This window comes from Taudactylus pleione, unplaced genomic scaffold (genome assembly GCF_031769625.1).
Source record: "Taudactylus pleione unplaced genomic scaffold, aTauple2 ptg000800l, whole genome shotgun sequence".
In the NCBI taxonomy this organism is placed as follows: Eukaryota; Metazoa; Chordata; class Amphibia; order Anura; family Myobatrachidae; genus Taudactylus; species Taudactylus pleione.
In genome coordinates this window covers 402,588-664,924 of record NW_028285202.1, presented here as the reverse complement: position 1 = coordinate 664,924, position 262,337 = coordinate 402,588, and the positions used below count along the sequence as shown (strand labels likewise).

Below are 262,337 nucleotides of genomic sequence, written 5' to 3'. Positions count from 1 at the left end.
ACGTTTGGGTGCAAACTTAAAAACTAGCGAAATAAGCTTTTGGGGGGTCTGCAAGTATGGGGGAGGTGATTTTTTTATTGCAGGTTCTTGTTGATGGTGCGTTTTTAAGGTTTTTTTAAAACTTCACTTTTGCGATTTTTAAACAGGCTTGCACCCATTTTCTTGTACCCCAAATTTGCTGGGACTAGTTATTTTCTCAAAAAAAACTGCTAAATACTATTCTTCAGCACTTGTGCAAAGACGTTAATTAGCAGCTACTGAGAGCATTCAAATACCCCAAATAGCTTCAGTAGGGCTATTTGGGGGCATCTACATTGATCCCCAATGTTAGTGTATCTTTTGGGGGGTGTCAGGCTGATTTCCCCAAATCTGACAGCACTTTTTGCCTGTTTGCGTTTGGCTGGGTCCCGTTTTCACGTCCTTTGGAATTGAATAGGGTGAAAAGCGGGGCCGGACACGAAAAGTTTTCACCTCCAAAACACGCGGAGTCAGCAAAAAATATGGTAAGCGAAACCTTTCTGACTTGTCGCGTCTAATTGAATATGCCCCTCAGTGTACTAATGAGGATAACATGAAGCTGGGTGACTTTCCAAACAATTTACTGTATAAGAATAAAAACAGTTTATTTCCCCTGTTCTCAATTTGAGAACCTGATTAATGGAGAGTGGAGTATAGGGATCAGACTAGTGAGTATACATTCAAATGTGAACCTCCACCTAAATTGGATACTTCTATAGTTCACCTATCTAAGAGCACCACCATTTCCATTCTAATCACTGGTACCTTATGTCACGGACCACCGTGACGACTCTTCCCAGATACGACAATCTGAGAGTCGCCGCCATAACCTTACACCGGTACCTCAGCGGGTGTGGTTATTAACTCCGGTATCTGCCACCAGCAGAAGACCAATTTAATGCTAAAGTGTAAGGCAAGCTTCTGCTCTCACCTGTACACACAACTTATCAATATTTAAACATAGGTAACATGCCAAACATGAGGCGTTTGGGTCATAAAAACAAAGATTCCAAGAACTAAAATTAGTTTAGTTTAATTCAAGAAATATCTTCAAAGCTTATGTACAAAAATTACAAAGGAAATAAGGATGTTAAAAAAAGTCACAAACACAGTTAATCGCAATTTCAAGTAAACCAAAGAAAATATAAAATGGGAGAAAACAGACCATTCAGATCACGACGGATAGAACAGCTTTGGGGAATGAGGCTTTCCCAATGACGAACTTCGGTTTACTCTGTATATCACGTTAGCCTCTACCAGAATGAACACTGAACTACCAGAGTGTCACATCTTTATGCTGCTTTTCCAGCATCCCTCCTCACCCCCCCTCCCTGGGGTAATTTTAACCCTTCTCAACTCAGAGTGTATTGTTCCTCTAGTTGGACTACAGGGTTTCTCTGTCATTTGGGCAGGGGATATTTTATTATACCTTCAGTTCTGTTAGACGTGGAGCTCCAAGACTTCATTCAATAAATATACCCCTGGACTTAGGTGAGGGAATCCACACCTTTTGATGACTGTGTGGCTCTGGTATAAGTAGTCCTGCTTTGATCTCTGTTCAGGAACAGGACACAGTGCTCTTAATGACAGCTTATCAAGGGCCTGTCTAGATGTTGCACAAACATTTTTCTTTATGCCCTAAACATCCAGACAGTTTTAGGCTGGCCCAGGAAGACAGACCTTTCTATGACCCTATTTGCTCATCTTCAAAAGGGAATTAGTTCAGAGGAACTTTGTCACCTATCCACATTCAAAGGACATTACATATACATTTACAAAGGAAAGTTATGGATTTTGCTGACGCAATCATGTGCAGTTATGCCTATGCGGACGCAAATACGCTTTTTTCGCTACACCTTAAGGAAACCACGGATAGGACATTTGAGGGCACTTTCAGGACCATTTACACTGATGTAGGGTCAAAAAAAGGGGGGAGTTCTGCACTGGATAATATACATCGGGTATTCAGAAATACTCACAAAAAAACAACATGGACATGAACCCAATAGGTTTATAATTCCTAATATCAAGAGGTTGGTGGTGCACCCCAGGAGTAATAAATACTGAAATCCACTTGCACTTATACTATAAAGTAAAGCAGGATAGCCTAGAAGACTCCTTTGCGGGGGCACTCATGTATTAACATGTATTAAAACTTAACCTTTAAATAATATATGCACCTAAAAACACACATAAGCATTTGTACTTACAAAAAGACATATAATCATAAAGAAAATCTAAATCTAATGACTCCTTCCCTATAAATATCTATAGGTATGGAGAAAAAAAGTAGGCGAAAATATAAACAAATAATTTGTGGTATGCTTGTCACTAACATCCCTGATATACACAGGAATTTTGTTTGTTATCCATTATTCAATTAGACAAGACATATCCCACAACTCCGGCGTCAGGGGAGTGTATAATATATAGTAATCTTAATGAAACACAATAGCACAAGGTATACAAAAGATACCCAAAAATTGTATATATAGCTTTACACAATAGTTATTCTGTTTACACATCCATATTAGTGGTATCTCCTAACAAGTAGATGCAACACACTTGACCCAGCAGATAAATTCATAATCCACCTGGATCCTGTAAGTACCTTGTTGCTTAATTCACAAATGTACCTCTTAGTTTTGGTCTAAACGTTTCCTAGACAGCAAATTTAATCAATATATCAGTTATCCCTTATTAAGATCTTATGGGATCCTTTTATATATTGATACCTTCAAATTATATAATAGCAACTTGTACTGATCAATAAATCACTTAATTGATCTCTCTGTGATTCAAATACCACATGTCATCTTATTCACCTCTTGTGGGTGCATAAATATTCTTATATATGTTAATACATAAGAGTGCCCCGCAAAGGAGTCTTCTAGGCTATCCTGCTATGCAGTATAGTATAAGTGCAAGTGGATTTCACTGACTTAGGGACCTCAAGTTGATCCAGTTTATCTGCGTCTTGGTTCAGTAAGGCAGTGGGGGGAGCAAATCCTATTTACGAACTCTGGTGGAACATGTCCTCGAGATCTTTTGAGCATCTGGGACAAGCTGCCATTTATGTGGGGTTCCTGGGATCTAGAGTCCAAGAGGACTCAGGAGACCCTTCTAAACTCTGGGGAGGTTTTATTCACTCCCAAACCGGATAAGATTATTTCCCAGGCCACAAGCAGAAACACTTCATTCCTCCCTGATAATGGCCATAGTCTGAAGAGCCCCAGGTTTTGCTCCATTTGTCTCAGTGGGAAGGTGTGACTTGTCTGCTCCTTGGAAAGCATGGCAATGAGGAAAACAGGCATGAGCAGCTAAGATACCAACTCCCAATCCTTACAGGAAGGAAAAATTAACGATGAAAAATAAAAAATGCACTAAATTGTGTTACTAAAAATCAGCTGCAGAGAAATCCCGAGGGGATGGTGTGCTCTGGTATCCCCAATAATCCACATAGAGAATCACACTGATGGGACCTGCGCTAGTAAATTCCCTTGTGAACTAATATGGCAGAACAAAGCACGTCTACCGGTAAAATTATCTATATTTAATTTGTCATCCATCAAAACTATAATGCTATACAATGTAATATCATGACAAGTGTATATATAAAATTGATTCGAAAATTTTTTGAAGACACATTAAACTAATAAATTTTAAAACACAAATAATAGAAAAGAAAATGGCCATAAAAAAAGAAAAAAGTTGAAAATAAGTAATGTCCAGTAAGACCATAAATTGGAGCCCATAGAGTGTTTCTATAGGTAGAATCTTGTCTTCCCCCTGAGCTTTTCTACTAGACCCCTTTGTCTTCCTCCTCTGCAGAACTGAGGTTTGGGATTTTGCTTCAATTGGGGGAACACACTGTAAGACGTAGGCATGGTATACCCTGAGGTGTTTAACACAGTAGGCACAAATGCCGAAGGTTCAGTTGAGTACACAAAGTGTGTTATTTTGTTAGCATGCCACAAGGTACACAGAAGTGTTGGAACTGTTTGTGCAATTAGGTACACAGAAGTGTTGGCACTGGTTGAGCAGTGTGTAGCATGCAATAATATGGGTGTTTAATGAGAGGTACGGATGTGTCAGCACTCTGTAAGCACTGTGTAGTGTGCAGTGAGCGGCTTGGATGTGTTGGCACTGTGGGAACAGCATGTAGTGTGCAGTGAGATACACAGAGTATATTAAAATAACCTTGGAGCTCAAAACAGACAGCAAGTGTATCAGTACACACACACACACAGATAATAAATGCAAAAAGGTGGAATTTGCACACCCATATACCCTGGCATGGAGACCCCCACCAGACTTCACCAGGAATCCCTGCAAGAGGAAATGGACTTTACTCAATGAGGACACAGGTTGAAGCCCAGTGTAGCTGGCTCCCACTGTGAAAGCAACAGATTAGCTGGTCTGAGGACTCTGGCTGGAAACACTGTAGATGTAAATTTCGGGTATGGATATGGTGCTGTTAAGGAAGATGAACACCAGAGTTTAAACACTGGTAGAAAACTATACTGGAGAGTTCTGGAGCAGGAGCACCTATGTAGAACAAAATTGAAACTCAAGCACTGAGAGTGCACTGAGCATGTTCTTCTAGGGGCTGGCTGATTGATTCATTGGTGCTGGAGGTTAGTGTTAACACCTGAGAGAGGTGATATGTCATCTCTAGCCTCATGCTAAGTCCAGCTTGGTTCTATTAAGGATTCTAATTGGACTGTTCAGTGTTTGAGGCAGGCTATTTGTATCCAATATAAAGCCTAGTCCAAATAGCCTCTTCCTTGGAGAGGATTCTGACAGCTGCCATGACCTCTAGTCCTCCAAAAGTGTTTTCTTCCAGGAGTTTTATTTTATGTGGAAGGGTCTGACTCAAAGAATTCCTTCCAGGAGGATGATGTAGTGGTCAAAGGCTTTGATTATCTGGTTTCCTCATGTCTTTATGATGACTCCAACAGGAAGCTGAAGTGGACAATCTAACACATGCCATCCAGCAAACAATCAGGATTAAAAACAATGAGGTACCTGAGTTTCCGAACAGGTCATTGTATAAGAGGAATCAGTAACAAATAGTTTCTTTACCCTGTTCTGCTCAGTTTAAGGACCTGATTAATCATTAGTGAATTTTAGATTTCACACATATTACAGTCACTAGTAAGTATACGTTCAATGATAATCTCCACTTAAGTTGTATGCTCCTATAACTCATCTAAGACCACCACCATTCTGATTCCAAACAATGCTACCTTAAGGAATAGCAGGCATAGGAAATATGAGAACATCTTCAGTACCATTTGCACTGATGCAGGGGCCTTAAGTAAAGGTCCAGTTTAGCTCCTGCTTTTGTCAGTCATGCAATGGAGATGTGGTCGGAGCAAATGATGGAGGGTCTGGAATCTGTCAGACCAAAATCATATTTGCTAATTTTAAGTATCTGACAGAAGCCAACATTTATGTGGGTGTATTGGGAACTATCATTTTAGCCTCTGCAATTTTGGCATCCCTTGCATTCTCTGGGGAGGTCTTGTTCAGTCCCAAACTAGATAATTTATCTGGCCATGGAGAGAAACAGTTCATTTCTTCATGTTATTGCTCCTAGGCCAAAGGCCTCCAGGTTTTTCTCCTTTGTCCTTAAGGGAAGGTGAGAAGTCAGTAGTCTACTCTTTGGGAAGGCTGCAGAGGAAAACCGGCATGGGCAGCTTGGTGTCAAGTTCTTAAGCCTAACAACAAGCAGCAGATAGTTGGCCCTCCGGGTACCTCCTTTGATCATACCAATATTGCTTCTCTTCCAAGATCAGATATTCAATCCCACCAGAGATGCAAGGATGAGAAGTATGTAAGGGATACATCGATAGATCTCCTGAAATTTCTGCTCAGACATATTTTAATTATGATTCTTTTTGCTGACAAATTGTGAAGCCTATTTTCATCTATAGTTGTTATTCCGTTCATGGACCATTAGAAGGGATTCCTGGTACAAAATCAATTGGCTCCTTTTGACCCATTCAGAGAAATCCCTTATCCAGTTGCAGGTGGACAGATTTAAGATGGAGTCCTTTCGTTCAGTTATCAACATAATAGAATAAGACGAGATATTGGTGTCCATGGACAACAAGGATATGTACTTGTGTTTTCCTTTCTGGGAGGGACACTGGTGTCTCCTCATGTTTACTGTTCTGCACCTTCGGTTTCAGGTCCTATTTTTCAGTCTGACTACAGTCCCAAAGATGATCACACATAGCCAGGAAGTGTGGCTGACCCCTCTCGTGGAGGAAACCAAAATTGCAATGTAAGAAAGCGCAATCGGATTAACCAATTTGTATTGTTTATTATATTATAAAAGGTCTACTGACCGTGAAAATATCTAAACATAAAATACACAAAATACATAGACAAATAGGAACCACGTATCTCGTATGGGGTAACCAAGGTGTTGATAAAATGGACTGTAGTTGAAAATATATTTAAAAAAAAAAAAGCCTTAAAATAAGCACTATAGTGAAAATTATAAATAAAAAATAGAGTAAAATGAAATGTCTGAATTATTCTCCAATTGGCATATATTTATCCTCCATGCACTGCTGTGCAATATTGTAAGTGTAATAAAAGTCCCGAATGGGTGGTGAAGAAACAATGTCAATTGATCCCAAATAGTACATGATTCAAATCACTTGCAGTAGCCTTAACAATGTAGGCTGTAAACGCCAGTGATAATGAGCACAATACAGGCTGACCTGTTTGATGGAACTCCCGGTTTGATTCGGCTGGAAACGAAGAAAATAGAATTTCTGTACTTAAGTTTGATTTTATTATATAACTAAATTTTATTCTTTATGTAGTGAATAAGTATATGAAATAACAATGGTTTGTATACATTTCACACATGTAATAAAATACTGTATATATATATATATATATATTATCACATAGCTAATAATAACAATACTATGAACATGATGTTCAATTGTATGGTTTGTAAATACAAAAAAGTGATAAAATCTATAATTAACCTCATGGACGTCCTGTTTTTATTAAGAGCATTTCCTAAGAATATAAAAAGGAAATGATGGGGACAGCTGTTAGTAATATGGAGGGGCTACTAAGTGGGGGGGGGATCTCGTGCATGACAGGTGGCAATATATGTTATCTGTTATTATTTACTGTCAGTGGTGTATGCTGGAATTCCATCCAGCCCTTGTCATGTATACCTGCTGTGTAAGGTGTGATGTAAGTACTTGGGACTTCATTCAGAGTGCACGGTCGTACGCCACCGATGTTTGCTAATCTGTGCATGCGTACAGTTCGCAATGCGCGTGCGCAAACTAGCGGCTACGATCAGAAATTTCTCTCTCCTTGAACACCGCCAGGTCGGTAGTTTGAGTGACAGATTGCGGCATTTGTGGGTGGTAACATGGGAAGGTGCTTGAAAACGGGGGTGTGGAGATCCGAACACAGGCGTGCCTCATTATGCGAATGGCGTTTTAAGTAGGGGTGTGCACCGGCCACTTTTCGTGTTTTGGTTTTGGATCTTTCTTCGTGTTTTGGATCTGGATTGGTTTTGCCAAAACCACCCTTCCGTGTTTTGGGTTCTGGGTTTTGTGATCTGTATTTTTTTTAAAAAACAGCTAAAATCACAGAATTTGTGGGTTTTTCTGCTCCTATGCCATTATTAACCTCAAAAACCTTAATTTCCACTCATTTTCAGTCTATTCTGAACACCTCACACCTCACAATAGTGTTTTTATGTCCAAAAGGTTGCACCGAGGTAGCTGGATGACTATGCTAAGTGGGCGGCACAAACACGTGGCCCATCTAGGAGTGACACTGCAGTGGCAGACAGGATGGCAGTTTGAAAAACTAGGCCCCAAACAGTACATAATGCAAAGAAAAAAAAGAGGTGCAAGATGGAATTGTCCTTGGGCCCTCCCACCCACCCTTATGTTGTATAAACAGGACATGCACACTTTAACAAACCAATCATTTCAGCGCCAGGGTCTGCCACACGACTGTGGCTGAAATGATTGGTTAATTTCGGCCCCCACAAAACAAACTGGCAATTAATCTGTCCCTGCACAAACTGGCTCTACAGAGGCAAGATGTCGTCCTCATCCTCCTCATTCACTGATTCCTCACCCTCTTCAGTGTTGTGTACATCCTCATCCTCACAGAGTATTAATTCATCCCCACTGGAATCCACCACCACAGGTCCCTCTGTACGTTCTGGAGGCTGGTCTCCCTGGAAGAGTTGATAATTCATTTTTATGAACATCATCTTCTCCACATTTTGTGGAAGCACCTCCTACGCCTTTCGCTGACAAGGTTCCCGGCTGCACTAAACACTCTTTCGGAGTATACACTGGAGGGAGGGCAACTCAGGTAAAATAGAGCCAGTTTGTACAGGGGCCTCCAAATTGCCTCTTTTTCCTGCCAGTACAGGTACGGACTGTCTGACATGCCTACTTGGATGCTGTCACCAATGTAATCATCCACCATTCTGTCAATGGTGACAGTATCATATGCACTGACAGTAGACATGTCAGAAATTGTTGCCAGGTCCAAACTTGGTCCTGCCTGCCCTGCTTCACCGCCAGCGGGTTGCTTAGGATACCTAAGTTTTTTCTGGCAGCCCCAGTTGCGGGAGAAAATGAAGAAGGAGCTGTTGACGTGTCACGTTCCGCTTCAGCTGACAGTGTGTTCACCAGCAGGTCTTTGCACCTCTGCAGGCTTGTGTCGGCCGGAAAGAGAGACAGCACATAGACTTTAAATGTAGTGGTCTGATGTCAACCGATTGACCACCCTGGAATCCTGGCAAAGCGAATGAAGGGCTTCATCCACAAGTCCCACATGCCGAGCGGCATCGCTCCATCTTAGCTCCTGCTTCACTTTCTCCAACTGCTTCTGCAAAAGCCTGATGAGGGGAATGACCTGACTCAAGCTGGCAGTGTCTGATCTGACTTCATGTGTGGCAAGTTCGAAGGGCTGGAGAACCTTGCACAACATGGAAATCATTCTCCACTGCGCTTGAGTCAGGTGTATACCCCCTCCTTTGCCTATGTCATAGGTGGATGTATAGGCTTGAATGGCCTTTTGCTGCTCCTCCATCCTCTGAAGCATATAGAGGGTTGAGTTCCACCGCGTCACAACCTCTTGCTTCAGGTGATGGCGGGGCAGGTTCAAGAGTGTTTGCTGGCGCTCCAGTCTTCGGCATGCAATTGCTGAATGGCGAAAGTGGCCAGAAATTTTTCGGGCCACTCAAGCGTCTCCTGCACGCCCCTGTCACTTTTCAGAAAATTCTGCACCACCAAATTTATTGTGTGAGCAAAACATGGGACGTGCTGGAATTTGCCCAGATGTAATGCCCGCACAATATTGGTGGCGTTGTCAGATATCACAAATCCCCAGGAGAGTCTAAGTGGGGTAAGCCACTGGGCGATGATTTCCCTCAGTTTCTCTAAGAGGTTGTCGGCGGTGTGCCTCTTACTGAAACCGGTGATGCACAGCGTAGCCTGCCTTGGAACGAGCTGGTGTTTCTGAGATGCTGCTACTGGTGATGCTGCTGCTGTTGCTGCGTAAGGTGATACATCTACCCAGTGGGCTGTCACAGTCATATAGTCCTTAGTCTGCCCTGATCCACTTGTCCACATGTCCGTGGTTAAGTGGACATTGGGTACAACGGCATTTTTCAGGACACTGAGGACACTTTTTCTGACGTTTCTGTACAGTCTCGGTATCGCCTGCCTAGTGAAGTGGAATCTAGACGGGATTTGGAACCGGGGACACACTACCTCCATCAATTGTCTAAATCCCACAGCACTAATGGCAGATACCGGACGCACGTCTAACACCAACATAGCAGTCAAGGCCTCTGTTATACGTTTTGCTTCAGGATGACTGCTGTCGTACTTCATCCTCCTCGCTAAGGACTGTTGGAGGGTCAATTGTTTAGTAAAAGTAGTGGTGTTCTTACTTCCTCTCTGGGATGATGAACGACTCCCAACAGCAGCAGCGGCAGCAGGAGGCGTAGCAATGCAGGATCCTCCGGAGGAATCCCGGATAGGAGTCAGTCATGCCAGTGACATGGCCTGCAGGACTACTTCCAATCCTGACTAAGGAGGAAATTGATGAGGAGGGAGTTGACGGTGTGGTTTGCAGGCACTTGGATACAACGGGATTTAGGTGTCCCTGGACTGCTTACGGTCTTAGCCAAAGTTTCTGAACTTGACAGTAACTTTTTATGAACGCGCTGCAGGTGCCGTATAAGGGAGGATGTTCCTAGGTGGTTAACGTCCCTACCCCTACTTATTCCACCTTTACATATGGTACATATGGCAAGACAGTTGCTGTCCGGATTTGGATAGAAATATTGCCAGACCAAAGAGGTGGAATGTTTGGTCTTCTGCCCAGGCATGACCGTGATGGGCTTTTTCATCCCATGGACAACAACTGTCTCCCCCGGAGCCTGATATTAACAAACCACATCACCATCAGAATCCTCCTCGCCAACTTCCTCCTCAGCGCCAGCTACACCAGTATCCTCATTCTGTTGTACTTCAACAGTGACATCTTCAATTTGCATATCAGCAAGTGGACTGTGGGTGCTCCTTTCAGCACTTGCAGGGGGCGTGCAAATGGTGGAAAGAGCCACCTCTTCCCGTCCAGTGCTGGGAAGGTCAGGCATCGCAACCACCACCACACTTGGACTCTCCTTGGGGATTTGTGATATCTTCTTAGAACGCACAGTTCTTTGCTGTGCTTTTGCCAGCTTAACTCGTTTGATTTTTTTAGTGGGAGGAGGGCTTCCATAGTCATGTGAAGCTGAACCACTAGTCATGAACATAGGGAAAGACCTTAGCCATTCCTTGCCACTCCGTGTCATAAATGGCATATTGGCAAGTTTACGTTTCTCTTCAGATGATTTAAATGTTTTTTTCAAGGTCATTTTCCTGAACTTTGTCATTTGGGATTGTATGTGCCCTCTACTATGACATTGGGCATCGGCCTTGGCAGACGACGTTGATGGCATGTTATCATCTATGTCATGACTAGTGGCAGCAGCTTCAGCACTAGGAGGAAGTGGTTCTTGATCTTTCCCTATTTTATTTTTATCGGAGAAAGTTTGGTCCTCCATTTATGTTATATTGATATATACGTGCGGCTAAGGCGCACACAAACACAGAAAATATTTTCTTATTTTTGTTGGAGACTAGTGCACTTTGTGGGTTACACCACCCTTTAAGAAATGAGCCAGCCAGCCCTTTACTTATGGGACACAGGCGCACGCTTGGCGCTGCTCCTTTGTTGATGCACGTGCAGCCACAGTGCACACAATTCACAAACATAGAAAAAAATGTTTTATTTTGTTTGGAGTGCCCTTTGGGGGTTACAGCACCCTTTAGCGGTCAATCCAGCTGGCCCTTTATTTATGGAACACAGGCGCACGCTTGGCACTACTTTGTTGATGCACGTGCGGCTACTGCGCACACAATTCACAAACACAAAAAAATATATTTTTTTATTTTGTTTGTGGAGTGCCCTTTGGGGGTTACAGCACCCTTTAGCGGTCAATCCAGCCAGCCCTTTATTTATGGAACACAGGCGCACGCTTGGCACTACTTTGTTGATGCACGTGCGGCTACTGCGCACACAATTCACAAACACAAAAAAATATTTTTTTTTATTTTGTTTGGAGTGTACTTTGGGGGTTACAGCACCCTTTAATGGTCAAGCCAGCCGGCCCTTTACTTATGACACAGGCGCACGCTTGGCACTACTTTGTTGATGCACGTGTGGCTACTGCGCACGCAATTCACAAACACAGAAAATATATATTTTTTTTGTTTGGAGTGTACTTTGGGGGTTACAGCACCCTTTAACGGACAAGCCAGCCGGCCCTTTACTTATGACACAGGCGCACGCTTGGCACTACTTTGTTGATGCACGTGCGGCTACTGCGCACACAATTCACAAACACAGAAAAAATCTTTTTTTTTTTTAGCACTTGGGGGGAGCACCCCTGATGGACAGAGCACCCCCTGGACAACACTACAGCACCCCTTTAGGACTGGGACACTGCACAGGACTTTGGAGAGGACACAGCCCCTATGGACAACTGACTGCACAACACAGTCCAGCCAGCCCCTATGGACTTTGAAGTAGTGGACACAGCCCCTATGGAAACAGCAGCACAGCACAACACAGCCAGCCCCTATGGACTTTGAAGTAGTGGACACAGCCCCTATGGACAACAGCAGCGCAGCACAACACTACTCTGCACTACACTACACTACACTACACAGCCCAGCCAGCCCTAACTCCCACCCTCCCTCTTCACTGTCCACAGCCGAGTGAGAAAATGGCGCCGACGCGGGTACCTTATATAGGATCCAAAACCCGCGAGACCCGGAAGGCGGGATGATGATGTTTTGCCTCGATTTCAGATCCGAGTCAGGTGGGAAAAGTCGAGCCTGACTCGGATCGGCCTCGGATCGGGGGGGTTCGGATTTCAGAAATCCGAACCCGCTCACCCCTAGTTTTAAGGGAGTGCATAATTAACCAAGTAGTGTCATGGCAGACGTGACAGGGGAGGTTTTACACTGACATGATCGTAGAGCTTAAGAGAGGTAAGGTCAACCTTTATCTCTACGACCAGTTCCGATGGTATACGATGCTCACAATTAATCCTTATGTAGCCGGAGATGACGTGCTATACGTACGAGATGTGGGCGTATTTTTAGCGATCCGACCGCATCCACCCTTTGGTCGGCCAGCTAACGATCCGACCTTAGGGACGCAACATGCGTGTGCATCATTAGCATATCCGGCCCCTTTTTCTATACGACCGTGCGGCCGCTTCGACCGACTCTGAATGAAGTCCTTAGGCTTTTATGTACATGGTCTCATCACCCTTATTATTCCAGTCTCTAACCTGAGCTGCTTGTTCTTCCTATATAGAGAAGATGGCATTCAAAAAGCTTTTACCATGATGTCCTGGGAAGAGGACTATTCCGAGACCCACAGATTGGCTAGGGAGGCACATTTAGCTTCACTGGATACGTTAAAGCAGGGGTGGGGAACCTTTTTTTGCCCAGGGTCATTTTTTATATATATAACATTATCCGTGGGCCTGGTGCAGGCCACGCTTTTTTGTGTGATGTCACACGGGAGTGGGGTCACAATCGCCGGTGATTACAGCAATGCCTGGAGCAGACCTTGTTATGGATTTAGCATTTTTTTTAGTATTGAGTGCTCATATATATATATATTTGATATATATACACAGTCCTCTTGTGAGATTATACCGACATGTTTATATCTTTGGTGATCTATATCAAAGCATGCCATGATAAAGACCCCAAATGATTGAAACGCGTCGGTATAGGAAAGCATAGAGCCGCTGAGGCCACCTTGCGGAGCCCACCCTGTATGATCGGAGATATGCTTTAAAACATGTTTAGGTGATTGTCCAGACACACCTGTACATAGGACTTAATTTCCCCCCTAAGTGAGGGAGACACAGGTGAGCTTATCTGTCTGCTGGGTCTAACAACTGCTGAATACAATCAGCTCAACATAAGTGGGGACTACAGCTACTAAAAAGGAAAATCTGACTGTTCCCGAGTATATTGCAGGACCGGATTCCCTCCAAGGAAGAAATACTGTAAGTATATATATTCCAATGCAATGTGGCTCTATACCTTTATAAGTTATTCCCCTTTTGTCTGGTGGAACTGATTGGTCCATGATGCTGTTATATTGTCAGCCCACAAGGTCTATAGATGTGCTGGATAGAGGTGTCTTGTATTCCCGAATAACCTGGGGAGAATTAGTTCCATCCGCCCAGATACATCCCAGGGGACACTGCAGGTGACAACATTGATGGTAAGAGATGGAGAGTCCAGGATGATAGAGGGGGAGCTGCTGATATTAGCGCTGCCTCTAGGTACATGGTGCCGGCCGGCTAGATGTCAGCAGATACTGAGGATGGCTCCTGTAACAGTAGTGAGGGTGGAAGGTAAGGAAACCTCCAATGACTGCAGGCGGCAGATCCCTCACACATTTCTCTGTTACCAACACACGGATTCTTCATAAGGAAACTGAGTATTATGTTGGCACAGCGGGATGTTTATATATCAGATTAACCCAACAAGTTACTTGCAGATGAGCTGAGCATTCATGTTATGTTCACCTGTTGTGTGGGGAGCTACACTATGTGGGGATATATATTATGTAGGGAACTATACTATGTGGGGATATATATTATGTAGGGAACTATACTATGTGGGGATATATATTATGTGGGGGGCTATACTATGTGGGGAGCAATACTATGAGGGGAGCTATACTATGAGGGGAGCTATACTATGTGGAGAGATATATTATATAGGGACCTATACTATGTGGGGCGCTATACTATGTGAATATTATGTGGAGGTGCTATACTGTGTGTGGAGCTATACTATGTGGAGAGCTATACTATGAAGGTATATTATGGAGGCAGCTATACTATGTGGGGAGATATATTATGTAAGGAGCTATACTATGTGGGGATACTATGTAGGGAGACTATGTAGGGGGCTATACTACGTGGGGGCTATACTATGTAGGGAGCTATCCTACGTATGGAGCTATACTAGGTGGGGAGCTATACTAGGCAGGGAGCTATACTATGTGGGGATACTATGTAGGGAGCTATACTATGTGGGGATACTATGGGGAGTTATACTACATGGGGGCTATACTATGTAGGGAGCTACACTAGGTGGGGAGCTATACTATGTAGGAAGGTATATTATTGAGGCAGCTATACTATGTGGGGAGATATATTATGTAAGGAGCTATACTATGTGGGGATACTATGTAGGGAGACTATGTAGGGGGCTATACTACGTGGGGGCTATACTATGTAGGGAGCTATCCTACGTATGGAGCTATACTAGGCGGGGAGCTATACTATGTGGGGATACTATGTAGGGAGCTATACTATGTGGGGATACTATGTGGGGAGCTATACTACGTGGGGATACTATGTGGGGGCTATACTATGTAGGGAGCTACACTAGGTGGGGAGCTATACTATGTAGGAAGGTATATTATGGAGGCAGCTATACTATGTGGGGAAGTATATTATGTAAGGAGCTATACTATGAGGGGAGCTATACTATGTGGAGAGATATATTATATAGGGACCTATACTATGTGGGCGCTATACTATGTGGATATTATGTGGAGGTGCTATACTGTGTGTGGAGCTATACTATGAAGGTATATTATGGAGGCAGCTATACTATGTGGGGAGATATATTATGTAAGAAGCTATGCTATGTGGGGATACTATGTAGGGAGACTATGTAGGGGGCTATACTACGTGGGGGCTATACTATGTAGGGAGCTATCCTACGTATGGAGCTATACTTGGTGGGGAGCTATACTAGGCGGGGAGCTATACTATGTGGGGATACTATGTAGGGAGCTATACTATGTGGGGATACTATGTGGGGAGCTATACTATGTAGGAAGCTACACTAGGTGGGGAGCTATACTATGTAGGAAGGTATATTATGGAGGCAGCTATACTATGTGGGGAAGTATATTATGTAAGGAGCTATACTATGTGGGGAGCTATACTATGTAGGGTGGGGGGCTATACTGTGTGGGGAGCTATACTATGTGGCAATAATACCCCCACAGGGACACCAGCCTGTAGTCACCACTCTCCCCCTGAGTGGTAATAGGCAGCACTAATAGTAATACTGTATAATAATGTCTCAGTGACATACAGGACATCAGATGTCTATGGAAGAAGTCAGCCCCTGCCTGTCTGCCTCCTTTCACCCGGATCAGGTTACACACAAGACTACCGGTTTGTGCGTTCCACCCGTCTTCCGGTCTGTGCGCTCCACCTGACTTCCGGTCTGTGCGTTCCATTCGATATCCGGTTGTGCGTTCCATCTCACGGTCCGGAATGGGGTTTATTCTCTATGAACATCCGGGTCACCGCTGAGAAGAGAGGAGACATCGCTGTGTCTGGAAGTCGGTAATGATCTATGTGATTATTATTATTATACAGAATGAGCAGCCTGTGGTGTCCTGTTATTATTATTATACAGGGGGGCAGCCTGTGGTGTCCTGTTATTATAATACAGGGGGAGCAGCTTGTTATTATTTACTGGAGCAGCCTGTGGTGCCCTGATATTATGCAGGAGGAGCAGCCTGTGGTGCCCTGGTATTATGCAGGAGGAGCAGCCTGTGGTTTCCTTTTTTGTTATTATTAATGTACTGTTATTATTATACAGGGGTAGAAGCCTGTGTTGTGTTTTTGTTGTTATTTATTATTAATATAATACTACAGGGGGAGCAGCCTTTGGTGGCCTGTTATTACTATTATACAGGAGGAGCAGTGTATCATCATTATTAGTATTATTATTATTATTATTATTATTATTATTATTATTATTATTATCATCAATGGTATAATATGTAATTGTGAGGATTGAATATATTTAATTTCTAGTATATATACAGTATATATTTCTATAATAAGTGAAAACGTGTGTGTGTCTGTTTGTTTTATGCACGTCTATGTCTGTAGTTCGTCAGGACCACGGAGGTCTACATAGTGCAAACTAAGTAGGCTGTTGAGGCTCTGATTTGAAATTTTGGTATAAGCAAATTCACTCAGGATGTTTTCAAGTGCCGAAAACTGCGTTGATTTGAAGGCACAGGCTGATATGTACCAGGGTGGGGCAGGCAGCAGAGCTCCAAAGGAAGAGCAGTGAGTCGGAGGATCAACTGTCACACTGCACCTGCACTGACAGTTACTCATTTCCTCCAAGCACATTCTCATATGCCATGCTCTCCAATGTTGGTCTGCAATGTAGAAAATGAAGGCTGCAGATGTACTTCAAGGTCCATTCTTCAACCCGGGCAACGCAGGGTATCCCTGTATGTGTATCTATATATATGAAAATAGAGCCCAAAGTATCCCCAATCTCCTCAATTTGTAACTAATTTTAATTGGAGTAAAGGTGTATCAGAGTTCCTATACTCCAGGCCATGAGTTGCGGTGCTGTAACTTTTAGCAATACAGCATTGTGTGTGTCACTGAGAGTCTTATACAGCTGTGACCAGGGCTCTATGGCTCTGGTAATAGAGAAGGACTTAACGGTCACTCAGTGCTTCGTTTCCTCCTGTAGGCCTGATTCAGAGACGCAGGCAGATCATGTGCGGCTGCAATTTCTCAAAGATTCTCAAGTGCAAAATATGCAAATAGTTTAAGCATTCTCCATGTGCACTACCGTGCAACATGCTCTTTGCATATTTGAGCAATGCTAAATTCTGCTGGTGGACCCAAAATATGCCCATTAAACTCCCACAACATGCTCTTGACACTTTGTCTTTTTGCAACGACTTTACGTCAAATCCAAATCTCCACCCTGAACCGCCCATAGATCGCAGAATCCGACTCAAATAATAGTGATGTCGTATGCAAATGCTTTTGTCATTGCACACTTTAGTTTGCGCGTGCGCATTAGAAAAAAATTGCTCAGCTACAAAATATTGGTACTGCGACCACACACTCTGTGGTGTTTATTATAATTATACTTACTTCTAGACAGCTGAGGATGAGATAGGACACTGATTCTGTGAGGATGCATCTGGAATTGTCACAGTGACATCACTTATATCTACAGTAATAATACAGGGACATTACTGGGGAGGTGAGAGGGTCTGGGAGTGTCACAGTGACATCACTTATATCTATAGTAATAATACAGGGACATGACTGGGGAGGGGATCTAGGAGTGTCACAGTGACATCACTTTTATTTATAGTAATAATACAGGAAAATGACTGGGTAGGTGAGGGGATCTGGGAGTGTCACAGTGACATCACTTATAACTGTAGTAATAATACAGGGACATGACTGGGGAGGTGAGGGGATCTGGGAGTGTCACAGTGACATCACTTATATCTATAGCAATAATACAGTGACATGACTGGAGAGGTTAGGGGATCTGGGTGTGTCACAGTGACATTTCTTTCATCTATAGTAATAATACAGGGACATTACTGGGGAGGTGAGAGGGTCTGGGAGTGTCACAGTGACATCACATATCTATAGTAATAATACAGGGACATGACTGGGGAGGGGATCTAGGAGTGTCACAGTGACATCACTTTTATTTATAGTAATAATACAGGAAAATGACTGGGTAGGTGAGGGGATCTGGGAGTGTCACAGTGACATCACTTATAACTGTAGTAATAATACAGGGACATGACTGGGGAGGTGAGGGGATCTGGGAGTGTCACAGTGACATCACTTATATCTATAGCAATAATACAGTGACATGACTGGAGAGGTTAGGGGATCTGGGTGTGTCACAGTGACATTACTTTCATCTATAGTAATAATACAGGGACATTACTGGGGAGATGAGAGGATCTGGGAGTGTCACAGTGACATCACATATTTATAGTAATAATACAGAGACATGACTGTGGAGGTGAGGGGATCTGGGAGTGTCACAGTGAAATCACTTATATCTATAGTAATAATACAGGGACATGACTGAGGAGGTGAGGGGATCTGGGAGTGTCACAGTGAAATCACTTATATGTATAGTAATAATACTGCGACATGACTGGAGTGTATGCAGTGATATTGTCTTTTCTAATATACAGGATTACGCAGTAGTGAATAAGACATCCAGTGAGTGTGAGATACCCAGCAGCCATCTCCGTGTTTCAGGAGGACTGAGCAGGACCCAGAGCCCCATCACAGTGCCTCCACCTCACTCACTGATACATGAGAGAGACAATGACCAGAAGATCCTGGAACTCACAAAGAAGATCATTCAGCTGCTGACTGGAGAGGTGACTGCTGGGAATGGGACATTATACAGTAACACCAGGGGATGTGTATGGGTGATGACTGGAGAGGTGACTGCTGGGAATGGGACATTATACAGTAACACCAGGGGATGTGTCTGGGTGATGACTGGAGAGGTGACTGCTGGGAATGGGACATTATACAGTAACACCAGGGGATGTGTCTGGGTGATGACTGGAGAGGTGGCTGCTGGGAATGGGACATTATACAGTAACACTAGGAGATGTATCTGGGTGATGACTGTATCATTGTGTGTGTTAGGTTCCTATAAGGTGTCAGGATGTCACTATCTATGTCTCCATGCAGGAGGGGGAGTGTATAGAGGAACACAAGGGTCTGTACAAGGACGTGATGAAGGAGAATCACTGGCCCCTCACATTACTGGGTAAGAGGAGACTGTCATTTATTGTACCGCAAGAGTAGGTATGGGGGCCCCCTATATAAATTCATCACCTGATAAAAACATTTATACAATGTACTCAGTCAGTGTGTGTCTCCTACAGATAGACCCAGTAACAGAAATACCCCAGAGAGATGTCCCCGTCCTCTGTATTCACAGGATTGTACAGCGAAGAATCACAGGATCCAACAGGAGCATCAGGTAGGTGGGATTTAGGGTCTTACCAAAAACCAAAGTGACTGTCACTATATAATCTGTAGAGCAGCTGTGTGTGTCTTATACACTGATATTCTACTTATTCAACTCAATTAATGAAATCAAACATTATTTATGTGTTATTATATTGTTTTGTGGATATTTTAGTGTGAGGACCTGACTAATATTAAAGAAGATATAGAGGAAGAAGAAGAGACGTATGTGACTGATATGAAGACAGAAGATATAGAGGGAGAAGAAGAGACGTATCTGACTGATATGAGGACAGGTGATACAGAGGGAGAAGAAGAGACATATGTGACTGATATGGAGGCAGAAGATATAAAGGAAGAAGAAGAGACGTATGTGACTGATAATAAGGCAGAAGATATAGAGGGAGAAGAAGAGACATATGTGACTGATATGAAGACAGAAGATATAAAGGGAGAAGAAGAGACGTATGTGACTGATAATAAGGCAGAAGATATAGAGGAAGAAGAAGAGACGTATGTGACTGATAATAAGGCAGAAGATACAGAGGGAGAAGAAGAGACCTATGTGACCGATATAAAGGCAGAAGATATAGAGGGAGAAGAAGAGATGTATGTGACTGATATGAAGGCAGAAAATACAGAGGGAGAAGAAGAGACGTATGTGACTGATATGAGGGCAGAAGATATAGAGGGAGAAGAAGAGACGTATGTGACTGATATGAAGGCAGAAGATATAGAGGGAGAAGGAGCGATGTATGTGACTGATATAAAGGTAGAAGATATAGAGAGAGAAGAAGAGATGTATGTGAAAGTTGATCAGCAGTGTAAGGAGGAGGAAATCCCTACAGATATAAACACAGGTTAGTAAAAACAAAAATAACTTATTACAGAACTGCTTACCCCTGTATACCCCTCCTACATCTGTTGGCAGTGATCGCGCTGAGTGAAAAAAAATGTGGTTCCCAGGGACCCCTCACTTTCATGGTCCCATCACAATTTATGCCTCACTGCCTGTAGCACATAAAAATGCGCTATAGGACATATTTTGCAAAGAGAATATGGGGAGAAAGGAACAGAGGGCACAGAAGTGGGAGTGGAAAGTACACAGGAGAGCAGAAGGGGTACAGACATGGGGAAGAGTACACAGGAGAGAAGAAGGGGTACAGACATGGGGAGAGGAACAGGGATGGGGAAGAGTACACAGGAGAGAAGAAGGGGTACATATGGGAGAGGAACAGGGGGAACAGGGATCAGGAAGAGTACACAGGAGAGCAGAAGGAGTACAGACATTGGGAGAGGGGACAGGGGCCACAGGGATGGGGGAGAGTGCGCAGGAGAGCAGAAGGAGCACAGACATTGGGAGAGGAGACAGGGGGCACAGGGATGGGGAGAGTGCGCATGAGAGCAGAAGGAGTACATACATGGGGAGAGGGGACAGGGGGCACAGGGATGGGGGAGAGTGCACAGGAGAGCAGAAGGAGTACAGACATTGGGAGAGGAACAGGGGGCACAGGGATGAGGAGAGTGCACATGAGAGCAGAAGGAGTACAGACATTGGGAAAGGGGACAGGGGGCACAGGGATGGGGAGAGTGCACAGGAGAGCAGAAGGTGTACAGACATGGGGAGAGGAACAGGGGGAACAGGGATGGGGAGAGTGCACAGGAGAGCAGAAGGGGTACAGACATTGGGAGAGGGGACAGGGGGCACAGGGATGGGGGAGAGTGCGCATGAGAGCAGAAGGGGTACAGACATTGGGAGAGGGGACAGGGGGCACAGGGATGAGGAGAGTGCATAGGAGAGAAGAAGGTGTACAGACATTGGGAGAGGGGACGGGGCACTGGGATGGGTAGAGTGTGCAGGAGAGCTGGAGTTCAGACATTGGGAGAGGGGACAGGGGGCACAGTGATGGGGAGAGTGCCCATGAGAGCAGAAGGAGTACAGACATTGGGAGAAGGGACAGGAGGCACAAGGATGGGGAGAGTGCACAGGAGAGCAGAAGGAGTACAGACATTGGGAGAGGGGACAGGGGGCACAGGGATGGGTAGAGTGCGCAGGAGAGCAGAAGGAGTACAGACATTGGGAGAGGGGACAGGGGGCACAGGGATGGGTAGAGTGCGCAGGAGAGCAGAAGGAGTACAGACATTGGGAGAGGAACAGGGGGCACAGGGATGAGGAGAGTGCACAGGAGAGCAGAAGGTGTACAGACATTGGGAGAGGGGACAGGGGGCACAGGGATGGGGAGAGTGCACAGGAGAGCAGAAGGGGTACAGACATTGGAAGAGGGGACAGGGGGCACAGGGAATGGGGAGAGTGCACGGGAGAGCAGAAGGGGTACAGACATTGGGAGAGGGGACAGGGGGCACAGGGATGGGGGAGAGCGCATGAGAGCAGAAGGGGTAAATACATGGGGAGAGGAACATGGGGAACAGGGATGGGGAAAGAGTGCACAGGAGAGCAGAAGGGGTAAAGTCACTGGGAAAGGGGACAGGGGGCACAGGGATGAGGAGAGTGCACAGGAGAGAAGAAGGTGTACAGACATTGGGAGAGGGGACAGGGGGCACAGGGATGAGGAGAGTGCATAGGAGAGAAGAAGGTGTACAGACATTGGGAGAGGGGACGGGGCACAGGGATGGGTAGAGTGTGCAGGAGAGCAGGAGTACAGACATTGGGAGAGGGGACAGGGGGCACAGTGATGGGGAGAGTACCCATGAGAGCAGAAGGAGTACAGACATTGGGAGAAGGGACAGGAGGCACAAGGATGGGGAGAGTGCACAGGAGAGCAGAAGGAGTACAGACATTGGGAGAGAGGACAGGGGGCACAGGGATGGGTAGAGTGCGCAGGAGAGCAGAAGGAGTACAGACATTGGGAGAGGGGACAGGGGGCACAGGGATGGGTAGAGTGCGCAGGAGAGCAGAAGGAGTACAGACATTGGGAGAGGAATAAGGGGCACAGGGATGAGGAGAGTGCACAGGAGAGCAGAAGGTGTACAGACATTGGGAGAGGGGACAGGGGGCACAGGGATGGGGAGAGTGCACAGGAGAGCAGAAGGAGTACAGACACTGGGAAAGGGGACAGGGGGCACAGGGATGGGGAGAGTACACAGGAGAGCAGAAGGAGCACAGACATTGGGAAAGGGGACAGGGGGCACAGGGATGGGGAGAGTGCACAGGAGAGCAAAAGGGGTACAGACATGGAGAGAAGGGAACAGGGGGCACAGGAAAGCAGATGGGGTAGAGACATAGGGTGAAGGGAATGTACAATATACAGTATTTAATATTTTTTTTACAGCAGTTGCTATAATTCAAACATGTTACAGTAGCTGTGTAACAACAACAATACACCACAGCCTGTATTATAGAACTACAGAATAATAGGGCCTGCTTCCTTATATTACAGCCATGGCCATAAGTTTTGAGAATGACACAAGTATTGGTTTTCACAAAGTTTGCTGCCTCAGTGTTTTTAGACCTTTTTGTCAGATGTTACTATGGTATACTAAAGTAACATTACAAGCATTTCGTAAGTGTCAAAGGCTTTTATTGACAATTACATTAAGTTTATGCAAAGAGTGAATATTTGCAGTGTTGACCTTTCTTTTTCAAGACCTCTGCAATTCGCCCTGGCATGCTGTCAATCAACTTCTGGGCCACATACTGACTGATGGCCGCCCATTCTTGCCTAATCAATGCTTGGAGTGTGTCAGAATTTGTGGGTTTTGTTTGTCCACCCACCTCCTGAGGATTGACCACAAGTTCTCAATGGGATTAAGGTCTGGGGAGTTTCCTGGCCATAGACCCAAAATTTCAATGTTTTGTTCCCCAAGCTACTTAGTTATCATTTTTGCCTTATGACAAGGTGCTCCATCATGCTGGAAAAGGCATTGTTCATCACCAAATAACAGAACCCTAGAGCCTGCCCCACCTGTACGATAGTTTGCTCCACTATTAGTATAACAGGACACAAGTCATTATCCCCATATAATCATACCAGTGCACTAGTGGGTGCTGCAGCTGTATTACAACAAGGCACTAGAGAATGCTCCCTTGTATCACACAATAACATTAGGACACCAGGCTTTGCTCCTAAAGTGCTATAATAAATATTATTTACCTGGTAAGGGAGGCCTGGGGGAGTTAGAAGAAAACATGGGAAATCAGGTGGATTGGTTGTAGTGGAACGCACAGCTGGCAGCATTTGGATGTGATGCTGTCGGCGGTGATTGGTAGGTGAGCTGCTGCCTGCAGTCATTGGACTATAACGCAGCCGCCGGTGATTGGTAGGTGAGCTGCTGCCTGAGGTCATTGGACTATAACGCAGCCGGCGGTGATTGGATGAATTGCTGCCGGCGGTGATTGGTAGGTGAGATGCTGTCTGCAGTAATTGGACGAACGCCATCTGCGGTGATTGCTGCGGCCGTTGTGTATGCGCCACAGCAGCCAGTCACTGTCGGCAGCATCTCTTCTCTCTCCAACCAAGCACCACCAGCTGTAATTGGCTGCTCTGCGTCGCATACACAGCGCGTCCTAGGGGACCCAGACCTTCTTAAAAACAGAGTCCCTCACCTCCGGGATCATGTAAAAATGCCCTATTGTGCGTATTTTTCGATCACTGAGTTGGACCTTGGTTTTGATTTCTTGCATTTGGAACATTAGTTATTTTATATTCTATGGATGTGAAGTGCTTTGGTGCCTTTGTAGGTGTTACTACAAACAGCTAAAGTGAGATGAATGCCACCGGTCTCCGGTTGTTTTTGTTAGTTGTCGACATATTATAAAGGTCTGTTGTTAAGGGGATCTGGTTGTTAAAAATACCCTTTCCGTCACTCAGGTTTTTACTGGTCTTATTTTTTTCTACACAAGGTCTCTTCTGGGAGTTTAGGCAGATGCCATATCTGTGATGTATATAATCATCTTATAGCAGTTCTGTGTTTCTGTGCCTGCTTGTTATCTGGTGCGTCTGATATGGAGACCGTACCATATATTGTTGTGTGTGATATGGAGACCGTGCCATATTCTGTTGTGTCTGATATGGAGACCATACCATATATTGTTGTGTCTGATATGGAGACTGTGCCATATACTGTTGTGCCTGATACGGAGACCGTGCCATATACTGTTGTGTCTGATATGGAGACCGTGCCATATACTGTTGTGTCTGATATGGAGACCATGTCATATACTCTTGTGTCTGATATGGAGACCGTGCCATATACTGTTGTGTCTGATACGGAGACTGTGCCATATACTGTTGTGTCTGATATGGAGACCGTGCCATATACTGTTGTGTCTGATATGGAGAACGTGCCATATACTGTTGTGTCTGATATGGAGTCCGTGCCATATACTGTTGTGTCTGATATGGTGACCGTGCCAAATACTGTTGTGTCTGATACGGAGACTGTGCCATATACTGTTGTGTCTGATATGGAGACCGTGCCATATACTGTTGTGTCTGATATGGAGAACGTGCCATATACTGTTGTGTCTGATATGGAGACCGTGCCATATGCTCTGGTATTCAGGTCACACTGTCTTCTGATTCCAGGTGGGCTAATTGGTTATCTGCACTGCTCACTGTTCTGTTCTTGTGTTTTTAAACATCGGTGCTAGCCCCACAGTCCTGTGGTTCAGGTCTGGGGTTGATTCTAGGAGCAGACTTGGAACCTTCTAGTAAGCTCTGATTTCTCCGAGGACACTAGTCCACATGCCATATCGGTGTTTGCTCCTATTTTGTGAGTAATCATCTGATACGCTCTCCACATTTCCATTTCACCTGGTCAGTCCAGGCCACGGGTCCTGACTCAGATCTTACCCTCAAGCCCGTGACATACAGAAAATAGTTAAGGAGGGTCATCTCTCCGTGTGGCTAGTAAATATAACCACACGGCAAACTTTATGACACCGGCAGAGAAATCCTGGAAAACAAGCAATCTCCGACCGCCAATCTCCAATGTGAGTTTAGAGAACCGGATAATACAGAATGTACCAAGTAGATTTTTTTCAAAGGATCTCTAGACATAAAACCTTGTGTAAACCTATATCAGGACCATTCGACAGCAAATGAAGGAGAAAAAGAGACTGGAACAAAACATCTTCAAGTGGCGGCAGATGGGCTTGAACACATCACCCTCCGAGACTCAAAGGGGGTAAGAGGGTCAATAATAGGAGCATCATGAGCCGCACAGTGTGGAAACACATTTCTTCATCTCAGTATGCCAAGCCTGCATCTGTGGCAAATTTTGATATGAAGAAGACAGCTGGGCATGGAGTCTCGCCACCTGAACCACCAGCCTCCTTTCTTGGAGGGTAATGGCTTGAAGGAGTTGTTCCATAGTTTCCAGAGAAGGTACAGCCACAACAGGAAGGAACCGAAACAGTAGGTAAGTATCAGCAACCAATAAAAGTTCAAAGAATAGCACTTATAAGGAGACAAGGGCAGTAAAGAACTCAAGCAAGAGAGGGCTACTGTAAGAGGAGGTAAGTATTAGAAACAGAATCAAATTCTGCAACTGCGGGAGAGCGTAACTGCAAGGGAAGCCAGAGGGTAGCACTGAACTGGAGCAGCAAGGTAGACAGTAGTAAAGGACCTTCTTTCCAGCAAAAACCAAGGAAGTCCAGCATATTTGAAATTACACTTTCTAACCGTAAACTTCATCAGCTCAGAATAGCAGGGATGTGATCCATGAAATAGTCTGTGCAGCTGGATGATATATAGCAAGTTGCACTGTGATGGATCCTACACCTTCTGTCAAGATGTAAATAGCAGCAGCTTCTCCCACAGAGCCTGGAATGTGTACCACTGATCTCAGAATGTTCACACAGGGTGATGATGGTTATATTAACTTCTGCAGAGCAGATATTTGCTACCAGGTACTGACAAAAGAAATGAGCAGCAGCAGTGCTGAGTTCTCTCCAGTGTGCTCGCTCCAGCCAGCACCAGCAGGCACAGTAATAGTGTGCAGCTGGATGTTACAGATACCTCTGGAACTGGGCAGCAGCAGTACACAGAAAGCCCTGGTCTCCTTGTCAAGGGGAGCAGGATAATTGACAAGCAGCGGGAGCAGGTAACAAGTACGGCTGTGGACCACAGGTGTCTCCTGAACTGGGCAGCTACTACTGAGTGAGATCCCTCAAACACTGGAAGTCATGAAACAAAACCACCAGTGGAGCATAGGCAGTAGCGATCAGGTCAGACTTTGTGCAGGTTTTCCCGTAAGCAGCAATCAATGGAGCAGCAGGCAGAGAATGGGAAAAATTATGTCTTGGCGTCCCCGGCAGGAGAAGGCCCCAGGACAGCAGGAACCAGCAGGGAGGGACACACTAGGGCCCAGAGCTCATCAAAATCACCCCCAAGGCATCAGGAGATTATCCTCTACAGGAGGTAGGTAAGCAGAATCCTCTGGGGACACAGCATTAATGTTTCATGGTTTTCAATCTAGAAAGCTGCAAGACCAGTGTCTTACTCTATGCCTGTCCAGGCCACCACCCCTACCCCGTTTGTGTAAATCTGTTATCTTTTCAAAATGTCTAAATGATCTAATAGCTGCACAGAACTGGGTGGCTGATGTGCAGCTTGTGAGGTGGGGACCACACGCAAGGCCCATCTAGAGTCCCACTCACAGAGGGAACGATGCATGACTGGGTTCAGTCTAAGGCAGTTGCAGAACGTACTTTGATGGAGGCTCACCAGGTCTTTTTATGTTTCTTATTCCTTGAATAGGTTATTTGGATCCCCATTAGCCCCAGTCACTTTCCTGGGTATATTTTCTGGGAGAATTGGTTTTGGCATGCTCCTCGCACGAGGTCAGAGAAAGTCCAGACTTTGAGGAGGAAGACCAGTCTGGTTGTGAAGAGGAGGTTCCTACCAGCCATGGTCGTGAAGTGCTGGCGTTCCATCAGGCTGTCAATATCCTGGAGGTTGACGTCCCCTCATAGCGGTCTCTTATTTAAGTGCAACAAAACATAGACTGTTTTTCCTTAGTTTTCCTATTCTTCTGAGGCTTTGGAGGACCTGATTCTGAGTCGGACACAATGTCAATGCTGTACTCAATTGGTCAATGTTTTAAGTCTGCTCATGTGCACAGCGCATGTGTCCTGTTTGACTGCACTCAGAAGAGCAGTGGAGAATTGAATTGTCACTAGTGTTTGTATTTATTTGTGAATCTGGACTTGAGTCTCTGGCAGACATGGGTTCTGGAGTGGATGTGAGGAAACTGGCTGGTCTAATATAGTAACGGCTTATGAGATGTAATCTGAGGCTGAAGGAAGCTGAACAGTACTGGGGAATTGGCTTAGACCCAGAACAGAAGTGCGGATTCTAACACGCCGGTGGTTTTCACCAGGGACCCCTGCAAAGGAGTTTGTGCTTAGCTGTGCCCGAATTGCAGGTCACAGTCTTCTGCTTGGGTTTCACTGTACTAGCAGCTGCCGACTGAATCTCCAGGAAGGTACCAAACTGGACAACATCGGGATGGAACCAATGGTAGAGGATATCAGAGCGGAACCGATGGTAGAGGATATCAGAGCGGAACCGATGGTAGAGGATATCGGACTGGAACCAATGGTAGAGGATCTCTGGGGTGGAACCAGATACTGGAGCCAGGGGTGCAGCGAGATGGAATTCTGCACAGGAGTTGCTGAGTAGGATAGAATATCCACAGGAACTCTCTCCAATGCTTGTACAGCTGGGCTGAAGACAACATTGCACAGGCAAGTGCTGTGTGCAGGGAGAATCTTTATATACCCCTGGGAGAGCAGGGATTGGCTACAAGTGTCATGTGACCGCATACTGGTCTCCTGTTGGTGGAGATCCGGTCACCTGATCCAGCCTGTCATGGCTGCGCCCAGCAGCCAGCACTGGAGGGAATGCTGGATGTGGAACCTAGGGAGATTGCAGGATATGAGAAGAAACTGCAGCTGGAGGAAGTCTTTCACAGAGCCGGATCATAAAGCTGGGAACCAGGTAAGCGACCCGGCAGCTGTAGCAGATGTGGTGTGTGACACGGATGCAGGAACTGTGGATTTTAGTAGGCATTCCTGGGAGTTAACGGGGGTGGCGAAGCCAACTCGGGCCTGTTGCTGAAATCAGCGGTTTCCAAAAACATACAATTGCTCATGTAGGATGCCAGGTAACTGAACCTGTCATAGGGATGGTGCAAGTACCGACAGTGCGACCAAAGATGCACAGTGGTTGTCCATATAGCAAGACTTACCAATTCTACAGTTATTCCCACTCCCAATTTTGCCACCTTAAAAGAGGACGTGGAGAGAAAATGTGAGGCCATTCTCAAAGTAGTTTTGAGGATGACTGATGCTTCTTAAACCAATTTTAGCAGGGGCCTGGGTCAGCGAGGCCATTTCATCTTGGCTGACCAATTGGAAAAGCATTCCATAAAAAAAGGTTTCTCTGCTTTTGGTGGACCAGATTGAGGGAGCATCTGTATACATGGGGATGCTCTCCTGGATTCAAAGTCACCCTTTGTCTAAGATCTCGGCCTTGGCTGCCCAATAGGTGGGATTTTGGAAATCAGAGGGGGAGGTGATTACAGTGGTTTACATACTTTAGCAGATGGACACCCATTCCCCAGGATAAGGAAATACTGCATGACTGTCTTGGGCCTCTTACGAGTCCTGCTTTAGTAGAGTCCATCTTTTCCAATTTTGGCATGTGTAGCTTTAGTTGGTCTTGAATCTGTGGTCCCGAGTAATTCTACACCTGGTAGATTGCCCCACCTGAGGTGTTTTTTGCTACCCTCCTTCCGAGAGACATTATCATGAGAGAGGCATTTATTCAGAGATCTATCCTTTTTTGCTGTCAGAGGTCATCATTCAGATTTTGGATGCACAGCAAGGTGTGGTGCACTGCTCAAACCAGTTTCTGGTGTGTTAGCCAGAGTTTTCCTTATAGAACAATCCTGAGCTGGAGGTTGCTCAACAACCTCATGTTTAGGAGAGTGCTGTCATAGATCCTACGTGGCTTTGTTAAGAACAAAATCCTCCTATCTTCCAAAACCAGAGTTTTTATGGACATTATGTTTGACACCAAGAGCCACATGGGGTACCTTTTTGAGTCCAAGATTGTGGCCCTACAGTCACAGGGAAAGCTTGGACAGGTTTCTCCACAGTTTCTGGGGAGAATGGAGAACCCGCCCAAGAAAACACCACTTGAACGGTTACACTCAAATCCTGTCTTGTTACAGAGCAAATCCACTATTTAAAAGGCAGTTTCACTGGTTGTGGAATCGCAATGCTAGGCCTCCAGCTTCAGGGCTGTTGGTCTCAGCAGAAGACTTTTTTTTCCATTCAGTACTCTGGAGTTGTGGGACATAACCTATGCCCTGGATGGCACTCGAAAGGGCTCATTTCATTCAGATCTCATCAGTTGGGCCCAGGAAGGTGTGGTATGCAGTTCTTTGGGCCTCAACAATGGAACCTTTGTGATATCCTCTTTAATAAGAGACTTTTTATGTCCAATTCTTCACCCCAATTTGACTGGTTTGACTTTGATGGCATAGCACTTAATGCCAAGATCCTAAAGGTAAGGATCTTTCTAGTTTAGTCAACCCTACTATGCTTAGGGGTTGAATGCCTACTATGATTAGTGTATCCTCTACTTCCCAGTTCAATTTTCCTTAAATTCCATTTCCTTTTCATCCATCAAGGGTCAGATCTCAACCCTTTCTATTCTTTTTTAGTGGAAACTGACCTCCTTTTTGTAGCTTTAGACCTTTATCCAAGGGTTGCTTTTATATTAAACCACCTTATCTCCTACCTATCTCCTGCCTGTTCCCTCTTGGGACTTAAATTTGTTTTTGCTTTTTCAGACTTTACTTAAAAGTAGTGGAAGGAGCAGCTTTATTATTACTTGGAACACAGTGGTGTTTTTTATTTGTGGTTTTACACAATTATGTTTTTCTTTTTTTATGTAACACTTTGAATTTGGATCAAGTTTTATGTATACGGGAAATTTCAATAAAGATTCAATATTTTAGATTTTACATTTCTATCCCACATTAGTCTAGGAGTGTACTAATACTGCCAGTCTGTCACTTATCATGGTTATGCGGAAGGCTCAAAGTGATGTAGATAAAGGGTTGTAACTTGTAACACAGAATAATAGACCATGAAAAGCAGGCAGATTCCCAATCAGTTGTAATATACAATCTTATTCATAATTTCTGTTACTGGTAAAAATATTTCTAATTTTTAAATTTGCTGCTATTTTATTTTTAATTTTCAGAGAAATGGTTTTATACTAATTAACCGAAATGGTATTTTATAAGATTGAATTGTTAGTGCACTTCCTTAAGACCTTATATCACCTTCTCTTAAGCTGTGTCTAACACAGGTAATATTTATTTATAAGTTTGTGTTTTGTTTGCTACGTAAAGTGTGTAGGTTGCAAAATGAAATTAAACAACTGAACATCTTAATCTCACTAATAGTATGAAAATTTCCAATAGATGGACACAAACACAGGAAGACCTCGGAGGGAGATCTCCGTTTGCCTCTAGATTTAAATAAAGAAGAAAACATCACACAGGATTCTCCAGGAGATATCCCCATTACCCTAAATATACACCCAGTACCTCACAGTGCTGATCTATCATCTGATCCCTCTAATCATGAGGAATGTTCCCCTCAGTTATTGCTACACGTAATACAGCTCATACAAGTTCTGAGTGTGGTAAATGTTTTAAACAGAAGGCAGGTCTTGTTATACATCAGAGATGTCATACAGGTGAGGAACCATTTCCATGTTCTGAGTGTGGTAAATGTTTTAAACAGAAGGCAGGTCTTGTTATACGTCTGAGACATCACACAGGTGAGAAACCATTTCTATGTTCTGAGTGTGGTAAATGTTTTAAACAGAAATCAGCTCTTGTTACACATCAGAGAATTCACACAGGTGAGAAACCATTTCCATGCTCTGAATTGGGGCAGTGTTTTACACAGAAAGCATCCCTTGTTACACATCAGAGAAGGCACACAGGGGAGAAGCCATTTCCATGTTCTGAGTGTGGTAAATGTTTTACACATAAATTATATCTAGTTATACATCTCAGACGTCACATAAGTGAGAAACCATTTCCATGTTCTCAGTGTGGGAAATGTTTTACACAATCAGATCTTACTATACATCAGAGATATCACACAAGGGAGAAGCCATTTCTATGTTCTGAGTGTGGGAAAGGTTTTACAGCGAAGTCAAGGCTTGTTAAGCATCAGAGATATCACACAGGTGTGAGGCCATTTACATGTTCTGAATGTGGGAAATGTTTTACACAGAAATCAGATCTTGTTATACATCAGAGAGGTCACACAGGAGAGAAGCCATTTCTATGTTCAGAGTGTGGGAAATGTTTTGCACAGAAATCAGCACTTGTTAAGCATCAGAGATTTCACACAGGTGTGAGGCCATTTACATGTTCTGAATGTGGGAAATGTTTTACAATGAGTTCAGATCTTGTTAAGCATCAGAGACGTCACACAGGAGAGAAGCCATTTCCATGTTCAGAGTGTGGAAAAGGTTTTACACAGAAATACAATCTTGTTTCACATCAGAGAACTCACACAGGTGAGAAGCCATTTCCATGCTCTGAGTGTGGGAAATGTTTTGCATGGAAAGCAGTGCTTATTAGGCATCAGAAAACTCACACCGCTGAAAAGCCGTTTCCATGATCTGTATGTGGGAGAGGTTTCAAACTTCAGTCATCTCTTGTGAGGCATCAGAGATGTCACACAGGTGAGAAGCCATAGAAGTATACAAGCTCTAGTCACACAGTATAATAACATGTTATAATCTAGTTAGCATCCACAGATACACTTTGAATATATGTCACCAAAATAAGATTGTAGTAGATCTCTCATGTGGAACTTATAGCAGTTTCTTTGTTATGTTTGATAATAGTATCTCTCCCCACAGTTATTACAAACCATATTATCCTTATATAATGACCTGTGAGGTTCTGAATTTGTTGTGGACCCGGGGTGGTGATAGGAGCAGACACAGAAGTAGACTTAAATGAAAAAGTGGGGTTTTTAATAAGTGACTTAGAAGACATGAGAATGGCAAATGAAAAAGTCCAGGTATAGCAATAAAGTGCACTTGATAACTGTAGTGGGGGTTAATGGGGAATGTCCAGATAGTGACAGGCAGGAACAGTCCAGTATACAAATATGGTGAGCTGTAACAGAATGCAGATATGATGAGCTGTAACTGAATGCAGGAATGATGAGCTGTAACTGAATGCAGGCTGAGGTAATGAAGTCCAGCTGGGAGTGAAGGGAGGCAAGGTGCAGGGAACAGCAGGTTCAGATACTCAGGCAGGTGAAAGGTATGTGGAGGGTGCAGGGTAAATCCAGCAGGTTGGAGCAGGCAAGGTTCAGGCTAATAGCGTAACAGACAGGCAGGCAGGTAAGGCACAGGTACTCTCTCTCAACCGCAGCTGAGAAACACGTTGCACTGGCAAAGGAAGGAAGGCTCTGGACCTTCCTAAATACTCAGTGCCGCGCTGTGACTGGCTGGAATGAGCACATGACCTACCAGGATTGGACAGCCGGAATCACATGGCCGCAGGCAAGATGGCGGCACCCATGCCAACGGAACAGAAACACCGCCAGACCTCACCAAGTCTAGTGACAATGCCCCTCGCCAAACACCAGCACCGCTGCCATAATGAGCTCACAGGTAATACCCGGTGACTACCATGCCGAGAAACCCTGGCCGTGACATGACCTAAGTAACATAGATTCCCTGCAGTAGCTGGGAGATAAAATGTGGGACATAAACATGCCTATATAATTAGTTCCATCAGTCAGGGCTTCCTATGGGAGGGGGATTCCTATTTTGCATATGGGACAGTTTGATTAAAGAGGGGTCTCGACCTTGCCCCCAATCCAAGCTAGACTGAGACTCTTTGGCACATATGGATTAAAAAAGGCAAAAAAAGTCATCTTGCGTGATCAATTAGACAATTTTAACTGTTAAGTGTATTTAAAAGCAAATCACATATTTAAGTGTCATATAAATGTCACCACAACTATCTGTGTGTCTGTGGTTCCCAGCAGTCTGCAGCCAGTGGCCAGCATTGTACCTGTAATATCCAATGATCGGGAGCTGATGCTATGCCAATATTTGTACCAGCTGCCAGGAGACATGGGAATTGGCAGAGTGATTTTTAACCCTCCAACAGCCACAAGTGTTATCCCACTACTGACCATACCACATATCTGTACCGCCTCTTAGATTGTAAGTTCAGTTATGCAGGGTCATCCTTACCTTTTGTATCATATCAGTGTATGTTATATGTGTGTATCACGATCCTGTCAGTGTACAGGGCTGAGTAATTTGTTGGTGACTGATAAATAAAAGAGAATAGAAAATACAGGATGGTTGTGTAAGAATTACAGCGTAACACACAGTGGGTGCTGCCATCTGGTGGCTGACACAACATCCATGAGAATACATCCTCTCTGTTCACCAGGACAGAGGTTCCCAAAGTCCGCCATTACAGTCCACGTTTTAGGGATATCCGTGCTTGAGCGCAGGTGACTTAATTAGTACCTCAATCCATTTGATTTAACCATCTGGACTCAAGCTTGGATATCCCTAAAACATGGACTGTAATGGCAGACTTTGGGAACCTCTGCACTAGGAGCCTGTGACATCACTGAGGTGCCTCATGTATCCCTCAGCTGTATTCTATAGACTGGCCCCAATTGGCTGCCGGTGCTGTGTGTCAGTGACTGTTGTGCTATCATTGGTGTGATGTTGGGATATACGGAACACCTTAAACGTTTAGAATAATTTCTTATTCATCCTATGGTGGACACTGGATACACTTAGGGGTATAAACTGCAGACACAGAAGCTTGGGCAGTGTAATGTTACCAGCAACAGCGCAAAGCTCCTCCACCTTTATACCTTCATTGACTGTCATATTTTCTTTACTATTATTACTATCATATAATCATTCTGTTGCTTCTAAGGATGCCTGGCATGGAAAAGGGAGCTTCTACAATTGCCACTTCCTGCCTTTAGAGTGTCATTTGATTGGCTGGCTGAAATGGCATAGCTCTAAGAAGCTGATCAGAGACTCTCCCTCCTCCACTACTCCAATGGCTGCTAAGGATAGTATCCTGGCTTCCAAGGAGCCTTTCTATTACAGTTCCTCGTTTGCACCTCCTGATGAGCCAGCCTGGGCTCAAATCCTGGCAGGGTCAATATAAACCGTGATCCACACATCTTCTACCTTGCAGAGGATGCTGACATCTGACTCTTCCTTACAGAGGATGCTGACATCTGACACCACTTCTAGACCTCTGAAGTGTTTGCTCTCAGGAGTTTTATATCATCTGGCTGAGTACTCCTTCCAGGAGGAAGCTGAAGTGGTGAAAGGCTCTGATCTTGTACCAATAAGGATAACAGGAAGCTGGGTGACTTAGTACATGCCTTCTAGCAGACAATACATTAAAGGCATAAGGAACCTGAGTTTCCAAACAATTCCTCGTATAAGAATAAAAACAGATGGTTTCTTTCTCCTGTTCCCAGTTTGAGAACCTGATTAATGGAGCGTGGCGTATAGGGATCACAGAGACTAGTGAGTATACATTTAAATGTGAACCACTGCCTAAATTGGATACTTCTCAAGTTCACCTATCTAAGAGCACCACCATTTCCATTCTAATCACTGCTACCATAAGGAATACAATGGGTAGGACATTTGAGGGCACTTTCAAGACCATTTACACCGATGCAGGGTCCTCAAGTGGTTTTGGGATTAAATTAATTTTATTACACAAATTTAATTTCTTTACACACATTCTTTTTCTATATTTTTTTTAAATATTTTGCTACTGTGTTTTTTACACATTTTAATGTATTAAATGAAGAACATTTTATTTATATATCTTTCAGTGCACCATATACATACTTCTTTTCCTCTTCGCATATATGGGTCCTCAAGTGGATCCAGTTTTTCTGTGTCTTGGTTCAGTAAGGCAGTGGTAGAAGCAAATGCTATTTATGAACTCTGGTGGAGCATGTCCAGGAGGCCTTTTGAGTATCTGTGTCCTCTGACTTCAGAGGAGGTGCAGAGACCAAGAGGACTCAGAAGAACCTTCCATACTCTGGGGAGGCCTTGTTCAGTTCCAAAATGGATAAGATTATTTCTCAGGCCATAAACAGAAACCGTTCCTTTCTCCCTATTAATGCCCCTAGACTGAAGGGCCCCAGGTTTTGCTCCATTTGTCTCAGTGGTGGTAAAACTGGAATATGTGGATGTACATATTCCTTCAGCAATTCAAAAATATATTCATGCTTATGTTACTTTTCTTGCACTGCAATTTAGAGTATATAGAAATGATTGAGAATATATATATATATATATATGTTTTGTGAGTTGCGGAGGGCCGTACTTGTCGAATGGCCCCAGACCTACAGAGGATAAGGCCTTCCCTTTCCTCTCTAAAGTAAGCATGTGTCTGATGTGGCAGCCATTTTGTTTTATATCTTAGCTAAAAGTGTGTTAATGTTAAAAGATGTATTAAAAAGGGTGTAGAGATTAGTGTTTTATTTCTCTGCAGGTGTGATTAACTGCGGAGATATGTATAGGTTAAACTGATAAATATATTGTTCTAGCAATAAGAATTATAGGTTTGAAATGAATTGGTTTTATTATGTGCAGAATAGCTGACAGCAAGTTTCAGTTATATAAACAAATGACCTAATTCAAGATAGCATTTGTCTGCAATAAGCAGAAATGAAGGCTAAATGAGCAATTATGTTAGAATTCTACATGGGAACAAAAAGATATCACAGAATAGTGTCAATATTATGGCTAAAGCACAGCTGACCAATGAGGGCCTAGTATGTACGAATATTAATTAAATTAATAGTACTATTGGGATGAATTGGAGGTACAGACAAAATTATAGTATAAAACTCACCAGAGAAAGAGGGAGGGGGGAACAGTCGGAGAACAGAGGAGAGAGCACAGGACGAGGTTCGGGGGTGCCGGTGCCGTTATGTATGTATGAAGTATTGGCTGACTGCTATTCTGTACTGGATGTCACAAATTTATATTACAGGTATTCCCTACTGCTGTTGGTATAACATGTTTTTTGTTGTAAGTTTGCATTGGCAAAATATATGTAGAATTATGCTAAGTAAAAGCATTGTCATTTGTTTTAGAATCTGTATTATTGTGAATTATTTCAGTATTCTTTATAACAAGTAAGGTTTGTAAGTAATCCAGAACTATCGCGTCATCAGTGGGAAGGTGTGAGTTGTCTACTCCTTGGCATGAGGAATCCAGGCTTGGTCAGCTAAGTTTCCAGCTCTAGATCCTTATGACATTTTGCATTGCAGGAAGGTGGCCCACCAGGGATCTTCTTTAGTTGGAGCCATTCTGCCTCTCTTCCAAGACCAGTGGTAGAATTCCACCACACATGGAAGGATGGGAGTTCCTCTGAAATGAGGTAACCGGTCCAAATTTGCTTTCTTGAGAAGTGGATCAGACACTCTCCCACCTCTTCCCCTTCCATGGCTGCCACAGGTAGAATCCTAAGAAATAAACTAAAAAGAAACCAGGTGCTGAATAACAATGAAAAATGTAATATGCACTAAATTGTGTCACTAGAAATCAGCTGCAGAGAAAACCTGAGGGGACGGTGTGCTCAGGAATCCTCAATAATCCATATAGAGAATCACAATGAGGGGACCTGCATTAGTAAATTCCCTTGTGAGCTAATATGGGTGAACAAAGCAGAGCACTTGTCTATCGGTAAAATAGGCCAGTATCCAATTAGGCACGAAAAATTTTTGGACACAAAAACTTTTTTCCGCCGATTTTCAGGTCTTTTTTGCCGACAGTTTTTTTTTTGTGCTATCCAATTACACCCTGCTCTTTACGTCCGAAAACTTTCAGTTATTCTCCCAAAAACACACAGGGCCAAATGTAATAGGGTTAGAGTTTAGAAAATGATACAGTTTAGCAGAAATCTCTCACACTGGTCGAGTTTTATCTTCAAAATGGGAAAACATCTGGATGAGCGTTTAAATCGTGACAGTTCTAAAAACATGCGAGTTTCCACGTTCTCATACTCTGTTACATTGGCTGAGTTTAAAAAGTGTGAGAGATTACTGCTAAACTCTCACATTTTCTAAGCTCTCACCCTATTACATTTGGCCCATAGGATCCGCGAAAACCGACCTATGTATTTTCAATGCCGCGACTGGGAGAAAAACATCTACTTATCACAGATTTGGTTTTGCCTGCCTGAGACACTCGAAACAAAATTCCCGGTAAGTGATGTATACATAAAATTGATTCTAAAAAGTTTTAAAGACACATTAAACTAATAACTTACAAAACACAAATAATTTGAAAGAAAATGGCCATAAGCTCTGTGTAGAATGCAATATGGCTTATAGCTCATCAGTGTTGGCTTTCATTCCTGAACCAAGCAGATTATCCAGTAATTTACCCCTGGTCTCTTAGACATGTTCGGTGAAGCTAAATGTGCCTCTCGAACCAATCTGTGGTTACCAGTAACAGTGGCCTTGGTATAGTCCTCTCCCCAGAGCATGAAGATAATAGCTTGAAAGAGAATTTCACATTTAATGAATGCTAATCTCTCTATATGGGAAGAACAGCTAGCTGGGGTTACAGACTGGAATAATAAGGGTGCTGAGACCATGTACATAGAAGTCTAAGCAATGACATCACACCTTATATAGCAAGTATACATGACAATGTGGAAGGGCTGGATGGAATTCCAGCTTACACCATGTGGGAACCTGTTAGAGGACCACTGACAGCATGTAATAACAAATATTACCACCTAACATTGTGCATGTTAGAGTCTGTGTTTGTTGTGGACTCGGAGTGGTAACAGGAGTAAACACCTGAACAGGTTTAAACTGAAAAGTAAGTTGTTTAATGTGAATGTTTGTAGACATGAACAATAAGATAAACTAAATTCCAGTAATAAGAAATTAATAAATGTAGCATGAGGAAACTGTAGTGAGTGGGAATAAACAAATGTCCATCACGGTGACAGGGATGAATAAGGTGAAATGGATATCCAGGCATGCAGGGTAATGGCTAAGAGGGATATCCGGAAATGCTGTGATGATGGCTGAAAGAAGAATCTGGAAATGCTGTGATGATGGCTGAAGGGAAGATGCTGTAATGATCGCTGAAAGGAGAATCAGGTAATGCTGTGATGATGACTACAGTAATGGGTTAACTGCGGAGACAGGTTCAGGCAGGAGTTGGTCTTTTGGAAGGAGCAGGATGATCTCCAGCAGAGTGCAAGGCAGAGCGGTTCAGACTGCAGGGAGCCGAAGACAGACAAGGAGCTAGGGCAAGCATCGGAGCACAGGTTCAGGAGCGCAGGAACTCTCTCACAGCTGATGCTGTAAAACACGTTGCACTGGCAACTACAGGGTACTCCAAACACCCTTAAGTACCTAGCAACAGAACATGATAGGCCAGAGAGAGCAGGTGACCCACAGACGATTGGCCTGCTATGTCACATGGCCAAAGACAACATGGTGGCGCCCAGACAGCCATGACGTGGAGATGCCGCTAGTCTTAACCCTGTCAGGATGGCCCAACGCTGACAGACCTCTGCGTACACGCAATGCCAATCTCCACACACCAGCCCCCTGCCAGAAGGACTGCGCCACAGCACCCTCACCGGTAAGGAACACAAACCTCCACGCCGCAAAACCTGGGTCGTGCAAATGAGATCCGCCCCCCCACATACACTTATTAGCTCCTCCATATTACTACCAGCTGTCCCCATCTTTTCTTTTTTTTTAGCAAATAATCTTAATAAAAATAGGACGTCCATGTAGTTGATGATAAATGTTATCACTTTTTATCTACTGACCATACAATTGTACATCATGTTCATATATACACAGTATTGTGGTATTACATATGTGCGATAATACAGTATATACACAGGATTGTTATTACATGTGTGATCAAAAATACACAGTATTATTATTTCATATATTAATTACATAAAGAATAACAGTAATAGATACAAAGTAATATCGATCTGAAGTACAGAAATCCCATTTTCTTATTCACTGTATGGGGGACACTGGATACATTGGGGATTTCCCAAAGCTGCCTCTAAGGGAAGGGTCACTCAGTAGCCAGGTGCACCTAACATCCAACACTGACATAATGGGTAACAATAGTATTACATCTGTGGAATTCCCTGGGAAGATGTGAGATGTGTATAACTGATAACCAAGCTGTGAAATTTCCAGGTCTGGGCTGTCTCCAGAACACAAGTCTGCAGCAGGTCTGGGGCATTCATCTTGATAAGCAGATCTCTCAGGTAAGGGATGGCCACCCCCTCCCATGCACAAGAGGGCAGCAAACACTTCCTTGCTATGTGTGACCATCTTTGGGACTGTAGTCAGGCTGAGAAGTAGGACCTGACACTGAAGGTACAGAACAGCAAACATGAGACACCAGTGTCCCTTCCAGATTGGAAAACACCAGTACATATCCTTGTTGTCCATGGACAAAAATAACTAGTCATATTCTATGCCAGAGCTCGACAAATGTCTGTAAAATCTACGAGCCAGCTTAACAGTTTAGGAGCCAGACCATCGTCTGTGACCAAAATATATGAAAACTTGTATAGACCACCACACATGCCCCTTAAATTCCCTTTAATCTCTATGCATGCCATCAGACTACCACACATGCTTCTTCAATGGTCATCAGATTCTATCACATGCCCATACCTGTTCCCAGTTCATGTTATGCCACACAGTATACCCCAAATTCAGTGAAGCCCTTTCACAACACATACTTGTTTCAAAGGTTGATCTATCTAGCACTGACTAGCTACAGGGGTAGCAAATGTGCTGTGGAGGTACACATACCAGCATGTCCTGCAACAATTTGGCTGCTAGGGCATGCTGGGAAGTGTAGCTCCATATAAGCTGGAGTGCCTCACGTTGCCTACCCCTGGTCTAGTACATCTAATACATCTCCTTTATGCGATAACTATTGCAGAGTCCTGTACATGTATGGAGATTACACTTTGGGTTAGCAGGTCTCAATACAAAGGTGTGGGTGGCAGAGAGTCCCTGTAATCCCCTCCAAAATTAGATGACAGGACAGAGGGGCTGTTATTGGTGACTACCACATATACAGCTGGGAGGTCAGTTATTGGCGAGTGGCACATATATGGGGGGCAGTTACTGATAGGCGGCACACATGCAGAACCCTGTACTTCTACCAATACCCACCAGACAGGGTACCAAATATAATAATGCTCTCCCATAAACTGCAACACAACGCACCTAGCTACAAACCTGCATACAACCATAAGGACTTTCCCCTTATAGTCAATGCACCAGGCTGAGGAAACTTGTAATGGGATCTACAACTACCAGCATGCACTGTAGGGGTTGCAGGCTTATCTACCTCATCCTGGTCAAGCTAATAGGGGTATCAGCCACTTACTTAAAAGTCAGAGCCCTCATCCCCATTGGACTGGGTCTGCATGGCCTCCCTTTCAAACTTGATCCCGCAGGTTTGAGTCCGGGGAGCTTCGGCGGCCCCAGCACCATCCTGCAGCTGAAAACTACTCCAGTCCTGAAGCCTCTGGTGGAGGACCACAGTCCTGCAGCAATTGTCTGGCCGGGTGGGCTCCATCCACTCTGGAGGGCAGTCACAGCGCGGTGGCATGGCCCTTGAGACTGTCGGTCTGTACGTCTGTCTGTCCTCCTACATGGTGAGGCTAAGGCGGCTCTGGCGACTTCTTCACCACACACACTGCCTTGCAGGAGGGAGGAGGCGGAGCCACACTGAATGTGGCGGGTACACACTTTTCCTGTGACAGGCATGCCTCGCCTACTCCTGTAGCCATCTCCGGATGTTTTTTTTTTTTAAACAATTCTCATTACTTGCACTGTACCTGGATTTTGTAAAACCTAGTCACCAGGTCTAAAATCTTGGTCGACCATGGCGACCTGGTGACCGTAATTTGTCGAGCCCTGTTCTATGCTGTTGATGACAGAATGAAAGGACTCCATTTTGAATCTGTCCACTTTCAACTGGATTAGGGATTTCATTGAATGAAGCCATTTGGTTTTTGGACCAGGAATCCCTTCTAACGGTCCATTAATGGAATAACTACAGATGAAATGAAAATAGGGACTGAACACTTTGATTGGTCAGCGTGAAGACTCATAGTTAAAATTATTTTGGACAGGAATTTTAGGAGATCTATTATTTACTCCTGACATACTTCTCATCCTGGCATCTGTGGTGAGATTGAATCACTGGTCTTGGAAGAGATGTAATACTGGCTAAGATCAAAGGAGGTACCCGGAGGGCTGATTGCCTATAATACTGCTTGTTGTTAGGCTTAAGAGCTTGACATCAAACTGCTTAAGCCTGTTTTCCTCTCCGAATCCCTGCCTAAGGATCAGACTACTTACTCTTGGGAGACTGACTTTTACCCTCCCCATAGTGACAAAGGAGCACAACCTGGTGCCCTTTGGACTAGGGACATTAACATGATGAGTCTGTTTTTCTCCATGGCCAGAGAAATAATCTTATCCAGTTTGGGACTGCACAAGATCTCGACACGGTATGCAAGGGATTTGAGCTCTCTTGCACCCTTAGCATCCCTCTTAAGTCTAAAGCCATAGGTGACAACATGCCCAAATTGCTGAAGCTAAAACAATAGTTCCCAGTAGGGCCACATAGATGTTGGCTTCAGCCAGATCAGTGGTTCCAAAACTCGGTCCTCAAGGCACCCCAACTGTCCAGTTATTAGAGATATCCATGCTTGTGTATAGATGATATACTCAAACTGGATGAGGTACTGATTAAGTCACCTGTGCTCAGCATGGCCGTCCTTCATCCAACTTAGGTAGGTTGTTGGATAATTGTTTGCTTTGCAGTGGTGATGGTGCAAATTTATGTACATGTATACCAAATTCAGGAGGTCTCATGGCAATGAGTAAGCTAATTACAGATAACCCTCTTTATAGAATTCATGTCAACCCATAACTTTTTCCTACATGATGCTATGTTCTATTTACAATAATAGGGTTGTGCAATGGGGTCATGTGTGTCCCCATCGTATACCAACGCTTACATGTATGATGTAGAATGTAAGTTGTTTTTCAGTGATCCTAGCATAAAAGAACATGTGTACTGTATAGATATTATAAATACATAGATGATGTCCTAATATTCTGGGCAGGCAGTGTCGACTCTTTTAGGGCTCTATGGGTGGAATTCAATTTAGCGCGATGCTGAATAGCTCTGTGAGGGAGCTCCCAGAGCTATTGAATTCAGCGCGATGTTAAATTGGAAAATGCAAGTTCTCATGACTTAATCTGGGCATTTAGTCGCGAGAACCAGCATTCTCCAAATAAAGTGCCGGCCACGAGCCATTAGTGCCACGCTAAGGCGACAAACAGCCTCGCGGCCACCACTTTTCTCAGATTGCTCCTCGGGGGTGCGAGAAGAAATCCTTTAGACCAACCAAACATCGCGGTGAATGTAATAGCTTCGGGAGCTCCCTCCTGGGGCTATTCAACATCCCATTGAATTGAATTCCCCCCCCCATGTCTCACAATGCTTTTGAATGCTTCTAAATGTCTAGCAAAGTTATCTTGGATGTACAGTTTACCCAGACTTAAGCACAATTCTATATACTAAGCCGACAGATCGTAACACACTATTTAGACATGACCGCTTTCTCCTAGAAGTACGGTAAAAGGGCTACCATATTCGCAAATGTTGTGAGTTAGGAAAATTACAAATGATTTCCCAGAAATACAATTGAATAAAATTGTTAAAAAAAAATATTCCCAGAGGATACCCTAAAAAAAAGATCTGTTGGACAGTAAAGTTCTGGATAGAAGTTTTATTCTGCACCCTAGTAATAGATCCAATAAACATGAGATTTTTCCTTGGGTCAGCCAGTTCTCAAGTTCTTCAGTTCAGTCCACGTTACTCCAGTCCGGAGATCAAGTTCCAAGTCCACAGTTCCATTTCCAAGTTCAATGACTAATTTGAGACTTTCCCCTACAGTCTTATTCAGCATCTTCTAGTTGCATTATCTCTGCCCAGAGGACTCTAGTATTTCACCTTATGTTACAATCTTCAACTGTATGAGCAGAAATTATATTAAACCGTCCAGTTTCAAATAATCTACTGATACAGGTGTCTCTGTCCAACACCCCATTTCAGGTACACAAGTCCAAGTTCCTCAGTCCATGACACAGCGTCAGTGAGCCTTTCTGTCCCCCGCTGCTAAACCTGTGCACTGCCATGGTGCTGCCCCTGCTCTGCACCCCCGCTGATGCCCCTGTGCTCTTCCTCACTACTGCCACTGCCCCGCACACGCCTGCAGCCTGCCCCCTCAGTCATCTCTCCCTCTGCACCCCCGAAACACCTCCTGTGTGCTGTCCCCTCCACCAGCTCTAGTGTACCATTTTGTTGCACTTCTCCACTGCAGGTGGCCCAGTTTGCTGCTCCCGTTCCTGATGGTTAATGAATTATAAAAAGCAATGAAATTCCATAGACAAAAAAACCTTATGGTTGCACATGTCTCATTAAGGCTTTTTAGACATGATCTGAATTTTCACGAAACCTACTGAATTTCAGCCACTCAAACTTAAAAAAGCAATGAAATTCCGATCATTAAGGCTGACGCCTTAATGGACATGTTCCTTGCACAATATAGATATGGTATGCCATCACACCCTGTAGCAAAATACAGATTCAGCACTCTCACAGAGTGAGATTGCTGTCACTCACAAAATGGTGGAGCTGCTAATTCACAATGGAATACACACATGCAGTCTGCAACTGAGGTCTGAGCAGAAAGGCATGGAGAGGGGGAAGATTAAACAATAGAGATGGGAGAAAACAAAGAAAAAATGGGAATGGTGCGCAATGGTACTCAACCTGAGAACAATTTGATCTACGAATAGCTACTACAATATGTGGGACCTGCAACCCACCAAAATATAGAGGTGAAAAAAAGAAACAAATGTAGCGCTGGTAGAACAAAATACAAACAATTTAATGACAAAAATGTACACTTAGTAAAAACAGTAAATATGTAGCAATAAAAAGAGTATACTGCAATCCCTAAATGGGTGGTGAGTTGGAGATATGTATCTCTCTATTGGATAAATGAAAAATAGTCAATGTTACTCAATTGATCCAATATGAACTGATATATAAATATACACCAAACGACAGGCTGGTAGAATGGATCTCCAGAAAGACTGATGGAGTGAGAGCCGTGAAATAAATTGAATAAGCGGCTCACCTAAGCCTGAGAGTGTGTCCAACCTTCAGTGAATACACACAAGCCGTGTACATATGCCCCGGTACCTGCACGGGAATCAATCTGTGACGTGAGGACATCCGCGGGAATGCGCTCGGTCCGTACATGCTGACCACGGCTGTGGTGAGTGGAGCTGGAAGTCACGGCCGCTGACAGTGCATGCGGGGGCCCAGCTCAATAATAGGTTGAAGGTATCAGCACTGTGAGTGCTCAGACAGTGAGCGGAAGGTACGTCCAGCCGTCAATCGAGCCTGTATGAAGCAACTGCTTTAGGTTAAAGCTTGGCATCGACGTAATATCAAACGAGTCTCCTCTCGGCTGGGACTCTCCAAATCAGGGATGGACATCAAAATAGGCTGGTGTATAAGTGGCAGTGTACAGCCCAAAATGCCTTAACGCGTTTCTCTGGAACAGCACTCCCGGTTTCCTCAGAAGGTGGGCTCAGAGCTCATGGGAGAAAACAAACTGATTCAGATGAGTGGAAAACAGTGATGCAGATGGGGGGACAACAGTTGTGCGGATGGGGGAAGACAGCAGCGCGGATGGGAGGGAGACAGAGTGGCATGGTTTGGAGGGACAGAGTGACGTATATGGAGTGCTACAGAGCGGCATGGAACCGGGAAGACAGAGCAGCGCAGATGGGTAAAGACAGATTGGTGTGGATGAGAGAATACAGACTAGCACAAATGGGAGCACACAAAAGTAGGGATTGGGGAAAACAAATTGGTGCGGATGTGGGGGTAGACGAGTGCTGCAGGTGTGGGGGACAAAGTGGTGCATAAAGGATGAAGAAAGAATGGTAAAAATGAGGGCAAGACAGAGCGGCATGGCTGGGGAGAAAGAAGTGGTGCAGATGTAAGGAAACAGATTGGCACGAATGCAGGAAGAGAGGGCAGCGCAGCTGGGGAAAGACAGAGTATAATAGTTTTAGCAATTAGGGAGCTGAATGTGTATTCTGAATGAGATAGATGTATGGAGTGAGAAGGAACTTGCAACACAGTGGGATTGTTGTGGTGACCGAATGGGAAGATTGTGGGCACTGAGTGGGATGTGGGTGCCACATAACTGCTCAGACCTGAGTTGCATAGACTGCATGTGTGTATTGTAATGAACACACAATTCTGTGAATTAGCAGCTCCACCATTTTGTGAGTGACAGCAATCTCACTCTGTGAGAGTGCTGAATCTTCAGTTAACCACAAGGTGTGATGGCATACCATATCTGTAATGCGCAAGGAACACATCCATTAAGGCGTCAGCCTTAATGATTGGAATTTCATTGCTTTTTTAAGTTTGAGTGGCAGAAATTCAGTAAGTTTTGTGAAAATTCAGATCATGTCTAAGAAGCCTTGATGGGACATGTGAAACCTTAAGGTTTTTGTCTATGGAATATATATACATATACATATAAAATATATAATGCCAGTATATATCCCTTAGTGTGTCTGTGTTCAGGTTTTTTTGGATATATGGAGTTAATCAAACCACACAAATAATTATTACAAAAGTATAAAAGAATATAACAACACTTCACTTAGCTTTGGATTTGGACTGTTGGGCTACATGCTCAAGCTGCTGTTCCAGGTGTCCCTGTCTCCATCTGTAGCTGGAATCTGTAGATAACAGGCACTGCTGTAGTCAGTCCCAGGGCGAGGTTGATTGGAATTTGCAATGTCCTAACTCTTACACCATCCTACCTATGGGCTCCAGAAACAACTTACAAATATGGGTATAAACATGTTTCCAACTACACTATCGGGTAATTACTGATAAGAAGACCTAAACAGTCTAGCGCATGCGTAGATACTGAAGGACAAAGCCCTGGGCATATATAATGTGTCTAGTTTACCTTCCTTGTACCACCTAATGCACATACTCATAAAAGCACTGAAAAAAACATGGTTTCCAGCAGCCATTTTTGCTCTCCCATTACAGTTTGATTTTGTGTTTAGGAAGACTTAGGGTGCATACACACCAGGATGATATCGGCACGATTTGGCGAATCGGCACAACAAACCTTGTATATTGCACTATTGCGTGCTCCTGCTGGTCGCATGTGTTATCGTGTGATTGGCCGTGCTGCACAGTCAATCACACGATATCGCATTTGGCACCATTAATATTAATGGAGGATGGAACAAGTAATCGTTCCATCGTTCATTAAATTGTGCCGAGTGTACCACCAATCATGCGATGTCCTGGGTGAAGGCCAATCGCCCTGGACATCGGCATGATTGCCGGACATTTAGATGTGTACCCAGCCTTAGTATGGTGCAAAATCGGATGTACATATTTTATACATATTGGTTACATTGTAGTATAATATCTACTACCAATGTTAATCCTGGGATTCATTCATGTATATGAAGATATATTACCCTAATGTGTATAATTCTGTTCATGAAGAACTGGTATAACGTAACATTGAATCTACTTTTCTTTTGCGCTTATTGGTAACATTGTAGTGAGATATCTTATTACTAACGTTGGGATCTGCGCCAGGACACAAATTAAGGATCTTGAACAGCATCTTAACTGTTAACTGTGTGCAGAGCCGTGATTAATGAAGGATGTGTATTGAGGATTCACATGTTGTTGGCATGTTCGTTTGTGTGACGTTGGGTCCTTATGTATGTGAACGGTCTTAAACCTATAAACACTTCACTTAATGTATTTTATACGTATTACTAAAAAAAGTAAAAGTATTTGCATTATATACCCCCCCTGAACAGTGCTTAATGAAATAAGACAATTATAGAGTACTGTTATACACGCTATTAAATATATTAAAATAATTGAAAAAAAAATTATTTCTTTTTAAGAATTAAAAATTATTTTTAAAATATTGTTTTGAAACATTTTATGGTATGAATTTATTGTACTGAATTTTTTTTATTGATCTATTTTTAACCATAGTAATTTATGGGAGTCAGGTAAACTTAATGAAGAGCTTATCACACCTTTCCCACAAACTATCTCCCTCTATCCTGTACCCTCTGCAATGCCAGATCAGTCTGTAATAAACTGGTACCCACCCATGACCTATTCATCTCCAACTCCCTGAATCTCCTAACCATTACTGAAACCTGGATTTCACCCTCTGAAACCACTTCTCCTGCAGCTCTCTCCTCTGGAGGCCTTACCTTCTCCCACACATGGTGGTGGCATTGGGGTCCTTCTATCCCCCAGTTACTCCTACCAACTCATACCCTCAGAATCATCTCTTACATTCTCTACATTTAAGGTTCATGCTATACACCTCTTCCAACCAGTACACCTCCGAGTAGCTATCATTTACCATCCCCTGGCCCTCCCTCCAAATTCCTTGACAACTTTGCTTCCTGGCTCCCTCACTTGCTCTCCTCAGACCTTCCCTCCATTATCCTAGGTGACTTTAATATTCCAATTGATATTCCCACAGAATCCTCTGCCTCACATCTTCATTTGGTCTCTCCCAATGGACCTCCTCACCCTCCCATGTGAGTGGGCAGTCACTTGACCTGGTCTTCACTCACCATTGTGATATTTCTGATTACGCCAATTACTCATTCCCCCTCACTGACCATCACCTTCTCTCTTTAACTTATCTCTCTCTTCCTGCCCACCTCTACCTTCTAAGGCCACCATCACTAAGCGTAACATTGAAGCTATCAACACTGCTTCTTTTTCCTCCCTGCTGGACTCGCTTCTTGCCCCTATCCTCTCCTACCCTGAACTAGCCACTTCCCTATACACTGCCTCCCTTACTTATGCTCTTCACTCTGTTGCTCCAGCGATCACTACTCACCCTTGCAGATCCACACCTCAACCTTGGCATTCCAAATGCACTAGATAACTGCAAAAGTGTTCATGAATTGCCGAGTGTTAGTGGAGGAAACCGCACTCTAATACTTCAGACTTCCTCCATTATAAATTTATGCTCTCATCCTACAGTGCTGCCTTTTCATTCTCTAAACAATCATATTTCAAAAACCTCCTCTCCTCCCAGTCCTCAAACTCCTGGCGTATTTACATTCAACTCCTTCCTCTGCCCACCCCCTCCTCGCTCTGTCCTTGACCTAATTTACATCTAAAATTGACTCCATACATCAGGACATCATATCCCACCAGGCCCTCAAAACTTCTCCTTCTCCTTACAATGACCACCCCTCCCCATCCATCTTACCAACTCTGACATCCTTCTCTCCTGTATCTGGAGAGGAAGTCATGGCCTTCATCTGATCCTCCCCCCCTTGACCCTATCCCTTCCCACCTCCTCTGCTACCTTTCTCCCACTGCCTGTTTCCATCTTGGAAACTAATAGCAAGACAAAGAGAAGAAATGTCCACTGTGATGCACTATATAAGGAATGATACATAAAACATAACTTTTATTTGTACATATAATATCAAAGGGTTAAAAAGCGAAATTATATTAAAAAAATATATATATATATATAGTATACCAACTATTAAAAATTGCGTGCGCTTCTGTTCAACTGAATGTCCTATAAATAATGTCTAGTCACAGGTAAAATACCTCTCTATATATATATCAATTTGTATAGCAGTAGTGTAACCATTCAAGTGTTTGTGAGAGAATTGTGTATATTCTCTAAATTCTCTTAAGGGCAAACAGTAAGTTCTCTATACCCTATCATACCGTATATTCTACTGTATAGAAAAGTCACTCCAATTCCTTCACAAAAGGAAAGGGAGAATATAGAGTCAATCACGTGACTTATGTTCTCATATTAATTATATTTCACCCGGTCCTTCATATTAAGATCATTGGACAGCTCACTTCAAATAGTGTATTTTGACTTACAGCAAGTACACCCTTATGCATACAAGTAAGAGACTGATCTATTCTTAGGACCTAAGGTGTCGCTGCACGGTCACCGTGTGATTTGACTTTATTGCTACTATTCTCATAGTGATAAATTTTTGTAGCATTGACCTTAATATCAGATTGTTATGAATTCAACAGTCACATATGTATAATCAAATACTTCCCACCGTGATCTGTGGTATAATGGAGTGAAATGCAGAACCCATGTTCTTAATACATATGTGGATATTGCTGGGAAAATATTATGCAAATAGGGAGTATCCCTAGCTATACAATGTTATAATCTTATACGTTGTGGTGCTTGTCTGGAGGAGTCCCTCCGTTATACAGCACTACACTGGTAATTTACTTAAATCCAGTCAGGATCGTTAGCAATGTAAACACACATCTATGTATCAGAGTTTCCTATATACACACTTGTTTCATACACATGCTGGTCACAATTTAAGTCTCACAGCGCTGCTATATATATAACTCAGCCTACATTCATTATCTCATCAGCTGCAGCGCTAAGACAAAAGGTTTGTCAATTTATTAGGACATAATAGTGAACTGAAGCGCCGCTAACCAACGCAGCGTTTCGCCACAAATCTCTCACAAACACTTGAATGGTTACACTATTGCTATACAAATTGATATATATATATATAGAGAGGTATTTTACCTGTGACTAGACATTATTTATAGGACATTCAGTTGAACAGAAGCGCACGCAATTTTTAATAGTTGGTATACTTTATATATATATATATAGATTTTTAATATAATTTAGCTTTTTAACCCTTTGATATTATATGTACAAATAAAAGTTATGTTTTATGTATCATTCCTTATATAGTGCATCACAGTGTACATTTCTTCTCTTTGTCTTGCTATTAGTTTCCAATATATTCTGTCCGTGATAGCACCCCTACTTTTCTCCTTATAAGAGAGAGTGATATTTGTGGGGTTCAATAACTACAATAAACAAATAGGGTATTTATATTGTCTGGTGCAACTAGAACTTTCCTTGTAATTATACTGTTCCCATCTTGCCCACTTCCTTAATCTCTCCCTCTCATCTGGCGCTGTTCCTTCTGCATTCAAACATGTCCATGTCTCCCCTATTCTTAAAAAAACCTACCCATGTTCCTAACACTCTCTCCAACTACTGACCCATCTCTCTCCCCCCTTATCTCCATAGTCCATGAACATGTTGTTCTCAACCGCCTTTCTTTCCTTCCACTCCCTCCTTGACCTTTTTCAGTCTGGTTTCCGTTCTCTCCGTTCCACTGAAACTGCCCTCATGAAAGTCAGCAATGACCTGCTGCTAAATCCAAGGACCACTACTCTCTACTCTTTCTTCTTGACCTCTCTGCTGCTTTTGACACTGTAGATCACCCTCTCCTCCTGCAACGCCTTCACTCTCTTGGTCTCTGTGACACTGTCCACTCCTGGCTGTCCTACCTTTCTGATCATTCCTTCTGTCTCCTCTCATGACTCCTCTTCCCCCCATTTCCACTAACAGTAGGTGTACCCCAAGGTTCTGTTCTTGAACCTCTATTATTCTACCTCTATATGTCCTCTATAGGTTCAGCTCTCTTGACCTCCAATATCATCTCTATGCTGATGATACTCAGATCTACCTTTCCTCCCCTGACCTCTCCTCACCCGTATCTCCAACTGTCTCTCTGCTATCTCTTCCTGGATGTCTTAGCGCTTTCTTAAACTTAATATGTCTAAGACTGATCTGATCATTTTCCCACCTTCCCACATACCCTCACTTCCCACTATTTCAATATCAATAGATGGCTAGCCCCCAAGTGCTCTTCTTGGAGTTATCCTGGACTTCTCCCTCTCCTCCAAACCACACATTCAGCACCTCTTGCAATCCTGCCATTTCCATCTAAAAAATATTTCCAAGATCAGACCCTTTCTCACCCAGGATGCTACCAAGACCCTTATCCACCCACTGGTCATCTCCATTGGACTAGTGTAACCTCCTCCTATCTGGCCTACCTGCTTCCCGCCTCTCTCAATCCAATCTGTGCTCGATGCGGCTGCTCGGCTCATCTTCCTCTTCAAACATTCTAAATCTGCCTCCCCTTTCCTGGCTCCCTCTCCCCTTTAGAGCCCAATTCAACTTACACTCACTTACAAAGCCCTCACCCATTCCTCTGCCCTTTACATCTCTGAACTCATCTCCCTTCACTCTCTCACCCGCCTTCTTCTCTCCACAAATGCGCATTGCCTCTCCTGCTGATTACTTCCTCCCACTCCCACCTCCAAGATTTTGCCTGTGCTACTCTCTACCTCTGGCACTCTATTCCTCTTCCTATAAGACTCTCCACCTCTCTACAAATCTTGAAACGGGCTCTCAAGACCCACTACTTCATCAAAGCCTTCCAGCTCTTATCCTAACCTGATGCTACTTGCTCCAGCTACCCCATCTGTGTCACACCTGTTTGTCTGCCCCACCCCTTTAGAATGTAAGCTCTCATGAGCAGGGCCCTCTACCCTCTTGTGCTATTCCTTACTTATACTGTCTACTCCTCACTTGGGCGCCTAACACAGCCTCAGTGTAATGATCACTAATGCAGCAAAGTATATATACCTTGTCCTGCATTGTATTGTACTGTATGTCACTTTTTGTTTGTTCACTTGTCTATGTACTTTGTAAGGCGCTGCGGAACACTTCTGGTGCCATATAAATCAATTCATCACCTGTGGAAGCTGTATTTTAGATCATTAATACCTATACCAGGTAAGCTTTAAGGAAAGTCCTCTGATCCTTAGCAACGAAACGCGTCAAGCAGGGCTTACCTCCCTAGTTGCCCTAGATGGAAGTTATGAATAGCTTATTATTGGCTGTCACTATCTGCTTCTGCAAGACAGTAAGAAATGGAGTAGCATCCGATCCAGCTTAACTCAGTGCTGCATGACAGCTGTCATTACCCACTGACATTTATAATCTACCTCTGCATTGGGGGGACGATTCCATCTATAATATTTCCTTACTAGAATACCACTCCATGTCTGCTAAATTGGGGATAAAAGAACACCAGAATAGTAGTGTATTTATACCTCTGTCAGGAACAAACTGATCACCTGGATTTCCCTAATGCCTGGATTAGTAATTAAAATTGTGGAGACCTTTATATTAATATTGTTTTAGTCCTAAAAGACATCTTTAAGTGTATTAGATGGGTGTTTATATAATAAGATACTTTGAGCAACTATAAGATACAATAAGTTACTTTAGTTACTTTGAGCAACTACTGTTGAGGATACATCAATTATTCAAATAGATGCACGTTTTTAGGTGTTATTGTATGTACAGTCAGGTGCATAAATATTGGGACATTGACAGAATTTTCATATTTTGGCCTCTATTCACCACCACAATGGCTTTGAAATGAAACAAACAAGATGTGCTTTAACTGCAGACTTTCAGATTTAATTTGAGGGTAATTACATCCAAATCAGGTGAACGGTGTAGGAATTACAACGGTTTTTATATGTGCCTCCCACTTTTTAAGGGGCCAAAAGTAATGGGACAAACTAAACAATCCTAAATCTAACTTTCACTTTTTAATACTTTGTTGCAAATCCTTTGCAGGCAATTACAGCCTGAAGTCTGGAACGCATAGACATCACCAGACGCTTGACCTTTGAGACAAATGGAGCAAAACTTGGTTCCCTTCAGTCTATGGTCATTAACAGGGAAAAAGGATCTGTTTCTCCTTGTGGTCTGGGAAATAATATTATCCATATTGGGAGTGAACAAGTATAGTATAGAAGGGTTTTCGATGTCTTTTTGGTATCTGCATCCCCCTTTCATGCCTGCAGTCAGAGGATAGAGCACGGAAAAGCTGTTGAAACTCTAGTTCCCAGCAGCCCCACATAGAGCCTCATTGACATGATCCACTGAATAGCAAATAGGATTTGCTCCCACCACTGCCTTACTGACCAAAGACAGAGCAAACGGGATCTACTTGAGGACCCTGCATCAGTGTAAATGGTATTGAAAGTGTCCTCAATTGTCTTATCCATGGTATTCCCTATGGTAGCAAAGATTAGAATGGAAATGGTGGTACTTAGATAAGTGAGCTATAGAAATATCCAATTTAGGCAGAGGTTCACATTTGAATGTATACTCACTAGTCTCTGTGATCCCTATACTCCACTCTCCATTAATCAGGTCCTCAAACTGAGAACAGGGGAAAGAAACCATCCGTTTTTAATCTAACACAGAGAACTGTAAACTCAGGTTCCTTATGTCTTTAATATGTTTTGTCAGCTGGAAGGCATGTACTAAGTCACCCAGAGCTTCCTTTTATAATCATTGGTACACAAAGAGTCCTTAAGACCACAGCCTTTCACTTCACCTTCCTCCTGAAAAAAGGAATACTCAGACCTTCCCAGATAATATAAAACTCTTGAGAGCTAACACCTCAGAGGTCTAGAAGTGGTGTCAGATGTCAGCATCCTCTGTAAGGAAGATACATGGGCCATGCTTATTAAAACTGCCAGGATTTGAGCCCAGGCTGGCTCATCAGGAGATGCGAATGAGGAACCTAAAGGGCTCTAGTAGAAAGACCCATTGGAAGACAATATGTTATGTGTAGCAGCCATTGGAGTAGAGGAGGGAGAGTCTCTGATCAGCTTCCTAGGGCGTCTGGCAAAGCTGCGTGAGCTCCAAAACAGCCTGAGACAAAGACCTTGCCCTGGAGAGCTATGCCATCTCAGCCAAATAAATGAGTCTGTCAACAGGAGCTTCCAAACACAGAAACTCCCTGTTCCATGTCAGGCATCCTTAGAAGCAGCAGTAGAATGATTATATCGTAGTAATAAAAGTAAAGAAAATACAACAGTCAATGAAGTTATAAATGTGGAGCTTTGAGCTATTGCTGGTAACATTACACTGCCCAAGCTCCTGTGTTAGTATTTATGCCGCTAAGTGTATCCAATGTCCTCCTTAGGATAAGAAAATATTCCAGACGTTTAAGATGTTCCGTATATCCCAACAACACTGATAGCACAACAGTCACTGACACACAGCGCTGGCAGCCATTTGGTGCCAGTCTATAGAATACAGCTGAGGGATACATGAGGCACCTCAGTGATGTCACAGGTTCCTAGTGAATAGAGAGGATGTATTCTCATGGATGTTGTGTCATCCACCAGATGGCAGCACCCACTGTGTGTTACGCTATAATTCTTACACAACCATCATATATTTACTATTCTCTTTTATTTATCAGTCACCAACATATTACTCAGCCCTGTACACTGACAGTACCATGATACACACATATAACATACAATGATATGAAACAAAGGGTAAGGATGACCCTGCATAACTGAGCTTACAATCTAAGAGGCTGGACAGATACGTGGTATGATAAGTAGCGGGATAACACTTGTGGCTGTTGGCGGGGAAAGTTCTTCCTGGATAAAATCCCTCTGCCAGTTCCCATCTCTCCAGGCAGCTGATACAGATACTGGCATAGCATCAACTCCCGGTCATTGGATATTACAGGTACAATGCTGGCTACTGGCTGCAGACTGCTGGGAACCACAGACACACAGATAGTTGTGGTGACAGTTATATGACAAAATATTCAAAAGAAAATCACATATTTAAGTTATAATTGTCCTCTTGGTCACATATGATGACATTTTTGCAATTTAAACCCATACATGCCAAAGAGTTTCAGCTAATTTGGATCAATAACAAAAGGTACAAACTCTTCTTAATCAAACAAACCCCCCTTGTATAACAAATAAGGTACCCCTTTCAGTCTTATGTTGGTGACATATATTCAAAGTGTATCTGTGGATGCTAGACTATAACATGTAATTATACTGCGTGACTAGAGCTTTTATACTTCTATCAGATTATCAATATAGCTTCTCACTAGTGTGATGTTTCTGATGTCTCACAAGGAATGATTTAAGTTTAAAACATTTCCCACACACAGAACATGTAAACGGACTTTTAGTGGTGTGACATCTCTGATGCGTAATAAGCCGTGATTTTTTTGTAAAACTTTTCCCACACTCAGAGCATGGAAATGGCTTCTCACCTGTGTGAGTTCTCTTATGTGGAACAAGAGAAGATTTATGTTTAAAACATTTCCCACATACAGGACATGGAAATGGTTTCTCACCTGTGTGACTTCTATTGTGTTCAACTAGCCCTGATTTCTCCTTAAAGCATTTCCCACACTCAGAGCATGGAAATGGCTTCTCACTTGTGTGACTTCTCTGATGTCTTACAAGAGATGATTTATCTATAAAACATTTCCCACACTCAGAGCATGGAAATGGCTTCTCGCCTGTGTGACTTCTCTGATGTCTTACAAGAGATGATTTATCTATAAAACATCTGTCACACACAGAACATGGAAATGGCTTCTCATTGGTGTGTATTCTCTGATGCATAATAAGCTGTGATTTCTGTGTAAAACATTTCTCACACTCTGTACATGGAAATGGCTTCTCACCTGTGTGAGTTCTCTGATGTGTAACGAGATCTGATTTCTGTGCAAAACATTTCCCACACTCAGAGCATGGAAATGGTTTGTCACCTGTGTGTCGTCTCTGATGTAAATTAAGCCGTGATTTCTGTGAAAAACATTTCCCACACTCTGTACATGAAAATGGTCTGTCATCTGTGTGAAGTATCTGATGTGTAACAAGATGCGATTTCTGTGTAAAACATTTCCCACATTCAGAGCATGAAAATGGTTTCTCACCTGTGTGACTTCTCTGATGTGTAATAAGTTTTGACTTATGTGTAAAACATTTTCCACACTCAGAACATGGAAACAACTTCTCACCTGTGTGAAGTCTCTGATGTGTAACAAGATGTGCTTTGTGTGTAAAACATTTCCCACACTCAGAACATGGAAATGGCTTCTCACCTGTGTGACTTCTCTGATGTGTCACAAGAAGTGATTTATATGTAAAACATTTATCACACTCAGAACATGGAAATGTTCTTTTACTTGCAAGAGCTGTACTATGTGTATCAATAACGGAGTTGTCAGGAGAACATTCCTCCTGAGTATAGGGATCAGATGATATATCAGCACTGTGAGGTACTGGGTGTATATTTAGGGTAATGGGGATTTCTCTTGGAGAATCTTGTGTGATGTTCTCTTCTTTTTTTAAATCTGGAGCGGAACTGAGATCTCCCTCCGAGGTCTTCCTGCGTTTGTGTCCAGCTGTTGGAAATGTTCATACTATTAGTGAGGTCAAGATGCATAATTTTATTTTGCGAACTACAAACTTTATGTAAAAAATAAAAGCTTACTACAGAAAACATTTCCTGTATTAGATACAGCATAAAGAAAGAGATGTTAGAAAGGTCCTAATGAAGTACACTAACAACTCAATCTTGTAAAATACAATTTATATTAGTTTAAAACCATTTATCTGAAATATCAAAATAAAAGCAGCAAATTTAAAATGTAGACATAGTTATTACAAGTAACGTTGAATATAATTGTATAACTGAGGGTCTAATTCAGGGGATGCGGGGATTCTGGTATTCATAATGCTGACGCGGAATCCAGACACTTGTAAGAATATCAGTGCTGGGATCCCGAAGGTAAGTAGTAGGGTTAAGACAGTGATTTTCAATTTTATTCAACTTGTGGCACACCGAACATGATTGTAAAATTTCTAAGGCAATCCATCAGTCCCTCACGGGAAAAAAAACCCACACAAATTGGCCCCCCACAGGAAAAAGAACATACATTGCCCCTCAAAAAACAAACAAACACACACACACACACACTTTGCCCTCCACAGAAAAAAATAAAACACAATGGCCCTCATTCAGAGCCGTACGCTCTGAGCAGAGCGCACGCTCTGAATGAGGGCCGGGCTCCATTTTCATGGAGCGTCCTCCTGGACGCTCGTATAGCTGTGGGTCACCACCCACAGGCTATACGAGCGTGGATTGTGATGGTCGCGATGGTCGAGACCATCGCGACCATCGAATTTGCGAGCCGGAGCCTGCGGTTGAGGTTTTCAACCGCAAGCTCCGGAGTGATTTTGGCTCTATCAGAGCCAAAATCACTCCCACTGACATCACTAGTGATGTCAGTGGGCCGGCTTTTGACGGGAGGAGTTCCCGTGGGAACGCCCCCGTCAGGGAGTCACGCCCCTGGCACGCCCACCAAAGGGGGCGTGCTGTCAATCAACATTGACAGCACGCCCCCTTTGATCGGACACAACGAGCGAAGGACTTTCCTTCGCTCGTCGCGTCTGGCGCATGCGCACGACGGAGCTCCCTCCGTCGTGCGCATGCTCAGTCCATAACATCGACCCACTTGCGAGCGGACAGCCGCTCGCGAGTGGGTCTGAATCAGGCCCAATGGCCCCTACAGAACAAAATCAAACACATTGGGTCCCACAGAGAAAATATAAAAAACATTGCTGCCCACAGAAAGAAAACAAATATATTGGTTGGCCCCCACAGAAAGAAAAACAAAATAAAAAAAAAAACACATTGGCCCCCACATAAAAAATAAAATAACCAGCTGAGAAGGTTCACTGTAGTCCCTGTCCTGTCCCACATCGGCTGAGGTTGCTCAGTCAAACTATGACTGAGCACACAGTGCAGAGCTGAGAGCAGTGTGCAGACGGGCGTGCAACGTGGCGTGCGTGACCTATGCTGACGCGTCTCCATAGGTCACGGCTTGGGCGCACCTGAGCCTCCTCAGAAGAGCCCAGCACTGCCCAGGCCAGCAGTAATAGATAAGTAAGCTCTGACTGCACTGACCTCAAGGCACACTTGACAACCACTCGCGGCACACTAGTGTGCCACGGCACAGTGGTTGAAAAAACACTGGGTTAAGCACTAGGGGGCGGGTTAGGCACTAGGGTTAAGGTGTGGGGAGGGGGAGTTTAGGTTTAGGCAGTAGGGGGGGTGGTTAGGTTTAGGCACCAGAGAGGGAGGGTTAGGAATGGAGGGAGTTTTAAAATACCTACCGACAGGTGTCGTATCCTAACCCTGTTGGGATGCTGGCATCAGGATACTGACCACCGGGATGCCAAGTGCCGGCATCCCATACCCTACCCTGCGACTGTGCAGATCTCGTTCTGCGAGATCACTCACAGTGCCCTGGATGACAGGCTGCGGCCATTTGGGAGCAGCGACAGGCAAGTTAAATGATACAAATCCCCTACGGTTTCATGATACCTAAAAAAAAAAAAGTTATTGCAGACTTTCCTTTGAAAACTCTTTTTCTTTGAGGTCCATAGAGTTCACAGGGATACCATGGGGATAATGTGGTTGGAGTGATCCAGGCACCAAACAGTTAAGCTTTCAGCTCCCAGGATGCCTCACGTCCTCCTCCACATATACCCCGCCCCCAGCCACAGCCATTCAGTTCTGTAAACAAGCCCAAGGCAGGAAAAGGAAAGAGTAGAAGGAAGAACAATCGTACACCAGAAACACTCTCAGAAAATGAGGGAGTCTGTGACCGAAAGAAATTTTACCTAATTCAGCCAGGTGCGTCAGGGTGGGTTCCCTGTGGACTCTATGGACCTCGAAGAAAAAGAGTTATCAAAGGTAAGTCTACCATAACTATTATTTTCTTCTTCAGGGTCCATAGGAATCCACAGGGATACCATGAGGATGTCCTAAAGCTGTTCCTCTAAGAGAGGGAACGCTCCAGAGCAGAAAGAAGAGCTAGTTGTCCCAAAGGAAACATCCTGAGAGGAAAAAGTATCAAAGGCGTAGAACCTAAGAAAAGTGTGGACAGAAGACCACGTGGTTGCCTTGCACAATTGTTCAGCAGAGACACCACGACTAAATGCCCACAATGGTCCCACAGACTGGGCAGAATGTGCTGTTGCCGTGTTTGGGACAGGGAGATCAGCCTGTGTGTAAACCTAAGAGATAGTCATACGTAACCATCGAGCCAGAGTTTGTTAGCTGGCCAACCTTGTTTGTAAAACCCATATAGCACAAAAAGAGCATCTGATCTTCTAACAGAGTTTGTACACGCCACATAGATACGTAGAGCACGAACCACATCCAGGGAGGCTTCACCTACAGAAAGGTCTGAAGATTTAAAAGCTGGAACCACAATCTCTTTATTCACATGAAAACGGGACACTACCTTAGGAAGGTAACCATCCCTAGTATGGAGAACAGCTCTATCCTGTGAAAAATAAAAAATGGGGAGCGATAAGAGAGCGCTGCCAAATCAGAGACTCTGCATGCAGAAGAGATTGCAAGGAGAAAAGATGTCTTCGCTGTGAATCATTTCAAATCTACAGAGTCATGAGGTTAATATCGGGGTGCTTGTAGCACCTTGAGAACCAAATACAAATCCCATGGTGCTACCGGTGGGACAAAAGGTGGCTGAACCCCCTGAAAAAAATTATAACATCTGGTAATGAAGCAATCCTTTTCTGGAACCAAACCGACAGTGCAGAAACCTGCACTCTCAGGGTGGCCAGGCAGAGACCAAGGTCTAAACCAGCCTGGAGAAAAGCAAGTACCCGGGAAACCTTAAAAACCTTAGGGTCATACTTTCTGTGGGAACACCACTGACCAAAAGGATGCCAAACTCTGTAATAGAAGCGGGCAGAGGGAGACTTCATGCCCTAAGCATCGTCTGAATCACAGAGCTGGAGAAACCTTTGGCTCTTAAGATGGAAGACTCAAGAGCCACGCCGTCAAAGACAGACAAGGTAAGTCAGGATGCAGACAGGGACCCTGTAATAACAGATCTGGCCATAGAGGAAGAGGAAATGGACTGTCTATGGACAGATTCCGTATGTTGGTGAACCAATGACGTCTGGGCCAAGCAGGAGCTATTAGTATTACTCTTCCACCTTCCTGCTTGAATTCCCTGAGGACCCTTGGGAGGAGGGAAATCGGTCGAGATACGCCAGCTTGAAGTCCCATTTTACTTCCAGTGCATCCATGAAGGCGGCTGGGGGGTCTCTGGTCCTAGACTCGTACCTGGGGACTTTGTGGTTGTGACGTGATGCCATGTGGTCTATGGCCCTTATTCAGAGCCGGACGCCCTTTCAGAGCGCTCGCTCTGAATCAGGGCGGCATTTTTGTTTTTTGTGCCGGCCTCCTGGCCGCTTGCTAAGCCGTGGGTGACCACCCACAGCTTTTGCGAGCGGCCAGGTGATGTTCGCAATGGTCGCGACCATCAGGCTTGCGACGAGACCCTTGTGGTAGGGTCTCGTCCATCGCAAGCCCCAGTGGACTTCCTGCTTTAATAGAGCAGGAAGTCCACCTACTGACATCACTAGTGATGTCAGTAGGGCCGCCCACAAACGGAAGGTGTTCCCTCAGGAACGTCTCCGTTTGTCCAGCCACCCCCCCTGCCCACCTCCAAAATGGGGCAAGCTGTCAATCACAATCGACAGCCACCCTGTTTTGGTGCGAGACCCGTAGCAACGGAGCGCCCGTTGCTGGCCGGGTCTCGCGCATGCGCACACCGGAGGCAGCGCATGCGCAAGGGGTAAACATTGACCCGCTTGCAAGCGCATAGCGCTTGCGAGCGGGTCTGAATCAGCCCCTATGTCCGGTAGGCCCCATTTGTTCATCAGAGTTGAAAAACCCCCAATGGAGAGCCCACTCTCTAGCGTGTATGTCCTGATGACTTAGGAAGTCCGCTTCCCAATTGAGGACTCCCAGAATGAGTATAGCCGAGATAGCCAGAAGATGACGTTCTGCCCAGATCAGAATGTTTGTCACTTCATGGCTGCATGACTTCCTCAAGATTGAGATAGGCTACCGTGGTCACGTTGTCGGACTGGATTTGGACCGGCCTGCCCTAAAGCAGGTCCTGTGCCATGATGAGTGCTTTGTATACTGCTCAAAGCTCCAGAATGTTTATGGGTAGATGACCTTCCTGATTTGCCCATCTTCCCTGAAAGGTGTGATGACCTGTCACTGCCCCCTATCCTCGAAGACTGTCATCTGTGGTGAGAAGCACCCAATCTAGAGTCCAGAATGGGGGACCTTTGTCCAGATGATCCTTTTGTAGCAACCACGAGAGAGAGAGAGAGACAAACCTCCATAGTGAGAAGGATCCTCTGGGAATCTTATTAGATGATACTGTCCGTTCCACCAGGAGAATCAATTGCTGCAGAGGCCTGGAGTGAAACTGTGCATATTCCTCCATGTCGAAGGTGGATACCATTGATCCCAGGACCTGCATCGCTGATAGAATGGATACCCTTCGATTGAATAGCAATATGCATACTCGCATGATAGGGCCGAAATCTTGTCCTCTGGCAGAAACACCCTTTGTGTCTGAGAATCCAGAAATGCCCCCAGATTTACCATACGCTGAAGAGAGGGTTTCTTCCAATTGATGATCCAGCCGTGCATCTGTAGGCAGGCAATGGTGAGTTGGAGATGGTGTTGTAGAACAGCTGGAAACTGTGCCAATATCAGAAGGTCGTCCAGATATGGTAGTATTCTGATTCCCTGACGCCTGAGGTAGGCCGTCATAACCGCCATTATTTTGGTGGATACCCGAGGGGCCGTTGATAGAACAAAAGGGCAGTGTCTGAAATTGGTAATATTGTTGCAGGACAGTAAATCATAGAAATTGTTGGTAGGATGGAATAGGCGGCACATGCAGATACGCATCCTGAATGTCCAGGGAAGCCATAAAATTCCCTGGTTTCATTTCGAAAACAATTGACCGAAGAGTCTCCATACGGAACTTGGGTACACGGATAAAGTTGAGGGTTTTCAGATTTAGTATATGGCGATGAGACCCATTTGGTTTCTGAACCAAAGATAGATTGGAATAATAACCCCTTCCTCCTTGTTGACCCACAGGAACCGGGATTGTCACTCTTTCCTGCAGCAGGGAGTAAATCGCCTCCTGGAGGGCCAAAGCCTTGATAGAATCTGATGAGGGAGTTCTGCAAACGAAAACCTCCGGAAAGGGCATACCCCTGAAAAACCACTTTTCGGACCCAGGCGTCTGTTGTTTGATGCCAGTAGTCCGCAAATTAAAGAAGTCGGCCCCCCAGCCTGGTATCCCCCAGGAGAAGGCCCACCCCATCAAGCAGAGGGTTTGTCGTCCGGCTTAGAAACTGGATGACTGGCCGGCCAGGACCTCTTCATTTCCTACTTGATTGTCCTGTGAGAACTAGTCGGCCTGGAGGAAGACTGTCATTTTGCTCGTCCCTGAGGATGAAAGGACTGAAAGGAAGACTTCCTAGATATTAATGTAGCCGTAGATGGCAGACCTGTAGATTTTGAAGCTGCCAGAGTAGCGACCTTAACCACAGGACTCTACGAGCCACAACTGAGGCTGCCGATGCTTTAGAAGCTAGGAGCCCAGCATCTATTGCAGCTTCTCCCAAATAGGAGATTGCTTCCCGTATGTGGGAGATATAGGTCATCTGTTCTCTGGTAGCATTTGGTAGAGTATCTGCCAAAGCCCCTGTCCATTCTTCAACAGCCTTGGCTACCCAAGCCCCAGCCATAGCTGGTCGAGTAACAGCTCCAGTGAAAATACTGCTTTAAGACATGTTTAAATTTTTCTATCTGTGGGTTCTTTAAGAGAAGATGCTGAAGGAATAAGCAACTGTCACAAGCCGCAGCACTGCTAATATTGTGCAAAGCGAACGCTGGAACAGTGTTTGTTGATACTCTGCCTACCTCCTGTTCGTCATTCTGGGACTTATCCGGATTGGCTCCTGTGTCCATATCCTGCTGCTGTGAACGCTGCTCCGATGCCGGTGATAGCATTCTGACGTGTTTCCGGTTGTGGCCAGTCTCCTGTTTGTTCAGCCGAGTTCCAGATTCAAGTTTGCCTTAACTAGTCTCTGCCGTTTGTTCCATCCAGGCGGCACGGTCCCCATAACACCTGCTGTTTGCCGCTTGTGTCATCTAGGCGGCACGGTGTGCTTCTCTGCCCTCTGCCGCATGTGTCATCCCAGCGGCACAGAGTGCACTCACATCCTAAGTGCGCAATCCAGCGGCTTGTGTCAGCCCGGTGACATTGGCTGCACCTCAGCGACCTAAGTACGCAATCCAGCGTACCAACGCCAGTGTCAACCCGGCGACATTGGCCGCAACTCAGCGTCATAAATGCACAATCCGGCACATCATCATCAGAGACTTTACAGATGAGAGGCTGCATCCTGCCCTTGGCCCACAGGCCGCAACAAGCCAAGACATACCAGCCCCCCAGGCTGCCACACAGCCCAAAGGCTGCATTTTTTCCTTGGCCCACAGGCCGCAACAAGCCAAGATATACCAGTCCGTAAGGCCGTCACACAGCCCAAAGGCTGCATCTTGTTAACGGCCACTGCTACTACTAGTCAGCCCTCAAGGCTGCCACAAAGCCCAAAGGCTGCATCTTGCTTACGGCCACAGGCCGCTACTTGCCAAGAGTTCGACCCTCAAGGTTGCTACACGGCTCAAAGGCCACACCATGCTTAGACTCTTTAGGCAGTGTCTGCCAAGAGCATTGTCTCTTAAGACTGTGTACAGCCTAAATCTGCCTGACGAACCCTCTGGGCCTGATTCAGAGGTGCTCGCAAAAAGCGAGCGCTTGCTCTGAATCAGGGCGGGCGCTGGTTTTCTTAGTTGCGGCCTCCTGGCCGCTCGCATAGCTGTGGGTGACCACAGCGGCGGCCAGGATGATGGTCGCGATGGTCAAGACCATCGCGACCATCGGGCTTGCGACGAGACCCTTGTGGTAGGGTCTCGTGGCCACAAGCCCCATAGAGCTTCTGGCTCTAATAGAGCCGGAAGCTCTCTCACTGACATCACTGGTGATGTCAGTGGGGCCGCCCACAAACGGCAGGCGTTCGCTTGGGGACGCCTCTGTTTGTGAAGCCACCCCCCGGCCACGCCTACAAAACGGGGCGAGCTGTCGATCAACATCGACAACCGCCCCTTTTGTAGTGAGCCACGGGGCAAGTGCTTTTTGCGCTCGCTCCGGGGCTCGCGTGCGCACTGGGCGACCATCGACCCGCTTGCGAGCGGGTCTGAATCGGGCCCTCTGTTCTTAACAGCAACGTAGCATTCCTGACTAAATGTGTCACATGAGCATCCACAGTAGGAGGGATTTCCCACTTCGTACAATCGCAAGCTGGAAAAGGATACAACAATGTTAATCTTTTCGTAACATGGAACCGTTTATCCGGGTTACTCCATGCCTCTTCCATAAGTTCAGTGAGCTGCTTAGATTTAGGAAACTCAGCTTTTACCACCTTCTGGTGTTTAAACACTGGAGCCTTAGGTCTAGGAGCTGGCTCATCATCCTCTATATTTAGGATTGATTTGACTGCCCTCACCAAAGAAGGGACATCCACTGTAGAAGGATGGTCCTCCTCTCCTGAGACAGACTCTGGAGAAGGACCCGGCACATCATCGGATTCCTCCAATAATGCATCTGAATCTACATTCTGGGCAGACGGACCAAATTATATGGTCCGTTTAGGTGCTTTAATGGTTACTGGTCTATTCGCTGGCAACATATGTTGAAATGCAGCAGATGACTGAGCCGTACTCTGACTTGAGTGGGCATAAACATCCATCCAGAAGGGATGTAAAAAGAAGAAACATAGCAGGCTGGAACTGCTGTGGGTACCCCCAAATGAGAGGCAGCATGGGAACAGCCGAAATGGTCCACTAGCTGCATCATAACTGAGACAAGAAGGACCCCCAAGTTGGCTTCTGTACAGGTGCTGGTATACTGGACTGGTGAAGTGGCTCTTTATAACAATTAGCACACAAACCATCCTGTATAAAATCCTGAGGGGACAAGCCTGCCAATTTTTACATGAAACCAGCACCGGTGCCTCATAATATATAAGTGAAAATGTGACTGCCTTCACAAAAAAAAAATATTCCCCACATACCTGTAGTAAAGGTTTGAGGAAATGAAACAGTGATAGTTATACCTGACAGTACAGAAATGGTCTAGTGGGGCAGCGGACGCAGCGGTTGCCCCACTACAGCAACCACCGGCAGGTCTCCAACCGCCGGAGGTACGGACTGCCACGTGGTTCCTGCGTCACTGTGCTTCTGGCTGCAGTCCCGGGTCCCAGCATCTCCACTAGCCAAGCTCCGCTGGTGCCAGCCAAAATCACCAGTCCAGTTTCTGGTGTAGCGGCGTTGGCGGGGGGTAGACAGAACAGCAGCAAGGGCGTCCAATAGGACGCCTAGTGCTGCCTGCACTGAAGTAAAAATAAATAAAATAAAACATAAAATAAAAAGCTTGGGACTGCCTGAGCAGCCCCCCTTTTCTAAAGGTGCGTCTGAATCCTGCCGCACCAAGTGAAAAACTGAATGCCTGTGGCGGAGGTATATGTGGAGGAGGACCCAGGGCATCCTGGGAGCTGATAGCTTAACTGTTTGGTGCCTGGATCACTCCAACCAACATTTCCCCATGGTATCCCTGTGGATCCCTATGGACCCTAAAGAAGAAAATAAAAATAAGTGGGGTTATTCAGAGACTGAGACTATACAAAGTACATTAAACAGTCAAATGCAGAGAACATTCAATGCAATAATACAGGCAATAAGTGCTCAACAAACCACCCCAAAATGGAAGGAAGGAGCTGTATAATGTAACCTGACCGCTGAGGACGAGGAACACGGGGAGACCAGGAGCCTGCACTCGCCGGTGGAGGAGTGACCCTGAAATGGAGTGCCTTTTATGAGGGGAAATTTCCAGGTGCGGGGGAGGACCCACTGGGGAGAGCCTTCCTCCCGCTTCTGGCATGTAGCACAAGGCAAATGACCACCAACATGTAAGCACCCTGGTGGTCTAGTGGGAAAGCTGAGAGAACCTAGGTCCCTACTGCCAGCACCGCCGGTGTCTCCCAGACCAGCGGTGAGAAGCCATGATCACACAGTTCCCTGCAAGTAGGGAACCGCATTACCTGTCCCCTGCTGCATCTTGCAGCTTACTGCTGTGTCCGGAGCTCCGTCCGAGGACGCTGACCCACTCGCCAGCGCCGATGGGGTGTTGGAGCAGCAACGCGGGAGTCCTCCTGGATGCTTACCGCTGATAACTCATACAAAGAAAAATACAAAATAACACTGAAACTTGAAGCTGCCTGCAGGCACCAAAAAAAAACAAAACTGAAATACCTATGGCTGGGGTAAAGTGGGAGGGGGGCCTGGGCTGTGTTCAACATGTTTAACTATGTGGTACCCAGACTCCATCTCGCCAACCAATACCCAGTGTAAAGCCTGTGTCCCCTATGGAGGAAGAAGAAAAATACTGCCATCCATGAGATGGCTTTCCCTGCCATAAGCTCTCAGAGAGAGAGGCTTGCTGCAGTAGCAGCACACACCAGAGTCCTGCCACCAGTCACCGGGGCCTCAGAACAGACTTCTGTAATCGGGCTGACCACAAGCTGCTCAGCACTACCTGCAGGTAAGCTGTGATTGCACTAATTTTTTGTAGCGGACTCCTGGGATGCAGCTAGAGGCTCCTACACATATTCAGGGTCTTTGGGCAGTGTAATATTATCTTTGGTGACCCCTCCAGGAGTCAACACTAAGGGAGCCAACTGTGGCTTATTGGACACTGGAGAGCGATACCATTGTCACCACTGTAGCCGGCACTTGTAGTAACTCCTACAAAGGGACCTCAGCACTTCAGATCCATGGAACATAAAAACAGGAATGTTCCAAAGGCACGTAATCTAAATCTGAGATCCAACTGGATGTAGGAGGGGTATATAGGGGAGGGAGCATCAGTTGAAAATGGTAACTAGTTATGTGCTTTCTCCAGTGCCCAACATCTACATCCAAAGTAAGCAGTGTCCCCCATTTTGGAAGGAAGAGAAAATCTATTGCTGTAGTGACTGAGCAAGGAGAATATGTGACTCTGTTATGTAATAAGAGTTTATTACTCACCTGTGTTGAGATCTATTGGGATTTCCTCATTACACTGCTGATCACCCCTCACATACATCTCTTCTTCTCCGTCTATAGCTTCAGCATTATTATCAGTCTCTTCTTCTCCCTCTGTATCTTCTGCGTTACTATCAGTCACATACGTCTCTTCTTTTCCCTCTATATCTTCTGCCTTATTATCAGTCACATATGTCTCTTCTTCTCCTTCTATATCTTCTGCCTCATCAGTCACATACGTCTCTTCTTCTCCTTCTATATCTTCTGCATTATTAGCAGTCACATACGTCTCTCCTTCTCCCTCTATATCATCTGCCTTACTATCAGTCACATACGTCTCTTCTCCCTTCTTATCTTCTGCCTTATTTTCAGTCACGTACGTCTCTTCTTTTCCCTCTGTAAGTTCTAGCTTAGTATTAGCCAGATATTCAACCTAAATATTCCACAAAATAATAAAACAACACTTTAATTATGTTTGATATCACTGAGATTAAACACAAGAATATCAGAGTATAAGACACTCTAGTAAATAGTCACTTTGTTATTTGATGAGACCTAAATCCCACCTACCTGATGCTCCTGTGGGATCCTGTGATTCTCCTCTGTACAATCCTGTGAAAGAGGATGGGGACATCTCTCTGGGGTATTTCTGTTACTGGGTCCATCTGTAGGAGACACACAGTGACTGAGTACATTGTATAAATGTGTTTATCAGATGATGTGTGTATATAGGGGGCCTCATACCTGCTCTCCCCTGTACAATAAATGACAGTCTCCTCTTACCCAGTGATGTGAGGGGCCGGTGATTCTCCATCATCACGTCTTTGTACAGACCCTTGTGTACCTCTATATACCTCCACTCCTTCATGGTGAAATAGACTGTGACATCCTGACACCTTATAGGAACCTATCAGACACAAAGATACAGTCATCACCCAGACACATCCCCTGGTGTTACTGTATAATGTCCCATTCCCAGCAGTCATCTCTCCAGTCATCACCCAGACACATCCCCTGGTGTTACTGTATAATGTCCCATTCCCAGCAGTAACCTCTCCAGCCATCACCCAGACACATCCCCTGGTGTTACTGTATAATGTCCCATTCCCAGCAGTCACCTCTCCAGTCATCACCCAGACACATCCCCTGGTGTTACTGTATAATGTCCCATTCCCAGCAGTCATCTCTCCAGTCATCACCCAGACACATCCCCTGGTGTTACTGTATAATGTCCCATTCCCAGCAGTCACCTCTCCAGTCATCACCCAGACACATCCCCTGGTGTTACTGTATAATGTCCCATTCCCAGCAGTCACCTCTCCAGTCATCACCCAGACACATCCCCTGGTGTTACTGTATAATGTCCCATTCCCAGCAGTCATCACCCAGACACATCCCCTGGTGTTACTTTATAGTGTCCCATTCCCAGCAGTCACCTCTCCAGTCAGTAGCTGAATGATCTTGTTGGTGATTTCCAGGATCTTCTGGCCACTGTGTCTCTCATGTATCAGTGAGTGAGAGGAAGGCACCGTGATGGGGCTCTGCATCCTGCTCAGTCCTCTGGACACACGGGAACGGCTGCTGTGTATCTCACAGTCACTGGATGTCTTCTTCACTACTATGTAATCCTGGGAATTGGAAGAGACACTATCACTGCATATACTCCCAGTTCCCTTAACCTCCCAAGTCATGTCCCTGTATTATTACTACAGATATAAGTGATGTCACTGTGACACTCCCAGATCCCCTCACCTCCCCAGTCATGTCCCTGTATTACTACTATAGATATAAGTGATGTCACTGTGACACTCCCAGATCCCCTCACCTCCCCAGTCATGTCCCTGTATTATTACTATAGATATGTGATGTCACTGTGATAGTTCCAGACCCTCTCACCTCCCCAGTCAGCAGGTAGATGATCTCTAGGGTGAGATCTAATATCCTCTCAGTCGTTTGACTCCTGGCCTCGTCCATCATCAGTGATTTCTACAGGACACGTCTCATCCACACGTGACTTAATAAAGCCCCTGGTCCCTCACAGGACAAATGTCCAGGAAGAGATCCTCACTCTGCACAAAAGAAACAGGATGATGAGTGCAGCAACTAATGGAGCCATTGATCTGCAACTGTTCAAAAAGAGGCTTTGCTCTGATTGGTCAGAGTGTGAGAAGAGCCACCCTGACTGTAGATTCCAACATGGGTTGGTTAAAGCTAACCAATCGAATTGGCTTTTCTCAAGTTCTGATAAATCAGATAAAGTCAGACTAATAGCAATGATAGGCAGCAAAATTCTTGCCAAATGAGGATTCGGACTGCTATTAGCACCAACGAAGACCCTCTCAATCTGGAAATAAAGGAGCTATAACTGGGTAATGGAGGCTGTGTTGGGGAGCTGTTGCCTAAATTAAAAATAGTTTCTAATGTGCCTGTTCTCTTATAGATAAACTACAGGTACCAGTAAACCCTGGATGCCACAGCATGTTAGCCCTTGTGCTTCTCTACATGTTAGAATGCCAAGGCAGCCATGACATCTGAGCAGGACAGGGCTTGCTGGGGCCATGCTGTAAGTAATTACTTACACATCATTGTTAGCATAGATCGTACACAATGGAAGAGACAGCCCTAATTCATGTGCATCCTAAGAGACATGGTGATAATGGGTTTGGGATGCGCTTCGGGGTAGTGGTGATGCTGTGGGATATGGGGTCGTGGGGGGTGATGGAAGGAAGGGGAAAAGCGGTGGGGAGAAAAGGGAGGGTGCAAGTGGGGGTGGTGCTGCAACGTACAGTAGGAGTAGCAGATCCTACTTATGGATAAATATGGTGAGATTTGGGATGTACGTGGTGGTGTGTATGGTCGATGGGGGGAAGGTGGGTAGAGGGTGGGGGAAATAAGTGGATGTGTGTTGTGGGTGTAGTGTGAAAGAAGAAAACACTGGAGGCTGGGTGGATGGTGAAATAGGCAAATACGTTTATTGGTATTTGTGTGTTGGCACGTGGAGGGGTGGAAGTTGTTCCAGGTTGGAGACACAATGCTCCTGGGAGGTGCTTGCTCCTTTGATTTGTTCGTGCTGGCATAAGATTGCCCAGTAGGTGGTGGTGGGGATGACAGGCTATATCCGCAGTGTGGGGAGTAGGGTTAACCCTTTCAGGGGTTTCCTTGGCATGCGGTCCTAACTACTGCATGCTCCCCTGCTGGACCTATGGTCGACAGACTTCTTGACTGGGATAACCTGTGTATGGTGTTCGGGGGTGCTCCCACTTTGCGGCGTCCCACACTGGTGAGGAGAATGGGTGCTAACCTACCGGTAGGTGCCCAAGCCCGTGGTGTGGGATCGGCTCTCTCAAGTCCAGTACGTTGCCGCGGTGGGTGCTGTGCACTGATGTGGCTCACATCCGTAGATGCAGTACAGGTGGCTGTCCTCTGCTGCGCTCGGTTGTGCTGTGAGCGCGTGCGTCGCTGTCGGCGTGGGCTCCTGCGTCCCTGAGCCATCTGTAAGTGGCCGGCGAGTCGTTGCTGGGACTTTACCCACCAGGCTTGGTGGGGAGTGTGCACGCGGTGGGAGGTGGCACCGCGTGTGTAGCACAGCTGGTGGAGACTGTAGATGGTGTGGGGGTAGGAGCAGTGTCCGGTGTGTTCCCGCTGCTGCAGCTAGCGGGTGCTCGGACGTGGAGGTGTTAATGCGAGTGGATTCAGGAATTCAAAGAGTACACGAAGTGGCAGTTGTCTGGGGGTCACCAACGCGTTTCGGCCTTTGGGCCTTTCTCAAGGAGTTACTGAGCCGTGTGTGCGGCTAGGTTTTTAAAGGTGGTGCCCTTGTTGAGGTATGTAATGTGGCAGTCAACTGGCCAATCAGGGAATTGGTGGGAGTGGTGTGCCGGGATTGACTGATAGGTTGGGTAGCGTTGGTTCTGGTCCAATGAGGTGGTGCAGATGCGTGGGTGTGTCAGAGAGGTTGGGAGCTATGGTTGCTATGGTTACCCGTTGCGTGTGTGTGTTAGGGTATTTGATCGGTTTATATGTGCGGGCTCCTTATTGTGGAGGCTATTGATGGGCGGTGGGTTAAAGTATGTGTGTCTTAGGGTGGTATAACTTGTGAATCACGGTATGCGGGATATACGGAGGTTGCTGGAAATGTTGGCTATAGGTTGTGTAGGGACTAAACAGACATGGGTGGGCGGGGGCGTGGTGAATTTGGTAAGGGTGATCGATACCGCAGTGTGCTGTTGGGTGTATGCTAGGGATTGTGTTAACTTTAGAGGGGGTGTGTGTTTCAAGGTGGCAGGTGCGTGTGGGCGACTCGTGGGTAGGTTGGTGGTGAGTCCCACATGTGGCAGTGTGTCGCATCTGGATCTGTTATTGGGGTGCAGTGTTGGGTGTTTGTGTATCTCATCGCCCGTTGTGTGGTGGGGCGTGATATTAACTCTGCGTGTTCTGTGTCAGCCCTATAGTATCGGTGTGTGTCTAGTGGCAATCTAGTATGTGTCTTGGTGGAATGTTGGCATTGTTTGGTGTCGGAGTTCCATGGCGTGTCTGTGTGTCCAAAGGCCGAAACGCATTGGGGACCCCCAGACAACTACCACACCGTGTACTCTTTGAATTCCTGTATCGTGAATCCATTCACATTAACACCTACTCCACGTCCGAACACACCGGACGCTGCTCCTACCCCCGCACCGGCTACAGTCTCCACCAGCTGTGCTACTACACGCGGTCTCACCTCCCACCGCGTGCACACTCCCCACCAGGCCTGGTGGGTAGAGTCCCAGCAACGACTGGCCGGCCACTTACAGAAGGCTCAGGGACGCAGGATCTCACGCCGACAGCGACGCCCGCGCTCACAGCACAACCGCGCGCAGCACAGGACAGCCACTGTACTGCATCCACGGACGTGAGCCATCACATCAGTGCACAGCACCCACCGCGGCAACGTAATGGACTTGAGAGCCGATCCCACACCACGGACCTGGGCACCTACCGGTAGGTTAGCACCCATTCTCCTCACCAGTGCGGGACGCCGCAAAGTGGGAGCACCCCCGAACACAGGTTATCCCAGTCAAGAAGTCTGTCGACCATAGGCCCAGCAGGGGAGAATGCAGTAGTTAGGACCGCATGCCAAGGAGACCCCTGAAAGGGTTAACCCTACTCCCCACACTGCGGATATAGCCTGTCATCCCCACCACCACCTACTGGGCAATCTTATGCCAGCACGAACAAATCAAAGGAGCAAGCACCTCCCAGGAGCATTGTGTCTCCAACCTGGAAGAACTTCCACCCCTCCACGTGCCAACACACAAATACCAATAAACGTATTTGCCTCTTTCACCATCCACCCAGCCTCCAGTGTTTCCTTCTTTCACACCACACCCACAATAACAAACACCCACCTGCCCCCCCACCCTTCCCCATCTTTCCCCCTCCTCCCCATCAACCATACACACACACCACCAAGGAGCGCACGTACATCCCAAATCTCACCATATTTATCCTAAGAAACATATCTGCAGCTTCCACTACATTGCAAAGGTTGTACAGTGTGTATCTATGCCCTTACTGCTACTAGAGTCTGCCACAAGACACCATAGTATGCTCCACCAGCATTATTGTATTGTGACACCAGGGTCTGCTAACCCTGCATTACTGTATTGTGACACCAGGGTCAGCACCCCCCGCAATACAGCAACGTTATGCCAAAGGCTGCTTCCCCTGCATTATAGTAACGTGACACCACAGGTTACTCACCCTTCATTATAGTAAATTGACACCATAGGCTTCCCACCTGCATTATGCAACGTGACACCACAGGCTGATCCCCTGCATTATAGTAATGTGTCATTAGGGCCTGCTCCCACTGTATAATAATAATAATAATAATAATAATAATAATAATAACAGGACACCAGAGGCTGCTTCCCTGTATAATAATAATAACAGGACACCACAGGCTGCTCCCCTGTATAATAATAATAACAACAGGACACCACAGGCAGCTCCTCCTGTATAATAATAATAACAGGACCCCACAGGCTGCTCCCCTGTATAATAATAATAACAGCACACCACAGGCTGCTCCCCTGTATAATAATAATAACAGGACACCACAGGCTGCTCCCCCTGTATAATAATAACAGGACACCACAGGCTGCTCCTCCTGTATAATAATAATAACAGCACACCACAGGCTGCTCCTCCTGTATAATAATAATAACAGCACACCACAGGCTCTCCTCCTCCAGCATAATAATACAGATCATTACCGACTCCCATCACAGCGATGTCTCCTTTCTGCTCAGCTCTAACCCGGATGTTAATAGATGAAATCCGTTTCAGGTGAGGATGGAGATCAGATGCGCTGTACAGCCCGGAAGTTGCGTTGACCTCAAAGACCGGAAGTCGAGTGGAACGCACATAGCGGAAGTCAGGTGGAACGCACAGACCGAAAGTCCTGTGTGTATCCTAATCCGTGTGAGAGGAAGCAGTGAGGGCTGAGTTCATCCATAGACACATGATGTCCTGTATGTCACTGAGGCATTATTATACAGTGTTACTATTAGTGCTGCCTATTACCACACAGGGGGGAGAGTGGTGACTACAGGCTGGTGTCCCTATGGGGGTATTACTGCCACATAGTATAGCTCTCTACATAGTATAGCTCCCCACATAGTATAACCTCTCTACATAGTATAGCCCCTACATAGTATAGCCCCCACATAGTATAACCCCCCCTACATAGTATAGCCCCCTACATAGTATAGCTCCCTACATAGTATAGCCCCTACATAGTATAGCTCCTCACATAGTATAACCCCCCTACATAGTATAGCCCCCTACATAGTATAGCTCCCTACATAGTATAGTCCCCAACATGGTATAGCTTCCTACATAGTATAGTCCCCCACATGGTATAGCCCCTACTTAGTATAGTCCCCCACATGGTATAGCCTCCTACATAGTATAGTCTCCAACATGGTATAGCCTTCTACATAGTATAGTCCCCCACATGGTATAGACCCTACATAGTATAGTCCCCCACATGGTATAGCCCCTACATAGTATAGTCCCCCACATGGTATAGCCTCCTACATAGTATAGTCCCCCACATGGTATAGCCCCTACATAGTATAGCTCCCCACATAGTATAGTCCCCACATAGTATAGCCCCTACATAGTATAGCTCCCTACATAGTATAGCCTCCTACATAGTATAGACCCCCACATGGTATAGCCTCCTACATAGTATAGCCTCTTACATAGTATAGTCCCCCACATGGTATAGCCCCTACATAGTATAGCTCTCCACATAGTATAGTCCCCCACATGGTATAGCTCCCTACATAGTATAGCTCCCTACATAGGGTAGCCCCCTACATAGTATAACTCCCTACATAGTATAGCTTCCACATTGTACAGCTCCCAACGTAATATAGCTCCACACACCCTATAACCCCCACATAATATAGCACCCCCACAAAATTTAGCAACCCACATATTATAGCATCCCCACCTGTTAAAAACACTCCACACATTATAGCACCTCGATATAATATAGCTACCCGCATAATATAGCTTCCCACATATAGGTCCTGATGTACTATAGCACCCACATAAGGTACGCGGAATAGTTTATATACCCTTTAAAAATATACAGTCAGGTACATAAATATTGGGACATTGACAGAATTTTCAGATTTTGGCCTCTATTCACCACCACAATGGCTTTGAAATGAAACAAACAAGATGTGCTTTAACTGCAGACTTTCAGATTTAGTTTGAGGGTAATTACATCCAAATCAGGTGAACGGTGTAGGAATGACAACGGTTTCTATATGTGCCTCCCACTTTTTAAGGGGTCAAAAGTAATGGGACTATCAACTCAAAAGCTATTTCATGGACAGGTGTGGGCTATTCCCTCGTTATTTCATTAGCAATTAAGCAGGTAAAAGGTCTGGAGTTGATTCTAGGTGTGATATTTGCATTTGGAATCAGTTGCTGTCGACTCTCAATATGAGATCCAAAGAGCTGTCACTATCAGTGAAGCAAGCCATCATTAGGCTGAAAACTCAAAACAAACCCATCAGAGAGATAGCAAAAACATTAGGTGTGGCCAAATCAACTGTTTGGAACATTCTAAAAAAGAAAGAACGCATCGGAGAGCTCAGCAACACCAAAAGACCCGGAAGACCACGGAAAACAACTGTGGTGGATGACAGAAGAATTATTTCCCTGGTGAAGAAAAACCCCTTCACAACAGTTGGCCAAATCAAGAACACTCTCCAGGAGGTAGGTGTATATGTGTCAAAGTCAACAATCAAGAGAAGACTTCACAAGAGCGAATATAGAGGGTTCACCACAAGATGTAAACCATTGGTGAGCCTCAAAAACAGGAAGACCAGATTAGAGTTTGCCAAACAACATCTAAAAAAGCCATTACAGTTCTGGAACAACATCCTATGGACAGATGAGACAAATATCAACTTGTACCAGAGTGATGGGAAGAGAAGAGTATGGAGAAAGAAAGGAACTGCTCATGATCCCAAACATACCACCTCATCAGTGAAGCATGGTGGTGGTAGTGTCATGGCGTGGGCATGTATGGCTGCCAATGGAACTGGTTCCCTTGTATTTATTGATGATGTGACTGCTGACAAAAGCAGCAGAATTAATTCTGAAGTGTTTCGGGCAATATATGCTCATATTCAGTCAAATGCTTCAGAACTCATTGGACGGCGCTTCACAGTACAGATGGACAATGACCCGAAGCATACTGCAAAAGCAACCAAAGAGTTTTTTAAGGCTAAAAAGTGGAATGTTATGCAATGGCCAAATCAATCCCCTGACCTGAATCCGATTGAGCATGCATTTCACTTGATGAAGACAAAACTGAAGGGAAAATGCCCAAGAACAAGCAGGAACTGAAGACATTTGCAGTAGAGGCCTGGCAGAGCATCACCAGGGATGAAACCCAGCGTCTGGTGATGTCTATGCGTTCCAGACTTCAGTTTTAATACTTTGTTGCAAAGGATTTGCAACAAAGTATTAAAAAGTGAAAATTAGATTTAGGATTGTTTAGTTTGTCCCATTACTTTTGGCCCCTTGAAAAGTGGGAGGCACATATAGAAACCGTTGTAATTCCTACACCGTTCACCTGATTTGGATGTAATTACCCTCAAATTAAATCTGAAAGTCTGCAGTTAAAGCTCATCTTGTTTGTTTCATTTCAAAGCCATTGTGGTGGTGAATAGAGGCCAAAATATGAAAATTCTGTCAATGTCCCAATATTTATGCACCTGACTGTATATTGTTTTTTAGTGTTTTCCTATTATAGTACAGCCACTTCTGTAGATAAATAGGTGATGCTTCCAGTGCTTATAATAGGCTTGTATTCATAACTCGGGTTTCATTCTAATACTAATAATGAGCGTTGTTAAGATTTAGCAATATTTTTATATAAAAAGTAATGGGATAGCAGTAGGTAAAGGTAATTTTACTGTGATGTCTGGGAAATGCCCAGACCTGCATCAGTTTTAACCTGAGTTAGTTTGAACATTGGCTAGGCCGCTCATGGCAAGCTGACGTAAATTATAGTGTTCAAACAAGGTATGATAGTGGGTGCCTAACAGATGGGACATCCCAGTTCTGAAGTTGTACGGACATTTGCCATTCCTCGATCAACAGTGTCACAACTCCTGGGGTATACCAGACACATCCGCTCCTGTACATTGCATGGGGGAACCACATTCTACTGATGAGTGTTGGAGCTTCTCATGAATGTGGCCAATTCTCTGGTCACATTGTATATTTTCGTCTGACTGAGGCCCATGGGGCAGAATTATGTTTTATTATGTGTATGATTTATATGTAATTGTGGACAACACTGTATATACTTTGATTTTTGGAACAGGAGACCACACCACCACCTAAGCCTGCCTAGAGGAAAAGCAGCTAACATTACCAGGGGCTTGTGGGATCACACACCTCGGTCTCCGATCCTGGATTCCGCAATCGGGAACTTGGCCGGCATGTCTCAGATAAGCTAATGAGAGATGTATCTTGTGTTTAATAAACTAATATATACTTCACATGAGGGACCGAGGTCTCTAGAACATCTTGTCTATTTTTAGGTCCTTATTGAGGTATCCCAAGGAGAATGATTTGGTTTTAGTTAAGAATTACTTTCAACCTGTAGCCTTATTAATTATACTACATTATCAGACAGGTGCACTTGAATTTGTTCTATATACACCTATTAGCAATTAAACCACTAACAGGTGAAGTGAATAACATTGATTATTTCATTAGACTGGCACCTGCCAAGGGGTGGGATATATCAGGCAGCAAGTGAGCACTCTGTCAATAAGAAGATACAAAAACTAAATGATGTAAGAGGCGCTGGTCAATTTAAAATACATTTATTAATACTGATATATAAAATAGATATATAAGTATGGAAAAAATGGTGAGATCGCAAAAAAAAACCAAGAAAAACATATAAATAATCAAATAGCATAGAATGGACAATTCACATAAGTCAATCTAATAAAAAATGCAATACACCAGTACTAAACAGAATTGATACTCAGATGTTCAGTTAAGAATAAATGGTTGATGGTGTTACAGTTAGAAACAACTAAGATATTGTTGCAACCTAATATAAAGAATGATACTTTTAGTATTCCAAGCTTTGGTAGATCGTAGCAGCTTGGCACTTATGGAGCAAGTACCTAAGTTCAAGTCTGGATAATTCGTTGTGTTTTAAAAAAAACACAGAAAGACAGGTACTCCAATAGAAAAATAAATATTCCAGTCTAAAGAATAATAGTAACTGTGGGTTCATTTAGGCATTGTTGGCAAGGGAGGTGTCCTTTCTATGTAATTGGTATCAGGACTTGTTGTTTAAAAAAAAAGCTGTATAGTTACCAGTCCTTCATAAAGCGATATAATGCTCAGATACTTAGAGGGGTATTCAATATGAAACGTAAACTTCGCTGTCGAAGTTTACGCTGCATATCGGAGATTTTCCTGGGATAAAGTATCGGGTGCATATTCAATATGAAAACTACGAAAACGGGACCCGGCGAAGTAGGATCATCGAAAAAAAATGAAATTTACCTGGAATAAATTGTAGGACCCCTCTAAAGCTTTAAAAACATGGGGGATCACTATGGATACCCCCGTTTTAACCTGTAAACGAAAGTCGGGGATTTAAAAAGCTGCGGCAGGTGTTTTTTTCCCGACATTGAAGAAGTGATGCAGAAGAGCACAGGTTATTTTTTTCATTTTTTAAGTGGTCCCATCAAATTTGGGGTACATGAAAATGGGTACTAGCATATTTTTATGTCCCTAAAGTAATTTTTTTTAAATTCTGCAACTATGCACCTGCCGCTAATAGCCTATTCTAGAATACACCTGCCGCATACTTACAGAATAGCCCTGAACCTATTTCCATATTTTTAAACAATAGGGAAAAACCAAAACCTGCGATAATGACGTAATCGGTGCAAAAACTGAGTTTTCGCTCCATATTGAATACCCCTATTAGCGTACTGTGCCGGCACCAATACGAGCAACAAACATCGTGACAGGGATTCTTGATGAGAAGCCAACTTTACTCTTCCGCTGCGGCCATTTTCCCATCGTTTTGCGCATGCGCTGAGGAAATTGCCGGGAAAATGGCGGCAGCGCCATTTTCCTGGCCATCTGCATGCGCAGTAGACTCTGGGCACACTCTAGTTCCCAGAGTCTACTGATTCTGCGGTGGCCGGCCAGCCAGCTGCCGGGGTGAGAGGAGGGGATGCACATGGGCCCCCTCCTCTCTAAAGACCCCCCTGGCCAAATTGTGATGACTAAGATGACTAGGTCAGAGCATCTCCAAAATGTCAGGACTTGTAGTGGTTGCCCAAGCAAGGTCATGAGTGTCCCTGCTGACCCCTTGTCCACCACCCAAAATGCCTACAAAGGTCACATGGGTGTCAGAACTGAGCCATGGACCAATGGAAGAAGGTGGCCTGGTCTGATAAATCATGTTTACTTTTACATCATGTGCTAGGCCAGGTGCATATGGGTCTTTCATCTGGGCAAGAGATGGCACCAGGATGCACTATGAGAAGGCAGCAAGCCAACAGAGGCAGTGTAATGGTCTGCACAATGTATTGCTGGCAGTCATGTGGATGTTACTTTGACATGTATCACCTACCTAAGCATTGTTGCAGACCAAGTACACCCCTACATGGCAAAGGTGTTCCCTGATGGCTGTGGCCGCTATCAGCAGGATAATGTGCCCTGTTACACTGCAAAACTTGTTCAGGAATGGTTTGAGGAGCATGACAGAGAGTTCAAAGGTGTTGACTTGGCCTCCAAATTCCCCAGATCTTAATCCGATCGAGTATCTGTGATGAAATGGAAAAACAAGTCAGGGCTATAGTGGTCCTACCTTGCAATTTACAGAATCTGCTGGTAAGGTCTTGGTGCCAGATACCACAAAATACCTTCAGAGGTCTTGTGGAGTCAATGCCTTGATGGGTCATAGCTGTTTTGATGTCACAAGGGGGACACAATATTAGACAGTTGGTTTTAATGTTATGGCTCATCGGTGTATATACTGAATGTTATTGTAATCTTTATATAGGTTATTGGTTTTCTCTGTTTATATGAAGCTCTGTAGGATGTAATAAATATGGTTTATTGGTGTCAGTTTTACATCTAAAACCACATAGATTAAACAGAAATGTACCCCTATTTTCTAACACGTGTCCTGTGAAGCTAAATCTGAGAGCTTAATGAATGTCATTCATATATACAACTTGACTCTGCACAAGATTAAATAGAACATAATTTTTATAATAGATCCCAACATATTAGCTGTTTTGACACAATACATATAGTACAGCTCTTGGTTGGTGGTGCTCCCAAATTTTCAGTATCTAAACTTTTTATTTTTTTATTCTTCCCAGGAAGCAAGGAGAAGACAAAAAACGGCTTTTTGGGGAACACTTAAACATAGTAATTCAAACAATATGATGAGTATATTAAAATACACATTTTATGGGATACTACCCCATTAAAATATTCCTAACGTGTTCAAAATGGGGGTATATAAAAAAAAATTAAATAAAATATATCATTAAAGTATTAACTATCGAGGGTTATGCGAAATATCAATTAATATCAAATAGACTCCCTTCTGATACCCAAAATAGTCCGAGTTATATGTATTCAAATAGGCTATTTGCAGTAGGTGTGCGGCAACAAGAATAAGGGTTAGACTGAACATTCATAAAAACAATAGATAGACGGCGCTAATTTAACACAGCAGATAGACAGTATGCGCTAAAAATGTATTAATATTTATTGATAAGCACATATAATATGTGAATAATCCCTAAATAGGATCAGTCCTAAAAAACATATATCAAACATATATTAGACATGTATAGTACACAAATAAACAGAGAAATAATTTATAAATATAAATGTAAATATAGCAGCCGGTAGGTAATGATCTCCAATCCCCTGTAATACAGGGTACCAAAGTCCCTTTGCAGATCAGATGATAAACTGTGCACAGTGTAGACTCCACATCCAGTGGTAAAGATAATGTTCCCAGTAATTGTAACACTGTGTAACAAACAGGCCACAGACTGATATTTATAGCAACATTGATATCAAAGCACAGTACAAGTGCGCTAGACTTCAAAGTGGAGTATATGCTGATGGTCGAGCAGTGCTTGATCTGTAATAGGTGTAAACATAGGGGCTCAACAGTACTCACTATCCTCCAATAAACAGGCCACTCCGGTAGTGATGAATATTGAGCAGCCTCCGTGACCACCACCTGTGTCCTAAGCAACGGAACGAATGTCCGACAGGGTCTCCCTCTCTCTGAACCGCTCCGGCGGTCAGTAGTGTGCGGCGTCCGTAGCCGTGGCGGCTTCCTTAAGCGGTGAATGGAGCAGGGACTCACCCCTCCTGGGTACTGATCCCGTGATGCAGATCACCTGTATTGCTCACATGTAACTCGGCAAGCCGCTATGGATCAGCCAGCGTGTGAGCCGCTGGAGGGGGAAGGAAGGACAGGCAGAGATCTCACACTGCAGCGTGCAGTAGAGTATGGAGTCACACCACCGGATAACACAACCGTGTCCTCAACGCGTTTCTCCGCACCTGGCGGCTTTCTCAAGAGGCGGATGTATTCAGAGGGTCAGTCATGGCCCAACCTTATAGTGCTGTCAATCATAAATTTCAGGTGCATTAGAGTAATCAATTAATTAAGACAAACACCACTTCTCCCTTCGTATCTAGTAATATCACCCATAGGGAAAAAAAAGAGCAGATATTTACGCAGGCTTAATTAATCATATTTAGCCGCACCTAATACAATACAATTCATAATAATAATAATTTATAAATACACTACAGTAAATAAAAAATTATATTGTAATAACCACTGTATAAATAATTAAAATAAAAAGCATATAATGAATAATAAATAATAAAAATACAATACAATACAAAAATAATCAGTAATATAAACAAACAAGAACTTGACGTATTCAACTATCTAAATATTTAATAAAAATAGGAAGCAGAGAAGCACCATCACTAAAGAACCAGAATAGGAAGACTCAATTACACTATATACTAAAAAAGAGTTTCATGAGAACAAGACAAGAGAAATTGCAAAAAGAGCTTCTCACAGATTACTAAATAAATTCAAGATCAATTGTTTCATTTAGCCCTTTAATGATTGAAGTTTCAATATCCAAGAAGCTTCTTGTCGACACAAAATTCTAAATCTGTCGACACCCCGATTCGTAATCGGTATATATTCTAACCCAACTAATCTCAAACCAGAAGGATCACTATCATGCATTTCCAAGAAATGCCTTGGGACACTATGGTTCGTACACTTGTTTACAATATTCCTCTTGTGCTCCATAAATCTACACTTTAATTTTCTCATAGTACGCCCTACATAATAGGTATTACAAGTAATAAATGTATCTATTTTGAATTCTTTCTTGGATTGACTAGAAAATACAGTCTTGGTTTTGTTAGCTACATGTGAACATGCATTTATTACAATTACACCTATAAAAACCGCAAATGTTCAGACCTGTGATAGTACTCTGTCTAGCTAAGGATTTTGTATCCCGGGAATTATAAAAGCTGGGGGCCAGTATGTTCCTTAAGTTATTCGCCTTCCTAAACACAACCACCGGCTTCTCCTCCAGACACTGAGCCAAAACCGGATCTGTGAATAATAGCTTGTGATTCCTCTTCATTATGCTAGTGATTTTATTAGCTGAGATGTTATACTTAGAGATAAAAGTAGGATTAGGCCCAAACTCCCCCCTTGGTTTAAGCATGGAGTTAGATCTGGGAGCAGTGACAGCATCCGTCATAATATCACTGCTAATCCCAGACTTACCTAAGTTACCATGCTCAATAATGGTACTATCAATAGATGGCTGTATAGCATCTATGTCATCACCTTCTGTCTTAGATTGTCTACCTTTCAGAATGTTACATCTATCTAGTGCCTCAGAGTATTCCAACGCTTCATGAAGCACCTCCGGGGGATAACCTTTATTTTTGAATTCCTGAATCAATTCAATGGCCTGAGTTTTAAAATCTCTCTCCAGGGTACATTGTAGCTGGCTTTTGGGAATATTTTCAAGCCATTTTTTCTTATGATTACTAGAAAAAGGAATATAATTACATACATCGACAGGCTTTTTATAAGAGGAAACACTCAGGGACTCATGTATCACCTCCACCGTGATATCTAAAAAATTAATACAAAGTAAATCATGAGTGCACGTGAAAAATAAACCAAAAGAATTAGTGTTAAGATAATCAACAAAGTTAGTAACTCAATCCACATCCCCATCCCAAATGAAAAACAGGTCGTCGATATAGCGACAGTAGTGAATGAGATTCGCACCATATGGGCCGTCCCATATAAGTTGTTGCTCTAGACGGCCCACATAAAGATTTGCAAAACTCGGTGCGAATCGACTTCCCATCGCTGTACCGAGGACCTGTTTATAGTGCACGTGATCAAACAAAAAATAATTGTGAGATAAAATAAATGCAATAGAGGATAAAATAAACTCCCGCTGTCTGCCAGAGATCCCACTATCACGAGAAAGAAACATCTACACAGTTTCAATACCTGTGTCATGTGGAATGTTACTATAAAGGGCCTGAACGTCACACGTCACTAACCGGTACGTGGGCTTCCATTCTAAGCCCTCAATCTGAGTAATAGACTGAACATTCATAATTTATCACCTATGCTCTACCTAAAAAGGGAAATTCCACGCACAGTACCTCCTTCAATAATTCTATTTGGTGTTCGTCCACTATATCTCATGTACATTCATCCATGAAAAAAGGGAAGTGGATTTAATATCAATCAATATGAAAAAAGACGGAATTAAGCAATAAGCATCAAGTGATGTCACTCCTCTTAGGTACCGTGATTCCGATACATTAATGTGCAAAACATATATAAATATAGGACGGAGAGTATTCTACACTCTTGGTATGACAAATGTCTACACTCCTAGAAATGAAAAACCAGATACAAACGGCTTGGATACAATATTGATACAATAGTGACAACAGTGTCAAGTTCTAACACTTCTCTCCTTCCACGTCAGGCACATAATAAGGGAGTGGTGAAAACTGTCACATAGTATATTGATAAATACACCACGGATTTATACTAAATGGTTTTATACACAGTTTGTTACAAATTACAAATCTTTGTCTCCTAATACAGATTATACTGCTTGTTGATACTGCCTAAAAACAGTACGCTATTTTGATAATAAGAATAAGTCTCAGCTTCCTGTTTATCCTTATTTTAGACATAATTAATAAGTGAAAATGTGACTGCCTTCACTAAAAGAAGAAAAAAATATTCCTCACCACTACAGCAACCTCCGGCAGGTCTCCAACCGCCGGAGGTACGGACTGCCACGTGGTTCCTGCTTCTGGCTCATTGATAATTGGCCCTGTGAATGATATTTGAAATTACCTGTTTTCTACCATATTCAATATAAAATAATTTTACTTACACATAAAGCTATTAACCAAACTACACCAACATTCATCTCTTCACTTATATCAAAATATCTCTCAACCCAACTATCTGCTCTGCACAAGATCTGCATCTCTCATCCATGTGTATTGCTGCTATTCACGGTTACAGGTCTTTTTTTGGGCTGCACTCTGTGTAATGCCCTCCCATGCACAAAAAGTCTTTACTCTAGTCTCCAAACCTTCAAGCGTTCCCTGAAAACTCTTCAGACAAACTTTTTAAATTCCAGAACCATCCACATAACCTCCATAAGCTATGCTACCCAATTACATCCCCACTGTACAGCCCACACATACTGTAACTTTACATATTTTCTTTTTTTTCACTTTCACATTCTCCTGACCATTGGTCAACATTCCTGTGTGACTATATTACAGAGCCCTCTGCAGTCTGGTTGGACCATTATGCAGTAGGTAGCACCTATCCTAGTGTGTCAGTCTCTAATTCCCTATAGAATGTAAGCCTGCGAACAGGGCCCTCCTACCTCTATGTATGTCTGTTATTACCCAGTTTGTTTCCAATTGTAAAGGGCAACGGATTATGCTACTCATTAATAACTGTTAATAATAATAAATGACTAAGTTATTAACCACTTGGCATTGTCAGTGAGTGTATTCTTATACAATAATGGATTAGATAGTCTGGTTGTTTTTGGTATATGATTAAATACTTTGATAGTGCAGTTGAGGTTAGATGATTAGGTCCAGCAAATAGAGGTTTATTTGTCCTTCACAGATGTTTAATATCTAGCATTTCATAAACTGGCCTATATATCTCCATATCTGTCTCTTCCTTTTAGGGAATGGAATGTATCTTCAGAGGGGATAATTTCAGTATGCCGACACTCAGGATCCTGGCGCTGTCAATACCGGCACCGGAATCCTGACACCTGTCAGAATCCTGGCGCCAGCATCCCGAAGGTAAGTAACAGGGTTAGGGTTAGGCAGTAGGGGAGGTATAGGGTTAGGCACTAAGGGGGGAGAGTTAGGTTTAGGGTGTGGGGAGAGAGTGGTTAGGTTTAGGCACCGGCAAGGGAGGGTTAAGGTTAGGGAGAGGGTTAAGATATCGACCAACAAGTGTCGGTATCCTAACCCTGTCAGGATGTCATCGTCGGGATTTTGATTACGAGCGTCGGCATCCAGTACCCATCCCCTTCAGAGGACTTTTATCCAATATTTAGTGTTTTAACTAATAATTAGTATTAGCTTGAATACACAGGGCTGATCCTGAGGCCGCCATAGTGTCTTTAGCTCTAGTCACGTCTGCGATGCTAGTTAAAGCCCCTCCTTTGGTGTACAAGCGTCCAAATGCAGATGAGCTGGGACGCGCACTTTGTGAGTGGCTTCAGCCATTGGATGCACCATTCAGATTTGCACCAGCCCTATGTTAGGTCAGAGTACGGAGCACGGGATTAAGTGTCTGGTTTCAAAACCTGCGACTCGCCCGCGCCACTCTTGTAACACACCAATCAGATGGAAGATCTTGTGCATGTTTAGCCCACCTCTTATTCACCGCCCTGTACATTCCATAGTCAGTGGGGCTCAATCGGTCCTGTGAACCTGTAGGCAGACACAGTGGCATGCATGCACCATGTGACTTCGCAAGAAATCGATCATTTACACGAACATCACCATTGCATGTGACTCAGAATCATTCGTATATAGCCTCTGCCTAAATGCAAAGTCTGGATTAAGTCATCAATCACACATGCTGCTTATTTAGCTAAATTCTTGCCATTCATACATTCAGTGATTATCAATAATCACATTTAAATGTTACTCTTATTCGGCCTTATACTTGAGTGTCCGTGATCCCTGTAAGTATCCCTGATGTTTGCACTCTTGATATTTTGGTCCACCTTGGTTGTACCACACAGCTTCAGTACTGCAGTCGCACAAGTCCCCAAGTTCTGATGCAGTGAGGGCAGAGCCGAATATAATACACTGAATAGTTACTCTCTCTGTCCATTGTACCATACACCTCTCTTCTGCCACTGCCCATGGTAATTAAAGAGCCACACAAGTTGTTCTCCCAGTCTAACATGGAACAAAGGTCTCCCATACCTTTTGTACCCATAGATGTCATAACCAAGTTTCTGCTGACTGATTGACCAGTTAATTAAATCAGGATCCATCCTAGGACTGCCCAGGTACAAATAATTGTGTGTAATGACCCCTGCATAATAACTACATAAATATGGTATGTTCACATTAATCTATGTAAGCTGTAATATGAGTGTAAATACAGCATGGTGGTGATGTGGGATTGGTTAGATACCTAATTTCTCCAAAACCATGTGTCATAGGGATTTCCAATTTGCACCTAACCTGCGTAAAGACTTTAGAAAGATATTTGTCTATGATTTTGGAAGCTCCTAGTTTTTATAGAAATATTAATTTTACATCAAAACAGATAACATATGGTTTTATCTTTGGTCTCTGGAGTCTCAAGGAACCTTTTGGTAAACTGCTGTTTGTTTATCCCTGCATAGACCTGTTGTGTTCAGTACCAGCTTCACAGGTCCAAGTACTCAACATGTGGCCATAGACAATAGGTTTACAAATCTCTTCTACCTGGGGCACCTAATCTGCCCAACTAATTACTGTTTCCTGCTTCAAGAATATCGCAATGGATGTGCATCCATATGAAATTACACAGGATCACCTCGGGTTGTCATAAGGATAAATTAAACTTCCTATTTTTATGTGTGGACCGAATTATAAAAGTACATCAAAAGAACATAACAATAGGATTCAGATTACCTGCCCCTGTGTGATGCAGATTTACTTAACATCAAAAGAAAAACATTGCAATATGTCTTGATATACCTATATCTCTACAGACAATTAAGGGTAAACAACCATTAAAGCAGGAACACATACTGTATATTCAGAGTGTAACTTCCTTATCGGACACATGTTTTCCCAGTAGTTTATTCGTAGGAAAGTTTCTAGCCCTGGGTGTTGGAAAATAATTCTGACAATCTACCCACCAGAGCCCACCACTACCCTTGAACCTTCCCTTAACAAAGATGTCCAGTACTACCTCACAACGATCTATCTAGGTTCTGTTATGAGCCACCACATTTCTTGCAGTGGCTCACACTCCTCACTGGATTCCGGCTGTTGCTAGGCAACCGGGATGTTGGATAGCCACATCACTCCAACCGCGCTGCATGCATGCCAGGATGCTTTCTTTGCTGCTTCCACCACGCAGCTGCAGCAAATTCTCTCTAATTAGGGTCTGTTCTATGCAGTCATGCTCATTGGTCAGTCACCAGGGTAAAAGGCAGTGAGGACTCACTGCTGGTTATAGCATCCTTGCCCTGCAAGTAGCTAACCTGCCCTGCCATACTCCTGTTAATGACCTTTGTATGCTACATTCCTGGTTCCAGTATGCCCTGTGTCACTAAGATCCTGCAGGACCCTTGTTTCTTTATTTGTATTTTTCGGTATGCTGGATTTCTGGCCGTGCCCTGCTAGTAACGCCTCCGTTACCATTACTGCTAGCCGTCCTTTTGCAGCACCTGATATTTCCACTCAGACTACACACTGCCCCTGATCTCAATTCCTGGTTCCCAGCATAAGCCATCTGCCTTAGATATCCTGCTGTCTGTTACCACTTCAACCTCACTCTTCGTAGCCACCTGGTTTCCCACATAAGCTCCTACTATCAGGAGTTAAAATCCTGGTGGCATCCCAGTACCATTGAGAGTGTATATCTCTATGGAAACAAGGGCTGTTATAGGTGAAGACCTCTCCGTTTGATTCTAGGAGTTTACACGGTTTCTGAGTGAGCCCTAACAGGTTCAGGTTTAGGCTATAAATGCATTTTATAGTATAGAACAAAAACTGTAAAAAAAAGGGGAACTAAGTCATATAACTAAAGTCAAGCCACCCTGGCACCCCTATTTTCCCACTAGGTACAAGCTCACTAGATTTTAACCCATTCACTGAAGTGTGCTCCATACCTGCCCTGTCAATAAATGAGCTTACCACCCTGAGTTATTCTTCTGCACCTGTACACTGATATTGTTACTGAATAAATTACCTTGTGTAAATACAGTTAGTACAGGATAAACCGCACCAGAGCGTCCAGATATGGAGGAAGGACCAAAGTGGCCATTATTTCCTGTGCTGCTCACTCTCCCAGTCTCCAGTCCAATGGGGTCCTGGGATTCCATGGAGAGAATGGAGGTGGTCACCTTGGGATGTGATAAGTAGAGATCTGAATAGAGTCCTGGGGGCTAGATTTACTAAAACTTCTAAAACAGACAAGGGTGGTGTTGCCCCTAGAAACCAATCAGATTCTGCCTAGCATTTTCTAGAATGCAATAAAGACATGATAGCTAGAATCTGATTGGTTGACATAAGGAACACCTCCACTTTTAATTGTTAGAAACTTAAATCTACCTTCTTCTAGGCAGCACAGACGGTGTAATGGTTAGCATTACTGCTTCACAGCACTGAGGTCATGGGTTCAATTCCCACCATGGCCCTAACTGTGCGGAGTGTGTATATTCTACCTGTGCTTGCGTGGGTTTCCTCCGGGTGCTCCGGTTTCCTCCCACAGTCCAAAAATATACTTGTAGCTTAATTGGCTCCCAACACAAATTAACCCTAGTGTGTGTGTGTACATGTGGTAGGGAATATAGATTGTAAGCTCCACTGGGGCAGGGACTGATGTGAATGGTCAAATATTCTCTGTAAAGCGCTGCGGAATATGTGTGTGCTATATAAATAACTGGTAAATAAATAACTTCTTGATCTTGAGAGGGTGTGAGGACTCCTCTGCGAGCAAGTAGTGACTGCGGACTGTTAATCTCATTAGGCTGGACTATTTGTGGTCTGATTCTGGACCAGGTGATCTCGCCGGTAAGAGCACATGCAGGCACCTGAGCTGAGACAGCTGGAAGATTCTGTGACGTGTTGCGTGGCAGGAGAGAAGCCGGACCCTACAGTTTACAATTATCAAAATGCTCCATAACATCCTACAGGGACCAATATCTATCTCCAGGATAAGGGTCATCAATACCAGGTATTGTCTATACGTTTCCTCAGTGTTGCAGTGAACTATGGTTGTCTAGTGGAGTTGGGTACGGGATCACTGGTGCTCAGAATCACGATGCCGGAATCCTGAATGGTTAAAAATAGTAACGCTTGTAGGTAAGTAGGTCTAACCCTACTTCTAACCCTCCCACCCCCACAGCCAAAACCTTCCCCCTCCCACAGCCTAAACCTAACCCTCCCAGCCACTGGGTCCCGGTATAGTGCTCTCCTCTGAGTAATATGACCACAGCTAGAAAGAGATGACTCATGACATTTGTTGAACGCTACAAAGTCCGTGATGTCATCATGGATTATTAAAATGGTTGAGACCATGTGTCTGGAAGATTGGGGGGTAGATCTACTAAAGTTTCTAAAACTGAAAACTAGCTATAATTTCTCTATGGCGTCCTAGAAAATGATAGAATCTGGTTGCTACGGGCAACACCATCACTTTTCAGTTGTATAAGCTCTAGTAAATCTACCCCAAAGCATTAACGGGCACAAGTTGGATGGAATCCCAGGGCACAACACAATGTAAGAACCTGTTAGCAGCCACTAAAAGATGTAGTAAAATAAATGTAACATATATTACCAACTAAAAGTGCAAATACCGCCCCCCTCCCCCCCTATCATCTACTTTTTACATTTTCTTCAATCATTAGAAAAAAACAAGAAGTCAGCTTGGTTGGTAAATTTAGATTTTATTACTAAATAAAACTGAATCTAAAACATTTTTCATTATGCACCATGAAAAGTACAATACACAATATACAAATTATTATATAAAACATACGCTAGCAGTGGACTTTAAATTTAAATTATATAGAAATAGCAGCAAACGGAAGGCTAAAATTATTTCCATGTTGAAGGTGTTACATACGAGTATATTCGAAGATTCAATTAAAGCCAAACCAAGACAGAGCAGGCAGCAATTTTCGGGCCATTCTTTACTATATAGCCAATGGATACCTGAAGAAGCTCAGTGATGTCACTGGCTCCTAGTGAATGGATAGGCTGCGCTTTCAGTGATGTCACTGGCTTCTAGTGACTGGATAGGCTGCACTCTCAGTGATGTCACTGGCTCCTAGTGAATAAATAGGCTGCATACTCAGTGATGTCACTGCCTCCTAGTGACTGGATAGGCTACATTCTCAGTGATGTCAATGGCTCCTAGTGAATGGATAGGCTGCACTCTCAGTGATGTCACTGGCTCCTAGTGAATAGGCTGTATACACAGTGATGTCACTACCTCCTAGTGAATGGATAGGCTGCACTCTCAGTGATGTCAATGGCTCCTAGTGAATGGATAGGCTGCAGTCTCAGTGATGTCACTGGATCCTAGTGAATGGATAGGCTGCACTCTCAGTGATGTCACTGTCTCCTAGTGAATGGATAGGCTGCACTCTCAGTGATGTCAATGGCTCCTAGTGAATGGATAGGCTACATTCTCAGTGATGTCACTGCCTCCTAGTTAATGGATAGGCTGCACTCTGAGTGATGTCACTGGCTCCTAGTTAATGGATAGGCTGCACTCTCAGTGATGTCACTGGCTCCTAGTGAATGGATAGGCTGCACTCTCAGTGATGTCACTGGCTCCTAGTGAATGGATAGGATGCACTCTCAGTGATGTCACTGGCTCCTAGTGAATGGATAGGCTACATTCTCAGTGATGTTACAGGCTACTAATAATTGAATAGAATGTATTCTCAGGGGTGTTTCAGGCACAAAATGGCGGTCTCTACTGTGTGCTAAACTATAATTCTCATAAGAACCATCCTATATTTAGTTTCTTTTAATTTAGAAAGCAACAACACATTACACAGTGCTGTACATTGAGGAGATTGTGATATAATTAACATATAATGACATGAAAAAGATAGTAAAAATGACATAGCCTACTTGAGCTTAAAATATTTCATACATAAGGTTTTCTGAATAGCAATTGTGGATGTTGGTGTGAATACATTTTCATGGACACAACCACCGTGCTAGTAGCTGGCTCCAAGCACTTGTTGGATACAGTAACTGTGCTACTTCCTGGCTCTGGGCAGTTGGTTGGTATAATTACTGTGGTGGTTCCTGGCAGTTGGTGGAGTTACTGTGCTAGTTCCTGTTTCCAGGCACTTGTTGGATACAGTTACTGTGCTACTTCCTGACTCTAGGCAGTTGTTAGATAGTTACTGTGCTAGTTCCTGGCAGTTGGTGGACACAGTTACTGTGCTAGTTCCTGGCAGTTGGTGGATACAGTTACTGTGCTAGTTCCTGTTTCTAAGCACTTGTTGGATACAGTTACTGTGCTACTTCCTGACTCTAGGCAGTTGTTAGATAGTTACTGTGCTAGTTCCTAGCAGTTGGTGGATACAGTTACTGTGCTAGTTCCTGGCAGTTGGTGGATACAGTTACTGTGCTAGTTCCTGGCAGTTGGTGGATACAGTTACTGTGCTAGTTCCTGTTTCTAAGCACTTGTTGGATACAGTTACTGTGCTACTTCCTGACTCTAGGCAATTGTTAGATACAGTTACTGTGCTAGTTCCTGGCTATGGGCAGTTGGTAGATACAGACACTGTGCTAGTTCCTGGCTCCGGGCAGTTATTTAATAAAGTTAGAATTGTCCACTTGGCCGTGTATGATGTCTGTTTTTGCCATTTTTTGTGTACTCTGCCAAGAAGTCTCCATCTAGGATGAATCTCTGTTCCTGTCCCTCCATATTGTTCAAATAGGGGATCCTCACAGGCAACCCTCACTACTGTCTGAGCCCTGGTTATTGCCCCAGCACATACAAAGGAGTAACAACCACACTCCGTGTAAATGCACATGGAGAAAGAAGCAAAAATTGTGTCCTGCCTATTATATTATTATGTTACTGTCAATTTACTGGCCATCACTCCCCCTTTATCATACATCATGAGTGAGGTGGTACCAGGACTGTATTTACTATGTGTCACATTTGTTGTGCTCGAGTGGTTTCATTTCTTGGGTATTTATATTGCTATAAATGTACTTTTCGGTATTAATTGGGCCTGGAACATACAAAATGTCCCACTTTTAAACTACAAGGTCTGACCTTCACCAGATCTAGGCATATGCTTATGGGTCAACCTCTATAATATATATATGTCACTGCTACTCATCCTCTGCTATAGAAGAGTTTGTACACCCAATACCTCCCTTTGTGATGCCCTTTTTCACTACTATGTTGGATATCATTATCCACAGCAACATACAAACACAACCTTATTGCATTACACTTTCCAAACTCATTCACCATTTGTACCGATCTCCACTACACTCAACGGTTACCCCCTGTGGCCGGAGGCAGGCCACACGGTGTTAAGGCTGCCACAGCACTGAAGGGGTTAACCCCCGTGCTGTGCCGCCATTGTTAAAAGGACAAAAAGGCGCCAGGCGCCCATTGTAAATGTATACTCTGCGCTCTGTTTTTAATGTTTTATATGCAGCGGCCTGGACTTGCTGCACTGGGGGAGTGTAGGTAGAGTGTGTCATGGCCGCTGCGGGACAGGGAGAGCCAGCTCCCACTGCGACCAGCGCTGAAACAGTTACGGTCCCAGTGAGGACACAGTTTAAAAGCACACTGTACATGGTTTATGATAAACTGTATTAAAATATATATATATATATGTATTGCTGTAATGCACTGCAGCTGATCTGCAATGCATTAGTGCATGAAGCAGAGTATATGTAATAGGCTATGCACTATATGGTAAATGTATATTTTGTAGAGAAAATGCACTTATTGAATATATACCTGTATATGACATGACCAGCCTCTGTGTCTGCAGAAACTAGCAGGAGGTCTGATGAATAGGGTGACTGGAAGTTCTCTGTGAGAAGGTGTGAATGGTGTCATATAGCCAAACCCTTCATGTACAGAACTTCCTTTGAAAAGACAATTTGTTGTTAAGAACCTTTTGGATGTCACTGAATGTGTTAAGGTTGGAAATGCCAAACTGATTGATGAATGTCATTTACTATTTCCTGGGAAATGTTATATCAACATTTTAGGAGACAGTATAATGTATGATAAATCAGTTTGTGTTGGTGGATTAGGAAGGAGGATATTGAGAGACTCCTTTGAAATGTAATATGTTGTTAATTTATGTTTTCTGAGCTAGAATGATTGGCTAGAAGGAGCACAGGGTGGATTTGCCCCCCTGTGATGTTGTGTGTAAGAATGACATAAAAAGAGGGACTGTGAGCCCTGTATGGTGTACAACCCTGTAACTTCTGTGTGGAGGAGACCTGCTGTATGATTCCTGTAACATCTTGTATGCTGATATTCCCCTTCAATCTGAAGGGAGGGTCTTTTTTAAGACTTTGAGCAATAAACACCTTGCCTGACTTCAATTGTGCCTCAATCCTGCGACCAACAGAATTGCGCAAACCGCTATTCCGTTCTCCTGCTGTTCTGGGTAAGAGCTCCGTGTCTCCAAGTTCAAGCCCTCCGCCAAGCTACCGTGCAGACCTGGTCCATTGCGAGGGATCAGGAGGAATCAGCCGACACCAAACAGGAGGTGTGTCCGCAGTTAATCAAACGCATACGCAGCAGAAGCGGTACCAGGTTCCGAGGTAGGAGCCTGACTGTAACAATAAAGCGGTTCCAAACGCCGATGGTAGTTTGGTGGTGGCAGCATCGTTAAACGCCCACGGCGCTGTGGGCGGAGTCAGTGACAAGCGGTCACTGATGGTGAGTGGGAGTCCAAAAGCGCTAACCCGTGACCAGGGCCAGCCTAGGCGAAAGGCGTCCGGTCACATCTGGTGGCATAGCGGTGGGATAATCCCAGGCGGCTTTTCGGTCACCCGATGAGAGAAGCCGAGTTACTCAGGAGAGGAGTAACTGCAGTTCAGGAGAACGCGCAGGATGGCTGATTACAGCGGAACGTCAAAAAATGATCTTGAAATGGTGTGCCAGGAAAAGAACCTTCAACTCCCTTACAACGCAACCGTAAGCAACATGAAGGAGGCACTCAGGCTCTGGGAGGAGTCGAACCAGATGGAGTTGCATCAGACGGAGGTGGAAAGTGCGGCCAGCGTAACAATGGACGCCCTTCAGAACGTGGTGAGAGCAACAAGTCCCGCCCCCTCTCACAGCAGTTATGTTTCTCAGCATTCCCCAGCATGGCAGGGATCCCAACGAATGGATACCCTAGCGGAGCGGCTAGCGGAATTGGGAGAAAAGGCAACGGAACAAGAACGTATGCTAATCATTCGGATGTGGCATGACGAGCGGGCACCACGGTCCGTGGTACCCCAAGCACCGTTGCAGACTGCTGTACCCAGATCAGGACGTATACAGTTTGCCAAGTTTGCAGACAGCGATGGGGACATTGATGGACATTTGCAAGTATTTGAAAGGACTTGTAAACTACACGATTTACCCAAGCAGGAGTGGGTGAGACACCTGGTGCCCACACTGCACGGAGAGGCCCTGGAGGCCTATCGAGGAGTGGCCACCGAGGACTGCGGTGACTATGACGAAGTCGTAAGGGCCCTCCTACAGCGATACTTTGTCACTCCTGAGTCCTGCAGGAAAAAGTTCCAGGACTTGCCCAAGAACCCTACCAGCACCCATGAGCAGTTCGCCACCCAGCTGAGGCAGTATGTGGTGAAGTGGGTGAAGGGATCTGGTGCCACTACCTGGGACGCACTGATTGATCTGCTATGCCAAGAGCAGTTCTACTGCAGGTGCGCCCCAGAGGTGAAGGAGTGGGTGCTAGACCGGGAGCCACCCAGCTTGAAGATGGCGGCCCAGTTAGCGGACAAGTATGTGGCAATTCGGCCACAAGGGCAGAAGCGCCCGACTAGCAGCAGACCCCAATGGACTGTACAACCAGGGGAACACCCCTCTTCTACTCATCACCCCCCAAAGCGGGCATCCTCCAACCCGGGTGCTCTTGGCCAGCAATCGCCCCGCCCTGTCCCTGCAAATCATCAGAGACCACCGGGGCTCCGACTGGTCAAGAAGTGTTATGACTGTGGGAAAATCGGACATCTGAGGATGAACTGTCCCACACCCCAAGCACCCCAGACTCGTGCCCCAAATCCGAGTGCTGGAGCCCGGCTTGCTTGCCTGACCCGGGGAGGTGAGCCCAAAGAGACTGTTCCTACTCCAGACAGTCCAATGGAGTGTGGGGAGAATCAGGTGAACTCTACGGAGTCACCTGCATAGCCAAGGGGCCACCCCAAAATATGTGGCAGCACCTGCAGACGGTCCAAGTGGGGCACCTGCAGGGACAAGGATTAAGAGACTCTGTGGCCTCAATCACTGTTGTGAGCTCCCAACTTATTGATACTGCTGCAGTACTGCCAGGTCACACTGCCAAAGTGACCGTGGCAAGCGGAATGGAGCGTGAGGTACCTGTGGCGAGAGTCTACCTGGACTGGGGAGCTGGCCCAGAGTTGAGGGATGTTGCTGTCATGGATGGCCTTCCAACTGATGTGGTCCTGAGGGAATGACCTTGGTGGTGGAATCGTTACCACGTTTGCTGACGCCCTCGCCCGGAGTCCAGTTTCCAGATCACAGTCTACATCAACTGCACCAGAACAGCCCAGCCCAGAGGAAAAGACTACAGCGGCTAGACAACTGCCAGCGCAGCTTACCACAGCATCAACCAGCCAAGAGGAAAAGATCACAGCGGCTAGATCAGCACATCTACCCAGCATGCCTTTTGCCTCTGGTATGCCTACGTCCCCTAGCAACGCAGAGGATGTTGGTTCCGGCTCATTGGATCCTGTGAGGGTGCCCAGTGATGCTCCTGTCCCTAGTGGTTTGCCAACTCCGGCGGTGAGTATGAATGACCACACTGACTTCCCTTTGACTGACCTCAACCAAACTGACCCTAGCAATCCCAACCCATATCCCCCTGTAGACTGTCCCTACTTCCCCAGACAGGAGTTCAGGGAAGCTCAGCTTGCTGACCCATATCGGGAAGGCATATCGTTCCAAGCTGGCAGCGGCCTTTCAGGGATAGCGGCAGTGAGTGTGACCTGGCGGGGAGGGTTAAGGTACAGGGTAGCCAGGAAGGTAGAAGGGGATAGTCCAGTTAGGGAGCAAGGTCCCCTGCTTGTGCCAAGTAGATCAGGGAAGACATGCAGCCTACCCGTGGTGGATGTCACACGGAGCTCAGAGGCTGGTGATCTGTCCGCCATCACTGTTGAACAGGTAGCGGACAACGTGGTGAGAAAAGGCCTAGGTGACAGGGTAGGTTCCCCTAGTCATTGGTCATTGGAGGAGGATGATAGGGCAGGTCTGACAGGTAGTGCAGACAGATGCCAGATGGAGATGACAGAGGTGCAGTGCTCAGGGTATAGAGTGGGGGGAGACAGTGGTAGGCCCAGACCAGTGGGGGTGGAGGCAATCAGAAACTGTCCCCGGCCCACAACCCCAAGACAGGTACTGACCTCAGAAAGGAAAAGGCCCTATGGACGAGTTGTCCCTGACTGTAGTACTGTAGTGACACCCCTTACAGAGTTGACCAGGGACTTCCCAAGTCAGTGGACTGGATACCCGCTTGTGAGTTGGCATTCCAGTCATTGAAGGAGGCTCTGGTACCAGCTCCAGTCCAGATGGCGCAATTTCAGGACCAGGACATTGTGGTACGAACTAATGCGTCATTGCACGGACTGGGAGCAGTACGGAGCCAGGAGGAGCCATATGGGCAGGAGCACCCTTTGGCTTGTGTGAGCCATATACTGCTATGGTGGGAGGTGGGGTATGCCACAATTGGAAGACAGTGGTTGGCAATTGTTTGGGCATTGGACCCCCTTTGGCACTATGTGTGCGACCGGCCCCCCAAAAGGGAAACTGACAGACTGTTGTGGTGGAGCCTTGGACTTCAGTGTGACTATTTGGACATTGTGCACAGACTAGGAAAGGCCCACTGCAATATGGATGAACTGTCAAGGCCGGAGCCGAAGCCCCCCAGGTAGTTTCCCTGAACCCCCCAAGAGACTGCGGGACCAGGAGCCAAATCGTTGGGACATGGCCCTCTGGTAGCCCGCTTGAGGGGGAGGGGAGAAGTGTGCCAGGAGGCAGGCCACATGGGGTTAATGGCTGCCACAGCACTGAAGGGGTTAACCCCCGTGCTGTGCCGCCATTGTTAAAAGGACAAAAAGGTGCCAGGCGCCCATTGTAAATGTATACTCTGCGCTCTGTTTTTAATGTTTTATATGCAGCGGCCTGGACTTGCTGCACTGGGGGAGTGTAGGTAGAGTGTGTCATGGCCGCTGCGGGACAGGGAGAGCCAGCTCCCACTGCGACCAGCGCTGAAACAGTTACGGTCCCAGTGAGGATACAGTTTAAAAGCACACTGCACATGGTTTATGATAAACTGTATTAAAATATATATGTATTGCTGTAATGCACTGCAGCTGATCTGCAATGCATTAGTGCATGAAGCAGAGTATATGTAATAGGCTATGCACTATATGGTAAATGTATATTTTGTAGAGAAAATGCACTTATTGAATATATACCTGTATATGACATGACCAGCCTCTGTGTCTGCAGAAACTAGCAGGAGGTCTGATGAATAGGGTGACTGGAAGTTCTCTGTGTGAAGGTGTGAATGGTGTCATATAGCCAAACCCTTCATGTACAGAACTTCCTTTGAAAAGACAATTTGTTGTTAAGAACCTTTTGGATGTCACTGAATGTGTTAAGGTTGGAAATGCCAAACTGATTGATAAATGTAATTTACTATTTCCTGGGAAATGTTATATCAACATTTTAGGAGACAGTATAATGTATGATAAATCAGTTTGTGTTGGTGGATTAGGAAGGAGGATATTGAGAGACTCCTTTGAAATGTAATATGTTGTTAATTTATGTTTTCTGAGCTAGAATGATTGGCTAGAAGGAGCACAGGGTGGATTTGCCCCCCTGTGATGTTGTGTGTAAGAATGACATAAAAAGAGGGACTGTGAGCCCTGTATGGTGTACAACCCTGTAACTTCTGTGTGGAGGAGACTTGCTGTATGATTCCTGTAACATCTTGTATGCTGATATTCCCCTTCAATCTGAAGGGAGGGTCTTTTTTAAGACTTTGAGCAATAAACACCTTGCCTGACTTCAATTGTGCCTCAATCCTGCGACCAACAGAATTGCGCAAACCGCTATTCCATTCTCCTGCTGTTCTGGGTAAGAGCTCCGTGTCTCCAAGTTCAAGCCCTCTGCCAAGCTACCATGCAGACCTGGTCCATTGCGAGGGATCAGGAGGAATCAGCCGACACCAAACAGGAGGTGTGTCCGCAGTTAATCAAACGCATACGCAGCAGAAGCGGTACCAGGTTCCGAGGTAGGAGCCTGACTGTACCAATAAAGCGGTTCCAAACGCCGATGGTAGAGTTTGGTGGTGGCAGCATCGTTAAACGCCCACGGCGCAGTGGGCGGAGTCAGTGACAGGCGGTCACTGACGGTGAGTGGGAGTCCAAAAGCGCTAACCCGTGACCAGGGCCGGCCTAGGCGAAAGGCGTCCGGTCACACCCCCCAACTACTGTTCCCTACAGAACACATGGATCTAGGTCTTTCAATCCCTTCCCAAGCCTAGTAACCAGACTACAAGAGCTACCCCGGGTACATATGCCCCACGCTCTGGTTTGACGATTGCAAGTACTATGGATACCCCTTAGATACCTCCTTGTAGAACCCCATTACCCTCCGACACTTCATTTCACCTTCAGTCTACTCTAGTCTGTTTTGGCAAAAGGGTGCAGCAGGGTACCTTTTAGACCTGCAGCCACTCACACCTGGGTGCGTTTTGCTGATGATTAAAAATAAGATCTGATTTCCCTACAAACCATTTCCCATACTAGGCACAGGGAAATTGTCTCTCCCCTGGTTGATTACACCGATGTCTAACAAGACTTGATTTGTGCGTAAAACATTTTCCACACTCAGGACATGGAAACGGCTTCTCACCAGTGTGAGTTCTCTGATGTCTAACAAGATATGACTTCATTGTAAAATGTTTCCCACACTCAGAGCATGGAAATGGTTTCTCACCTGTGTGACTTATCTCATGCTTTACAAGAACCGATTTCCATGTGAAACGCTTCCCACACTGAGAGCAGGCAAATGGTTTCTCACCTGTGTGAATTTTTAGATGTTTAACAAGAGAAGCCCTCTCCGAAAACGAGCTCCCACACTCGGAGCAGGGAAACGGCTTCTCCCCTGTGTGACTTCTCTGATGTTTTACAAGATCCGGTTTCTCTCTAAAACGTTTCCCGCACTCAGAACATATACAGGGTCTCTCACCTGTGTGACTTCTCTGATGTCTAGTAAGATGTGATTTAATTGTAAAACGTTCCCCACACTCGGAGCAAGGAAACGGCTTCTCACCGGTGTGGAATCTCTGATGTCTAGCAAGATTTGATTTGTCTGTGAACAATTTCCCACACTCGGAGCATGGAAAGAGTTTTGCACCTGTGTGGCTTCTACGATGTATAAGAAGAAGTGATTTCCTTGTGAAACATTCTCCACACACAGAACAGGGAAAGGTCTTGTCACCTCTGTGAGCTGTACTGTGTGTTGCTACATCGGCGTTATCAGGGGAACATTCCTGATGATTAGAGGGACCAGATGATATATCTGCAATGTGAAGGACTGGATGTATATTATGAGTAATGGGGATGTCTCCTGGAGAATCCTGTGTGATGTCATCTTGTATTTCAAAACGCAAATCTCCCTCCAAGGTCTTCTTGCTTGTGCATCCATCTGCTGGAAATTAATGTATGGAAATAGACATTTTTTATTTATATATAACAAATACTATTACCGAGTTCAAGATGTTCAGTTGTTTCACTTTTATTAGCAAACTGCAAACAGTTATTACATTGATACATTTAGAAAACAAAAAAATAATAGTCTTGTGAAGAGATAAAATGTGGCTTCTAATATAACACAGTAACATGGTGTGAGGGGGAGGGCAGGAGTATAATAGGGGCTGATGGCTCCTGATGTATGAGATACACCAGAGAGTGTGGGGAGGAGACTGGTCAGATCTCTGGGCTGGTAACACACAGTGACATGATGTGAGGGGGAGAGCAGGAGTATAATAGGGGCTGGCGGCTCCTGATGTATGAGATACACCAGAGAGTGTGGGGAGGAGACTGGTCAGATCTCTGGGCTGGTAACACACAGTGACATGATGTGAGGGGGAGAGCAGGAGTATAATAGGGGCTGGCGGCTCCTGATGTATGAGATACACCAGAGAGTGTGGGGAGGAGACTGGTCAGATCTCTGGGCTGGTAACACACAGCGACATGATGTGAGGAGGAGAGCAGGAGTGTAATAGGGGCTGATGGCTCCTGATGTATGAGATACACCAGAGAGTGTGGGGAGGAGACTGGTCAGATCTCTGGGCTAGTAACACACAGTGACATGATGTGAGGGGGAGAGCAGGAGTATAATAGTGGCTGATGGCTCCTGATGTATGAGATACACCAGAGAGTGAGGGGAGGAGACTGGTCAGATCTCTGGGCTGGTAACACACAGTGACATGATGTGAGGGGGAGAGCAGGAGTATAATAGGGGCTGGCGGCTCCTGATGTATGAGATACACCAGAGAGTGTGGGGAGGAGACTGGTCAGATCTCTGGGCTGGTAACACACAGCGACATGATGTGAGGAGGAGAGCAGGAGTGTAATAGGGGCTGATGGCTCCTGATGTATGAGATACACCAGAGAGTGTGGGGAGGAGACTGGTCAGATCTCTGGGCTAGTAACACACAGTGACATGATGTGAGGGGGAGAGCAGGAGTATAATAGAGGCTGATGGCTCCTGATGTATGAGATACACCAGAGAGTGTGGGGAGGAGAATGGTCAGATCCCTGGGCTGGTAACACACAGTGACATGATATGAGGGGGAGAGCAGGAGTATAATAGGGGCTGATGTAGGATAAGAGATTGTTGTAGTGACTAAGCGTATGTATGTGAATAGGTGACTCTATTCTGTAATAAGTGATTATTACTCACCTGTACTGATATCTGTAGGGATTTCCTCCTCCTTACACTGCTGATCACAGGTCACATACGTCTCTTCTTCTTGTTTTATATCTTTTACCTTAATATCAGTCACATACTTCTGTGCTGGTCCTGTTATATCCTCTACTTTAACATTAGTAAATTTTTCACCCTTATTAAGACACAATAATAAAATAAAACGTTTGTTATGTCTGATTTCAGTAAGTGAGGTTATAGAGTAGAATATAATAAAACACAGGTAGAGAGGCCAATCCCTGCATTGTTGGGATCCTGGGATTTTGGCCTAACAACGCTAGGATTTGAGTCCTGGGATTTACAGGATTACAGTGCGCATGCACACATTTGTTTTCAGCTGGGCAGCGCTGAGAACAGCGGGCTGTGCGGCTGCCCATGATGTCAGAGGTCACGCTGCGCAGCCCCACGCCAGCCCACCCTTTCTACAGCCGCGCCCGTCCGAGTAGGTCTGTCTGCCCCTGCTGGTGCCATGTCAGTGCTGCGGCTGCATGGTGACAGTGAGTGTCACACTGTCTAAGCGGAGCCTGAGGCCGGACTCGGAGTGGGACGGTCACTGGCACTGCTCTCTGTGCTGTAGAGGAGGACTGGGAGTCACTGTGAGCGCCTGGGCTGGCCCTGCCTGCACTCTCCACACTGTGCTGTGTTGACCCGCTGAGTGGACTGTCTGCCAGTGATTGCTGAAGTGGAGGAGGCTGCATGTGCTGCTCCAGAGACTGTTCTTCAACTGGAGTGGACTCTAGAGGAGGATTGAGGAGTCAATTGACTGGTTTTTCTTAGTGTGAGGCAAGGCTGGCTGGGCTGGGGTGAGGTGGGGTGGGGAAAGTTATTTTATTCCTGTGGGGGGCTGGGGGCCATGATAGTTTTACTTATTTTCTTGTGGGCCATGCTTCTGGGCCAATGATATAAGATCCAGAAGCAAAGGCATGAATAATATTTTAATTTATTAACTCAATTCTGTGTATCCCAGGACTGAAAAAATTAGGCCGAATTATGAAGGCTAATCCTGGGATTGGGATCGACGGGATCCCGGGATTTTGGCCTAAAAGTGGCCGGGATTGAATTTGGGATTTGCCCTTTCTAGCGGTGACTAGGAGGAAAGCCGGGCAGCAGTGAGGTGGGTGGGCGAGCTGACGCAGCGCTGCGCAACGTGACCTCTGTTCTCACTTCATGCTGTGCAGCCCTGTGCCGGCTGGAGCGCCCGCTTGCCGACCCGCTCCTCTAATCCATAAACTCTGTCATCTGACGTCAAACCCCCGCTGCCCGGTAAGTCACCATGGGGGCTGTGCAGGGGGGATGGGGGAGGGACATTTTTTTTAAAAAGTAAGCCAATCCTGGGTTTTTCAGTCCCGAATCCCGGGATTGAAAAACACTCCCCGGGATTGGCCTCCCTATGTGTGCCATTTCCATTTCGACAGTTAAAAAGTCTATACTGACAATGCAGACACTGTAAGCACGAACACAGGATGCCGACCTGCTAATCAAGTGAATTTCTAACAATGTCGGCTTTACATCCTCAAACATGATGGTAGATCTCATTATTAGCAGGTCGGCATCCAATGTATGACCTTACAGTGTCTGCATACTCAGTATCAACTGTCTAACTTCGACACACACACAGGGCCTGATTCAGACCCGCTCGCGAGCGATATGCGCTCGCAAGCGGGTCGATGGTGGCCCAGTGCGCATGACGGAGCCGGCTCCGTCGTGCGCATGCGCGAGACCCGGATAGCGACAGGCAAACCGTCGCTCCGGGTCTCGCTACAAAGGGGGCATGCTGTCGATGTTGAGTGACAGCACGTCCCCTTTGGTGGGCAGGCCGGGGGAGTGGCTTCCCAAACGGAGGCGTTCCCATGTGAACGCCTCCGTTTGGGGGGGGGCCCCACTGACATCACGAGTGATGTCAGTGGGAGAGATATCGGCTCTGTTAGAGCCGAAATCTCTCTGGGGCTTGCAGCCACGAGACCCTACCACAAGGGTCTCGTCGCAAGCCCGATGGTCACGATGGTCTGGACCATCGCGACCATCTTCCTGGCTGCTCGCTATAGCTGTGGGTGGTCACCCACAGCTATGCGAGCGGCCAGGAGGCCGCTCTAAAAAACAGGAAGGCCGGCCCTGATTCAGAGTGAGCGCGCTGTCAGAGCGTCCGGCTCTGAATCAGGGCCACAGTTTCTATACAGATCATATAGTGACAGTCACTGTGGTATATTGGTGAGACCTTAAATCCCACCAACCTGATGCTCCTGTGGGATCCTGTGATTCTCCTCTGTACAATCCTGTGAATAAAGAGGACGGGGACATCTCTCTGGGGTATTTCTGTTACTGGCTCCATCTGTAGGAGACACACAGTGAAGAAGTATAAGTAACCCATAGCATGATAGGGAAAGCAGGAAAGACTAACGGTGCCATATTTACGAAGTACTGTATATAATGAGACATCTCTTATATGTTCCTTTTTGAAGTTTTTTGGTTTGTTTACAGTACGCTCATTAAAAAGGGAGATAAATGGATCTCAGGGACAGTTATCTGGCTTATCTAGATAAGGAGGAAAGCGCCAGTAGATTTTCTCGATGCCCCTTTTACTGTGGAAGAGTAGTGGGGGGCATTCACTAGACGATTTTAGCAGACGATTGAACGATAACGATATCGTTTAAAAATCGTTTGCAAATCCTGCAGTAATTGTTTCTAACGCTGTACAATGCGCGCTCCCGTTGGTCGTTTGATCGTCTCCTCCATCGACTGAACATGCAGGTCAATTTCACTTGATTGCTTACAAATCGTTTACACATCGTTCACGCTGAACGATCAAACGATGAACCACTGTGTGCCCACTATAGCTGAAAGCTCTCAATCACAGATTGAAAACAACATAGTTTATCGTTAGATCTTTTGTAAATTGTTCAGAGTGGAAGATCAAATTTCAAGGGAAACTTCAAGGGAAAATCGTTAAGAGGTTGGACAGGGATAAAATCGTCTAGTGGATGCCCCCCATTAGACTTGGCCATTATTATTATTATCATTTATTTATATGGCGCCACAAATGTTCCACAGCGCCTTACAAAGTACATAAACAAGTTGTAGACAAGCGACTTACAGAACAATACAATACAGAACCAGAACATGGATAATATATATTACTACATTAGCGACCATAAGCAACAGAGTGTCAGGACTGCGACTATTTCAGTACATAAAGATAGACTACTTTTGCCAAAGTTCCATTGTGGTCGTTGGAGGAGCTATCCTGCTTGCCTGCATGCTTCTCATTCAGGGGATAGAGTGTTAAAGTGATCATCTGTTTCCCAGGTGTCGTCAGGTTGTGGGATTCCTAGATTGCTCATTATTTCAAACCTGATTCCATTTGGGTCACATGTTCTGAAACTTCTTATGGATCACAGACCTCTAGTATAAAGCCTGTTACTAACTGTGTCTCAGTGTCTGTGCAACGTTGCTTTCAGGTCTTTTCTTGGACTCCTGCCAGATCCCCGCTGTGCCTGTGGATTGCTGTGGACTTTGTTGTATTCCAGATGAACTTCTGATGTCAGTCACCCGCTGCACTACAGGGCCCAGCATTCCTATTGCCTAAGTATTGCTGATTGCTCCATCACTGCAGTTTCACCATTTTGCTGCACTATTTACTTTGCCTGTTGTCTTTCCGTTCCTGTGGATATTGAACTCATCCTTGTTACAGTTGTCAACTGCACCGTTACAGTGTCATCTCTGCATCACGGGGCTCAACACCGCTCCGAACCCTGCTACAATCTTCTCTGCATCACGGGGCTCAACCCCGCTACAATCTTCTCCGCATCCCGGGGCTCAACCCCGCTACAATCTTCTCCGCATCACGGGTCTCAACCCCGCTACAATCTTCTCCACATCATGGGGCTCGACCTCGCTACAATCTTCTCCGCGTCACGGGGCTCAACCCTGCTACAATCTTCTCCGCGTCACAGGGCTCAACTCCGCTACAATCTTCTCTGCATCACGGGGCTCAACCCTGCTACAATCCTCTCTGCATCATGGGGCTCAACCCCGCTCCGAACTCTAGCCACGCCGCAGGGCTCAACCCTGTCCTGGAATCTCATTGTCTTACAGGGCTTAACCCTGCTCCGATTTCACTACTCCACAAGGCTCGGCCCTGTCCCGGAACTATATTATTCTGCAGGTCCCGTTCTGCTCCGGATTTCCATTACTACAGGGTTCTACCCTGGCAAAGGTCCTTAATGTCATCCTGAGGTGTTAGCCTCATTCTGGACTCGGGGTTCCCTACCACATTAGTTTTTATATGCTAAAGACTGCTTATATATATTTGGGATTTCTCTCCTATACTTATTGTTGCATATATGAATCTCTGTGCTGTTTGAGACTTTATTTGAGTCCTTGCGGTTTATAATTCTTATGTGAATAAATTCTATTTTACTTTTATCCTGCGCTACTGAGTTTCATGGAAAGGTCATTTCTAAGACCACCCCAGTTTATTGTGCCTAGTAGGCCTGCCTCCCTCCAGGAGTCTCAAGTGTTGGCAGCCGTGACACAGAGCATAAGCAACCAAGTGTTAGGTGCCCTAGTGGTGAGTAAGAAGTAGATGAAACTAAAGTAGGGAGAGGCACAAGAGGGTAGAGGGCCCTGCTCGTAAGAGCTTACCTCTTTTAATTCTCCTGGGGTGGATGCGATTCCTGTGGAGGTGTATAAAAAGTAACAAAATTGAATTGTCCCTCGTCTTTTGGAGACCTTTAATGCTCTTTATGAAGCTGGGACTCTCCCCCATGTCCATGTCTGAGGCCTTAGTGGAAGTCCTCCCTAGACCGGGTAAAAAATCCTTTATTAGCCGAGCCCCATTAAAACCCATCTTGCTTTCCACCGACATCAGAATCTTGGCTACTTGCTAACCATCTTAAAGTGGTCATTACAGTTCGAAAAAAAGGGATATAATGCGCTCAGCTCTATTCACCATAACTAATATGTGAACTTTATGATATAGTGCATAATAATGAAATGTGTGGTATAATGCACACTTAATAGAAGGTGTAGTTGAGGACTGTTAGATGTAATCAATATTCTAAATGTCCTGCTGAAAGACAGGATGATATATAGGTAAATGAATAGATTAATGTAAAAGAAAAATCACTTTACTGATATGAAAACAAAAAAAATCACATAAATGAAAACAATACTTGAAAAACATAAACGCATGCATATGGTAAATGCAATCTCAAAATGGCATACTAATTGGTCTGCCAGGAGAACTCCCAACACGGAAAAAATGCTAGCAAGCGAACAACAATCCAATGTAGCATGGACTCCTATACGTTCTAATGAGTCTGATATGCAAGAGTTTTCCACTGAGTAGAAGTGAGTGTTGAAGAAAAAAGCTGTCTTAAGCTGATAGTAATTAGCAGCGTCCCGCTGTGGGTACAAAGTACATACAGTGTTGGTGGCCCAGGGTATTCTTCCCGAGGAAGGTAGTACTACCCGTAGCGGCAATGGAAGGGTGAAACTCCACACAAACTGCTACTCCCGGTGCCCTAGCCGGCAGCCCACCTGTGATCAGAGGTCTGCCCGCAGTGCACATTGAAGAAGCTGCTGTGTACGGGGAGATGTCAAAGGCTCGGGCTCGCTGACGCCGTCCCCCGTGCACCCCCTCCTCAAACCGGAGACTCACCTTCCTGCGCCTTGCCGATAACCGCTCCTTCCTCTAGCGGGCTGTGCTGTCCTGTGGCACGGGTTCTTCCTCCCTCTCCGGGATCTCCTGCGTCTGGTCTCCTGGTAACGTTTTCCTGTATGCCTACGATCCGTCTGCTACTTCTGGGTTGTACCACGTGACAGTATGGAGATCTTGCGATTGGTGGATGCTAGCAATGAATCCCTGTGGGGAAATGGTTCTATAGTCTGGCCGTGTCTGAGTATTGATAGGTCTCCAACGCGTTTCAGCCTTAGTTGGCATTTTTCCAGGAGTTCATGTGTATAATGGGAATCAGAATCTTGGGGATTAAAAGGAACTCTCCTCCTCTTTGATAGGTCATATGCAAATGAGGTGGACTTCAATTGGACTTCCATAGTAGTGTGAACACTTCAAGCTGTGTGTAGTTACCAATCAATCAAATAATTGAAATGGCCTGTGTAGATAGCTTGTTTAGATACTACTTATAATTCATAATATGTTACTTGTTGTGGATAAATTCCATAACATAATTGACTTGTATTGACATAAACTTATCTAATGAAGTGAAAAAATGAAAATAATACACATAGATAAAATTAAAAATAGTAAATGTAAAAATAAAATGAAATAAAACGGAACAGAAGTAAAATGAAAATGAAAAATAAATAAAATAAATTAAAATAAAATGATAAAAATTAATGACATAATTCAAGGTGTTGTCGTGTGTTGCGTTATTCTGAACGTGTTGATAAAAAGAGAATATCAACACACATTGTTATAACTGTAAAGGATAATATGAGGTGTTCAGTGGTAATATGGCATAAACTTGATATTCTGTATGATCATATCTATTATGAGCATGAGTACAGTCTATGGTGTGAATTCAGGCATGATTTATAACATAATATCCAAAATATTACATATCTGTCCAGTGTAGGACGGCTTGACTAATGAATTGATATCTGTATGTGATTGATTATTTCTTACAGATTATGGATTTTATTTCATTGTCCAAATTGTGTCCTTTAGGTGCAAAAGTTCTGAGTTCATACATCCAGTTCAGCTCTCTTACAACATTTATTCTATGTTCATAATTTCCCCCTCTCCAGTTAGGTATTACCTCCTCAATTCCTATGAATTTAAGTGACGTAGGGTCACTGTTGTGGCAGATCTTAAAATGATACGAAAAGTTATGTTCCTCAAATCCTTTTTTAATGTTTCTAATGTGCTCGTCATTACAGTTCACCCTGTTCAGACTGGGGTTTAGGCCAGGAAAATCCACCTCCCAGCATCTCCGATGCTTGTTCTGTCACTTGTAAATAGATCGTGGGACAGAGCCGGGGGCAGTGGTGGTGTCTCTTGACGCTGCCAAGGCCTTCAACTCAGTAGAGTTTTATGCAGACGACTTTATTATCAAAAAAGTTGCAAAGACGTCAAAAGTGAATTGATCGGAGACTATGGACCTCATTCAGACCCGCTCGCAAGTGTGTCGATGTTTAGGCCCTGTGCACGCGCAGCAGCCACACTGCGCGTGCACAAGCCCCGGAGCGAGAGAGAAATTCTCTCGCTCCGGAGCTCACTACAAAAGGGGCGGCTGTCGATGTTGATCAACAGCTTGCCCCGTTTTGTAGGCGTGGCGGGGGGGTGGTTTCACAAACGGAAGCGTTCCTTAAGAAACGCCTTCCGTTTTGTGGGCGGCCGCACTGACATCAGCAGTGATGTCAGTGGGGAGCTTCCTGCTCGATCAGAGCAGGAAGCTCCCTAGGGCTTGCGGTTGCCGAGACCCAACCTTAGGGTCTCGTCGCAAGCCCCGATGGTCGTGATGGTCTTGACCATCGCGACAATCAACCTGGTCGGTCACTAAAGCTGTGGGTGGTAACCCACAGCTTAGCTAGCGACCAGGAGGCCGCACTTCAAAACCCAAGCGGCCGCCCACATTCAGAGCGACCGCTCGCATTTTGCGAGCGCCTATGAATGAGGGCCTATATCCTTGGGAAAACTCGAGTAACCTGAACACTTCCTTGACAAATAGAGTCACTAATCTAGGAGCAGAGGGTAATCCCTTTAAAGGATTGAGATATGATGCTTTAGAAAAATGATCTACAACAACCCAGATCTTGCTGAATCCTTGACATGAAGAGAGATCGTCATGAAGTCCATGGAAATGTGGGTCCACATATGGTCATGAGATGTAAGATGATGCAAGGGACCTAAAGGATCTCGAGATGGAGTTTTGTGTTATGCACAGATAGTGTAAGCAACCACGACGTCTTTCATGTCAGAGCGCATAGAAGGCCACCAGTAACTTCTCTGAATAAGTCCCAAGGTTTTCTTGCCCCCGGCATGCTCTTCAAAATTGAAAGCATGAGCCCAGTTCAATAAGATTGTAGCTCGGGGGATAAAAACAACTTTTCTAAAGGAATCTTTTCCGGAACAGGAACTGATACAAAACAGGAAGGCTCAAGGATGGGTTTGATTTTGCATGGCGCCTTTATATCCGAAGACTCAAATGATGTAGAGAAGGTGTCGGCTTTCCTGCTCTTAATGCCTGGTCTGTAGGTGATCTCGAAGTTAAATCAATTAAAGAATAATGACTACCTGGCCTTCCTTGGGGTAAAACATTGAGCTGAAGTTAATAGATTCATATGAATGATATGCACTGTAACTTGAAATATTGCTCCCTCTAGGACAGGGATGGGGAACCTCCTGCCCGGGGGACGTATAAGACCCTCAGAATCATTTGGTCTGGCCCTCAGAGCTTTTTTCTGCTAGCCTCAGCTGGCTATCAGAAAAAATGGCACCCTGCAGCCAGAATCTATGCAGCAGTGCCGCCTGGAGCGTCCTTAGGATCCTTCAGATGGTCACACCGCTGCCCTTACAGCTCCCCCAGAGCATCCTCAGGATGCTCCGTGCATTGCTGTAATCCCGCACCTGTGTGACATCACGCGGAGGGGGCGTGGCCTGCAGCGGGCCCATGAATAATGTTATATATGTCAAAATGGCCCTCAGCATAAAAAAAGATTCCCCACCCCTGCTCTAGGAGGTGATGCTATTACTGTAAAGCTAGCTTAATAGCAAGGGGCTCTTTATCCCATACTGCATAATTCTTCGCCACAGCTCGAAATTTCCATGAAAAGAAGCCACAAGGGTACCATTTTCCAGAAGTGTCTTTTAGAGCAGCTCCAACTCTCATGGTGGAGGCATCAACTTCAAGGTAGAAGGGAAAAATAACATCTGGTTGTCTCAGGATGGAAATGGTCACTAAAAGCTGTGTACAGTGTAAAACAGCCAGATTCGAATGCTTGCTTGCAAATTCAGAAAATTTGAGAATTTCTAATCAGGACCGTGATGGATCCTACCAGTTTAAACGACAAGGCCTTCCATTCGTCCACTTATCTGAATCTAATGAGATTAGATGCACCTCTTAGACCTAATTTTGTTAATATTTTAGCCTCTTTAATTCTGTCAAAAAGATCAGAAATCAAAGGTAGAGATCTTTAAATGTTTTGGTGTTTAGGCCTCGATAATCACTGCAGAGCCTAAGCCTTCTTTCTTCTTAACAAAGATGAATCCCACCCATGCTGGAAAATTTTACTTTTAAATAAATCCTCATGCCAGGTTTTCTTTCATATATTGTGTCATCGCTTGAGAATTGGGCAATGATGGGAACACATACAATCGCGGGTGAAGGACCTTTACAGCGATTAGCTGAGGACATAGTAGGTCCCCAGTTTGTGCTCAGTAGATTAAGGAAGGCACTCATCCTCAAAACGATGGATTATACCACCCGGCATCCAGAGGCTGATACTTTGTAAGATATCACAGCGAAACAGGTAGCGGATGCTGTGGTAATAAAAGACCCAGCTGGCAAGGGAAGCCCACCAGGTCCCAGTTTGACAGGTTAATATTAAATGGCAGGTGTGACAGTTAGGTATGGTCAGAAGTTTTAGCATAAATGCACCACACTCTGGGCCCGATTCAGATCCGCTCGCTAGATGCCATCGCATGCAACCAGCGTATGCAAATCCGTGCGAACGCTTCCTAGCGAGCGGAACTGAATCAAACCCTCTGTTTTCAGTATTCAATGGGTGAATGCAATTGACAGCTTGCTGTCAAATGAATTTGATTCCAATTCATTCACCGAGGCATGGTTTGCTATATGCAATCTGGACTATCTTGGGGATTATATGACATCTGACTTCTGTAGACTTATCTGTTCTCCGGCTGTCCTGAGTTGAGCCAGTGTCTCTGAGTTCGCCCTCTGCCTGCTACCAAGCACAGAACTAGTCCATAGTAAGTGTCCAGTAGGAAATTATCCACCACTATCCACAATGAGCTGCGGCAATGTGACCACACATAACTAGACGTAAGTGGTTCTAGACACCGCTGTAGGTAGCGAGTTATTCTCCTACGATGAAGTGGGAGAGTCAGTAACAGGCAGTTACTGACGGTGAGAGAGAATCCCTGTACTTTTGTACTATCACAAATGGAGAGTATTAACCCTAATTAAGAGAAGACCACTTGGTATTTTCAAGTTTTGCCTTTCAAACTTTATATAGACTGACATTATAGTGATGTATTGCGCCATCAGCTTTGGACATGTTTTTACTCACTGTGATTTATTAGTACATGGCTGATACCACTGTGTCTAATACATGGCTGATACCACTGTGTCTAATACATGGCTGATACCACTGTGTCTAATACATGGCTGATACCACTGTGTCTAATACATGGCTGCTGCTCAGGGGAGCATGAATATGCAGCATTCTATTTATTTATGTGACTCTTTTCTGTAATAAGTGTTTAGTATTCACCTGTGCTGATATCTGTAGTGATTTCCTCCTCCGTACACTGCGAGTTACCCCTCACATACATCTCTTCTTCTGCCTTCATATCAGTCACATAGGTCTCTTCTTCTCCCTCTATATCTTCTACCTTATTATCAGTCACATACGTCTCTTCTTCTCCCTCTAGACCTTCTGCCTTCATATCAGTCACATATGTCTCTTCTTCTCCCTCTATATCTTCTGCCTTCATATCAGTCACATGCGTCTCTTCTTCTCCCTCTAGATCTTCTGCCTTCATATCAGTCACATACGTCTCTTCTTCTCCCTCTAGATCTTCTGCCTTCATATCAGTCACATACATCTCTTCTTCTCCCTCTATATCTTCTGCCTTATCAGTCACATACGTCTCTTCTTCTCCCTCTAGATCTTCTGCCTTCATATCAGTCACATACATCTCTTCTTCTCCCTCTATATCTTCTGCCTTATCAGTCACATGCGTCTCTTCTTCTTCCTCTATAACTTCTGCCTTCATATCAGTCACATACGTCTCTTCTTCTCCCTCTACATCTTCTGCCTTCATATCAGTCACATACATCTCTTCTTCTCCCTCTATATCTTCTGCCTTATCAGTCACATACGTCTCTTCTTCTCCCTCTATATCTTCTGCCTTCATATCAGTCACATACGTCTCTTTTTCTCTCTCTGTATCTTCTGCCTTATTTTCAGCCAGACCTTTGCCCTAAGAAACCCCCAAAAAACAATAAAATAACATTTTAAATATGTCTGATTTCAATTCAAATTAAGTGGAGAATTCCAGTAAATAAGACACATACAGCTGCTCTACAGATCATATAGTGACAGTCACTTTGGTATATTGTTGAGAGCCTAAATCCCATCTACCTGATGCTCCTGTTGGATCCTGTAATTCTCCTCTGTACAATCCTGTGAATAAAGAGGACGGAGACATCTCTCTGGGGTATTTCTCTTACTGGGTCCATCTGTAGGAGACACACAGTGACTGAGTACATTGTATATATGTGATTATCAGGTGATGAATGTATATAGGGGGCCCCCATACGTGCTCTCCCCTGTACAATAAATGACAGTCTCCTCTTACCCAGTGATGTGAGGGGCCGGTGATTCTCCATTATCACGTCCTTGTACAGACCCCTGTGTTCCTCTATATACTCCCCCTCCTGCATGGAGACATAGACAGTGACATCCTGACACCTTATAGGAACCTGACACACACAAAGATATAGTCATCACCCAGACACATCCCCTGGTGTTACTGTATAATGTCCCATTCCCAGCAGTCACCTCTCCAATCATCACCCAGACACATCCCTTGGTGTTACTGTATAATGTCCCCTTCCCAGCAGTCACCTCACCTGAAAGATCTTGTTGGCGAGTTTCAGGATCTTCTGGTCATCGTGTCTCTCATGTATCAGTGAGTGAGGTGGAGGCACTGAATAGGAGGTCTTAATCTTTTTATTTTTTTTTAAAGAAAATGTTCATTGCATATTCACATATTTTTATTTACTAATATTGCTTTACATTAGGGGTACACCTTGGGGCTTTTGTAATAGCCTGTGGGATGCATTCATTAGTGCAATTCAAGCATGTCTGCCTGTATTTTTAAAGCAACAATAATTTAACAGGCAAAACTTGTTGATATCACACACCTATTCCCCCTGTATAATAATAGTAACAGGACACCACAGGATGCTCCCACTATATAAAAATTATAACAGTACACCAAAGGTTGCTCCCCCTGTACAGTAATAAGAATAATAACAACAAGACACCAGAGTCTGCTCCTCCTATACAATACTAATAACAGGACACCACAGGCTGCTCCACTGTATGATAATAAGAATAGCAGGACACCAAAAGCTTCTCCCTTATACAATACTAATAGCAGGGCACCACAGATTGCTCCCCCGGTATTAAAATAATAACAGGACACCACAGGCTGCTCTTCCTATACAATACTAATAATATTAAACAACAGGATGCTCCACTGTATGATAATAAGGATAACAGGACACCAAAGGCTGCTCCCACTATACAGTACTAATAGCAGGGCACCACAGACTGCTCCCCCTGTATAATAATAACAGGACACCACAGGCTGCTTCCCCTGTATACTAATAATAACAGGACACCACAGTATGCTCCCCTTGTTTAATAATAATAACAGGACACCACAGACTGATCCCCCTGTATAATAATAACAACAACAACAACAACAACAACAACAGAAAACCACAGGCTGCTCCTCCTGTATAATAATAATAATAACAACAATAACAGGACATCACAGTATGTTCCCCCTGTATAATAATAATAATAATAATAATAATAATAATAATAATAATAATAATAATAATAATAATACCAGGACACCACAGGCTGCTCCCACTGTATAAAAATAATAACAGGACACCACAGGCTGCTCCCCCTGTATAATAATAACAACAACAGGACACCACAGGTTGCTCCTCCTATATAATAACAACAACAACAACAAGACACCACAGGCTGTTCCCCCTGTATAATAATAATAATAGGACACCACAGTATGCACCCACTGTATAATAATAATAAAAATAACAAGACACCACAGGCTGCTCCTCCTGTATGATAACAGGACACCACAGGTTGCTTCCCCTGTAAAATAATAATAGGACACCACAGGCTGCTCCTTCTGTATAATAATAATAATAACAGGACAACACAGGCTGCTCCCTCTGTATATTAATGATAACAGCACACCTCAGGCTGCTTCTCCTGTATAATAATATTATTATTATTATTATTATCATCATCAACAAGACATCACATAATAATAACAGGACACCACAGGCTGCTCCTCTGTATAATAATAATAAAAAAAAATAAAAAAAATAATAATAATAATAATATGATATTATTATTATTTATTTTTATTATTATTATACAGAGGAGCAGCCTGTGGTGTCCTGTTATTATTATGTGATGTCCTGTTATTATTATTATACAGGAGGAGCAGCCTGAGGTGTCTTGTTATCATTATTATACAGAGGGAGCAGCCTGTGTTGTCCTGTTATTATTATTATACAGAAGGAGCAGCCTGTGGTGTCCTGTTATTATTATACATGGGGAGCAGCCTGTGGTGTCCTGTTATTATTATTATACAGGAGGAGCAGCCTGAGGTGTCTTGTTATCATTATTATACAGAGGGAGCAGCCTGTGTTGTCCTGTTATTATTATTATACAGAAGGAGCAGCCTGTGGTGTCCTGTTATTATTATACATGGGGAGCAGCCTGTGGTGTCCTGTTATTATTATTATTAATAACAACAACAACAACAACAACAACAACAACAACAGGATACCACCGGCTGCTCCCCCTGTATAATAATAATAATAGGACACCACAGTATGCACCCACTGTATAATAATAATAAAAATAACAAGACACCACATGCTGCTCCTCCTGTATGATAACAGGACACCACAGGTTGCTTCCCCTGTAAAATAATAACAGCCCAACACAGGCTGCTCCCTCTGTATATTAATGATAACAGGACACCTCAGGCTGCTTCTCCTGTATAATAATATTATTATTATCATCATCAACAGGACATCACATAATAATAACAGGACACCACAGGCTGCTCCTCTGTATAATAATAATAATAATAATAATAATAATAATAATAATAATAAAAAAAATAAAATAATAATAATAATATGATATTATTATTTATTTTTATTATTATTATACAGAGGAGGAGTCTGTGGTGTCCTGTTATTATTATGTGATGTCCTGTTATTATTATTATTATACAGGAGGAGCAGCCTGAGGAGTCATGTTATTATTATTATTATTATTATTATTATACAGAAGGAGCAGCCTGTGGTGTCCTGTTATTATTAACAACAACAACAACAACAACAGGATACCACCGGCTGCTCCCCCTGTATAATAATAACAGGACACCACAGGCTGCTCCCCCTGTATAATAATAATAACAACAGGACACCAAAGGCTGCTTCCCCTGTAAAAAATGATAACAGAAAACCACAGGCTGCTTCCAATGTATAATAATAATACCAGCACACCACAGGCTGCTCCCCCAGTATAATAATAGGACACCACAGGACATCACATAATAATAACAGGACACCACAGGCTGCTCCTCTGTATGATAAAAAAAAAAATAATAATAACAACAACAGGACACCACAGTATGCTCCCTCTGTATAATAATAATAATAATAATAATAATAATAATAATAATAATAATAATAATAATAATAACAGGATACTAAAGGCTGCAAAATAATAATAATAATAATAAGACACCACAGGCTGCTCCTCCTGTTTAATAATAACAGAACACCACAGGCTGCTCCCCCTGTATAATAATAATAACAGGACACCACAGGCTGCTCCCTCTGTATGATAAAAACATGACACCACAGGCTGCTCCCCCCGTATAATAACAGGACACCACAGGCTGCTCCCCCAGAATAATAATAATAACAACAGGACACAACAGGCTGGTCCCTCTGTATAATAATAATAATAATAATAATAATAATAATAATAATAATAACAACAACAACAACAGGACACAACAGGTTGGTCCCTCTGTATAATAATAATAACAGGACACCACAGGCTGCTCCCCCTGTATAATAACAGGACACCAAAGGCTGCTCCCCTGTATAATAATAACAGGACACCACAGTATGCTCCCCCTGTATAATAATAATAACAACAGGACACCACAGGCTGCTCCTCCTGTATAATAATAATAATAATAATAATAATAATAATAATAATAATAATAATAATAATAACAACAGGCTGGTCCCTCTGTATAATAATAATAATAATAATAATAATAATAACAGGACACCACAGGCTGCTCCCTCTGTATAATAATGATAACAGGACACCACAGTATGCTCCCCCTGTATAATAACAGAACACCAAAGGCTGCTCCCCTGTATAATAATAACAGGACACCACAGTATGCTCCCCCTGTATAATAACAACAGGACACCACAGGCTGCTCCTCCTGTATAATAATAACAACAGGACACCACAGGCTTCTAACCCTTTATAATAACAACAGGACAACACAGGCTGCTCCCTCTGTATAATAATAATAACAGGACACCACAGGCTGCTCCCCTTGTATAATAATAATAATAATAACAGGACACCACAGGCTGCTCCCTCTGTATAACAATAATAACAGTACACCTGTGGGGGTCACACACCTTCATCATTCATCTCAAGTGCATCTATTTACTCACGGTCACCACCTCCAGTCACTGTCTCCTATAACCAGGGGGACGTTTACGTAACGTTACACACACTGCTTCCAGCCTGCAATGAGAACGTAAACACAACTTGCACGTTACTTCCTGTCTGTGCGTTCCAAACGCCGGAAGTGATGTCTATTTGTCACCATTCCAGAGTTCCTTCTGTGTGCAGGAGAGATAGCGCTGTCCAGTAGCTGCAGGCAACGGTAGAGCAGCCTGTGGTGGTGTCCTCCTATACAGCGTGAGCAGCCTGTGGTATCTAATTATACAGTGGGAGCAGCCTAGCGTGTCCTGTTATTATTATTATTATACAGGGGGAGCAGCCTGTGGTATCCTGTTATAATTATTATACAGGGGGAGCAGCCTGTGGTGTCCTGTTATTATTATTGTACAGGGGGAGCAGCTTGTGGTGTCCTGTTATTATTATACAGGGTGAGCAGCCTGTGGTATCCTGTTATTATTATACAGGGGGAGCACCCTGTGGTGACCTGTTGTTTTTATTATACAGTGGGAGATGCATGTAGTGTCGTATTATTATTATACAGGGGGAGCAGCCTGTGGTGAACCGTTATTATCATACAGGGGGAGCAGCCTGTGGTGAACCATTATTATCATACAGGGGGAGCAGCTTGTGGTGTCCTGTTTTTATTATTATACAGTGGGATCGGCCTGTGGGATCCTATTTTTGTCATACAGGGGGAGCAGCCTTTGGTGTCATGTTATTATTTTTATATAGAGGGAGCAGCCTGTGGTGTTTTATTATTATTATACTGGAGGAGCAGCAGCGTGTGGTGTCCTGTTATCATTTGTATTAGTAGTATACAAGGGAGCAGCCTGTGGTGTCCTGTTATTTATATTATAAAGGTGGAGCAGCCTATGGTGTTCTGTCATTATTATACAGGGTTTAACAGTCTGTGGTGGCCTGTTATATTTCTTATTGTTATACAGGAGGAGTGGCCTGTGGTGTCTTGTTGTTATTGTTATACAGGGCAAGCAGCCTGTGGTGTCCTGTTATTATTATTATTCAAGGGAAGCAACCTAAGATGACCTGTGATTATTAATATACTGGGGGAGCAGCCTGTGTTTTCCAGTTGTTAATATTTTCAGGGACTTGCCTAGGGAGGTGAGAGGATCCGGGAGTGTCACAGTGACATTTATATCTATAGTAATAATGCAGGGACAGGATTGCGTAGGTGAGGATATCTAGGAGTGTATGCAGTGATAGTGTGTTTTCCAATATACAGGTATAAACAGAAGTGAAGGATACATCCCGTGAGACACCCAGTATCTGTCCTCAGGTGTCAGGAAGGCTGAGCAGGACCCAGGGCCCCATCATGGAGCCCCCACCTCACTCACTGATACATAAGAGACACGTGATGATGGAGAATCACCGGCCTCTCACATCACTGGGTAAGAGAAGACTGTAATTTATTGTACAGTGGAGAGCAGGTATTCCACCAATATACACACACTGATGGGATACATTGAATATGCCGGGTAACGGGATCTTGGGTGTCGATATACCGACGCCGGAATCCCGACGTCGGCATCTAGACCCCCACCATCCCGAAGGTAAGAAGATGGGTAAGTATGATACTTAGCCCGGGGATGGGGGTGTTAGATTTAGGTACCCCTGGGGGGAGATTAGGGTTAGGCAGCCCTACAGGGGAGGGTTAGGGTTAGGCAGCCCTACCGGGGAGGGTTAGGGTTAGGCTACAGGGAGGGGGGGTTAGGCATTATCGGGGAGAAGTTAAGGTTAAGCACCCCCCAGGGAGGGTTAGAATTTGGGTGCGGGAATGGGGGCTTTCAGCCGCCGCCATGTCATACCGAACCTCATCTGGTAATCACATATATACTATGTACCCTGTCACTGTGTGTCTCCTACAGATGGACCCAGTAACATAAATATCCCAGAGAGATGTCCCCGTCCTTTGTATTCACAGGATTGTACAGAGGAGAATCACAGGACCCCACAGGAGCATCAGGTAGATGGGATTTATGGTCTAACCAAATACCAAAGTGACCACTGTTTGATCTGTAGACATTATGAAAGTGTTATTTTATTGTTTTGTGGAATATTTAGGTTGAAGATCTGACTAATATTAAACAAGAACTTCTAGAGGAAGAAGAAGAGACATATGTGACGGATATGAAGGCAGAAGATATAGAGGGAGAAGAAGAGACGTATGTGACTGATATTAAGGCAGAAGATATAGAGGGAGAAGAAGAGACGTATGTGACTGATATGAAGGTAGAAGTTACAAAGGGAGAAGAAGAGATGTATGTGACTGAAATGAAGGCAGAAGATATAGAGGAACCAGAAAAGATGTATGTGATGGGTGTTCAGAAGTGTAAGGAGGAGGAAATCCCTACAGATATCAGCACAGGTGAGTAATATACAATTATTACATAAGAGTCACATATTATCCTTGCTCAGTCACTACAGCAATGCTTCCAATCTGGGGGACACTGCTCACTTTTGGTTTAGTTTCTGGGCACTGAAGAAAGCACATAACTAGTTACCATCCTCAACTGATGCTCCCCCCCTATATACCCCTCCTACATCTAGTTGGTCCTTGCTGATTTTATTTTCTATGGATCTGAAGTGCTGATGTTTTGTAGGAGTTACCAAAAGTGCCGGCTACAGTGGGATGAACGGTAATCGCTCTCCAGTTGCTGGTCTGCCGCAGCACGCTTCTTTTTGCAGGGAAACCTGGAGGGGTCACTGAGGAGCATAGTAAACTGTCCCGGGACCCTGAATGTGTAGGAGTCGCTAGCTGCATCCTGGGTGTCCTCTGCAGAAGGTGACTGCAGTTACAGCTTACCTGCAGGTAGTTCTTGTGGTCACCCCGGTTACAGTACAGTCTGTTCTCAGGCACCAGTGGCTGGTAGCAGGGGTTTGGTTGGTGCTGCAACTGCAGCAAGCCTTTCTCTGTGAGAGTTTATGGCAGGGAAAGCCTCATGTACGACACCATTTTCTCCCCGACCAAGCAAGGACTCGAACGGGATGTAGTTATGAAACCGACGGCCGCGATACCGCTGGTCTCAATACCGACAGTGAGATCCCGACAAGGGACTTAAAACAGGCCTATCTTTATCCCGACGCCGGAACGGCAAAGGACGCAGCCCGAACAAGGTGAGTCCGGGGCACCCTTAACGTTAGCCACGGGGGGGGGAGGGTTAGGTTTAAGGAGCGTAGCGGGGTTAGGGTTAGGTTTTGGGGTGGAGGTCAAGGTTAGGCACCACTTAGGGGGGTTAGGGTTAGGCACTACGGGGGGAGGGTTAGGTTTAGGCATGAAGAAGGTTAGGTTTAGCACTAACGGGTAGGGTGGGGAGTTTAAACTACAAGAAGGGAGGGTTAGGGGGAAGGGGGGAGGATAAGTAAACTTACCCGACCCCTGGTGGGATACCAACCAACCATCGGTATGCTGCTGTCGGTATTCTGACAGGAGGCATCCTGACAGCCAGCAGTACATACCCATTCCGACAACACTGCCAAAGGAAAATTACAGAGACATGTGGTTTAGGTAGCAGCTTAATAGTTTCCCTTCCCTCTGTGGGGCCTGATCTTTGATTGGCTGTTTTAGTGGAACTGGTTAAATGCTCACCAGGCGTCAGTACCAGCTCCCAGAGGGATTGCACTGGTTCAGGGAACAAGCTCTGCCAATTTACATATGTAGAGACGGTGGTTCCTTCATCGAGTGTATAATAAACACTGGTTATTGCTATTTATCTCAGTCCTTGATCTATTATAAAGGACTGTTGTTAAGGGAGCTGGTTGTAAAGAAAACTTTTCTGTCCCCTAGTTGTTTTCTTTTATTTTTTTGTCTGCACTAGGTCTCTTCTAAGGAGAGAATTCAATTACTACAGGTTTTACCCCACAGCTAATTGATCTTGCTGCCCAATTCAATAAGCTGCATGAACCCAGTGCGCTAATTTACCAGGGGCAGGATTTTGTCCTCGTAGCTCCTGAGGCTGTTGTGTATGATATGTAGACCGTGCCAACTACTGTTGTGTCTGATATGGAGACCGTGCCATATACGGTTGTGTCTGATATGGAGACCGTGCTCTATACGGTTGTGTCTGATATGGAGACCGTGCCATATACTGCTGTGTCTGATATGGAGACCGTGCCATATACTGCTGTATCTGATATGGAGACCGTGCCATATTCTGTTGTGTATGATATGGAGACCGTGCCATATACTGTTGTGTCTGAAAAGGAGACCATGCCATATACTGTTGTGTCTCGTGCCATATACTGTCGTGTATGACATGGAGACCTTGCCATATACTGTCATGAATGATATGGAGACCGTGCCATATACTGTCATGAATGATATGGAGACCGTGCCATATACTGTCATGAATGATATAGAGACCATGCCATATACTGTTGTGTATGATATGGAGACCGTGCCATATACTGTTGGGTATGATATGGAGACCGTGCCATATACTGTCATGAATGATATGGAGACCGTGCCATATACTGTTGGGTATGATATGGAGACAGTGCCATATACTGTCATGAATGATATGGAGACCGTGCCATATACTGTTGTGTATGATATGGAGACCGTGCCATATACTGTCATGAATAATATGGTGACCGTGCCATATACTGTCGTGTATGGTATGGAGACCGTGCCATATACTGTCGTGAATGATATGGAGACCGTGCCATATACTGTCGTGTATGATATGGAAACCGTGCCATGTACTGTCATGAATAATATGGAGACCGTGCCATATACTGTCGTGTATGATATGGAGACCGTGCCATGTACTGTCATGAATGATATGGAGACCGTGCCATATATTGTTGTGTGTGATATGGAGACCGTGCCATATACGGTTGTGTCTGATATGGAGACCGTGCCATATACTGTTGTGTCTGATATGGAGACCGTGCCATATTCTGTTGTGTATGATATGGAGACCGTGCCATATACTGTTGCATCTGAAAAGGAGACCATGCCATATACTGTTGTCTCGTGCCATATACTGTCGTGTATGATATGGAGACCGTGCCATGTACTGTTGTGTCTGATATGGAGACCGTGCCATATACGGTTGTGTCTGATATGGAGACCGTGCCATATACTGTTGTGTCTGATATGGAGACCGTGCCATATACTGTTGTGTCTGATATGGAGACCGTGCCATATACTGTTGTGTATGATATGGAGACCATGCCATATACTGTCATGAATGATATGTAGACCATGCCATATACTGTCATGAATGATATGGAGACCGTGCCAAATACTGTTGTGTCTGATATGGAAACCGTGCCATATACTGTCATGAATGATATGGAGACCGTGCCAAATACTGTTGTGTCTGATATGGAGACCGTGCCATATACTGTTGTGTCTGATATGGAGACCGTGCCATATACTGTTGTGTCTGATATGGAGACCGTGCCAAATACTGTTGTGTCTGATATGGAGACCGTGCCATATACTGTTGTGTATGATATGGAGACCATGCCATATACTGTCATGAATGATATGTAGACCGTGCCATATACTGTCATGAATGATATGGAGACCGTGCCAAATACTGTTGTGTCTGATATGGAGACCGTGCCAAATACTGTTGTGTCTGATATGGAGACCGTGCCATATACTGTCGTGTATGATATGGAGACTGTGCCATATACTGTCATGAATGATATGGAGACCGTGCCAAATACTGTTGTGTCTGATATGGAGAGCGTGCCATATATTGTTGTGTCTGATATGGAGACCGTGCCAAATACTGTTGTGTCTGATATGGAGAGCGTGTCATATATTGTTGTGTCTGATATGGAGACCGTGCCAAATACTGTTGTGTCTGATATGGAGACCGTGCCATATACTGTTGTGTATGATATGGAGACCATGCCATATACTGTCATGAATGATATGTAGACCGTGCCATATACTGTCATGAATGATATGGAGACCGTGCCAAATACTGTTGTGTCTGATATGGAGACCGTGCCAAATACTGTTGTGTCTGATATGGAGACCGTGCCATATACTGTCGTGTATGATATGGAGACTGTGCCATATACTGTCATGAATGATATGGAGACCGTGCCAAATACTGTTGTGTCTGATATGGAGAGCGTGCCATATATTGTTGTGTCTGATATGGAGACCGTGCCAAATACTGTTGTGTCTGATATGGAGACCGTGCCAAATACTGTTGTGTCTGATATAGAGACCGTGCCATATACTGTCATGAATGATATGGAGACCGTGCCAAATACTGTTGTGTATGATATGGAGACCGTGCCATATACTGTTGTGTCTGATATGGAGACCGTGTCATATATTGTTGTGTCTGATATGGAGACCGTGTCATATATTGTTGTGTCTGATATGGAGACCGTGCCATATACTGTTGTGTCTGATATGGAGACCGTGTCATATATTGTTGTGTCTGATATGGAGACCGTGTCATATACTGTTGTGTCTGATATGGAGACCGTGCCATATACTGTTGTGTCTGATATGGAGACTGTGCTATATTGAAAAAAAAGGAATGCCTCATATAAATATTTTACATTTTAAAAATGTGGGTATAAATGATGTAAAAGCTGCACAGAGCTGGGTGCTCGATGTGCAGCTTGTGAGGCCGGAGACCACACGCAGGGCACATTGGTAGTCTAACTCGCAGAGGGAAAGATGCCTGACTGGGCTCAGTCTGTGGCCAAGGCAGTTTAAAAACTTACATGGACAGTAGATATCCAGTCTGATGTATTTTCAGTAGCTCTGCCCCTGCAAAGGCTGTACCTCTGGCTGCCATTCCTCCTCCTTTTCAGCAGGTGGAGTTAGAGCGCTCATCCAAGGAAGCATAGAAGCATGAGATGGGTTAATTCGGCATTAGGTGGACCCCAAAGTTTGTAGATCTGCTGGCTTGATGGAAAAAGCTGGCAGAAGCTGCGTTCAGTCGGAAAACACTGCAACTCTGGGTGTATAGAGTCTCTATTATGACATTGTCACTGTATAACAAGCTTCTCCCTCTTCTAAATCCTCATTTTGCTTGGAATTATTTTTTTCTACAGTGCCCACATGATAGGGTGATTTTTTTTTGGTCTGCTTCAGCAGCATGTTGTCTTTTTATTTAGTTAATTTCCCACTTGGACATTTTGGATTTACCAACAGTGACAGTCATGCATGGCTGTCAGCTAGTTGTTCCCTTCTTCTCGGGAACCTTTGACCTGTACCCACTGGCAGTAATCTGAGAGTTGAACCAGGTCTGTTAACGTTTAGAAATAAAATCACAAGACTTGCTGGACAGGCTCCTGTAGATATCTAGGCTGTCATGGAGATTATCCTAGCAGTTAGGGAAACCCCCAAGATCAAGATCCGATGGAACATTAGGCTCAGGATGTCTCCTTGATCAATACAAAAGTGAACTAAGTGGTCTACTGCCCTTCCTCTCCCCGATTGACAAAACTTAGGTGAGGCCTGGCAGGTTCCGAGGAGATTTAATTTCAACGATAACTAACGGAAAACATCTTGGGCATATTGGAGCCTCCACCTAGAGTGAATGCCCCGTATTGACAGTCTTGCTAACACCACAACTATTTATTTTCAGAATTATGTGTTCTTGAAGGACATCACTAATAGGAAATGTGAAAGGATTTTTAATTAGTTTTTGTTGCTGCGAGTATAGCTCTCTAAACCGTTCTAGTGGTCACTTGATTTAATAAAGTAGTTGAGCAGTGGACTCAACTGTTTGGCCAGGATATATATTCTGAATCACCTAGGACTCTTGACCCTTAACTGCATAATACATGCCGAGACCACGTAAAATAAATCTTAGAGTATTTAGTTGAAGGGGTCATTGACATTGCATCTCATTTTGTCCAGAATCTCAGCCTTGGTGATCACAGCCAAAGGCTTATGTCCTAGGAGTTGGATATGGAATTCAAAAGGGCTCTGGAAATTTGCCAGAACTGGCTCAGAGCTAGACAATATTATTTATTAGGCTATGGGAGGAAAGCGTTCTTTTAGTTTCATGTTTCAGACCCTAAAGGTGACAGATTTTTGTCCTATAGTCCCACAGTGCATAGCATACTAGGCTGGGAAAGTGTCAAGGTCTTATCCCACTGACAAACAGCAAGGCTGGGCTCCCTTCCCACCCAAAAAGTTTAGCGATGAGCCCATCTTCTGCTTTTTGGGGACCAGTGGATCAGATCACTTTCTGATCTGTAGGTCAAAGACATTCTAGAAAAAGGTTGTGTCTTGGACCTCCTAAAGCTGCCACCAATCCTCTTCTGAGAGTAGAGTGCCCCAGTCCCAAAAGAGCATGAAGGTTTGGGTTAATTAATCCAACATTTTTCATAAAAACAAAGACCCCTGTGCTATGTTCAGTCATCAGTGCCATGAATCAGGAAAAATATATTGCCTACCCGGACATAGAAGATGTAACTCTCCGTATCATCTCTGAATGACATCACAGCCTCTCCGGTTTGTGGTGGGAAAATCCTATTATCGTTCCTGAGCTTTGCCCATGGGATTGGCTACAGTTTTAATGTTATGGTGGTCACAGATAACTTTTGATGTCCACAGAGGTAATGGTCATTCTGTACATGTATGACTGCTTGATAAAAGCCAGCTCAGTCTCTCTCTTCATACATCATTTGCTGCTGACAGTGGAGATGCTGGTAGCTTCATGACAGGTTCATAAACCATCAGAAACCCAAAGCATCTCATGCTTTTTCAGAGTCTCTTCGACGACACAAGATGTCCGGGACTTTATTTTCTAGTTGAGAAGATCCCTGTTATTCAGACACCATTGAAAGTTATGTTATACTGCAGTTGGATGTTAGTCCTTCATTGCATGCAGTTAATTGGATAAATTGAATCTTGTTTTGAAGCAGGGAAGTTGGCAAATTTCATCTCTGAGACCTTCCAAAACCATATTCTAGCCAGGGGGTCATGGTCCAACCCCCCGTTAGAGTTCTTCAAACTATCCTTACTGACAGCGTTTCATTGTTGTTTACTACTCGTAAACTTGCTATCTATTGTGAGCACTACGACCGGTGGTATCTGGTCTGAATGTCGACAGTCAAAATGTTGACTTGTAACATGTTGGCCTACAGAAATGCTGCCATTGTGCATGTCGACAGTCAAAATGCTGACAGCATTTTAATGCTAAATTTATGTTGACTTTTTTTACTGTTGACACGTACATTGTCGGCATAATGAACATGTCGACATCAGTGTTGACATTTCTCTGTCATTGTACTGTTTATGTCAACATTCAGAACATGTCGACATTCTGACTGCCGTCATATAATACAACAACCCGACTGGTGACCTGAGCTAAAGACGCTAACAAATGAATTGTCCCACGGAAGAGTATCTAATAGTACAATGGGAATTCGGCTCAGCTCAGAATATTAATATGCTAATAATAATATAATATGAAATCTGTAGGCGGACATTACTCTAGCATTGGCTATTTATTGTGTATCAGAGAAGCTCATAGTCCTGGTTAGGGGAAAACCAGGCTTTATCTTACCATTATTGTTTGGTGTGGGATATATTGTTCAGCTGCCACCGCAGAGATCTAACCAATTACGTATCTATGAACTAAAATGTCGGAACAGTTACTTATGACACAAATACTGATAACCTGTGTAAGGATTCTCCTGTATGTACAGTATGTAAGTGCCCGTTACTCTAACAATGGAAGCAGTGTAATAACTCACTCGCAGTTCACTGGGATATAAGCTTGCACATACTGAATACATATTGTTCTCTAGAAGCCTCATATTCTGAATAGATAGCTCCCTATATGACGTAAGTAGCACACCTATATTATTGTTGTAGTGACCGTTAGACTAGGAGTATACTAATACTGCCAGTCTATCAATTATAAACTAATAGGGAAGGCCCCAAGTGATGTATATAAAGGATTATAACACAGTATAACAGGGACAATGTAAGGCAGACAGATACCCACTCAGTTGTAATATACAATCTAATTCATAATTTCTCTGTCTTGGGAAAAATATTTATAATTTTTAAATTTGCTATTTTGTAGTTTTAGATAAATGGTTTTATACTACTTAATATAAATTGTATTTTACAAGACTGAGTTGTTGGTGCACTTTATTATGACCTTTTTGACAACTCCTCCTTTATGCTGTGTCTAATGCAGTGGATATTTTCTCTATTACATTTTTTTAACATCAGGTCTGTAGGTTGCAAAATAAATTGAAACAACTGAACATCTTGACCTCTCTAATAGTATGAATATTTCCAACAGGTGGACACAAACGCAAGAAGACCTCGGAGGGAGATCTCAGTTTGCCTCCAGATTTAAAAAAAGAAGAAAATGCTACACAGGATTCTCAAGGAGAAATCCCCATTACCCTAAATATACACCCAATACCCCACAGTACTGATATATCATCTGATCCCTCTAATCATGAGGAATGTTCTACTGACAACTCTGTTATTGCTACATATAGTACAGCTCACACACACAGTACAGTTCATACAAATGTTAAAATATTTCCATGTTCTGAGTGTGGGAAATGTTTTAAACACAAGTCAGGTTTGGTCATACATGAGAGACGTCACAGAGGGGAGAAACCATATCCATGTTCTGAGTGTGGGAAATGTTTTACACAAAAATCAGATCTTGTTGCACATCAGAGATATCACACAGGTGAAAAACCATTTAAATGCTCTGAATGTGGGAAATGTTTTACACAAAAATCAGATCTTGTTGCACATCAGAGATATCACACAGGTGAGAAGCCATTTCCATGCTCTGAGTGTGGGAAATGCTTTACACAGAAATCAAAACTTATTACTCATCAGAGAAGTCACACAGGTGTGAAACCATTTTCATGTTCTGAGTGTGGGAAATGTTTTACAGAAAAATCATATCTTGTTATACATCAGAGAACTCACACAGGTGAGAAACCATTTCCATGTTTTGAGTGTGGGAAATGTTTTGCACAGAAATCAAAGCTTATTATTCATCAGAGACGTCACGCAGGTGAGAAGTCATTTCAATGTTCTGAGTGTGGGAAATGTTTTACTGAGAAATCGGAGCTTGTTAATCACTATAGAATTCACACAGGTGAGAGACCATTTCCATGTTCTGTGTGTGGGAAATGTTTTAAACAGAAATCATATCTTGTTCCGCATCAAAGAACACACACGGGTGAGAAGCCATTTGCATGTACAGAGTGTGAGAAATGTTTTACAAAGAAATTGATGCTTATTGCTCATCAGAGAATTCACACAGGTGAGAAGCCATTTACATGTTCAGAATGTGGGAAATGTTTTATAAAGAAATCAATTCTTATTACTCATCAGAGAACACACACCGATGAGAAGCCATTTCGATGTTCTGTGTGTGGGAGAGGCTTTATACATAAGTCGTCTCTTGTCAGACATCAAAGACGTCACACAGATGAGAAGCCATTTTTATAAGCTGATAGAAGTATAAAAGTTCTGGGCACACTGTATAATGTTATAATCTAGTTAGCATCCACAGATACATTTGTAATATATATACCAACATCAGAATTGAACATAACTTAGCAGTTTCCTTATTCTGTTAGATAATAGCATCCCTCCCAACAGTAATAGCAAACCATAGTATCCATATATAATGAGCTAAGTAGCACATAGTCCCAGCATTGGCTGGGAGATAAAATGTGGGGCAAGATCATGTTTTGTTATATTCTGTGATTGAAGATGTGAGATGATTTATATAATTAGCTCCATCAGTCAGTGCTTCCTATGTGGGGGGATTCCTTATTTGTTATATATTGGGGGGGGGTTTGTTTGATTAATTTAGACTGACATTTTGGAATATATGGACGGCCAAATGGACAATTATAACTTAAATATGTGATTTTCTTTTAAATATTTTTAAGTGTCATATAAATGTCACCACAACTATCTGTGTGTCTGTGGTTCCCAGCAGTCTGCAGCCAGTAGCCATGATTGTACCTGTAATGTCCAATGACCAGGAGCTGATGCTATGCCAGTATCTGTACCAGCTGCCAGGAGAGATGGGAACTGGCAGAGTGATTTTTATCCAGGAAGATTCGTATCCCTCCAACAGCCACAAGTGTTATCCCACTACTTACCACACCACGTATCTGTCCCGCCTCTTAGATTGTAAGCTCAGTTATGCAGGGTCATCCTTACCCTTTGTTTCATATCATTGTATGTTATATGTGTGTATCATGATCCTGTCAGTATACAGGGCTGAGTAATATGTTGGAGACTTATAAATAAAAGAATAGTAAATGGAGGATGGTTGTGTAAGAATGACAGCGTAACACACAGTGGGTGCTGCCATCTGGTGGCTGACACAACATCCATGAGATTACATCCTCTCTATTCACTTAGTACCCTGTGACATCACTGAGGTGTCTCATGTGTCACTCAGATGTATTCTATAGACTGGCCCCAAATGGCTGCCGGCGCTGTGTGTCATTGACTGTTGTGCTATCAGTGGTGTGATGTTGGGATATACGGAACATCTTAAACGTTTAGAATATTTTCTTATCCTATGGGCGACACTGGATACACTTACGGGTATAAAATGCTGACACAGGAGTTTGGGCAGTGTAATGTTACCAGCAATAGCTTAAAGTTCCTCCACCTTTATTGACTCATATTTTCTTTATTTTTATTACTACTGTAGAAGCATTCTACAGCTGCTTCTAAGGATGCCTGGCACGGAACAGGGAGCTTCTACAATCGGAACCTCCTGCCTTCAGACTGTCATTTGATTGGCTATGATGGCGTAGCTCAGGGCAAGGTCTTTGTCTCAGGCTGCTGTGGAGCTCACAGCTTGCCACACGCCCTAGGAAGCTGTTTTAGAGACTCTCCCTCTTCTACTAGTCCCATGGCTGCTACACACAGCATCCTGTCTTCCAATGAGCCTTTCTACTAGAGCCCTTTGTGTTCCTCATGTGCATCTGCTGATCAGCCTGCCTGGGCACAAATCCTGGCAAGGTCAATATAAAGCATGGTCCACGTATCTTCTTCCTTAGAGAAGATGCTGACATCTGACACCACTTCTAGTCCTCTGAGGTGTTTGCTCTCATCAGTTTTATATTATCTGGAAAGGTCTGAGTATTCCTTCCAGGAGGAAGGTGAAAGGCTGTGGTCTTGAGGACTCTTTGTGTACCAATGAGGATAACAGAAAGCTCTTGGTGACTTAGTACATGCCTTCCAGCAGACAATACATATTAAATACATAAGGAACCTGAGTTTCCAAACAGTTCACTGTGTAAAAATTAAAACAGATGGTCTCTTTCCAATGTTCTCAGTTTGAGGACCTGATTAATGGAGAGGGGATTTTAGCTATCACACAGACTATTGAGTATATATTCAATTGAGGACACTATTGAGACCATTTACACTGATCCAGTTTTGCTGTGTCTTGGGTCAGTAAGGCAGTGGTGGGAGCAAATCCTATTTGCTAACTCTGGTGGAGCATGTCCTCGAGGCCTTTTGAGTATCTTGTAGAAGCTGCCATTTATGTGGGGCTCCTGGTAACTAAAGGTAGGGCCTAATTTTGAGTTGAATGCAGCAGCGGCTGCCACTTTTCCCGCGGCTGCGTTTTGTGCTAATTCCTCGGCTGATTTTTCAGATACTGAGAAGGCTGTGTAAATCTGTTTTGGTGCATTTTTAGATTCACCATTGAAACTTGCACCATCCCAACAGCAGGTGAAGTTTCTCCATCTGAACATGGACTCCTGTGGGAGCTATACATCTTTAGATGTGGCTACTGTCACCAATGTGCCCACATCTGCCTAGACACCCTCTCATTATATACCAGAAATAGCCACTAAAAACCACACTCCATTGAAATTCGTTTTGCGTAGGTCAACTGCTTAAATATCATCATAGAGAGGGACTCAGAATCAGGCCCTTAGTCTCAACAGTTTTGCCATGCCGTGTCCTCTGACTTCAGACTTGAAGTCTCCGAGTCCTCTTGGACCCTTTCATACTCTGGGGAGGTCTTCTTCACTCTCAAACTGTCGAAGTTCATTTCCCAGACCACAAATAGAAACAGTTCCTTTCTCCCTGTTAATGCCCATAATGCCCCAGGATTTGCTCCATTTGTTTCAGTAGGAAGGTCATTCAGTTGTTGGCTCCTTGGGAAAAGCAGCCATGAGAAACACAGGCTTTGGAATCAAAGCTTCCAGCTCCCAATCCTTACAACAACCTGCATTACAGGAAGGCGACCCACCTGGGATCTCTTTTTGAGCCAGTCTGCCTCTCTTCCAAGACCAGTGGAAGAATTCCACCATGCAAGAATGGGAGTTTTTAGTAGAAATATAAAATCTGGTCTCCAGGACCTTTTTCATATCTAGAAGGTGGACCTGCAAACCGAAACGCGTTGATAAACAAGGGGTGTGCGTAGCCTTTTCTTACAAGTGTGGACATTTTTCATCTTTATGGGGTTTTTTAGAAATTTTTTCTTATGTCGATTCTTGGGATATTTTGTATAGTATATTTTTAATTTTGTAAAGCATGCATGTTAGCTAACCTTCAGATGAACTGTGTATATTTTGGTGTTATCCTCACACCACTTTCATTCCATTGGTTTTTTTTTTTCGATGACTATGTACTCCTAGTCCTTTTAAAATAAAGAAGTATTTTTGGTCTTAAAGAAGGAGTTTGGTTCTTAAAGAAAAGTATTTTGGACTTTTGATCTACCTTTCTCTTGAGGGACTCGCCAAGTTTTCCCACTAATATTTGGATTATCTAAAAAGATACCTTTATGGGATTGAAAACCCCATCTATAGTATGAGTTGGGGTACGCTACTACATATCTTATACACATTGGTCTGGGAAGATTGACAGGATATTTACTGTAAATCACTATACATCATTCTGAAAGATACCTTTATGGGATGAACTTTTTGAAACCAAGTGTGAGTTGGGGTATGCCATTATAATCATCTTAAAGATAGCTTTATGGGACTCTGCGCTATCTATATGCTGTGAGTTTGGAGTACGCCCAATCATTGATAGTACTACACCTAAAGAAACTAATTTATTCTTGCTCCTCAAAGTGGATTGTCAAAGATACTTTTTATATACTGAAATCATCCTACTCTTATTGCGAGTGTGGTACGCAACTATCACAGATTGACGATTCCTCTCTATTTGCCTGACCTCTGTAAAACTTATACGAACGTACTACACACTTGTGTTGTTTTTATTTTTCATATCGACTGAGAAAACACCATTTAAGAACCTCATGAGAAGGGGTCATATTCAATCCAAACAATTTTGGGATGTCTCCTCATGTACAACAACACTAAAGGACATATTGGTATCACATTTATAGTATTTGCTTTGAAGTGCCGCTGGTTGTGTCTTTTTTCCTATTTTCTTTTGTGTCTAATGCTTGTTGAATTGAGCTGATATTCAAATTGGAAAATTGACTAAACTTTGGAAGCTTGTGCGCCGACAAGATAATCTTCCTCCCTTTCAATGCTGGCAAGGTCAATATAAAGTCTTTGTCCAAGTATTCTCTTCCTTGGTTTATAATTCTAAGACATCTGCCACCACCTGTAGACCGGAGTGTTTGCTTCCAGGAGTTTTATCTGAAAGGGTCTGACTCTGACACCTTCCAGGAGGATGATAAGTGATCATGAGGTTTCCTTGTGTCTCAATGAGGAAGCTGGAGTGGACAATCTAACACATGCCATCCAACAAACAACCAATATGAAAAACAATGAGGAACCTGAGTTTCCAAACAGGTCATTGTGTAACAGGAATTAGAAACAAATTGTTTCTTTACGCTTTTCTGCTCAGTTTGAGGACTTGAGTTATCAGGTTATCAAGAGTGGATTTTAGATTTCATTCACATTACAGTCTCTAGTGAGTATACATTCAATGGAAATCTCAGCCAATGTTGTATGCACCTATAACTCACCAAAGCCCACCACCATTTTGATTCCAAAAACTGCTACCTTAATGAATAACAAATGCATAGAAAAATTGAGGATAGCTTCAGTACCATTTGCACTTACATAGAGGGGCCTCAATTAGAGGTCCAGTTTAGCTTTCGGCCTATGTCATTAAAGCAGAGGAGAGATGGACAGAGCAAATGACGGAGAGTCTGCTGGAATCTGTCAGACCAAACTTATATTTGCTAAATTTGGAGGAGTATATCCTTGAGACTTTTTAAGTATCTGGAAGAAGCCAACATTTCTGTGGGCCTACTGGGAACTATCATTTTAGACTTAGCAACGGACGGACCTGCTGCAGGCCCATGTTCTGGAGACAGCCCAGACCTTGGAATTTCACTGGTTATCAAATGCAAGAAATCAAACCTGACATCTTCCCAGGGAACTCACCAGATGTAATACTTTTTTTTTACCAAAGTTACCAGTTTCGGACTTAAGGTGGTGCGCACGTAGGTTCTGGGTGACCCTTCCTTTAGAGACAACTTTAGGAAATCCCCAGTGTATCCAATGTCCTTATACTATGGGGTCAATCCTATTAGGTGCGAATTGCAAGGTGCGATTTTCACTTCGAATTCACATAGCGGATTCATTTTGCAATCCAATTAGCAACTCGCACTGAATTCGCAACTTTCCACTCGCACCTCCCTGAGGGTGAGAGATGGAAAGGAAATTCTTTATTTTAAGGTTAAAATGTGGGGACACTGTGCTGAACCCCCCCCCCTCCGAATGAACAATTAGGCAATTGGAAGTTTCTAATTCGCTTACTTAGTCAAATAATTAAATGTAATATTTTGGGGGTGAAAAAAAAATGTCCTCAGTTTACCCCAAAATCAACTTTTTTTCCTTAGTTGAGGCACCCCAAATATAATTACAATAATTTTTTTGTTAAAATAATTTTTTATCATTTTTTTTCCATTTTTCAAGGTGCCCTCAAAGTACCCCAAAATCACCCTTTTTCCTACTTTATTTTTGCATTTTTTGTTTAATTCGTTTGAGATTAAATGAAAAAGTTAGTTTGTTTTTTTTTAATTTTCTTGCATTTAAAAAAAAAAGCACATATCAGCCATTTGACACCACCGGCGATGTGTGCGAGTTTAAAGAAACAAACTCGCTACTTGCAATTCACACCTAATTGGATCGAGCCCTATGAATGTTGTACATTATTTATCTATAAATTGTATTATTTATGTAGTGAATAAGTATATGACATAACAGTACTCTGTATATATGATCACACATATGAAATAACGATCCTGTGTATACAGTTTATGATCACACATGTAATAACGATACTGTGTGTATATGTGAACATGATGTACAATTATATGGTCAGTATTTTAAAAAGTGATAATCTATTATCAACCAGGTGGACGTCCTGTGTTCATTAAGAGTATATGTTAAGTTTATAAATAAGGAAATTAAGTGGACAGCTGGTATTAATATGGAGGAGATAGTTAAGTGTGGAGGAGGGGGGATCTCATGTGTACGATGACAGGTGATAATATATGATATTATCTGTTATTATTTGCTGTCAGTGATCTTCTAACAGGTTCCCACATAGTGGTGTATGATGGGATTCCATCCAGCCCTTCCACATTGTCATGTACCCCGGCTATATAAGGTGTGATGTAATTACTCAGGCTCCTATGTACATGTTCTCAGTACCCTTACTATTCATGTGTCTAACCTGAGCTGCTTGTTGTTCCCATATAGAGATGATGACATTCATTAAGCTCTCAGATTTAGCTTCACAGGACACGTTAGAAAATAGGGGTACATTTCTGTTTAATCTATGTGGTTTTAGAATTAAAGCTGACACCAATAAACCATATTTATTACATCCTACAGAGCTTCATAAAAACAGAGAAAACCAATAAACTATGTAAAAATTACAATAACATTCAGTATATACACCGATGAGCCATAACATTAAAACCAACTGCCTAATATTGTGTCCCCCTTGTGACATCAAAACAGCTATAACCCATCGAGGCATTGACTCCACAAGCCCTCTGAAGGTATCTTGTGGTATCTTCCACCAAGACCTTACCAGCAGAATCTGTAAGTTGCAAGGTAGGACCACTATAGTTCTGACTTGTTTTTCCAGCTCATCCCACAGATGCTCGATCGGATTAAGATCTGGGGAATTTGGAGGCCAAGTCAACACCTTTGAACTCTCTGTCATGTTCCTCAAACCATTCCTGAGCAAGTTTTGCAGTGTAACAGGGCACATTATCCTGCTGATAGCGGCCACAGCCATCAGGGAAAACCTTTGCCATGTAGGGGTGTACTTGGTCTGCAACAATGCTTAGGTCATTCACATCCACGTGACTGCCAGCAATACATTGCGCAGAGCATTACACTGCCTCTGTTGGCTTGCAGCCTTCTCATAGAGCATCCTGATGCCATCTCAAACATGATTTATCAGACCAGGCCACCTTCTTCCATTGGTCCATGGCCCAGTTCTGACACCCATGTGACCTTTGTAGGCGTTTTGGGTGGTGGACAGGGGTCAGCATGGACACTCATGACCTTGCTTGGACAACCACTACAAGTCCTGACATTTTGGAGATGCTCTGACCTAGTCATCTTAGTCATCACAATTTGGCCAGGGGGGTCTTTAGAGAGGAGGGGGCCCATGTGCAGCCCCCGACACAGGCCTGCACAGAGTGCCAGGAAAATGGAGATGCCGCCATTTTCCTGGCAGTTTCCTCACAGCGCATGCGCAAAAACGACGGAAAAATGGCCGCACCTGCCATTTTCCAGCATTTTGAGCAGCACTGAAAGACCCGACACAGGATCTCAGAGAGGTAAGTTTTAGATTATATGGGTGCAGCGTGTGCTGTGCGGGGGCCCGTTTGCACTGCACACCTTCACCCATTATAAATACGCCCCTGAATTAGGCTTTTGTCAAAGTCGCTCAGACCCTTAAACGCTTGCCCATTTTTCCTGCTTCCAACAAATTAACTTTATTGAATGAGTGTTCACTTGCTGCCTGATATATCCCACCCCTTGGCAGGTGCCAGTCTAATGAAATGATCAATGTTATTCACTTCACCTGTTAGTGGTTTAATTGCTAATAGGTGTATACAGAACAAATTCAAGTGCACCTGTCTGATAATGTAGTATAATTATTAAGGCTACAGATTGAAAGTAATTCTTAAATAAAACCAAATCATTCTCCTTGGGATACCTCAATAAGGACCTAAAAATAGACAAGATGTTCTAGAGACCTCGGTCCCTCATGTGAAGTATATATTAGTTTATTAAACACAAGATACATCTCTCATTAGCTTATCTGAGACATGCCGGCCAAGTTCCCGATTGCGGAATCCAGGATCGGAGACCGAGGTGTGTGATCCCACAAGCCCCCGGTAATGTTAGCTGCTTTTCCTCTAGGCAGGCTTAGGTGGTGGTGTGGTCTCCTGTTCCAAAAATCAAAGTGTATACAGTGTTGTCCACAATTACATATAAATCATACACATAATAAAACAATTCTGCCCCATGGGCCTCAGTCAGACGCAAATATACAATGTGACCAGAGAATATGCCACATTCTTGGGAAGCTCCAACACTCATCAGTAGAAAATGTGGTTCCCCCATGCAATGTACAGGAGCGGATGTGTCTGGTATACCCCAGGAGTTGTGACACCGTTGATCGAGGAATGGCAAATGTCCGTACAACTTCAGAACTGGCATGTCCCATCCGTTGGGCACCCACTATCATACCTTGTTTGAACACTATCATTTACGTCAGCTTGCCATGAGCAGCCTAGCCAATGTTCAAACTGACTCAGGTGATGTCAGGTTAAAACTGATACAGGTCTGGGCATTTCCCAGACATCACAGTATAATTACCTTTACCTACTGCTATCCCATTACTTTTTATAGAAAAATATTGCTAAATCTTAACTATGCTCATTATTAGTATTAGAAGGAAATCCGAGTTATGAATACAAGCCTATTAGAAGAAGGTGGCTGTACTATAATAGGAAAACACTAAAAAAATTATATATTTTTAAAGGATGTATAAACTATTCCGCCTACCTTATGTGGGTGCTATAGTACATCACACCTATATTTGGTAAGCTATATTATGGGGGTAGCTATATTATGCGAGTAATGTGTGGAGTGTTTTAACAGGTGAGGATGCTATAATATGTGGGCTGCTAAATTTTGTGAGGGTGCTATATTACGTGGGGGCTATAGGGTTGTGTGGAGCTATATTACGTGGGGAGCTGTACAATGTGGGAAGCTATACTATGTAGGGGGTTATACTATGTGGTGTGGTTATAAAATGTAGGGAGCTATACTATGTAGGAGGCTATACTATGTAGGGGGCTATACTATGTAGGAGCTATACTGTGTAGGGGGGTTATACTATGTAGGGGGGTTATACTATGTAGGGGGCTATACTGTGTAGGAGCTATACTGTGTAGGGGGGTTATACTATGTAGGGGGGTTATACTATGTAGGAGCTATACTGTGTAGGGGGGTTATACTATGTAGGGGGCTATACTGTGTAGGGGGGTTATACTATGTGGTGTGGTTATACTATATAGCGAGCTATACTATGTAGAGGGGTTATACTATGTAGGAGGCTATACTATGTAGGAGGCTATACTGTGTAGGAGGCTATACTGTGTAGGGAGCTATACTATGTAGGGGGGTTATACTATGTAGGAGCTATACTGTGTAGGGGGGTTATACTATGTAGGGGGGTTATACTATGTAGGGGGCTATACTGTGTAGGGGGGTTATACTATGTGGTGTGGTTATACTATATAGCGAGCTATACTATGTAGAGGGGTTATACTATGTAGGAGGCTATACTGTGTAGGAGGCTATACTGTGTAGGGAGCTATACTATGTAGGAGGCTGTACTATGTAGGGGATATACTGTGTAGGGGGTTATACTGTGTGGGGTGGCTATACTATTTAGGAGGTATACTATCTAGGGGGGGTTATACTATGTGGGGGCTATACTATGTAGGAGTTATACTATGTGGGGGGCTATACTATAGTATGTAGAGAGCTATGCTATGTGGCAGTAATACCCCCATAGGGACACCAGCCTGTAGTCACCACTCTCCCCCCTGTGTAGTAATAGGCAGCACTAATAGTAACACTGTATAATAATGCCTCAGTGACATACAGGACATCATGTGTCTATGGAGGAACTCAGCCCTCACTGCTTCCTCTCACACGGATTAGGATACACACAGGACTTCAGGGCTGTGCGTTCCACCTGACTTCCGCTATGTGCGTTCCACTCGATTTTCTGGCCCGTACATAGGGAAAAGGGATCCCCTTCCGAAGATGTACGATGACGTCATCTGCCAGTGTCCAACGTCATTCCCTATCATCCAGGTGGGCATAGAGGGGGAGTATGTGCAACCGTACTAAACGTCCCCCGGGTGAGAGCGGGCAGTGACTGGCGCGGGTGAGTGCATACTACAGTGTATATGTATAATAATGAGACAGAGGGGTTGTCATAGAGATGTATAATGAGGAGAGAGATGGAGACGTGAGGGAGCTATGACGCCAGCTCCCCCTGTGCGTGACGTCACGGGACACAGAGTCACAGCTCTGCCTGTATCCGGTGTCAGAGGGTCTCTCAGGCTCTGCAGGGTCATCTGATGGGAGACAGGAGGCTGCTCTAGTGCTGGTGTTTGGTGATACATCTCCTACTGCTGTCCTGGATGAGATAGACATAGATAATACAGCAGACCCTCCAGCATGACCCCTGCTCCTGGGCTTCCCTCTTACTGTACGATTGCAGCCACCTGTCTCATCTATTACCTAGTTCAACACAGGTGGCTGCAGTCAGTCACTAGGTGGGAAGTCCAGGAGCAGAGCGTTTTGCACCTGATGGAATGGGTCATGTTGGAGGGTACAGTCACCAGTCTCTCCTGTACATGCAGTCACCAGTCTCTCCTGTACACGCTGCAGTTACCGCTCTCTCCTGTAAACGCTGCAGTCACCAGTCTCTCCTGTACACGCTGCAGTCACCAGTCTCTCCTGTAAACGCTGCAGTCACCAGTCTCTCCTGTACATGCAGTCACCAGTCTCTCCTGTACACGCTGCAGTTACCGCTCTCTCCTGTAAACGCTGCAGTCACCAGTCTCTCCTGTACATGCAGTCACCAGTCCCTCCTGTACACGCTGCAGTCACCAGTCCCTCCTGTATACGCAGTCACCAGTCCCTCCTGTACATGCTGCAGTCACCAGTCCCTCCTGTACACGCAGTCACTAGTCCCTCCTGTACACACTGCAGTCACCAGTCCCTCTTGTACACGCTGTAGTCACCAGTCCCTCCTGTACACGCTGCAGTCACCAGTCCCTCCTGTACATGCAGTTACCAGTCCCTCCTGTACACGCTGCAGTCACCAGTCCCTCCTGTATACGCAGTCACCAGTCCCTCCTGTACATGCTGCAGTCACCAGTCCCTCCTGTACACGCAGTCACTAGTCCCTCCTGTACACACTGCAGTCACCAGTCCCTCTTGTACACGCTGCAGTCACCAGTCCCTCCTGTACACGCTGCAGTTACCGCTCTCTCCTGTACACGCTGCAGTCACCAGTCCCTCCTGTACATTCTGCAGTCACCAGTCCCTCCTGTACAAACTGCAGTCACCAGTCCCTCCTGTACACGCTGCAGTTACCGCTCTCTCCTGTACACGCTGCAGTCACCAGTCCCTCCTGCACATGCAGTCACCAGTCTCTCCTGTACACGCTGCAGTCACCAGTCTCTCCTGTACACGCTGCAGTCACCAGTCCCTCCTGTACACGCTGCAGTCACCAGTCCCTCCTGTACACGCTGCAGTCACCAGTCCCTCCTGTATACGCAGTCACCAGTCCCTCCTGTATACGCAGTCACCAGTCCCTCCTGTACATGCTGCAGTCACCAGTCCCTCCTGTACACGCGTCACTAGTCCCTCCTGTACACACTGCAGTCACCAGTCCCTCCTGTACACGCTGCAGTCACCAGTCCCTCCTGTACACGCTGCAGTTACCACTCTCTCCTGTACACGCTGCAGTCACCAGTCCCTCCTGTACATTCTGCAGTCACCAGTCCCTCCTGTACAAACTGCAGTCACCAGTCCCTCCTGTACACGCTGCAGTTACCGCTCTCTCCTGTACACGCTGCAGTCACCAGTCCCTCCTGTACACGCAGTCACCGCTCTCTCCTGTACACGCAGTCACCGCTCTCTCCTGTACACGCAGTCACCGCTTTCTCCTGTACATGCAGTCACGAGTCCCTCCTGTACACGCTGCAGTCACCAGTCCCTCCTGTACACGCTGCAGTCACCAGTCCCTCCTGTACACGCTGCAGTCACCAGTCCCTCCTGTACATGCGGTCACCAGTCCCTCCTGTACACGCTGCAGTCACCAGTCCCTCCTGTACACGCTGCAGTCACCAGTCCCTCCTGTACACGCAGTCACCAGTCCCTCCTGTACATGCTGCAGTCACCAGTCCCTCCTGTACATGCTGCAGTCACCAGTCCCTCCTGTACACGCAGTCACCAGTCCCTCCTGTACACGCAGTCACCAGTCTCTCCTGTACACGCAGTCACCAGTCCCTCCTGTACACGCAGTCACCAGTCCCTCCTGTACACACTGCAGTCACCAGTCCCTCCTGTACACGCTGCAGTCACCAGTCCCTCCTGTACACGCTGCAGTCACCAGTCCCTCCTGTACACGCTGCAGTTACCGCTCTCTCCTGTACACGCTGCAGTCACCAGTCCCTCCTGTACACGCTGCAGTCACCAGTCCCTCCTGTACACGTAGTCACCGCTCTCTCCTGTACACGCAGTCACCGCTCTCTCCTGTACACGCAGTCACCGCTCTCTCCTGTACACGCAGTCACCGCTGTCTCCTGTACATGCAGTCACCAGTCCCTCCTGTACACGCTGCAGTCACTAGTCCCTCCTGTACACGCAGTCACCAGTCCCTCCTGTACATGCGGTCACCAGTCCCTCCTGTACACGCTGCAGTCACCAGTCCCTCCTGTATACGCAGCCACCAGTCCCTCCTGTACATGCTGCAGTCACCAGTCCCTCCTGTACATGCTGCAGTCACCAGTCCCTCCTGTACACGCAGTCACCAGTCTCTCCTGTACACGCAGTCACCAGTCTCTCCTGTACACGCAGTCACCAGTCCCTCCTGTACACGCTGCAGTCACCAGTCCCTCCTGTACACGCTGCAGTCACCAGTCCCTCCTGTACACGCTGCAGTCACCAGTCCCTCCTGTACACGCAGTCACCAATCTCTCCTGTACACGCAGTCACCAGTCCCTCCTGTACATGCAGTCACCAGTCCCTCCTGTACATGCAGTCACCAGTCCCTCCTGTACATGCTGCAGTCACCAGTCCCTCCTGTACCTGCTGCAGTCACCAGTCCCTCCTGTACACGCTGCAGTCACCAGTCCCTCCTGTACACGCTGCAGTCACCAGTCCCTCCTGTACACGCGGCAGTCACCAGTCCCTCCTGTACACGCTGCAGTTACCGCTCTCTCCTGTACACGCTGCAGTCACCAGTCCCTCCTGTACACGTAGTCACCAGTCCCTCCTGTACACGCTGCAGTCACCAGTCCCTCCTGTACACGCAGTCACCAGTCCTTCCTGTACACGCAGTCACCAGTCTCTCCTGTACACGCAGTCACCAGTCCCTACTGTACATGCAGTCACCAGTCCCTCCTGTAGACGCTGCAGTCACCAGTCCCTCCTGTACACGCTGCAGTCACCGGTCCCTCCTGTATACGCAGTCACCAGTCCCTCCTGTATACGCAGTCACCAGTCCCTCCTGTACACGCTGCAGTCACCAGTCCCTCCTGTACACGCTGCAGTCACCAGTCCCTCCTGTACACGCTGCAGTCACCAGTCCCTCCTGTACACGCTGCAGTTACCGCTCTCTCCTGTACACGCAGTCACCAATCCCTCCTGTACACGCAGTCACCGCTCTCTCCTGTACACGCAGTCACCGCTCTCTCCTGTACACGCAGTCACCGCGCTCTCCTGTACACGCAGTCACCGCTCTCTCCTTTACATGCAGTCACCAGTCCCTCCTGTACACGCTGCAGTCACCAGTCCCTCCTGTACATGCTGCAGTCACCAGTCCCTCCTGTACAAGCAGTTACTGCTCTCTCCTGTACACGCTGCAGTCACCAGTCCCTCCTGTACACACAGTCACCAGTCCCTCCTGTACACGCAGTCACCAGTCCCTCCTGTACACGCAGTCACCAGTCCCTCCTGTACACGCAGTCACCAGTCCCTCCTGTACATGCTGCAGTCACCAGTCCCTCCTGTACTTGCAGTCACCAGTCCCTCCTGTACACGCTGCAGTCACCAGTCCCTCCTGTACACGCTGCAGTCACCAGTCCCTCTTGTACATGCTGCAGTCACCAGTCCCTCCTGTACATGCTGCAGTCACCAGTCCCTCTTGTACACGCCGTCACCAGTCCCTCCTGTACACGCTGAAGTCAACAATCCCTCCTGTACACGCTGCAGTCACCAGTCCATCCTGTACACGCTGCAGTCACCAGTCCCTCCTGTACACGCTGCAGTCATCAGTCCCTCCTGGACATGCAGTCACCAGTCCCTCCTGTACACGCAGTCACCAGTCTCTCCTGTACACGCTGCAGTCACCAGTCCCTCCTGTACATGCAGTCACCAGTCTCTCCTGTACACGCAGTCACCAGTCCCTCCTGTACACACTGCAGTCACCAGTCTCTCCTGTTCACACTGCAGTCACCAGTCCCTCCTGTACATGCTGCAGTCACCAGTCCCTCCTGTACACACTGCAGTCATCAGTCTCTCCTGTACACACAGTCACCAGTCTCTCCTGTACACGCATTCACCAGTCCCTCCTGTACACACTGCAGTCATCAGTCCCTCCTGTACACGCAGTCACCAGTCTCTCCTGTACACACAGTCACCAGTCTCTCCTGTACACACAGTCACCAGTCCCTACTGTACATGCAGTCACCAGTCCCTCCTGTACATGCTGCAGTCACCAGTCCCTCCTGTACATGCTGCAGTCACCAGTCCCTCCTGTACACACTGCAGTCATCAGTCTCTCCTGTACACACAGTCACCAGTCCCTCCTGTACTCTCAGTCACCAGTCTCTCCTGTACAGACATTCACCAGTCCCTCCTGTACACGCAGTCACCAGTCCCTCCTGTACACGCAGTACATGCTGTATAGTCGGTGTGTATACCTTCTACTCTGTTTCATTTTCTCTTCTGTTCTTATTTTCTTCAACTTTGTTGTTTGTTGCACTAGAATGAGCGCATCTCCCAACAGGTCACCCAGGTTAGGTGTTAAGCCAGGTACATGTTAGACGAACTCTAGTGTGTACCGACCTCAATCGTGACAGGATCCAGCGAGGTTCCAGCATCGGCAAGTGCATACACAATTGCCGATGCCAGCAGCGACGAAACTACGGCAGGAGCCATGCTGCATTTAGCAGCAAGGTCCCCGCTTACTATAACGCCCGTCGGATCTACATGTAGGTCTGACGGACGAGATCACTGACGACGCACAGGAGCCCGCATCGTCATTGACATTTGTCCGTACACAAACTGGACGACTTAACGAATTGGTCGTAACGATTGGTTATCGGCAAATTAATTTACAATCGTCTAGTGTGTACCCGGCATTACTGTGTGTGGTGTTAGGTCTTATTGTGTTAGGTGTTGCTGTGTGCAGTATTAGATGTTACTGCTCCTGTCTAGTCCTAGTGGTAGGATGAGGGGAGGAGAGGGGAATGGGGAAGGAGACCAGGGAGACACTGACAGGCTGGTGACTATTGTGTGAGGGGCGGTATAGCTGTACCTGTCCCTACAGATCCCTCTGCTGCTCCTGTCTAGTCCTAGTGGTAGGATGAGGGGAGGGGAATGGGGAAGGAGACCAGGGAGACACTGACAGGCTGGTGACTGCTGTGTGAGGGGCGGTATAGCTGTACCAGTCCCTACAGATCCCTCTGCTGCTCCTGTCTAGTCCTAGTGGTAGGATGAGGGGAGGGGAATGGGGAAGGAGATCAGGGAGACACTGACAGGCTGGAGACTGCTGTGTGAGGGGCGGCATAGCTGTACCTGTCCCTACAGATCCCTCTGCTGCTCCTGTCTAGTCCTAGTGGTAGGATGAGGGGAGGGGAATGGGGAAGGAGACCAGGGAGACACTGACAGGCTGGTGACTGCTGTGTGAGGGGCGGCATAGCTGTACATGTCCCTACAGATCCCCCTGCTGCTCCTGTCTAGTCCTAGTGGTAGGATGAGGGGAGGGGAATGGGGAAGGAGATCAGGGAGACACTGACAGGCTGGTGACTGCTGTGTGAGGGGCGGTATAGCTGTACCTGTCCCTACAGATCCCTCTGCTGCTCCTGTCTAGTCCTAGTGGTAGGATGAGGGTAGGGGAATGGGGAAGGAGACCAGGGAGACACTGACAGGCTGGTGACTGCTGTGTGAGGGGCGGCATAGCTGTACCAGTCCCTACAGATCCCTCTGCTGCTCCTGTCTAGTCCTAGTGGTAGGAGGAGGGGAGGGGAATGGGGAAGGAGATCAGGGAGACACTGACAGGCTGGTGACTGCTGTGTGAGGGGTGGTATAGCTGTACCTGTCCCTACAGATCCCTCTGCTGCTCCTGTCTAGTCCTAGTGGTAGGATGAGGGGAGGGGAATGGGGAAGGAGATCAGGGAGACACTGACAGGCTGGTGACTGCTCTGTGAGGGGCGGTATAGCTGTCCCTACAGATTCCTCTGCTGCTCCTGTCTAGTCCTAGTGGTAGGATGAGGAGAGGGGAATGGGGAAGGAGACCAGGGAGACACTGACAGGCTGGTGACTGCTGTGTGAGGGGCGGCATAGCTGTACCTGTCCCTACAGATCCCTCTGCTGCTCCTGTCTAGTCCTAGTGGTAGGATGAGGGGAGGGGAATGGGGAAGGAGATCAGGGAGACACTGACAGGCTGGTGACTACTGTGTGAGGGGCGGCATAGCTGTACCTGTCCCTACAGATCCCTCTGCTGCTCCTGTCTAGTCCTAGTGGTAGGATGAGGGGAGAATGGGGAAGGAGACCAGGGAGACACTGACAGGCTGGTGACTACTGTGTGAGGGGCGGCATAGCTGTACCTGTACCTACAGAATCCTCTGCTGCTCCTGTCTAGTCCTAGTGGTAGGATGAGGAGAGGGGAATGGGGAAGGAGACCAGGGAGACACTGACAGGCTGGTGACTACTGTGTGAGGGGCGGCATAGCTGTACCTGTCCCTACAGATCCCTCTGCTGCTCCTGTCTAGTCCTAGTGGTAGGATGAGGGGAGGGGAATGGGGAAGGAGACCAGGGAGACACTGACAGGCTGGTGACTGCTGTGTGAGGGGCGGTATAGCTGTACCTGTCCCTACAGATCCCTCTGCTGCTCCTGTCTAGTCCTAGTGGTAGGATGAGGGGAGGGGAATGGGGAAGGAGATCAGGGAGACACTGACAGGCTGGTGACTACTGTGTGAGGGGCGGCATAGCTGTACCTGTCCCTACAGATCCCTCTGCTGCTCCTGTCTAGTCCTAGTGGTAGGATGAGGGGAGGGGAATGGGGAAGGAGACCAGGGAGACACTGACAGGCTGGTGACTACTGTGTGAGGGGCGGTATAGCTGTACCTGTCCCTACAGATCCCTCTGCTGCTCCTGTCTAGTCCTAGTGGTAGGATGAGGGGAGGGGAATGGGGAAGGAGACTCGGGAGACACTGACAGGCTGGTGACTGCTGTGTGAGGGGCGGCATAGCTGTACCAGTCCCTACAGATCCCTCTGCTGCTCCTGTCTAGTCCTAGTGGTAGGATGAGGGGAGGGGAATGGGGAAGGAGATCAGGGAGACACTGACAGGCTGGTGACTGCTGTGTGAGGGGTGGTATAGCTGTACCTGTCCCTACAGATACCTCTGCTGCTCCTGTCTAGTCCTAGTGGTAGGATGAGGGGAGGGGAATGGGGAAGGAGATCAGGGAGACACTGACAGGCTGGTGACTGCTCTGTGAGGGGTGGTATAGCTGTACCTGTCCCTACAGATCCCTCTGCTGCTCCTGTCTAGTCCTAGTGGTAGGATGAGGGGAGGGGAATGGGGAAGGAGACCAGGGAGACACTGACAGGCTGGTGACTGCTGTGTGAGGGGCAGCATAGCTGTACCTGTCCCTACAGATCCCTCTGCTGCTCCTGTCTAGTCCTAGTGGTAGGATGAGGAGAGGGGAATGGGGAAGGAGAACAGGGAGACACTGACAGGCTGGTGACTGCTGTGTGAGGGGCGGCATAGCTGTACCTTTACCTACAGATCCCTCTGCTGCTCCTGTCTAGTCCTAGTGGTAGGATGAACAGAGGGGAATGGGGAAGGAGACCAGGGAGACACTGACAGGCTGGTGACTGCTGTGTGAGGGGCGGTATAGCTGTACCTGTCCCTACAGATCCTTCTGCTGCTCCTGTCTAGTCCTAGTGGTAGGATGAGGGGAGGGGAATGGGGAAGGAGACCAGGGAGACACTGACAGGCTGGTGATTGTTGTGTGAGAGGTGGCATAGCTGTACCTGTCCCTACAGATCCCCCTGCTGCTCCTGTCTAGTCCTAGTGGTAGGATGAGGGGAGGGGAATGGGGAAGGAGACCAGGGAGACACTGATAGGCTGGTGACTGCTGTGTGAGGGGCGGTATAGCTGTACCTGTCCCTACAGATCCCTCTGCTGCTCCTGTCTAGTCCTAGTGGTAGGATGAGGAGAGGGGATTGGGGAAGGAGACCAGGGAGACACTGACAGGCTGGTGACTGCTGTGTGAGAGGTGGCATAGCTGTACCTGTCCCCTCAGATCCCTCTGCTGTTCCTGTCTAGTCCTAGTGGTAGGATGAGGGGAGGAGAAGGGAATGGGGAAGGAGACTCGGGAGACACTGACAGGCTGGTGACTGCTGTGTGAGGGGCGGTATAGCTGTACCTGTCCCTACAGATCCCTCTGCTGCTCCTGTCTAGTCCTAGTGGTAGGATGAGGGGAGGAGAATGGGGAAGGAGACCAGGGAGACACTGACAGGCTGGTGACTGCTGTGTGAGGGGCGGTATAGCTGTACCTGTCCCTACAGATCCCTCTGCTGCTCCTGTCTAGTCCTAGTGGTAGGATGAGGAGAGGGGAATGGGGAATGAGACCAGGGAGACACTGACAGGCTGGTGACTGCTGTGTGAGAGGTGGCATAGCTGTACCTGTCCCTACAGATCCCTCTGCTGTTCCTGTCTAGTCCTAGTGGTAGGATGAGGGGAGGAGAAGGGAATGGGGAAGGAGAGCAGGGAGACACTGACAGGCTGGTGACTGCTGTGTGAGGGGCGGTATAGCTGTACCTTTACCTACAGATACCTCTGCTGCTCCTGTCTAGTCCTAGTGGTAGGATGAGGGGAGAATGGGGAAGGAGACCAGGGAGACACTGACAGGCTGGTGACTGCTGTGTGAGGGGCGGTATAGCTGTACCTGTCCCTACAGATCCCTCTGCTGCTCCTGTCTAGTCCTAGTGGTAGGATGAGGGGAGAATGGGGAAGGAGACCAGGGAGACACTGACAGGCTGGTGACTGCTGTGTGAGGGGCGGTATAGCTGTACCTGTCCCTACAGATCCCCCTGCTGCTCCTGTCTAGTCCTAGTGGTAGGATGAGGAGAGGGGAATGGGGAAGGAGACCAGGGAGACACTGACAGGCTGGTGACTGCTGTGTGAGAGGTGGCATAGCTGTACCTGTCCCCTCAGATCCCTCTGCTGTTCCTGTCTAGTCCTAGTGGTAGGATGAGGGGAGGAGAAGGGAATGGGGAAGGAGAGCAGGGAGACACTGACAGGCTGGTGACTGCTGGGTGAGGGGCGGTATAGCTGTACCTTTACCTACAGATCCCTCTGCTGCTCCTGTCTAGTCCTAGTGGTAGGATGAGGGGAGGGGAATGTGGAAGGAGACTCGGGAGACACTGACAGGCTGGTGACTGCTGTGTGAGGGGCGGTATAGCTGTACCTGTCCCTACAGATCCCTCTGCTGCTCCTGTCTAGTCCTAGTGGTAGGATGAGGGGAGGGGAATGGGGAAGGAGATCAGGGAGACACTGACAGGCTGGTGACTGCTGTGTGAGGGGTGGTATAGCTGTACCTGTCCCTACAGATACCTCTGCTGCTCCTGTCTAGTCCTAGTGGTAGGATGAGGGGAGGGGAATGGGGAAGGAGATCAGGGAGACACTGACAGGCTGGTGACTGCTCTGTGAGGGGTGGTATAGCTGTACCTGTCCCTACAGATCCCTCTGCTGCTCCTGTCTAGTCCTAGTGGTAGGATGAGGGGAGGGGAATGGGGAAGGAGACCAGGGAGACACTGACAGGCTGGTGACTGCTGTGTGAGGGGCAGCATAGCTGTACCTGTCCCTACAGATCCCTCTGCTGCTCCTGTCTAGTCCTAGTGGTAGGATGAGGAGAGGGGAATGGGGAAGGAGAACAGGGAGACACTGACAGGCTGGTGACTGCTGTGTGAGGGGCGGCATAGCTGTACCTTTACCTACAGATCCCTCTGCTGCTCCTGTCTAGTCCTAGTGGTAGGATGAACAGAGGGGAATGGGGAAGGAGACCAGGGAGACACTGACAGGCTGGTGACTGCTGTGTGAGGGGCGGTATAGCTGTACCTGTCCCTACAGATCCTTCTGCTGCTCCTGTCTAGTCCTAGTGGTAGGATGAGGGGAGGGGAATGGGGAAGGAGACCAGGGAGACACTGACAGGCTGGTGATTGTTGTGTGAGAGGTGGCATAGCTGTACCTGTCCCTACAGATCCCCCTGCTGCTCCTGTCTAGTCCTAGTGGTAGGATGAGGGGAGGGGAATGGGGAAGGAGACCAGGGAGACACTGATAGGCTGGTGACTGCTGTGTGAGGGGCGGTATAGCTGTACCTGTCCCTACAGATCCCTCTGCTGCTCCTGTCTAGTCCTAGTGGTAGGATGAGGAGAGGGGATTGGGGAAGGAGACCAGGGAGACACTGACAGGCTGGTGACTGCTGTGTGAGAGGTGGCATAGCTGTACCTGTCCCCTCAGATCCCTCTGCTGTTCCTGTCTAGTCCTAGTGGTAGGATGAGGGGAGGAGAAGGGAATGGGGAAGGAGACTCGGGAGACACTGACAGGCTGGTGACTGCTGTGTGAGGGGCGGTATAGCTGTACCTGTCCCTACAGATCCCTCTGCTGCTCCTGTCTAGTCCTAGTGGTAGGATGAGGGGAGGAGAATGGGGAAGGAGACCAGGGAGACACTGACAGGCTGGTGACTGCTGTGTGAGGGGCGGTATAGCTGTACCTGTCCCTACAGATCCCTCTGCTGCTCCTGTCTAGTCCTAGTGGTAGGATGAGGAGAGGGGAATGGGGAATGAGACCAGGGAGACACTGACAGGCTGGTGACTGCTGTGTGAGAGGTGGCATAGCTGTACCTGTCCCTACAGATCCCTCTGCTGTTCCTGTCTAGTCCTAGTGGTAGGATGAGGGGAGGAGAAGGGAATGGGGAAGGAGAGCAGGGAGACACTGACAGGCTGGTGACTGCTGTGTGAGGGGCGGTATAGCTGTACCTTTACCTACAGATACCTCTGCTGCTCCTGTCTAGTCCTAGTGGTAGGATGAGGGGAGAATGGGGAAGGAGACCAGGGAGACACTGACAGGCTGGTGACTGCTGTGTGAGGGGCGGTATAGCTGTACCTGTCCCTACAGATCCCTCTGCTGCTCCTGTCTAGTCCTAGTGGTAGGATGAGGGGAGAATGGGGAAGGAGACCAGGGAGACACTGACAGGCTGGTGACTGCTGTGTGAGGGGCGGTATAGCTGTACCTGTCCCTACAGATCCCCCTGCTGCTCCTGTCTAGTCCTAGTGGTAGGATGAGGAGAGGGGAATGGGGAAGGAGACCAGGGAGACACTGACAGGCTGGTGACTGCTGTGTGAGAGGTGGCATAGCTGTACCTGTCCCCTCAGATCCCTCTGCTGTTCCTGTCTAGTCCTAGTGGTAGGATGAGGGGAGGAGAAGGGAATGGGGAAGGAGAGCAGGGAGACACTGACAGGCTGGTGACTGCTGGGTGAGGGGCGGTATAGCTGTACCTTTACCTACAGATCCCTCTGCTGCTCCTGTCTAGTCCTAGTGGTAGGATGAGGGGAGGGGAATGTGGAAGGAGACTCGGGAGACACTGACAGGCTGGTGACTGCTGTGTGAGGGGCGGTATAGCTGTACCTGTCCCTACAGATCCCTCTGCTGCTCCTGTCTAGTCCTAGTGGTAGGATGAGGGGAGGAGAATGGGGAAGGAGACCAGGGAGACACTGACAGGCTGGTGACTGCTGTGTGAGGGGCGGTATAGCTGTACCTGTCCCTACAGATCCCTCTGCTGCTCCTGTCTAGTCCTAGTGGTAGGATGAGGAGAGGGGAATGGGGAATGAGACCAGGGAGACACTGACAGGCTGGTGACTGCTGTGTGAGAGGTGGCATAGCTGTACCTGTCCCTACAGATCCCTCTGCTGTTCCTGTCTAGTCCTAGTGGTAGGATGAGGGGAGGAGAAGGGAATGGGGAAGGAGAGCAGGGAGACACTGACAGGCTGGTGACTGCTGTGTGAGGGGCGGTATAGCTGTACCTTTACCTACAGATACCTCTGCTGCTCCTGTCTAGTCCTAGTGGTAGGATGAGGGGAGGGGAATGGGGAAGGAGACCCGGGAGACACTGACAGGCTGGTGACTGCTGTGTGAGGGGCGGCATAGCTGTAACTGTCCCTACAGATCCCTCTGCTGCTCCTGTCTAGTCCTAGTGGTAGGATGAGGAGAGGGGAATGGGGAAGGAGACCAGGGAGACACTGACAGGATGGTGACTGCTGTGTGAGGGGCGGCATAGCTGTACCTGTCCCTACAGATCCCCCTGCTGCTCCTGTCTAGTCCTAGTGGTAGGATGAGGGGAGGTAAGGGATGGCGTGAGAAGAGGTAAGAGTGGGGACTTTACATATTGTAGGAGCAGGAGTATAATTAGGGGTGGGTTAGAGGTGTCATCAATAAAAGTGCAGGGGGCGAAACTGTCGCTGCTCTGAGTCACCTATGTTTAGCCTGGGGAGTCGCCATATAGCAGCTGCTTAACCTTCTTTTGGTTTTGACAACCCCGCCCCCCTGGCCATGATGACACATATTTGGGGTAATAGCTGATACAGTGTGGATTATAGTAATATTTGTATGCGAGCTAGAATGCAGATGGGAACAGGGATGACAGTGTATAGTCTGCATGTACACCAATCTCTCTATTTCTCTTTGGGTGACTATGGTGTACTTTATATCTCTTCTCCACTAAAGTGTCTTCTGATAGCCATCAATATAGTTTCGACTGTATCACTGTGCGTGTCAGATTCCCATAAGGTATCAGGATGTCATTGTCTCTTATGTCTCCATGCAGGAGGGGGAGTATATAGAGGAACACAGGGGTCTGTACAAGGACGTGATGATGGAGAATCACCGGCCCCTCACATCACTGGGTAAGAGGAGACTGTCATTTATTGTACAGGGGAGAGCAGGTATGGGGGTCCCCTATATACACATCACCTGATTATCACATATATACAATGTACTCAGTCACTATGTGTCTCTTACAGATGGACATAGTAACAGATATACCACACAGAGTAGTCCCTATCCTCTTTATTCACAGGATTGTACAGAGGAGAATCACAGGACCCCACAGGAGTATCAGGTAGGGGGGATTTATACTGTTTCATCTCCATTATTGACATCAGACATAATTATTGATATTTAATTGTTTTCTGGGTTAATTAGTGTGAAGATCTGGCTGTTATAAAGGCAGAAGATACAGAGGTAGAAGAGACGTATGTGACTGATATTAAGGCAGAAGATATTGATAGAGAAGAAGAGACGTATGTGACTGATATGAAGGCAGAAGATATAGAGGGAGAAGAGACATATGTGACTGATATTAAGGCAGAAGTTTTAGAGGGAAAGGAAGAGACATATATGAGGGGTGATCAGCAGTGTAAGGAGGAGGAAATCCCTACAGATATCAGCACAGGTGAGTAATAAACACTTATTACAGAAAAGAGTCACATATTCCTCTTGGTCAGTCACTATAGCAATATCTTATTTTGCACCCTCCTCTGTCAGTACAGACTAATGAGGGAAATGTATCTGCCTCCTGCTCTGCCCCTCACATCATGTCACTGTGTTAACCAGTCCAGAGATCTGACCAGTCTCCTCCCCACACTCTCTGGTGTATCTCATACATCAGGAGCCATCAGCCCCTATTAGAGTCCTGATCTCCCCCACATTTTATACAGCACCCTGATTCCTCAGAAACAAAATGCCTCTTCTGCAGTTCAAATACAAGCCCTATGGATGAATTTTATGTCAACGTCTTGTAACATAGAGCTAAATAAATATTTTAAAGTATTGGTGTAATAATTAAAAAGCAGATGAGGGTCACCCTAGATGTGAATCATCCCAAACCTTATATGTGGGGAGCCAAGGATCTGACGGAGATGCAGCAACCAGATCAGAGTAAAATTATTTAATTCTGTAGAAATTCGGATTAAGGAAATGGAGTAAAAGCTCCAGTATATCAGAGGGAGTCAGGGCATAATTTGTAGTAGTAACTGATAATGGCTGATTTGTAAATACATAAAGAATTGCTATCGAAGCATCCTATATTTATCTTGTAATTGTTATAGAGGACACCAGCCGGACTGAAGGTATCATGAATTTTGGCGATTCCTGCCTCCAGTGTAAAAAGGTTGCATTATGCAAACCCGGCTCAAAATCCAAGTTTCCCTAAATGATGAAATATTTAGTGGTATACTTTGTGGCAATACATGGACGGCCTATTTTCTTATTAATAGCAGACCAAGATTGGTAGGTGTCATGGAAGATAATGTTGTGTAGAATGGCTGGAGGTAATTTGGAAGCCCTGGAGAGTAAGGGGCGAAAAGCACCTCCTCTAATGCAAGTTAGGACTTTCTAGTAGCCAAAAACTTTTTATTAACATAACAGCTGATTTGTGCACTACAGCCGCACACTTTTCACTTCTATCCAGGTATACCTGTGTAGTTGGCAGCACCTCACCCCACTTGGGAATGATTTCATTCAAGGCTTTAGAGGAGAGATATTCACTTGAGACCAGTACGGTTGATATCCCTCATGCTCTACTTTGTCTGCTGTCACCCATCTGTCCCCTGCTCCTCTCCTCCTCTGTCCTGATGGCTCCTTACACTCTGTGGCGGCACATTTCTGTCTTGCATCCTACTTGATGCATGGTTAGGATGTGTTGCTAATTTATGCTACGTCAGGGCTCGACAAATCCCGCGGGCCAGGTCGCCATGGCAACCTAATTTTGCAGCCTGGCGACCAGATTTTGCAGGGAGGGAGGTTTTACATATACGTTTGTTACGGAGGGCGCCACCTAGGGGAGGGCACCCTGACCCGGCCAGTGACATGTAAAGCAGCCTCCGGGCAGACTGTGTCACAGCTGCCTGCGCAGTCGCGCTGCAGCGCTCAGGAGGGTGCCCGCCGACTTTGCTGCCAGAGCTATCCCCCGCCGACAGTACTCTACTGCTGCAATTGGAGCCAGCAGGTGAGTATGAGCAGGGGAGGCGGGGGGAGCGGGTACTGTTTGCCCGGGCTTGCTGGAGGGGCCCGGCGGGAGCCCGGATTCGGCACAGCCCCCACTCCCTCATAACTCACTGCAGCCCAGCGCATGCTGCTGTGTGCCGGGCTGCAGTGGGAGACTGCACTCGGCTGCTAAGCAGCAGCCGAGACAGTCTCCTATGCCTGTGGGGGGAGCGATCACACTGATCGCGCCCCCCCATGGCATGCCACTGAGCTGAGGGTCACACAGCGCCCGCTTCCCCAGAGCGCAGTGGTGCTGAAAATGATTTAATTACAATTTTTTTAAGCCTAAGGGGGCGTGGCCACGCCTCCCGCGATTAGGCTACGCCCCCTTCCCCCGGGCCCTGCGCGCCTCTCGGCAGCCCTGAGTCTGAGTAGGGGGTAGTGATGTAGGAGACTGCTATGGGGGGAGTGAGAGGGGCAGTGATGGAGGGGGAGGAAGAGGGGATATGAGGGGCTGTGATGGAGGGGGAGGAAGAGGGGATATGAGGGACTGTGATGGAAGTGACTGATGGAGGAACTGTGATGAGGGTATATGAGGGACTGTGATGGAGGAGCTGTGATGAGGGGGATAAGAGGGACTTTGATGGAGGAGCTGTGATGAGGGGGATAAGAGGGACTGTGATGGAGGAGCTGTGATGAGGGGGATAAGAGGGACTGTGATGGAGGAGCTGTGATGAGGGGGATAAGAGGGACTGTGATGGAGGAACTGTGATGAGGGGGATAAGAGGGACTGTGATGGAGGAGCTGTGATGAGGGGGATAAGAGGGACTGTGATGGAGGAGCTGTGATGAGGGGGATAAGAGGGACTGTGATGGAGGAGCTGTGATGAGGGGGATAAGAGGGACTGTGATGGAGGAGCTGTGATGAGGGGGATAAGAGGGACTGTGATGGAGGAGCTCTGATGAGGGGGATAAGAGGGACTGTGATGGAGGAGCTGTGATGAGGGGGATAAGAGGGACTGTGATGAGGGGGATAAGAGGTGACTGTGATGGAGGAGCTGTGATGAGGGGGATACCAGGTGCTGTGAAGAGGTGATACCAGGGGCTGTGAAGAGGGGGATATGAGGGGCTGTGATTGAGGGGGCTGTTATGAGGGGGAGTGAGAGAGAGGCTATGTTGAGGGGCTGTAATGGAGGGGACTGATGAGGGGCTGTGATGGAGGGGACTGTGATGAGGGAGACTGATAGGGGCTATGTTGAGGGGACTGTAATGGAAGGGGGAGTGAATGTATACCTGCTTACCCAAAAAAAAGGGCCGGCATTAGTGGTGTGGCCGTGAGGGTTGGTTGCGGGGGTGGGAGGGGAAGGTGCTCAGTAATACTGTCCTGGGGGAAGGGGGGGGTTTGGCTCCTAAATTTTTGTCCTGGCTCCTAGATTTTAGAAAAATTTGTCAAGCCCTGTCCTACGTCTATCTACTCTACACTCGAGGCGCCAGTTTGTGTGTGTGTGAGAACAGTTTGCTCATTGTGGTTGGTCAGTGTCGCTGGCTGAGGGTTCCTGTCCTATAATTCTGGCTGAGCAAGGTCTATTCAGAAAGGCTACTTGATTTGAGTGACCCAGTGTGGCTGTGCAGCTTTCATGTCACTGCGAAGAGGGGTCTGTGCAATGTGTTTGATTATGTTGTTGCATTATATTTGAAGCCAACGTTTTATTCATTCTACAAAAGAGTCCTATTTGCTGTCGTATATATTTGTAAAAATTATGATAGTAATTTGCTATTTGAACATCTTAAAAATGTGCTCCTCCATGGAAAAACGTCTCTGTACCTCTATTTTAGTTCCAATAGATGGATGTCAAGGCAGGAATACATCGGATGGTTATCTCAGTTTATCTACAGATTGTAAGAAAGAAGACGGCATCACACAAGATTCACCAGGAGAAAACCCTGTTACCCTAAGTATACATCCGGTACCTCACAGTGCACCTGATCCCTCTAATTGCGAGGACTGTTCTCCTGGTATCTCAGATATACATAGCACAGCTCATAGTGGTAATAAAATATTTCCCTGTTCTGAGTGTGGGAAATGTTTTACGTATAAATTAGGTCTTATTACCCATCAGAGACACCACACAGGGGAGAAACCATTTTCATGTCCTGAGTGCGGGAAGTGGTTTACCTTTAAATCCAGTCTTGTCAAACATCAGAGGACACACACAGGTGAGAAACCATTTCCATGCTCGGAGTGTGGGAAAAGTTTTACGAAGAAATCAAATCTTATTACACATCAGAGAAGTCACACAGGTGAGAAGCCATTTCTTTGTTCAGAGTGCGGGAAATGTTTTACAGAGAAATCGGGACTAGTCAAACATCAGAAAACCCACACTGGTGAGAAAACATTTCTTTGTTCTGAGTGTGGGAAACGGTTTGCGGAGAAATCACGTCTTGTTACACATCTGAGAGTTCACACGGGTGACAAACCTTTTCCGTGTTCTGAGTGTGGGAAATGTTTTACCATTAGATTCAATCTTCTGAAACATCAACGAACTCACGCAAATGAGAAGCCATTTCCTTGTTCTGAGTGTGGGAAATGTTTTGCAATAAAATCATCTCTTATTATGCATCAGAGAACTCACACAGGTGAGAAGCCGTTTCCATGCTCTGAGTGTGGGAAATGTTTTACACAGACATCAGATCTTGCTAGACATCAGAGAAGTCACACAGGTGAGAAACCATTTCCATGTTCAGAGTGTGGTAAATGTTTTAATGCTAAATTCAAGCTTACGAAACATCAACAAACTCACACAAATGAGAAGCTATTTCCTTGTTCTGAGTGTGGGAAATGTTTTACAATTATATCAGATCTTGTTACACATCAGAGACAGCACGTAGGTGAGAAACAATTTCCATGCTCTGAGTGTAGGAAATGTTATACATATAAATCACATCTTGTTATACATCAGAGAAGTCACACAGGTGAGAGGCCATTTCCATGTTCTGAGTGTGGGAAATGTTTTACAGTTAATTCAGATCTTGTTAGACATCAGAGAAGTCATAAAGGTGAGAGGCCATTTCCATGCACTGAGTGTGGGAAATGTTTTACAATTAAATCAGATCTTGTTAGACATCAGAGAAGTCACACAGGTGAGAAACCATTTCAGTGCTCTGAGTGTGAAAAATGTTTTATACAGAAATCGCATCTTTTTAAACATCAGAAAACTCATACCAGTGAGAAGCCATTTTCATGTTGAAGATCCTGTGAATGTGCCAAGTAATTAGCCATTTTCGTGAGATAGACACGAAACAGGGTGGGAGTAATACGCTAAATATTGTAAAAACTATTTAAGTTTATTCAAGAAATTGAGTTATTGTAGTTTTGCAGTAAATTAGCATATAGTCAATTAACTACCACATAAGAGAAATGTGCGTTACCAATATACGACTGAAAGAGATTGCTCATGCGTCTAGCTTGTAGTTTTTTATTCTGCTAGCTCATACTAATCTAATTGAAGGTGTGAGATGGTTCATGTAATCAGTTCTCTAATTTGTTACAAAATAATTGTGGCCCTCCTTCAAAGATGTATGCAAACTCGTTGGTTTGCGCACAGATGCGCTGTTTGTAGATTGGTGCATGCGCAGGTTCTGTACTGCACTTGCGCTGGTCTACTGCGAGATATCTCGCAGCTCCTCAAAGCCGCAGCCTGATTGATAAGCTGTGTCTGTTTTGGTGGTGGATGGAGCCGGCCAGCAGTCCCGGAAACGGGGGCGTGTCATTGCCATTTTCTGGGAGTGCCAAGGCCAGGATCTGCATCGGAAGATGGTCATTCGGAGTAGCCTTTGGCTCTCTCAGATGGTCGGTGGCTGCGACCATGGCGACCGGATGCAGGACTCGGATCTGCGATGGTGTCGGGAGGCATCTCTTCTCCTACTGCTACTACAGATTTAGCTGAAACTGGTAAAAAGACTACAGGTTGAGATGTATAAATGAGGTTCAAAGGCAGTGGACTATTTGTTTAAGGCACCCTTCCCGGCCTAGTGAGTGGCTGTGGAGCCTTTTTTCTAACCTGCACAAATGGGCTGGAATTTTGCACATGACTCGAGGTGGCGGATGACAGGCCTCGGCCTACATTCTACATTTATTAAGCTTTTCGCACTTTCCACTTACATTTAGTACAGGAAAGCATGTATATGGGACATAAATACGTTTGAAATAAATGCAGTCAAATGTACCCTGAGTAGTGTATTGAGGTGCACTTGGGATTAGTGAGCTATATTGGAGGAATTAAATTGTGGTAGTGCATCATGAGACACGGGACCCTGCCGGCAGCCAGTACTATTATTAATCTGTAATATCTGTTAAGCCTTTCAGACTCACAATATTCCCAGCAGATACATAACCAAAGAGTGAGCAGAAAACCACCACTAATACAAGCTCATGGGATAAGTATAATAGGTCATTCACTGAATTTCACCTTTCATAGTGACAGTAGCGCAATTCCTGTGCCCTGCCAGAAGATGGCGCCTGTAGGATTGCAGTGCTAGAAGGGCCAAAGCACCTAAAATGTTTCCCATGCAAAATCACAACCACCTTACTGGGTAGGGGGTTCAGACTATTGTGGTGTCCTTATATTTCTTACCATGCCACTTTGAACGTGTTCTCATGCACATATTTTGCTTTTATGGGCCCATGTGTTAAATCGGATTTATCTTAAAGCCCTCCTATGTAAGGGCGAAATGCGTCAGCGGACTTCTGCTAAGTGAGCATCTGAATTGCGATCCAGGCACTGGTGTGCCATTCTGGTCCATACATCCACTAACGGAGATGCGGCAAGCCTTCACGCCGCTTACAGACACACGCATCGCTGGTCCTGGTTATACAATACAGCCGGTCCTCTGGAAGATTGCGGGAGCTAAGCGGCACTGCCGGTGCAGGGCTACCTGAATCGGGCTGCTATCTGAAACTTATTAGCTGACCAGGTATAATTAATGTGGCCAACTGCTGTGACATTGCAGGAGACTACACGTAACTCAAATATATAGTCTCTATCCTGTGGAGATGAACACCATCTAATGAGACACTTAATTTGTGTGCACACCATTCACCGTGGATTTTTTCTTTATTTCTCTTTTCAATTGAAGGTTTTTTACATCAAACCAAGGAACTTTATGTTAAGGAGATTTAATATTTATCTTCTGAGTATGATATGTTCTTGCGGGACAATATTTTATATTTAGACCGAATAACAGATGATAATCTGGATCGAGCTATATATATATAGGCTTATTGATAAGCAGCGCACTCATTAGCAACCCTATTAGCGTATTGTGTATTGTTTTAAATGTATATGCATATAACTTTTTTGTGTGATTAAAACAAAAGGTTTTTGGTAAACCCTGACTGCTATATATCATTTCTGCCGTCACAATTTGGATGTTGTAGAGCACAGTCCTATTTGTTTTGTTGTCTTTTGAATTTCTATTTAGGTGTTCACACACCTACAAAGTGTGGACATGCAGCTGTAGAATTAGAAATTTATTAAGAGACAATTAGGTTCTTTATATTTTGATATACTAGTGATTGGAGAGACTCTAAGGAGTATAACCAGTGCCGTGCTCAATTGTTGCTAGAAGATCAGAGGTGTCAAAACTATGACATATGAGTGGATCCTACTTAGTAGGATTGTACAACAAACAATTGCCTTGCTTGGATCACATCAAACTTGGTAAGGACATCTACGACACCCTCAGAGCTGATATCTTATGGAATGTGACTTCTATTGCGTAAATCATCGACCTGTCCCTGTAGGAATTGAATTTTGGCAGCCTGCTGTGACACCACTTCTCTCATGGCCAGCTGACAGTCATCAGTTACCACTGTGGTTTAAATCATGGTGAGACAGGCCCTCAGCAACCCCCGAGTGGACCCCCTCCTGCAGTTTCATTGCCAATGACTCAAGTTAACTGTGGAGGGCAATTCTGACTTGGTATGGAGGGATTCTAGATGTAAGACTAGATGTCCTGGTTGCTGCAATCAGATGCACCAGGCAGGTCCTTGTGTATAGACGGCGCCTAAGAGATCATAGACCAGGCTGGTGAAGAAGGATCGAAGAGGCAAAGTCTGGTCCTTGTGCAGCTGTAGGAAACTTCTTAGATCAGTGTGGGATGGAGTATCAGGTCCAGGAACACCCTTTGTCAGTAGTCACTGTCTCCCATAGTGAGGTTAGGCAGCAATCGGAAAGGTAAAAATTCTGGCACCTAATTTATCATGATTAGGATATAGCAGGAATGTCAGGAGGCAAGCTCCAAACGAGACCGTAGGTTGCTGATTGTGCCCTGTATATAAACTCAGGAGAAGCAGCAGAGGGTATAGAGTTAGCCAGGATGTAGAGCTGGCAGCAACACATAAAATTAATTTGGTAATGCGCCCAATACAATTTGGTTGAGCCTGGCAGGAGGGTCTAAAGCCAGGTGTGGGAGGTCAGTAGTGAAGTCTTGGCCAAGCCATAGCCGATGACTGCAGGCCACAGTCCAGTTCTCACGACACAACAGGCGCAAACACACAGGGTCCGGAAGTGTCCCATCTGGTGCTGGGCAAGAGCAGGTGTATCTGTGAGCCCAAGGGTACAGGGATATCCAAACAAGGAAGGAAAATGCAGAACACTCCTCAGATGACAATCTATGGCTACCAGGACACGCCCCTCTTTGGAAATGTTTAATTTGTATTTTATTTATGAATTGTTCTGAATTACAGCATTTATCCATCTGGCAAAATTAGAATAAACAGAACTTCATCTGACCCAGGGCTGTCCTTTGCTTGAGCCATCAGGGCAAATTCTGGAGCTCGGGGCATCAGAATTAGAGGTGTAGAATACAAATTGGCTCTGTTTGCCAATAATTTACTTGCCAAAATGTATAAATCTGTAGTTAACTAAAGCTGTCAACGATGTGTAAGCTCAATTTTGAACCTGCTCTTAAAAAGACAAATTCCGAATTGAAAGAGTGGCATGATTTGGCATGGTGAATATTATTAAAATGAATTACCTAGGTTTCATACATTTTGCTGTATGAAGGTATAAGAGATTCTTATGGTCCATAAAGATGGTAACCAGGAATCTAGCTCCCTGCAGAAGATATCTCTACTCCTCCAAGGGCAGGCGTACAGTGGGAAACTTCTTGTATAGTTCAGGGGGAGTTTTTTGTCTTACGTAGAAATAACATGGATGAAGCTTCCCACCATCAGTCCTTTTAGAGTACAGCACCTACTCCAACAGAAGAAGCATCAACTTCCAAATATTATAATTATTATTATTATCATCATTTATTTATATGGCGCCACAAGTGTTCCGCAGCTCCTTACAAAGTACATGAACAAATAAGTAACCAGTGACTTATAATACAAAGCAGGACATGGTCATGTATAATAAACATTGCTATATTTAGCGACCTTTACGCCCACATAAGCCTGCCGAGTGTTGGTTGCCCTAGTGGGGAGTAAGAGAGAAATTAAATTACAGTAGGGAGAAGCACAAGAGGGTAGAGGGCCCTGCTCGAAAGAGCTTACATTCTTTAAGGGAGGGGCAGACGAACAGGAGTGACACAGATGGGGTAGGCGGGGAGGAAGGAAGATGTAGCAGCAAGTTAGGATGAGAGCTGGAAGGCTTTAATGAAGTAGTGGGTCTTAAGAGCTCGTTTGAAAGATTGTAGAGAGGTGCAGAGTCTGATGGGGAGAGGGAGGGAGTTCCAAAGGTGGGGAGCAGAGCGGGCAAAATCTTGGAGGCAGGAGTTGGAGGAAGTAATCAATTGGCATGAAAGGTGGCGTGTATTAAGTGAACGAAGAGGCTGGACAGAAGAGTGAAGAGAGGAAATCAGAGATGTAAATGGGAGAGGAATGGGTGAGGGCTTTATGAGTGTGAGAACCTTGAATTGGGTTCTAAAAGGGAAGGGGAGCCAGTGGAGGGCTTGTAAGAGAAGGGAGGCAGATGTAGAGCGTTTGGAGAGGAAGATGAGCCGAGAAGCAGCGTTGAGCACAGACATGAGAAGGAGATGGGATTTGGAGAGGCCAGATAGGAGGAGGTTACAGTAGTCCAATCTGGAGATGACCAGTGAATGTATTAGGGTTTTGGTGGCATCCTTGGTGAGAAAGGGTCTGATCTTGGAAATATTCTTGAGATGGAAATGACAGGACTGCGAGAGGGTCTGAATATGTGGTTTGAAGGAGAGGGAAGAGTCCATGATGACTCCAAGACAATGCACTTTGGGACTAGATGAGATAGTTATGCCATCTATTGATAAAGAAATAGTGGGACATGATGTTATGTGGGAGGGTGGGAAGACGATCAGCTCAGTCTTAGACATATTAAGTTTGAGAAATTGCTGGGACATCCAGAAAGAGATAGCAGAGAGACAGTTAGAGATACGAGTCAGTAGAGAGGGGGGAAAGATGAGGTGAGGAAAGGTAGATCTGAGTATCATCAGGTTTGGTTTGAGAAGGTAGCTGACAAAGGTATGTGAAAAGAAAAAGTAGCTTCTACTGAACAAGATTTACAGTTGGAGACTTTATTAGAAAGGGCTCTGAGAGGGATCACCATGCAAAGTCCGGTGCCAGAGATTATCTATCCAAGGAAAGGGATTGAATCTTGCTTGAAACAAAACATCTCTTAAGATTACAATAAAGTTTTTTGTCTTGTAAATTAACTCTATGGGAAGATACTTTAGTTCTTTTTGGGGATCAGTATGAAATACCACCAGATGCATGTCTGGCGGTTCAAATCCCGACGCCGGAAGACCGGCAACAGAAGATCCCGACAGGTGAGTATTTTTACTATTACTAACCCTAACCTCCCCCCAAGTGCCTACACCTTACCCCCCCTTCCCCGCAGCCTAAACCTAACCCGGGGGGGTGCCTAACCCTAAACTCCCCCCCAGGGGTACCTAACCCTAACCCCTCCTTACCCTAGCCTAACCCTAAGTCGCCCCCAGGAGCCCCTAACCTAACCCTCCCCCACGCGCCCGCCGCCTGGCCTACCTTCGTTTGGTATGCCGGGCGTCAGGCTCCCGGCGTAGGGATGATAGGCATCAGGATTTCGATGCCTATCATTAGACCCCTGCCAGGATTAGACAGTCAGGTAGCCAGCGGTCGGCATTTCGACTGTCGGCTTCCTGACTGCATCCCTTCTTTTGAAAAGAATATTGTCAAAGTAAACCAAAGACACATAAGACATCTTGTTAAATTTAACAAAATCCTGAAAGACGGTTGAGGCATTGCAAAGGCCAAAAGGCATAACCAGAAGTACATAATGGCCACTTCAAGTTGTGAAGGCAATTGGGCCTGATTCAGACCCGATCGCAAGCGGGTAGATGGTCAGGCAGTGCGCACGTGCGGCATGCACACTGCGCGTGTGCGAGCCCTGGACGCACCTGGACGGGGCGGCTGTCGATGTTGATCGACAGCTCACCCCGTTTTGTAGGCGGGTCGGGGGGGGTGGCTGCACAAACGGAGGCGTTCCCGAAGGAACACCTGCCGTTTGTGGGTGGCCCTACTGACATCACACGTGATGTCAGTAGTGAACTTCCTGCTCTATTAGAGCAGGAAGTTCACTGGCGCTTGCGGTGGACGAGACCCTACCACAAGGGTCTCGTTGCAAGCCCGATGGTCACGATTATCGCAACCCACAGCCCAACCCACAGCCCTATGTCGCGATTATCATCACCCACAGCTATGCGAGCGGCCCGGAGGCAGATTTTTTTTTTTAAATCCGCCCTGCTTCAGAGCCAGTGCTCGAATATAGCGAGCGCCTCTGCATTAGGCCCTATGTTTCACTCATTCCCTCATTATTTCTTATGAGAGTATAGACACCACAGAGGACTTAGTGAAAACTATTACTACTTTAATATGGTCAAACAGCATCTTGATGAGGGTATTAATTTTTACAGTGATTAACCACTTAACTGACACATTTTTTGGCAATTTTATTTAATTAAGTTTAAAAAGTATTTTTTTTAAAAACATTTAAATATTTTTTTTTTTGGCAAATCTGTTTTATTGACTTATTTTTCATTAAATACAGAAACATACAACATATTATAAGGCATAGCTAGTGTATATAATATAACAAGTCCTCTATGTGGAGGTTAACATGTATGATCTTCACAGAACCTGAAGATCAGAAAATCAATATTGAAATTACTTATATCTGAATAAAATGGAGGGACATATACGAGACAAGACAAAGGTGTGACACAAGAAGGAAGGGGGGAGGGACATGGGAATAATCATCAGATACTTAGCAAAATATTGACAAACAAAGATGTCTAATAAATTTTTGGGGACATGTCTTTTTTTTTTTATATATTTTAATATGAATATTGTATTGAGGAGTGAAGTATAAGTTTACCCCTATGAACATATGACAGTATCTAATAAAAAGATAAACAAGTTAGTACATCAGTTTTGCAGTTAATATGACTATACTTAGTTATTTGATAATAATAAGCTTCTATGTAAAAACCAGTCTGTGGAATTAAATACTTTAAAGATATGGTCTTGCGTCTGGGGATTCAGAGTGTCAATGTATAAGCCCCATTTCTTATAAAATTTGACTACTCCATTTTCAATGTCTGGGATGGCGGATCTCCACATTTAAATATTTTAATACAAAACACCCCCTTGGTATATTTTTTTTATCTGCCCAAATCCTCCTGTCACAGACCACCACATCACTGCGGGGGGTCCGGGGAGTCATAGGAAATCCATTCTGCACTTGTGCAGAATACTTCTCTGGTAAAGCTGGGGGACAGAGCGGGCTGGCGAGGGCGCATGTGATGCCCACCAAAACCAATACATAAAAAGCAATGAAGCACTAATGAACAGTATAATGAGTGATATTGGAGGTCTTTTATATATATTTTGAATATATTTAAAAAAATAATATAAAACACCATGATATCTGAATATGATATTATGCCACAACCTTTTAATCAATAAGGGGGTATTATTAACTACTAAGTTATATATACAGTACAGTAATATATGGAATAAAACTATTCCGGGACAAAGGTGCTGCACAATCTATCCGTCTGATGAAAGCAGGAGTTGAAAGCCCAACGAAACGCACCAAGGTGTTTGGGAGCAATAATTATTTTATTGTCACTTGCTAGATTAATTGCGCAGAACCTTTGGATTTACAGCCGCTGCAAATCACATCTTACCAATGAGAACGGGACCCTTTTATAAAGGACAACTATTATAAGTAACCTGCTCTGCCTCTTATAAGGATAGACATTATAATTACAATGGGAAGCCACCATCTGATTTGGGCATATATCCTTGGAGGGGCAACTTGGGATCTACTTTGGATTATCCTAATAATTATTCCATAGATCGCTTTATATATAACTTTCTAGTATATAATTTTATTGATGAAAATGTTGTAGAATAAATGATTATATTCAGATATCACCGCGTGTTTTATATTCTTTCATTTTTTTTTTGTATATATATATTTTTTTAAATATATATTGAAAATATACTTAAAAGACCTCCAATATCATTCATTGGGGCTGACTCAGAAGCGTATGCAAATGCGATTACGCAGATCGAGCAATTGTTTGCCATCGCTCATGAAGATAAGTCGCACTGCACGTGTGCAGCAATCGCAGGCTGTACACGTTTGGCGGTGGTGACGGGGGGAGTGATCGGAAAAAGGCAGGCGTGCCTGCCCATTTGAACTAGGGATGTGCAGGCTGAGATTAGTTCGGATTTTCCCGCCAAATTCGGATTTTGCCTGCCAAAAATCAGGTCTCAGAAAGAGGCAAAATGTCATCTTTCATGGACTTTTGTCCAGGAATGCTGATGTTTGTCCATGAAAGATGACGTTTTGCCTATTTCTGAGACCCGATTTTTAGCGGGAAAAAAAAGAAAATCAGAATTTGGCGGGAAAATCCGACCTAATCCAAGCCTGCACATCCCTAGTTTGAAAATCTTTGCTTGGGCATACAAAAATTTGCCACTGAGATTGCATATGCAGCTTGAGAGCCCTCTGCATGCGAGGAGACTTACTGTGTGTGTGCGGCGGGTCAGACCTGCTGTAAATGCTGCGTGAGTGGTCGATGTGTGTCGATGGTATCAATGTTTACACAGCAATGGACGGATGTAAGAAAGCAGAAGTGGGCATATTTATGCCGGCTGGGCTTTGGCAAGCATTAACACCTTCGCAGCTGCATTCTGTTGAAATTCGCAGCTGCAATCGCAATCCATACTGAATCAGGCCCATTATACTGTTAATCAGACAGGCTGGGTTTAAAGAAGAGAGTGGTTAAATTCTACCTCTACTCCCATTTGGGAAGTAGTTTATAGACCGGTGGACTAAATCCCGCCGGTCTATATCCCGACAGAAGCCCGACGGGGGACTTAAAATAGATGTCAAAATACCGACGCCTATCTTAATCTCGACGCTGGAACGCCAGCCCGAACGTGGTAAGTCCGGGGCATCCTTAGCCGCTGGGGGGTAGGGTTAAGTTTAGGGAGTGTAGCGGGGTTAGGTTTTGGGGAGTAGGTTAGGGTTAGGCACCCCTAGGGGGTAGGTTAGGTACCCCCGTGGCAGGGTTAGGTTTAGGGTGCAGGAAAGGGGGGTTAGGTTTAGGCACCCCCATGGGGTACTTAGGGTTAGGCATCCCGAAGGGAGGGTTAGGGTACTTACTAGTCGGCCTCGGGATTTCATCCTGTCGGGATTTGACAGCGGCCGGTATTACATACCCAACCCCTCCCATTTATGATGAGGAGGGATAACTTTGTCCTTTTTCCTGAAACTCTGGTATTGGGGTGGTATAGGTGTAACATTCTCATTCTTCAGGTGAGAGGAGTGGACAGGTATGAGACATTGCCCAAAACAAGCCAAACCTTAAGAGAGGGACTGAGTTGTATTCCGATGTACAGTAACTGGGGGAAATGATGGGTAAACCAAGGTAACCTTAAAATAAGTTGGCAGGAGGCTTTTGGCATTAGAAAAGAGATCTAGTTGGAGAGTAATATACAGATTTTCAAGAATATAGATTGTGTCTGGAAACAGATGGTGCTGACCGAGATTTTATTTCCATCAATAGCCATGACATTTTTTTTTTATTTTTAACTGGTTTGATGGGTATGGCTAGTTGGAAAGTACTGCTGCTGCAATAAAGCTGTCAGCAGCTCCAGAATAACTGAACCGTTGACATATTCCAAGGTCAAAGGAATAATCCTGCTTAGACAAGATGCTAGTAAAATAAGAAACTATTTCTTATTTTACATCTCATGAATCAATTAGGAACAGGTGTTAAGGCATGTTAAAAGTTCATGATCAGAACCAGCATAGTATAAACACTGCAGCACAAAGATATGCATGAACCATTGATCCACTAACCTTAAAGGTAAGATGAAGTCCAGGCACAGAGAGAGTGCACAGGTCGCCTCTAAAGTAGCAAGTCGGGTTTCTCTGGTGCCGCTCAGCTGGTGCAAGTCCAGCAATGAGATTGGCCCACTGCAAAGGGGAAATAAGTCCAAGATGGCGAAGCCCATGAACCAGCCCCGTCACACGGGCTGTGTTAATGTATGGCAGCATTTTAGACCAGAGGAAATCAGAGTGTATCACTTCTGTGCTTCTTAATAGATTGTGAATACAGTTGTTTTGTGGCGTAATTTTTTATATAGAAGACTAGTCTTCTAGGGGAAAGTAATTTCTCTTAGTGGATGGGATAGGGTCTTGGACAAAGAGAGCTCAGGCAGATGAGGTCCTACAGACGCCCTGTGATGATCAGATACAACACCTGTTCTTTACAAGGGGCCTCCCATCTTAGTATTGGACAGGGAGAGAACAGTCAGGCAGATGAGGTCCTACAGACGCCCTGTGATGATCAGATACAACACCTGTTCTTTACAAGGGGCCTCCCATCTTAGTATTGGACAGGGAGAGAACAGTCAGGCAGATGAGGTCCTACAGTAGCCCTGTAATGATCATAGATAACATCTGTTCTTCCTGAGTGGTCTCTCATCTTAGTACTGGACACTTACCTGCGGTTAGGCATTTACAGGATATAAGGCTCTAGAAATTATGGCCCTTTATGAGTGCTGTAGGTTGTGTAGATCCTCTGCTCTTATATTACTGTGAGAAAAAAAATGGTTATTTCCACACTGCAAAGGGGAAGGGAAGTTTAGACCTCAGATGAGAAATGGGGGAAGGAAGGAGAGAGATGTGCGAGATAAAGATAAGCGCATCAAAGGAGACAGACGGGAAGGTGATGGAGATGAGGGAGAGGGCGTCAGATGAGAAAAACGTGGAGTGTTTACAGATGAGAGACAGCCTGTGAGACAGAGGTGAGAGAGTCAGATGGGAGGGGGAACGTGTTGACAGAGAAGGGGGGACAGAGATGAGAGAGACACAGATAGGGGGTGAGACAGAGGATATACAACTCTGCAATGTTGGACATGATCACTAGTGACCCGGTGAATGACGAGTCCAAAATACTACATAGGGCCGTATTCAATTAGTTTCGCATCCACGAAAAAGTTCAAGGCAGACAGATGAGGGACGAGAAATGCATTAGTACATTTTATTTCTATTTTTTCATCACATGGGAGTTCTGACCACGAAGTACTGTGGTTAATTACCAGTTGCCGCTGCCACTCGGACGGAGTAGGAAGTTTAAGAGCGGCTCCAAACCAACGAACCACCTGCATGATTATCTCCCTGGTGCCCAGAGACCGAAGGTTTCACTCCAACATTGGAGACCTAGTTTTCCTCCACACGGCGAATACTCACCACCGGAGCGGCATTCATGACACTGCCCTCCATTTCAAGTAAGATGCAAGCCTGGAGATACACCAAGTAGGGCAGCTCACATTGTGCATATAACAGTGCTGTTACAAGCGACTTTAATCATTCACACTTTGGATAAAATTGGTACTGTTCTTTTATCTGGAAACACAATATTTATTTAAGCTATTGCACATCGGTGCATGGATGCTAACTATTCAAACATTGGAGAATAATTTAAACATTTTTTGATTTACACTCATTATTTTTCACCTGTTGGGTTTTTTTTCTCCTCAGATTCTTACTAAATAAGACATATGTGAAACCTTCTGATATATATATTTACGGATTAAACCTCAGTGTATCAAATCAAGGTCTTTGATATATGTTTTTAGTTGCAATATTTTAATTTGTTCGAAATGTGATTCATTGTATACTCTTATTGTCAATAGATATTTATTACTTTTTAATACTTATTAAATAATTTGGTTATTCCAATTGCGTTCTCTTCTGTTGTAATTTTTGCGAAAAAGTTCCGCCTGCCCGACTTTTCACCTACATCGCGTGTTTTGTACGTGAAAACTTATCGTGCAAGTCTCCACTATCCACCGTATTCAATTCCTAAATAGGCAAAAACGGCAAGCGGCGAATGCAGAACAGGCGGAAAGTACTGTCAGAGGGAAATCAGACAGAACCCCCCAAAAAGATGCACTAACATTGGGGATCAATGTAGAAGTGTACCAATAGCCGATATAAAATTAATTGGGGTAAGTTGTTTAAAATCCCTGTTATTAGAATCCTTGTAAAAGTGGTGAAGAATGGCATTAAGCAATATTTTTTGGTGAAAATAAGTAGTCATGTCAAATTTGGGGTACTTGAAAATGGGTACTAGCATATTTTAATGTCTCTAAAGTGAAGTGAAGTTTTAGAAAAGTGAAATTCCATCATACAAGCACCTGCAATCCCCAAAACACTTGGTCCCTTCTTAGAGCACCCCCAGAAGCTTCTTTCGCTAGTTTTTTAAGTTGTCCCCCCACTTTTTTCATTTTCACCCCAAATTTCAAAGGTGTTTTTTGTGGTGATCCTGGAATTTTTTTATTCTTTTTTCGGTGAATTGTCCATAGGGGGGTGGGGTGTACCAAGGATTTTGAGTGGTTTCCCAACATCTGCACCCCAAAATAGATTTGACACTTTTTTTTCACCTGTTACTTTGTGGAGAAAAAGTATCGCCAATTTCAGTGCCTTCACTTTTAGCATAGGTGAAAACGGAATGGAATTGAATACGGAGAAAAAAAAAACGCAACATTTTCGCAAAAAAACCCGCAAAAACGGCTTTTCGCTCCGAATTGAATGCGACCCATGGTATCTTTTACCATTAAGCAAGGTAACATCTATTTCTCTATTTAGAAAATAGCACAAAATGGGTGTCATATGGTTTTATGAGAACACCATTCTGAAGTTACCAAATTATTATAATAGGTAAAAGTTTAATCTGCTTGCCTATATTTTTAGACTCCAGGTGGCAATATACATACAGTAGAACAAATACCTCATATAATACACAGTCTTTCAATAGTTTCCTAATACAATACAATAATAAAAATACAATAATAATAATAATAGTAATACAACACGATAATACAACAGCTAGTGTTTGATTAACTTTTTCATTTAACTACACTATTTGTAAAGATATGAGGGATCTTATTTCATGCCCACAACAGTTGAAAGTGCAATGGTATTTTACAAAGTCACAATGCATACTTATGAGCAGTTTCATGGGCAAGTAATAATAATACAGCAAGCAACAATATAAGGAAAAAGTACGAAAGTCTGGGGATCCCTACTCATGGTGGAGCATTTAAGCCACTCGTGTATTTTGCGCCATATGTACTAAAAGGATATTGCTTCCTTCACATCCTGTTTTTCTCACTTCTACTGATTCTATTTAGCTGTTTGTGTCATTTACACCTAGCAGTAAAAAGTTTGTGATTAATAATATATAAAAATGACACTTAGGTTAGATACCTGTTCCATCCATGTAGTGATAATAATATAATAGATAAACCTTCTTCCTTTTTCTTATCTATAAAAATCTCAGCGGAGACTCCGCCTTGTATAATTACAGTTGAAGGATTTTTACTCCAATTTATATAACGGAGATCATACTGTAATATTGGTGTGATAATAAACGATGATGCGCATGTTCCCACTTTTTTCTCAATATTCTGCAATATTTACAGATATGTTGCACTGGTAGAAGGTAAGGTCCCTGCTACTCCTCTAAAGAGAGGTAATCTAGTCAATTTTGCTGCCACTGTGAGGTGTAAGGGGAATCCAGAATCCCCTTGGGGGGGACAATGTAAAACAGGAATGAACTCTTGGGCGCAGGTTGACTAGATGAATCCATAAGAACTACCAATGTTCCCGGTATCTGTCTATGATAGGATCAACAGTCCAATAGTGATAAAAGTCAGAGTGAAAGGTCCAACACAGGTATATATCTTCCAAAAAAGTTTATTCCAAAATGGAGGTATCATGAGCAGGTAACATCTCATAGGCTTATGTAAATTTCAGTTTCCAAAGTATCACGCATTTCATGGGTAGCGGTCATCTTCTTCAGACACTGATATATGTAGATAATATAAGTGACAGAGCTTATTGTGTGTCAGAATAAGATACCCAGCAGTTTTGTATTAGTTGCAGTAAAACATCTCCTGCTCACAATCCCATGTGTATACCATTCCCCATACTCACAACATGGAAATGGTTTCTCGCCCATGTAAATTAATTGAAGACCATATTTCAAAGACAAAAAACATTTCCCTCACTCAAAACATTTATGGTGTTGAACTTGTATGAGTTTTCTGATGTTTAACAAGAACATTGTTGCGTGTAAAACATTTCCCACATTCAGAACATTTATATGGTTTCTCCCCCGTGTGAGTTTTCTGATGTCTAGCAAGATGTGAATTTACCGTAAAACATTTCCCACACTCAGCACATTTATATGGTTTCTCCCCGTGTGAGTTTTCTGATGTCTAGCAAGATGTGAATTTAACGTAAAACATTTCCCACACTCAGCACATTTATATGGTTTCTCCCCTGTGTGAGTTTTCTGATGTGTAGCAAGATGTGAATTTAACGTAAAACATTTCCCACACTCAGCACATTTATATGGTTTCTCCCCTGTGTGAGTTTTCTGATGTGTAGCAAGATGTGAATTTAACGTAAAACATTTCCCACACTCAGCACATTTATATGGTTTCTCCCCTGTGTGACTTCTGTGATGCATAACAAGAGCTGAACTCTGTGCAAAACATTTCCCACACACAGGACATGGAAATGGTTTCTCACCTGTGTGACATCTCTCATGTGTAACAAGATTATTTTTAAGTGCAAAGCATTTCCCACACTCAGAACATGAAAATGTGTTTTCACCAGTGTGAATTTTCTGATGATTAACAAGACCTGATTTATTAGCAAATATTTTCTCACATTCAGAGCATGGAAATGGTTTTGCACCTGTGTGAATTTTCTGATGTCTAACAAGACTTGATTTCTCAGCAAAACATTTGCCACACTCAGCACATTTATATGGTTTCTCCCCTGTGTGACGTCTGTGATGTATAACAAGAGCTGTACTATGTGCAAAACATCTCCCACACACAGGACATGGAAATGGTTTCTCACCTGTGTGACATCTCTCATGTATAACAAGATTTGTTTTAAGTGCAAAGCATTTCCCACACTCAGAACATGAAAATGTTTTTTCACCTGTGTGAATTTTCTGATGTTTAACAAGACTTGATTTCTCAGCAAACCATTTCTCACATTCAGAGCATGGAAATGGTTTTGCACCTGTGTGAATTCTCTGATGTCGGACAAGACCTGATTTCTGAGCAAACCATTTTCCACACTCAGAACACGGAAATGACTTCTCACATGTGTGTGTTTTCTGATGCTCAACAAGAAGATACTTGCATGTAAAACATTTCCCACACTCAGAACATGAAAATGGTTTTGCACCTGTGTGAGTTCTCTGATGTTCAACAAGTAGAATATTACGTCCAAAAGATTTCCCACACTCAGAACATGGAAAAGGTTTCTCTCCAGTGTGACTTCTCTTATGTTGAACTAGAGTTGATTTCACTGCAAAACATTTTCCACACTCAGAACATGAAAATGGTTTCACACCTGTGTGTGTTCTCTGGTGTGCAGAAAGCACATATTTGCTTGAAAAACATTTCCCACACTCAGAACACGGAAATGGTTTCTCTCCAGTGTGACTTATCTGATGTCTAACAAGATATGATTTCTTTGTAAAACATTTGCCACATGTAGAACAGGGAAAGGTTGTATCACCTCTACAAGCTGTACTGTGTGGGGCAATATCTGAGTTATCAGAACTTTCCTCGTTTACAAAGGAATCAGATGATATTTTTTCTGGAGACTCCTGTGTGACGTTATCTTGTATTTTAAAATGTGGAGACAAAATTAGATTTCCCTTAGAGGTATTCATAATTGTAAGTCCATCTGTTGAAGATAAAATAAGTGTATGTAAATATATATATATATTTTATAGAACAAAAAGCAAATATTATTAACAAGTGCAAGAATTTTTGTAGTTTCTCCTTTATCAACTAGGGGACACTGGAGGCTTAGACGTTGCTAAGTGGCTAGCTCCTCCCCCTCTATACTCCCCTACAAGCCCAGTCTTAGTTTGTGCCCGAGGGGAGCTGCTTATGTTTTCACAATCCTCCTTAGGATTTTTAAATAGTAAAAAGCACTGCTGCGCTAAAATAAAATAAATTAATGGAGGAACAGACAGGCAGCAGCTGCATTGCCTGTCTGCATCAATGGAGCTGCCGGGGGGACCCGCTCGCAACTGCACGCAGTTCGCCTGCGGTCTCCGACTGCAGAGACCACTGTCTCCACATAGGGGATTCCGCATGCCGCTGCGTGCAGCACGCATAGTGGTCCCCCATCAGTCATACTGCAGCTGGCAGCACAGCAGCCGCTTGAGTATTAAGTGGCTCCCTGTCTAGCGGGGTAGCCAGGCTAACAAATGGGTGGTACTTTAGGCAGCAGGCTGTCCTGAGTAACGGGGCAGCCAATTGGCAGACCTTTTTAAATAGCAGTGTTCTCCCCAGGCAGTTTTCTGTGGGCGCATCGCCCTGCAGAAACAGCCTACCTCCCGGGACTTTTCGCCTGCCGCATCACATATCTATAGTCTGCGCGCTGTGGAACGCAGGCTACAGAGGCGACTGGAGGCTACAGAACTCCAATCGCTTCAGAGGCAAGCATTTCCAGTGATGCACTCATCACCCACGACGTCAGGAGCCTGGCCTGCACGCGTGCTGGGTCTATTAGATTCAGTCAGAGTGAGGCAGCGGGTGTGGGAGCGAGAGCGCTGAGGATGTTAAGGTAAGTTCTGGACTGGGACCAGTCTGGGGCACTGCATAAGGGGCACTATTTAAGCCTGGTGGAACTGCATAAGGGCCCAGTCTGGGGGCACTATTTAAGTCTGAGGGCATTGCATAAGGGTAAAGCAAAACTACAGGGGGCACTGTATAATGGGCACTTTTTACTGACAGCCAGTGGGGGAGCAGCCTGAGACCTGTCGGGCTGGAATGGTAAGGGAGATACCTCTTTTTCCCGGCACGCGCATAATTGCGAAGGTCCCCACCTGGCTACTTCTTGATGCCACCCGGCTGAAATACATTTCTGGGGAGAACACTGCATAGCATGCTTAGACTTCAGATACATGCAATAGCGGATGGGTGGAGCTTAACTCCGAAGTCCTGCTTCTTCCTCCCATCGGCCCCAGCGCTTCTCTAGAAGTGTGTTGGCGGCCATTATAACTGAGGTACAGTGTTTGCTGCTCATCAAAAATGCTGCAGCAAGAAACTGTTTACTTACAGTCCAGGTTAGGCTATCAGTGGGGTTTAGGCTGGTCAGCAGAGTATTTAAGGCAGTAATAACTACGTTATTAGTGGTTATTTCCTTCTATGCATTTTCTGGCACTGCTAAGAGCTCTATTAGGGCCAGTGTGACTCTCTCCTGCCTCTCTGTATCTCAGTTTCTTCTTTTGACCTTTTTCACTACACTTTACTGTTTGTGTGGGGTCTGTATGTGGCATGAAAGGCTCTAAGGCGTCTCAAAAATGATTTACCTGCAAAAAGTGTGCAGAAAAGTTTACACAGGGGCAGTCATCTAACTACCTATTGTGTGACAATTGTAATCCTGAACAATCTTCAGGGATGTCAGAACCACCGCCTTGATCGGCGCCGGTTACATCAGTTATGTCCCATCGCTCTGCTGAGCTGGAGGCTTCTCTCAAAGATAGAGAGGCTTACAGGTCAGCAGCTCTAGAAGTAACAGCATGGGCGAGATCCTTAGCTATTTCCATGGAGGGGATTTCAAAAGCCATTACCCTTTCACGTACCAGAACGGGATCCTCTCCACAGGTCTCAAAAAAGAGACTGTTGCCCTCAGTCCTCCAATCAGATGACTCAGAGGAGGAGGATATGCCAGTATTAGAAGAAGGCGAATATGCTCCAGCTTCACCTAAAGAACTCCAGGAGGAGTCCAGCCGATATCCGAGGGAATAGAGGCTTTAATTTCTGCAATCTGCCAGGTATTGCAGATACAGGAGGAGGACACAGGTCTTGCCTGACAGTCTTTCTTTCTAAAGAAACAAAGATAGACTATTGCGTTTCCGGTTTCAGAAGAGCTAGATTCTCTTCTGACGTCAGCTTAGGAACATCTGGATAAAAATTTCAGATGTCCCGGCAGTTATTATCCTTTCCCTGCAGATAGCAGAAAATCATGTGAAACTCCCCCTACAGTAGATCCATCGGCTGTCTAAGAAGACTAAGCTACTGGTTCCTGGGGCCACGTCTTTGAAAGACACATCGGATAGGAGATTGGCGAATACTCTCAAGTTAATTTATACAGCTGCAGGTGTAACACTGCGTCCTGCAATTGTAAGCTGCTGGACTAACAAAGCAATTGAGCTTTGGGCAAAACATTTGGAGATCAGCTTCCGGTAGAGGAGCTTATTCCGTATAGGCGAAGCTGCGGCTTACCGAGAAGCGTCCAAAGACGTTTGCAATATCACCTCCAGAACTTCAGCTCTGGCGATTTCAGCACGTAGGGTGCTGTGGCTTAAACAATGGCAGACGGCCACAGAATCAAAGAAAGCTGTAGAAGCACTTCCATTTATGGGTAGTGTATTATTTGGAGTGGAGCTGGGGGGTAAATCCACTCATCTTCCCTCGGCGGCTCTTTCTCCTAGAAGATCTGACTCAGGACCCTCGTTTCGGTCCTTTTCGTGCTCCGGAACGTTCATGTGGTCGCTTCAGAGGAGGACCATCAACTTCCCGTGGTTCCAGAGAACATGGCAGAGCCACAACAACTCCTGCTCAACAGGAGTTTAAGTCCACTACCAAGCCTACTGCATGACGGGCTTCCCTCTCACCTGGGGGACCGCAGAGTGGGAGCGTGTCTTTGGGAGTTCAGAGAAGTATGGACGGAATCTTGTAAGGACACTTGGGTCTGGGATCTCATCACTCGGGGATACAAGCTCGACTTTCAGTTAAAACCTCCACCTCGGTTTTTTACCACAGGTTTACAAAGTTTCCAATGACAGGAGTGTCGTTCTACAAGAAGCAATAGACAAGCTTCTATCCATGAGAGTTGTGGTCCACATTCCCAGAAATCAGACCGGAAAGAGTTTTACTCCCGTCTCTTCGTAGTTCCGAAGCCGTACGGATCGGTCAGACCTATTCGGAACTTGAAGGATCTCAATCCATACTTAAGGATTTTCAAGTTCAAGATGGAGTCCCTTCAGTCAGTGATTGCGGGACTAGAGGAAGGCGAATTCATGGTTTCTCTAGATATCAAGGACACCTACCTTCACACCACTATATGGCCACCTCACCAGGCAGTTCTGAGATTCGCAATTCGGAATTCACATTTCCAGTTTCAGGCCTTACCCTTCGGCTTATCATCAGCCCCCAGGGTATTCACAAAAGTCATGGCTGTGATGAGTCTCCTTCGGAAACAAGGGATCACTATTATCCTGTACAATCTACTGCTGAAGGCCCATTCCAGGGACTAATTACTACAGAACATCACAGTGACACAGCCTTCTCATTCATCATAGATGATTCCTGAATTTCCCCAAGTCTCATCTGCAACCGACACAGAGGCTACAATTTCTGGGAATGATCATGGACACATTGTCTCAGCGGGTGTTCCTCCCTCAGGAAAAGGTAACTTCCATTCAGGAGATGGTGAGGACGGTCCTTCGACATCGTCAGGTTTCGGTGCATGTTTGCATCCGACTCCTGGGGAAGATGGTTGCGGCTTTCAAGGCCATTCCTTACGGACGTTTTCACTCCAGGACCTTTCAGCTAGATCTCCTCTCACAATGGATAGAATCCCATCTTTTCCTTCATCAATGGGTAAGGTTAAGTTCCAGAACTCGGATATCCCTTCTATCATGGCTGAATTCGATACACCTAATGGAGGGAAAGAGATTCGGAGTGTGGGATTGGACTCTTCTCACCACAGACGCGAGTCTGAGGGCTGTGATTCAAGAACATCACTTCCAGGGCCACTGGACATCACAGAAAGCAAGTCTGCCGATAAACATATTGGAATTAAGGGCAGTCTTCTACGCTATTCAGACAGCAGGTCACCTGTTGTGGGGCCGAGCGGTCAGGGTCCAGTTGGACAACACCACGTCAGTGGCATACATAAACAGGCAAGGCGGCACTAGAAGTCGAGCGGCTATGAAAGCAAGCTGGATTCTAATCTTGGTGGAAAAGTTCGCAAGGGAAATTTCAGCAATTTTCATTCCGGGCATAGAAATTTCGGAGACAGACTACCTCAGCCAGCAGGACGTGCATCCAGGGGAATGGGCACTACATACTCAGTTTTTTCACTAGCTGGTGGGGTCTTCTGCAGGTCAACTTCATGACATCCAGACAACATCATCAACTGCCTCTCTACTGCTCTCGGACGAGAGACCCACAGGCGATGGAAGTTCCAATTTGTCTATCTGTTCCCTCCGTTCCCTCTTCTCCCTCGAATCCTACAATACATCAAAAGGGAGAAGGCCAAGGTTTTATTGGTGGCTCCAGATTGGCCTTGCAGATCTTGGTATTCCAACATTCAACAATCCGTGGCCCCTACCACCGATAGAAGATCTATTACTTTAGGGTCTTTTAGTCTAACCAGACTTAAATCGGCTATGTTTGACGGTGTGGTTGTTGAAAGGGAAGGGATCCCATCCAGGTTAATCCCTACTATGCTCAGAGCCTAAAAATAAGTCACTTCAAAACATTACCACCGTATTTGGAAGGCTTATGTTTCATGGTGTGAACAAAGAGGATCTCTGCCTACAGAATTCAACCTAGCCAGATTTCTGCTTTTTCTGCAAGCAGGTCTCTCAGCAGGTCTGCGTTAGGGTTCTCTGAAAGTGCAAATTTCAGCTCTCGCGGTCTTCTTCCAAAAGGTGTTGGCATTGAAACCGGATGTGCATACTTTTCTGCAAGGTGTGCTTCGGATACTTTGTTCCTCCTACAGTTCCGTGGGACTTGGATCTAGTCCTTTCCTTCTTACAGTCTTCTCTGGTCGAACCTGTGGAGTTAAAATACCTTTTGTGGAAGGTAACACTTCTTCTCGCACTGGCATCAGCCAGGAGGGTGTCGAAACTGGGAGCTCTGGCCCTCATTCAGAGCCGTTCGCTATTTGCGGTCGTTCGTTCAAAAACAAGGGGTGGCTATTCAAATGATCCGTACGCACATTGTGGTCTGTTCACACCTCTAAGAGCAAAACATACGCTCGTTTATTTGTTAGAAACGCCCCCTGGCCGCTCGCACCATACGTCATGTCCGCTATTTATTAGATTAATCGAGTATATCGAACAGCGTATGAACTGCTCGCTATTCTTGGGGTTGGTTTTTTCAACCGCTATATTGCGAGCAGTTCTGGCTAAAAGACACCCAACTGACGTGGTCGATGACGCTGCTGTTTTAATTATGCACACCGATAAAACGCCCGCTTTGACCTTTAAGCACGCCTGCGTTCTGATCTCCACTCCCTGTTTTCAAGCACCTTCCCCTGTTACCACCCACATACGCCTCATTCTGTCACTCAAAATAGCAGGCACTCGCTATATTGCGTACAAACGATTTTCGGCCGCACTGACTGGTTCGCGCATGCGTACTAAAAACCGTACGCATGCGCAGATGTGCGAACATCGCTCGGAACGAGCGTACTGCCGCTAACGAGCGGCTCTGAATCAGGGCCTCTATCCTGTCGTCCTCCATACTTGGTATTTCATGAGGATAGAGTGAAACTCCGCACAAGAATGGATTTTCTTCCTAAGGTTTTCTTCTTTCAGCTTTCCACATCAACCAACCCATTTTGGTACAGATTCTTCCACAGGTTTCACCTTTATCAAGATCCTTGGATGTTGTTAGGGCTCTTCGGATCTATGTGGAGAGGACTGCAGCCATACGTAAAACAGACAGACACTCTATTGGTTTTGTATGATGCTGTTTGTCCTGGTTGGCTAGCTCCCAAACAGTCGCTGGCCAGCTGGATTCGTCTGACCATCAGACAGGCGTATGTGGTCTCATCTAGGGAGCCTCTGCCTTCTAATACATCGGATTCCACTCGCTCAGTGGCAGGCGTATGTGGTCTCATCTAGGGAGCCTCTGCCTTCTAATACATCGGATTCCACTCGCTCAGTGGGTTCCTCGTGGGCGGCTGCTCGCAGGCTTTCCATGGAGTTACTTTGCAGGACGTCTACTTGGTCTGGCCGGCATACCACTATAGATTTCACGCTTTTGCGGCCTCTGCAACGCAGCATGGCCGGTCTGTTTTGCAGAGTTCTCAGCGCTCTCCCGTCCGTGATGGGAACTCTGGGACGTCCCCACTGTTTTGAAGCCTCCAGTGTCCCCTAATGGATGAAGGAGAAAACGGGATTTTGGTACTTACCGATAAATCCCTTACTCCGATTCCACAGGGGACACTGGAAGCCCACCCTGCGCAGTTCTTTTCTGCCACACTTGTGGTCATTTTATGTTATGACTGTTAAGAGACCTTTTTGACGTCTGTTGTTGTGTTTCTGGTTTTTCAACCTTCTCAAATGTTTTGAGTACTATTTGCCTCCTCCTCTTCTGTTTGTCTTTTTCACAGCTCCCCTCGGGCACAGTTTTCTAAGACTACAATGGCTTGTAGGGGGGTATAGAGGGGGAGGAGCAAGTCACACTTCAAAATATTTAAAGTGCCAGCTCCCACTTTGCACGTCTATACCCTCACTGTCTTGAAGCCTCCAGTGTCCGCTGTGGCATCAGAGAAAGGGATTTATCGCTAAGTACCAAAATCCTGTTTTCTCACTGCAAATAGTAAATTACAACAATGATACATTTACAAATATGACTCTTGTGAACAGATAAAACTGTGGCAAATAATATAACACAATCAATTTCCTGAGTATACACATTGCCCAGCCAGCATCATAGGACAGGAAGCCTCAGTAGCCAGTGACACTGTCCAACCACAATATCCATCCACATCCAGCCACTGCCCTCACAAACAGACACTGAAGACATGATAGCAGGGTAGAGAGATGTGGGATAAATTAGTGTCACGTCCTATCCATGCATCGGCACTACTCGCAGGTCTCCAGGAGGACACACAGGTAGCATAATGTAATACACAGTGACATGATGTGAGGGGGAGAGCAGGAGTATAATAGGGGCTGATGGCTCCTGATGTAGGAGATATATCAGAGAGTGTGGGGAGGAGACTGGTCAGATCTCTGGGCTGGTAACACACAGTGACATGATGTGAGGGAGAGAGCAGGAGTATAATAGGGGCTGATGGCTCCTGATGTATGAGATACACCAGAGAGTGTGGGGAGGAGACTGGTCAGATCTCTGGGCTGGTAACACACAGTGACATGTTGTGAGGGGGAGAGCAGGAGTATAATAGGGGCTGATGGCTCCTGAAGTATGAGATACACCAGAGAGTGTGGGGAGGAGACTGGTCAGATCTCTGGGCTGGTAACACACAGTGACATGATGTGAGGAGGAGAGCAGGAGTATAATAGGGGCTGATGGCTCCTGATGTATGAAATACACCAGAGAGTGTGGGGAGGAGACTGGTCAGATCTCTGGGCTGGTAACACACAGTGACATGATGTGAGGGGCAGAGCAGGAGTATAATAGGGGCTGATGGCTCCTGATGTATGAGATACACCAGAAAGTGTGGGGAGGAGGCTGGTCAGATCACTGGGCTGGTAACACACAGTGACATGATGTGAGGGGGAGAGCAGGAGTATAATAGGGGCTGATGGCTCCTGATGTATGAGATACACCAGAGAGTGTGGGGAGGAGACTGGTCAGATCTCTGGGCTGGTAACACACAGTGACATGATGTGAGGGGGAGAGCAGGAGTATAATAGGGGCTGATGGCTCCTGATGTATGAGATACACCAGAGAGTGTGGGGAGGAGACTGGTCAGATCTCTGGGCTGGTAACACACAGTGACATGATGTGAGGGGGAGAGAAGGAGTATAATAGGGGTTGATGGCTGCTGATGTATGAGATACACTAGAGAGTGTGGGGAGGAGACTGGTCAGATCTCTGGGCTGGTAACACACAGTGACATGATGTGAGGGGGAGAGCAGGAGTATAATAGGGGCTGATGGCTCCTGATGTATGAGATACACCAGAGAGTGTGCGGAGGAGACTGGTCAGATCTCTGGGCTGGTAACACACAGTGACATGATGTGAGGGGGAGAGCAGGAGTATAATAGGGGCTGATGGCTCCTGATGTATGAGATACACCAGAGAGCGTGGGGAGGAGACTGGACAGATCTCTGGGTTGGTAACACACAGTGACATGATGTGAGGGGGAGAGCAGGAGTATAATAGGGGCTGATGGCTCCTGATGTATGAGATACACCAGAGAGTGTGGGGAGGAGACTGGTCAGATCTCTGGGCTGGTAACGCACAGTGACATGATGTGAGGAGGAGAGCAGGAGTATAATAGGGGCTGATGGCTCCTGATGTATGAGATACACCAGAGAGTGTGGGGAGGAGACTGGTCAGATCTCTGGGTTGGTAACACACAGTGACATGATGTGAGGGGGAGAGCAGGAGTATAATAGGGGCTGACGGTTCCTGACTCCCCCACTGGGCAGATATTTTCCTTAATAGTTTGTACTGACAGAGAAGGGCGAAGAATAAGAGATTGTTGTAGTGACTGAGCAAAGAGAATATGTAATAAGTGTTTATTACTCACCTGTACTAATATCTGTAGGGTTTTCCTCCTCATTACTCTGCTGATCACCCATCACATATGTCTCTTCTTTTCCTTCTACCTTAGTATTAGTCAAATCTTTACCCTAAATAACCCACAAAACAATAAAATAACCATTTAAAAATGTTTAAATTCAGCAATTGCTATTAAACACAATATTAGTGTATTAGAGTCACACACATTTACAGATCATACTGTCGAAGTCAAATAATTGGATGTGATCGTTTGCAATTATTATCTGACGATCTGGTCATCTGTTGTCTGATAAAAAGTAAATCGGACGCTACTTTGCGTCGGCGCAATCCAATGCGCACAACTGCGAACCCACCACACATACACTGATTAGATTACGCACACATAGACTTATATGCTTACACATAGACGCTCGTATGTGTATCCACATGCATACACATAGAAGCCCACGTGCGTCCTCACATACATGCATACGAACATTTCCTACATCAATGCACAGACGCACATATGCGAACGCATATGTATATAATGGTTCCTACTTACAATAAGTTAATAAAGAGAGTTATTAAGGGTCTTTTTAACAATTATGATGAAATATGTACGTAAATAAGATCTATGGTTTAGAACATAGTAGACAGGCCATGTTTGGTATTATATTAAATCCCTGTTCATTTGCAGATCTCCGGTTCTATCGGCAAGGAGATCGCATCATATGTCCGCAAGTTACGAATTATAGGGAGTTATTGGTTAGCATGTTAACATTTTGTATGTAGTGTCGATAGCCAGTTTAACCAGTTATTCAGCGGGAAACTACACAAAGCAACTGTTGGAGAACTAGGACATACCCCTGATGACACCATATGAACTAACCAATGATCAGGAGCAAGGACCAATGGAATCATGCCAGCTTGTCTCTATTGTTTTATTTGTGACCTGTAAGGTATATAGGCTACTGCTCTGGACACTATAAGGGAGTAATTTCCCTTCTTAGATGACCACAGGGTTCAGGATTGATGACTGAGAACTGGATCCAGAGCGCTAGCGTATGTATCAGCTGTACCTTGTATTTTACTTGCTTTGTGCGCTAATTGTTTAGATCACAGCGTGTTATACTTTTCTTGCATAATATAACTTTTTGTGCTTTGGAACCACAATTGGATTGGAAAGCAATTATTTCACTTTAGCGATTATTGGGTATCCATTATACAGTGGAAATTCACTTTGGAATTTTGGTATTTGTCAAGCTCCTAAATTCCATCTATAAACAAAATGAAGAACACCCCAGGCCCTGGAAAACGCCACTGTGCAGCAGTAAGATTCAAATAAAAATAATATACTATAAATGAAAAAAATATATAGAATATGTAAAAAATGATTATGTGAAGTACAATATTATTTAGTCAAACAGAATCCATATTGTGACAGAAGCACTGGGCAAGTTGTCAAGAGGAGATATGTGTGCCCCAGGTTTCCAACTTATGTCTAGTGGTGTCACAGCGCCCCAGATCTCAGGGTCCACGTATAGGTTCCAGTAGCGCTGGTTTCAGGATGTGTCTCTTGGGCAGCGGGCGGGAGGTCCCCGGCGCTCTCTGCCCTAAGTACTTACCCGGCTGTTCCCTCGTTGTAGCCGCCCGGGGCACGGTGCAGTTCTTCCTGCAGCTCCCATAGGGCCACGCGGCCGCTAAGTGAGTATTCTTAAAGGGCCATACACGCCTCCTAGTAACGTCACAGGAAGTGCCAAATTTGAACCTCCTCCTATATAAGGAAGCCACTGGTACACTCCTGTACTAGAGTATAGGCTCCCAAAACTTCCTCCAGCGTTCCTGTTTGTGACTTTGCTGTTTGTTCCTGACCTTGGCTTTGTTTGTGTCCCGATTTCATCTGCTCCCTGGTACTGCGCTTGGTATTCTGGAGTGACCTTTGGCTATCCTCCGGGACCTGCATATGTCTGCTCCCTGGTACCGTCTGGTCTGTGTAGTTTGAACCGGCTTGTCGACTAAGCTGTACGTTTTCATCTAACCCCACTCCATCTAGAGCACACCAGCACCTGTATTAGGGAACCTAGTCTGAAGGCCGTGACCTGCGTGTCAGAAGCAGCTAAGTCCAAACCTCCTTGCCGGGGTTCCTGGTGAATATCGTCGGCACGTTAGACTCCGCGCCTCAGTAATAGGTCTCACCACTCTTAAAATATGGGTTAGCATCCAGTATCCATCCGAGAGTTTGGACAAGTGGTCAGTCAGCTAATTAGCAACTTTGACTGCCAGAGCACCTGCGAGAGGCTCATAAAAGAGATTCAGTTTTTGTAGTCTCTCTCACTGCCTGGGGGAAGCAGGTTGAAGGTCTGCTGATAGACACTGTTTTTGTCTGATGTAAGTGTTGTGCTAAATTCTTGTTTGTTTATGAGTTGGACATTAGGTTCCTTCTCCCAGAGAGAGGTAACTTTATGTTAATTAGAGCCGGACAGCCTAGGATTTATTTTTATGGGCTCATTTTGTGCTGCCAAATAAAACTAGCTGTGGATACTTGTACCATGGCACTGGATTGGTTTGCTATTGATTGACTGCTGCATTAGACTTGCTGCCATTTATCCCCTAAAGACCACACTCCTAACCTGATCATATGGTGGAGAAAACAAGTATTGCACTAAAATTGCAGCCATAAAAAATCTGTGTGAAAAATTTAAAGTGACAGACACCCAAGACTTATATTGTGAAGTTAATGATGGGGTCACCATCAGCTGCTTAGGGGAGCCAGATTCTGCTTGCCCGCGGCACCAAGAGATAACATGGGGGACATAGTAAAGGCTTTGCTGCAGTGCAGGTTACATCTGTGCAGCAGGAAGTCTGTAGGGCCCAGCAGGAAGTCTGTAGGGCCCAGCAGGAAGTCTGTTGGGCCCAGCAGGAAGTCTGTAGGGCCCAGCAGGAAGTCTGTAGGGCCCAGCAGGAAGGTACCATGACCCAGCAGGAAGTCTGTAGGGCCCAGCAGGAAGTCTGTAGGGCCCAGCAGGAAGGTACCATGACCCAGCAGGAAGTCTGTAGGGCCCAGCAGGAAGTCTGTTGGGCCCAGCAGGAAGTCTGTTGGGCCCAGCAGGAAGTCTGTTGGGCCCAGCAGGAAGTCTGTAGGGCCCAGCAGGTAGTCTGTAGGGCCCAGCAGGAAGCTACCAGGGTGCAGCAATTCACCATTGAGGTGGCTCGGAGACAACTACATGATATTGTACTCCACATAATCACAGCTTACATACCATATATACTTTTTAATTTATAGTATATTATTTATTTGAATCTGATGGCAGCGCTGTGTGTGCCGCCTAAATGCCACCTACCTGATGCTCCTGTGGGATCTTGTGATTCTCCTCTGTACAATCCTTTGAATAAAGAGGACGGGGACATCTCTCTGGGGTATTTCTGTTACTGGGCCCATCTGTAGGAGACACACAGTGACTGAGTACATTGTATATATGTGATTCTCCTCTGTACAGTGCTGGGAATACAGAGGACGGGGACATCTCTCTGGGGTATTTCTGTTACTGGGCCCATCTGTAGGAGACACACAGTGACTGAGTACATTGTATATATGTGATTCTCCTCTGTACAGTGCTGGGAATACAGAGGACGGGGACATCTCTCTGGGGTATTACTGTTAATGGGTCCTTCTGTAGGAGACACACAGTGACTGAGTACATTGTATATATGGGATTATCAGGTGATGTGTGTACAGTAACCAAATCAGCCCAGTGTGATAGAGAAAACAGGACTGACTCTCGGTGCTACATTTGCTAGGCATATAAGGATACGTCACTTATATTTTCCACCCTTAAGTTATTTCAATACAGTAATAAATTAGCTAGATTCATGGGGAAATAATATCAGTGAGCTCATTAATAAGGGAGATACATGTAATGTGGTCATTACCAGTAACATTCTCCACGATCGGGCTGGGTTTATGCCGGGAAATCCACCACGCAGAATCTACGTCGATTATTTTATCACTTACAGATGCAACATCGGACGGAGCTGGCGCCAGCGGTGGCATCTCTTCTCGCTGCAAAGGCTTTCGATTCTATTGAGTGTCTGAATCTTCGGGTGGTTTTGGGTCAGTTTGGCATGGGTCCCCGGTTTATACGTTGGGTCTGTTACGGTACACCTCCCCTGCTGCTAGGGTCTCAGTAAATGGCTACAGTACTTTACTTTGGGCTGGGGCACGCGTTAGGGCTGCCCCCTCTCCCCCTTGCTTTGGTTCGCCCTTGCCATTGAACCGTTTGCCATATCTAATGCTTTTGGTTAATGCTTTTGGGGAGTGCTCCTATTTATTAATTAATTGGTCCGAATCTATTATCTTTCTCCGTAGTGGTCTTATGCTATTGGTCAGAGCACATGCAACTCAAACTGCTCACAAGTGACTGCATTGGCGATTATTCGCTGGCCATTTTGAGCACGCTCTGCGATTGGCCGACCCTGACAACGCCCTTACTGTATTTTTACTGTGACTGCACATCTGCTTCCCGCAATTCCACACCCATTCAAGCCCTGGTCTCAGGCCCCTAGTCCTCAAGTCACACAGTCTCAAATCCCATTATAGGCTGGAAAAAAAAGTAATAAATAGAGCTTCAGACTGACTCTGATTAAGGCTATTATTTCACATATTTTATTGGGGGAGATGTAAGAAGCCCAGAAGCGGTATAAGCGCACGTTAGGTGCGCTGATACCGCTTCTCCCGATGTATGATCGGGGGTCTGGGCGGTAAATGACAGAGGCGCTATATGCCCCTGTCATTATCGGCGCTGCTGTCTACAAGATAGCAGCGCCGATAGCCTGGGCCATGTACGAACGGTCAGATCGCCTGACCGTTCGGCCCGCTGTAGCTGTCGTTATCGACAGCTACAGCCTGGCGCTGGCGCTGCCCTATGTCCACAGCATCCCTGCTGCGGCAGCTGCCAGCTCCAGGCTGCACGCGGGGATCTCGCGATACTTGTGAGATCCCGTTCATGCTCAGTGGAGCCAGCCGGGACAGAGACACGCTGCTGTCTCTAACGGGTAGCGCCGGAGGGGGGAGTTAACGCTCCCCCTCTCCGGCCGATGAGATGTTCTTACATCTCATCAGTAGTGCTTCCTGTTCGCCTCGGTAAAGAGGTGAAGCAGGAAGTGTTGTAGCGGCACGTTAAGTGCCGCTATCATACATCTACCTCATTGAGTGTTACATGTTTTAAAGAATCTTATAAGGACATTGATTTCACTTCAAAATTGATTTTTCCTTTTAACGTGACTCTGGAAGACTGTGTGAGCTGTGTATTCTCACAACAAGAGAGGATTATACGCTAATTAAGGGAATCTGGGAAAAACCAAGAAGTAGAGATGTGTTGGGCGCACTGCAGGTGGGTGTACTCCTGCTCAGCTGCGTGAGGGCTCTGTTTGAGACAACAATAACTGAACCAACTCCTGGGAAGGTTATTCATCTAGAGACATCTGTCAGTTCATTATACGCTGATGTACAAGTCTAGTGCTGCTTGGATCCATCGCTGCATTGTAAGCTTGGGAGCAGGACCCTCTTACCCTTATGTATGTCTTTTACATATGTCTTGTACAGTGTTCGCAAATACGCGCTATAGCGCGTATTTTACCCGATGTCGGGCACTGGGGACTCACTTTTATAAAGTAGCCGGGTCCCCGGGGATGCGTTGTGCTGTGGCCAATCCCTGACAGCTGGCTGCAACACAGCGCGTCCCCCTGAGAAAGACATGACGCTGTCTGTTAGAGCAGCCAATGAGAGTCAGATAGACTCTCATTGGCTGCTGCTGTGGAAAGCTGTGCTGGGATCAAGTGTCTCATCCCAGCATCGGCACAGCATCCGTGCCCGGCGCTGGGACAGTGTGTTTGTTCCCAGCGGCGGGTAAGCCACCGCGGCGGGTACCTGGTGAAGGGACCGCCTGGTCCCTTCCACCAGTGTCGTCGGTAAAGTGGCGGCGGGAGAAGCTTGGCTCCGGGCGCAAGCTAAGTGGAGCTTGCTGCCCGGAAGCCAAGAAGCGACGGCGGTTGTTTGGCAGCCAGTAGGAGGCAGACGCGACGAGCCAATCGCGGCTCGCCGCGTCATAGCCCCGACCACTCGCGGCGTCTTGAATTAGACGCCGCTGAGCGGGAAACTTCAGTCCGGCGGTGGGGAGGAGTGAAGACCTCCCGAAGACAAGAGAAGAACGGCGCGGCAACAGTTCCGGTGGCCGCACAAGAGGCTGGAAGACGGCGTGATCAAGGAGGAAGAAAGGAAGAGGCGGCGCAGCTGGCCAGCGGCAGAAGAATGAAGCTGAGGACCGAAGAGGACTGCGGGGGTGGAAAGAAAAAGAGCTGACGAAGCTCCCCCCCATAGCCTCTTCCACCGTACGGGTAGGTGGCCTTGGGCCACCGTTATTTAACCCCTCCCTTGAGCACTAGGGGATAAATTCAGGCAATAGGCCTGTGGGTATATAGGTGGGCACAAGGCCCGTTCTACATAGGGGGCATTAGGTCCAATTGAAGGTGTGAGTGACCTGGACATTAGGCCCAGGTCACTAAAGGGCAAATAGGTGGGCCAATACTGAGGGCAATGCATAGGGGGTAAACTACTGGGGGCAATGCATAGAGAATAAACTACTGGGGGCAATGTATAGGGGGGGATTACTACTGGGGGCAATGCATAGGGGGATTACTACTGGGGCAATGCATAGGGGGACTACTAGGGTAATGCATAAGGGGGATTACTACTGGGGGCAATGCGTAGAGGGATTACTACTAGGGGTAATGCATAGGGTGATTACTACTAGGAGTAATTCATAGGGGGATTACTACTAGGGGTAATTCATAGGGGGATTACTACTAGGGTTAAAGCATAGGGGATTACTACTGGGGGCAATGCATAGGGTGGGACAACTACTGGGGGCAATGCATAGGGGGACTAAAGGGCATTAATGTGCGGCATAATGTGTAAAGGGCATTAATGTGCGGCATAATGTGTAAAGGGCATTAATGTGCGGCATAATGTGTAAAGGGCATTAATGTGCGGCATAACGTGTAAAGGCCAGGCATGGCAGTGTGGCATAATGTGTAAAGGGCATTAATGTGCGGCATAATGTGTAAAGGCCGGGTATGGCTGTGTGGCATAATGTGTAAAGGCCGGGCATGGCTGTGTGGCATCATTTGTAAGGGGTTAGGGGAGGTCTGAGGCATATGGGGAGCGCTAAAGCACAAATTATGATGGGACCCAGAAATAGTCAGGTAGGACCCCATTTTTTTTTTAAAGTAGAGGGTCCCTGGGACCCACATATTTTGTCACACACCGCGATCACTGCTTGTATGTATGTATGTATGTATGTATGTATGTATGTCTTTTACAACCCAGTAAAATGTTAATGTTGATTCAAATTGTAAAGCGCAACGGAATTTGCTGCGCTATATAGGAAACTGTTAAGAAATAAATAATACTAGAGGATTCTATGAGTATATAGTCTTCATTCTAGCAACATGCACCTGTCACAACCCGTGCAGCTCCTCTTTTCTGCTTGGGATGTCGCTCTCTGCTCTGGTGCTTCTTGCACACTCAATTGATGCAACAAACTGCAGAGATACAGACCAGAGTGTGCTAGAAGCACCAGAGTAGAGAGTGACACCCCAGGCAGGAAAGAGGAACTGCATGAGTTGTAACACGTGCAGGGTGCTAGAATGAACACTATAATGTGACATCTGGTATATTATTACATGAAGTGTGAGTGCATGAAACATGCTTTAAAGAGATTTTTGTATAACGGAAATGTACTCACCTGTGCTGATATCTGTAGGGATTTCCTGATCCTTACACTGCTGACCATCTCTCACATACGTATTTCCTGCCTTCATATTTGCCATGTTTCCATCCTAAATAACCCACAGAAAAATAAAACAGGAAGAATGTCTCACTATGACAGAACAATTAATAGAAACATACAATGTGACGGCAGATAAGAACCACTTGGCCCATCTAGTCTGCCCCATTTTTAAACATATTGTTACCTCAACCCTTATTGATCCTTACTTCTTCTGAAGGATATCCTTATGTCTATCCCATACATGTTTACATTGCTCTACTGTCTTAGCCGCTACCACCCCTGATGGGAGGCTATTTCACTTGTCCACTACCCTTTCTGTGACGTAATTTTTCCTCACATTCCCCTGAACCTACCACCCCCCAGTGTCAGAACATGTCCTCTTGTTCTAATACTTCTCTTTCTTTGAAGAATGTCTCCTTCCTTTACCTTGGTAAGACCCTTTATATATTTGAATGTTTCTATCATGTTCCCCCTTTCCCTTCTCTGCTCCAAACTATACATATTACGATCTTTTCATCTTTCCTGGTACGTTTTGTGGTGTAGACCTTGCACCATATTAGTTGCCCTTCTTTGTACAGTCTAATATCCTTCTGGAGATATTGGCTCCAGAATTGAACACAGTATTGGAGATGAGGACGTACCAATGACCTATACAGTGGTATTATCACTTCTTTCTACTACTGATTCCTCTCCCAATGCAACCAAGCATCTGACTTGCCTTCCTCATTGCTTTGTTACAATGCCAGGCAGCGGCAGCCTACTGGAGAGAAGCAGAGAAGAAGTCCCACCTCCTGCTGGTCGGGAGTCCTCTGTACGAGTATATGGCTGCCTGTGCTGCTAAAAGTGCGGATGCCCCAGGGATCACTCCCTCCCTGATGCCTGAGAGGTCTCCATCCCCTCCTGTCATAGGCAAAACGGAGATGTGGTCCAGGTGTTCGCCGGACCGCCCGATAGCCAGAAATTTGATCTAATTACCTTGCGCGGACCGCCCAGTAAGTTAGGACTGGGAGCACTCGCACTAGTCAGAGCCTCCCCCGTACCTAAGCTCCGCCTCCCAGTTCTGCCTCCCCTGTCTCCAAGTGGCCTTGACCGCATGTGACTTAACGTGATAACGTCATGCTAAACGTGTGCCTGCCTTGCCCTGGGAAGTGACTTTGAACTGAAGAGCCGAGGAGAGGAGCTGCATGCCTTACACAGCAGCAGGAGGTGTGGCCTAATTACTGAGATACACACGGCTGTAGCCTCAGTTACTCTTGGGGACGGTGAGAGAAGACCCAGTATGACATCTGCATGCCCTGGAACCTGAAAGTGAGGGGAGGTAAGTCTGTCTTAGTGACTGCAAAAAAGGGGTGGGTAGGGGATCTGTGCATTGCACTTAGTATGGGGGGGATATGTGAATTGCATTTAGTAAGGGCGAGGGGGATCTGGGAATTGCATTTAGTAAGGGTGGGGGGGATCTGTGCATTGCACTTAGTAAGGGTGGGGGGGATCTGGGCATTGCATTTAGTAAGGGTGGGGGGGATCTGTGCATTGCATTTAGTAAGGGTGGGGGGGGGGATCTGTGCATTGCATTTAGTAAGGGTGAGGGTAACTATGCATTTAGTAAGGGTGAGTGTATCTGTATTGCATTTAGTAAGGGTGAGTGTATCTGTATTGCATTTAGTAAGGGCGAGTGTATCTGTATTGCATTTAGTAAGGGTGAGTGTATCTGTATTGCATTTAGTAAGGGCGAGTGTATCTGTATTGCATTTAGTAAGGGCGAGTGTATCTGTATTGCATTTAGTAAGGGTGAGTATCTGTATTGCATTTAGTAAGGGTGAGTGTATCTGTATTGCATTTAGTAAGGGTGAGTGTATCTGTATTGTATTTAGTAAGGGTGAGTGTATCTGTATTGTATTTAGTAAGGGTGAGTGTATCTGTATTGCATTTAGTAAGGGCGAGAGTATCTGTATTGCATTTAGTAAGGGTGAGTATCTGTATTGCATTTAGTAAGGGTGAGTGTATCTGTATTGTATTTAGTAAGGGTGAGTGTATCTGTATTGCATTTAGTAAGGGCGAGAGTATCTGTATTGCATTTAGTAATGGTGAGTGTATCTGTATTGCATTTAGTAAGGGTGAGTGTATCTGTATTGCATTTAGTAAGGGTGAGTGTTTCTGTATTGCATTTAGTAAGGGCGAGTGTATCTGTATTGCATTTAGTAAGGGTGAGTGTATCTGTATTGCATTTAGTAAGGGTGAAGGTAACTATGCATTTAGTAAGGGTGAGTATCTGTATTGCATTTAGTAAGGGTGAGTGTATCTGTATTGTATTTAGTAAGGGTGAGTGTATCTGTATTGCATTTAGTAAGGGCGAGAGTATCTGTATTGCATTTAGTAAGGGTGAGTGTATCTGTATTGCATTTAGTAAGGGTGAGTGTATCTGTATTGCATTTAGTAAGGGTGAGTGTATCTGTATTGCATTTAGTAAGGGTGAGTGTTTCTGTATTGCATTTAGTAAGGGCGAGTGTATCTGTATTGCATTTAGTAAGGGTGAGTGTATCTGTATTGCATTTAGTAAGGGTGAGTGTATCTGTATTGCATTTAGTAAGGATGAGTGTTTCTGTATTGCATTTAGTAAGGGTGAAGGTAACTATGCATTTAGTAAGGGTGAGTATCTGTATTGCATTTAGTTAATGTGAATGCAGGGAAAACACCACTAATTTGCTACTATTTTGCGCTGTTCATATTTAAGTCTGTGGTGATTTTAATGTGTTGGAAAGTCATTTTAATGTATTTTAAACACTGTCGCTATGTGTTTGGGGAAGATTGTTAAAAGTCTTGGATTGCTATTAATTAGCAATTTAGCGTTGTGTTTTTTGTACTATGTGGATTTGACAAAATGGCGCTGTGTGACCTATTTCTAAGATGGAGTCTTGTCGCCATTTGCAAGATGGCGTCGCGCAAACCCTGTCTGCTAATCATCCGGCTTCAACAGGACGCTCTGGTGCGGTTTATCCTGAACTAACTGTATTTACACAATGTAATTTATCCAGTAACAATATCAGTGTACAGGTGCAGGGGCATAACTCAGGGTGGTAAGCTAATTTATTGACAGAGTGGGCATGGAGCACACTTCAGTGAATGGGTTAAAATCTAGTTGTGAGTTTGTACCTAGTGCATACTTGCCTACCCTCCCGATTTGGTCGGGAGTCTCCCGAAAATCTGGTGCCGCACCCGACCTCCCAGGAAGGCAGGCAATCCTCCCGGCCCCGGCGATGTGTCCGCACCCCCCCGCGCTTTTAAGTAAAAACCCCGGCAGCAGGAGGGCCAGTGACGCGATTTGCGCTGAATCGCGGCATTGTGGCTCCGCCCCCGGCTGCACAATGCCACTAATCACGGCATTGTGAAGAGGGGGCGGAGCCACGATGACGTGATCGCGCGGTCACACCCATGCTCCGCCCCCAACGCTGCGACAGCCGCCGGGCCCCGTCCCCTTTGGCCGCGTCACGCCCCCAGCCCTGTAAGCCAGACAGCTCCCTCCCGGAAGGAGGGAGCTAAATGTCGGCAAACATGACCCAGTGGGAAAATAGGGGTGCCAGGGTGGCTTGACCTTAGTTATATGACTTGGTTCCCCTTTTTTGACAGTTTTTGTTCTATCCTATAAAATGTGCATTTATAGCCTAAACCTGAACCTGTTAGGGCTCACTCAGAAACCGCGCAAACTCCTAGAATCAAACGGAGAGGTCTTCACCTATAACAGCCCTTGTTTCCATAGAGATATACACTCTCAACGGTACTGGGATGCCACCAGGATTTTAACTCCTGACAGTAGGAGCTTATGTGGGAAACCAGGTGGCTACGGAGAGTGAGGCTGAAGTGCTAACAGGCAGCAGGACGTCTGAGGCAGATGGCTTATGCTGGGAACCAGGATGCAGGAATTGAGATCAGGGGCAGCGTGTATGTCTGAGTGGAAATATCAGGTGCTGCAAAAGTACGGCTAGTAGTAATGGTAACGGAGGAGTTACTAACAGAAATCCAGCATGCCGGAAAATACAAATAAAGAAACAAGGGTACAGCAGGGTCCTAGAGAGTGACACAGGGCATACTGGGACCAGGGATGTAGCATACAAAGGTCACTAACAGGAGTATGGCAGGGCAGGTTAGCTACTTGCAGGGCAAGGATGCTATATCCAGCAGTGAGTCCTCACTGCCTGTTACCCTGGTGACTGACCAATGAGCATGGCTGCATAGCACACACCCTAATTAGAGAGCATCCTGGCTGCCAGGCAACAACCGGGAACCAGCATGCAGCGCGGCTGGCGTGACGTTGCCATCCTACATCCCGGTCGCCTAGCAACAGCCGGAATCCAGCGGGGAGAGCTCATAACAGAACCCTATGCTGGTTGTGAGGTAGCCATCTTTGTTAAGGGAAAGTTCAAGGGTAACGGCGGCCTGAGGTGTTATAGTCAGAATTATTTCCCCCCCCCCCCCAACACCCAGGGCTAGAAACGTTTCTATGCGGGGGAAAAAAAAACCCTACTGGGAAAATATAGTGTGGCCGGAAGCCGCTCCCACGTGTCTAATGGCGGCCGCGGCGCCATGTTTGAAATGTATTATGGGCGCTACTAGGTGCCGGGTGTTTTATGGTTCCCTCTCCGGCTGCGCCAGTGATCACTGTGCTGGGGGGGGGTAGGTGGCTGCACTGTGGGGGACAGGGAGAGCCAGCTACCCGGACCCCCAGCGCTGTGATCAGGCGGCAACAGGGGAGAGTCCTGGCCTGCAGGGCTAGGGGAGTGTAACATGTATGTGCAGGCACATGAGGGGAATGTAAGTGCATAGCTCCAAGATAAAGCCCTTACCTCTGCTCTGTGGCCGTCCTGGGGGATCCACAGCTCTCTGTGGGCGGCTGGGCACTGTTGCCAACTCTGAAATGAGAAACAAGCAACTCTTGAGTGAAAAACAAGCCCAACCCAATCCAGTAAAGCCCAAAACATAAGCCCAACGTAATATGGTAGTACGGTATACGTTAAGGAAGCCAGCGGACGGAATGCCGACCGCCGGCCTCCAGACAATTTGACCCCGAAGAGGGACGAATGACAGGCGTCTAAATCTAGACGCCTGTCATTTTACCAACGCTGGGAGACCGGCGCCCGATCGAGCGGGCGCCGCGGTGGGGGGGAGGGTTAGGATAGGCACCGCCCCGGGGGACTTAGGTTTAGGCGGCGGGGAAGGGGGAGTTAGGGTTAGGCACTCTAAAGGAGGGTTAGCGGGAAAAATAGGTTAGTTTATACTTACCTAGGGACGATCGGGATTTCCTCCTCTGTAGGACAGCCGCTATCAGGATTTGAACCGCCAGCCAGGGGTCCAGCAGTAATTCATACCGATTCTGGTGGTACGGGGGTGGGGGTAATGTAATGAAAACCACAAACGTTATTGTTCATTTTATTAAAATACATATTTGCAAAACGCCGCTTTTCCCTGCTCTACGAATAGACTCCACTGTGCAAAGTAAAGCGCAGGGCACTCGGGGCCTGATTCGGTATAGTACGGAATTACAAAACCGCACACATGCAGCTTTGTAATTCCGTCCTTGCTAAAATGCAAATGCAGCAGAAGGTAACCTGAAATCTCCTTGCCTCATATGTGATCCCAGGCTGCGACCACGGTTGAAGTCTGGGATCACCATTGCACCCATCGATTGCGATGGTTGCACCTTTGGTCAGGCTGCGGTAGCTGAAGCTGGCCGTGTTCTGTAGTCATGCAAGGCCAGGAAGTCTGCGTCCATGGATACAGATCCTAGCCTTGCCACTCCCGGAAAACAGGGGCTACATGATCCCGTTTCCGGGAATGCAGAAAACAAAGGCTACATGCCCCCCGTTTCCGAGAATGCAGAAAACAGAGGAAACATGCCCCCGTTTCCAGGAACTCAGGCCCTCTCCGCCCCGCAAACTCTGCCTGTCAATCAGGCCAATGCATGCAGGTGCCTGTGTGATATAGCAGGCCCCGTTCTGCGTGGTAAAGTACAGGACAAAAGAGTAATGTAAACAAACACGTCAAAACAAAATAACTGACATATGGGAAAATGTAACTTCTATTGATCGTTTAAACAAGTAATTCTAGTTAACCAAATCTATATAACTACATATACAGAGAGATACACATACAGACAGACAGCTAAACATAAATGGATTGCTGAAGGAGCTATATAACATTTGCTCACCTTAGTAGTGGAACCTGTCTCTCAAGCCCAAAAACAAGGTACCTAAAAAAATATAAGCCCAAAAACAAGCAACCATCCAAAAAAAACAAGCAACTGAGGGAAAAAACAAGCCCAAGTCCGCTTGTTATAAGTGGACTTGGCAACTATGGATCCAGAGCTCTCTCTGGGCTGCTGGACAGTGTTGCCAACTCTGAAATGGAAAACAAGCAACCTATAAGTGAAAAACAAGCCCGAAAATGAGCTCAAACCAATCTTAAAAAGCCCAATTTATGGGGGTGTCTCTCATTACCTGCCTAACTTCCTCTATTCCCCCTCTTCTCTAACCTAAATATGTTAGTGTATGCACAGCCTTATCTGCCTACATTGCTTTTCTCCCTCTACACCAGCCTCCGTATTTTTACCTCCTCCCTCTTTTCATACCTCATTCCCTCGCCAGTCATCAGCTGGGTACACACTTGCCGATGTGTGTACCCAGCGATGCTACACCCGACCACGCAATATATATTGGGTGGTCGATACATACTGCAAGATGTGACCAAAAGTCCGATATGTCAGGCACCGGCTCCATCCACTATGCCAGCGTCGGCAGCTGGGTCGTTCCATCGGCCCTACATGCAGGCCGATGGAACGACCCCGATGGACGACCCGCAGGAGTGCGCAGGATCACGCATAGCGGTTACACACTGGCCGATGTGGATGATATGTCAGCCCAATCCGCCAGGATCAGGTGACATATCGTCTAGTGTGTACCCACCTTTCCTTTACCCGACTCCCCATTCCTCTCACCCATCTTCTTTACCTCCTTCATTCCTGTCACCTGTATAATCCCATTATCTTTAACTCACCCCCATGTACCTGCCTCATTTCTGTCATCTAGTTTACCTCTCCTTCATGTCTGCCCCCTCCAACTTCACCCTGTCCACTGGCTACTGTCCTCTATTCCCCAGAACACAACCATACCCCCTCCCTCACACACACACACACACATTTACTTACCTCCAGGGGTGCCTTGGCAATGCACACAACAAAAACAAGCAACATTAAAAAAAAAACAAGCCCAAAAAACAAGCAACTTCCAAAAATAACAAGCCCAATTCTGCTTGTTATACGCGCCCTTGTCAACTATTCTGCTGGGTCCAGTGTTGCCAACTTTAAAATGACAAACAAGCAACCGACGAGTGAAAAACAAGCCCCAAACAATCCAAAAAAGCCCCAAAAGAAGCCCAACTTAATGTGGGGGTACGTGGGTGGGGGCAATTTAATTAAAATCACAAACTTTGTTTTTTTGTTAATTTTATTAAAATACATATAACAATTCTACAATCTGCTAAAAAGGCCAAACGTATGTAACAAAAACAAAAGTACTTTGACACTGCATAAAGGTTACCTACATAATAAAGACAATTCAATATATTAAATGCCATAGAATCAGTATGATATTTGCCAGGTCTATTTGATTATACTTACATGTAGGACCACTGTTATTGCCACTTATAAATAATATAGATTAGCATTAGGAACAGAAAACAACACAGTGGTGCGCTCATTTATCCAGAAACCATCAGTGGATTTTCACTGTTAATACAATTAAGATTGATAGCTTTGGAGTGTATACCCAATTTCCTAGAAGACACAAGTACAGACATATATACTTTCTACTTCAGGGTCCTTAGGGTCCACAGGGATACCTTGGGGTATAGGTGGTTGGGGACCAACACGGGCACCACGCAGTTAATTTTCAGGATTCACTGGGCTCATTTCTTATACCCTGCCCCCCGGCCAAGGCACCTTCAGTTTCGTAGGTGCCCGTCCAGAGTCGGGTAGTTCCACGCAAGGGGGGCTGCTCAGCCCCTTAAGATTATTCAAGAGAGGTGGTGTGGACAGTCCAGCGGACGTCCACATCAACGCTCCATCACCCCGCCGTCGCCGAGACCCCAGTACTGATCTGGGGATCTCGGCGGGCTTCTGGGGTCCTCACTAGCAGGGACCCCGGAGGATCCCTGACTGTGTGCCGGGCGTATGGGTACTTGATAAGTAGCGGGCGTCCGCGGCGGGCGCTCGCTATTACACAGTCTCCTATTCTTCCCTAGGGCTGGTGGCTCCCTGGGGAAGAGGCCGTTATTGGAGCCAGACACTGAGTCCTGCGCTGCCACTAGACCACCAGGAAATGGGGACTAGAGCATGCAGCGCTATCACGCCGGCGTCCCTGGGGTTAATAGCAGTCCAGGGGAGGACGCCTTACCTGTTTAACAGCTGGCTCCTCCCCCACTGCTAGCGCGCCTTCCGGGCGCGCTATTGATCTCCTCACCCGGCTCCTCCTCACTGCAGAGTTCCAGTGGCCATTTTTGGTGATAGGCAGCGCAGTCAGGTGTGGAACCGGGTCCCCCTCTACATACCTCTCACTCCAAGGCTGTGAGGTATATGTAGTTAGCGCTGGTCCTACCAGGTACAGAGCCTGTGTAGTTGACAATAAGCGCCATTAGAGCACTGCTCTGCATTGTATGTGACTTATGCTAGTGCTGTCTGCCTGTGTATTCTTTCTCAATGTCAGCCATTTTAACTATCCCTGTTTTTCTCATTGCTAGACCCTTACAGTACAGGTGCTGTTCGGGGGGGGGGTTTGTGCCACAGATAATTTTTCTGTGCCTATGTCACATACATTGTGTCTGCTACCATGTCAGGTAGTGTGGAGTCTGTGCAGATTTCTGCACCTGTCCTGATTTCCTGCATCAGATGTAAGGCAGAAATTGGGGAAGAGGAGGCTGATAGGGGAGGCTTATGTGCTACATGTGCGCTCCCAGGCCCTTCTCAGGTCTCCTGTAATGCTCAGGAGCCCCTTTGGGCCTGTTTGGCTCAGGCAATAACAGCCCTAGCAGGGCGTTTCTCGGCTCCAACTGTGTACTCTCCCATGGGGTTTACACAGCAGCCGTTGGTCCCGGCTCCCTTACAGGAGTACCCCGGGCAAATGGTGGTGGCGCAGTGCCCCCCTCAACCTACGCCTAGGGTGTCTCTAGAACGTAATTGGGTGAACCCTTTGCCTACCACAGAATCCCCACTTAGGCCGGCTAAAAGGCTATTATTGTCATCCTAGTCTACCCATTATGAGGAGGATTACATGACGTCAGATGACGGTGAGATTCTGGATATCTCTGATTCTGGACTTCCTACGAAGGAGGTTGAGGCTAAATCGTCTATATATATCCCAGGCCTCATACGGGCGGTCCGTGAGGTCATGGTGGTTGAAGACAAGGATTTGATTGAGAATAAGCCTACATATGCTTATTTTAAAAATGCTAAAAGCACTAATGCAGTGTTTCCTCTATCTGGTCAGTTAGTAGATCAGTTGGAGGAGGCGTGGAAGTCTCCTGGAAAGCGGTTTCAGCCTCAACGATGTTTGGCTTATGGCTCCCCTTTACGGAGAATTATTTTTCAAAGTGGGTATCTCCTCCTCAGGTGGATTCTCACGTGACACGCCTAGTGAAGAGTGCAACCCTGCCTATGCCAACCATGTCCTCTCTGAAAGATGCTACGGACCGCAAGGTGGAGGTATGTCTGAAGTCCATTTACTCTCTCACTGGAGGGGCCGCCAGACCTGCTATGGCTGTATGCTGGGTGGCCAGAGCCATGGAAAAATGGGCCAATGCCTTGGAAGTGTCATTATCTTCTGGGGCTACCAGTAAGCAAATTGTGCTGTTGGGAAATCTCCAGGATTCAACTGCTTACATCAATGAGGCAGCGTTGGATGTTAGTCTACTTACTTCAAGGATTTCTACGGCGGCGATTTCAGCTCGCCATTCCTTGTGGCTATGCTCTTGGAGGGCGGATGCGGATTCCAGGAAGGGCTTGGAATGTTTACCGTATAATGGTCAGGTTCTATTTGGTCTTGCTTTGGACCAGATTGTGGATACACTGGTGGCGGCAAAATCTGCGCGTCTGCCTTCTGCTCCAGCTCCATTGGGTTGTGGGACTTCGTCCTTTCGGACCAGTCGACCTCAGGGTAAGCCAAAAGTGCAGTCCTTTCCGAGACCATCAAGACTACCAAGCCCAGAAACAGGCTTGGAGCACCAGACGTCCAGCCGCCAAGCCTGACGACAAACCCTCAACCTGACGGGATGGGCCTCCCCTTGGGGGACCCCAAGGTGGAAGGCCGACTTCTTCAGTTCACCCAGTGCTGGTGCCAGACCACCACAGACACTTGGTTAAGGGAAGTGGTCTCTCACGGGTATGCCCTCTCCTTCAGAAGGCCTCCCCATCAGTTCTTTACCACAGACCTTCATTCAAATCAGGTGAAGACTCTGGAGGTTCACAAGGTAGTAGTACACTCTATGCTCCGGGAAGGGGTTATAGTGCCGATCCCGTTACCCCAATGGGGGACGGGTTATTACTCCAACCTCTTCTGGTGCAGAAACCAAACGGATCGTATCGGCCTATACTCAACCTAAAGTCCTTAAACAAGTTTTTGAGGGTACCTCGTTTCAGAATGGAAACACTGCGTTCCATTATTTTGGCTATGGAACCTGGGGATTTTATGGTGTCTCTGGATATTCAGGATGCCTACCTGCATATCCCGATAGCTACATCTCATCAGCGTTTCCTCAGGTTTGCAGTAGTGAACCAGCTTTACTAGTTTCAGACACTACCATTTGGCCTCTCTACAGCTCCGAGGGTGTTTACCAAAGTCATGGCGGTTATGGCGGTACATCTGTGGCTGCAGGGGGTCCGCCTATTACCCTACCTGGATGACCTACTACTGTTAGCAGGGTCTCCAGAGGGACTTCACCACCATCTGCAACTGACAATATCTGTATCGCAAACTAACAGCTGGCTGATAAAATGGTGGTTCCTAACACCTTCTTGGAGGATGCTCCATCTCTGGGAACTGTTGGACTCTCAACAGCAGAGGTTGTTTTTGACGGAGGACAAGATCTTGGTTTTGCAGACGAGGGTTCGCAATTGTCTGCGAGATCGCTGAGTGTCCATCCACTCTGCAATGAGGTTACTGGGGTCCATGGTGTCGACGTTCGACATGGTGGAGTATGCCCAGTTCCACTCGAGGCCTCTGCAGAAGTTAATCCTCTCCAGATGGGATGGGTTGCTCCATCGGCTAAATGCTCAGATGATAGTGCTTTCTCCAGAGGTACCTCTGTCTCTGGTCTGGTGGCTACAGACGTCTCATCTCAACAAGAGATGTCCCTTCTGGATCTTGGATTGGGTCTTTCTGACGATGGGCGGGGTGCTGTGACAGGTCCACACGTGTTTCAGGGCCGGTGGACAGTGACGGAGTCTGCTCTTACAATCAACATATTGGAATTACGAGCAGTCTTCAGAGCTCTACAGCAAGCAAGGCTCTATCTTCAAGGGAAACCTGTGCAGATTCAGTCAGACAACACCACGACTGTGGCTTACATAAATCGTCAAGGAGGAACTCAAAGTCAGGCGGCATTAAAGGAGGTATCCCGCATTCTGACTTGGGCGGAAGGCAATCTACCAGCCATCTCAGCAGTGTTCATTCCAGGAGTGTTCAACTGGGAAGCGGACTTTCCTCAGCCATCACGACGTGCATCCAGGGGCATGGTCCCTTCACCAGGAAGTATTTCAGCTCCTTATGGACAGGTGGGGCCTTCCAGAAATAGACCTTATGGCCTTCAGACACAACCGCAAGCTGCGGGCATACGGATCCCGAACAAGAGATGCAGAGGCTCTCCTGGTGTATGCTCTATCGTTACGGTGGACCTTCCAGTTTGCGTACCTGTTTCCTCAGTTCTCCCTTCTTCCTCGAGTGCTTCAAAAGCTCAAGCAAGAAGGAGGCACGATCCTGCTGGTGGCTCCAGTGTGGCCCAGACGTCACTGGTACTCAGATCTTTGGAGTCTCTCAATCGACACTCCGTTGCTATTACCTCAATGCCTGGACCTGTTGTCTCAGGGTCCTTGTCTTTACTCAGATCTGGGCCATCTGTCTTTGATGGCATGGCTCTTGAGACATCCCTCTTGAGGTTGAGGGTTTTTTCCAGCTCTGTGGTGAATACCATGCTCAGGGCTCAGAAGCCTGCTTCGGCCAGGATTTAACACAGGGTGTGGCATACCTATTTTGAATGGTGTCGCCCTAAAGGGTATGATCCACTGGTGTTTCAGGTTTCTAGAGTTCTAGCTTTCCTTCAGACGGGCTTCGATCAGGGTCTACGCCTCGCTTCCTTTAAGGTGCAGGTCTCTGCTTTGTTGGTGTGGTTTCAGCGTAGGATTGCTCCTCTTGTTGATGTCCGCACTTTTATGCAGGGGATCCTTCGCATACAGCCTCCCTTTGTCCCTCCAGTGGCTCCTTGGGATTTGGCTGTGGTCCTGAAGGCCCTACAAGGTCCCCCATTTGAACCACTGGGCTCAGTGGATTTGAAATGGCTTACAGCTAAGGCTGTTTTTCTTTTGGCTATTGCATCTGCCAGAAGGGTGTCAGATTTGGGGCTCTTTCCTGTCGTCCCCCCTATTTGATTTTTCATCAGGATAGGGCGGTTCTTGGGACTCGCCCCGGTTTCCTTCCTAAGGTGGTACCGAGTTTTCACATTAATGAGAAGATCATTGTGCCGGCCTTTCACTCTCCAGGTTTGTCGGTGGGTGAGGCCACTTTGGATGTGGTCCGCGCTCTTCGGATTTATGTGGAGCGTACCTGTTCTTTCCGGAAATCGGATTCTTTGTTTTGTATGGTTTCCGCAAGAAGGGATGGCCAGCCAGTAAGCAGACTTTGGCCCGATGGATTTGTTTGGCGATCTCTGAGGCTTATGTTCATGAGGGCATTCCTGTTCCGCCCTCTGTGACTGCTCATTCTACAAGGTCTGTGGGTCCCTTGTGGGAAGCTCGGCGTGGTGCCTCGGCTGCTCAGCTGTGTAAGGCGGCCACGTGGTCTTCGGTTCATACCTTTGTAAGGTATTATGCTTTCGATACCTTCGCCTCTCAGGATGCTTCCTTTGGGCGGCGGATTCTCCTTTCTGCACAGGAGCGACCCCACCCTTGAAGGATACTGCTTTGGGACATCCCCAAGGTATCCCTATGGACCCTAAGGACCCTGAAGTAGAAAACAAGAGATATGGTAAGAGCTTACCTTGGTTATCTCTGTTTCTACGAGGTCCTTAGGGTCCACAGGGCGCCTGCCCTGTCGCCCTGTGCTTCAGTAGGGTATTGTTCTGGTCACCAGTTTTCTGTCTCCTTTATGTGAGAGTGAGATTCTTGTGTGTACCAAACTTTTTTCTTTCTTTTTCTCCTCCTCCGGCCTCTGGCTTGGTACGTAACTGAAGGTGCCTTGGCCGGGGGGCGGGGTATAGGAAGGGAGCCCAGTGCATCCTGGGAGTCTGAAAATGAACTGCGTGGTGCCCGTGTTGGTCCCCAACCACCTATACCCCAAGGTATTCCTGTGGACCCTAAGGACCTCGTAGAAACAGAGATAACCAAGGTAAGATCTTACCATATCTCTTGGTTTTTTTTTCCTAGATTAGCATTAGGACTGTCTGGTATAAGAGAAAAAGACACATTGGAAAATGTAACTTCTATTGATCATTTAAAATGATATAACTACATATGCAGAGAGATAGATAATACAGAAACAGATAAAAATAAATCGATGGGTGAAAAATATAAGTAACATGCCTGTGGCTGCTCAGTGTGATCTCAGGTGCTTCTAATACTGCTGAATGGATTTCTATTCTCTTCTGTCTCTCCAAGTCACGTGTTATAAACACACTTCTGTGACTTTGTGAACCAATCACAAGTCACAAATCCTACCTAAACTCCACTGCATTCTGCACAGTGTCTCTGCTCTATTGTTCACACACCCCGACAGCAGCAGGAGATAACATAATTAATGAATGACTCATTCCAGCTGACCGGATTAGCTGATGATTCAAAGCCCAAAATAAAGCAACCTAAAAAAAAATCAAGCCCAAAAACAAGCGACAAGCAACTTGGGAAAAACACAAGCAATTTAGGGAAAAACCAAGACCAATTCCGCTTGTTATAAGCGGACTTGGCAACTATGGCTGGGTCCCCCAGCCTCTCCCCTAGGGTAATTAAATGCCCTCCTGTAAGGCCTCATGCATGGAAGTGGCAGGAGAAGGTTGAGGGAAAGCTGGCTAATGCAGCCAGCTGTTTCAGGGAGCTCCAAAAGAGTTCCCTTCTGTGGCCAGTAAACGCTGCTCGGGGACACTGCTTGCCAACCTCTGGAGCTCAGATTCAGGCAGAGGTGACCGGCCTGGTCCCTTAGCAGATTCCTGGACATAGGTTTTGGAGGGAAACTGTCAGGATCTTCCAGCCTAAGGCACTGCATTAATTACTGCCTGTCTGTGTGTAGTGTCAGGTGCATGCTAATTGTTTCTCCTGTCTGTGCACAGCACAGGTGCATCGTTAAAAGGAGGCTGGCTCTGGTTGGGCTCTGTGTCTGTTAAATTCCAGCCAGCCCTTCACTCCATGCCGGTGATAGAGTTTTTTCGAACTTCCGATTTCCAGTCTCCTGCTTGTCAGTCGAGTTCCAGGCTCCACCTGCATCTCATCCACGTGTGCTGCTTGTACCATATGGGCAGTACAGTGCACTTCCTACTTCAGAAGCATCTGTCGCCATCCGGCGGCTTGTGTCAACTCGGCGGCACCAGTCGCAATTTAATGCTCCAGGTGCACAATCTAGCACACCGCCGCCAGTGTCATCCCGGCGGCACTGGGAGCTACTCTGCATTCCAGGTATGCAATCTAGCACACCATCACCAGTGTCAACCTGGCAACACTGGTAGCAACTCTGCGTTCCAGGTGCGCTATTAAGCACACCATCACCAGTGTCATCTCGGCGGCACTGGTAGCAGCCCACTTTCCTGTTGCATACCTCACCTGAGTCTCATCAGCCCAAAAGCTGCAACGGTCCTGGGGCCCCAGGCCACCATTAGCCCTCAAGGCTGCTCCTACAACCCACTGGTTGCATCAAATCCTTCATAAAGAAGAAGGACAGAGGCGAAATGTCATGTGTGGTGCACTTTAATTAAAACATAACTTTTATTGTCACAAGTTAATACTCTTTGGCTCAGGTATATAGATGATCTCCTGATAATTTGGGAGGGAGAAGTGAAACACTTTGAGGAATTTCTAATAAAGTTGAATACCAACAAACTCAACCTGAAACTTACACATGAAGCGAGCAGAATGAGTATCAACTTCTTGGACATCTCCCTCACCATCGAGAAAGATGGACACATATCTACGGATTTATATCGTAAGAAAACATCAACCAACAGTCTTCTACATAGTAAGAGTTCTCACTTTCCTCCAGTTTTGAGGGGATTACCTAAGGGCGAATTCCTTCGTATGAAGCGGAATTGCTCAGAGGACCATACATTTCAGAAAAGATCAAATCAACTGAGTGGAAGATTGAAATCTCGTGGCTATAGTAACAGGAAAGCCCGTGAGGAGACTGTCAAATATACAAGAGATCAACTACTAACATCCAAAATAAAAAAGAAAGAACCAGAATGTGTGAGGTTTGTAGGGACATTCTGTCATGAGTGGAAACAGATACAAGAGACCCTCCAGAGACATCTGAATGTGTTAAGAACAGATAGAGATCTCTCAGAAATTGTTGGGGATAAGATCAATATAAGTTGGAGACGATCTAAGAACATGAAGGACATTTTAGTTCGGAGCCATTTTGAGGAACCCAGAAAGCCACTGTACTCTAAGAAGGGTTCCAGGAGATGTAAGGCATGTTGGACAATGGTCACAACTGATACTTACAGAGACAAATTCAATAAGATCTGGCAGATTCGGGACCATATTGATTGTAATACTACGGCTGTAGTATATAACTTGAAATGTCCCTGCAATAAGGAAAACGATCAGACCTCTCAAAAAAAGAATTTTAGAACATTTGGGGGATATAAGAAATGCCAGACGTGACCAGCTGCTTTTCAAACCGTTAACATCGGTAGCGAGACATTTTTTGCAATGTCATGAAGGCAAATCCATGGGTCTGAGAGCCTATGGAATGAGAAAAATCAGAACTAACATCAGGGGTGGAGACATGGATGGCGAACTTCTCAAACAAGAGACCAGACTTATATTCCTTATGGATACCCTAACACCAAAAGGGTTAAATGAAGAAAATAGCTATACGGCTTTTCTGAAATAAAATTAAACATCATAGGTCTAATACACTCACAAAGTTAGCCAGGCTGTTATTTCTTCCTCCCCTCCCCTCTTCTCTATTTCTTCCCTTTTTTCTCCTTAAATCAGTGACAAATAAGGATGATCTTTTTATACTAATCCCTATTGACAATTCTCGTATATTAATATACATATCCCCATTGAGGAGTTCATAATCTACTCCGAGCATGGAACATATGAGGAGCATATTAAATTTGACTATGATAAGGGAACTATGTTTACTGAGTATTCATAGATATTCTCATGTTTTCTTTATTTATGGTTTAATTTTCACGTGTGTCACACTTTGTGTTCACTCTTAACACTAATAATTATATATACAATATATTATTTCATATCATTATTATTTTTATGGTTGGTATGATCATATTCAATATGCTATTTTTTTATATTTATTACTTTATTTTTATTCACGTTTTTTTCTTTGTCATATTTGTTTTTTCACATTATTTTCATGAGACTCTTATGGCCTCTCTTACATTATGTTTATTTTTATTTGTCATTCACTCTCACCTTTTGCACTTATTTTATTATCATTTTCTCTATTCACTTTTTATTATTCGTACAGGATATTTTTCTAATCACTTTAAGATTATTTGGATACGAATTAGACAGAGAATATAAGAGCAAGTATATATATATATATACTATATATGTAACCTTAATAATCCATGTATTGTTTGGAGTATTTATATTGTGGATTATAGATACAACATCAGTTCAATGAGGCATCCATTTATTTGGTCTATATAACTCCCTATACGTATTATTATGGAGAGATCGCGTGACTGGATTATGAAAATCATATTTTTATCTCGACAGTTAACCATTCATGCGGATCAATTAGAATCCTATGATCCGCACTTTGGCCCTCATTCAGAGCCGTACGCTCTGAGCAGAGCGCACGCTCTGAATGAGGGCCGGGCTCCATTTTCACGGAGCGTCCTCCTGGACGCTCTTATAGCTGTGGGTCACCTCCCACAGGCTATACGAGCGTGCATTGTGATGGTCGCGATGGTCGAGACCATCGCGACCATCGAATTTGCGTGCCGGAGCCTGCGGTTGAGGTTTTCAATCGCAAGCTCCGGAGTGATTTTGGCTCTATCAGAGCCAAAATCACTCCCACTGACATCACTAGTGATGTCAGTGGGCCGGCTTTTGACGGGAGGCGTTCCCGTGGGAACGCCCCCGTCAGGGAGGCACGCCCCTGGCACGCCCACCAAAGGGGGCGTGCTGTCAATCAACATTGACAGCACGCCCCCTTTGATCGGACACAACGAGCGAAGGACTTTCCTTCGCTCGTCGCGTCTGGCGCATGCGCACGACGGAGCTCCCTCCGTCGTGCGCATGCTCAGTCCAAAACATCGACCCACTTGCGAGCGGACAGCCGCTCGCGAGTGGGTCTGAATCAGGCCCATTATGGATAAGAGATAGAGGATTTTTTCCTTGTAGTTATCCTTTACTATGGTGGATATTAGAGACGCGGATCAGTGATCCTTTGGTTGAGTCTGTGAGAGTACTGACTAATGGGCGGCCTGACCTGACGTCATTGCTCTCCCTGGGAGTCCCCGGCAGTCAATCATTGAGGGGTGGACGGAGCTGGCCGGAACAGGACTGTTTGTAACTGGATAGTTTATACTGGGACGGCTTGTGATTGGTGCAGGACGACACGTCCGGATATATAAGGATGCCCCGACATGTGATTCGGCTTGCCTTGATAAAGCTGTTAGCGAAATGCTGCGTTGGCAGCGACATGTGTGATCCGACCTAATGTTAATATGTGATACTATCTGTGAATCTAGTGTGTTTTAACATGCGCTCAGTGAGAGAGCAGCCTAATAACTAAATAGAAGGAACTATGAAATATGAAAAACTTCATGGGCAACTGCGTGTATGATTTATGAGGGACACTGACACTACTGCATTATATCTGCATATTTCCCAGAAGCATTGGCTATAATAGGAGAGAACTCCTTTCTGGATGGTTCAAAAACAATAACAAACTTAATTAAAAAGTGATTCCACTCAAATAATGTGATTAAGAAACCATCTTCCATATATAATATTTTGGCAGAAAGTGTCTGATTAAATATTGTGTACACCCTGAATTCAAAGGCATTTAAGGATAATTACCCCCAGATGTTGATTTCAATCTGATAGTGAAAAATAGAATTGTATGAATATATATGGGTATGGCAATACGCTGATATATGAATGAATTGTGCCTCCTGATGAATGGGCATTGATTAGCCCATATAGGAACTCCCTATAGGAGTAGCTATTTAATATAGCAACATCTTGCTATATGTTCATACACAGTGAGCCAAACTATTAGGTGGACCGACAATTGATTAATAAGCCTATATAAGGGCTCTTTATGTAGACACATGATTATATTATATTATATACTAAACATCCCTCAGAAATAACTTTTAACACACTGGATATTTGACTGAATTCTGGAAATGTTCGATACTAAATGAAGTATATGTGACGTATGTGTGCCATTCTTGTGATCTTGCATTGGATACTTAAATACATGGTTCTACTGAAGTAATTAGACACACAGTCACAAACATTAACAGTCAATCTTTATTACAACTTAGTAGGTCGAGACACACATGTCGCATTCTATTTTTGAATCACATTTTCTTTCTTTATCAACTATATAATTTTGAAACAATTTTCGCTGTTCCTCTTTCCTAATAGAGTATTAACTTGTGACAATAAAAGTTATGTTTTAATTAAAGTGCACCACACATGACATTTCGCCTCTGTCCTTCTTCTTCTTTATGTATGATATAAGTGTCAGTGGTAGCACCCCTCAATTAAAGATTTGATTCTCTACATATATATATATATTATGAGGGTTCTATTTGTGTAAATAACAAATTCTGATTCTTGTGCGACTGTAGATTTCTTTTTGGATGCATCAAATCCTTAACTCTTGTCATTTATAGTCGATTCCCTCCAGGAATCACAACAGAAACCTTCCCCGGCCCTAGACGAGCCGCCTCCTGGGTGGCGATGTTAAATGTGCACGTGACCAGCATATGCACAGGTCATGCACTTAAGGTGATTGGTTGGAAACCACAGGGCGGACTTACCCCCTGTGGTATTGGGTATTGGAGTGGCATAAAAGAAGGCTTTGTGCCTGGTAAAATTGTACAACCCTGTATATCCTTTGTGGAGAAGAACTGCTGATAATAAGATTTCTGTATGCTGATGTACCCCTTCATTTGGAAGGATGAGTCTTTTTCAAGACTTTGAGCAATAAACAACTTGCCTGACTACCATTGCATCTCAATCCTGCGACCAACAGAATTGCGCCAAACGCTATTCCGTTCTCCGGCTGTTCTGGGAGGAGCTCCGCATCTCCAAGTTGAAGGCCCCTCCTGCTACCATGTAGAGCCTGGTCCATTGTGAGGGATCAAGAGGAATCAGTCGACACCAATCAGGGGGTGTGGCCGCAGCTAGTATACGCATACGCCAGCAGAAGCGGTTCCAGATGCCGAGGTAGGAGCCTGGGTATTCATAAGCAGTTCCGACTGCCGATAGGAGCTCGGTGGTGGCAGCATCGTTACACACCCATGGCGAAGTGGGCGAAGTCAGTGACAGGCGGTCACTGACGGTAAGCAGAAATCCCTGATACCCAATCTCCAGTGGGGATCGAAACCCCAATCTGTGATCGGGAGTCGGCAAGAGGCCATCCGGTCACATATGTGTTCCTCCTTTAATGGTTGTTTCTCCTTAACTGCCTGTAGAGATATCGGTATATCAGGAAATATTGCGATGTCTTTCTCTTGATGTTAAGTAAATCTGCATCACACAGGGGGGCAGGTAATCTGAATCCCATTGCTATGTTCTTTTGATGTACTTTTATAATTCGGTTCACACAGATAAATAGGAAGTTTAATTTATCCTTATGACACCCCGAGGTGATTCTGTATAATGTCATAAGCACATCAATTATGATATTCTTGAAGCAGGAAACTGTAATTAGTTGGGCAGGGAATGGGATTGAAATGCCGGTTCAAATCCCGACCGAGGCAGGTAAGTATCCTAACCTCCCCTGCCCACCCCCTAACCCTTCCTTAGTGGTGCCCAATCCTAACTCCCCCCCCCCCTAGTGCCTAATCCTAACCCCCCTTACCGCTCCCTAAACCTAACTCTCCCAGGGGGGTGCCTAACCCTAACCTCCCCCCTAGGGTTGCCTAATCCTAACCACCCCCACCAAAACCTAATGATAACCCCGCTAACTGCCCTAAACCTAAACCACCCCGTGGTTAACAGGACGGGATCCCTGGACTTACCTTGTTCAGGCATGCGTCGTCCTGAATTCCAGCTTCAGGATTATGATAGGCGTCGGTATTTCGACGCCTATCATAAATCCCTAGCCGGCATTCTGCTGTCGGGATTGTGACCGGCGGCCTTGCGGACACTCAAGTATAAGGCCGAATAAGAGTAACATTTAAATGTGATTGTTGCACTGAAATTAGCTAATCACTGAATGTATGAATGGCAAGAATCTAGCTAAATAAGCAGCATGTGTGATTGATGACTTAATCCAGACTTTGCATTTAGGCAGCGGCTATACGAATGATTCTGAGTCACATGCAATGGCGATGTTCGTGTAAATTATTGATTTCTTGCGACTGCACGTGTCTACACTCTAAGAAGTCACATGGTGCATGAATTCAGCCCCACTGACTCTGGAATGTATAGGGCAGTGAATAAGAGGTGGGCTAAACATGCACGAGATCTTCCATCTGATTGGTGTGTTACAAGAGTGGCGTGGGCAAGTCGCAGGTTTTGAAACCAGACACTTAATCCCGAGCTCCGTACTCTGACCTAACATAGGGCTGGTGCAAATTTGGATGGTGCTGAAGCCAAAGTGCGCATCCCAGCTCGTCTGCATTTGGACGCTTTATCGCCAAGGGAGGGGCTTTAACTAGCATCGCAGACGTGACTAGAGCTGAAGACACTATGGCGGCCTCAGGATCAGCCCTGTGTATTCAAGCTAATACTAATTATTAGTTAAAACACTAAATATTGGATGCAAGTCCTCTGAAGGGGATGGGTACTGGATGCCAGCGCTCGGGATCCTGGTGGTCAAAATCCCGACGACGACATCCCGACAGGGTTAGGGTACCGACACTTGTCGGTCAGTATCCTAACCCTCTCTCCCCGGTGCCTAAACGTAACCTCCCCTTAGTGCCTAAACCTAACTCTCCCCCTTAATCTGGATTCAAATGAGTAATGACTGAATTTACTGTAGATTTGGACAAAAGGGAGCTTCTCGTATATGATCTAGCTTCTCGAAGGGCTTTGTCCAATATGTACGTAGGATAACCTTTATGTGTGAATGCAGAATACATATTTTTGCATTGAGTGTTAAAGACTGATTTTGAGGAATAGTTCCTCCTAAATCGGAGAAACTGACCTTTAGGTATATTCAATTTCCAGGGTTTGCAGTGACTACTCTTAAAGTGTAAGTAGTTCTGGCAATCTACATCTTTTTTATACGTTGCTATTTTTTATTATTATTATTATTATTATTATTATTATTATTATTTCCATCTATTTCCATATGCACCTATTTTTTATTTTATTTATTCTTTTTTATTATATTATTTTATTTTTTTATTCCCACTACATATATTTCAGCTGTTTGCTGAAGATATTATTATAATTATTGTTTTTCTATTTCTCATATGTGTGCTTTAGTTAGTACTGATATTCTTGTACTAGACCCTTGATTATGATGTCATCTGAATTATATTAATATGGGGACTTTTTCCTGTTTTTATATTGGTTTTTATATATATTTCTATATTCTGGTTATTAATATTGTTTTAAGTTTTTAGGGAACTATTATGTATAGGCTTAAATATATACACCAATAGTTATATATTTTTTTCTGTTTATTTCTAATTGCGTTCTTGTTTATCTATTTATTTCTAAGTATGTATAATGTGATTTTTGATGGTTAAACATTTAGTCACTATATGTATCCTTTTAAGCCTATCCATATCAATAATGGTTAAATTGAGTTTCTTTTGTCTAGATTTTTGTTGCATGTGTATATGTATCTATTTTTCTAAACCTTCATTAGCGGAGTCCCAAATGTGCACCAAGTGGGTTAAAACTGTTCTGAATTACCTAATTAACATCTCCTATTTAAAGTCCTGGATGAGAGAGAGGGGGTATACCTCTGAGGAAACAGCCGGTGATTTTTGGCTGAGAAACGCGTTAGTTTCATTACCCCCGCACGCCGGTGCACCCAGGACTCCTTGCATCCCTATTGGAATCTTCTTATTTGATTCTTCAGCTGATTCTGGCAATACTAAATGACGGGACTGCATACTTTTTAACTAAGACGCTCATTGTGCTTTAATAGCTGGCGGATAACCTACGCTGCACCACAACCTTCTGACTCCATGTGTAAGGACTCACGGTAGATACTAGGGATCCCTCTGCTGAAGGACATAGGAGAGGCCTCTCCGAAGATCCACACTGATATATCAGCAGCACAGTATTTATTTCTTCCTAGCATGGAGTCTATGTCCTAATGCGGACTGGTGGATTTGGGTACACATTCCCAGGAACATTGAATTGATCTTATTCTTGTTACTAAGTTTCATATTTGTTTCATTCACAGACATTGTCTCTGCTTCATGCTGTCTACAGACTGAGCGAATAAGAAGTCTATTTGTGGTTCCATTAATATTTTGGACAAAGAAAAATAGGCACATTTACACAGCAATATGTATTTATTGCAAATAACTCTTTTATGAATGTTTATCGATTTTTTTCTGTGGCCACAGTGTTTTTTATATTTTGTTTATTCATTATTTATGATTATATTGTCCAAATAATTATACAACGCTGTTATATTTAAGCACTCCCAGTTTGTTTTGTACTTTCCATAGGCTGTATAGGGGTTAGTCACCCCTTCCTGGTGAGCGACTATTAGATTCACATAGTTTGGTTGAAGCGCCCACCCATTTCTTCTTTCACCTTTTTTGTTTACGGCTCTGTAATATAGTCACACAGAAATGTTGACCAACGGTCAGGAGAATGTGAAAAAAAAAAAATATGTAAAGTTACAGTATGTGTGGACTGTACAGTGGGGATGTAATTGGGTAGGATAACTTATGGAGGTTATATGGGTGTTTCTGGAATTTAAAAAGTTTGCCTGAAGAAGTGAGTTTTCAGGGAACGCTTGAAGGTTTGGAGACTAGAGTAAAGACTTTTTGTGCATGGGAGGTCATTACACAGAGTGCGGCCCAAAAAAAGACCTATAACCGTGAATAGGAGCAATACACGTGGATGAGAGATGCAGATCTTGTGCAGAGCGGAGAGTTGGGTTGAGAGATATTTTGATATAAGTGAAAAGATGGATGTTGTTGTAGTTTGGTTAATAGCTTTATGTGTAAGTAAAATTATTTTATATTGAATATGGTAGAAAACAGGTCATTTAAAATATCATTCACAGGGCCAATTATCAATGAGTTTTATCACATGCAATGAGTGTTAAAATTCGTTGTGTATGATATTGGTGCTCTAGCCAATCAGCTTCTAATTGTCATCAGAAAAGACATTTGCAGTGCGCTTATCCAGAGCCCAGGAGTCTAAATTGGAGCTGCTATGGCTAGAGAGGTCACTACTCTCCCTTCAAATAAAAAAAGGTATATTGCACTTATGGGTGTGAATATTGATTTTATTACACTATGTTTGTCCCTTTATATCATTTTTTTTTAAAACATATTTTTATTGTAAAACCGCAATAAACTATATAACATGTTGGTCAGAAAATGACAAGACATCAATAGGACCACAACAGTAATGTGCAATACAATGTATCCATGAGGAACGTATCAATACAGGAATTAAAATGGTGGTTCACCTGAGGACAAGGTTTCTTCATTATACCAGGCTGTAAGTTGGACTGCGGCACGAAGCGTGTCTTTAACCTGAGGTGTTAATGTGTGAACATACGGAAGCCAAATATTAAAGAACTTCTCTGCCTCCTAGTCTTTATTAAGGGACAGTTCTAGCCAATCCATGTTAAATAGGTACGTAATTCTAGGCTGGAAAAGACTGAGCGTTACAGTGTCAGTGGAAATCCATTGGGATGTTTTTTTTCGCAGTTGCTGCAATCATTGCTAGTAATAGATGGGCCCCCCCTAGGGTGACAGGACGACCCAAATGATGGTACAATATCCCACATAGCCCACTCGGGTGTTAGTTCAAAAACAATTCCCAACTTGGTCGATATATATGTGTGTACTAAAGACCAGGACCTCTGTACCTCCGCACAGTGTCACATACAATGCATTAGATCCGCATCAGGTTGACCACATTTAAAACAATTTGAGTCTGTGGAAGTTCCTGTAATGAGTCTTAATTTGGGGGTGAAATAGGCGCGATGTAGTAATTTATATTGCATTTCAGCGTATGAAGCCGAAATTAATTGCTTATTAAGTCTAACAAAAGATTTTAGAATGGTGGATAGGGGTATGGTAGGGAATGTAGAATGCCACTTGGCAAGTCCCACCGTCTCCACTTCCAAATTTATTTCCCGGTGTATATAGGTGTATAGCATAGAAGTGGAAAATGACATAGAGGGGCAGCGAGACAGCACATCATCCAAACCACTTTTCCCAGATGTAATGGGAATTTTAGGGAGTAAAGTATTGACATAACTACGTATTTGGAAATATATAAATAAAGGGATTTGGATACAGGGAAATTTTTCCTGTATTTGGTTGTGAGAGTAAATAGTCATTGTGGAGAGATCCAGTAACTGATATATGTAATGTAATCCCTGTGTGTTCCAGGTTTTGAAAGTCTGTGTTAGAAAACCAGCATCAAACCCTGGGTTATGACCGATAGGAAGGAACAAGGAGACATTGGTAGGGACTCTCATTTGAGTTCTGGCTCGTCGCCAAGCCATGCATGTAGTATGCAGTAGTAGATTTTGTGCTACGTGAGGTGGAAAAGACCCTTTATATAATTTTTAAAAGGTATCTCTGACATCAATGACTCATTTCCAGCTACGACCTCTGATATAAGGGGGAAGTAACATATATTAAAGAATGACATTTAGGTTAGATGCCTGCTCCATCCATGCTGTGATCACAATATAATAAACCTTCTTTTTCTCATTTATAATTATCTAGTTAAAAATCTCAGCGGTGACTCCGCCTTATATAATTACAGTTGTAAGATTTCTACTCTATAATATGTAATGGAGATCATACTGTAATATTGCTGTGATCAGATACAACACCTGTTCTTCACAAGGGGCCTCCCATCTTAGTATTGGACAGGGAGAGAACAGTCAGGCAGATGAGGTCCTACAGTAGCCCTGTAATGATCAGATACAACACCTGTTCTTCCCAAGGGGCCTCCCATCTTAGTATTGGACAGAGAGAGAACAGTCAGGCAGATGAGGTCCTACAGTAGCCCTGTAATGATCAGAGATAACACCTGTTCTTCACAAGGGGCCTCCCATCTTAGTATTGGACAAGGAGAGAACAGTCAGGCAGATGAGGTCCTACAGTCGCCCTGTGATGATCAGATACAACACCTGTTCTTCCCAAAGGGACCTCCCATTTCAGTATTGGACAGAGAGAACAGTCAGGCAGATGAGGTCCTACAGTCGCACAGTGATGATCAGAGATAACACCTGTTCTTCTTGAGTGGTCTCCCATCTTAGTACTGCAAAGGCACTTACCTGCGGTTAGGCATTTACAGGATATGAGGCCCTAGACATTATGGCCTCTTTATGAGTGCTGTGGGTTGTGTAAATCCTCTACTCTGACAGGTTGTTAAAAAATGGCTATCCCCACACTGCAAAGGGGAAGGGGGGGGTTTAGACCTCAGAGATGAGAAATGGGGAAAGGAAGGAGAGAGATGTGCGAGATAAAGATAAGGGCAACAAAGGAGACAGACGGGAAGGGTGATGGAGATGAGGGAGAGGGCGTCAGATGAGAAAAACGTGGAGTGTTTACAGGTGAGAGAGACAGCCTGTGAGACAGAGATGAGAGAGTCATATGGGAGGGAGGGGGAACGTGTTGACAGAGATGAGAGAGACACAGATAGGAGGAGGGACAGAGGAAATAAAATGTTGGACATGATCACTAGTGACCCGGTGAATGATGAGTCCAAAATACTACCCATAGTATCTTTTACCATTTAGCAAGGTAACATCTATTTCTCCGTTTAGAAAATAGCACAAAATGGGTGTCATATGGTACAGCTTTATTATGAGAACACCATTCTGAAGTTACCAAATTATTATAAGAGGTAAAAGTTTAATCTGTTTGCTTATATTTGTAGATTCCAGATGGCAATATACATAGAACAAATACCTCATATAATACATAGTCACTCAATACTTAGAAACAATTAAATCATCCAAACTGTGTTAAGATACTCATACAAGGTTTCAATAGTCTCTTAATACAATAATAAAAATACAATGCGATAATACAACAGCTAGTGTTTTATTAACTTTTTCATTTAACTACACTACTATTTGTAAAAATATGGGGGTCCTTATTTCATGCCCACAACAGCTGAAAGTGCAATGGTGTTTTACGAAGTCACAATGCATACTTATGAGTAGTTTCATACGCAAGTAATAATAATACAGCAAGCAACAATATAAGGAAAAAGTATGAAAGTCTGGGGATCCCTACTCATGGTCATTCGTGTATTTCTCGCAATATGTACTAAAAGGATATTGCTTCCTTCACATCCTGTTTTTCTCACACTCTTCTGATTCTATTTACCTGTTTGTGTCATTCATACCTTGCAGTAGGAAGTTTGTGATTAATAATATATATAAAAAAAATAATGACTTAGGTTAGATACCTGCTCCATGTAGTGATCACAATATAATAAATCTTCTTCCGTTTTCTTCTTATCTATAAAAATCTCAGCGGTGACTCCGCCTTATATAATTACAGTTGAAAGATTTTTACTCCAACTTATATAACGGAGATCATACTGTAATATTGCTGTGATAATAAACACTGATGTTCATGTTCCTTTTTTCTCAATATTCAGCAATATTTACAGATATGCTGCACTGGTAGAAGGTAAGGTGCCTGCTACTCCTCAAAAGAGAGGTAATCTAGTCCATTTTGTTGCCACTGTGAGGTGTAAGGGGAATCCAGAATCCCCTTGGGGGTGACAATGTAAAACAGGAATTAATTCTTGGGCGCAGGTTGACTAGATTAATCCATAATGATTGCCAATGATCCCAGTATCTGTCTATGATAGGATCAACAGTCCAATAGTGGTAAAAGTCAGAGTGAAAGGTCCAACAAAGGTATATATCTTCCAAAAATGTTTATTCCAAAATGGAGGTATCATGAGCAGGTAACATCACATAGGCTTATGTAAATTTCAGTTTCCAAAGTACAGCGCATTTCATTGGGTCGCGGACAGCTTCTTCAGACACGGATAAGTGTAGATATTATAAGTGACAGAGCTTGTTGTGTGTCAGAATAAGATACCCTTAAGTTTTGTATTTGTTGCAGTAAAATGTCTCTCTGCTCACAGTCCCATGTGGATATAAAACATGTGTATACCATGCCCCATACTCAAAACATGGAAATGGTTTCTCACCTATGTAAATTAATTGAAGACCAGATTTCAAAGACAAAACATTTCCCTCACTCAAAACATTTATGGTGTTGAACTTGTATGAGTTCTCTGATGTTCAACAAGAACATTCTTGCGTTTAAAACATTTCCCACATTCAGAACATTTATATGGGTTCACTCCTGTGTGAGTTTTCTGATGTCTAGCACGTTGGGAACTTCCCGTAAAACATCTCCCACATTCAGCACATTTATATGGTTTCTCCCCTGTGTGACTTCTGTGATGTTTAACCATAGCTGATCTCTGTGCAAAACATCTCCCACACACAGGACAGGGAAATGGTTTCTCACCTGTGTGACATCTCTCATGTGTAACAAGATTTGTTTTCAGTGCAAAGCATTTCCCACACTCAGAACATGAAAATGGTTTTTCACCTGTGTGAATTTTCTGATGTTTAACAAGACCTGATTTCTCAGCAAACCATTTCTCACATTCAGAGCATGGAAATGGTTTTGCACCTGTGTGAATTCTCTGATGTCGGACAAGACCTGATTTCTCAGCAAACCATTTTCCACACTCAGAACACGGAAATGACTTCTCACCTGTGTGAATTCTCTGATGTTCAACAAGAAGATCCTTGCGTGTAAAACATTTCCCACACTCAGAACATGAAAATGGTTTTGCACCTGTGTGAGTTCTCTGATGTTCAACAAGTAGATAATTACGTCTATAAGATTTCCCACACTCAGAACATGGAAAAGGTTTCTCTCCAGTGTGACTTCTCTTATGTGTTACAAGACCTGATTTCACTGCAAAACATTTTCCACACTCAGAACATGAAAATGGTTTCACGCCTGTGTGTGTCCTCTGGTGTGCAATAATCAGATATTTGCGTGAAAAACATTTCCCACACTCAGAACATGGAAATGGTTTCTCTCCAGTGTGACTTATCTGATGTCTAACGAGATATGCTTTCTTTGTAAAACATTTGCCACATGTAGAACAGGGAAAGGTTGTATCACCTCTACGAGCTGTACTGTGTGGTGCAACATCTGAATTATCAGAACGTTCCTCTTCAAATGAGGGATCAGATGATATTTCTGCACTGTCAGGTACTGGATGTTTATTTAGGGTAATCGTTCTTTTTTCTGGAGACTCCTGTGTGACGTTATCTTGTATTTTAAAATGTGGAGACAATTTTAGATTTCCCTTAGAGGTATTCTTACTTGCAAGTCCATCTATTGACAAAAAAAAAAAAAATAAGTGTGTGTAAATATATATTTTTTTTCATTTTATAGAACAAAAAGAAAATACTATTAGCAAGTGCAAGAATTTTTCTTTAGTTTCTCATTGCAAACTGCAAACAGTTATTTAAATTGATACATTTACAAAACAACAAATATGACTCTTGTGAACAGATAAAACTGTGGTTTATAATATAACACAATCAATACACTGAGTATACACATTGCCCAGCCAGCATCATAGGACAGGAAGTCTCATTAGCCAGTGACACTGTCCAACCACCATATCCATCCAGCCACAGACACTGAAGACATGAAGACATGACAGCAGGGCGAGAGATGTGGGATAAATTAGTGTCACGTCCTATCCATGTATCTGCACTACTCGCAGGTCTCCAGGAGGACACACAGGTAGCATAATGTAACACAGTGACCTGATGTGCGGGGGAGAGCAGGAGTATAATAGGGGCTGATGGCTCCTGATGTATGAGATACACCAGAGAGTGTGGGGAGGAGACTGGTCAGATCTCTGGGCTGGTAACACACAGTGACATAATGTGAGGAGGAGAGCAGGAGTATAATAGGGGCTGATGTATGAGATACACCAGAGAGTGTGGGGAGGAGACTCGTCAGATCTCTGGGCTGGTAACACACAATGACATGATGTGAGGGGGAGAGCAGGAGTATAATAGGGGCTGACGGTTCCTGACTCCCCCACTGGGCAGATATTTTCCTTAATAGTTTGTACTGACAGAGAAGGGTGAAGAATAAGAGATTGTTGTAGTGACTGATCAAGGAGAATATGTAATAAGTGTTTATTACTCACCTGTACTAATATCTGTAGGGTTTTCCTCCTCCTTACACTGCTGATCACTCTTCACAATTGTCTCTCCTTTTCCCTCTATATCTTCTAACTTAGTATCAGTCAAAACTTTACCCTAAATAACCCACAAAACAATGAAATAATAATTATTTAAAAATGTTTAAATTCAGCAATTGCTATTAAACACGATATTAGTGTATTAGAGTCACACACATTTACAGATCATATAGTTGAAAATCAGCTCCTAAATTCCATCTATGAACAAAATGAACAACACCCCAGGCCCTGGAAAAGGACCAAGCTGCTGTTGGTTAATGCAGGTAACTACAAAAATACAACACAAGAAACCACCACGGTGCTGCATTCAGATTCAAATAAAAATAATATACTATAAATTAAAAATATATATAGAATATATAGACCGTGATTATGTGAAGTACAATATTATTTAGTCAAACAGAATATATATTGTGACAGAAGCACCTGGTAAGTTGTCAAGGGGAGATATGTGTGCCCCAGGTTTCTAACTTCTTTCTAGTGGTCAGTCATATAATTAGCAACCTTGACTGCCAGGGCACTTGTGAGAGGCTGATAAAGGAGAGTCAGTTTTTGTAGTCTGTCTCTCACTGCCTTGGGGAAGCTGGCTGAAGGCCTGCTAAGAGACAAGTTTTTTGTTTGATGTAAGTGCTGTGCTAAATTCTGTTTTGTTTAGGAGGTCCTTCCACCCAGAGAGAGGGAACTTTTTGTTAGTTAGAGCCGGACAGTCTAGGATTTATTATATGGGTTTATTTTGTGCTGCCAAATAAAACTAGCTGTGGATACTTGTACCATGGCACTGGACTGGTTTGCTATTGATTGGCTGCTGAATGAGACGTGCTGCCATTTACCCCCTGGAGACCAAACTTATAACCTGATCACATGTTGGAGAATAAACAGAAAATGGCAGCTGCTCAAATCTATCTGGTATTACTCTTCATGTGCATGAAAAGGAGGGGTCATACCAAATAGAAAAAAAGGGGGGGGGGTTTAACCCCCTATTTTTCCTCAGCACATTGAATTGTACCTGCAACAATACATGCAGACTGTATGGTGATAGAAATTCTGTTACTTCTCTGTTACTAGCAGTCCCTAACACTAAGAGGTTCACGTCTGGGACGCAAGGTACCCCCAAAAAACGTCCAGCCCAGGACCCCCCAGGGCATCACACAAAAAAAGGAAGAAGGGTGACAATGAAGTGTAAAGTATAGATGTGTAAGATTAATTTTTAAGTGTTGAAAAAGGGTTAAAATATAAGTGAAAAAATTACGTTGTATAAAAAACAAACATAAAAGGTGATATGAAAACTGACTATGTGTATTAAGTGGTGATGCCCTGAAGAGGCCCAGCCAGGGTAGCCCCAGGGGCCCTACGTCCAAACGCTCACCCCAAAGGTAATATATTTACCAATTATAAGGCCTCATGATAAAGGCACATATATATATTTTGTCAATTGTAAGTCCTCATGATAAAGGCACATACATGAATGCATCCAAATTGAGAGCCAGCTTACCTGGAATCACTCCTGGGAACTCCAACGAGCACTACTAGAACCATCTATACTTTACACTTCACTGTCACCCTTCTTCCTGTTTTCGTGATGCCCTGGGGGGGTCCTGGGCTTGACGGTTTTTTGGGGTACCCTGCGCCCCGGACGTGAATCCCTTAGTGTTAGGGACTGCTAGTAACAGAGAAGCCGTGACGTGGCCTAGCAGCTTCCCATGGATTTGCAAATGCATGCAACTAATATCTCTGAATTTCTATCGCCATATAGTCTTCATATATTGTTGCAGGTGCAATTCAGTGTGCTGAGGAACAATAGGGGATTAAAACCCCCCCTTTTTTTCTACTACACATGTTGGAGAATGCAAGCATTGCACTTACATTGCAGCCTTAAAAAATCTGTGTGAAAAATTTAAAGTGACAGACACCCAAGACTTACATTGTGAACTTCATGATGGGGTCACCATCAGCTGGTTAAGGGAGCCAGTTTAAATTCCGGTGGATGGGATGCCGGCCATCGATATCCCGACACCTGATTCCTGACCGCCTGCAAAATGCTACGTCGCTATCTCGAATGAGAACAGGATACTGGCATCGGCATCCCGAATACCAGAATCTCAAATGTCCGGACGCTGGTAAGTATCGCACGGTCCCTGCGGATGGCAGTCTTAGGTTTATGCACTCCCAGGGGGAGATTAGGGTTAGGCGCTGCTCGAAAAGGGTTAAGGTTAGGCTATGAGGAGGGGGAGTTAGAATTAGGCACCTCCCCGGGAGGTTAGGGTTAGGCACCACCTGGGGGAGGTTAGGGTTAGGCACTGGGAGGGAGGTTAGGCATTACTAAGGGAGGGTTAGGGGGGTAGAGATAGTATACTTACCACCCCTATTGGGATCTTCAGCGTTTTGGGGTTCCGGCGTCGGGATTTCACACCCAATCCACATGCACATACTTACAACACTAGGAATATTTTTGGAGTGTGGGAGGAAACCGGAGCACCTGGAGGAAACCCACGCAAGCACAGGAAGAATATACAAACTCCACACAGTTAAGGCCCCCACACACGGTACGATTTCTTTAAACGATATTGCCATTTTCGACCGATTGGAATGACAAATAGTTTAAAAAAGTGCTGTGTGTAGGTATTATAACGATGCAATGTGCCCTCCCGCTAGTCGTTGGTCATGGTCGTTGATCTCTTCTACATGCAGAAAAATCACAACCTGTTTTTCAAGATTTGTCATTATATTGTTCCGTGTGTACGCACGATGAACAGACGACACAGATGCCTGCAAAAACAATCGGTGCGATCCGTGCGTCAAGCACCTGTGATAAAAGACACAGATGCACGGACGGATCAGTGAGATCCGTCCGTGCAGCTGTCAAAAAAAAAATTAATAATAGTGTAAATAAAATAAAATAAAAAAAGGCGTGCCCATCCCCCCCTCCTTCCCCCACACACAAAGCTCAACCAGCCTCTGGCTTTTCACAGCCGGTCCTGATTGTGCTAAATACAGGGGACAAATGGCGTAGGGGTCCCCTGTATTTTGCACAACCAGCACCGGGCTCTGAGCCGGTCCTGGTTTTGGAAATACAGGGGACAAAAAACGTAGGGGTCCCCTGTATTTTCCATATCCAGCACCATACTTTTTCAGATCGTTCACCATCTGATGATATGCAAAATTAGATTGTGCACGATAGATCTTGTGTCACATCGTGGAGCTTTCGCTGCACATCGTGTCCTGGAGCTGCCGGGGAGAGTTCCAGGAAAATTGTTAACGAGATTGGATCGTTACCTACATAGTACCGTGCGTATCCACCTTTAGGGCCCTAGTGGGAATCGAACCCTCGGCCTCTGTGCTGTGAGGCAGTAATGCTAACCATTACACCGTCTGTGATTATAACAAGATAGAATACATATAAAAAATGACAATGGTAACTAATGGACTACATGATATTGTACTCCACATAATCACAGCTTACATACCATATATATTATTGAATGCATAGTATATTATTTTATTTATTTGATTCTGATGGCAGCACTGTGTGTGCCGCCTAAATCCCACCTACCTGATGCTCCTGTGGGGTCCTGTGATTCTCCTCTGTACAGTGCTGGGAATAAATAGGACGGGGACATCTCTCTGGGGTATTTCTGTTACTGGGTCCATCTGTAGGAGACACACAGTGTCTGAGTACATTGTATATATGTGATTATCAGGTGATGTGTGTACAGTAACCAAAGCAGCCCATAGTGTGATAGAGAAAACAGGACTGACTCTTGGTGCTGCATTTGCTAGGTATATAAGGATACGTTGCTTATATTTTCCGCCCTTAAAGTGATGTCAATACAGCAATCTAGAACAACCATATGCTAGATTAATGGGAAATAATATCAGTGAGCTCATTTAAAAAGGAAGATAAATGTAATGTGGTCATTACCAGTAACATTCTCCACGATCGGGCTGGGTTTAATGCCAGGAAATCCACCACGCAGAATCTACGTCGATTATTTTATCACTTACAGATGCAACATTGGATGGAGCTGGTGCCAGTGGTGGCATCTCTTCTCGCTGCCAAGGTTCTTTAGCTCTGTTGAGTGGCTGAATCTTTGGGTGGTTTTGGGTCAGTTTGGCATGGGTCCCCGGTTTATACGTTGGGTCCTGTTACGGTACACCTCCCCTGCTGCTAGGGTCTCAGTAGATTGCCACAGTACGGCACAATTTAATCTGGGCAGGGGTACTCGTCAGGGCTGCACGCCTCTCTGCTTTTGTTCGCCCTTGAACCATTTGCCATGTCTGGTGCTTTTGGTTAATGTTTTTGGAATTAACTGGTTCGAATCTATTATCTTTCTCCTTAGTGGTCCTGTTCCTCCAGCCCCCGTCCCTTCCTCCTTCCTGCCCCTTTTAGTGGAATTTGAAATATCAGTATTGGGCATCTGGATTTTCCCTTGCTGTTCAGCCTACGTAAGGTATAATCTTGACCCTATCACTACTCAATTTAAAAATAAGGCCCACATGTGGAAAAAAATCTTCATCTGTGGGTTACTGGCCGTATGACTCTCTTTAAAATTATCATCCAGCCAAAATACCTTACAGGTATCTTCTCTAGGACTGTCCTGTATACCTCCCTAAGAGAGTGTTTAGAGACCGTAGTTTTCTAATTTATTTGGGCTGATAAATGGGCTCACATCAGCCTTCGTATACTTTCCAAACCTTAAGCCTCTGGGGTTCTGCCTCTACCCTACCTTCATGTATACTATATGGCCTCCTAGTTAACTTATTTAGTGTGCAGGCCATCTACACTGAGATATACTACACATGTGGGCTTTCTGACTGAGCAGATGGGGTCCCCACTTTCTACGTTACATTATTTACTATCTAAATCTACATGTACTGGTTTGGCTCCACTGTTGTGTCAGGAGGTTTGGGTCTGGAGCTTTGCTAATGTATTATACGAGGTGGTGGTAGTGGTGGAGGTGGTGGTGGAGGGGAAGGATACTGATCCGGACTCCCCTCTCTGGTTTGAGTTTGGAGCGCTCAGTGGTGACAATATATGGCTGTTATATGGTCTATCCTCGGTGGGACAACATTACTTGGATGGTCTCTTCAAACTACCACAATTACAAGGAGAATATGGTCTTCCACACACTTCAGCTTCAACTTGGGAATGGCAGCCTGCCCCCCTCCCATAAAATCCATGCTTCTCCGTCCAGGACCTAAAACACAGGTCTCCTAAGTCTACTTCCGACCTTATTGCCCGCTACTTGCCGGATGTTCTTCTTCCTTTGAAATTGAAATGGGAGGTAGACTTATGTCCCCTTACTGATGAAGACTGGGAACATATCCATTTGCTCAATTAATGACACCAGTCTCTGTGTTAGATTCCAGCTAATTTTTTATTATGTCCCACATAGCGTGGAACGTACTCATTTATCTCCAGGGTCCTGATCCTAGCTGCCCTCAGTGAGGGACCTTGAACTCAGGGGTTTTCGTACCTTCTTTGGGATTGTCCTGTTGTTCTTGCTTCCTGGACTAATGTGTCCTCAAACATCTAGCCTCAATACGCCACACAGCACGACTTGCCTGGTGTGAGTGATGCAACAGGTCCCGCGATACTCTGCCAGCGTTGGGCGTCTTTTTTCACTGAAAATGTGTCTAAGCCGCAATGAGAAGTGACTGGGACGCACCAGCAGACCGTGCTGATTAATGTCATATGTGACACGTGTGTATGTGTGCGCACCTGAGTCTGTATATGAAACCACAAAGGAACTTGGAGTGAAAAACGGCAGCTGTTACATTATAGCACCTTGGCCTTGGACTGGAAGAACAATACAATAAAGTACTCTATAGATTTAAACTTGGCCTTTCCACCTTTGCTAAGTTCCTTATTATCAGGACGTGGTTTGCTTCAGAAACCCCCAGACCTCTGTAAATGAAGAGCCCTAGTTAGCGAGGTAGGTCTCTAATTACGGACAAAACCTGTATACGTACAGACGTGCCCTCTCAAAATATACACAGGTGGCGTTACCGCTAGGCTGTTTTAGCGGGGCACGGCACCCTGCCCTCCTTCTGGAGGGCAAAAAGCACCCTGCCCTCACAGCCTGCGGGTGCCGTCTTCACCCGCGGGTCGCAGTGTCGCGGGGGTGGAGAAATGTGCGGTGACCCGGTCACCGCCGGAGAATAGACACCGGGCGCATGCGCCCGGCATCTATTCTCCCTGTGTGCAGCGCTTGGGGGCTGCCCCGCGCGTCCGTAAGTGCCGGGCACGCCCCCAAGAGTGACGAAAAGGGGACGCATCTTATAGGCATGCCCCCTTTTCAATGACCACGCCCCTTTTCGGGCACGCACAAAGATGCCCTTTCTGGCTCCGGCGCCCTGCCTGCGGCCGGAGGTAGAGTGAACACTACACAGGTATGGTTTCCATTCCGATTCAACACTTCTCCAACACTTGCTATGCAAGCTTTCTGTTTGCATGTACTTATTACATGATTGTCCACTGGGGCTCAGTCTTTTGAGGGCCTCGTTTACAGTTGCCATTCACGCAATATTGTTTGGCCAATGTTTCTATGAGCAGCAAATGTACCAGTGAATTGTATTCCTTTACCTTGCTATTGTTTTAATGTTTCTTGTCATTGTTTTCTTTGTTACTACCTAAAAACTCTTAATAAAAGATTATTTACTTAAGAAACAAAAAACCCAGGAGATAAATGTCTATCAATAGGGTTTGAAATGATTAAGTGACCAAAACATATTCAACAATGTCCAGGGTCCCCACATCCCCAGCAGTGTGACAGGGCAGATCTGTGATACTGTACGTCTAGGGTCCCCACATCCCCAGCAGTGTGACAGGGCAGATCTGTGACACTGTACATCTAGGGTCCCCACATCCCCAGCAGTGTGACAGGGCAGATCTGTGACACTGTACATCTAGGGTCCCCACATCCCCAGCAGTGTGACAGGACAGATCTGTGACACTGTACGTCTAGGGACCCCACATCCCCAGCAGTGTGACAGGACAGATCTGTGACACTGTACATCTAGGGTCCCCACATCCCCAGCAGTGTGACAGGGCAGATCTGTGACATTATGTCTAGGGTCCCCACATCCCCAGCAGTGTGACAGGGCAGATCTGTGACATTATGTCTAGGGTCCCCACATCCCCAGCAGTGTGACAGGGCAGATCTGTGACATGTCTAGGGTCCTCACATCCCCAGCAGAGTGACAGGGCAGATCTGTGACATTATGTCTAGGGTCCCCACATCCCCAGCAGTGTGACAGGGCAGATCTGTGACATGTCTAGGGTCCTCACATCCCCAGCAGTGTGACAGGGCAGACCTGTGACATTATGTCTAGGGTCCCCACATCCCCAGCAGTGTGACAGGGCAGATCTGTGACACTGTACATCTAGGGTCCCCACATCCCCAGCAGTGTGACAGGGCAGATCTGTGACATTATGTCTAGGGTCCCCACATCCCCAGCAGTGTGACAGGGCAGATCTGTGACATTATGTCTAGGGTCCCCACATCCCCAGCAGTGTGACAGGGCAGATCTGTGACATGTCTAGGGTCCTCACATCCCCAGCAGTGTGACAGGGCAGATCTGTGACATTATGTCTAGGGTCCCCACATCCCCAGCAGTGTGACAGGGCAGATCTGTGACATTATGTCTAGGGTCCCCACATCCCCAGCAGTGTGACAGGGCAGATCTGTGACATGTCTAGGGTCCTCACATCCCCAGCAGTGTGACGGGGCAGATCTGTGACACTGTACGTCTAGGGTCCCCACATCCCCAGCAGTGTGACAGGGCAGATCTGTGACACTGTACATCTAGGGTCCCCACATCCCCAGCAGTGTGACAGGGCAGATCTGTGACACTGTACGTCTAGGGTCCCCACATCCCCAGCAGTGTGACAGGGCAGATCTGTGACATTATGTCTAGGGTCCCCACATCCCCAGCAGTGTGACAGGGCAGATCTGTGACATTATGTCTAGGGTCCTCACATCCCCAGCAGTGTGACGGGGCAGATCTGTGACATTATGTCTAGGGTCCCCACATACCCAGCAGTGTGACGGGGCAGACCTGTGATATGTCTAGGGTCCTCACATCCCCAGCAGTGTGACGGGGCAGATCTGTGACATTATGTCTAGGGTCCCCACATCCCCAGCAGTGTGACGGGGCAGATCTGTGACATTATGTCTAGGGTCCTCACATCACCAGCAGTGTGACAGGGCAGATCTGTAACATTATGTCTAGGGGCCTCACATCACCAGCAGTGTGACAGGGCAGATCTGTGATACTGTACATCTAGGGTCCCTACATCCCCAGCAGTGTGACGGGGCAGATCTGTGACATTATGTCTAGGGTCCTCACATCCCCAGCAGTGTGACAGGACAGATCTGTGACATTATGTCTAGGGTCCTCACATCCCCAGAAGTGTGACAGGACAGATCTGTGACACTGTACATCTAGGGTCCCCACATCCCCAGCAGTGTGACAGGGCAGATCTGTGACATTATGTCTAGGGTCCTCACATCCCCAGCAGTGTGACAGGACAGATCTGTGACATTATGTCTAGGGTCCTCACATCCCCAGCAGTGTGACAGGACAGATCTGTGACATTATGTCTAGGGTCCTCACATCCCCAGCAGTGTGACAGGACAGATCTGTGACACTGTACGTCTAGGGTCCCCACATCCCCAGCAGTGTGACAGGGCAGATCTGTGACACTGTACATCTAGGGTCCCCACATCCCCAGCAGTGTGACAGGGCAGATCTGTGACACTGTACATCTAGGGTCCCCACATCCCCAGCAGTGTGACAGGGCAGATCTGTGACACTGTACATCTAGGGTCCTACATCCCCAGCAGTGTGACAGGGCAGATCTGTGACACTGTAAGTCTAGGGTCCCCACATCCCTAGTAGTGTGACAGGACAGATCTGTGACACTGTACGTCTAGGGTCCCCACATCCCCAGCAGTGTGACAGGGCAGATCTGTGATACTGTACGTCTAGGGTCCTCACATCCCCAGCAGTGTGACAGGGCAGATCTGTGATACTGTACGTCTAGGGTCCCCACATCCCCAGCAGTGTGACAGGGCAGATCTGTGATACTGTACGTCTAGGGTCCTCACATCCCCAGCAGTGTGACAGGGCAGATCTGTGATACTGTACGTCTAGGGTCCTCACATCCCCAGCAGTGTGACAGGGCAGATCTGTGACATTATGTCTAGGGTCCCCACATCCCCAGCAGTGTGACAGGGCAGATCTGTGACACTGTACGTCTAGGGTCCCTACATCCCCAGCAGTGTGACAGGGCAGACCTGTGACACTGTACATCTAGGGTCCCCACATCCCCAGCAGTGTGACAGGGCAGATCTGTGATACTGTACGTCTAGGGTCCCCACATCCCCAGCAGTGTGACAGGGCAGATCTGTGATACTGTACGTCTAGGGTCCTCACATCCCCAGCAGTGTGACAGGGCAGATCTGTGATACTGTACGTCTAGGGTCCTCACATCCCCAGCAGTGTGACAGGGCAGACCTGTGACACTGTACGTCTAGGGTCCTCACATCCCCAGCAGTGTGACAGGGCAGGTCTGTGACACTGTACATCTAGGGTCCTACATCCCCAGCAGTGTGACAGGGCAGATCTGTGACACTGTACATCTAGGGTCCCCACATCCCCAGCAGTGTGACAGGACAGATCTGTGACACTGTACGTCTAGGGTCCTCACATCCCCAGCAGTGTGACAGGGCAGATCTGTGATACTGTACGTCTAGGGTCCTCACATCCCCAGCAGTGTGACAGGGCAGATGTGTGACACTGTACGTCTAGGGTCCCCACATCCCCAGCAGTGTGACAGGGCAGACCTGTGACACTGTACATCTAGGGTCCTCACATCCCCAGCAGTGTGACAGGGCAGATCTGTGACACTGTACATCTAGGGTCCCCACATCCCCAGCAGTGTGACAGGGCAGATTAAACCCTAATTAAGAGGAGACCTCTATGTTATGTAAGCCCCAGACTTTATTTCGTTCATATGTCAATCAGGGAAAAACCCAGAAGTAGAAATGCGTTGGACGCACTTAAGGAGGGTGTACTCCTGCTCAGCTGCGTGAGAGCTCTCCGTTTGAGACGGCAATAACTGAACCAATTCCTGGGAAGTTTATTCATCTGGAGACGTCTGTCAGTTCATTATTCGCTGATGTACAAGCCTAGTGTGCTGGTCGGAGCCATTGCTGTAACCTACTGGGGGACTGCATGAGAGAATACAGTGTTCATTCTAGCACCCTGCACCTGTCACAAGCCGTGCGGTTCCTCTTTCTTGCCTGGGGTGTCGCTCTCTGCTCTGGTGCTTCTAGCACACTCAGCTGATGCAACAAACTGCTGAGATAAAGACCAGAGTGTGCTAGAAGCATCAGAGCAGAGAGTGACACCCCAGGCAGGAAAGAGGAAGTGCACGGGGTGTGACACGTGCAGGGTGCTAAAGTGAACACTAGAGTACTACATCTGGTATATTAATACATGAAGTGTGAGTGCAGGATACATGCTTTGAAGAGATTTTATTGTTATAACTACAGAAATGTACTCACCTGTGCTGATAGCTGTAGGGATTTCCTCCTCCTTACACTGCTGATCACCCATCACATACGTCTCTTCTTCTCCCTCTGTATCTTCTGCCTTAATATCTGCCATATCACCACCCTAAATAACCCACAGAACGATAAAACAGGTTAGAGTGCCTCACCACGACAGAACAATTAATACTTTCCCAGTCTCCCGTCTAATTTTACATCGCTGTATATAACAATGGTGACAGTAAGATCAGTTTCAGACACAAACAATAAAGGCTGCGTGTAATATTCTACAGGTCATAAATATAGACAATAAAATGTCCCGTGTGACACCTGCACGGTGATACAGCTGCACATCTTCTAAGCCAAGTGTATTCAGCATGCGGCCCCCAGCATGCCGTGATACAGGTGTGTAGTCACTGAATACCCCTATTCTAACCCCTTAGTGTTGTAGTACAGCTTTATTTGAGGAGTAAAGGAATTGGACCACAGGAATCAGTATGTAATGCAGGCTGTCGGGATGCCTTCTGTCAATACCGACAGAAGGCATCTTGATGGTTGGTACCCCGACGGGGGTCGGGTAAGTATACTTACCTTCCCTTCTTGTAGCCTAACCCTAACCCTCCGCACCCCGCACCCTAACCCCACCCCTTCATGCCTAAACCTAATCCTTCCACCTAGGGGTGCATAACCCTAGCCTCCCCCCAAAAAAAACTAACGCTAACCCCAATATGCTACCTGCACCTAACCCGCCCCTCCGTGGCTAACAGCTAAGGGTGACTTACCTTGTTTGGGCTGGCGTCCTTCTGGATTCCCCCGTCGAGATTTAGACTGGTGGCATCGCGGCCGTCTGTCTCATAAATACATCCCGAACCACCCAGCAGTTTATGCTTCACTAATATAATACCGATAACAGGACACCACAGGCTGCTCCCCCTGTATAATACCAATAAAAGGGCACCACAGGCTGCTCCCCCTGTATAATAACAATAACAGGACACCACAGGCTGCTCCCCCTGTATAATAATAACAGGACTCCACAGGTTACTCCCCCTGTATAATAATAACAGGACACCACAGGTTGCTCCCCCTGTATAATAATAATAATAATAATAATAATAATAATAATAGTAACAGGACACCACAGGCTGCTCCTCTGTATAATAATAATAATAATAATAATAATAATAATAATAATAATAATAATAATAGGACACCACAGATTACTCCCCCTGTATAATAATAACAGGACACCACAGGTTGCTCCCCCTGTATAATAATAATAACAGGACACCACAGGCTGCTCCCCCTGTATAATAATAATAATAATAATAATAATAATAATAATAGTAACAGGACACCACAGGCTGCTCCTCTGTATAATAATAATAATAATAATAATAATAATAATAATAGGACACCACAGGTTACTCCCCCTGTATAATAATAACAGGACACCACAGGTTACTCCCCCTGTATAATAATAATAACAGGACACCACAGGTTGCTCCCCCTGTATAATAATAATAATAATAATAGTAACAGGACACCACAGGCTGCTCCTCTGTAAAATAATAATAATAATAATAACAACAACAACAACAGTACATCACGGGCTGCTCCCGCTGTATAATAACAGAACACCACAGGCTGCTCCCCTGTATAATAATAATAATAATAATAGGACACCACAGGCTGCTCCCCCTGTACAATAATAACAACAGGATACCACAGGCTGCTCCCCCTGTATAATAATAATAACAGGACACCGCAGGCTGCTCCCCCTGTATAATAATAATAACAGGACACCACAGACTGCTCCCCCTGTATAATAATAACAGGACACCACAGGCTGCTCCCCCTGTATAATAATAACAACAGGACACCACAGGCTGCTCCCCTGTATAATAATAGTAATAACAGGACACCACAGACTGCTCCCCTTGTATAATAATGATAATAACAGGACACCACAGGTTACTCCCCCTGTATAATAATAGCAGGACAGCAAAGGCTGCTCCCCCTGTATAATAATAATAACAGGACACCACAGGCTGCTCCCCCTGTATAATAACAGGACACCAAAGGCTGCTCCTCCTGTATACTAATAATAACAGGACACCACAGGCTGCTCCCTCTGTATAATAATAATAATAATAATAACAACAACAGGACACCACAGGCTGCTCCCCTGTATAATAATAATAACAGGACACTACAGGCTGCTCCCCCTGTATAATAATAACAGGACACCACAGGCTGCTCCCCCTGTATAATAATAATAACAGGACACCACAGGCTGCTCCCCCTGTATAATAACAGGACACCACAGGCTTCTCCTCCTATATAATAATAATAACAGGACACCACAGGCTGCTCCCCCTGTATAATAATAATAACAGGACACCACAGGCTGCTCCCTCTGTATAATAATAATAACAGGACACCACAGGCTGCTCCCTCTGTATAATAATAACAGGACACCACAGGCTGCTCCCCTGTATAATAATAATAATAACAGGACACCACAGGCTGCTCCCTCTGTATAATAATAATAACAGGACACCACAGGCTGCTCCCCCTGTATAATAATAATAACAGGACACCACAGGCTGCTCCCCCTGTATAATAATAATAACAGGACACCACAGGCTGCTCCCCTGTATAATAATAACAGAACACCACAGGCTGCTCCCCTGTATAATAATAATAATAACAGGACACCACAGGCTGCTCCCCCTGTACAATAATAATAACAGGATACCACAGGCTGCTCCCCCTGTATAATAATAACAATAGGACACCGCAGGCTGCTCCCCCTGTATAATAATAATAACAGGACACCACAGACTGCTCCCCCTGTATAATAATAACAGGACACCACAGGCTGCTCCCCCTGTATAATAATAACAACAGGACACCACAGGCTGCTCCCCTGTATAATAATAGTAATAACAGGACACCACAGGCTGCTCCCCCTGTATAATAATAACAACAACAGGACACCACAGACTGCTCCCCTTGTATAATAATGATAATAACAGGACACCACAGGTTACTCCCCCTGTATAATAATAGCAGGACAGCAAAGGCTGCTCCCCCTGTATAATAATAATAACAGGACACCACAGGCTGCTCCCCCTGTATAATAACAGGACACCACAGGCTTCTCCTCCTATATAATAATAACAGGACACCACAGGCTGCTCATCCTGTATACTAATAATAACAGGACACCACAGGCTGCTCCCTCTGTATAATAATAATAATAATAATAATAATAATAATAATAACAGGACACCACAGGCTGCTCCCCTGTATAATAATAATAATAACAGGACACTACAGGCTGCTCCCCCTGTATAATAATAACAGGACACCACAGGCTGCTCCCCCTGTATAATAATAATAACAGGACACCACAGGCTGCTCCCCCTGTATAAAAACAGGACACCACAGGCTGCTCCTCCTGTACACTAACAGGACACCACAGGCTACTCCCTCTGTATAATAATAACAGGACACCACAGGCTGCTCCCCCTGTATACTAATAATAACAGGACACCACGAGCTGCTCCCCCTGTATAATAATAATAATGACAGGACACCACAGGATGCTCCCCCTGTATAATAACAACAGGACACCACGAGCTGCTCCCCCTGTATAATAATAACAGGACACCACAGGCTGCTCCCCCTGTATAATAATAATAACAGGACACCACAGGCTGCTCCCCCTGTATAAAAACAGGACACCACAGGCTGCTCCTCCTGTACACTAACAGGACACCACAGGCTACTCCCTCTGTATAATAATAACAGGACACCACAGGCTGCTCCCCCTGTATACTAATAATAACAGGACACCACAGGCTGCTCCCCCTGTATAATAATAATAACAGGACACCACGAGCTGCTCCCCCTGTATAATAACAACAGGACACCACGAGCTGCTCCCCCTGTATAATAATAACAGGACACCACGAGCTGCTCCCCCTGTATAATAACAGGACACCACAGGCTTCTCCTCCTATATAATAATAACAGGACACCACAGGCTGCTCATCCTGTATACTAATAATAACAGGACACCACAGGCTGCTCCCTCTGTATAATAATAATAATAATAATAATAATAATAATAATAATAACAGGACACCACAGGCTGCTCCCCTGTATAATAATAATAATAATAACAGGACACTACAGGCTGCTCCCCCTGTATAATAATAACAGGACACCACAGGCTGCTCCCCCTGTATAATAATAATAACAGGACACCACAGGCTGCTCCCCCTGTATAAAAACAGGACACCACAGGCTGCTCCTCCTGTACACTAACAGGACACCACAGGCTACTCCCTCTGTATAATAATAACAGGACACCACAGGCTGCTCCCCCTGTATACTAATAATAACAGGACACCACAGGCTGCTCCCCCTGTATAATAATAATAACAGGACACCACGAGCTGCTCCCCCTGTATAATAACAACAGGACACCACAAGCTGCTCCCCCTGTATAATAATAACAGGACACCACGGGCTGCTCCCCCTGTATAAAAACAGGACACCACAGGCTTCTCCTCCTATATAATAATAATAATAATAACAGGACACCACAGGCTGCTCCCCCTGTATAATAATAATAACAGGACACCACAGGCTACTCCCTCTGTATAATAATAACAGGACACCACAGGCTGCTCCCCTGTATAATAATAATAACAGGACACCACAGGCTGCTCCCCTGTATAATAATAATAACAGGACACCACAGGCTGCTCCCCCTGTATAAAAACAGGACACCACAGGCTGCTCCTCCTGTACACTAACAGGACACCACAGGCTACTCCCTCTGTATAATAATAACAGGACACCACAGGCTGCTCCCCCTGTATACTAATAATAACAGGACACCACGAGCTGCTCCCCCTGTATAATAATAATAATGACAGGACACCACAGGATGCTCCCCCTGTATAATAACAACAGGACACCACGAGCTGCTCCCCCTGTATAATAATAACAGGACACCACAGGCTGCTCCCCCTGTATAATAATAATAACAGGACACCACAGGCTGCTCCCCCTGTATAAAAACAGGACACCACAGGCTGCTCCTCCTGTACACTAACAGGACACCACAGGCTACTCCCTCTGTATAATAATAACAGGACACCACAGGCTGCTCCCCCTGTATACTAATAATAACAGGACACCACAGGCTGCTCCCCCTGTATAATAATAATAACAGGACACCACGAGCTGCTCCCCCTGTATAATAACAACAGGACACCACGAGCTGCTCCCCCTGTATAATAATAACAGGACACCACGAGCTGCTCCCCCTGTATAATAACAGGACACCACAGGCTTCTCCTCCTATATAATAATAACAGGACACCACAGGCTGCTCATCCTGTATACTAATAATAACAGGACACCACAGGCTGCTCCCTCTGTATAATAATAATAATAATAATAATAATAATAATAATAATAACAGGACACCACAGGCTGCTCCCCTGTATAATAATAATAATAATAACAGGACACTACAGGCTGCTCCCCCTGTATAATAATAACAGGACACCACAGGCTGCTCCCCCTGTATAATAATAATAACAGGACACCACAGGCTGCTCCCCCTGTATAAAAACAGGACACCACAGGCTGCTCCTCCTGTACACTAACAGGACACCACAGGCTACTCCCTCTGTATAATAATAACAGGACACCACAGGCTGCTCCCCCTGTATACTAATAATAACAGGACACCACAGGCTGCTCCCCCTGTATAATAATAATAACAGGACACCACGAGCTGCTCCCCCTGTATAATAACAACAGGACACCACGAGCTGCTCCCCCTGTATAATAATAACAGGACACCACGGGCTGCTCCCCCTGTATAAAAACAGGACACCACAGGCTTCTCCTCCTATATAATAATAATAATAATAACAGGACACCACAGGCTGCTCCCCCTGTATAATAATAATAACAGGACACCACAGGCTACTCCCTCTGTATAATAATAACAGGACACCACAGGCTGCTCCCCTGTATAATAATAATAACAGGACACCACAGGCTGCTCCCCTGTATAATAATAATAACAGGACACCACAGGCTGCTCCCCCTGTATACTAATAATAACAGGACACAACAGGCTGCTCCCCCTCTATAATAATGATGAGGATACCAGAGGTTACTCCTCCTGTATAATAATAATAACAGGACACCACAGGATGCTCCCCCTGTATAATAACAACAGGACACCACGGGCTGCTCCCCCTGTATAATAACAACAGGACACCACGGGCTGCTCCCCCTGTATTACATGACACATTACCTGCTGCGGCCTCTCTGCGCCTGCTACACCTGGTGACCCGGAAGCTGCTATCGCCTCAGAGGGCAGGGAGATCAGGTGGACCGCAAAACCCGGAAGTCCTGTGGAACGCACATACAGGAAGTTGGGATCATCTTTCTCCCTACAGGCCGGATGCCGGGTGTGTAACGTAACGTTAAAGTCCTCCGGGCAAGAGCGCCGGGCAGTGTCTGAAAGGGGTGAGTAGGTAGAAGATTAGTGAGATAGTTGAGATGTAGTATACATATATATATATATGTTAGACGAGGACACCCCTGTACACAGCCATCTCTAAGCTCACACTTTACATGAAGATATGAGAGTTATTGTTACACTCACATCTAATAATGACACTGGTGCCTAGATAGGTGGGGGTCACGGCAGTGTCACGAGACCGCGCCATAGTGGCCTTTCCCTATGCCCCCGTGATGTGCGTTATTACTGGAACATACCGCACACGCTCTTCGTATATATATATACACCGTGTTACCCCGAAAATAAGCCCTACCCTTAGTTTTGTAACCCGGTCCAAATTAAGCTCTACCCCGAAAATAAGACCTACCTGAATCTCATATTGAGCTGGGAACGCTGCAGAGACCAGCGTTCCCAGTCATGCAGTGCGCAGGTGACGTCATGAAGTCACCCGCGCGCTGAGGATCCTGTGCGGCCGCGCCTGCTGGATCATGTTAGATCCAGTCAGCGCGCAAGTGAGAGCGACATCCCGGACGGCGGCGAGTCAAGGGGGGGGCCTGCATAAGGGTCACTTCTACAAGGGGGCCTGCAAGGGGGGGCCTGCATAAGGGTCACTTCTACAAGGGGGCCTGCAAGGGGGGGCCTGCATAAGGGTCACTTCTACAAGGGGGCCTGCAAGGGGGGCCTGCATAAGGGTCACTTCTGCAAGGGGGGCCTGCATAAGGGTCACTTCTACAAGGGGGCCTGCAAGGGGGGGCCTGCATAAGGGTCACTTCTACAAGGGGGCCTGCAAGGGGGTGGCCTGCATAAGGGGCACTTCTAAAAGGGGGCCTGCATAATGTTAATTAATATAAGACCTACCTCGAAAATAAGCCCTATGGTGTTTTTTTGAACAAAAAAAATAAGACAGTGTCTTATTATCGGGGAAACACGGTATATATGTGTAAAAAATAAAATAGGTAACAGACGGCAGAGGTGAGGAGATTGGGGGGATCTGGAGGAGCGGCTCCACCCCTTGTGGTAGATGGTGAGATGCGTCACTAGGATGTCAGCCAGGGACAAATATAATTCCATCTGGCTCATTTTGTGTTCCTGTATAAAATGTGCACTGATGTTGCCTTTGCAGGTTTTGCTCTTTCCCTGCCAAGCAGCAATTATGACATTAATGTTTAACTAATGTTTGTTTTTATTGTTTTATTCTCGTCTTTATTTAGTCACAATAGATTGCACGTACGTGACTATGTATCCACAGTTTACACAAGTTTGGTCATAAATGTTCCTTTCTTTAGTCTTTTAAAAATTTATTGTGCCCATGATCCTCCGCTCTGTGTCACTGTGACATCACTTATATCTATAGTACAAGTAATAATACAGGGACATGACTGGGGAGGTGAGGGGATCTGGGAGCGTCACAGTGACATCACTTATATCTATAGTAATAATACAGGGACATGACTGGGGAGGTGAGGGGATCTGGGAGTGTCACAGTGACATCACTTATATCTATAGTAATAATACAGGGACATGACTGGGGAGGTGAGGGAATCTGGGGGTGTCACTGTGACATCACTTATATCTATAGTAATAATACAGGGACATGACTGGGGAGGTGAGAGGATCTGGGGGTGTCACTGTGACATCACTTATATCTATAGTAATAATTCAGGGACATGACTGGGGAGGTGAGGGGATCTGGGAGTGTCACAGTGACATCACTTATATCTATAGTAATAATACAGGGACATGACTGGGGAGCTGAGGGGATCTGGGAGTGTCACAGTGACATCACTTATATCTATAGTAATAATACAGGGACATGACTGGGGAGGTGAGGGGATCTGGGAGTGTCACTGTGACATCACTTATATCTATAGTAATAATACAGGGACATGACTGGGGAGGTGAGGGGATCTGGGAGTGTCACATTGACATCACTTATATCTATAGTAATAATACAGGGACATGACTGGGGAGCTGAGGGGATCTGGGAGTGTCACAGTGACATCACTTATATCTATAGTAATAATACAGGGACATGACTGGGGAGGTGAGGGGGTCTGGGAGTGTCACAGTGACATCACTTATATCTATAGTAATAATACAGGGACATGACTGGGGAGGTGAGGGGATCTGGGAGTGTCACAGTGACATCACTTATATCTATAGTAATAATACAGGGACATGACTGGGGAGGTGAGGGGATCTGGGAGTGTCACAGTGACATCACTTATATCTATAGTAATAATACAGGGACATGACTGGGGAGGTGAGGGGATCTGGGAGTATCACAGTGACATCACTTATATCTATAGTAATAATACAGGGACATGACTGGGGAGGTGAGGGGATCTGGGAGTGTCACAGTGACATCACTTATATCTATAGTAATAATACAGGGACATGACTGGGGAGGTGAGGGGATCTGGGAGTGTCACAGTGACATCACTTATATCTATAGTAATAATACAGGGACATGACTGGGGAGGTGAGGGGATCTTGGAGTGTCACAGATATTAGTGTCAGTCCCTTAGTCCTTACTGGAGTTGGGATTTATTACAATGCGCACAGCATATTGTCTTGTTTCCTTCACTGACACAAAGATGTTGGAGCTGCAAGTGATACTATATACTCTACATTTTCCTGTATATCAGAGATTGTTACAAGACTTGTTTTTGTAAATTAAACTCTTGTATATTCTGCAAAATGAACACCTGAATATACAGCTCAATTTAGGTGGAGTTTAATTGACCTTGTCATTGGTGTCTCCCCCAATACACAGAATTACACAGTAGTGAAGAAGACATCTGGTGAGTGTGAGACACCCAGCTGCCATCCCCGTGTGTCAGGAGGACTGAGCAGGACCCAGAGCCCCATCACGGTGCCTCCACCTCACTCAGTGATACACGAGACACAATGACCAGAAGATCCTGGAACTCACCAACAAGATCATTCAGCTGCTGACTGGAGAGGTGACTGCTGGGACTGGGACATTATACTGTAACACCAGGGGATGTGTCTGGGTGATGACTGGAGAGGTGACTGCTGGGAATGGGACATTATACAGTAACACCAGAGGACGTGTCTGGGTGATGACTGGAGAGGTGACTGCTGGGAATGGGACATTATACAGTAACACCGGGGGATGTGTCTGGGTGATGACTGGAGAGGTGACTGCTGGGAATGGGATATTATAAAGTAACACCGGGGGATGTGTCTGGGTGATGACTGGAGAGGTGACTGCTGGGAATGGGACATTATACAGTAACACCGGGGGATGTGTCTGGGTGATGACTGGAGAGGTGACTGCTGGGAATGGGACATTATACAGTAACACCGGGGGATGTGTCTGGGTGATGACTGGAGAGGTGACTGCTGGGAATGGGACATTATAAAGTAACATCGGGGGATGTGTCTGGGTGATGACCGGAGAGGTGACTGCTGGGAATGGGACATTATACAGTAACACCAGGGGATGTGTCTGGGTGGTGACCGGGGAGGTGACTGCTGGGAATGGGACATTATACAGTAACACCAGGGGATGTATTTGGGTGATGACCGGGGAGGTGACTGCTGGGAATGGGACATTATACAGTAACACCAGGGGATGTGTCTGGGTGATGACCGGAGAGGTGACTGCTGGGAATGGGACATTATACAGTAACACCAGGGGATGTGTCTGGGTGATGACTGGGGAGGTGACTGCTGGGAATGGGACATTATTCAGTAACAGCAGGGGATGTGTCTGGGTGATGACTGGAGATGTGACTGCTGGGAATGGGACATTATACAGTAACACCAGGGGATGTGTCTGGGTGATGACTGGGGAGGTGACTGCTGGGAATGGGACATTATACAGTAACACCAGGGGATGTGTCTGGGTGATGACTGGAGAGGTGACTGCTGGGAATGGGACATTATACAGTAACACCAGGGGATGTGTCTGGGTGATGACTGGGGAGGTGACTGCTGGGAATGGGACATTATACAGTAGCACCAGGGGATGTGTCTGGGTGATGACTGTATCATTGTGTGTGTCCGGTTCCTATAAGGTGTCAGGATGTCACTGTCTATGTCTCCATGCAGGAGGGGGAGTATATAGAGGAACACAGGGATCTGTAGAAGGACGTGATGATGGAGAATCACCGGCCCCTCACATCACTTGGTAAGAGGAGACTGTCATTTATTGTACAGGGGAGAGCAGGTATGGGGGCCCCCTATATACACACATCACCTGATAATCACATATATACAATGTACTCAGTCACTGTGTGTCTCCTACAGATGGAGCCAGTAACAGAAATACCCCAGAGAGATGTCCCCGTCCTCTGTATTCCCAGCACTGTACAGAGGAGAAGCACAGGATCCCACAGGAGCATCAGGTAGATGGGATTAAGGGTCTCACCAAATAGCATGGTGACTTTTTACTAGATCTGTAGAGAACTGTGTGTATCTTATACACTGAGATTCTACTAGAATTGCATAGAACACCTATCAAAGACAAATTCAGAAACACAGTGATACAATAGGTCTTGGGTTACTCCCTATGCAGCCCTCAAGTAATTTTTAACTCTTTTTTTTTTTTTTTTAAATCAAGTAATTTTTATTAAAGATGTTCACAAATGTTCACAAATTATAAACAGATTTAAAGATTTAAAATATGTGCAGAGTAGATAAAAATCATAAAATGACAAAATACACATTCAGAAGGTTACCCCGAGTAAGCCAGGCCTAGGACCAATGTAGGAGCATTTACGCAACCAGCGCATGGAGGTAGAAAAACAAAAATACAAAAAAAAACACAGGAAAATTATAACGGAGCACAAAAGAGTAAAAATATTTGTTTGAAAAGAAAAGAAGACACATCACAAGGGAGGATCACCAAGTGGTCTACGAAGGCCCAGGGGGAAAAAGAGCCCAACGGTCCCATAGTTTATGATATTTAAGAAGAGCCCTACGGCTAGTTTAGACATATCTTTCATGGTCAATTGTATCATTCACCAGTACTCGCCATTTGTGTGTATTTGGAGGGTCCGGGGCACACCAGGAGCGAGCAATAATCACTTTAGCCAAAGTAGATAAGCCTAAAACATAACAATAAATTGTCACATTAAACAATTCCTCCAAATCTAGAGCAAATAAACAAAGATTAGCTTCTAATGATGGTAATGATGGAAGTGTAGACTGAATATCCAACCAGACCAACTTCCAAAAATCACTGACCATAGGGCATTCCCATAATAGATGCAAAAAATCACAGACAGATGCATAACATTTGGGACAATTAGATGGGGCATTAATATCAATATGCATATTAGAGACAGGAGAACGGTAGGACCTATGCATAATAAAGTAATGGATTTGTTGAAAACAAACACAGGGGGAGGTGTACCTTATAGAACCCAGTATTTGAGTCCATTGCTCATCCTGGAGAGGACCCAAATTTAATTCCCATTTATTTCGGAGGGGATGAAGGGCATTCGGCAAATTGCGAGAGATGAGTCCACTATAGAGGTAGGAGACTGTCTTACGAGAAGGTACTTGAAGGAGTGCCAATTTTAGAAGGGAAGGGGATCACAATATGGGGTCAGGTCCAAACTGGGCACGCAGGGCATGACAGAGCTGGAGATATCTATAGAAGGCCGAATGAGGAAAGCCGAACTCCACATGCAAATGTTTAAAGGAATGGAGGACATCGTTTTGAAACAGATGTCCAAGTGTTTTGATACCATGAGAAATCCAAAAGGTCTCCGATCCCAGCATGCCCAGTTCAGAGAGACCCCCATTAAACCAAAGTGGGACATCAGGATCCAAACCCTCATCCCCAAATAACCCCTGTGCAAAACGCCAGACCAGTCGGGCCTGACGGAGCAAAGGAGGAGATCCACCTGGAGTTTTAGCAGAAAGCAAAACCTGTAAGGGAGCTAAAGGGGACCCCGTCCGCTCACCAAGGAATCCCGCCAGAGTGGTAGAAGTATCAGCTGTCAACCAGGTAACCAGATGCGAAAGTTGTGAGGCCATATTATAGAATCCTAAATTAGAAAGAGCCAGGCCGCCCGCAAATTTAGGTCTGCATAGAGTTTGAAGTGCAATCCGAGGTCTTTTTTCCCCCCCCACACAAAATAGGAAAGAATAGAGTAGTGCAACTCTTTTTTTACTATATTGCACTTTTGAATTTCAGTGAATAAAGTGTTGTTTTATTGCTCTGTGGGTTATTTAGGGTGAAGATCTGACTAATATGAAGGCAGAAGATAGACAGAGAGAAGAAGAGACTTATGTGATGGGTGATCAGCAGTGTAAGGAGGAGGAAATCCCTACAGATATCAGCACAGGTGAGTGATAAATATTTATTACAGAAAATAGTGTCCTCCCCACACTCTCTGGTGTATCTCATACATCAGGAGCCATCAGTTCCTATTATACTCCTGCTCTCCCCATCACATCATGTCACTGTGTGTTACCAGCCCAGAGATCTGACCAGTCTCCTCCCCACACTCTCTGGTGTATCTCATACATCAGGAGCCATCAGCCCCTATTATACTACTGCTCTCCTCCTCACATCATGTCACTGTGTGTTACCAGCCCAGAGATCTGACCAGTCTCCTCCTCACACTCTTTCTGGTGTTTCTAATACATCAGGAGCCATCAGCCCCTATTATACTCCTGCTCTCCCCCCTCACATCATGTCACTGTGTGTTACCAGCCCAGAGATCTGACCAGTCTCCTCCCCACACTCTCTGGTGTATCTCATACATCAAGAGCCGTCAGTCCCTATTATACTCCTGCTCTCCCCCTCACACCATGTTACTGTGTGTTACCAGCCTAGAGATCTGACCAGTCTCCTCCTCACACTCTTTCTGGTGTTCCTCATACATCAGGAGCCATCAGCCCCTATTATACTCCTGCTCTCCCCCTCACATCATGTCACTGTCTGTTACCAGCCCAGAGATCTGACCAGTCTCCTCCCCACACTCTCTGGTGTATCTCATACATCAAGAGCCGTCAGTCCCTATTATACTCCTGCTCTCCCCCTCACATCATGTCACTGTGTGTTACCAGCCCAGAGATCTGACAAGTCTCCTCCCCACACTCTCTGGTGTATCTCATACATCAGGAGCCATCACTCCTATTATACTCCTGCTCTCCTCCTCACATCATGTCACTGTGTGTTACCAGCCCAGAGATCTGACCATTCTCCTCCCCACACTCTCTGGTGTATCTCATACATCAAGAGCCATCAGCCCCTATTATACTCCTGCTCTCCCCCTCACATCATGTCATTGTGTGTTACCAGCCCAGAGATCTGACCAGTCTCCTCCCCACACTCTCTGGTGTATCTCATACATCAAGAGCCGTCAGTCCCTATTATACTCCTGCTCTCCCCCTCACATTATGTCACTGTGTGTTACCAGCCCAGAGATCTGACAAGTCTCCTCCCCACACTCTCTGGTGTATCTCATACATCAGGAGCCATCAGCCCCTATTATACTCCTGCAAAACCATAGTGATCTGACATCATTTGTGCATCTGAGGCACTTTGGAGGAGCCGTTTTGGATTAGAGTTTTAGCCTCGTCATTGCAGGAGTTCATTAAATTCTTCCTTGCACAAATATGTGAATGTCCTGTGTATGTGCCTTCTGGTTTTTCAAACTGGTCTTTCCATTCCATGAAGAAGGCCAAATGGCATCTGATTCTGACTTGAAAGTAACCTTGCAATTTGAGGATGAGACCCTGGGTCTGCAGGTTGCCGGTATATAAGTTTGGGTGGGTCCACCAAACACAGGACCTATCTGGAACAGAGATACTGGAGATTCCCAATGCTTCTAGATATAAGCGTAAGGTGAAGTCTTTTTTTTCTTTCCCTTTTTCTTCAAAGCTTGAGGATCTTGTTAACAAGGTGTGGTTGCAGCCAGACCAAAAGTTACAGGAACCACACCATTTTCTTCCAGTTATACTCTTCTAGTAATGATATGACAAGGTGGAAATCACCTCTGATTGCACATGACTCCATTTAGAGGTTGTCCAGGTCCACTATCTTTCCCAGTCCTAGGTCCTAGTCCCATCCCATGATTGCACAGGAGGGCCTCCTTCCACTTTTTGTTGTGGCTGGGGGCCTCCCTTTGGCCTATCCTAGATATTCAACTTTTTGTGGTTTCAGCACACTGAACTCTCTGACTCGAGACTACGGTGGCGAAGATAGAGCTAAGAAGACTTTGGAGTCTTAGCTTTTTTTTCCTGCTGTCTTATTCATCCCATAGCTGAATAATATAATTAAAAGTACCTCCCTATATTTTTCTAAGTAAATGGACTCTTGGTTTTGGCCCTTTCGTGTTTCTGGTAGAGGAAAATCTTTAGCCTCAAAGGTTGAGTCTTTTACCACTCAGGAGGACAGCATAAAATGAAATAGGTCTTGTGTGCCTTAAAGCCACCAACCAACCAAGCCCTCAGTGTCCTAGTGTTAAGGGTGGTGTGAAATCCTCTAATACAGGGACAACTTATACCAACCACCTGTTAGGCACAAATTGGAGACCTGAAGTATCATGATTTGGACGAAACAAAATGTTATGAAAATACTCAGTGTAAAAATTTGGGAGACCGATTATCTCAGCAGACATGTCATTCACCTAGGAGACAGGTCACTCTATCTGGACATCTTTCATCAGATTGTGGACAGATGGCTTCAGTCAGACATCGAAATAATGGTGTCTGCTGAACTACAAGGTGGAAAGTTTCTGCTTGGTGATCTTGGATCTGCAATTGCTTCTTGTAGACTCCTGGATGGCTCCATGGCATTTTCATCTGATTTATCTGTTCTCACCGGTGGGGATGAAGCACCACCTTCATAAATAGATAAGAGGCGTTCAGGTTTTGTTGGCGGCACCAGTCTGTGTTATTGAGACAGTTTATGAATGTGGGTGAGTCTGTTGTCTGCTAATTCACAGTCTATTTTATTATCAGGCATAAACATAATTCTTGACAGGGTGATAAAACCATTCTCAGGACCAAATAACGGTTTTGGTAGAAATGATCATAGGGTTTGAGTTATAATTCTTAGTGCAAGAATAGGAAGATCCGAAAAAGACTACTTTCCATTTGACCCGTGTCTAACTGTTCCTTCAAGATTCTTTCAAGGGAGGTTCCACCAAGATTCAGAGATCTGTTTCCTTCCATAAGTGTTGTCGGTTGGGAGTTTTGCTCCTTTGGTTGCTACACATATCAGTGTAAAAATAAGACATAATTGAGTGAAGACGCCCAGAATTAGGTTTATATGATTACATAAATCAGGGATGGGGAACCTTTTTTTCTGCCGAGGGCTATTTTGAGATATATATATATATATATATATATATATTAGGGATGTGCAGGCTCGGATAGGTTCGAGTTTGCACGTGGAGTTCGGATTTTTCCCTCCAAAAAAACGGAACTCAGAACGAGGCAAAACGTCATCTTACATGGACGAACATCATCATTCCTGGTCTTTTGTCCAGGAATGATGATGTTCGTCCATGTAAGATGACGTTTTGCCTCGTTCTGAGTTCCGTTTTTTTGGAGGGAAAAATCCGAACTCCACGTGCAAACTCGAACCTATCCGAGCCTGCACATCCCTAATATATATATATATATATATATATATATATATATATATATATATATATATAAAACATTATTTGCAGCCCCAGTGCAAGCCACACCCCCTCTGTGTGATGTCACACTGGGCGGGGCCACAATCACCAGTGATTACCGCAATGCCCGGAGCATCCTCAGGATGCTCCAGGGAGCTGCAAGGGCAGCGGTGTGACCGTCTGAAGCTTCCTAAGGACTCTCCAGGCGGCACTGCTGCATAGATTCTGGCTGCAGGGTGCCATTCTAGGCACCCTGCTAGCCAGATGAGTCTAGCATAAAAAGATCCGAGGGCCTTATAGGGCCCCGGTCCTGAGGTTCCCCATCCCTGACATAAATGAACAACAGTTTATTGATAAACAATAGGTATTTAATAATGTATAACAGATTTATAAAGGTATAAGCAGACAAGGTTTATGCTCAGCTCTAAATCAGTTGTATTCATTCAGGAAAGAGACAAGGCCTCGGGAATCCTGTTTGTCTAAGAGTTAGACACCCAGATCGAAGGATGTGTAGAGACGTTAGTGGATGGATCACCATCAACCAGCAAAGTCCCAAGTGGAGCATAATGTGTTGCATGAATTCACTTTTTATCCCCTTGAAATTAGGGGAGGTGTCTCCCCAAAATATATACGTTAATGCTCAACTTTTATTAACAGCAGGGGACAGTATTTCCTTAAATATGAATAATACATATGTTTTCCTATGCTGGCTGTTAAGGCCACTGACCTTTTTATTATTATGAATTTATGAAGCTCAATAAGAACTCATCTGTACATGTAACTATGTGATCTGCACAAATTTGAACAAACAACTACAATCAAAATAGCCTTGTTCTAAAAATAAAACCTTCACAAAGCTTACATTAGCGTAAAAATGTGGGACTAGGGTAACACGACAACTACCATTAAACCTACTGGTTACACATAAGAGTCTGGCAACCTTACCAGATGACTTGCCCGAGGAAGCAGTATGCCTTCCGTGAAACGCGTTGCATGAAATTTACCATTGATGGAAAAGATTTTTTTTTCTATTTCATGGTTTAGTTTAATATTTTGTAGAAATTGTATATATACATTTTATATATAATTTTTAACTAACCGTGAAGGTTCCTTTTGTTATGTTATGTATGAAGTTTGATATGTTTAATTTATTTGTTGGTTCAGAGATTATATGATGATATTCTTTTATTCCTATTATATCTTGTTGGTTGTGAAAAAATGAACACACCAAAAAAGTTTGTACAGTTATCTCCGTTTAATTAAAACTTGCTAATATTTTGAACACACTATGGAAGATCTTACAGACACACACACATCTCACAGAGAGAGTAATAAGGTCAAACCTTGTTGTAAAGATGCCTACACACTAGATGACTCGCAAAACATTCGATGTCGCCAACGATTTCCCTTGATCTCCCGGACATATGATATTGTGCTTAGACTGTCAATCTGAACAACAACCTATCGTGCATCCTTAACGAGATTACCTGATCTTACTGCATGTAGGTAAGATCTGAGGATATGACAAATGACCTGCGGGACTGCACATCGACATCGTTATCCTTCTTGGACACTACACGATTTGCACAATTAGTAAATCCGATGAGTCGGAGTCAGCCAAATCGTGCAAAAAAATCTTCTAGTGTTTCTAAGATTAAATGACCTGAGTATCACCTGAGCTTGATTATTGAATATTTTCAGGTTTATTATTAGAGTATGAAAACGCTATCATTAGTGGTATACTGTTGACTTTCTGTTGGTATTCTCTAGATATCGTCCCAAAACCTTTCTCTTAATTCAATCTTGCCGAATTCTCAGATCTTTATTCAGGATGTGTTGCTTATGAAACCACCACTGAGTCCTCCTGTAGTCCCATAGGACTTTAATTTATTGCCAAAGATATTCCAACAGGCTCTTTTTCAACCACTGGACTGGTATTTGGGAATGACAAACAGAATATTCTGTATAGAGGACTCCAAACCATGATGGAACTGGCTTTCTGTGATTTAATATGCTGTGTCTTAACAAACCTACACCGTGCTCTAAAATTATTGTGCAGAAGGAATACTATGTAAATGGAATTACCCAGAATCCCAGTCTCTTATTGGAATGCTGTTGCAAACATCGGGTGGATAATGTGGATGCTTGGAAAACAGAAACCAGATGCACCATACAACCATTAATAATTATGCACAATATGTGAGGTTTTTGGCATAAATTTGGCCAAAATGGTGAGCTTACTCACCATCGTTTATCAGAGGCAGGTGGGCGGGTGCTAGTCCAGATTGAAGGAGTCTCGGCCTTCGTGTGTGTGTGTATATGATGTATGTGTGTATATATACATATATACACTACCGTTCAAAAGTTTGGGGTCACCCAGACAATTTCGTGTTTTACATGAAAACTGACTTTTATTTATTAGATGAGTTGTAAAATGAATAGAAGATATAGTCAAGACATTGGCAAGGTTAGAAATAATGATTTTATTTGAAATTATAATTTTGTCCTTCAAACTTTGCTTTCATCAAAGAATGCTCCTTTTGCAGCAATTACACTATTACAGACCTTCGGCATTCTAGCTGTTAATTTGTTGAGGTAATCTGAAGAAATTTCACCCAACGTTTACTGAAGCACCTCCCACAAGTTGGATTGGCTTGATGGGCACTTCTTGCGTACCATGCGGTCAAGCTGCTCCCACAACAGCTCAATGGGGTTGAGATCTGGTGACTGCGCTGGCCACTCCATTACAGACAGAATACCAGCTGCCTGCTTCTTCCCTAAATAGTTCTTGCGTAATTTGGAGGTGTGCTTTGGGTCATTGTCCTGTTGGAGGTGGAAATTGGCTCCAATCAAGCGCTGTCCACAGGGTACGGCATTGCGTTGCAAAATGGAGTGATAGCCTACCTTATTCAAAATCCCTTTTACCTTGTACAAATCTCCCACTTTACCAGCACCTCACAAATGTTCTTCTGTGTGATCCAAATACCTCAAACTTCGATTTGTCTGTCCATAACACTTTTTTGCAATCTTCCTCTGTCCAATGTCTGTGTTCTTTTGCCCATATTAATCTTTTCATTTTATTGGCCAGTCTCAGGTATGGCTTTTTCTTGGCCACTCTGCCTAGAAGGACAGCATCCCGGAGTCGCCTCTTCACTGTAGACATTGACACTGGCATTTTGCGGGTACCATTTAATGAAGCTGCCAGTTGAGGACTTGTGAGGCATCTATTTCTCAAACTAGAGACTCTAATGTACTTGTCTTCTTGCACAGTTGTGCATCGGGAGCCTCCCACTTCTCTTTCTACTCTGATTAGAGCCTGTTTGTGCTGTTCTCTGAAAGAAGTAGTACACACCATTGTAGGAAATGTTCAGTTTCTTGGCAATTTCTCGCACGGAATAAACTTCGTTTATAAGAACAAGAATTGACTGTTGAGTTTCACATGAAAGTTCTCTTTCTGGCCATTTGGAGAGTATAATCGAACCCACAAATGTGATGCTTCAGATACTCAACTAGCTCAAAAGAAGGCCAGTTTTATAGCTTCTCTAAGGAGCAAGCCCATTTTCAGCTGTGCTAACATAATTGCACAAGGGTTTTCAAAGGTTTTCTAATCATTCATTAGTCTTATAACACGCTTGGCAAATCTAATGTACCATTAGAACATTGGAGTGATGGTTGCTGGAAATGGGCCTCTATACACCTATGTAGATATTCCTTTAAAAACCAGACGATTGCAGCTAGTATAGTCATTTGCCACATTAACAATGTATAGAGTGTATTTCTGATTAATTTAATGTTATCTTCATAGAAAAAAAAATAGCTTTTCTTCAAAAAAATAAGGACATTTCTAAGTGACCTTTTGAACGGTAGTGTGTGTGTGTATATATAAATATATATATACATCCTGGCCGGTTAGCTCAGTTGGTTACAGCGTGGTGCTGATAAATATATATATACATAATACATTAAATATTTTTGGCAAAGGGGGCCTGGACTGCACACCCTAGCTCTTTCTAGTGGGATGTGCTACCTAGATGAGACTTAAATATTACAACATAGAAAGCAGAGAAACCAGATGCACCATACAACTATAATAATTATGCACAATATGCAAGGTTTTTGGCATAACTTTTGCCAAAATGATGAGCTTACTCACCATCGTTAAGCTCATAATTTTGTCCAAATTTATGCCAAAAACCTTGCATATTGTGCATAATTATTAATGGTTGTATGGTGCATCTGGTTCCTCTGCTTTCTATGTTGTAATATTTAAGTCTCAGCTAGGTAGCACATCCCATTAGAAAGAGCTAGGGTGTGCAGTCCAGAACCCCTTTCCCAAAAATATTTACTGTGGATGCTCGCCATACACTTGGAGTTGGTGTCTACTGAGAACTGATGTGCAGAGTCTGATGTATCGGTGGCTTTCACCTTGGACCCCCGCAAGGGGATTTTGACTTCACTGCGCCCAATATGCAGGTCGAAGCCCTCAGTCTGGGTTCTGAAGTACAGACTTGTGGTATGAAGGAACTTAAGTAAGATGGAGACAGGTCACTCTGGAGCAAACAGGAGCGTGGTCCCCAGGAATGGGTCAGAACCAGACAAGCAAATGTGGTACCAGGAAGCAAGCAGAAATCAGGTTTAGGAATAGCTGAAGTCAATTCCAGGAATCACTAGAAGCAGCACCAGGAGTTAAACAGATTCTGATCAAATGGAATATCAAAAGGTCAGAGCCAGGAATCATAATAAACTTGCACTGGACACAATGCTGGAGAGGTGTGAATCATAATACTCTAGAACTGAACAGTGCTCAAAGACTTTCTTTTAGAGGGATGAGAGTTTGAATCTGGCATCAAATGTAGAGTTATGTTTGAAACACCTGGCACTTACTCTGAAACAGAGTTGCACGCGCATCCTTATAGTAGCCGCAGCCGCCAGGAGCGGCAGCAGCAGGGGAGAGGAGATACCAGCAGTACCTGCAGCAGCCAGGAGAGGACTGCTGGAAAAAAGGGACATTAACAGGTGCCAGTTGGCACCTGCCCATGAATGGAGCACCACAGCCCCTGTGGACCAGAGCCACTGGACCTGGCAAGTACGAACCAGGCTCCGGCGCACTGTGACAGAAGGCTTATTTCAGAAAATTAGAGAGCCCAATCATCTCAGGGATTACATTAGGCCCTGCCCGTGATGGTTCTGCTTTCCTGTGGTGCGGCACAAAAAGATCCCCTCTGCTTTTTCACACTGCTGGATTGTGGAGACCCTATGAATTCCTTATTCCATATATTTTGGGAATGTCCAAAAATTTAACACTATTTATAGATATATATACCCTTATTGAAAGAGCTTATTGGTGGTGACATTTCCCATTTATCCAGCATGTCTATTTCTGTATTGCAGTATCTCTAAGTTCAGAACATATATGAGATGTCTTCTTATGTACTTCATAAATGCAGCACAGGCAGTCAGTCCTGCTTTCCCTATCTTGCTATGGTCAGCTGAGGTTACTGTACACACCTGATAATCACACATGTACAATGTACTCAGTCACTGTGTGTCTCCTACAGATGGACCCAGTAACAGGAATACCACAGAGAGATGTCCCCATCCTCTTTATTCCCAGGATTGTACAGAGGAGAATCACAGTGTCCCACAGGAGGATCAGGTAGATGGGATTTAGGCTCTCGACAATATACCAAAGTGACTTTTCACTAGATTTATCTGTTTAATGCACTAATCTACTTTATTTTAATCCTAATGATATCAGACATTACTAAAGTGTTATTTTATTGTTTTGTGGATGAATTAGAGTGAAAATCTGACTTATATTAAAGTAGAAGACCTAGATAAAGAAGAAAAGACGTATGTGAATGATAATAAGGCAGAAGATATAGAGGGAGAAGAAGGGATGTATGTGACTGATATGAAGACAGAAGATATAGAGGGAGAAGAAGAGATGTATGTGACTGATATGAAGACGGAAGATATAGATGGAGAAGAAGAGATATACATGACTGATAACAAGGCAGACGATATAGAGGGAGAAGAAGAGACGTATGTGACTGATATGAAGGCAGAAGATATAGAAGAAGAAGAGACATATGTGACTGATATGAAGGCAGAAGATATAGAGGGAGAAGAAGAGACATATGTGACTGATATGAAGGCAGAAGATATAGAGGGAGAAGAAGAGACATATATGAGATGTGATCAGCAGTGTAAGGAGGAGGAAATCCCTACAGATATCAGCACAGGTGAGTAATAAACACTTATTACAGAGAAAAAAAAGCTTCATAATGTATCAGGAGGCAAATATAAGTTAGGTGTCACCATAGCCTCAGTGGTCATAGCCCCCAGATTATAGGGATAGACGCTCCATACGGACGTTTAGGGGATGGTAAGACAATACCTGCTGAGAAGTGTGGAAATCATGAACAGAGGGATAGCTTTTGACGGGGAGGCTTCTTTTGACAACATTGCTTTTACAGCAAAGTATGTAGCAGGACTGGCTAGCTGAGTCCCCTGGTCACACCCTAGGCAGTCAGAAATTAGCCAAGCTAATCTATTTAAAGGGGGCATTTCATTTGGAGGCATATTAGACTCCCTGATACTAAAATTCTCTGAAGGGAAATCATATAATTTGCCACTAGACCACGGTCTAAATTTACTGTACTTCATTTTAGCAATTTAACATAAAACAATGGAACAGGATGACAATACAGCAGGCACTATATTCCTTGTACCTCTGGACAGCCTTGTCAAGCTTTCAAGATGAAATAATGAAATCAGAGGAGCTTTTTAACACCCACATAAGCTTTTGATGTTGCAAACTAAACTTCTGCTCAAGCATCGCGATTACTAAATCTATAAACACTTCTATAGACAATGCAGTTTAAAGTCACTGTGTGTCTCCTACAGGTGAACCCAGTAACAGTTTAAAGTATCAAGTTAACAAGCTATAAATTGTACCTTACAGCATTGAGAATCTACGCATTCCACAGTAATTTGACAAGTCTTTAAACTTGTCACAGGGAGCATCCATATTACCATAGATTTATTTTGCTTTCCAGCGGATGAACGTAAGAGCAGGAATATCGTGGAAGGTCATCTTATTTTCGCTACAGATTGTGCAACAAATTTGAACAACAGTAGAAAAGATTCTCAAACATCAAACTCTATCATCCCATTTATACAGGGTGCTGCTATATCCGCTGTTCCCCATTATCAAGAGGAATATTCAAACTGTGATCTTGGTACATCTGTTATGCCACCTATAGTTGCTCAAATATTTCCATGTTTTAAACAGAACATAGAGCTTATTACCCCTCAGTCAATTGAGACAGGTGAGAAGCTATTTCCATGTTCTGAGTGTGGGAAGTGTTTTACATGGAAATCACATCTTGTTAAACATCAGAGAAGTCACACAGGTGAGAGGCCATATTCATGTTCTGAGTGTGAGAAATGTTTTACACAGAAAGCATATCTTGTTATACATCAGAGAAGTCACACAGGGGAGAGGCCATTTTCATGTTCTGAGTGTGGGAAGTGTTTTACACAGAAATCAGCTCTTATTATACATGAGAGAAGTCACACAGGTGAGAAACCATTTTCATGTTGTGAGTGTGGGAAATGGTTTACACTGAAATCATCTCTTGTTAAACATCAGATAACTCATACAGGTGAAAGACCATTTCCATGTTCTGAGTGTGGGAAATGTTTTACACGGAAATCGCATCTTGTTATACATCAGAGACGTCACACAGGTGAGAAACCATATCCATCATTTCCATGCTCTGAGTGTGGGAAATGTTTTGCAGAGAGATCAGTTCTTGTATCACATCAGAGAAGTCACACAGGTGAGAAGCCATTTCCATGCTTTGAATGTAGGAAATATTTTACACAGAAATCATATCTTGTTGCACATCAGCGATGTCATACAGGTGAGAAACCATTTCCATGCACTGAGTGTGGGAAATGTTTTACACAGAAGTCAGATCTTGATAGACATCAGAGAAGTCACACAGGTGAGAAACCATTTCCATGCTCTGAATGTGGGAAAAGTTTTACACTTAAATCTGCTCTAGTTAAGCACGAGAGAATTCACACAGGTGAGAAACCATTTTGCTGTTCAGAGTGTGGCAAATGTTTTATACAGCAATATTGTCTTGATGCACATCAGAGAAGTCACACAGGTGAGAGGCCATTTCCATGTTCTGAGTGTGGGAAATGTTTTACACAAAAATCAGGTCTTCTTAGACATCAGAGAAGTCACACAGGTGAGAAACCATTTCCATGCTCTGAGTGTGGGAAATGTTTTACACAGAAATCTGCTCTTGTTAAACATCAGAGAAGTCACACATCATTTCCATGTTCTGAATGAGGGAAATGTTTTACACACAAAACTGTTTGCTACCCATCAGACAACTCACACAGGTGAGAAACGATTTCCATGTTAATGTGGGAAATAACAATCTTGACCTAATCTCAGATCTAATTAAACTATACATTAATGCACATTTAAAAAAGGTGAAACTTTGCATTTACTCATTAAGCATACTATTTCTCCTCAACGTGGCTTTTGAGTGACCTTTCAGCTTTGAGTTTGTTTTAGAAAGAATTGCTTTGCTGTCTTTCATTTTGCCAGGTAATTACTGGAACTGGTAACCACTATACTTTTAACACATCACGTCCCTTACTTGATTGTTTCTAATTGAAATCGCTATGCAGCTGAGCTGCTAATTGAATTCATTCAATTAGGACTCCCCATGGCCAAAGCTTACAATTGGCCCATAACTACTCCATGTTCCCAATCATTTTGTACTATGTGCCTTGTTCCTTCAATACATAATGTATAATGTTTCAATATAATATTTATTATCAATTGTGTTTGCTATTAAATCTTACACATTTATCTTGATTTTTGGTCTGCACTAATATTTTTTCATTTAGTTTTGGACATTTTGACCTAACGCTGTTCCCCATCTCTATCTGCATATAGGAGGGAACATCGTTCACCTTCTAAGATAACAAATAGAGATACCCCGCTATTACCCATAATGCGTCCCAACGAGGTTTGTGATAGTTACTTGTGCAGTCTTTTTTTTTTTTTTTTTTTTTTTACTGGGCATAAACCAACCATTATGTTGATATCAGAACACAAATATATCATCAACGTAACCACAATGGTTTAGAAGAAAAAAAAACTATTCACCTAGCAATTCAGTTCTTGAACCTATGAACGAATACAAAGCACAAAATCCTTTACTTCACAGTGATACCTTTATGATCATATAAAGAGTAAGTAGGGTATGCAGCCAGTTTGTCAATGTTGACTCTGTCGACACCATTACGTCGACAATTCTGATGCATCATGGTTTAAATATCTGGAAAATGTTGACGTAGTGAAAGGTGGTCAACAGGGTTAGGTTTTGGGGCAGGGATATACAAATGCATTGTCGACATTGACCATATTCAAGATTTTATCAGTGTCGACATGATTGTTAATGTGATAGGAGGAATAGGGAATGGGGGGAGCGGCTCCCCTGCATTTTATGTTACTGTATGTAAAGGAGGGTGGTAGGGGCAGAGTTTTTTGTATGCCGTAAGGGTGCGTTATAATGGCACATTGGTCATAAGGAAAGGAGGCGGGTCACATTAGACTTTGGGCAGGCTGAAGGAGAGGTGGGGCTGAAGCAGCTGCCATTAAGAGCTTTGATGGGGATGGGGCCTCCCCTCATCTCTAGTGCACAAGTGTGAATACAGAATTTAAGTCCATTAAATAATAGATTAAAATTATGTGTCCATCCATCAGCCATAACATTAAAACCACCTGCCTAATATTGTGTAGGTCCCCCTTGTACCACAAAAACGGTTTTAAGACTCTACAAGACCCCTAAAGGTGTCCAGTGATATCTAGCCTCAAGATGTTAGCAATAGCAAGTCCTGTAAGTTGCGAGGTGGGACCTTCATGGCTTGGACTTGTTTTTCTGACACATCCCACAAATATTGACATCTGGGGATTTTGGAGGCAACACCTTAAACTCCATCATGTTCCTCAAACCATTTCTGGACACTTTTTGCAGTGTGGCAAAGTGCATTATCCTGCTGAAAGAGGCCACCGCCATCAAGGAATACCGTTGCCATGAAGGGGGTGTACTAGGTCTTCAACAGTGTATATGTAGATGCTAATATAATAACCACCTGAATGCCAGAAGCCAAGGTTTCCCAACAGAACATTGACTAAAGCATCACACTGCCTCTGCTGGCTTGCCTTCTACCCATAGTGCATTCTGGTGCCATCTCTTCTCCAGGTAAACGATGTACGCGCAGCGGGCCATCTACACGATGTAAGAGAAAACGTGATCCATCAGACCAGGCCACCTAACATTGCTCTGTGATCCAGTTTTGATGCTCACGTGCCCATCGTAAGTGCTTTCGGCGGTGGACGGGGGTCAGCATGGTCACTGAGCGGTCTGCGGCTACGCAGCCCTTATATGTATCAAGCTGCCATGCACTCTGTTCTGACTTCTTTCTACCACAGAATGTGTGATAGGTCCAGACGGGCTAGCCTTTGCTCCCCACATGAATCAGTGAGTCTTGGATACCCATGACTCAGTTGCTGGTTCAGCAGTTGTCCTTCCTTGGACTACTTATGGTAGGCACTAACCACTGCATACCGGGAACAACCGACAAGGCCTGCCATTTTGGAGATGGTCTAACCCAGGCATTTAGCCATCACAATTTGGTCCTGTTTCCAACACATCAACTTCAAGATCCGGCTGTTCACATGCTGCCTAATTTATCTCACCCCTTGACAGGAGATATTGTAATGAGATAATAAATGTTATTCGGTTCAGCTGTTAGTGCTTTTAATGTTATGGCTGATGGGTGAATATTGCAGAATTTACTAAACCTAGACAGAGTTAAGCACATGTGGGTGATTCAGATGCGGACGCAGGAGCTACCGTAGCTGCTAGCATGTTAGCAGCTGCGATAGCTGTAATATGATAATGCAGCAGGAGGCATCACGCCTTCTGCATGCATTACTGATCCGAGCTGCGTCCTTGGATGCAGCATTGGATCATCTATGTGTGTCCCTCTGTCGGCTGAGTGACCCATGGGGTCACACAAGCCAGCCATCGCAGATGCCCAAAAAGAGACCAGTAAATCTACATCTGCCGATGGAGAGCCTGGCCTCTTCCCTTCCTCCCCCCAACATCAGCGACACACCTCTGGTTTGGGAAACGGAGGCCATCCCACCCACAAACGGCAGCAGACTGTTAATCACTGCCAGTTTGCTGCTGCTCTATGTGCAGTCAGGCAGGAACCCTCCTGCACATACTTACACTGGGTCCTGCACACGTGCAGATTCCCGATTATTGGGAATCTGGGTTCAGCTGAATCAGGCCCATAGATTTCAGTTATATAGTAAATATGGATTGCAGAGTTAAGTACATAGGGCCTGATACAGCATGGATCGCTAATGCGATCGCAGATCCGTAATCGCACGCAGTTCTGCTGCGAAAAAATATGCTGTCTGCCACCGCTCAGCCAGCGCCTGCGTTTTTCTGACCACACCCCGTCACCACCCCCAAACGCTTACATCCCGTTACTCACTCCGCGTGATCGCAGTGCCATCGCAATGCTATCCTGCGCAGTACGCACCATTCCCCGATCTGCATACGCGGTTGCCGTTGCGATCCGTGCTGAATCAGGCACATACATCAGTATCGGTACATATTGAATAAATGCCTTTTCTACATTTTACAACTTTCTATGCATCCTGGTGTTCAACAGAGGGGAGGGGGCAAAGAGATGAAACACAGCGGAGACCACTTTGTGATCGCTCTGTGATCAGGTGTTATATTGTTTCCATTTGGTATAATGCTGATTATTTGTGTTTATTGTCTGTGCATATGGGCCTCACAGGAAGTGCATATATGGACAGGAAGTTCTCATCAGCTGGAAGCAGATTGTCAGATGAAAAGCATGGAACAGGTCATTGTGGGAGGCATTGGTCATTACCATACACACTACACCTCATTAACATTAGTCATTTTCTATTGTTCACCCAAGTAATATATTATCCCACCAATGGCCAGGAGCTAATTCTGAGTTGGACCAAACGCGGCCAACTCCTGATCAGTCCTATAATGTTGAATCCGGGACGCTGGTACATTAAGTTTTGCCATTCTCATTAATTGATGGTGTGAGACGGTTCCTATAATTCTGTGATTTGTTACGGTGCGTACACACAGGAGCTGATTCAGACTCGCTAGCTAGGATGCGATCGTTCGTAGCTGGCCGATAGTTGCAATCTGCGCAGTGCGCAAACCACTACGAAAGATCGGGAAGCGCTCGCTCACCCAGCATAGACAACCCTTGTGAATGAGTGACAGGAGAGGCCATTTGTGGGTGGTGACAGGGGCAGGGCACTAGAAACGGGGGAGTGGAGGTGTGAACGCAGGCATGCCTGAGTGTTACAACGCCGTTTCAGAAGCGTCATAGTACGCGTCACCTGGTTGTGTTTCACACTGAAGTGATCGCAGTGCTTACGGCAGGGTATAGTCAACCTCAAGGGCTGTGAGCACATCCGATGGTGCTCAATGTACCGATGGTTGCATACATTTCCTGGAGATGACGTGCGCAAGTGGGCGTCTTATGAATGGCTGGTGGGCATCTGCATACACAAAGTGATCGCATGCCAAGACATAGTGGGCGTGCTAATGCCTTGGCGTACGATCGCCTGCCTTGCTGGGCGTGCGTTAGACTTGCATACGCTGGGAGTGAGCGAAAGCATCTAGCGAGCGGGTCTGAATCAGCTCAACAGTACGATAAAAATGCAGGATATGAACGATAACGATATTGATCATATTGTTCATATCCTGCAATTTTGGGTGCCTTCCAGCCCACAAATGACCAGCGATGCGCGAGCACGCATGGACGATAACTATATCGTCCATTGGCCGTGCATGCAGGCCAACCTGGTCGATATCGATCAGGTTACATAGGGACCCGCGATCGTTGATCGTGTGTCACTGGCCCTTCGTTGGTGGTGTGCTGGATGATCGATATCGATCATCTAGAACATCAGGAAGCAGGGCCGGCTCCAGGGCTAATAGCACTCTGTGCCGGCCGAGCACTCTGCGCTCGACCAAAATTGGGGGCGTGGCCTAATTACATAGGCCACCTATCCTTGCATGCCGTTATCTAAGGGATGGCACGCCTCCAAATAACATTAGGCTGGGGGGAGCCTCACTAGCTGGGCTTCCCCCAGCCCTCAGCACTGAATGGATCCCGCTTGCATGCGCACAGCATCCATTCAGACTCCGGGGTCCCCAACCCCCTGATTTGACCACCCGCGGGCGACTTCGGCCCACGGGTGGAACAGCTGGACAGTACCGCTGAAATCTAGATGCTGGGGAAGGGTGAGCCCTCTATGGGTGACGCCTCTGTTCGACCGCTCAGGTCGAACACCCCTAGAGCCAGCCCTGCCTGGAAGGTGCAGGGGGATCATTCATCGATATCGTTATTGCTGACAATCGTATGCACCATTACTCTGTCACTGGGGACATTTGTGAAGCTGCAGAAATGTGGGCCTGGAGTGCACGTGCAGTTTTATGCTGCTGTGCGGCTATTTGTGTAGAAACACCCATTTGTACAGGTACAAGTTTGGGTCAAAATGAGTATCCAGGGGAGTAAAACCTGTCAGTTACATGGATCCAGTCTTGTATTATTCCAGCATCAGAAATGAAAAAATGTCTTTTACATGACGAAATGTATACATGAAGTTCAAAGGGTGGATCGTGCGTTTTTATTTTGACTTTTCCTGTTTAGCAGGTGGACACCCTGTGAATGGCCTTAAATGATGCACTTGCACAGAGTTGGCGGAACTCTCAACTCATTATGCAGTATTGTACTGTCTTCATTTGTATTGCTACATCTTGTGATTGCTGTTTGATGTATTACGCTTCAATAAAAAATTTTTTTTTTAAAAAAGGTGACGTCTTTTGTACCTTTCATACGCATTTAATACAGAAGAGCAAATTTATAGGGTCATAAATAAATATGAAATAAGTGAAACGAAATGTGATGCGTAGCAAATATAATCCTGGGGTCCCCTCACTGATATTACTGCCAAACATGGAAGCCTCCACGGGGACTTGACTGCAAGGTAGACTGAGATACTCAGGTGAGGAAGGCAGAGATAGGGGATGAGAGACCTGTCCTGCTGTAGGTTGTTGATGGGGGTGGGCACTTGCTTGAATATGCCCCACCCCCTCAGCATGATGTCACTATTTGTGTGGATATGGGACAGGGCTAGTCCTATTGGCTCCGCCCACTCCATTGCGACCAGTGTAGGAAAGAAATAAGTCTGTCGGGTGGTTTCTGGGTACTCAGAAAACCCCCCCTGTGTGCGCCAGTGCTATGCTGTTTAATTACCAACTGCCTAGAGCCATGAACATGTATCCCCATCAACAGCCACAATTGTTATTCTGCTAATTTACGTATCCATTATTTGTTTGTATCTCAATCCCATCAATGTACAGAACTATGTTATGTTTGTGCTTCAAGAAAATAATATAATTATTCTATATTTGTGGCTGAAACAACTTTCACAAGAAGAATTCGTGTCCAATCGGTACTAAGCAGTAACATCACTGAGGTACTTCCTGTATTAATTGGCCGTGTGCTAAAGGATGTCTCCAAATGCCTGCCTGTGCTTTACTTGATGTAGTACTGAAATATAGATAACCGACAACATAAGAATATTATTACTCACATAGTTGCTGCTCTTTATATACAAGTTACATTATATGGCTGGTCTGTGTGATATAATGACCCATATATTGTACTGTATACTGTAGGTGCACAGCGACCAATATTAATGTTTTAGGTTCAGTTTGATTTTATTCTGTTTCTAGAGATTTTTATTCTCTATTTAGTTAATAAATAGTTTAAATAACAGTACAGTTCATATATGGAATTTAATTTTGCCGACATTTTATTCCCTTGATCGATGAGGGATCAAAATACCTGGGGGTATATTTACTAAAGTACGGGTTTTTAGAAGTGGAGATGTTGCCCATAGCAACCAATAAGATTCTAGCTATTATCTTCTAGAAGGTGCTAGAGACATGATAAGTAGACTCTGGGCCTGATTCAGACCCGCTCGCGAGCGCACAGCGCTCGCAAGCGGGTCGATGGCCGGGCAGTGCCATCTCGCTGCGGGACTCACTACAAGACGGGGCGGCTGTCGATTGTGATTGACAGCTCGCCCCGTTTTGTAGGCATGCAGGGAGGGTGGCTGGACAAACGGAGGCGTTTCTAAAGGAACGCCTGCCGTTTGTGGGCGGCCCTACTGACATCACTCGTGATGTCAGTAGTGAACATCCTGCTCTATTAGAGCAGGAAGCTCATTGGGGCTTGCGGTGGATGAGACCCTACCACAAGGGTCTCGTCACAAGCCCGGTGGTCGCGATAATCGCGACCATCGCCAG

The 262,337-nt window shown here is 45.0% G+C and overlaps 6 protein-coding genes and 1 pseudogene across 7 annotated transcripts; 4 read left to right on the top strand and 3 right to left on the bottom strand.

Moving 5' to 3' along the window:
• The first annotated feature begins 5,579 nt into the window (after nt 1–5,579).
• Nucleotides 5,580–32,369, top strand: LOC148474905 (uncharacterized; annotated as a pseudogene).
• Nucleotides 32,370–54,923: 22,554 nt separating this feature from the next.
• On the bottom strand, nt 54,924–73,898 carry LOC148474904 (uncharacterized). The gene is made up of 7 exons (XM_088457992.1): nt 73,822–73,898; nt 69,461–69,633; nt 69,001–69,192; nt 68,348–68,471; nt 68,135–68,229; nt 67,568–67,997; nt 54,924–56,903 (listed from the first exon to the last, which is right to left on the bottom strand). Exons 2-7 carry the CDS (start codon nt 69,539–69,541, stop codon nt 55,576–55,578), a joined length of 2,250 nt encoding a protein of 749 aa, XP_088314118.1. The 5' UTR covers nt 69,542–69,633; nt 73,822–73,898; the 3' UTR covers nt 54,924–55,575.
• Nucleotides 73,899–99,546: 25,648 nt separating this feature from the next.
• LOC148474900 (uncharacterized) lies at nt 99,547–237,090 on the bottom strand. The gene is given in 15 exon segments (XM_088457978.1): nt 99,547–100,115; nt 171,727–171,858; nt 171,861–173,369; nt 177,227–177,361; nt 177,877–177,936; nt 182,163–182,265; nt 184,765–184,796; nt 184,979–185,290; nt 189,937–190,030; nt 217,941–218,008; nt 218,083–219,222; nt 220,055–220,166; nt 223,659–223,756; nt 230,680–230,791; nt 237,020–237,090. Coding segments are annotated over 14 exon segments (4,467 nt in total). The 5' UTR covers nt 230,783–230,791; nt 237,020–237,090.
• LOC148474903 (uncharacterized) lies at nt 100,172–113,612 on the bottom strand. The gene is made up of 8 exons (XM_088457972.1): nt 113,576–113,612; nt 113,302–113,380; nt 113,085–113,182; nt 112,212–112,695; nt 103,967–104,064; nt 101,712–101,871; nt 100,273–100,454; nt 100,172–100,198 (listed from the first exon to the last, which is right to left on the bottom strand). The coding sequence occupies exons 2-8, from the start codon at nt 113,330–113,332 to the stop codon at nt 100,172–100,174; spliced, it is 1,080 nt and encodes a 359-aa protein (XP_088314098.1). The 5' UTR covers nt 113,333–113,380; nt 113,576–113,612.
• LOC148474902 (uncharacterized) lies at nt 117,664–130,303 on the top strand. Its single transcript, XM_088458012.1, has 5 exons — nt 117,664–117,749; nt 118,753–118,918; nt 119,396–119,493; nt 119,592–119,895; nt 127,787–130,303. Exons 2-5 carry the CDS (start codon nt 118,843–118,845, stop codon nt 128,965–128,967), a joined length of 1,659 nt encoding a protein of 552 aa, XP_088314138.1. The 5' UTR covers nt 117,664–117,749; nt 118,753–118,842; the 3' UTR covers nt 128,968–130,303.
• On the top strand, nt 138,844–157,843 carry LOC148474901 (uncharacterized). Of its 2 annotated transcripts, XM_088458002.1 has the most exons (5): nt 138,844–138,927; nt 151,893–151,971; nt 152,089–152,186; nt 152,270–152,519; nt 155,887–157,843. In XM_088458002.1, the coding sequence occupies exons 2-5, from the start codon at nt 151,938–151,940 to the stop codon at nt 157,296–157,298; spliced, it is 1,794 nt and encodes a 597-aa protein (XP_088314128.1). In that variant the 5' UTR covers nt 138,844–138,927; nt 151,893–151,937; the 3' UTR covers nt 157,299–157,843. The 2 variants fall into 2 exon arrangements, with proteins under 2 accessions (XP_088314128.1, XP_088314129.1); XM_088458003.1 differs by lacking the exon at nt 152,270–152,519 and having other exon boundaries at nt 152,145–152,186.
• A 41-nt stretch (nt 237,091–237,131) lies between the features above and the next one.
• LOC148474899 (uncharacterized) lies at nt 237,132–255,674 on the top strand. Its single transcript, XM_088457996.1, has 8 exons — nt 237,132–237,234; nt 240,006–240,195; nt 241,310–241,388; nt 241,508–241,605; nt 243,444–243,555; nt 252,405–252,502; nt 252,647–253,091; nt 253,908–255,674. Exons 3-8 carry the CDS (start codon nt 241,355–241,357, stop codon nt 255,215–255,217), a joined length of 2,097 nt encoding a protein of 698 aa, XP_088314122.1. The 5' UTR covers nt 237,132–237,234; nt 240,006–240,195; nt 241,310–241,354; the 3' UTR covers nt 255,218–255,674.
• The last annotated feature ends 6,663 nt before the right edge of the window (nt 255,675–262,337 follow it).

Excerpts from the sequence above, each read along its gene's own strand:
- LOC148474901 (XM_088458002.1), top strand. The coding sequence starts at position 151,938 with ATGATGGAGAATCACCGGCCCCTCACATCACTGG. Across the intron at positions 152,187-152,269 it reads GGACCCCACAGGAGTATCAG|TGTGAAGATCTGGCTGTTAT; the intron begins GTAGGGGGGATT and ends TGGGTTAATTAG. Across the intron at positions 152,520-155,886 it reads CCCTACAGATATCAGCACAG|TTCCAATAGATGGATGTCAA; the intron begins GTGAGTAATAAA and ends CCTCTATTTTAG.
- LOC148474903 (XM_088457972.1), bottom strand. The coding sequence starts at position 113,332 with ATGGAGAATCACCGGCCCCTCACATCACTGG. Across the intron at positions 113,183-113,301 it reads CCGGCCCCTCACATCACTGG|ATGGACCCAGTAAGAGAAAT; the intron begins GTAAGAGGAGAC and ends TGTCTCCTACAG. Across the intron at positions 100,199-100,272 it reads GTTCCCCTGATAACGCCGAT|GAAATCACTTCTTCTTATAC; the intron begins GTAGCAACACAC and ends ATGTTTCACAAG.
- LOC148474899 (XM_088457996.1), top strand. The coding sequence starts at position 241,355 with ATGATGGAGAATCACCGGCCCCTCACATCACTTG. Across the intron at positions 241,389-241,507 it reads CCGGCCCCTCACATCACTTG|ATGGAGCCAGTAACAGAAAT; the intron begins GTAAGAGGAGAC and ends TGTCTCCTACAG. Across the intron at positions 243,556-252,404 it reads CCCTACAGATATCAGCACAG|ATGGACCCAGTAACAGGAAT; the intron begins GTGAGTGATAAA and ends TGTCTCCTACAG.
- LOC148474904 (XM_088457992.1), bottom strand. The coding sequence starts at position 69,541 with ATGATGGACGAGGCCAGGAGTCAAACGACTGAGAGGATATTAGATCTC. Across the intron at positions 69,193-69,460 it reads TCTACCTGCTGACTGGGGAG|GATTACATAGTAGTGAAGAA; the intron begins GTGAGAGGGTCT and ends TCCAATTCCCAG. Across the intron at positions 56,904-67,567 it reads CCCAATAGATCTCAACACAG|CTGGACACAAACGCAGGAAG; the intron begins GTGAGTAATAAA and ends CATTTCCAACAG.
- LOC148474902 (XM_088458012.1), top strand. The coding sequence starts at position 118,843 with ATGGAGCCCCCACCTCACTCACTGATACATAAGAGACACGTGATGATG. Across the intron at positions 118,919-119,395 it reads CCGGCCTCTCACATCACTGG|ATGGACCCAGTAACATAAAT; the intron begins GTAAGAGAAGAC and ends TGTCTCCTACAG. Across the intron at positions 119,896-127,786 it reads CCCTACAGATATCAGCACAG|GTGGACACAAACGCAAGAAG; the intron begins GTGAGTAATATA and ends TATTTCCAACAG.